This window comes from Neofelis nebulosa, chromosome 10 (assembly GCF_028018385.1).
Source record: "Neofelis nebulosa isolate mNeoNeb1 chromosome 10, mNeoNeb1.pri, whole genome shotgun sequence".
Lineage (NCBI taxonomy): Eukaryota > Metazoa > Chordata > Mammalia > Carnivora > Felidae > Neofelis > Neofelis nebulosa.
In genome coordinates, this window is record NC_080791.1 from 107,790,755 (window position 1) to 108,063,268 (window position 272,514).

Here is a 272,514-nt window from a genome sequence, read left to right on the forward strand (position 1 = left end):
TGGTGGCAGGGAGGGCTGGGTTTGGATGGAGCCCCTTGGATTTGCTGAAAGGTCGGGATGGAACTTGAAAGACGGGAGGAGCCGAGGAAGACCGAGGTTTTCTGCTCGCCCACCTGGTGAGGATTTACCCGCATGGGTGACACCTTTTCCCCCAGGGCAGAGTCATCTGGGGAGACCAGGCGGTGGAGGGGAGAGTCCGGTGGGCAGGCGCAGGATAGGGCTCAGTCCCGGGGGGCAGGGGGGGGGCGACAAGGCCACTAGGGGCCCAGAGAGTGTCGCCCGGAAACTTTGAGCCCAGGATTGCCAAACTTCCCAAGTGTTCTTAAGTCACAATTTTTATGTGACATCTCCAAAACACTCAACGTTGGCTCTCTTGTCTAGAACACAGCATCTGGGCCACACCAGGTTGTCCAGAGGAGCCAAGCCACTCTCCCCTCCCAGCTGCGTCAGGAGCCACATGAGGACACCGTGGCCAGAGTGGTCACCCGGACCTTCCCAGGCCCCCCCGGCCAGCCTTCTAGGACTGGGGTCATCTGTGTGGTGAGCGGGACCGTTCCCCCAGCTGCCTGGGCCGCCTCCCTGGTGTCGGGACCTCAACACGGCCCACAGTGACGTTGTGACCTTCCCCCAGACCCTAGATGGCCCGATATCCAGTCGGTGGTGAAGCCAGAAAGCTAGGAGCTGTGCTTAAAGCCTCCCTCTGTCACCAACTGGTCGCCAAGTCCCACTGCCTCCCTCTCCAAAATGTACCTCCCATCGGTCCGTGTCTGTCCTCACCTTCGCCCCCACCCAAGCCATTGTCACCTCTCCCGTGGGGACCCCAGGAGCTCCTCACTGGCCCCTGCTGCCACTCGTGGCCCCGCCCCTCCGCACACACCATCCGCCGTGTGCTCCCCAGGGCTCATGCCAGTGCCTTATGGGAAACCCTCCAGGGGATCCCCACCCTCTGTGGGTTCTCACGAGACCCCTAGGACCCTCCTCACCCCCCGCCAGCTTCCCTCTCGCTCACTTGGCTCACGGCACCATGAACTTGGCAGGTCCTTGCCCACCACGGGGACCTCACGCACGTTGTTCCCCTCCTGCTCTGCTCTGCCTTTAACCCCTGGCCCCTTCGCAGCTGAGGTGTGAGTACTCATCCCTCCTCAGGGAGGCTGTCCCCCCTGCTAGCTGAGTGGCCCTTCCCACCCCTCCCTGTTACTCCCGTGCCTTCCCGATTTCTTTCATTATCCTCGTAGAATCTGTCCTCACAGGGTTAGCGGTTGGTGGGCGTGCTGACATTGGGCCTCCGCCTCCCCCCTCCCTATACCTCACAGGTGGAACGCTTTTGATCTATTCTCAGAAGTCCCCAGAAGTTTGCTCCAGCGCCTGACTCAAGGTATTTTTGTAAATTACTGTTTGTTGGATGAATGAATGAGTGAATGAATGAATGGGAGCAGAGAGAGCACGAAGAGGCCAAAGAGAACATTCCAATGTTCCCTTTGCCTCCACCTGCTGAAAGTCTAGAGCCCTGCCCCCCCCAAGGTTAGCGGGTGACCCCCCACCCACCCACAAATACCCTCTTCCACTCCCCCTCCGGGCACAGACATGAGATCGGGTTCCCTGCCCGTGTCCCTCGTGCCCCCCATGGCATCACTGGGAGGCACTGTGTTCTTTGGGTCCAGGAGGTGGCACGTGCCCTCCCTGGGCCCCCCAGAACCCCCTCCCAGGGTGTCTCTAGCCAAAATGAAGAAAGAAAATCAATCAATCGGCCCTTCTCTGGGAGTGAAGCAGCAAAGATTGGCATTTGGGGGCATTGGCCGCCGTGCCCTCCACTGTGTGTGGAGGAAAGAGATGTTCAGCGAGACCAGAGCCACGAGAGGAGCAGAAGCAGGGGACAGAGGAAGTATTGCAGCTCCAAGGCGCCACACCGCCAGGGCGCCCCCTCCTCCCGTTACCAAAACCCAAGTTTGGCTGCCGTTGCTCGTGGCTCGAAAGGCCAATGCTCCAGAGAAGGGCTGCGACTGGAAAGGAGGACAAGCTTTATTCCGGAGGCCGGCCACCTGCTTCTCGTCCAAAGGCCAGCTCCCAGGTTTCTGCCTGGCCCAGAGAATTCTCAAGGGCGTATGGTGATCAGTGGCATTTCTTGATTACGCGCAGACTCAGACAATACCAGCTGGGGAGTCGTCTCCGAGCTCGGAGGTTGAGCAAGAGGTTTGGTTGCTTGGTACCTGGGGGTCGTTGTGCAAGAGTATTTTGTTCTTTTTTTTTTTTTTTTTTGATATTTATTTCAGAGGGAGAAAGAGAGAGAGACAGAGCACTTGAGCGGGTAGGAAGGGGCAGAGAGAGAGGGGGACAGAGGATCCGAAGCGGGCTCTGTGCTGACCGTAGAGAGCCTGACCCAGGGCTTGAATCCACGAATCCACAAACCGTGGGATCACGACCTGAGCCGAAGTCGGACGCTCAACCGACTGAGCCACCCAGGCGCCCCAAGAGGGCTCTCTGTTTTTTTCCTGCAAAGGGGGACAAGGTTTACAGATGTGCAAAGGGAGGTCAGTACAGTCCCTTGTGTGACCTCAAAAAAATTTTTTTTTTTTGTTAAAAGCTAGGCTAATCAGAAAGCTAAAGCCGCTTCAAGCAGACTTGGTGGCCTCTGTGGCCTGGGAAGGTCCTGGTTCCTTGTTCCCCAGGGCCAGTGGTCTGCGAGTCTCCAAGAAAGACGATTTGTTCCGTTGCAGGTCAAGGACCTAAGTCAGCAGGCAAGGAGTGTGTGAACCGGCTTCAAGTTAACCCTTAGGACCGGGGGCTGTAAGGTTACACCGCCCAGCTCATGTGAGTTGGGTCCCTGTCAGTCTCACCCCAACGTGCCTGACGATGCTGTGCTGGGACCTGGGGCCTGGCACCAAATGGAGGCGGGGCACCCACAGGAGCTGAGAACAGACTCCCCCCGCCAGGGATGTGACTGTCTCCATGAGGAACACACACACACACACACACACACACACACACACGGCCACGTGGGACAATGGGCCTGTAACGGAAGGAGCAGACCCTCTGGGGCAGGAAGAAGCAGAGGAGACGGGACAGAAGAGGCCAGACTGTCCAGTCCCACCCAGGCCAGGGTGTCCTCATCGCTGTGGGCCAAACACGGCCTCCGCCTCCTCAACCCTCACCAGCTGAGGCAAACGGTGCACGCACACGTGTGTGCGAGCGTGTGCAGATAAAGGCTGGAGACTGGCCTGAGGTTTCCAGGCTACAGAGCCCTCGAGTATAGCCACAGAGGAAGAGTCGCAAGCCCCGTGGCAGACAGAGACGCCGACCGGGGACGCGAAGTAACCAGGAGCCCGCGGGCCCGACCTTCCCTCCCCCGCCCCCTCCTGCCTTTTGTTCAAACAGCACGGACGGACGCGGAGTGAGCCCGAAGGTCCGGCCGCCCTCACATCCACACGGGCGTTCCTTCTCGAAAAGTAAGAGCTCCTCGTTAAAGCGGCCAAGCAGATATCAGCCGTATGTGAAAAGACGAATCACATTTTGACCCAGATTTACAGCAGCGTCACTCCACGGTGTGTCGGGGCCCATCCTTCAACCAGCATCTATCCCTGCTTGATCTGACTCGGGGCCAACCCCGGCTGCCCATGAACCCTTCTCAGGTCGGCTTCCAGGGGAGCCCAGGTGTCTCCCCAAATCCTCACTGCCAGGAAAAAAAAAAAAAAAAAGGATATTAATAACGCCTGCTGGGGACTGTTACAGGTGATCCGCGCCAACTCGCTTTGTCCTGAGCTTTGTGAGGTCAGAACCACGCTCACCCCCATTTTGCAGAGGAGGAGACTGAGGCACACAGAGAGAGGTTCAACTCCTTTCCCAAGGCCACACAGCCCGGGCAGAACAGGAATCGAAATCCAGGCGGCCTGTTCCAGAGGCTGTGTGCCTAACTGCCTCTCGTTTGGGGAGGGTTCATGGGTTTGTTGAAAGCACGGCTGGCACTGGCTGTTCTGATGGCAGGCTGTGCGCTTCCCGTCCCCAGAGGCAGAAAAGAAAACTCCCGATCGCCCAGTGTGCTTGCACGCTGCCGGCCAAATCCCGCCGCTGTGCTTTCCGGCCAAACGAGAGGGATTTTGCCAAAATCCGCGGGACACCTTCCCGCGCCCTCCCCCCAGCTGGTCCTGGCATCCGCCTAAAATGATTCCTCCTAACATTAGGCTGCCACTTGCAAAACCAAACAGGGTCAGGGCCCTGCTAGAGGATTCGGTGTTCCTAAAATGCAGCTAAGGCGGCTTCTGACTTCTTCAGGAAAGATGCTGGAATCCTGAGCTCTGGGGGCCCCCCGAGGCAGGGCTCCGGGCACTGGTGGGGGCAGGAGGGGGGGGCGGTGTTTGCACCCGGCCTTGTTAAAATGTGCCAGCCGGTGGCTGCCAGCGGCGGGTGAGACCCTCCACAGAGCGAGGCAAAGTTCAGCCCGTCCGAGCAGCCCGCGCTCTGACGAGCCTTATTCCGACGGCTGGTTAACATCTCTCTGTTGAATTTTAACACGAAATATCTTTTTGACGCAGCAAGGAGAGCGAAGTCCCTTTGGCGAAGGAAGGCCAGACTTGCCCGCTCCGCCAGGCACATGAAAGGAAGGCTGCCCGGCGCTCTCCTTGACCTATTTAGAGCGCATTTGTTCAATGGGCCAGGGGGTTCCTGCGCCAGGGGGGCTCCTGGGCCTCCGAGGCAAGGGACGGGAAGCAGGGCTTCTGTGGACGAGGGCCAGCTGGGTACGAGGCAGGTCCCTCGTGGTGCGGCAAGCCGTGGGCGGGGTGGGGAACGCGGGCTGTTCTGGGGGTGGCTCTGGAAGTCGGCTTGGGGAAGGCCCCGTTTCTGTCCGAGGAAACCGCTTACTGAGCTTTTTGGCAAGATTAAAGTAGAGCTAAAATCTGGTCCAGTGGGACGGGAGGCTGAGCTGGCAGCACAGAGAAGAAAAGGGATCTTTTCCCTGGTCCCCAGTGGGGGGGGGGAGTGGAGGGGGAGGGTGGTTGACAGGGACTGGGGAGGGGTTCCCCTAGGGAGGTGCTGAGCTGGGAGACGGGGGCCCTGGCGCTCAAGGAAAAGAGGACAGGAGGGAAGGGCCGCTCATCGGAACGGAGCGGGGCCCCAGTGAGAGGGACAGGGGCGCCGAGGCTGGGACGCTTGCCATGAAGTTTTCCGTGGCTTCCCAGCATCCTCCTTTGCTACCCTCCAGCCTTCGGCCAACCTCAGGAGTTGGAAACATAGCGGGGAAGCCTGGGTGGCTCAGCCACTTGAGCCACTGGCTCTTGGTTTCAGCGAGTTCGAGCCCCGAGTCGGGCTTTTGGCTGATAGCGTGGAGCCTGCTTGGGATGCCCTCTGCCCCCGCTCTCTCTCTTCCCCTCCCTCGCGCCTCAAAATAAATAAATAAATAAAGTCAAAAGCATAGCTGCTGGGCCTGGACGGACCTGGGTTGGAGTCCCGATTCTGCCACAGAGTACCTGGGTGGCCTAGACTCACCTCTCTGAGCCTCAGTTTCCACATCTGTAAAAATGGATGTAAGACTGGAATACCTAATTGGAAGGGTTGTGCGAAGGATTAAACGGGTTAACACAGGGAGAGAACGTAGGATCGTGTGCGACACATAGTGAAGACTCAGCGACCATCGGGTGTCATCCCCACAAGCGACATCGTCATGGAACACTGAGGCGTCTCTCAGCTGTGCTGGGGGGAGTTCTGAGTTGAGCCCGTGGCCACATTTGAGGCACATCTTGCTGGCGACGAGGAAGAGAGGGGCCACTGTGTTTGTCCAGCAAGGAAAGCTCCAACCTTTCAGAACTGCCCAGGATAGCATTTTGGAACAAGTTAACACAAGCCGGAGACCAGATCCTCAGACGTTCTGGAGAAGCTGGAACTCTAGGCACCGCCGCGTGCACTGGGGGGTCTCTGGAGAAGGTGAGGACCCTCTGAGAACCACGACTTCTTGTCCTGGAAACGACCCTGTGAGGTTGGGGGCGGGGGAGGGGGGGGTCCATGATGCTCTTTCCCCAGGTGGCGAACTAGAAGCTCATCAAGCCAAGTCCATGGAGACCGCGTGGCCCCCGCCCTGCCCTGCCCGGGGCTCTGATCTGCGCGCCCGTTCCCGTTCTAGGCACTTTCCTGGACACGATGACTCAGACCCGGCCCTTAGGAGGCATGTAACCCGTTATCTGACAGACAGAAAAGCTCGAGACCACGGCAGGGGCAGGGCTACCACGGAGCTGTGCAGGGGCAGGAGGGGAGAAGCTTGGAGGGAGGGGTGGGCTCGGGCTGGTGGGGTTGGTGGCAGTGGCTCTTGGACAGAAGAAACAGCAAACAAGGGAAGAGAGGGTGAGGGGCATTTCTGGAACGAGGCGTGTTCAGTGGGGACCGGGCCCAGGCCACGTGAAAGAGGCAGCCAAACGAGGGCTCTGATGATGGGCCTGGGGGGGGGGGGGGGGGAGATGGGGGGAGGAGGGCTCCAGGTGGCTTGGCCTTGGCTCTGAAGCACCAGGGTATCAGCGAAGGCTTTGGGCAAAGGGGACAAGCTGGAGGCTAGCAGACATCCTCAAAGGGACCGACCCAGAGTGTTGTCCCGGGATAGCCATCCTGTCTTAAAGAATCCAGCCCGTGGAGGCGAGGGAAGGGAAGAAGCTTGAGAGTGGAGGCTCAGAGTCCACATGAAAACGAAACTCTGGGGACCCCGGAGGCATGAGCAAACCCAGTGGGTTCTGGCTGCCGCCTCCTCCTCCAGCCGCCCACCTGGATTCGGCCGAGCCCTGTTAGCCGCCTGGGGAATTTGCTGAGTCACTGACGGTTAGCAGTCCTGCCTGCCCTTTCTCCTGCCTGGCCTGGGACCAGAGGCAGCTGCTGTCACCACAGGACATCGGGGGTTGGGAGGAATCGCAAAAAAAAAAAAAAAAACCTGCCGAACGATCCGGCCAGAAAGATGTCCACGGCGCATCCCCAGGTCCAAGAAAAAAACCCACTTTGGCGAATAGCTTTGGCCTGTGCCCGTTTGCGGACCGTCCACAGGCTCCTAACGCCTGAAACTCACCAAGGCTGGCTCGGGACACGACAAGCCTTCCCGCGACACCACCTCCCCTCTGTCTTCTGCCCAGTCGCCTCGCCCTCCGCTCTGTGACCCTCTCTTCGCCCACCGCCGTGATCTAAACCACCCATTTTTCTCTTGGGCCCCCAAAAATGGGAGACCGAGGGCTCCATTTGAAACCTCATCTTTTTGCTGTGAAAGGTCGCTCCCCAGGTGAGCTCCCCGGTCCTGGACTCAAAGTGCCTCTCAGCCCTAATGACATCAAGGGGCCTACCCACCCACCCAGCGACATTATCTTCAGTCTGCTTCCCTTTTTTATCGGGCAGAAGATGTTGGGCTGAGATGGAAATCAAAAGATTCCCATGCTCTAAATTTAGCGCTGTTTGTCTTTGGAAACGCTTTTCTTTCTCTTTGGGTACGTAGTTCCATTTAAGCTGTGGGGAGAAGGCCTTGTCAAAAGTTCCTCCCAGGCTCTGAACACCAGCCTCCAATCTGACCAATCTCTGGCCACAGAGCTCCTTTTTAGTCCTTTCAAATACCTTGTTAAGTTGCAGTGGCGACAAACGGTACGTATTCCCGGCGCCATCGACCTGCTCCAGGGATGTGAGAGGTCCTCCACAGACAGTGTGCAAAGGGTACCACCCTCCCAAGATCCAGAGCCACTCCCAAAGATGGCCAAAAGAAAGAGGTCTTAGACACATGCCCCGAGAGCTGGCACCAGACGCGGGGGACCCTAGCTGCCAAGGGGGTGCAACCCACACTTCTGTCCCACCATGTTTTGGGGCTCCCGACCCGATGGTTGAGCTGTCTGCCTGTGCAGGAACCGATAACCCGCATGCCCCTCCCTTGTAGACGGGAAGTCAGGCCAAGTTCTCAGGACAGGACACTGGACAAGTCTCTTGTCCAACAAGAAGGCCATAGCTGTCCCTGGGAGGGGAAGGCTCCACAACCGACGGGAACCTGAATTCACGAGAGTCTGGATTTAGAAAGGAAGGGACAGTGTGAAATTTTACGTTCCTTTTCAACAGGGCTCTGCAGAGATCCGGGAGAGCTGACTCTGGTAAGAATTCTTACCCTATGGAGGCTTCTGGCAGTTTTCCCAGGGCCCCCTGCAGTCTGTAGCCATGGTGCCCGGGCAGGAAGTGGCACCACCTGGGGCCTAGAAAGGTGTTCCAACGGGCCCCCAAGCTTGGGTGATGGGATTAAAGAAGCCCTTGAAGGGGCCCCTGCGTGGCTCAGTCGGTTAAGCGTCCGGCTTCGGCTCAGGTCATGATCTGGCGGTTTGTGAGTTCGAGCCCCGCGTCGGGCTCTGTGGTGACACCTCGGAGCCTGGAGCCTGCTTCGGATTCTGCATCTCCCTCTCTCTCTGCCCCTCCCCCGCTCGCGCTCTGTCTCTGTCTCTCAAAAATAAATGTTAAAAAAATTTTTAGGAAGAGGAACAAGGACACAGAGTGTGGGGAGAAGAGAAGGGGCCAGCAAAGGAGACAGAAGCGTGTGTGGAGAGTGGTGGCCCAGAGGGAGAAGGGCCAGCGGCTGAGATGGCTCAAGTAAGAGGAGCCCTGAAAATGTCACCGAATGCAGCCGCAGCAAGGTCACTGGGGACCAGGGCGTGACAGGGACAAAAAGTTGATGGGAATCAATCCAAAAAAGAAGGAGGAATTGGAGGCGAATGGCAATAATGCTTTTGGGGTCTTGTACCTAAAGAGTAGCAGGAAAAGAGGTGGGGGCCAAAGACAGGCATTAAAAGGGAGGGGGCTTTTCTGAGGATGGGAGGGAGAGTGGCAGATTGGGGGTGGTGGTGGTTAACTTTTAATTTCTTTTCTTAAGTAACCTCTACCCCCAACATGGGGCTCAGACTCACGAGCCCGAGATCAAGAGTCACATACTCCTCCGACTGAGCCAGGCAGGCGTCCCGGAAAATGGCGTATTTGTACATTGGTGGGAACTATCCGGTCGGGAGGGGAAGGCAGTTGCCAAAGAGGCTTTGGGCAGGTGGAGAGGTGGGCCGCAGGGCGCACGGCGAGGGGGGCAGGATGAGTGCGAGCGGGTGGGCCATCGGGCTGGCGGGAGGAAAGGCAGGATGCGGGGGCACCGAGGCAAGTGGGAGAATGAGACCGCTGGCTTCTCCTGACTTCTGTTTCTTTAGTGAAATAAGGAGAAAGGGCATCCTTTGCGAGAGGGTGGAGGAGGAAGGAGATATCTGAACAGAGGAGGCGGCACAAAATACAAGACTCTAGAAGGATTTGCACCAAGTATCAACAGTGGTGATCACCAGTTGGTGAGTTTAGGAGGGATCTTTGCTTTCTTCGCACCTGTCAATACGTTCTGAAACTTTTGAAAGGCATGTACATTAATTTTATAATCAAAAGAAACAGAAGCTGCCTTTTTTTTAATGTTTATGTATTTTTGAGAGAGAGAGAGAGAGAGAGAGACAGAGTATGAGCAGGAGAGGGGCAGAGAGAGAAGGAGACACGGAATCCGAGGCAGGCTCCAGGCTCCGAGCTGTCAGCACAGAGCCCGACGCGGGGCTCGAACTCACCAACTGTGAGATCATGACCTGAGCCGAAGTCGGGACGCTTCACAGGCTGAGCCACCCGGGCGCCCCTGAGAAGCTGCCTTTAAAATCAGCGGGAGCAAGTCTTTACGGAGGCTGCATTAGCTGTCCAAACCCGTGCTGGTCCCAAAGATGCTCCAAAGAAGGGTTCCTGCCCTCTGGCAACTGGCTGAAAATGAGACCAGTTGGACAATAATGAAAGGGTGCAGGCCAGAGCGAAGATGGGGCTCCACGACTAACTCCCAGGAGGGAGGCAAGAATAAGCAAGCAGAGCTCCCTGGAGGAGAAGGCCCTTGTGGTACGTTCAGGATGTGGCATTCCAGGGTGGGAGCACCAGCCAGGACGGGAGCAAGGCTAGGAGCCCGCGGAGCTGGCACAGGGCATGCTCGGGGTGGGGGGCACAGAGGTCAGTGATTGGGCAGGGGGAGAGTGGGCAAGACAAAAGGCAATGGGGAGGGAGTTACCCCTAAAATGGGTGGCCTCGTGCCCCAAAGCACAGAAGAAACGGTTAGGTCACTGTCATTGTTCCCACACATCATGCACACGTGTCTGGTGACACTGGGGAGACCTTGCAAGGGCTCGGAGAGGGTGACAGCAGAAGAAGCTTGGGGGCATCAATGGCAGCAGATGACGGGGGGTGCTGGGCCACACAGGATGGGAGGTGTGGGTTCAGATGGCTGCCCATAACTTGGGACACACACACACACACACACACACACGTCCCAGCAGCCCACAGGATGTCCCTCCAGCTCCTGCCTGTCCCAGGCAGGGGTGTGGAGGGCAGGTAGCAGCCTACATCACAGTTGGGTTAATCTTCGACCAAGCCTTAACGCCTATTCCGTAAGGGTCACCTGGTCAGTGTTTTATTCTAGTCTGGGTGACTTCGGTCTCCACTTTCCCCACTTCCTTTATTCAGTTCCTCCTGGAGGTCCAGGGCCAGCTACGTCTCTGGAAGGATGCTGGTGGCTCAGGGGTCACACCTAGCAACCCCTGGTCCGAGTCGGAGGCACCCTGAGTGACATTTGCTGGGCAGGCGCCCGGAGAGTCCTGGCCCAGGGGCAGCGAAGCCAGAGGCCACTGCCATGCTCCAGGCTTCTCAGCTGACGAAGCAGGTGCTGCTGTGGGGGAAGCAGGTCGCCGGCCTTGGCCCCTTTGCCCTGGGCCAGCTTCTGTGAAGTGGGCACCTCCCCTGGGCCCCCTCGGCGGGCTCCATGGCGTTTTCTGAGCTCCTGGACCAAGTGGGTGGCCTGGGCAGGTTCCAGGTTCTCCAGATGGTGGCTCTGGTGGTCCCTATCATGTGGCTCACCACTCAGAGCATGATGGAGAACTTCTCGGCCGCCGTGCCCAGCCACCGCTGCTGGGTGCCCCTCCTGGACAACAGCACCGCCCAGGCCGGTGTCCCCGGGGCCCTGGGCCCCAAGGACCTCCTGACCGTCTCCATCCCCCCGGGCCCCAACCACGAGCCCCACCGGTGTCGCCGCTTCCGCCAACCCCAGTGGCAGCTCCTGGACCCCAACGGCACGGCCACCAACTGGAGCGAGGCCGCCACGGAGCCGTGCGTGGACGGCTGGGTCTACGACCGCAGCACCTTCACGTCCACCATCGTGGCCAAGGTAAGGGCCTCCCCTGACACCCTCCCCAAGTCCTGGCACTTTAGAGGCCAAGGGCAGAGCTCACACTTGACTGGGCTCAGCACGGCCCAGTCCTGGGAGGGACCTGCCCTCTGCAAGCCTCCTCACTCGCCACCGGTGCCCTCCTCCAGCACCTGCCCTACATGGGAGTGGGCGGCAGGACTCAGCCTACAGACAGACACTGGCCCCTGGCTCGTGGAACAGTGGGTGCTGCCCGTGACCGCCAGGCCAGCCCCACTGCCGCTGATTAGCTGTGACACAGGCAGCTCCCTCCACCGTGACCCCAGTTCTCAGACCCCGGGGGGGCAGGCATCAGGCAAACGCGGGCAAGTGGGAGGAGCCCCCCACCCCGGCCAGGGGAAGGGGCCTCTCTCTGCAGAAGGGAGCGGCCCCGGGGGAATCGGGAGGTGACCCCAACTCCGGCTGGCGTTGCAAACCGGGTGAGGCAGGGGAGAGATGAGGCCAGAGAGAACTTGACCCTGGACCAGAGGGTGATGTGGGGAGGCTTAGCCCTGCCCCACCACCCTAGAGGTCACCGGGCCATCCACCCACGCCTGGTTCCCTCAGGCCTTCCCATCCTACGCCTCCACCCCTGCTTGTCTGGGCTCAGCTCCCCACTCCTCTCCCGCCAGTGGGACCTTGTGTGCGACTCCCACGCCCTGAAGCCCATGGCCCAGTCCATCTACCTGTCGGGGATCCTGGTGGGAGCGGCGGTGTTTGGCCAAGTCTCCGACAGGTGAGTACCCCCCCCCCCCCCCCGGTTCTAGAAGCCCCCTTTTCCCTCACGCCTCTGTGCTCCCATCTCCGTGTGTCTCTCCCCTGACGCCTTCTGGCTCTGCCACTGAGGAAGCCCTGTACCTGCTCTAGGCCTTTGTTTCTGGGGTTGTAGAGGATCGTCACTCCTACCAAACACTTACTGCTAAAATCTGCCTAAAACCGCTAAAAGCTGTTGTTGAGCGCTCCTGCTGACGGGGAGCTCATTCTCTGCCCGGGGCCGCCACCTGGGCCTACAAGCCTTTCGTGAGGGGGGGATAACTCGGGTCTGGACCCAAGAGTCACCGTGACCTCTGCTCAGACCCCCGTGGCCGGTGCCGTGGCGCCCCGTGGACCCGGCCACCGCCTGCCCGTTTGTGTGCCCGCAGGTTTGGGCGCAGGCTGGTGCTGACCTGGAACTACCTTCAGATGGCCGTGTCGGGCACGGCGGCCGCCTTCGCCCCCACCTTCCCGGTGTACTGTCTGTTTCGCTTCCTGGTGGCCTTGGCCGTGGCGGGCGTCATGATGAACACTTGCACTCTCCGTAGGTCACCTGACCCGGGCCAGGCGAGGGAGGCTCGTGTGGGCTCCCAGGCTGACCCTTGAGGTCTCCTTGCAGTGATGGAGTGGACGTCCACGCGTGCCCGAGCCTTGGTGATGACTTTGAACTCCCTGGGCTTCAGCTTCGGCCAGGTCCTGATGGCCACAGTGGCCTACGGTGTGCGTGACTGGGCCCTGCTGCAGCTGGTGGTCTCCGCCCCCTTCTTCCTCTGCTTTGTGTATTCCTGGTGGGTGCCGTCCCCTGTCCTCAGAGAAGTCCCTGCCTACCCTCCACCCTGGGGGCAGGGACCAGGGGCACAGGAGGCCAAGGGAGCCCAGCCAGAGGGGAGCCACGGGTCTGGCACAACTGGCGGCCACAGGTCCACGGTGCTCACCCACCCCGGACTGGGGCTCCAGGGCCGGAGACGCTTCTCCCCTCCTTGTTCCTCCCGGTGCCTCCTCCCCCTGCACTCATCCTCCCCCCTCCCCTCTTCCTTCCCATCATCTCTAGGCCTTTTCCCTCTTGACTCCTTGCTTGCCTTGGCATGTGTGCCTCTGGGCACATTTTCTGAGCCGAGGCACTAGGCCAGGCTGAGGGGTGAGACACAAATACAACACACACACACACACACACACACACACACACACACCGCTCCTAGGACACGGCCCCAGTCAGCCTTATGTACTGACATTTTACTAAAGAGCAGGGACCAAGACCCAGTGGTCAGAGGGGACCCCCAGCCCCCCACACAGGGCTGACATATTAGAGAAGTTAGGAAGTGTCTGTGCTGCCCTGAAATAAATCAGGCATGGCTCTTGCCAAACTCCCGGGACATAGTAGGTGTATGGGAAATATCTGTTGGATGGATATCTGGATAGATGGATGGATGGATGGATGGATAGATAGATAGATAGATAGATGATAGATATGATAGATATAATGGATGGATGGATGGATGGATGGATGGATCGATGGATGGATGGGTGGATGGATGGATGGATGGATGGATAGATGATATAGATAGATGATAAATAGATAGATAGATATGATAGATATAATGGATGGATGGATGGATAGATGATATAGATAGATAGATAGATGATAGATATGATAGATATAATGGATGGATGGATGGATGGATAGATGATATAGATAGATGATAGATAGATAGATAGATATGATAAATATAATGGATGGATGGATGGATGGATGAATGGATGGATGGATAGATAGATCGATGGATGGATGGATGGATGGATGGATGGATGATATAGATAGATGATTGATAGATAGATAGATAGATAGATAGATGATAGATATGATAGATATAATGGATGAATGGATGGATGGATGGATCGATGGATCGATGGATGGATCGATGGATGGATGGATGGATGGATAGATGATATAGATAGATGATAAATAGATAGATAGATATGATAGATATAATGGATGGATGGATGGATCGATCAATGGATGAATGGATGGATGGATGGATGGATGGATGGATGATATAGATAGATGATAGGTAGATAGATAGATAGATAGATAGATGATAGATATGATAGATATAATGGATGGATGGATGGATCGATGGATGGATGGATGGATGATATAGATAGATGATACATAAATACATAGATGATAGATACGATACATATAATGGATGGATACATGGATGGATGGATGGATAATCTAGGTAGATAGATAATAGATAACAGGTAATAATAGGCAATAGATAATAGGTGGTGGGCAAGAAATGAGCTGAGCTGAGCTGAACAGGTGGCTGGAGGGGTAAGTGGATGAACGGATGTCCTTTGGGACAGGGCTGAGCCCGGCTCATTCACACACAGACCCAGCAACTCTGGGTTTTTGGTTGGCCATCGTGGCCCCTGCAGAAAGAAGTCCAGCAGAAGCCCAGGGGAGGATGGGGCACTGGCACCGGGAGGAGGGCTGACTTCACAGATCTCTCCAAGCCCCACTGATTGGAGCAGAAACGCTCTTAGAATGGAGCCCTGAGCAGCTAATTTGCAGTCACTCTGCAGAGCAGGAGACAGTCACGCTTCCTGCACTGGCTCTGAGAGGAAGCCATTCCAGCTGACGGGTGGCTTTCCGGGATGGCCGTTTGACCCCCGGGACCAACGGAGCGGAGGCTGGAGGGTAGAGGGCAAGGGTCAACGATGCAGATTCCGGGGCCCCCTTCCTGGCTCTCTGAGGCTGACGCTGGCTCACGGGGTAGAGCCTCACTTTTCCTGACAGACGTGCCCACCCAGGTGCCGTGCACGTGCCCACAATCGTGCGTCACCCACCACGTCATGACTTCAGCAAACAGCTACCGGGTGCCCACCAGGGGCAGGGCACTGGCTGATGCGGGGCTGACGACAGCGAAACAGGAGCACTGCCCCACGGGGAGCTGGCAAGACACCCCACACGTGATGGCTTGACGAATAAGAGGGGGACCATCTGAGGGCGGGAGCCCATGGCCCGCGAACTCCCACCAGCTTCTCTGCTTCTCTTCAAAACCCATTTCTATCCATGACAGGTTGTCTGCCTGTGCCGGCCCCACCCCCCTCCCCGTCTCCTCGAACCCACCAGACCACCAGGCTTCACCCACGACGGCCCTGGTGCCCCGGCCCTGCTCCCACTGTTCTTGGCCCCTGAATCGGAGGAGGGGTGCCCTCTCTCGGGTGACCTAACCTGTGTCCCCTGTGCCACATGCTGCAAACCCTGAATCCTCTCTCCAGACCTGCCCTTCCCCAGACTCCAGCCTCCCGTTTCCAACCCTCCGTGTGACATCGCCATGACTGATGTCTCGGATTCACAAACGTGAACATCTTCTCACACCTGCTCTTTCCCAAGGCTTCCCCAGCAAGGGTGGGGGGGATAGCAGCCCCCATCCGCTGGGTCCCAGAGTTAGAGACACCACGTCACCTCCCTGTCCCTCACTGACCTCTCCGCCCCACCCTAAGTCCAGCAGGTCACTGGATCTTGTCAACTCTACCTCAAAAGTATGCCTCGAGCCCCCCTTCTCTCCCCTGTTCTAACCCGGGAGGACCTTCGGGCCCCGTGCACGTGGAGCAGGTGACCCCACGCCTGGCTGCTGCTCCCAGGGGAAAGCATGCCTGGCTGGGGGGCCTGCCTGAGCAGAGGCCTGGAGACAGGAGCCAGGGTGGAATGGTGGGCGTGACAGGGGCCTCGGTGGGCTGGGCCAGCGCAAAGGATCTGGGCTGACGTCGAGGGGTGTGGGGGCAAGGTTAGGGTTAGGAGCTGGGCCCTGGCATCGGGGTGTGGAGCCGGGATGCGTGGGGCCAGCTGGCATCCAGGAGACAGCAAGTGTTGTCCTGACGTGGGCGACCGGGCCACAGGCGAGACAAGGGCAGGGGGCGGGTCAGGTGCAAGCGGCTGGTGGTGACAGGAATTGGTGGCTGCCTGGGTGCAGGTGGAGGGGGCTGGCGATGCCAGGACCAAAGACCCTGCCCCAGGCCTGAGCCCCCGGTTGGGTGGGAAGCTGGGGAGGAGCCAGCTCAGGCAGGAAGGCGCAGCCTCGGGGGTGAACAGGAAGGCCACGGATGTGACATCGGGCAGGTGCCTGGCCTCCCTGGGGAGAGGTGGGGGACCCCAGTGGGCTTGCGGCTTGTGGCGGGCTTGCAAGACTACGGTCCTCACTGCACACAGGCTCACCCAGGCCTGCTTCCCGGGGGGGCCAGGGAAGGGCCACAGGGTCGGGAGGGAGGCCGGAAGGGGAGGATATGGACTCCCAACCCCAGTCTGAGGAAGAGAAGGAAAAAGGCAGAAAAGGTGGCCTGCGGGGGAAGGAGGGCATCAGGCGGTGTGGCGTCCCTCAGCCTGGGGCCTATGGGCACCAGTGAGGCCACCCCCCTGGGCAGAGGGAGACAGAAGGGCAGTAAGGCTCACGCAGCCTGGGGCCACAGGCCGCACCCACCCATCCTCCGCCCTTGACCCCCTGCAGGTGGCTGGCGGAGTCTGCCCGATGGCTCCTCATCAAGGGCAAGCTGGAGCAGGGCCTGCGGGAGCTACAGAAGGTGGCTGCCATCAACGGGAAGAGGGCAGTGGAGGACACACTGACTGCAGAGGTGAGGCGGGGCGGGGCGGGGCGGGGCGCTCCCCCAGGGCTCAGCCCTCAGACCCTCTCCCTGCCCCTGCACAGGCCCCTGGGAGGGTGAGGGTCTCAAGGAGGAGGACCTGCCCGGTGCTCCCAATGCTGACAGTGACTCCCCTCCCGCCCCGCCCCACCCCATCCCTGCAGGCCTTGCTGTCAGCCATGCGGGAGGAGCTGAGTGCGAGCCAGGCTCCTGCCAGCCCGGCTGCCCTGCTTTGCACACCCGGACTGGGCCTCCGGACCTGTGTCTCCACTCTGTGCTGGTAGAGGCCCCTTCACCCCCCCGGGGCCCCAGCCTCTGCCTCGGGCCTGCCTTGGGCAGCCGGGAACCTGGGGTCAGGCCCTGACTGGCATCCAGGCAGGGGACCTCTACGGACTCTCCTCTTGCTCCCGCCTCCAGGACCAGGCCTGAAGCATTCCATTCCCCACCGCCCCCCCCCCCCACTCCTCTGCTAGCAGTCAGGCTCCCAAAGGAAGCAGCCAAGGCCAGGTGGGATCAGGCTGGGGAGAGAGGATGGCAGAGACCCCCTAAGGAGGAAGATTCACAGCAAAGGCGCTGGGAGAGCTGAGCTGCCCAGCAGGCCGAGGAGGCCGTTCGAGAATAAGCGAGGCGAGAAGGCACACCCACCCCAGTATTATCAGAGCCGGGGGAGCCAGTCTCACCCAGCAAGGACACAGGGGACACAGGACAGGACACAGGACACCCAGAGGGAGGGAGGAAGGCAAACCCTGGCCTCTCCCCCACTCCACCCCCTGCACCTCCAGCCCCTCACCAGCGGCTCCCATTGGCCAAACCTAGCGAGGGGTGGCCCCGGGGGAGGGGGGAGGCCTGGGGCCAGGTGACACACGGAGACCAGCCCTCCACTACGCAGAGCCTGCGGGGGGAGGCTGGAGGCGGGTCTGAGGACCCAGCAAAGGAGCAGCCCCCACCCCAGCCTGACCCCACCCGCCCCGCCCCGCCTGCAGGTTCGCCTTCGGCTTCACCTTCTACGGCCTGGCCCTAGACCTGCAGGCCCTCGGCAGCGACATCTTCCTGCTCCAGGTCCTCATTGGGGTCGTGGACATCCCGGCCAAGATCGGCACCCTGGTGCTGCTGAACCGCCTGGGCCGCAGGTCCACTCAGGTGGCGTCCCTGGTGCTGGCGGGGCTCTGCGTCTTGGCCAACATGCTGGTGCCCCACGGTGAGCGGCCAGAGGCTTCCCTACCTCGGGGTGCTGAGCCAGGGACAGGGGCCCCTGCCCCCTCCTCAGAGGGTGCTGGTCTAGAGCAGGGCCCCAGTGGGGAAGGAGGTTGCTGGGGCATCTGGGACAGATGGTGACGGCCCGCCCCAGGCAGCAGGAACAGGGATGGAGTGGAGGGGGTGGCATCATGCAGGGGGAGGGGAGGGAGCAGGGGGCCAAGGAGGACTCCCAGGGTCTGGCTCAGGGTTATCGGGTTGGGCAGCAGTTTGGGGGGCAGCGAACGGAACCACGGTGTCACCTAGGATGTGGTGCGTGTGTGCGTTGTGGGGACACCCAGATGGAGGGGAGTCATAGACATTTGGGAGGTCAGGGAGAAGTCTGGCCCCCATCTGACCTCGGAGCCCCGCCACCAAGCTCGCCACCCCCTTCCCTGTCCACAGAGTTGGGGGCCCTGCGTTCATCCCTGGCCGTGCTGGGGCTCGGGGGCCTGGGGGCCGCCTTCACCTGCGTCAGCATCTACACTGGTGAGCTCTTCCCCACCGTGCTCAGGTGAGGCTGTGCCCGGGCCCAAAGAAGGGGTCACCCTGGGCTGCGAGGGCAGGGTGGGGGTGGCCTTCCCCAGCCCCGGATGTTCCCGCCGCCATCCCCCTCCCATGTGGTCTCAGGGCTGAGCAGGTGCATTCTGCCCCCCGCCCCAACCACTGTGCCTCCCTGGACAGAGTGGGGCCGGGCCGGGCTGGGAGGCCCTCACGGGTGTTTCCGGGGCTGCAGGATGACAGCGGTGGGCCTGGGCCAGATGGCAGCCCGCGCGGGAGCTATCCTGGGGCCTCTGGTGCGGCTGCTGGGTGCACACGGCCGCTCACTGCCGCTGCTGGTCTACGGGGCGGTGCCGGTGCTGAGCGGCTTGGCTGCATTGTTGCTGCCGGAGACACAGAGCCTGCCGCTGCCCGACACGGTTCAAGATGTGCAGAACCAGTGAGTGAGCTCGGCCCGGGGCCCGCCCTCTCCGCTTCCCCCCTGCCCCCCGCCCCCACCCTGTCACTGGGCAGAGAGAGAAGCAGAGGCACAGAAAGGGACGGGATTGGCCCAGAGTCAAACAGCACATCTTTGGGAGGGCGGAGACCAAGGGCCGGGGCTCCTGGCTGACAGTGTGGACTTTGTCTCCTGCTCTGGGCCAGAGGCTGGGCCACCCTCGGGGCCACCTTCAGAGGCGTCGAGGGGAAGGGAGAGTGTAGTCGTTTGTTAAGAAGGACGGGCCGAGGGTGTGATGGGCGTTGCTGGGGGAGGAGGGGTGCTCACAGGCCCCAAATTCTACCACGAAAGCCCCTAGATGGCTGGCAGGCTGTCACTGCCCCCCCCCCCCTGCTTCCCAGCACGTGCCCATTCCTGGGCCCCCAAGAGCAGGGCAGTGGTACCTCCTGAGACCTCAGGAGGGACCCAGTTCAGGGGTCAGAGGTCACTCTGCACGCACGAGCCACACCCCTCTTGTCTTTCACGTCTGAACAGGGCAGTGATGAAAGCGACACACGGCCCCCCAGGGCGCACTGTCCTGAAATCCACACACTTTTAAGTTCCCGGGCATTCTGCGATGGGACATTGGGAGAAGCACCCTCTCTCCTTCGGAGAAGGCAGGACGACAAAGGCCACCATCTCCAGAGGGTCCAGGGGCGGCCCCGGGCACCCCACCGGACCCTCCCTTGTGACTTCGAAAACGATCAAGGACCGGCAGGACCCTGTCTACCCCGTGCTGCCCTCCTCGCTGCTCACGGCCCCCAGCTGTCCACTGTTCCCCCCTCCCCCCGCAGCCCTCCCCCCCACCGAGCTTGGAGGCCACCATCATCCAAGGTCAAAACGTCCCAAACTCATCGCACTACCCCGAGATCTCCGCACAAGTCTCAGCTCCTCAGTTGTACCCAAAGGGCAGCTCTGGCCCCCGGTCACCCCTCTGCACACTCCAGCCACGGGACCAATCCTGCCTCGCCCCTTCTCTACCTACCAAACTCCTCTTCAGCCTCCCAGACTCAGGGCAACCGCCTCCTTCCAGGGGTGCAGCCCGAGGCCATAGCGAAACCCTTACCCACAGCCACGCACCTGTCTCCCACCCTGCCAGCTATGAGTTCCCAGAGGGTTGGAGTGGCCCCCTTGCCCCCTGATCTGACCCGGCCCCCACACAAAGCCTGGCAGGAGGGGCGTTGGGGGGGAGGCGACAGAAGAGTGAATAAAGGATCAAATGACTGTCCCTCCCTGACTCCAGTGAAGAGCCACAGGTGGAGGTGGGGCAGAGGAGAGTTCTGGGGAGCTCCTCTGGGGGCTGGCCCTTTCCCAGGCCAGCCTATCTGCCCTTTCCTGCCTGTGTTGTGGGCTAGGCACCGTCCTGGGCATCTCATGGCATCATCTCATCTCTTCCCGAGCCCTTCGAGGAAGATGCCCCATTTTACAGATGGGAAAGTAAGGCTTGGAGAAACCGGTTGCCCATGACGGGCAGCTAGGAGGGACGGAATCAAGAGTCAGGCCCCGGTCTCCAGAGCCCAACCCTGGCTAAGACACCCCCAGCCTGCCCTCAGGCCTTGAGACCGCTGGGAGACAGGAGCACTCCCTGGCCTGGTCTTGTCAGCATAGCCTCGGGCCTCTTTAGGGGGGGATCGTGTCTTTTAGCCTTCTGCCTGTGGCCACCCCTCAGTGAAGAACCCTCCCCCCCACACACACACAAGGACAAAGGGGACAGGGGTGGGGATCATGTTTGTTAAGATGCCCAAAGGCAAGGTTGTCCCAGCTTGCCCTGAACTTTCCGTCCTGTCTGCCTGCTGCCCAGCTGAGCTCCAGCTACTTCCTTACCATTGCTCAGCATTCTTGGGACCCACTGGTGTTCAGAAGCTTCCAGAAGAGAGAACCCAGGACTGGTGAGAGATGGCTCCTCCTCCCCGCTAGGGTGTCCTCCAGTTCACCAAGTGGTCAGAGCTGTCCCTCTGCCCACGTTCAGAGCAGCCTTGCTCCTGGCCCTTCCAGGCGGTCACGGTCTTCTAGGACCCGGGGCCGACCTGCTTCCAACATGTCTCCCCTCACTCAACAGGATCTGGAAGCTGGGAGGGTCCAGGACCCGGCCCCTCTGGGGCAGCAGGGGGTGAGCGTCATCCCCGTGGCAGAGTGGGTGCCCTGCAAAGGGAGAGGGGTCTCCCTTCACAGCAGTCCCAGGCCTGCCTTCTAGATGGGTGCTCCACTCAAGCGGTCTTCACTTGGGAGCCCCCAATTTACTGCTCACCACAGGGAGCACCTGCCCCCCGAGGCTGCAGGGACACCTGCAAGGGAAGAGCCCAGGAAACCGGGCGTGGGAAGGAAGTGGTCAACAGTCTCACAGTCTCATTCGCCCCATGGAAGTAGAGGCCTCAAGCGTGGGGACAGGAAAGTGGCTTCAGACCCACTTTGGCCATCCTCCTGTCTCCAGCCAGGACTGCAGCTCTCCCAGAAGGGTGTGTGGGGAGGGCAACGCAGGCTCCTTCGGCTCCACATCCGCCTCCAGGAAAGGGATGTCCTTCCAGAAGAGTGCCAGGACTGGCTGACCCTGTGTTCCCTCCACCGGGGGTTTGGGTGGTAGGGCAGGTCTTCAAGGTCAAAGGGATCAGCTAGACTCCACCTTGAGCTTCTTCCCCAGCTCGGTCCTTGCTCCTCCCCAGGTGGAATCTCCTGGCACATCCCTGATAGAACCAACTGTCAATGAGCGAGGTTCCTGGAATTTCAGTCACCCCCAGATGCTGTTTGGACACTCCTGAGGGTCAATGCCAGGCCAGCCAGACTCCAAAGGACCTTAGCTCAGGCCCAGGTGATAGGTTCAACATCAGATGCCCAGACGAAGGAGCTGAGACTGAAGTGACCATATCTTATAGACAGGTAAACTGAGTCAATGGTAGATTGACTCACAACCAACCCCTTGAGTGACAAGGAGCTCTTAGTCTCCTTACAAAGAGAAGAAAACACCCAGTCCTACACCTCCATGGCAATGAGCAGGACTGGGACCCATCCTTCCAACTCCTCCACTGTCCCTCTTTCTGGCCCCCTACTCTGACAGGCTGTTCAGGGCCATTCTAGAAATTTCTAGAATAAGAATGAATTTCTAGAAATTCTGGAATAGGAATTTAGAATTTCTGGAATAGACAAATAGAATTTCTAGAAACTTCTGGAAGAAGAACGTTCCCTTCTTGACACCAAGGAACTCCTGCCTGCCTCTATTGGTTTTCTTTGGCCAGTGACGATGGGGCGGGGGAACCTGAGATAAATTTCCATCCCTCGGGCAAACAGAACAGTAGCGGAAGACGTGAGCACAAGGCCACGGCCAGCACAGGGACAGGATGTCCTGGCCAGACCACCCCAATTCAGGGCCTCCCCCCCAGGCTTCCACAGGGGGTTACAGCTGACCTCAGGCTCCTAGGCTGTGAGCAGCTGGGCAGAAAGAAGCAGGACCCATGCCTCCCCCCAGGTGGCTGGTTCAGGAGGGCAAGGAGAGGCCTGGTCTATGGAAATCCACAGCAGCTCCTGGAGAACCCGCTCTCCCACCAGTGACAGGACTCTGGGGCAGGGCTCTCAAAGGCCCCTGGGGGCACACCCCAGGGTAAGGAGGATCCTGAAACAAAAAAGCTTCATCCCAGGATGGAAGGAAGGACGAGGAGGTGAGGTTCCTGTGGACATCAAGCCCAAAGACCTGGCAGATGCCCAGGCCTAAACATGGACCAGACTTGCGAACTGGAAAATGCCACAAGAATGGGCTGGCCAGCAACAGAGCCACCTGTGGATGGGAGCAGCTTCAAGTGGCCCAGGGCGATGGCGAGCCAAGGGCACCAAGAGAGCAGAACCAAGAGAGGGGAGCAAGATCCACCAAGCAGAAAGTGGAGGAGACCTGCGTGACAGAAGCACGGCTGAGTCAGGGCTCACGTGCCCAGCGGCATGGCGATCCCAAACTGCCACCTGGGAGAGGAAGACCATCCACCCTCCTCTCTCCCGAGGACGCTGGCACCTAACCCTCACCTAAGAGTTTCAAATCCAGACCCATCTCTCCGCGTGTTTGGGACCGTGGGCTTGTTCAGGGTCTCCATGAAGGAGCAAACGCCCTAGGATGAAGCTTCACTTCTATCTACAGCTGCAAGAGCTGCCCACAGTCAGCCCGCGAGCAGCGTAGACTGGGGCAGTGTAGACCGGGGCCCGGGAGGGGGTGGGTAGGCGGGGCGGCAGAGATTAGGTTCCAAATCCCTAGAGATGCAGAAAAAGCAGAGACCCTGGAGTTGGGCGGAACTGGGGGCAAATGTGCACTCAGCCACTGGAGCCCTGGCCACCCAGGAACACCACCACCTTCCCCAAGGGCTGTAGCAAGACCCCAGCAGCCCCCAGAGGCGTGGGCCCGTTGTGGCCACTAGGGGGCAACACGATGCTCTCGCCTCTGGTGATTTGATCACCTCCAGAGCTCAGGTGGGTGGGCTCAGCCAAGACCACAGACCAGCTGCTTACCTGGCCCGATCCTGGGGCCAGGAGGGACATGGGGGTGAGACAAAGACAAGCCGCCCCCCAGGAGCCCAAAGCCATGCTCGGCCCAAATCTTTGGAGGCTACTTACCAGCTCTCATGGGCCGCAATTCGGGCCCAGACCCCAGGCCAGAGCCAGGACCAATGTCCCAACGGTACCCACCCGGAAAAAACTGCACAGGACCGTTGGATTTGGAAAGTTTTTGTTTTCTTTTCCCACACATTTCCGGGGTTGGGGTGTTTTCCAAGACTCAGACACATTTGTTAACAAAGAGAGAAAAAAAACTGGGGGAGCAGGGAGCCCGTGGGCAGAGAAGTGACCCCAGCAGTCAGCGGGCGATGCCTCGCTCTCTCTCTTCCCTGGTGCCCGCGCCCCACGGGTGCCACAGGCTGCTGCTCGCGGTATCTAGATTATTTGTCTTTAATATATATCTGCATTTGCCTTTCCCCTCCCACCCGCCCCCCACCCCTGCTCCTCCAGCAGCTTCCCCATCAATGCACGTCGCCCGGCGGCACACAACAGAACAGGCCTTCGTCGGCCCGAGCCCCTTCCCTGGGCGGCACCAGGCAAGCGCCTCCTCCTGGTGGGCGGAGTCGGGGCGCTCGGGGCAACTCCCACTGCCCCGCCCGGCCCCGCCCCCCCACGCTGGGCCGCTCGGCCCACCCGCCCGCCCTTCTCCCACCGACTCTGGAAACCCAAGGGTAGGAAAGGAAGGGAGAAACCAGACACGCGAGAAAAGAAGTGGAGAGAGGGAGGGTGGGGACAGAGAGACACAGCAAGCCTGGGATGGGGGCCGGAGGGCTTGGGAGGAGAAGGAAGGCAGGAGGGACAGAGGGCAGAAGAAAAATTGCGGGAAATTAAACAGGACGAGGAGTGGACACTTTACAAAACCCCCAGCCTTCCTTCCCGCCCAACCCCACCAAAATAAAACTACCCCCCCTTAAAAAAATAAATCAACCCAGGGCTGTGAGCACGTGCCCTGCCCGGCAGGCGCAGGGCTGAGAGGGACAGACAGCCCCCGGGACTGACGGTGCCGCCGCACCCGACGGCAGGAGGAAGGGGACGAGCACGGGGTTTCCTTTTCTGTTTTTCTTTTTTCCTTCTTTCTTTTTTTCTTTCTTTCTTCCCTCTTTTTCTTTTCTTTCTTTTTTTTTTTTTTCCTTTTTTTTTTTTTTTTTTTTTTTGCGTTTCCTCTTCGTGAGAGAAGTCTGAGGCAGCCAGGGAGCGGGTCCCCAGAGCCCCCGGCGGGGAGAGGGCCGCACCCGCCTCCCGGGGCCGTCCCGGGAGGGGCAGCTGGCAGTGGGGCGCGGTGCCGGGGCTCACACGTAGTACTCCTTGTCTTTGTTCTTCTTGGCCTTGCTGGGCGTCTTGGGAGCGGCCGGGGCCTTCTCTTTGACCACTGCCCCATTGCTCTGGGCCGAGTTACTGATGTAGTTCCGGCTCTGGTCCACCTGGTAGGAGCCCTCGTCGCGGTTGCGGTACTTGTACATGGCATAGAGGAGGATGAGGATACAGAGCGCCGCGGCCGCCACGATGCCCACCACCATGCCTGTGGTGCTGCTGGACTCCCGGATCACCTCCACCGCGCCGGGCGGGCCCCGCTCCCCGGGCCCCGTGGGGTTGGCTGTGGGCAGATGGGGGAAGCCGGGGGCGGAGGTCACGCCCGGGCGCAGGGGCGGGGGCCTCCGCGGCTCGAAGGACGTGGGGGCCCCAGGCCCCAGGGGCGGGTTCTCCAGCAGGGGCTGCAGCGGGTCTCGGTGGTTCATTTTGCCCGCGGGCAGGTTGGGGGCCGGGGCGGAGGGGGCCAGCAGCACCCCGGGGGCGCCCGTGGCCCCATCTGTCCTGAGGTGGGGCCGGGGAGCGGGTTTGCGGGGTGAGAGGAGGGTGGTGCGGTCCGTGACCAGGGGAAAGGTGGTGTAAAAGTCCTCGTCGTCCGTGGGGGGGAGGCTGGAGTCAAAGACCTCCCCGGACGCAAAGCCCGAGGCCTCGATGGGCTCTTCGCAGTCGCTGTCGTCCTGCTCGGCCTGGCACGGGCCCCCGGCGGGCGGGCGGCGGGCCGCGGGTGGGGGCAAGGTGTCTTGGGTGGCGCCCACGCCCGTGAGGAAGGGATAGAAGGTGGGGGGTGGGGGCACGAAGGGGGATCGGGTGGCCACGGGAGGGGGGTCTAAGGAGTCCTCCGTGATAATGGGCAATATTAACTCTCCTCCTAGAACAAGAGAGAGAAGAGAGAAGAGAGGGTGTCAGCGAGGGCCCAGGGCGCAGGCGGCTGGCACAGAGAGAGAAACAACAGCCTCACACACCCAAATCGGTTCCAATTGGCTTTGGCGGAGACTAGAGCGGGCTGGGCCCGCCCGCCAGCCTGCCGGCGCGCTGCGCTTTAAGCGGGCAGCGGCTCGGATGCCCTGGGCACCCCACGCACGGGCTCTGCGGCTCACTGGGTTTTGGTCTTTTGTTTGTCTTAAGAAACCAAAAGGAACAGAAAGGAAAGGAAATCGAAAAGAAACGGAAAAAAAAAAAACTCTACTGGTTTAAGGCTTAAAAACAGATAACAAGAGCAGCATTTAAACAAACCTAACAACAATATCTTTTAGGGTTTTTTTTTTTCTAGATTTTTCTCTTTTTTTGCTTTTGTTTTTTTTTTTTTTCTTTTGTTTTTTAAAAAAGAAGATAGCATACCACGGAATTCAGGCAACTTACATCAACAAATAGGCCGTGTGATTTTAGCATGAAGAAAAAAATTACAAACAGAGCTGTGTAAGCGGGTTCTCCCGGAAAAAATAAGAAAAAACAACTTTTCCGTACAACGTTTTCTGTCTATCTGTTTGGTATCTCCCTCCCTCGCTCTTCTCTCCCTCTGGACATCTTGCTTCCTCCTGTACGCTCTCTCGCCTCCCTCACTTGTGCCCTCTCCCCCTCGTTAAACACAAACCTAAGATCTGCACAGTGCAGGCTCACTTGGGGAAACTGTTACCACCACTTGGTGACAGCATGGGAGGAAGGAGGGAGCAGTGGGAAGGAGGGCTTGGGGGAAAGGGAGGTACTGGCAGCTATGGAGGAATCGATACATGGGTGAGAGGACTTGAGGGGGGGGGGGGATGGTCATGGGAAGCAGCTTTGAAGGTTAATTGCAGGCTGGCCATGGGAAGAAGAGAAAACTGAGGTGGGAGGTGACAAAGTCCACGAGAAAGAGTGGGCAAGGAGGGGACAGGCTGGAGGAGGGTCTTGTAGCATAGGACTCTGGGAGAGGGTGTGAGAAGCCCTGTGGAGGCAGGGAGGTGGGAAGGCGGTGGGGGGGGGGGAGGGAAGGAGGGACGGAGGGAGGGAGGGAGGTGGACAGGAACACACGACTCCTGCGCTAACCCTAATTCCCCAACTTCCTCTTTCTTTACCCTCCACCTCTGACCCCCACTGGCTTCCCCCCTCCCCCTCCCCAGAACCCCCATGGGCCGCCAGGACCTGACCAGGGCTTGACTGCCTCTGGCCCTCTTATTATTCTTAAAACAATAATAAAACAACGGAAAGAAGAAGAAAGCAAAAAAAGAAAAGAAAATACATACACAGCCATCTGGGAAGGAAGCACTTGCTAATATAGGGCCCGGGGTGGGGGTGGGGGGGGACTAGTCGGGAAGGTTGGGGGGCGGTGATTAGGTCTCCTCCCTTTCTCCCTTAGGTCTATTAACTGGTACCCTGGGCATAAACTGCAATTCCCATCAGCCCCAAAGGGTGAGAACTACAACTCCCATTAGCCCTTGGAGCCGGGGGAGGGGTGGGGCACAGACTGCAATTCCCATCAGACCCGGGGTCAACAACTTGACAACCCTCATCAGCCCACTGCCCCTCTGGCAAATACTGCATCCCACTGGTGTGGGGTAGATCCAGCTGGAGTCTAGGTCTAGGAGGCTCTAGGTCTAGGTCTAGGTCTGGGAGGGCTCTCTCCTCTTAGAGGGACACCTCTGGGCCTGGTTGGGGCTGGAGATTTCCTCTCTAGCTCGTCCTACACCCAAGCCCTGCCCCCATCTGAGTGCTTCTCCCTGGTCTCTGCAGGGCATGGTTTTCACAGATCGGGCCCTAAGCCCCCTATCCCCTCCAGAGGAAGCACCCCGGGGGCTCCACTCCCAGGCCCTGCCTGCCCCACTGCAGCCACGGCCGGCCATGTGTCACTGCCACATCTTGGCGTCTCTTTTCCTGCTCCCTGCCCCTAAGCCTGCTCTCCTGCTCCTGCTCCCTAAGCCTCTGTGTCTGTTGATCCTTCCGATCCCAAGCTCCGACAAAATCTGGCAGAGCTGTCCTTGGCCACCCTAGCCTGCCACAGCCAAGATCTTGCCATTGAACTCGTAGCCTTGCCTAGCTCCCCAGGCTGCTCCTCCCACCAGGCTCCCATCTCCCCCGGGGCCAGGGCTCACCTGCACCCCACATTGTGAAGCCCCAGGGCACCTGGCCCTCCAGGGGCTCAGCCACACTGAAAAACTGAGCCCAAAGCAGACAAGCATGTTCTGTGGAGCTGGGACCGTCCAAAGTTAGCTTTTTATGGAAGAGGATGCTGAGGCCCGGGGTGGGGAGGACTTCCCAAGGTCACTCGGTGTCTGCATCAGGCAAGGTGAACAAATGGACTCTCCAGTCCTTTCTGTGGCTCTCAGAGACCAGGGAAGGGTCAAGTTCTCACAAGGAGCCTGGCAAGGCCTGATTCATCCTCCCCATGCCTGCAGTAATCTGTTTGACTCTTGGCTTGTTAACCTGGGAGGCCACAGACCTGTTCTGTCATTAATTACTGTGTGACCACGGACAAGATTCTGTCACGCTCTGGGCCTCAGCTTCCTCATCTATAAAATTAGGGCATTGGGCTCCAGGCCCAGGGTGAGGCCAAGGTCTGGCTCTTGTGGACCTCCTGCCTGTGGATGAATAATTGATCTCCCCATCCCCTCCTGAGCCCTGGACCCACCATGGATGGCCCAGCACCCTGGTCCCTGGGTAAAGGGCACATTCAGCTCCCAGCTCTTAGGGGGAGGCTGGCAGCCTGTGTCCTGTCACGGCACAGTTCCTCTCCCTGCTGGGCCACACCACCGGCCCTCTTCCTGACCTTTGCCTTCCGTTCAGAACACCTCGCCCCTGCTAATATTTCACTCGTGCTTCGAGTCCGGCCAAATACCTCCTCTCCCAAGAAAGGCCTCTGGTTTGGGCTCACTGCTAGGGAAGGTTCAAGGCCTAGCACCCAGGACTGGGCCTGGTGCGGGGGATCATCGTGTTTTGACCAAGGGAAGGGGAGGAATACTCACCAGGCATTTCCTCTGGGCCCGGCCAGGCTAGGTATCTGGGGATGGGGTGGGAGCCCCTCACGGGCCAGAACAACTGGGTTTTGAACACCCTTCCTCCCCTGACCCACACAGAGCAGCACTGCTGAGTTCGGCCTGTGCAGTTCCCCCTGTGCAGCGTCTCCCAGGCTCCAGAGCCCTCCCAGGCCTGGTCACCTTGACTCTCGCCCCTGCCCTTCAACCCCAGCTGTGTCCTGGCCTCCATATCTGGGTCTCAGCCCCATCCCTGTGTCCCCAGCTTCTCTGGGAGCTTTCCTTGGGCCCTTCTCTGTCCAAGGCTTTGACAGCGTCTCCTGAGGGTGTCCCACCCTCACCCACATCCTCCACACCACCACAACTGCCCCTCGGTGCCCCCTTCTCATGGCCCTGCACCCCAGCCTCCGTCTCCTCACCCCACAGCTCCTGCTGTCCCCACAAGATAACACGCTGTCAAGACCCCGCGCTGTCTTCCTTCCCCCACATTCGATCAAAGCCGAACTGGCTCTGTGGCAGGCAAGCCGCATGTAACATAGGGCACTGGGTTTCCCTGGGGTCGTTCACTGGTCCAGGGTCCAGCGAGCTTGTCCTGGCGAGGAGTTAGCAGGCTCTGGAGGAAGGGAGGACCCCTCAGAGACTCCTCACTGTGAAAGTCCAACCAGGGGCTCCCCTTCCCACTGGGCGTTTGAGGAAGACTTGGGGTGCCTGGGACCCCGGGTCCAGCTCTACAAGGCTGTACATTGGGATGGGGTGCTCCCGGGAGTCTGAGAAGGACCCTAGGCAGCTTCCCGCCCCTCCCCCACCTCAGGCTGCTACAGCACTTGGGAAAAATACTCACAGGAGCACGGATCACAGAAGCCCCCCCACCCCCCACCCAACTCCTAAGTTGAATGCCAGGACTTGTCAGTCCCACTTACTAAAGAGAATTCCATTCTGGCCAAGGAGACCAGCAAGCTGAGCCCTTTCTGCCTTCAGGGCACAGCGACTCCTGACCGGAAATGTACCCAAGAACCCCATTCCCACCCAAGCAGGACGTGCCTACTCCCAAAAGAGCACCTAGCACTGAGGTTGGGTGTCACAGACTGAGCAATCGGCTGGCTGAGGCCCCGTCCGCCAGCGCGGGGTGCCTGCCCAGGCTGTGACGGCAAGAAAGCCACTAGCCCACAGGGCGTTTCGTGTGGGTTCGCAAAAAGGCAGCCCCTCAGTGTGGCCACAGACCTGCACGCACACTTGGCGAATAGCTTCTCTTTACACAATTAGAAAAAGGTACTCTGGCTTCCTGGAGGCCACGGCCCTGCTCCAGGGACCAGGACACGCAGCTTCGTGAGCAGAGAGCACTGGCTAGATTTCAGCCCTTACTCACCTGTTCCAGTAGACAACAACCTGTGCCCAGCTGCGTGCAGTGACCTGGAAGATGGCGCCCCGCCCCACCCGGAAACACCAGCGCAGCCAATGGCAAGCGTCAAGGCGGATTCAAGGTCAGAGCGGATGCGTATCGGGTGTGTGTGTGTGTGTGTGTGTGTGTGTGCAGGAACGCACCCCTCAGAGTCTGTTCCTGTGCACCTGGGCATCGTGTGCACACGAACCTCAACGGATCTGAGCACATGAGCGTCAGGGAATGTGCACAGACGTGTGCGTGTAAGCGAGCCCCTGGCTGTGCCTGGGTCCACCCGCTTCTGAGCCTGGGTCTGAACTCCTGTGCGCATGCGTGAATGCCCCACCGCGAGCCCGTGAGCCTGCCCCCGTGGGTCCCAGCGTGGGAGGCAGGCCTCTGTGAATGCCTCTTTCCCCAAACTCATGGTCTCCTTCTCCTGGGCTGCAAGACTACATTTCCCAGCACCCCTTACAAGTAGGTGTGGCCGTATGACTGAGCAGGGGCCGCTGCCAGTAGCCGCCCATGAGTCTCCCGGGTGCGGGTGGGTGCGGGTGCGTGCCCTTTCCCCTCCTTCCAGGGACCTCGCAAACTGCCTGCTGAGTACGGAGGAGCTACAGGGATGGAAGGAGGCTGGATTCCCAAAGCGCCCCTTGGGGTGGAGCCACCTGCTGATGGGGAAGCCCCCTGGTGGGCTTTCACTTGAGTGAGATGCTTCCCTGGAAGAAACCACTGAGATCTGGGGGTTATCTGTTACAGAAACACATGTTGCCTTCACAAGTACGGATGCCGAACCAGACCTGTGTGCCCCCAAAACCCGTGGGCTTCAGGTAACAAGCCAGGGAAAGGGCTGGAAAGATGAAGCAGCGTACGATGCGGGACATTGGGTTCCAGCCTCTGCTTGTGATGCCCTACGGGGCAGAGCGTGCGCCGGCGGAGGCTGAGGCCCCAAGGGAACGTGCCAGGAAAGTTGGGGTGACGATGCCGCCTTTTCCTTTCGGCTTTCGGTAATGCATCATAAGAAGACTGAGTTAGGCAAGAGTGAGTGGGGGCTTTGCAAGCAGAGACGAAGGCAACAGAGACAGCCCGGAAACACGGGGCTTGCCAAGCGTCCAGAGAGCCGATGCTTCCAAACTACAAATCGCGAGAGAGACCAAAGATGGCTGTGAGGGACAATGACCCCGTGAGACGTCTACCTGCACAAGGAGGCCTCGGCCTCGCCTCACAGATCAGATGGAGGGTGTGGCCTCCCCACCTGCTGTTTCGAAGGCCTTCAGAAGCGTCATCGCTAAATGAAGAGACAGGCTCTGAACCCATGATCAGAGCAACACGGAAATAGACGGGCTTCGCAAGTGTGTCTGGGAAAGAACTCTGAGGGCAGCCGCTTTGACTGCTGGAGCCTGAGAAACCACCTCTGGGCCCCCAAATATGCAGGGGCAGGAAGTGGGCCGAGTCCCCAAGGAGGACGTTTTCCCAACACCCACTTCCGAGGAGGCCACGGAGGATAAGAACCGGGAGGCCCTTCACAGAGGCAGCACCAGGGCCACAAACCAAGGAGAGGGAGTTTCTCGAAGACAGTAGAGGACGGGGGTTAAGGAAGAAAGTTCCCCACCGCAGGGGTGGAGTCTCACCCACTGCAGGGGGGGCTGGATTTCCTCAAGGCTTAGAACTAGGGGTCTTGGGGGGTTTTCCATTCTTCTCTTTTTTTGCATGACAGGTTTTACTGTGATAGCTGACTCTGGCCCACTGGGTTCGGGGCGGGGCTGAGCTTGTGGTCCGTGAGATCGATTACCCTTTTAGTTCACGGGGATCCAGACCACATGTGGACACCCAGGAGCAAGTCTGGACCCAACCAAGTGGGCCGCCATCTCCCAGACACCCTCCCCTTTGCGGTGACAGCCCTGAGGGGGTGAGGCTTCAGGGTGTCTCCCTTGGGGGGGGGGGGAGGCGTGCTCTGCGGGTGTGAGAAAGAGTGAAATGGACTGTTGGTGACCCAGAGGCCACACTGGACACAGAAATCGCTAGCTGGTCTGCTCACCGCATCTGTTTCTGCTTCCTCCCCGGGGGCACGGCAAGGCCATACCTCCCAGCCTTCCTGGAAGCTGAGCCGGGGCCAGGAGACTGAGCTCCGGATGGCCGCGGGCAGAATCGGCGCAAGCAACGAGCGCCCCTCTCCACCCTGGCCAGTAGAACCCACCCGCGCGTGACCCCACCGTGGGTCACCTTCCGCAACTCGGGACCTCACCTGGTGGGGACCGTGTGGCTTCCAGACGGAAGGCCAGGCCCTGGGCGAGGGCTTGTGGAGGAGAAATAAATTTCTACGTATTAAACCACAGGTGCTGTGGAGGTGATCTATCATGGCAAGTGGTGTTATCTTAAGAAACTCTGGAATGTGAGCTCATTTGTGCTTCTGTGAATTCTGAGCTAGATGTGTGGGTCTGAGCGCGTGCGCCCGCGTCTGTGGGATCCGGCCTCTGAGGGTCTCCCGTACGTATGCATGGGCGCAAAGCCTCCGAAGGGTCGTGCCCACACGGGGTAAGCGCAAGAGCTGGGTCTGTGGGTCTGAGTCACGTGGGGGGCTTACATGAATCTGAGTGCTCGCGCATGTGTGTGCCCTCGGGGGTCTGAACAGCGGCATGTGCTCACCTGCGTGTGAACACAGAGGCATGTGTTTTATTGGGTCTGAACACGTATGTGCGGCCCGAGGATACGAGCCCATCTGTGAGCAGCTCATGTGGACATCTGAGCATACGAGTAAGGGCATCGGTATCCGTGGGTGCCCGTGCGGGCCAGTGTAGACGTGTGTGTGTGTGTGTGTGTGTGTGTGTGTGTGTGCGCGTGCGCGTGTAAACACCACTGCAGGACTCCGTACGAGTGTGTATGCCTTGAAGGGTCCGACCATGTGTATGTCTCCAAGCATGGGTGAATCTGAATGTACGTGTCTCTGAGTGTGTGCGCGTGTGTGCGCGTGCCTCTGAACACGTGGGTATGAATGTAAGCATGAGCCTCTGTCTGAGCTAAGGCGGAGCTCTGAGGGTCCCCTCTCACAGGGCAATAGGAGGGCTGCAGGTGCGGGCGTAAACAACCGTGTGAACGTGTGTGGACCCCTGGGTCTGGGTGCACACAGCCTACCTCTGAGAACGTGCCCACGTGCGGGTCTCAGCACACAGGTGCCTTCTGCGTGCACACGGGCGTGGCTCTGTGGCGTGGCACCTGGGAGCCCAAGCCTATGTGGGTGTTTTGGGAGCCCCAAGCGCACGGATGGGAAAGCGAACTTGCTGAACACGCTCTGAATATGCATGCGTCTCTGTTAAGACCTGGCACCTGTATGGGTTTGTGCGAACTTACTGGCAGGACACGGGAGGCCCGAACATGAGTGTGGACTTGGGTGGAGCCATGACACGCGGCTGTATGGGTTTGTGCTTCTGTGGGTCTCGGTAGCCGTGTGTCTGTGTGTTACGGACGACACGTGTCTCTTTAGATCTAAGCGTGTGTGCGCCTCCTTTGGTCTGAGGCGCGAACGGCCTGTGACCGTCCAGGTTTGGACGTATTCACACCTGTGCAAGTGGGTGTGCGTGAGCTTGCCGGTAGATCCCTAAGTGTATGTGCACGGATGTACGTGCGTGCGCCCCTGCTCAGACACGTGTGCACGCATGTAAACGTGTGCCGCTGTGGATCTGAGTCCGTGTGCGCCCTTCCTCGGTGCCTCAAGGGGTGCAAACTCAGATCCCCACAGGGCACCATACCCTAATGTGCGGGTCAGGCTGGCGAAGACAGCGAGGGGTGGTGGGCCACATTCCCCACGATGCAGAGCACGCCCCCGCTGAAGGCACTCCCTCTCAAAAGAATGAAAACATGGTGCCCATCAATCCATACCCTTCTTTGACTGGCTTGCCAACCTCACGTGAAATAACCGTGTTGGACGATGATCTCACCGAGCTACGGGAAGGAGGAGTGGGGCCTGGGGTCTGGGAAGGGGCCCAAGTGGAGAGGAAGGGTGGAAAGCGAGTGGGGATGATCCCAGGCTTGACATCTGGACCCAGGGAGGGGGATCTGGCAGGTGGGAGGGATGCCAACGGCCTGGGGTCCCTGGGGTCGGTCCCTGGGTAGCCACTGTCTCTAGCCAGGCTGCCTCCTCCTCTAACACTGACCTCGGAGCCCAAGGAGGCCCGGCCCTGTGCTAGAGAACAGCCTCCCTGCACCCGGGGCACAAGAGGGCCTCTGGCTGGAGTCCCCTTTCTCGGTAGATGGGGCGGGTGGCATGGTCTAGATCAGCCTGAGGGGCTCTGGAGTCATCTTGGTCTTTGCCTGGCCTCCCATCAGGATAAAACTCCAACCTGAAGCATATGGGACGGGTGTGCGTATGGAAATACACACACGTGCCACGCACACCTGGGGGAGAACCTCTGGCTTCTGTCGGTCTCCTCTGGAGGCTTATGCGTACACTCTGCCCTTATTTTCAAAGCCCGGTGCCAGGCTGTCCACCAGCCTCTCCCTAACCTCCCCCCCACCAACTGGCTTCTAGTCCTCCTCTACCCTCCACCCTCCCCTCAGGGGCTTGGCCCTCTGATCCAGGGAGGGCGGCCAACCTGCCTACCTCAGCTCCCCTTTACTCCCTCGTCCCAACACAGCCTAAGGGAGCTCGGCCAACCGGTGCACGCACTCAGCGACTTAGCCTCCGTCACATCCAGGCCCCTGACAAGACTCCAGGTGGCGGCTGGCAAGTTCGAACCTCGGGGAGTGTGTGGCCCCGGTGTGGCCCAGTATGCACTGCCTGTCCCTGCGGGTGGCCGTGTGGCCCCACACTCCCCTCCACGGGGTCCAGGGAGAGCAGACCCCTCCTCTCATCCCACAGTCCCTCCCCCCCACCCCCCGGAGTGAGCACATGCGTGCAAACACATGTGATGGGGCCAAGTGCTCTTTTCTCAAGACCCACACAGCCCTGTGTCCCCGGAGTCCTATCCCAGGGCTCTCTCATGGAGCTGATCATCACGGCCCCTTTCGGCAGGTCCGGGCTAGGGGAGCTGCTTCCGTATACGGGAAACCCCAGTAACTGACTGGGTAGAGGAGGTAAAGCAGGGTTGAGGGGGAGAGTGCTGCGTGGAAGCTGCCAGATGCCCAGAACCTCCCAAAGCAACGGCAGAGCATGAAGGTGTGTCCCTGAGCTGAGATCGCCTAGTGGGATGCAGCCAGATGGCCCCCCCCCCCCCACCAGCAGAGGGGCCTCCCCGCAGTGGACAGCGTCTGTTCCAGAAAGCACCAGCTCTCGGCTGTGGATGGGGAGGCCTTTGCAGCCCAACAGCCTGCAGCTCCCCCACGCGCCTCAGGGCCCTGGACCACCAAACAACGCTCTTCAGCTCTGGCCTGTGGGGCCTGGGGGCCTGTGCCCCGGCTCTCCCCCTACCATTGGTCTCTGGAACCTGAGCCTCTGCCCCAAGGCTCCGTGGTGTCTCTTGCTCTCCCCACACTCCTTCCATGGTTGCAGCCTACCCTCAGCTTGAGCGTCTCCTCTGGGACTGGCAGACCGCCCCCCCGCCAGGCTGGATTCACAAGCTATGCCCCCAGTGAGACTGCCCCCCCCCCGACCCCATCACGGTCGCCAACCCCGCAGGCATCTGCCCCAACCTCCAGAGCCCAGGTGCTACCCACTGCAAGGTAACCAGAAGTTTCTGGAAACCCAAGCAAGGGATGAGGTTCCCACAAGCTCATCCAGGCCACCACCGGATCCCACGATCCCTTCCTGGGAAATCTGGCCACATTCAGTCCTTCCTCCGTTCCCGCTGCCAGGCGTAAGCACCAGGACCTCAGCTCCTCAGGACCCCAGCTCCTCCCCCTGGCTCCTCTCAGCCACCCCCAATCTGCTCAGCTGAGCAGCCCTCGCACCCACTATGCCACTCCATACCCCGCACTTCTCAGTTGGCACTCAAGGCCCACCCTTGCTTTGCCAACCTGGTCTCTCGCTGGGGCCGAGCCCAGCTCTCCAGCTGGAAGGATCCAGCAGAGGCCTGGAATGCCACCCCCGGGAAGCCTTTCCTCCCAGCACCTGCTCTCCTGTTAGAGCAACTGCCCCTCTAGAAATCTAGACCAGACCTCAGGTCCCAAGCTCCTCAGGGGTCACATGTCTGGCTAGGGGCACATCTCCTACCCTGCCCTGCCCCAGCCCACTCACTGCCTGGCACAGAGCTGCCGTGTGGTATGACTGCCCCAACTTGGCCTGGCAGAGTGTCTGGCCACCTCCCTGAGACTGGGAATGAGGAGGGTTCTGGATCCAGCGGAGGTCTCCTCTACTACTGACCCAGGGAAAATCAGGCCTCAGGGACTGATGGGAGTTGCAGTTCTGGACCCAAGAGCTGATGGGAGTTGTAGTTCTGGACTCAAGAGCTGATGGGAGTTGTAGTTCCTAGGCCTGCGCTCCCGCTCCTACCCCACCCCCAGCTCGCACCCCATAAAGACTCATGGGAGCTGTAGTTATTCATCTTTCTCGGGGAAAAGTCCCCCTCTTTCCCTCCCAGCATTCCTTGGCCCTCAACCCCAGGATCCCAAGCTAAGGACCTCACTAACTCGGAGGGCTGGGGTACCAAAAGGCCAGAAACGGCCTTGCCAGAGGGACAATTGGAGGGACCTGGAGGGGAATGGCAGGAAGGCAGAGGAAGCTATCAGGGCAAGTGAAGGCCTGGCAGCAGGCCCTGTGGGCTTGGGCCAGGTGGCAGGGACAGTCGCCCCCCTCCCATCAGCGTCACCCGGGCCCGGGGCAGGGGAGGGGGGAAAGGCACTCACCAGTACTGGGCTCACACTCCTCCAGGTCCTCGTCGTCACTCGGACACTCAGCAGAGGCCACCAAGAGGTCATCTGTGTTCTGGGGGCGAGAGGAAGGGTGGGGCGGGGGGGAGAAGAAGGTTCGCGGGTGGGTCAACAGGTCCCAAAGCCACCTCTTGAGTGGGACCACACAGGAGACGGCTCCTGGGCTAAGACACACACCCTGGCCCGTGGTTGGATGGCCGCCGAGGGCCTCCCCCCGGATGTGCAGAGCGAGGCTGGACACCACCCGCCCTGCAGCAGCTGCCCAGCTCCTGGGGGTCGGTGAGCCAGCACATGTGTCTTTTATTTCTAGGAAGCCAGGGAGGCTGGACGTTGGACCTGGGGGTGCAGGGCTGGAGCAAGGGGGCCCCGGGGCAGGGGGGAGATAAGGCGTGGGGGCCACCGGAGGCCAGCACAGGCAGAGACGGGGAGCAGGGCCTAGGGTGGGGGGTTGGGAGGGGTGGTTCTTGGCTCCACCCTCACTACCCCCCCCCCACCCCCATCTCTCTCCCAGTCCCCTTCCCAGAGCCCGGAACCAGGCTGCACACAGTAATTAGGGCTGTGGTTGCCATGACAACTGGAGACGACTTTGTCAGCATTTTCTCTCCTCCTGATTGCAGAGAAAGAGAATCCCCAAGATGAGCGAAATGTAAGGGGCGGGGAGGGGAGTGCGCTCAGGGTGCGCTGGGGAGGAGACCCAAGCGGGGAAACCCAGAGTCCAGGCGGGAAGGGAGCCCAGGAGACTGCGGGATGTGGGGAGAAGGCTGCTGAAGGCCAAGGGTGGGAGGAGTCTGGGGTGGGGAGGGGTGCCTCTTCTCCACCCTGCCCCTCCCCCCACCCCCTCATCTTCAGATCGCTGATTTTCCTTCTGCACCCTGGCCCCTCAGCACGAGTCCGTCCTGCGGGGGCTTCTCCAGCATAGCTGTGGCCCCTAGGGCCCCCCCACCTCCCTTCCACCTGGATGGCCTGCCCATCCCCTTCCCACTGAGACTGGTGGGCCTCTCTTGCCCATGGGCGCCGGGCACTGTCACTGTCCAATCTTGGGTAGGGCCAGGCCTTTCTCCCGGGGCTCCCCGCTCCCTGGGGCGAGGTCTGGCATTCGGGTCCCCCAACTTCTCTTGGCAGCAAAGGCAGAGGGGAAGGGGGTGCAGACTTCTCGCTCGTGCCCGGATGAGGCCGTCAGCCAGTGCCAGGCCCCCCTACACACGGACTGGGAGGGAGGAGGGGATTTAGTGCTCATCGAGTCCGGCCCTCATTTACAGATGCTGAAGGCAGGCTGGCGGGGGACTCGGGGCGCGGCCCCCTGGCCGCCCCCCCCCCCTCGACCTCTCCCTCGCCCCGGGGAGGACAGCGCTCTCTCCAGGCACAGAGGCCCGACAGCCACGGGCAATGGGGGACAGAGGTGGCTCGGGCCGCGGGGCCAGGGTGATTAAATACGGTCTACCATGCCAGGTGTGATCCCTCCCTGGGCCGACAGTCATTGATGGCAAGAGCTAGAAAACTCAGCCAGGCCCCCAAGTTGCCTCTGTGAGTCACACGTGCTCCGTTGGCTTTTGGCACCAGCAAAGCCGGGCCTGTCCTGCCCCAGCACAGCCTCACCCCCAGGTACCACCCCCTCCAGGTATAAGAGAAGATAGACTCAAGTCACTTGGGCTTGACCTGATCTAGAGAGAGCACCTGAGCAGGCGAGGCAGGCAGTGTGGGGGGCGAAGCACCAGGCAACCGTCTGTACCCACACCCCCTCACACCCACAGCCATAGAGGGCACCGAGGCCTGCTACGTGGTGGCACCTGCTCAAGGTCGCAGGCGGAGGACGGGCTTGCGGTCCCCCTGCAAGGGCACCAGCAATCAGGGAGACGCCGCTCCGGGCCTCCACCAGCCTCCAGGGGCGGGGCCGCCACCAGCTGGGCTTCTAGCCCCTCCAGGGCCGTCACCTACGTGCCCTGCCCAGAGCCGTCCTGGCTCCATCCATCTCTCTCTCGCTGCCCACACAGCACTGGGCATGGCCTTTGTTATGGGGCAGGCAGATGGGCTCATTCCACCCTCACCCCAGTCCACACTTCCTCCGTCTTGGGTAGGGCGGTCTTGCCTGGTCTAGCTGGAGTACCAAACTCCCCCTTGGCCCTGGGAGTGGTCCCTAGAAACAGTGCCCACCCTCCCATATACAGCATCCCTGGTCACCAGGGCAAAGGCCGCTTCACGGAAGGAGACCTTTCCCACCTCACCTGAACCATCACTGTGACAAGGATGAGGTGGCAGGCCTCCGGGATCCCGCCAGACCCCCCAGGCCCTCTCCGGGGCGCCCCGGTGGCTACGTGGGCATCGGCCCTCTCCCCCAGCCAAAGTCTCACTCCTTGTCTGTCAGCCCAAAGGCCCTCACCTGGGTGGTGCTGTCCCTCAGTGTGGGGGAGCGGCCCCGGCGCGTGGTAGTGGTGGCCATGGTGGTGGTGGTCTCCATGATGGTGGTGGCCATGTCGGCCAGCAGGGTGGTGGCCGTGGTCTCCGCGCTGAGCAGCACGGACGGCCCCTCCCCCACCAGGCGCAGGTGGCCCTCGGTCCGCACATTGGGGTCGCTCTCGGCGGCCAGCGCCAGCACCTTAAGCCCATTGTAGTAGAGGCCGGACACCTGGCCCTGGAAGGGACGGCCCTGGTCCCGGCCCCCGATCTTGATGGCAGCCTGGCTGTTGAAGATGGTCAGCTGGCGGCCTGGCGGGCGGGGGGATTGGTAGGGGTGGCAGAGGAGGGACAGGCAGTGGGGAGAGATCAGAACAGGATGGGAGAACAGAGGGAAGCCAAGGGAAGGAAAGAGGAGTGGAGAGGGAAATCAGCAAGGGGGGGGGGGGGGGTAGGAGAAACGAGGAAGGGGCAGACACCAAAGGGAAAGTCCTTGTCAGCCACAGCCCCTAGCCCAGCCAGGTGGGGACCCCAGAGGGGGAGGGTCCCCAAGGCACGCATGGGCTGGGAAAGGGAGCCCAGCTCTCCCCTGTCCCCACCATGCTTATGCCTCTGGTATTCCCATCCCCCTCCCTCTCCTGCTCCAGGGGCATCGCCCCCCCCCTTCTTTCCCTTCCCTCAATTTGATCCCCATCTTCTCCCTCTGCTCCCCCAAACGTCCCACACCCAGTGTCCAGCCCCGAGCCATGGAGCCCTCGGAAGCAGCAGACAGAGCAGACAAAGAGGCAGAGACAGAGAAGGAGACTGCCAGGCTGAGTGGTCAGCGCGTGTCAAAGCAGAGTGGGAGGCGACACCGAGGTGCCAGAGGTCAGGACGGTGCGTGGGAGGAGGGCCGGCGTGCGTGAGGGCGACCTCGCTCTGCCCTGCCAGCCACCACCAAGCCCTCTGACCTCTGGCCAGGCTCCCCTCTCTCCTCCCCCCTCCAAGGCCCAGCCACTGCCCGGGGACCAGGCCCTGGAGAGCAGAGGCCTTCCTCCCCGCCAGGATGTGCAGGCACAGAGGTGGAAAACGTTAAAGGGACCTTGCTTCGCTCGCTGACAGCCCAAAAAACCGCTCCAGCTCCAATCTCGCTCCTCGCTCAGCAGTTACACCTCAGAATTCCCACCTGGGTGGGGTTTGGCGGTTCTTTTTGGTTTTAGTGGATCTGGGGGTCGGTTTAACCCTCTGAGTTTGTTGCTTTGGTTTGGTTTTTAGAAAAGACATTTATTATGTTTAAGTTTAGATTTAACTTTGGTTTTGGTGTTGCTTATTTGGGGGAAGCGGGGGGCAGAGGAACCACTACATTGCCCCCTGCCCCCGGGACCTTCAGCTGCTGACGCCGGGGGGGTGGGGGTGGTTTAAGACCTGGCTTAGCCCTTGTTAGCCTCTGGTTAGTGCCTCGTTAAAGATCTGGTTTAGAGTTAGGTGCCTGAAAGCCCTGCCCCCGAAACCTGGGCTGAGGACAGTCCGACTTGTGAAACACCCCTCTTTGGAAACACGGGTTCCCCGGGCCGCGCGGCCATCTGTCTGGCCTCTAGCCAGTGACTGGGCGCGGGGTGCGTCTGCCTGGCCCTCTGCTCAGCCTCTCCTCCTCCTCCGGTGCCCTCTGGCCGCCTGGCACCTTACTCAGCCCTGGACAGAGTCACCATCTTACAAAGGGGGCGGGGTGGGGGGGGGGGAGCCAGAGGCAACCAAAGCTGAGAACTAGTCAGTAGCAGCTGGAATACCAGACCCGGGGAAGCCCTTTAAGGACTATCTCCTCCCAAGATTATTCCCCGCCATAAGAATTAGGAGGAAAACGGAGAGGAAATGTGTATAGTGGTCAAACCAGTTTGGGAAGTGACCACTTCACCATGAAACAGCAGGTTTCTTTCTCTCTCACACGACTTCCCAGAACCTTTGTGAGACCAATGTCCATCTGCAGCTCCAAGAGGTGGACACGGGAGCCAGCACTTCCCAGGCTCATTTTGCCACAAATCTCTTTCTTGGGAAGCATCTCACGGGACTTAGGCTTCACCGGACATGGTTTGGAACTGGAAATTGATTCATTCGAGAAATATCTATCGCACACCCACCACATGCCAGATGCTGACAGTAAAAGCATCCCTCCAACAATGCCCAGATCTTGTTCTCAAATACCTTCCGCTTCCTTACTTCATCTCATTCTCCCCAGCACCCCTCGGGAGGTAGGCTGAGCGGGCTCGCTCTCCCTGTCCTTCTGGAAGTCTTGAGGCAACAGGTGCGCTCCCCCTTCCACACTCTGGGAAATACCAGAGCGTTTTGCCCCATCTTTCACTTTCCAGGAGAGGAAACTGAGGTCTCCAGAGAAGGGGTGACCACGCAGCTAGGAAAGGACGGCTGGGGTTCACCCTCACCTGATCTGCAAGCCCTGCTCCCTACCCACCCCCCGACCCACCAGGGCCCATCCAGCTCTGCCTCCTGGGGGGGTCACAAGTTGTCCCAGCCTCAGCCCAGGCTGCTCCCCTGGCCTCTCTGATTCTGGGAGAGGGAAGTGGGTGATTGAGAGGAAGCTACATAGGTTAGCGAACTTGGCCCCTGTGGCCCCGCCCGCCGTGAACTCCTCAAAGGGTTAAAGTTCGCCCCGCTGGAGACAGCAACCCAGTGCGGCTGGGGGCTGTAGGTTTTAGCGATGTCTGTTACAGTCCCTTTAACTTTTTGTCCTGTTACGGATTTATCACATCTGGTTATCAGCATGTTTAGTCCCCACTGGCTGTGTGGGGGGCTGGAGGTGACATCTGGGGGTTTTAGCTGGGGCAGGCCCCAGTGGACATTTAAAAGCACAGTTATCAGCTGGTTAGGTGGGGGTTTAACACTTCTACTGCCCCCCTAGAGTTTAGCCTTAGAGGTACAGAGCTCGCCCCCTCTCCGAAGGGAATGGGATGGCTTTGCCCTTGGCCCCAACTTCCCTTGGCGACAAGTGGCCTTCTCCCTCACACCCAGCAGTGCCTCGCTACATGTGGCCTCTCAGCTAGCCTGTTCTGTCTTCCTCATCAGCTCGGCACACACAGAAACCCTTGTGGGACACCTGCCCCTGCCCCTACCTCCTAGTAGGCCCCCTGCCCTCGCCTCTGCTCCTTCTAAGAGGCCTTCTGGACCAACGTGGGCCCATTCCAGAGACAGTGCCCCGGAGCCATTCTCTTGGGTGGGTCTTTCCAGTAGGATGGCAGGCCTTCACTCTTTCTTTTCCATCCTTCGAGGACCCTGGTGAAGCCTTCCTACCCTCCCTTTGGATCCTAGGATCAGCACTTCCTGCTTCCCAGAGCCTTCCTGCTCCTAAGTGCAGTGCAGGCTGCCCTGGCTGCTGGCCCTTTGGGAAACCTCCCTCCCCATCTGATCTGTGTTCCAGCCTGCTCTACCGGGATGGTCCAGGAATCCCATGGATTATCCCAGCCCATGCCAGGTTTGGAAGAAGCCCTCTTCTGAGAAAAACCCCACCCTTGTCCAAAACCACCCCTCTAAAGACACAGACTACTGACTCCAGAGGGGAAGGGGGCATCCCGGTGGGCAAATCAGTCCCTCGCTAAGGGGCGGGCGATGGGGAAGGCACGGTGGGGAAAGAGAGAGCTCTGCACCTTTAAGATAGTGTTTTTAAAGTTAATTAATTAATTAATTAATTAATTCTGGTTAATTACCTTTGTCGAGCAGCCACTCATCTACTACTCGACCAAGCCGGTAGGGGATTCTCTGTCTAGCAATCGCCAGGCGCTCGTTATCAAAGTTTCCTTGGAAAAGTTTAGAAAGACAGTAGGTTTCTCAGGCGGCGAAGTCCAAAGGAGTTAGAAAAGTAATTACGCGTTTCTCAGGAGACTCAGAGTAAGCAGCGACATCCAACGGAAAGGGGGGGAAGGTCCACCCAAGGCGGGAGAAGAAACGCTGGGTCCCCCGTCCTCCCGTGTCCCCTCCCTAGGCTCCCATCCGGAGCCGGCCCCACCCTGGGGGCAACGAGTGACCCAAAGAAAAAGACAGGGACATGGAAGAAAAGGAAAGGGGACCGAAAGAAAGAAAAGGCAGCTGGAAGATCAAAGGTCAGAGGTTAAACAGGTTTATTCTGTGCTCGGGCTGTGGTACCCACCTTCCTTCCCCATCCCGAAGTGGGGTGGGGGGGCAGGGAGGGGCATTTAGCGGGTTTAAGTTAGGGGGTGGGGGGGGCCTCGGTGGCCCAGCTGGTTACTGAGTTTAGAGGGTGGTTTAGAAGGGGGAGGGATGGGTTAAGTGGGGTTTATGCGGCATTTAGGGGGCGGCCCGGCACTCGCACTTAACAGTGAGGTTTAAACCGCTCCTCCAGGTATCCCGGCTCCCTGTACCTTCGGTGCTCAGCTCCTCGCTGCACCTTCTCTTGCCAGCCCCACCCCACCCCCCTACCCCACCAGCTTCCGCCTTAATCTCCGCCTCCTACGGGCTCTGCAGCCTTGTCAGCCTGCCCACCCTCCTGTCTGCCTGCCACCACCCACCCCAGGTGACACGCCACCCAGCAGCCCCACCCGCCCCCCCTGCCCTTCTCCACAGCCATCTCGCAGCCCCTGGCAGCCCTCTCCGCCTGCCCTGGGCCCCTCCCTACAGGTGCACCCAGCCCTGCCATCTCGGGCTCTCTTTCCCCATCTCAGTCGCATTCCAAGACCCTCAGACTCGTCTCTGCTCAGGTCCCTTTTCATTTCTGCCCTGGGGGCCCAGCTCAGCTCCTGACCCCTCTCACTCACTAGCCTTTCTCCTTCTAGCTCCTTTCCCCAATTCCCAACCCCGCCCCTCCTCAACCCTGCTGTGCCCACCTGTCCCTCTTTCCACTCACCATTGTCTAGTTCTTGGAGATGGGGAGGGAAGGGGTGTATATGTGTGTGTGGGGGGGGGGGGAGGAGAGGGAGAGGGAGAGGGAGAGGGAGGGAGAGTGAGCCTGTGGAAAGGGGTCTGTCAGTGTGCCTAGGAGTTGTGTGTTCCTCCCTGCATCCACAGGCTGTGGATTATTCCGGTCTGTAGCAGTGGAAGTAGAAATGATTTCCTTTGGGAATCTGGCCACTCTTCCCACTGAAACCACACACAGGGTTCAATAACGTGTTATGGGGGTGCTTTCCTGATCATCTCACACTGCACAGCTACACTCGCTGCCCGGTGAGACCGGGGCCGGGCCTGCGGTGGACCTCTCTCGTGAACAAGCACACCACGTGTTCATGCGTGCATGGCAGGTGCCTCCCTGGGTGCTTCTGGGGCAAATGAGACCTTGCCTTCCCTACAGATTTAGGTCGCTGGTGTTTTAAGTAAACAATAGACTGTTCACTCGTTTAGTCACTCAACAAACACATCTTGAGCATCTGCTCTGTTCCTGGGGCTGGGTATCAGAGATGCAAAGATGAGGGCCTGGCCTTTGCCCACAGGGGACCCCAGCCAAGCACGGGAGACTGGCAAGTGACCGGCGGTGTTCTTTGCTCCGTTAGAAGTGGCACAGGGCATCCCACCCTGAAGACAGGAGTGAGAGGGACTGAAGAAGACGCTGGAGGAGAGGTGAAGCGGCCAGAAGGGAGTCGGGCAGGGAAAGAAGGGAGTCGGGCAGGGAAAGCAGGGGCGGGCCATGCATGCAGGGGCAGGGAGGCAGGAGGGCAGGAAGCATTTAGGGACGTACCTACACTGGGATACTTGTGCGTGTGTCTGTGTGTGTGTGTGTCCGTGTATTTGTCCCTGTGTGTGTCCTGAGAGGAAGGGAAGAATGTACATCCTTCTCACTGAAGCACGTAACAATTCTAACCAAAGTTCTGTTTGTTGAGCGCCTCCTCTATACCATGCCATTCTGGCGCCTTCCTTGGGTCATCGGACAGAATTCTCTCAGTATTGCTATGAAGCGTGTATGATCCCTACCTCTCAGAGGTGGAAACAGATTCAGAGAGGCTGGACGACCCACCCAAGGCCACACAGCTTGTCATCAGGAGATCCAGGATTAAAAGTCTGGCCCTGCTGACTCAGAGTCCAAGAGCTGAGTCTCTGGGCTTCCGGAAAGTCTGGAAGGCCCAGGCTCTGGGCCCATGCACTCCACTAACCCAGCCTGCTTCGCATCGCTGGGGATGACACCTTCGGCTTTTGCAGACCATCCGCCCTCACGCTGCAGTCAGGGGACGGGCTGTCTTCCCCACCCCCAGCCAGGGTTCCCTGAGCAGAGGAAGGGCAGACACGAGTCCTCCAACCTGGCCTCTGGCCTGCTAGGCTCCGAGGGAAGAGTTCTGGACCCAAGTCATGGCTCAATGTGGTGAAACCTTCATGTTCTCCCAGCCCGGCTCTGTTCAGCCGAGGCCGATGTCCTCACTGCTACAAAGGTTGCCCTCGTGTGTGTGTGTGTGTATGTGTGTGTGTGTGTGTGTGTGAGAGAGAGACAGAGACAGAGACAGAGACAGAGACAGAGAGAGGAGACTGATGATCACAGGGCAGTCATACCTACACGGCCTGGCCTGTGCACGTGCCAGCCGTCACATGGGAGTGTCTGTGCACCTGCATGGCCCCATAGGCGCCCAGAAGAACCTTGGGGTAGGCTGGCACCCCTCTGCAGGACTCTCGTTTCCCTTACGTCTGTCTGACCATCCGAGTATTTGCAGTCAGCCGTGTGTCCGTGGTTGGCCTGTGTGTCCATCACCCTCTGTATTTCTGGGGTCACGTGGTTCTCTTTTTTTTCCAGAATGTTGGGGACAAGCCTGCGTGACTGGGAGCTGGGAATCTCCACCGGCGTCTTTACGACGGCGTAAGTGGGCCCGTGAGGGTGTGCACACCTGCACTTTTCCCTGTCCTTCTGCCCACGCCCTCCTCAGTCGGGGTGGGGCAGCCCCCGCCTCGGCTGTCACTTCTGCCTCGGAGAGGGACCGAGGCTGCACGTGCTCTCGCTTCTCCTCGGTCGCCCCCGTGCGTGTGACTATGCAGGGTCACTCAGCCATATTATACCTCCGCACGTCTACGTTTCTGCAGTGTTCCCCTGCAGTGGTTCTGTTTCCCCCACCCTCTCAATCTCCCGCACTGGGCTCTCTTCCTCTCCCTCCTGAGGCTCTGTCCACCTCTTCTCCCACTGGTTGGGTCTGTGCCACCACGTCTCCATATATCTCTCTGCCTCACTTGGGGAGCTGCCTCCGTCTTTGCTCTTGTCTCGGTGACTATTTCCATATCTCTCCATCACCCCTCCCCTGGCTGCCCCCTCACTCTGAGGCTCTTTCTCTGCCTCCTCATTCCTCCCATGTCCTCATCCCCTTCTCTCCCCGTGCTCCTCAGACCTTGGTTTGTCCTGGGCCACCACAGCTGTCACACTGTTGAAACTGGGTCTGGTTGCTGGGCTCACCCCTCCTAGACTGCAAGCTCCCTGCAAGCAGAGGCCGTGTCCTGCTCCCCGGTGTCTCTGGCACAGGACCTGATCCTAGTAGGTTGCCAGTGAAGGTTCGTGGAATGTGCTGGCACTCTTGTCATTTGGCCTTCTCTCCCTTTCACCATGTCCCCTATTCCCTGAGACACGAGTTCCTTTTCTCTGCATCTCTGTGGTCACTTCTCTTCCTTTATCTAGGTCTCCTGATATGGATCTGTGATCTGCTGTCTGTAGAGACCCGGGTTCGTTCCTTGGCTCTGTCCTTGGGAACAAGCCTGCCTCCTCGCCAAGATATATTCTGGGTTACTTATGGATCTTCTCTTTTTGGTTTCTGCATCTGCCTCCCCATTTCTGCCTGTCCCTCAATTCTAAACCTATTCTTTCCTCCATCGAGTCAGACTCTCCCTACTTCTCCCCTTCTTCCTCTTCTTTTCTCCCCCAGCTCCACCTGGGCCCTGGCCTCGCAGCCTTCCCAGCTCAGCTCTGCCCTTGCCCTCCTAGCCCACAAACTCCCACCACCGAGGACTAGCTCGCCCTTGCAAATCCCAACCTTTCTCTTTAGCCACGCCCCCGCCCGCGACCCAACTAGCCACGCGGTTCCCTCGGCCCCGCCCCCAGCCGGAAACATCTCCGCTTAGCCCCGCCCCGGTGCAGGCAGCGATCCTATCAGAGGCCGCCCTGCCCGCCCCGCCCCGCCCCGCCCCACCCACAGCGCCTCCTCCGCCCGCCGGCGCCGCCTACCTGCCGGGTACCGCTCATTGACCGGCCAGCTGTCCACCTGCAGGGTGGCGTTGCCGCCACTTCGAGTGAAGCGCACCACGTGGTATTTGCCGTCGCTCACGATGGCGTTGGGCTCGTCGATGGTAATGTCGTCCGTGCCCACGTTAAAGATCACCCCCACGGTGCCCTGGTCCTGGGGACAAGGAGGTAGAGGTGAGGAACCGGGAAGGAGTAACGGTTCACTCTTTCTAGAACACCTGTGACCACCACCGGCCCAGCTCCGTGGCACTTCACAGCTTTACAATGCACATCTCTCAGTCATGCCTTTGCTGGACAGTGTCACCTGCCCGAGGAGGCCGGTGAGCTTGCCTGCCCCCCACATGCAGCCAAGGGAGTGGGCCTGAGATCCAGAGAGGTGGGGGCCGCCATGGGGTACAGAGCCTGGACCGAGAGCACTTCCCCAAACCATACCGGCTTCTTGCCTTTTGGTTCATACAGAATATTCACAAATGTTTACAGGGCACCCATTCTGTGTGAGGGCCACTGAGCCCAGGCCCCAGGCAAGGTGACCGGGACTAAGTTGGGGACCAGTGGGAGCTCAGAGGGTGGAAACCTCTGTAGGGGACGACCAACAGAGAAGTCCACGGAAGCCAGCCCCGTGCCTGAGGAAAGTCTGGCCTCCCCACTCCCCGCCACCCCCAGCCTCAAGCCTCCCCTCCCCTGCATGCTCAGCACTGAGCGGGGCCCCTGGGACCCCTGCACTGGGGTATCAACATGCCTCTCCTGGTAGCTCATCGTCCCCCATGGTTGTCAGGCCTGAGTGTGAAGTCACAGGAGCGGAGGTGGGGGTCTGGACTGTGTGTATTGGGGGGTGATGGGTATGGGAAAAGATCAGGGAGACAAGCCACAGCAGACTCACTAAGGAAAGGTGAGCAGGTAGGGGTAGAGGATGGGGCTGGTGGCTGAGGAAGGACAGGTGAGGAAAGACAGGGACTGCAGCCTGGAGAAGGGGAGGAAAGGGTCTCAGCAACCCCCAGGACCTAGGACCCAAGCCCTGAGCAGGGCAGTGCCTGGGGAACCCTGCAGAGGCCACCCAGGATCCAGCCCCAGAAGAGTTCCGTTGATGGCTCCAGAGTGGGAGGGAGCACTTCACTGAATCCTTAAAATGTGCCAGGCCCTCTGTGGGTACTGTGCACGTGTGTCCTCTCCATCCCCACAGTGACCCTCTCAGGAAGCTTATGGTACCCCCAATTCACTGAGGAGGAGACTGAGCTCAGGGAGGTGAAGTAACGTCCCCAAATCCACATCACAAGAAAGGAACCCCGGGTTTGAACCCCAGTTGGCCTGACTCCAAAGCCAGTGCTCTCTCTTCCTTGCCCACTAGTCTAAGGACACACGGACTCAAACTGCGGGGGGGGGGGGGGGTGGTGAGGAATGATCTGAGAGGCTACTAAGGCCAACCTACCTGAGAGACAAAGACATCTAAAGGAGCCAGGGGGAGGCCCAGGAGGCCCTAAACCTGAGCCTCTATTCCATTCCCCTGAACTTCCCAGCAGCACTCCTGAGCTCAGCCTCCTGAGTCCCCCACACCCTCCTGCATAGGACAGACACCCACACAGGCTCACTTAGGCCCCCTGGATCACACACGGTCATGGGACCCATGACCCATCATCAGAGAGGACACACACTCCTGGGGTCTTCCTGAAAGACTAGCCCAGTCCAGCCTGGGCATTAGGACCCATTCAGCTGTCAACTCCTGCAGCCAACAGAGCCAAGCAGCTTGGTGGCCCTGGGGATGGGGAGGGGATTGGGGTTTTGCAGAGACCTGTGCAGGGCACAGGGGGTGCAGCCGTGGCTCACTTGGAGATCCACGCCCAATCCCTTCCCCACTTGTGGGTCCAGTTCTCCCCATCCTAGAACTTGGGAAAGCCACCTGTGCATACACACACACACACACACACGCAGCATCTCTCCTCAGATGCAGTAAAGCAGGGAAACCGAGGCTGGGCTTGCCTAACAAAGAGTACTCGCAAGCCCCCCCGCCCCCACTACCCACAGGCTGACAACATCGCGGGGAGACGGGACGGTCACGGGCGCCCCACGCACGTGGGGGAAACAACCGGTGCCCCTCAGTACTATTGTTAGTAATGCTGCTGAGAGTTTCTCCCCGTGAGGCTCAGCCAGGCAGTGATGGTGGTCAAGGACCCCAGGCAGAGGGCCGGCCAGGGCGACTGGAAGGCAGGACACCTGGGTTCCCTAGGAGGCAGCCGACCTCAGAGCCACGCGCTCCGGGGGAGAGGCAGCTCCCAGAGCTGCTCCCGACGTGAAGTCAGTTGTCACTTCTGTTAAAGTCATTAATTCCTAATTCCCCAATTACCTCATTAGGCGGCGGTGGGGAGAACGCGGCCGCTCCTACAGCAAATAATTATGGGAGTCAAAATTAATTTGGCAAAGTGGAGCGACGCTTTATTAGAAACGTCAAATTGCTTTTCTCTTATTTTGCTGCCGCCTCCCCACTCTCTGAGAGCTGCTAATGACGCGGTGGCGGGAGCTGGTGTGTCACCAGGGGAGGAGGGGCTGGGAGGCTGCCCCCGAGGGGCTCCGGCCCCGCTCCTCCCCCAGAGCCGGCCTCTCCCGTGGCTCCCACACTTCCTCCAGGGCCCCCACCCTCGCCAGGCTCCCCGTCACGGCCTGGCGCCCCCCTCCGGCCCTCTGCAGCACCAGGCGCCGGGCCTCATTCCTCCATGATCCCGCCACAGGCCTCGCCTGCTGGGAGAGAAGAGGAGACCCCTTCTCCCTGCACCCCGACCCCCTACCCTGTGTCTTCAGCACCGGGGAGCCCCGTCCCCTTGCCGCACAGGCACAAAGACACACAGACGTGGTCAAAGAGGCAGACACGCAATGCACACAGATTGACTCGCCCCGTGGAATCGCAGATGGTCGGGGTGTGGACTGACACTGTGCGCTTCCTACGGGCCAGGCCGTGTCCCGAGGGCTTGACACGCGCCATCTCATTTAAACCTCACGGCCTCCCTTTGTCCTCTCAGCACCCAGCTACTACACGGATGGGGAAACTGAGGCTGAGAGCCATGGGGTGACCGCACAAGGACAGAGCAAGGAAGTGGCACAGCTGAGACTCCAATCCGGGCCCTCGGCTCCGAAGCCACGCATGGCCTCTCGTGAGTGTGTGGAGAGAGAACAGGAGCCCTATTCACAGAGAGAAGGACACGGAGACACGGCCACACCTGCCACAGGGTCAGGAGACTGAAGCAACAGCAAATACCAGTCCTCTGGGAAAGGCAAAGTGATCAGAGGCCACCAGCCTGTGCCCCACCCCAGTCCCCCAAGGTCCCGCTGTCACTGCTGACGCCATCGATACGCAGCCAGCCCCACATGTCACACACAGTCAACGTGCTGTCCGCACCCAGCCCCACATGTCACACACAGTCAACGTGCTGTCCGCAGTCACAATCTCCAGAGACACTGTCACACGAGCACGAACCTTCCAGGCCTTCTTCCCAGGCTACTCGCCACTCCACACCCCTCTCCTACACACTTCCCTGCCTGGCCTCCTCCGTCCAGCACCCAGCGGCTGCCGCTTCCACCCCAGCCCATGGGACATCTCACACCTCCTTCCTTGGCTCCCTGGTGGTGGGGGAGGGCTCTGCAACCATGGCACCCGGGAAGAGCTGTTGCGCAAGGAGGGGCCGGTAGCCATGGTCCCATCAGGGGGAGAGGCCAAGAGCCCAGACATGCTACCTTGGTCCCCTTAAAGCCCAGATCCCCACCCCCCACACCCAGACCTTTCCAGCACACAGGGCCTGGCCACCCTACTCAACCCCCCCAGCTCGGGAGTCCTGGCCAGGGTCAGCATGTGGGAGGCGGGCGGCGAAAGGACGCAGCTGTAAGGGGACTTGGAGGTGGAAATGGAGACTGAGGTCAGAGGCCCAGGGGTTAAGTCCGTGGGGAGGGGACAGGGAAGAGGCTAAGGGCAGAAATGAAATAGGGCAAGGCCAGAGGCCATAGGGAAGGGTGTGGGGCTGGACCAGAAGGGGAAAGGGTCACAGAAGAAAAGGGGGTACCCGAAGACTAGAGTTAGGATGGAAACTGAGAGAGGAGCCGTGGGTGCGGCAGGTAGGACGGGGCAGGGGGGTGGTGTGGCAGGTGGACGGAGGAGGGAGTATGGCAGATGGGGCAGATAGGGAGGTAGGGCGGGTGGAGGGTATAATGGGTATGGCAGGTGGAGCGGGTAGGGTATGATGTTGGGGGGGGAGGGTGGGCAGATGGGGGGCGGGTTTGGTGGGAGGCCCAGAGGGAGGCACTGGGAAGAAGCAGATGTGGAGGAGGGGAGCCCGGCGAAACAGCCAGAGCCACGTGGGACAGGAGGCCAGGATAAGGATGTGGGGTGCGGCCAAGAGGCCAGAGGCTGTAGGGGAGGCAGGGTCAAGAGACTGCCGGGAGGGCAAAGGTCACGGGAACAGAGGTTACAGGGGAGCACAGACAGCAGCAGGATCTCAGGCAACGTGCGTTGCGGCTGCTCTGGGGGCGGGGCGGCCTGAAGAAGCGTGGCAAGAACAGGCCAGGACACAGTGGGCTGCCCCGGGTGGCCCAGCGGGGAGCAGGCAGCGGCCCGGAGGGAGTCACAATGTGGGCTGCAGGAGAATGGCCCGGAAGGCTCAAGGAGGCCCCTCTGCTCAGGAAGGTCAGAGGACCCAGAGCCAGGGAGTGGGGAGCCGGAGAGCGTCAGACCCACCAGGGCGGCTCCGGGAGTGCAGAGCAGGAAGGGGATAGGTCTCAGGGGCAGAACCTTGCAGAGGAACCTCCAGGAATCGGGGGTGGGAGGGGGGGATTTGAGGTGCTGATCCCATGGCGGTGAGGGGACTGAGCGGATTGGGGGGGGGCGGGGTCAGGGGCCAGGATCCTTACGATGTGCAGCTGCAGATAGTCTCCGAGGCCGGAGGCACTGTCCACCCGCACCAGCACAGCACTCCGCTGGTGCGTGCTGAAGCCCACGGCCAGGCGGTCCATCCTCGTGCTGGGCCGGTCATTGGGGGGCCACGTGTAGGTGATGAGCGCTCCCCCCTTCCCAAAGATGTATGTGGTCCCGGCTGCAGAGAGAAGGGAGAAGGAGAGATGACTTCAGGAGAGCGAAGCGAGCAGGTCCTCGGGGCTGCAACCAGAGCACGGGGACACCAGGCCCTGCCATCCCAGGGAACAGTTGGCGGGCGGGTGCCCGGCGGAGGGCCTGTGTGCGCGCACAGACAGACGTAGCTGCCTCATCAAGGATTCTAGCTGTAATTACAGCAAAACAGAGAGGCGACAGAGAGAGTGGCACAGAGAGGGAGCCCAGAGGGAGGCTGCAAGGGGACTGAGAAGCGCACCGAGGGCAGGCAGGACCGACCTGGGGGGGGAGGGGGGGGGGCCTGGGCCCGACCGGCTCAGCTTCTCCCAGGGCTGGCAGAGGTGACAGGTCGGAGGTGTGTGCTTCTGTGGGGCCAAGCTGAGCACGCACTGAGGCAGAAGGAGCCCCAGGCGATGGCGAGTGGAGCAGGGGCTGTGTTCAGCTCTGACTCATCGCCTACAGGCTGGCACCCTTCCACTGCCTGCCCCCACCTCCTCCCAAGCCCCTGGAAATCCTGGTCCCAGTTTGTCCAGGACTCCTTGCTTTCACTCCCAATTAGGAGGGGGGCTGCCTGGGGCCCAAAGAGGGGGTGCCTGGAGCCTTACCCATCAAAGAAGAGACAGACCTTGGGGGATGGGGAGACGGGTACAGCGGACTAGAGACTGACAGCCAGAGGAGGAAGGAGGCAGAGAGACAGATGGACAGAGAGGGACAGAGAGGGGTGTAGGTGAGAGAAAGTGGGAGAACAGGAGCCAGAGATGAAGGCTCCCTCTCCCTGCCCTCCCCCACCCCACCCTCTCTCCCCTCTCAGTCTCCTCCATCCGGCTGCCGGGGGCGGGTGTGAGGTCCCTAACGATCTCAGCCCCAAAATAAACCCCATTAGTTGCCATGTTCCCTCCTGCGGCTGACTGGGCTCCCTGGGGGGTGGAAGGGGTAGGTAGGGGCAGACGGTTGGCTGGGATGGGGGTGGGGGGCTGGACGCCCAGGTTCCTGGAAGGGAGCCTTGTCTGGGAAGCCTAGAGGTCTCCTACTCCGGGGGCCTTCAGAGAAGGAAGGGAACTATCTTGCATTCTTTAGAACCTAAATAGAGCAGATGAGATTCATAAAATGCTTAATTAAATAATTAGCCACTAACGACTCCTCTCAAAGCACTTCTGGGGGGGGGGGGGAGGGGAGAGGGGTTTAGGGGAAGACTTATCCAGAGAGAAAGGTGGTGGGGCCTGAGGGCACGTGCCTGAAGTAGGCTGGGAGGAAAGTGGGGCCTTGTGGGTAGAAGTTGGGGCGTGGGGTCAGGGAGCTAGGAGCCAGGGAGGGCAGGCCTGAGGGAGACTTGAGGAGGGCCTGGGGCCTAGACACTTCCGAGGAACAAACTCGGTCAAGACTGCAGCCCAGCTGGTCACCCCCCTCAAGGCCAGGCCCCTCAAGCACCTTGGGGTCTCTCACCTTAGGGTCTAGGCGCCCCACTGCAGTTTGGGCAATCACGGATGAGGGGGATCTACCCCAGGAAGCCCCTAGGCCCCTGAAGGAGAGGGACCCTGAGTGCCTTGGACGGAGGCACCGTCTACACCATCTGCAGGCCCAGGGAAGAGCTGAGGGGAGAAGGGGAGACTCCTGCCTGGGTCCCAGAGAGGCAGCAGGGGTTGGGGGAGAAGGAACTGTTCTCCAGAGCGCTGGTCATCAGCGCCTTCCCTCTCCCCAGATCTGGCCTGAGAGGAGAGATGACCCCGGCCCCCAGGGCAGGGCAGGCAGGAAAGAACCACTCGACGTCTAAAAACTGACATCTGGCCACAGCGAGTGACTGGGAGAGCACCCTCAGCAGACAGAGGTGGCTTGGCTCTGGCCCCTCCAGACCCACGTATCCTTTATACTTGGGGGGGGGGGAGGGGGGCGGTACGGGGTGGGGGCTGGAGGCCCCGGTGTCAGGAGGGAGCCCCAGGATCAGGGTGGAGGGCTGGCTGGGGGCAGGGTACACAGTGAGCCGCACCCCCACCCCAGGCGGGTCACCTGCCCGGAAGGGGCCAGGCCTGAAGGCCGGGTGCAGGGCAGGCCTCTCAGCCGGCAACAGTCTCTCCATTCCCAACACTGCAGCACTCTGGAAAACTGGCTGTTTCCATGGCAACCACCATACCCAGGGTCCTCCCTTCCCCCTCCACTCACAAGCTGCTAGTCCAAATTTGGGGGGTGGGGAGGGCCAGGGGAACAGAGATTGCTGACCTTCTTCCACACGGCCCCTTGACCTGGCCTCCCGGACCAGAGGCCGCTGCCTCTCCACCCTATGGGCTCCGGGGGGCGCCCAGGTAGATGTGGGGAGTGGGGCTCATTGGCTTTCTTGGTCCCTCACACCTGCCAAACCCCATTTCTGTGGAGCCTGTTCCCAAACCTCCCAGGTCTAAGGGAAGGGAGGCCTTCTCTCCTCACTTCCCCACCCCAGGACCCCAGACAGTACATCACCTTGGACAGAACCCGGCCTGAACCCAGACAGGGCCTGAGGAGCGGGCAGGCCCCGTGCCCCACGGGGCAGTGAGGCCTCCGGGATCGGGGGCCCGGCCGGCAACCCCAGCCCCGGGCCCCACGGCAGACACGTCCCCAGTGACGCACCCGCAGACCCCACACCCACACCCACACCCAGGCGACGACACACCCAGCCGCACACAAAGACCCAGCGTGGAGAGGCAGACTCCGATAGGAGACACGAGGCGGCCAGCAAACATTGTGGTAAAAGTGCACAAAGGCAGGCCTGGGCGGGCAGCGAGGGCAGGACTGGACGGCCAGCGTCCCCGCGCCCAAGGCCAAAGGGCACCTGCCCACAGCCCTCCAGTCCCCAGTCCAGGCCACGCTCAGCCCGGCTTCCCCGGGGGCTTTATTACCCAGCTGTTCTGACGCTGCAGCTGGTTATTACGCGGGGTGGGCCTGTTAAAGCCTAAGGGCGTTTATTACACTGTGGGGGAATCGGGTGGAGGGACACCGTCTTAGACCGATGAGGTTGAATGGCTTATTGGACTGGGGCAGCAGTAATTACCCTGGGGAGACATTTCTCCCCCCAGCAGGGCGCCTCCTTCCATCCCGGTAGGGGAGGAAGGCAGGCAGGGGGATGGGGCTCTGCCAGGTCCCTTCTGGTTGTTCCCCAGCTGGACCCCGAGCCCTGGAGATAACTCTCACCTCCCCCCCGCCCCCGCCCCTCTGCAAGCTGTCCTGTATGCCCCCGGCCACCAGACTCCCCTGGAGGGGAAGGCATGGAGACAAGGAGCCCAGGACACCACACCACATCTAGAACCTCTGAAAGGTTCCAGAAAGGGCTCCGGAGAAGAGAGGGGCCTAAGCCAAGGCCCAGAATATTAACTCTAGGAGGCCCAGACCCACTGTCTTTGACCTCCCCATGTAGCTAGTGAGCGCCATAGTGCACAACAGGGCGGGGGGGTTGGGGCACACAACCCCAAAGCCCAAGACAAGAGAGCCTCTGGCCAGAAGCAAGATGCCACAGGCCCAGGTGCCCACCGCCAACAGCCCAGGGCTGGCACCTTCTGTCCACACCCCGCATAGTCTGGGCCTCCTGGACGCAGAAATTCACTGACCCCAGGAAGACACTAAACGATCAAGAACCTTCCATATAGTTCCCACACACCTGCATTCTAGAAAGACACACACACACACAACCATTAATAATGGTTAGCTAACCCAGACCCAAACAATAAACTCATTCCATGTGAATAACCACCCATGCAGTGATGCCCCTGTGGTTCAAACTACATGTGCAGCCCCTCCGTCTGCCAGTCTCCCAGCTGCATCAGAAGCCATGACAGAAACCTTCTGGTAGATCTCGAAATCATGAGAGGATAAAACGTCCTGCACAATCCAGAAAAGCCACGGTCCTAGGTGCCCATAGCCCATCCTGGCTCTTTGTAAATGGACCTTCACTACCCTGGCGGTGGCGGGGGGCGGGGGGGTCTCCACAGTCCCTGGGCTCAGCGCTCTGGCCCACTTCTGGGCCACATACCATCCAGTCACAGACCCCAAGTTCACCCACCCATGTGCAGAATCAAAATAAATGCCAGCCCCCTTTATAAGCTGGAGTGATGAATCCAGAGCTCTCCATCCCTGGCTTCAGGGAGTAGTAGAAACAAAGGTCAGGGGCTGAAAGGCTCTGAAACCAGAATCAGGGTCAAGGACCAGGAGAGTGTCACCCCCTCGGGGCATTTTTCGGATCCAGGTGTACTGGCCCCCCCCACACACACACACCCACCCACCCAAGCCCAGATGACATCAGGTGCAGGGGTGTCAATGGGTATCTGGCAGGTGGATATGGATATTATGCAACAGGAGGGGTTGAGGGGTGGAGGTAAGTGGAGGGAAAGGAGGAAAGGAGGAAAGGAGGAGGGAAGGGGGGAGAGGGGGGAAGGAAGGCAAGGAGAAATACGGGGAGAAGCCCAGAGAAAGGACACAGAGAAGCAAGTGCAGAAGGAGAGGCTCCCTCACACCGGGGGATGTGGGGGAGATGTTGGGGCAGAGAGGGAGGATGCCCCTTGGTCTAGAAAGCTCTCCCAAGTTGGCCTCTTCCTCTAGCCAAGCAGGGGGTCCCAAGAGAAACCTGTCTCTTCCCCTCCTCTCTTGACTAAGGTAAACAGAGGTGGGGCCAGCCAGAGGGCCTCCTCCCAACTCTTCTATCTGTCCTCTGACCCTCTTCCTTCCTCTCACCTGCCTAACCCTCCATGGGTCCCTCCCTTCCGGTTCCCACCACCTTCCAGTTGTGTCCTGCGGCTGCTCCTCGGTTGCCCTGTGGCACTGGGCAGCCATTAGCCCTCTTGGGGCTATTTTTCTCCTCCACACAGCAAGGGAGTGGACATCTCTGAGGCAACCCCAAAACCAACATTCCCTAGCAGCGCCACCCCCCCCCCCACCTCCATGCTCTCTCCTCCATTTTCTCTCCCGGTCTCCCAGCTCCTTGCATCCTGACCCCAGCTCCTTTACTGAGCCCTCCTCTGCCATTCAGCTCCTAGGAAGGTCCCTCCTTCCAATCTGCTGGACTCTCCTGGGCCTACTCCTCTCTCACCTCTGGCCCTCTGCTCCTCACTGCACGCACGCTGCCCACTTTGCACATCGCCTCAGTGCCCAGAAGGATCACGTCCTATCCGGGCCCCTTTGGGAGGAATCACTGGGCCTCTGGGGAGCCAGAGGGGACAATGAAGAGGAGGGACGAGGGCACAGAGGGCCCAAGAGCTTGTGGGGAGAAAAAAGGGGGTTAAGAGCCAGAGAAGGTGTGGGCTGGGGAAGTGGAGGAAGAGAGAGACCTGGGAGCAGAGCGCTGGATGGAGAGGACCCCAGTCTTATGAAGACATGAGAGGAGGTACACTGGGGGAGAGAGAGGGAGGCAGTAGAGAGGAGGGTGGGAAGGGGCCACTCTTGGGAAGTGGACAAAGACGGAATAGAGCACGGAAAAAGAGGAAAAGATAGAGTAGAAAAGGGGGTGAGAAGATTGGGAGGGACACAGGGGCAAAGGTTGGGAAGCAAAGATGGACGGAGGAGGAGTAGCACGAGGGAGGCAGAGAAGAGCGCAGAAATGGTGGACCGGGAGGGGCGCGGAGGAGAAGCGAGGAAGACACAGGCATGGCAGATGAGGGAGGAACAAGAGTGGAGTGAAAAAGAAAGAGAGGTGATGGATGGGCAGAGATGGAAAGTGATGGACGCACAGAAATGGGAGGTGACAAGGGTACAGAGTGAGAGCTGGTGACAGCACAGTGATGAGAGACGATAGGAGTCCAGATAAAAGGTGATGGGAACTTGGAGATGTCAGAACACCATGGGAGTCAAGGTGGGAGGTGATGGGGGGACAGGAACAGGAGGCGAAGGAGGCGCAGTGATGGGAGGGGGGAGGTGCAGAAGTGGGAGGGAGAGAGGTACACAGATGGAGGGGATACGGGTCCCCTATGGAAAGGGATGCCAGTATGCAGGGAAGGGACATGATGTGTGGACTAAAATGGGAAGTGATAGGGTCTCCGGGATGGGAGGTGACAGGTCTGATCTGGACTGGGAAGGAGGGACCTGAGATGGGAAGCGATGGGGTCCGGCACGGGAAAGAGGGGTGAAGTGTCAGGACGTGTCAGTGATGGAGAGAGTGCAGAGGCTGGAAGTTGTGGGGTGTGGGGACGAGAAGCGAGGGGTCACGGGGACCAGGGAGGGCAGAGGTGGAAGGCGGCAGGTACGGAGTTAGGAAGGAATGGCACACAGAGAACCTGAGGGTTGAAGCTATGAAGTGATGGGGGGGCCGAGGCGGGAGGTCATACAGGGCCGAAACAAGAAGTGATGGAGGTTGGAAATGGAAGTTGATGAGGTCTGAGAGGGAAGATGAAGCCGGTTTTGAGATGGAAGGGTTACGAGGGGCCGAGATAAGAGGTGACAGGAAGTGGAAGGTGACGGAGGACTGGCCCAGGTTGATGGGGTGACTGGGATGAGGGGAGGTGGGGAGATTGGGCTGGGAGATCATAGGGAGCCTGGGGCGGGGAGGGGGGGGGGAGTGTGAGTTCCAAGCAGTAAGGTTGCAGAGGTGAGAGACGCTGGGGGTCAGAGGTGCAGGTAGGGCAGAGGTGCAGAGGGGTTGCAAAGGAGAGATGAGGCCCGGAGAGGGCTGGGGCAGGGGAGGGAGCTGACTGTTTGGGGGGTGATGGAAGGCCAGTCAGAGGGGAAACGGGGTGGGTGCGGGGGGGGGGGACAGAGGTGAAATAGAGGCGGACATGGGAGAGGTGGGAGAGGAAGAGACGGGACACGTCAGAGGCAGAGATGACAGATGGGGCGGAGGGGAGCATAGCTGGGGGGACAAAGATGAGAAACTAGGCCCAGAGATGCCGGACGAGCAGTGGGAAGGTAGGGAGGGGCAGAGGTGGAGGTGAGCCGGCTGGAGAAACGGGGAGGGGCAGAGGTGGAGGAGAGGGCAGGGTAGGGGGAGAGCTGGACCGAGGATGAAGGCACAGAGATGGGGAGGTGATGGGAGCGGAAACAGGAAGGGGTTGACAGACCGAGATGGGGAGAAGGAGGTGAAGGTGAGGCAAGAAAGGAGCGATGACGGCCAAGCTGAGGCCGACGCAGGGGGTGATGGAGAGGCCAGGGTGGGGCCGAGGAGCTGGGAGCCCGAGATGGTAGGTGAGGGAACGCGGGCCCGCAAAGCGGAGGGGCCGGGCCTCGGCGCGCACCAGCTGGGGTGCGGCCCGCGGGGCCGGGGCCGCGCGCACGGGAGGCCCGGGGTGGGGGGACGGGGGTGGGGGGGGGGCCGGCCCCGGCAGAGCGCCACTTACCGTGCCCGCCGCGGGTGAGGAAGGGCATGCGGTTGATGGCGATGGGCACGGTGCCGTGCTTGCTGTGGAAGTGGTGGACGTGGTGGGTGGTGCTGAGGCTGGAGGAGACCCGGGCCCCCTCGGCCGCCCCCAGCAGGAGCGGCAGCAGCAGGAGCGGCAGCAGAGGTGGCGGCGGCGGCGTCGGGGGCCCGGCCAGGGCGGGGGGGCGGCGCGGGCACCCCCCCGGCCCGCTCCCCCCGGGGGGCATTTCGGCCCGGGGGCGGCCGCCTCACAGCCCCATGGCCGGGGGCGGGGACGCGGGGCTGCGCAGCCCCGCGAAGCCCCCCTCCGGCTCCGAGCCCCGGGAGGGGGGGTAGGGGTGAAGAGAAGGAAAACCAGAGCCCAAGCCTCGGTCCGGAGCCAACGAAATCAACTGGATCCCGCCGGGGAATCCGAGGTCCGCGGAGCGGCAACGCCAAGGTCCAGGACGCCTGGGTCCATCTCGAGGAGCTAAGGGTCTGCCCGCATCCCGGCGGGGTCGGAGCGGCGCAGAGGGCCGTCAGAAACCCGGGGGAGCGCCCGGGGGAGGGGGCATGGTGCCGGGTGGAGAGGTAGGGGAGGCGCGGGGGCCAAGCAGGGATGGGAGAGCGGGGGAAATCCTGCGGAAAAACCGAGCCGGGGGAGGGGGGAGGCTGGAGGGGAGAAGCGGGAGAACGACGGAGACTAGGGCCAGCCGCGCCGCTGCTGCCGCTGCCGCCCGACGGAGGCCGGGGGGGAAAGGAGGGAGCGGCCGGGGGGGGGGCGGGAAAAGGGAGGAGGGAAGCAAATCCGGGTGAGGGGGGGAATGAAGGGAGAGGAGGGGAGAGGAGAGGAGGGGAGCGGGACTGAGCAGAGGAAAGGCGCGAGCCTGCGAGATTCCGGTGGAGAGATGGAGGCAGCGGAGTGTTGCTGCAGAGGCTGAGGGCTGGAAGGGAGAGGGAGGGAGGAGAGGAGAGGAGCGGAGAGGGAGGGGCGAGGGAGCGCGGGAGGAGGAGGGGGCAGGGCAGAGGGACCCGAGCGGCTCCCGATCTGCGGGCGGCGCTGGGCAGCTCCGCCGCACGGCACCTGGCTAGCCCGCCTGGCGCTCGCCTCTCCTCTGCGCGCGCCCCGCCCCGCCCCTCCCCCGCGCCCGGGCGCGCGCGCGCTCCCCTCCCGCCCGCTCCAGAGAAGGGGCCCTGCTGAATAATTGAACAGGACTGAGGCTAGCAAGAGAGGCAGCTCTCTTCCTCCGCCTTCCCTTCCCCCGCACCTGGACGAACCCCAGTGGTGCCCTCTCTGGTCCAGCGCGCAGAGATGTGGCCATGGCCACCTCTGCACGCACCCCTCGGAACACACGTGCACGCTGGGATGTGGACGGGTATGGAGACACCCACGTGCCCATACAGGCACCAGTGAGCGCGCAGGCACACACACAGGCTCAGACACATACATGCATACATGTGCTCATAGACACTGGCGCACGGACTCACACTCGGCGCGGGGGAGGGGCAGGAGGTGTGCACATGCACAGAGGCACACATGCGCGCACACATACGTGTTCGGCCGCAAGCGATGAACAGCCAACATACACACAGACACCTCCTCCCAGCTCACCCTCCAAAAACAATGACCCAGAGCCTCACAGGTACTCAAGGGGAAGACACGTCACACACGTACAGTCTTCTCACTACCTTCCCAAAAGGGTGCTCCCCTCCCCAGCACACCCTCGCTGGACGCCTCCGATCTTCCCCTCCCCCGGCCTCAACCTCTCCCTCCACGGAGTTTTCAGGACACCTGTCCACTGAGTGTCCCATTTAGGACAAAAACCCTTCCTGGGTCACTTAGGTTCGGCCGAGGAAGCCACTTCTTCTAGGTGCCCCTCCACTGGGGTCTGCCTCCCCCCACTCCCCACCGCAGAGTTTTGGGGACCTCTGGGAAGCACTTGTCATAGCCCAAGAGGTAAGTGCAGAGAGACTCCCGTCCCTTCATCTGGATGTGACCTCTGCACCCACATCAATCTGGGTTCAGTGAGACGATGGTCTCCTCGAACCAGGGAAGGGGTGGGGGTGGGGGGCAGAGGGTCAAGAAAGAGGAAGAGGGAGGGAGGTGGAGATGGACCTGGAAGGAGCCAAAGAAACAGGGTAGTAGAGTGAGGAGGGGTGGCGAAGAAAGGGCAAAAGGAAAGGGGAGGTGATGTGAGAAAGGGGACAGGGAATGGGGGCGCACAGGCAGGAGAGGGCTGGCTCCTGCTAATTGATTCTGAATTTCATCTTCCAGCACCGTGAGCCGGACGGGAACGCCTGAATGCAGTCAGCACCCAGGACAGCTCCCCTGTTGCCCAGGTCACCTCCCCAACCTTGTGGGAGGACGTGGCCCCATTTGGCCCCTGGCCCTTCAGAAGTGAAGAAAGGGGTCCCCAGAAGAGAAGGAAGGCTTCGAGGTGGAACATGGCTCCGTGAGGAAAGAGACACTGCAGCCTGCAAAGCGGGGCTGGGGCCCCCTGAAGCCTTGTCCGCCTGCCCTCTCCATCCCATCCTTGTGCCCCAGGCTCTGGAATAGAGACTGACACAGCTCTGAGCAGGCAGAAAATTTATGGTCCCAGAGGGAAGGAGGGAGGAGCCGGTGGCGGTGAGAGGAGAGGAAGGGAAACCGCCTAGAGGCCAATCAATATCAGTGAGTGGGAAGTGGAGAGAGTTGGAGGGGGTGACGTTGGGGAGCCAGGGGGGGGAGACGGAGGGTAAAAGAGGAGAGGGAGAGGTGTGCAAGACATCAATAGAGCCCGCGGAGATGAACAGAGCAAGTGGAGAGATGAGAAGAGGAGGGCAGGCATGGGGAAGAGCTGATATCCTGGGAGAGGGGGGTTCTGGAAGACAGAACCCTGAGCAGGCCTGATGGGAGCGCCTGGGTCCCAAACCCCAGCCCTGGAGTCTCAGCCCCATGTCAAGCCGTGTCCCTCCTTCTAGCTTCCCTTCCTCCCTCATTTCGTATTCTGTTCTCCATTCTCTCCCCCACTTTTCTCTCTCTCATGGCAGAGATGGGTTCTCTCCTCTGATCTCTCCTGCCTTCCCAGAGCAGACTACTGAACTTTAAAGGGACACAGAGGTCCTGCACACCCCATGTTACAGACGGAGAAACTGAGGCCACAAGCTGGGAAAGGTTGTCCTGAATGAAGGTCAGACGTCTCCCCACCCCAGTCTCTCCCCCACCAGACAACACCAACGCTCTGAGGACACCCTGGCCATTCCCACCCTCCTCCCTCTCTTCCGGCTCTGGGCCCCTTCATGCCCGTGCTGTTCCCAGGTCCTTCACACTCAGGCAGGGTGAACTGAACAGGCCTCTCGGCCAGGTTCCTGCTTGACCTTGTGCAGCGGCTGGGCCCCAAGAAGACCAGCCATAGAGGGACAGCACGAACAAGACACAGAGCCGAACGTGGAGAATTAGGAGGCATGATCCCAAGAGAAGAGGGAATTATGGTTTGGGAAGTAATGGCACAGCCCCCAGCCCCAGGTTCCTGCCCTGCCCTTCCGGGGCAGAGATCTCAGAAGGTCCCCCAGGGCCGGTATCGGGGGAAGCAGCAGGCAGAATCCCAGCAGCTGCCAGGTTGCACCCACCTTGTCTTGACCTCCACGCCTCTGCTCAGGCCTGCCACCAGACACAGACCAGTGCTTGGGGATGGTGATTCTTCCCAAGATATGCCCTGCTCCCCAGCCCCGAGTCTCCCTGCCTCCCGCCTTCCTGGAACCTGAAGAAGCGGTTCCAGCCTCTCTTCCCACCCTCGCTAAAAGATGACATAACTCCCTAAATTCCCAACAATCTCTATGCCCGCTTCCAGAAGGCTCCGGTATGTGCCAGTGTAGTAGTGACAGTGGGCAGCAGTATTTCTTGACCTTGATCCTTTGCATCCCAGGCAAGAAATGCCCACTATTAGGGGCGCCTGGGGGGCTCAGTCGGTTGAGCATCCGACTCCGGCTCAGGTCATGATCTCGCGGTTCGTGAGTTCGAGCCCCGCGTCGGGCATTGTGCTGACGGCTCGGAGCCTGGAGCCTGCTTCCGGTTCTGTGTCTCCCTCTCTCTCTGCCTTCCCCCACCCCCCATTCACACTCTGTCTTTGTCTCTGTCTGTCTGTCTCTCTCTCTCTCAAAAATAAATAAACACTAAAAAAATTAAAAAAAAAGAAAAAAAGAAATGCCCACTTTCAGCACCACCACCCGGGACTAAATGAACAGCAGGAGGTCATGGAGTCAGGAGCTCCCAGGTTCCAGCCGCACTCTATCCCCCCAGCACCCGAGAATTTAGGGCATGCAAGTGGCCTCGGTTTCCCCATCAGTTAAACAGGACGGTCGGTCTCCAGCCCACTGCCTTCACTGAGGAATAAATTAAAAGAGCTTTGTGAACTGCCAAACGCTAAACAACCAGTGGGGATTATTACTGTTAAGCATCGAAGTTACCACCGTCTCCAGATCTGTGCACAGTGAGTGAGCTGGATAGAAAGAGGCCCCGCCCTGTCTTTCTTCCCCGGGGAGCCAGGGCTCCAGTGTCCCTGAGCCCTGGGGGACATCGTCTGGGGGCTTTGGGAGGAACAGAGAGGAGCAGGTCAGACGAGGAAAACCCTGAAGACAGGATGGGAACAGGAAGCGGAGATCCTCAAGCCTGGGCCAGGCCTCAGAGCCCCCCAACAGTGCTGAGGAAGAGGGCAGGACATGCTTCCCACGGAGAAGGAAGAACCAAGATCTGCCCAAGAGCCCAGTCCCTGGAACTTGTAGGTGGATCCCGTAAGAAACTCAGGACTCGTGCCCGGATGACTACGGCTCCAAGACGTGGCAGGGAAGCAAAGGCACCGACCCCAGTTCTTAGCCCACATCTACTATTAACTACCCCCAGAAATCCACTGACCCCTCCAGGCCTCGGTCCCCATGTTTGTAAAATGAAAAAGCCCAGTCCTGAGTGGTGTGTGTGTGTGTGTGTGTGTGTGTGTGTGTGTGTGTCTTTTCCCAGGCAGCTGACTGGCCACACCCCTGGTCTCTCCACAGGGCTACCCTGAAGGAAGACCATTCAGGTGATGCCTGAGAAGGCTGCCCTCTTCCTTGCTGCTGCGCGCAGGCCAGTCGTCCGAGAGAAACTCTGTAGCCCCCCTCAGATAGGAGTCTCCCTCTCTCCACTTCCTGCCCCAGCTGCCCTCCCTCTGCCAAGCCCTAACCCGCTGCTGGCCACCAAGCCCCGGTACCAGAAACTGCCGCTGACAGTGCCCTCTCTAGGGAGGGGCCTCAGACAATATGCAAGTTGGCAGACAGATGCCCAGACAGGGAGAAGAACGAGGCAAGGATGCTAAGGAGTGTCCTTGTGGCTCCAAGGGGACCACCTACAGCTGAGATTCTTGGCGGGGGGCGGGGGGAGTCGGGAACAGCATGACTGCTGTCTAGGGAAGCCAGCTGTCCAGCGGCCTGGCCTCCTGGGAATCTCCTGAGTCTGCCCCCTTGGGAGCGGGCCGACTCTGGGCAGGAAATTCGAGACTTCCGCTGCACTCTCCCGAGGGCACCGGAGGAAAGGGGGTGCAGGTCAACGCCTGCCCCCTGTCCTGAGCTATAGCAGGTACATCAAACCTGTTAAGACCGTCACCAAAATCTCACAGGGAGAGCAACAGAGGCTGACATCTTTGGGTACAGGTGAAGGGGGCAGCGTCCAGCCAGCTCCGAGCAAAGGGAGGAGGCCGTCTTATCAGCAGATTGCCCCAGGGGCTTGGGCAGCAGCAATCCCGCCCAGGCCCCAAAGGAAAGACTCCAAGGGGTCGCGGGTCGAGGGTCGACAGCAGCCAGCAGCTCCCCTCCCCCCACTCCCCCCCCCCCCACCCCGTGCTCTAGGGACAAGAGGGGATAAGAAGGAAGCAAGCAGCATGGCTCTCAGAGACCCTCTCTCCTCCCCGGCAGTCCCTATGGCTGGGAAGGGGCCAGATCCCCCCGGGAACTCACGGTCATTGCAGACAGGGCCTCCGTAGGAAGTCATGGTGCAGTCACAGGTGAAGCCATCCCACTGCTGCAAGCAGACACCCTGGTTGGCACAGGACTCTTCGGTGCAGGTGGTGCTGGGGCCTGGAAGAGGCGGGAGGAAGCAACACCCCCCACTCAGCCAAGCCCCCTCCCTCCCCAGGAGGCGCGGAAGCTTCAGAGTCCGGTGAGAGGCCCCACTCTCAGTCCTGCCAGGACCAAAGGGCCAAAAACCGACAAGGGCGCAGGGGGTGGCCACGGGTGGGGAGGGGTGCTCAGGGTCGGCTGGGCTTGGCTTTGAACTGCGATAAGGGGCCAGGGTGAGAGGCAACGGGAAAAGTGAGTGACCCTTCACCCCCGGCACCCCTGCCCCAGGGCTGTGGGGACAGGCTCCCGCGAGGCCCGAGAAGCAAGGCCACTGTGCTGCCCCAGCGAAGCCCTGCGGCCGGCCCTCCTGCGGCCCGCAGAGTCACCCCCAACTCCTGCACCCGCCACTCACCGTCACAGCCCCTCTCCACCTGCCCGATGCGGTGCAGGGCGTCGGCGATGAGGTCTGGGAGGCGTCCGTTGAGGTCCACCGAGGCCAGGCAGCCCTGAAAGCCATCCCGGGAGGCTACCAGCTTGGGCAGGTTGCTGAACATGTTCTTGCTCAGACCGCCAATGTACAACTCCCCTGTAAAGGGAGAGGGGTCAAAGCCTGAATCCCGGTCCCCATCCCCCTCCCAGGATACCAGCATCTGCTTGTCAGGTCGTCCCAGACTCGGGCTTCCGTATAGAGATCCCACGACCCCCCCCCCTTCCTTCTTCCTTCTCCACTCTGCCATCTGTCTGCTCCCCTCCCCGAGAAGCCCAGATGCCCAGGGTGGGGTGCTTGGGGGATGGGGAGCAGCTGGGAGACCGGGCTCCATGCTCTCTCCCACACAGCTGATTTCCAGTTCCGGCCTGTAATCAGGGCCTTTCAGAGACGTGAGGGCCTGTCTGCGCCGCCCCCACCCTCTCCCCTCCCCCTATTCCCTGAGCTCCCTCAGGCCTCTCTCTCCTGAGTGCTCTAACCCAGCTCCCTTTCCCCAACAGTTAGGGCTGGGCCGGGGACTCTGGGTGACTCCAGGAAGTTCTCCTCGGGGACATCCGATCCCATGCATCACTGCCCTGGCCGTATCGCGCCCAACTCCCCGGAAGACTTGGCCGGCCCAGGGCGCAAGCTTTTCAGCGAGACGGGGTCTTGGCCACTGGCTCCAACACAAGACTAACCCAGACCACCCTCGGGTCTGCCAGCGCTTCGGATAATCTGTGACATGCTGCCCCCTTCTGGACGCCGGGAGAATTGGCAGCACTAAGCCGAAAGATCTGGCCGGCACCTGAAAGGGCTTCTAGATCCCACTCTGCCTCCAGCTCACTTGGGGGCCTCAGGCAAGCCTCCTAGCCTCCCGTTTTCTCCCATTTCCTCCTTCTCAAGGCGGGGGTGACTTCACTGGTCTCTGAGGACCCTCCCAGACCCCAGACGATGTGAGTCACACGGACCACGCAGGGGTCTCCATGGGGCTGAGGGCTGCTTGGGGCAGATGAAGAAGGTCGCTCGTGTCGCCCCAGAGGGTTCTGGAGAAGCTGCAGGCCTCATCTTTGCTCTTGTCCCAACGCCTTGACTCTAGGTTCCTCCTTCTTCCCTGTTCTCTCCAGCACCCCTTCCGGGGGCAGCCAATGACCACTTCAATAGCTACCTAAGGGCCCCTGGGGAATGTGTGACCCTGATGTGACACCGAGCCTCCCAGGGAAGCCTGGGTCCAGAAGAGTGCCCAGACAGAGCCTAATAGATGCCCAGTGTATAGGACAGGCCACATGCAGGGACCCCGCAGCGGCTAACCCCCCCTCCCCTTATCAACCGTCCCCTCCCACCCACTCGGGGGGAGCTATCTGCCAGGACACTATGCTCCCCATTCTCTTTCCAGCCCTCAACCAAGGCAGGCCTCTCAATCTTGGGCAACCAAGAGGTCTTCAGAAGCCCTGGACTGCCCACCCCTAGCTCTAGAGTGAGGCCACCAAGCTCCCCGTGAGGCACATCCCATGGCCGGGCTTTCAGTGTTGAGGGCAGCCTCACGGGAGAGCTGAACAGAACTTTGACAGGAAAATGTCAGGCTGGACACAGAAAAGAAGAGGAAGGAGTTGGAAACCGTGGCCAGGAGGGGAGAGGGAGAATCACGTGAGTGACAGAGCACGCCAGCCGGTGTGGGGGAGGGAGGGTCTTGCTGGGGCCAAGGGGGCATCTGGGTCAGGGCCAGGCCTTCTCCACAGGCCCCAGGCCCCACCTTTGAGATCGAGGTTTCGGGCGCCATTGGAGTGCTGCGTGACCGTGCGGGAGTCGATCTTGAGCGTGTGCACGTTGCCTGGGTCCCTGGACACCACCACGTTGTGCCACTGGTTGTCATTGACTGGCTTGTCTGAGTTCCCCTTCATCAAGGACGGGCCATTCCCCAGGTCAAACACATAGTGGATGTACCTGCCCCGCGGTAGGGAGGAGACACTGGGTCAAGGCGGAGGCAATACTGGGAGGGCAGGGTAAGGAGGAGCTACGGCTTGCAGGGGTCCTGCGTGCTGCAGGAGGAGGGAATAGAGGGGGAGAGCCCACGGTGGAGGGACCCAGCCCAGAACAAGAGGACTCTGGTGTGAAGTCCCATCATGGGGACAACGTGGGGACAGAGGGCCACAGAGGAGCCGGCTCCCATGACAGGCTCAGACGAGGAGCTGGTTGGGGGAGAGGTTTGTGGGGACAGCAGGGGTTCCTGGGGGCAGGGCACAGCTGCTCTAGGGTGGGGTCCCCTCAGGCAAGAGAGGCCATAGGGACAGGGCCCTGCCTCCCGCCTGAGCCAGGACAGTGAACGGCAAGGACACTGGCAAGGAAGGAACCGGGGAGTCACCGGGTTGGAAAAGGGGGTGCCACTCTTCCATCTTCGCGGGGGGCTGGGGACCTGAACCTCGAGCTGTGGTCTGAGGGGACTGGATATCTCAGCCAGTGGCGGGGGCCGTATCTCGGTCAGCAGGGGAAGGGGACCCCTTCCTTGCCGGCGGCGCAGGGCGCGGCAGCTCACCCCTTGACCAGCTCGATGACAATGAAGTCATTGCCGTTGCCCGAGTTGAACAGGAGGAGCCCGTCGGGGGCCGTGGTCTTGAACTGGAAGAAGAGGTGCATGGAAGCGTAGGCTTGGAGCGTGGCGAGCGCCAGGTAGCTGCTGCGACTCTTGAAGGTGACAGGATCGGCCACGATGGCCCGCAGGCCGAAGCGGGCGTTGAGCTCGCAGTAGGTGATGTCGCCGTCCTTGCACTGGTCCATGTAGGGCTGGCCGTTGAACACCAGCCCGCTCAGGTGCCCGATGAAGTTGGAGGGCACCACGGAGATGAAACGCCGCTCCGTCATGATGCCCGTCTCAATGTTGTGGAACTCTAGCCGCGTGTGGGCTCCCGCCATCTGTCCTGCTCGGGACCGGAGACAGAGATGAGGGGGGCAGGCTGGGGGGGGGCGGGTTCTGGGGTTGGGCCCCGGGGTGCCAGGAGCCTCCCCTCCACATGAGGGCCACACCGGAGAGACATCGGCAGACACCCTCGGTGGGGGTGCCGGCGGCCGCACGCCTCGCCGGCCCAGGGCTGACGGGCACCGGGGACAACGGCGTCCGGGCCCCCCCCCCCATGACATGCCACCCCTCAGGGAGAAACAGCAGCGGGGGCTTTGGCAGAATGCTGCCCGAGGAAGGGAAGCCAGGCGGTTGTCACCGAGAAGAACAGGGCCGTCCACAGGTCCCCGGAGGCGTATCCACCCCGCTGGGCTCAGCGCGCTCACCCTCCACGGTGACGTTGTCCACAGACAGCTGCAGGCTCTTGCCACGCCGCACCACCCTCACCGTGTGCCACTCGTTGTCATTGAGCTTGTGTCCCGCAAAGAGCGTCTCGGGGCCTTTACCTGCGGCACCAAGGGGGGAGTGAGCACGGCGTTCCGGCTCGCTCGCCTGTGGCTCCCAGTCCCAGCCCAGGCGCACAGTCTCCCCCCCCCCCCCCCCCACACGCACAGCTGCACACCTACGGCCTAAGGCACGCGGCCAGCTGTGCCACACGCACCCCCGCCCCCTGCACGCGGGGACACACGCTCACCCAGTCTTTCCACACCCAGTCAGAAATCCAGACAACACCCACTGCCTCTTTGCGCAACTCCCAAGGCCGTCCCTGGAACAGAACTGGATGTGAACGGTGCCTCTGGAGTCGTGCCCTGAGGCCCTGCACACAGCCGCCCGTACCTACAACCAGCGTTTTCTTCCCGAGTCTTCTCAGGAGCGTCAGCGCCAGTGTGTGTAGCCAGCAGTGAAATTCTCAGCATCGAGGCAGAGGCCTGTCCTTTTCAAACTCCCAGACCACCCCCGTGCCGCACGTGTGAGCGCGCGCCCGTGGCTTCGCTGCTGGCAGTGAAACCCTCACGCAGACACACAGCTCTCCACCCCCCCGCCGCCTACAGAGGGACCCGGTGTGACCTTTCTGTACGCCTCTGGTTACCTCCACGCACCCGGACATGCGACCACACACACAGCACAACCGACCTGGCCAGAGAGGGGAACGCGTCTTAGGAATTATGACCCTTTATGCGAGGCCGGGATTCTCTGATTCCAGGTCTAAACCAAAACCTCTTCTTCTTTAGAAGGATGCTCGACTTTGCGGTACTCCCAGGGCTCCCGCCAGCGGGGCCGGGGCTCAACACGCACGCGCCCACAGGTACCGAACACACAGAGGGACACGCTGGGCGCACACGGCCCCCTCTGCCGGTGTCTGCCGGGTTCCTGTGCTCTCTCGCACGACACCAGGGCACGCCATGCAGAAACACTCTCTCGGAGACCGCACTGAGCCCAGCACCCTGGGATGCTCGGAGATGCCCACACCTGCTCTCCTCCTCACCCCCAGCTGAGAGACTCACTGTGCCTTCTGAATGCGCCCCGGCGTGACGGGAACTCAGCGCCCCCCCCCAACACAGGAGCTGTGGAGGGCTGAACGTTGAACCTCGAACCCCTGACCCTGCTCCCCACCCTCCTCTTCTTTCCTGCGTGCCTCGCCCGCCCCCTTGTGGCCGCCTCTGGAGATGCAGTGGAATATCCCGGCTCTTCTCCGGCTTCTTCCGGCCACGGGGAGGGGGGGGTCCTCCTGCCATAGGTGCACCCAAGTCTTTGCCCCACCCTCCCAGGGACTTGAGATGACAAGGCTCCCTGGCCTTCCTTTTCTCAGTGAGCATGCTGACCCAGGGCCCTCCACCAACGCCTCTTGGTTCACCTTGGCTTGGCCCGTTCTGCCCTCCACAGCCACACCACCCCCACCCGCCCTCATGCCTGCTCCCCTCCCACCACCCCCACTGCCCAACCCCCACACAAGCCAGTGAGGAAGGCTCTCCTCCCCCCCACTCTCCCTCCCCAGATCCCAGTGTCCAGCATCCCAGGCCCCTGGGGGCTCGGCAGAAGAAGAGGGAAGCCACTTACTGGGTGCGCAGCCGACGCGCAGGCAGTCTGGGGGGGCCGTGGGGCGGGCAGAGGGGGAGGGGAGACAAAAAGGCAGAACAAGTTTTTTGTTTTCTTTTTTTTTACATCCTTCACAGGGAGGGGTGTCTGCGGGCGGGGGTTCCCCCCCAGGACCACTTTCCGGGGACCACGCGTGCCCAGGTGCCCTCTCCCCTTCCTCGGTTGGACCCCTGTCCCTCCTGCCCCCAAGAGGGCTCCAACCCTCCCCAGAACTGGGAGGCAGGGCAATCAGGTGATGGGAAGAGGGCTTGCCGCCTCCCGTCTTAGAGGGGCCCGGGGCCTCTCACGTCTGAGGGAGATGGCACCTTGGGAATCCCAGTCGTACAGGGGATCTTTGTGGGGCTGAGGGCTTGACCAACCCCACATCTCCACATCTCTCGGAGGGAGATGGGTGGGGAGGGCCAGATTCCCCGCATCCCCTGCTCTGGGACGACTCCCTGCTCAGAGCCCAAGTTGTGACACATCACTCCCCATGCCCCCCTGGGCTCTGAGCCAAATGGAGGGGTCTGCCCCAGGGCTCCCTACCCGTGGCCACACATCTCCCAAAGTCCCAGGGGGCCAGCACCACCCCCTACAGGAACCTTCCTTCTACCCTTCCTGATGGAGGATGCCAGGCTGCCACTGGGGAACAGGGCGATCTTTCACCCTGAAGAGGAACCAGAATCCATCTGTTTTCTCAGGGAGGGGCCAAGGCCTCACAGGTGGGGCTCGTGAGGCCCCCAAAGTATGATTTCAGAGGACACCCAGCAAGTCAGAGGCGAGCAGGCACCACAGGCAAAGTCTGCCCCAGCCTCCGCATGGCTGTCCTATGACCCCAGGGTCAGGCGGCCCCACATGGTCAGAAAGCACACTGTCTACACAGAACTGTAGCCCAGGGCCCCGGAGCCTTGGGCCATCCCTCTGATGGGACACACGACCCACAACATGTCAGTTGGCCAGCCTCGCAAGGGGAACGGAGCACTAGGGTCCTGTGAAATTGGGGCCTAGGGCCCTTGGGACACCTGCACCGTGCCACCAGACCCAGATGAGCTGGGGTTGCAGAACGTCCTGCACCTGGAGGCAGAGGAGCTGGGTCCCAATTTCATTGTGCGGCTGTGGACAAATCTCTTTTCTCTGAGTTTCATCTTTTTGCCTTGTGAGCCCAGAGCAAGAAAGAGGTGTTCAGTGGGCCGGCCCCTTGTCTTTCTGGGAATATGCTGGCATCCTATGGCTCCTCCCAGAACAGGCTCTGCCTGCACCCCTAGGCCCAGGGACACAAAGGCGGCTGGGGGCATCTGGCATCCCTTGGGCCCCTGAAGGTTCCTGCAGTGGAGGTAAACAGGCTCCCCTGTGGCTCTGGGGGCCTGGGCCCCTCGGGCAGTACGGCTGAGCTCCACACGCGTCGTCAACCGCAGCAGAAGAGTGGGGGGAGCAGCCGGGACCCTGAGCCACAGCCTGGCACCAAAGGAGGGAAGCAGCAGCAGGGGAAGGCAACGGAGCAGGTTCAAGGGGGAAGTCAGAAGGGACAGCGAGAGGAAGGAGGTCAAGAGGGTGCAGAGAGAAAAGAGGAAGGAAGGGGTAGCAGAGGGAAGCAGAAGCTAGGTGGGGGATGGGGAGGGGAATGTCAGGGGGGAGGGGGGGAGGGTGCCAGGCCTGGAGTCAGGTCACGGGGGCTCTCTTTGGGCCAGCAGAGTCTTCACCAATGAAGGGTCCAAAAAAGAAAAAAAGGGGCTGGAAGGACAGGCCGATCCCCTATTGGGAAAAGCTCAGTTCTTCCCTTCCCTAGCAGGGGTGGGCGCCAGGAATGGGGGGTCCATCTGTCCAGAGAAGAGGTGTCAGCTCCAAGTCCCCACCCCCTGCAGTGACTCCACCCTCAGAAGCCCCACTGCAGTGGGGTTGGAGGAGAGCCGACACCCCGTGAGGATGGGCACCCCAGGAGGGGGCCGGCACCACCCCGGAGGCAAGCAGAAAGTGGGAGCGATGAGAAGCACCCACCTTCGTGCACACACCCGCCCAGAGCCCAGCTCAGGCGGCATTAGCTAGTGACTTGTGCAGGAAATGAACAGATGTGACAGGTCTGCGCAGACTCACCAAAGTCCTGGCTGAACATAGAGACCAGGATGGGGGTGTGAGTGTGTAGGGAAACAAACAGGTGGGAAGAGGTCACCTGCATGTGAAGGAACCCAGGGTGAAGAAGCCAGGCTTCCCATCCCATACCCCCACCTGATCCCCTGCCCCACCCAGGCTCCACAGTTTGGAGACGGTGGGTCCAAGTCTCCCATGCAAGGAGCCTCAGGAGCCCATGGGCCAGAGGCTCATCTCAGAAGCAACATCACAGAGTGACAGTATGCAGTTCTTGTTCAGAGCAATCTCCCCGGCTGCCCAGCCTATGGAAGGTGCCTGTGAACTACTGAGAGCCCCAGGTGGGAACAAAACACCCTTCCGTGGCCTCAGGGATTGACGGACCTTGAAACATAATGTGTATTCAGCCCGGCTTACACGAACAAGAGTTAGGCTTACTCTGTATGGCCTTGAGAGGGCAGAACTAGGTCCACAAGAGGGAATTTCAGAAGTTGACGCTAAGGAAGAATGACCCAGTGATTAGAATGGCCATAAGAGGTGGGGAGCTCCTGACATGAATGGCATCTGAGCAGCGATGGAGGAACTAACAGGTAATTCACATATGGGGCGGGGGTGGAGCTGGCTGGAGGAGATAACTTTTAAGGGTTCCTCCAGCTTGGAGATTCTTCAGTTACAATACAGCCTTCACGTTAGCCTCACTGACAGCTGGGGCTGCAGGAGCACAGCTGGTGGAGGGCAACTCCAGGGAGGGGAGGGCGACAAGGGACAGGCTAGGTGGGGCAATGGCCCAAGAGGCCATACCAAGGGCAAAAGGACAGGGAACACAGGTCACACTGGAACAGGGTGAAGAATCCCGGGGACTCTAACATTCCCTGGGAACAGAAATCAAACCACCCTGCTCAGGGCCAGCAGACCTTAGGGTACTTGCTTGGGGTCTGCAGGCGTGGTAGAGGCCTAGGGCCAGGACAGGAGACACAATCCAGTTTCTCTAGCATCCTCGGTCTGGAAGGAGGCAGCAGCTCCTTGTCAGCCTTTTCTGGCCCGACAAACACCCTGCCTCCCGAAGCTGGCACTGAGTGCCTCCCCCCAGCTGTCCCACCAAGTGGTCACCGGCAGCCTTGGTTTCCTCTTTAGGACCCAGCCCCACGTCCAAGGCATTTCGCTGAGCCTCTGACAGGTTGCACAGATGCCTACGTATGTCTGCCTTCCCTCCCTCCCTACAGGATGAGACTTTGACGCGACGCGAGAGACCAAGCTTTGTGAGGCTTCTCTCTGCTCCCCGGGAGCGAGTCCAACCCCGGGATCAGAGCCTTGGTGTGGTTCCCTGCCTGCGAGGCCCCACAGGCCCTGGTAGCCAGCAGGATGGGGAAGCAGGGGCCAGACCGGGTCATGCAGTGTGGAAGCAAGCCCCCAGGCCTGGTTCTAAGCTTAGGTCTCTACTCCCATTAGATTTTCTTTCGAGAAGGGCTGGGTGAGTCTCTACACGTGTGGCTCGCATCTTTACGATGTCTTCACTCCCATTGTTCCATGGGAGCCTGAAAACCGCCACAGAAGGTAAGCAGAGCGAGGATCCTTAGCCTCATTCTACAGAAAGAAACGGACTCAGAAGAGAGAAATGACTTACCCAGCGGTCAAAGAGACCGGGCCCGAAACCCAGATCTCCTGGCCCCAGACCCAGTGCTCTTCCCATCAGAGCCTGAGGCTGAATGGCTGGGTGCAGATCACGCAGCGGCCACACTCCTCCCTGTACACGCATCGCTGAGCATTGCGGACAGAGGCACCTGCACCAAGCACTTGATCACGGCTTGTCACGGGGCATAGTAGAGATAGCATCTCTGCGCGTGGGACCCAGCACGGCCAGGGATGAGAGGCAGTGAAAGGTGAGAGCCAGTGGCATCCTGAGGGCCACCTGATTCTCTGATTTCTAAGTACTTATGAGGCACAGACAGAAAAGTACGCCAGTGGGAAGGAGAGGGTAGATCCTAAGGGCGAAGGTCCCGAGGATCCGCCAGAGAACATGTTCCTGGCCAAGAACACCGCCTCCTGTCTAATATCAAGGAACCCAAGCTTCTTCCCCATGCACCTGAGACAGTTCAAGTAAGAAAGAGGCATCGGCCTTCCCCGCAGATAGAGGGCCAGAGACTTTCCCTGCGGGGTCACTTCCGAGCACACAGAGCCATGAGCTTACTGCACAGAGGACACACCTCCTAGCCGAAGGAGTGGCCCGTGCTGGGTCTGGGTACACAGACCAGACCAGTCTGAGAACCTCAGGGCCACTCATGGGGTCCTGGACTGGCACCTTCCTCCTGTGACCTTTTCAGAGGTGCTAGGGGACATGGTACGGACCATGAAATGTTGGCCAAAGCGTGTTTCCCTTCCCACGTCCCCCCTGCAGCACTGACACCCACCACCCGCTCTGGGGGCTGTGACGGTGGTCAGAAGCTGAGCTTCTTAAGTTCCCCAAGTCTGAGGCCCTTACTGCCTGCACACCTCCCTACCTCCTGCCCCCAACTTGCTCGGCAAATCCTTGTCCTATGGGTACCAAGGCCAAGTGGTCCAAAGGGGAAGAGGAAAGATGTGGTAAAAATTAACAAGGCAATGGGTCCCCAAAAGGCCACCATCTGTCCCACAGATGGCCTAGAGATGAAAGTTAGGGTGAAATCCAGATATTTCAAAGCTCAAATCCTCTGTGTTCTCTCCAGTTGAGGACATAAAAAGGAACCTTCATGGCCCGCATCTGCCTACATGGCAGGCCCTTGGGTGCTATACACCTTTGCGTTTAGAGAGGCTAGGGTGAAATGGACAGTTGTGAGTCCAGCCTGGATGGCTGAGGACCTCCAGCTTCCAGTGTTCCCCTGACCGAAGCCCCGCGACGGCGGGGTCCTGGTCTTCGTTGCTATTGTAACCCAGGTTCAGAATACAGTGGCACTTACTACCCGTAAATAGGAGCTGAGTGAGTGCACCTGCTGTGTTTTTGTTTTTGTTTTTTTGCCCCAACCGGCCTGCTGGTGCCCCCCGCCCCCGCGCGGACACCCTGGGGATGCCTGCAAAGCGGAGCTGATCTGGGCTCATCTGGGCAGGGGCAGAGACGGCGAGGGCCCCTGACGCCCTCCGCCCACCCCAGCTCTGTGAGAGGCAGTGGGGAGACGCTGTACTTTAGGGCAAGTGACCTGGCGTTGAGTCTGGGCTCCGACCCCAGCCACTGCTGGCTTTATGACATCGGAGGAGTCAGTATATGAATTCTACAGTCTATAAAACAGGCCTGGCACAGCCCATCAGGTGACCCTGTGGCTTCAAAGGGCAGCCCCGGGACGCAAACGTGAAAGCAGACAAGGGAAGATCTGTCCCCAGGCGTCCAGTGTCACCTGCGCACACCTATGCACACAGACAGACACGGCTCTTCAAACGCAGAGCCCGTGAGAGAAGCTGTGTCCTCCTCAGCTCCAGATCTGCCGCTGCCCTAGGCTCAGCCTCGGCACCGCTAGGCACCTGCAAGTCCTTCCCAAATGAATGAACCAGCAAATGAGTAAGTGGATGAGCCGACAGCCCAGAATGAGCGACGCTGTGACGCGTGTGTGCAGGACAGACGCCACCAAACCCAAATGAGCGCCCCCGGGAGGGCAGCGGTCGAGCCCAGACACACTTGGGCAGAGGGCACGGCCAGACTCGGGGTGCCCCCCATACACAGTGTTGCCAAGCATGGAGCATCCCCTACGCTGTGCACCCTTGCTGGGGATGAAGCTTTCAGGGGCTGAGGCCGGCCCCTCCCCACTTCCCACTCTTGGAGGTGCCACCACCAGCTTCTCCAGACAGAGGGGGTGTGCTCAGAGGCAGGGACAGGGAAGGGGCTAGAACACAGGGCGGGGTGGTTACCGAGGTTGACAGTGAGCTTCATCTGGCCCCCGTCCAGCTCGAGGCGCAGGGTGTCGGCTGACTCCCTGGAGGTGGTGGCCATCATTAGCCCGTAGGCCCGCTGGGACATGAAGCGCAGGGACACATCCTCTGCCTCCGTGTGCATGGCGTTCGGCAGCATGATCTTCATGTACATGGAGCCATCGTAGCTCAGGACCGTGGCCTCTGCCCCAGAGGTAACGGAAGAGGGAAATCAGGGTACGGCCGAAGGCCAGTGGAGGGAGAGGGAAAACCAAGAGGATCGTTACAAGGACAGACCCAGGGCTGGCCTATGAGGGGCACCCCGAGGAGGAAGGGGCACAAGGAGGGGCAGTGGGGACCCCTAGAAGGAAAGCAACCTCACCTCTCTCACAGACCCGCCCCAGAAAGCCGGTCCCAATGCAGTCACAGACGAAGCGGTTCCAGCCCTCTCGACAGATGCCCCCGTTGCGGCAGGGGGCAGACGCACACTGCTTCAGTGTCTCCCGGGAGCAGAAGGGGGCGATGCCCACCGCCCCCTGAGCTTCGGCCAGGCCCCGAAGATCTCGGCTGCGCCCGTCTATGAAGAGGTCCCGCACACAGCCCACGTAGCCAGCCCGGAGCGCCGCCGTCCACACCTCCGGGGGCAGGGGCAGGTCCACCCGCCCCCCCTCAGGGAGACCGCCCAGGTACAGCTCGCTCTCCAGGTCCAGAATCTCACTCTCCCCAGTGGCCAAGAAGGGCGTGCTGCGGCTGTTCACCGAGATGGAGCCTAGGGATCGAGGGAGAGCGGGCCTCAGTGAGGAAAGCAGGATCGAGAGTCGCCGCGGGCCAGCAAGGGATCCCGACCCCCCACCCCGCACCCTGCAGCAGCCCTGGTCCAGAAGCTCAGCCTTCCTTGCTGCTGTGGATGCTACTCAACGAAGATTCTGAGTTCAGGAACTCAGGTGAGCCAGCCCCAGCCCAGCTGCAGGGTGCAGTGGGCCTCTGTCCAGACTCCTCCTTCTGTACCTGAGTGAGTCCTCAGAGGATATACAGGAGGTGGACATGCCCAAAGGGGCTAGATCATTCGAGGGTCATTACCCCAGCCCATCCCTTAGACCGGAAACCAGAGGCAGCGAACACTAAGGAGGCTGAGAGGTTTGAATCCAAAGCGTTTTCCCCCTACTTTAGTGACTGTATGTCAGGCACTTAGCACTTCATTTATGTCACCGAGTCGCAAGGTAACCCTATGAAATTGGCCCTTTATGACCCCGACTTGAAATGGCAGGTGAGGCTTAGGGAGATTGGGAGGCCTGCCCAAAGCACCACAGAGGGTGAGGAACGGAGCCAAAGTGCCAGCCAGGCAGTGGGACCACAGAGCCTGCACTGTCCAACCCTCTGCCTGGTGGGCAAGATGGGTAAGCAGATCCGTCCTGGAGCCGGACACAGGACGACACCCAGGAGAGGGGATGCCAGGCACAGAGCTCCTACATACTAAGACTTCCTTGGAAGGAAAGGCTGGCTATCTTAGGAAAAAGATTTGGGATCAAGTAGGAGCTTCAAAACCTCTACTGAGATCTTAAGAAGCAGAAGCCTATACATTAGAAAGTATTCTGTTTATAATTTTTTTCTGATGCTTTTTCCTTCCTCTCTCTTTTCTCAAGAAGAACTCTTCAAGAAATAAGTAGAGAAGAAAAGAAAAGAAAAGAAAAGAAAAGAAAAGAAAAGAAAAGAAAAGAAAAGAAAAGGTCTAGCTATCTCCATGAGGTTAAAGAGAGGTAAGGAGGATTTGGTCTACATTAGGCACAGGGGTGTCACTAAGGAAACAGAATTAGTACCTCCTCTACAGACAGGACTCTATCTAAAGCATGGTCTCTTCTGCTCAAAACCTTTCCTGAACCAGAGAAGCCACTCCCCTGGGCCCCATTTAACATGGCCCTGGCTTGTTCTTCCCCGACAAGGTGTCAGATGCTCCAGGGTCTGGCTGCTACAACCCACCCTTCCACCAGCACCCCCCCACCCAATATGGCCCTCCAATCACCCGCATCTCTATTCATAGCAGATTCCCCAGATGCCTGCTCTACCCACCAGCTCCGGGGTCTCCTGGACATGGACGTTGCCCAGCGAGACTCTCAGTAAATGAACCAAATGTGGGAGAAGGAAGAGACAGGGAAAGGAAGAGGTGGGAAAAGAGTGTACAATGGAGAGTCAGCAAGAGGAAATTAAAGTGAGGACAAGCCTTGCTCCGAGATCCTTGCTCCAAAACATGGAAATGGGACAACCCAAGTGTCCATCGGCAGATAAACGGACAAACAAAATGTGGTAGATACATACGATGGAATAGTGTTCGGCCACAAAAAGGAAGGAAATAGTGACACAATGCTACAACATGGATGAACCTGAAACCATGCTAAGTGGAATGAGCCAGACACAAAAAGACAATTATTGTGTGATTCCGCTTACAGGAGGTCCCTCCATTTAGGAGGCCCCTAAAGCAGTCAATTCATAGAAACAGAAAGTGGGATGGTGGCTGCCAGGGACTAGGGGCAGGGGGACTAGGGAGTTAGTGTTTCATGGGGATAGCGTTTCAGTTTGGGAAGATGAAAATATTCTGGAGGTGGACGGTGGTGATGATTGTACAGCAGTGTGGATGTCCTTAATGCCACTGAACTGTGCACTTTAAAAATGGTTAAAATGGTAAATGTCATGTGTAATTTAACACAATTAAAAAACAAACAGGGAAAAGGTCAAGGAGAGCTTTGTTGCGATGACTGCCCCAAGTCTGGGCTTAGGTGCATAAATGAATGTGGGACATCAGAGATGGCCAGAGCTGGTCAAACAGCGACCCAGGGACCAGCCAGACCTGGTATGTGGGCTCTGGAGATCTGTGGGAAGCTAAGGAGAAGAGAGAGAGAGGGGTTCTCTGCAAGGCCTGGACAGACTTCTGATCTAGAGAGTTACTAATCACCTGTGTGGAGACCCTGGGAGGCAGCAAGTGCCCTGTGAAGACCCCCGGGTACCATCATGAGACAAAACCGGGGGATGAACTCATGTACTGTAAAGCCCAGGAAAGGCGACATTTCTCTGGAGAAGAGAAAGGAAGAAACAGCCAGCTACAAAAGGCTGATGCTTCCAGGGGCCACAGTGCTCCTGGGGGTGGGGTGGGGAGACCATCCTTCCACCCAGTCTCAAAGGTCTGGTGCAGTGACAACTGGGGAGCACAACGATTTAGCCGACACTGATAAGTGCTTACGCTGGATAATGAGTCAGCTCCCCTTTACATCAATTCGTTCTCTCATGGTCAACAAGATGGAAAAGAGGAAAAGAGAGCACTGGGCAGGAAACAAGAGAACGGGAAAAGAAGACCGAAAAGGAAGAGTCAAGGGGTGGCTGGAAGCAACACAAGGTTTGAGAAACAGCACCTGCCTGGCCCGAGCACTCTCTGCCCTGCCGCTTTACTGTGCTAGAAGCCTCACCAGGTGGGAGTGTGAGGTTGTTTAGCGTCTGTGTCGCCCCCAACCAGAGCCTGAGCTCCATGACAGCAAAGACCGTTGAGTCACCGCCATCCCCGTCCCAGCACCTTGGACAGCGCCTGGCGCTCCGTAGGTGCTCGGTAAGAATTTGTTGAGTAGTTAATCAAAGAGAGTTGCGTGGACCTAGCTAGAAAGAAGGGAGGCGTGGTTGGGAAGTTTTGGTTTTTTGTGGGGGGGGAGGAGAATGGGATGTCTACTCTGTGTCAGGCACGGTGCTAATGCTTTTACACGTATTTTCTTATTTTCTTCTCTTAAGGACCTCCAGTGTAATGGATGTAGATAATGAAACTAGGGTTTTATAAATAATGAAACTAGGGCTTCAAGGGGTTGAATAAAGGACCTAAGGCCACACACACAGTAAGCGGGAGAGCAGAGGTGCGACTCCAGGTCTGCTGACTCCAAACACTATGCTCCTGCTGTCAGTGCGCCATGACAAGGAGGGACAGCGAAGGGGCTGACAGGGCCAGAGGAAGGGGTAGGACAGCAGTGGAAGGGACCTGGAAAGAATGTCAGGGCGGGGGATGGGGGGGGTAGGAGGAGTGGCTGGGAGGAGAGCGGAAGGGACCAGAGGCCTCCTGACCTTTGCGCCCGTCCCTTTGGAAGTCCACGTGGCACCACTCGCCATCGTTGACCTTGCGGCTAGATGCCCGCAGCTTGATGCCCCCAGAGCCCATGTCCAGCAGCAGGTAGAGGTAGCCATCCAACAGCTCCATGGCAAAGTAGTCGGCCCGCTGGGCAGAGCTGTGGCTGCCGGCCCCGGCCCCAGCCCGCCGGCCCTGGCTGAAGAGCAGCAGCCCGTTGGGCTCAGTGGTACGGAAGTCCAGGGAGATGGAACTGGTGCGTCTGGCACTCCAGCGGGGCAGCGCCACAAAAGCCTCAGGACTCTCAAAGGTCACGGGGTCCAGGGCAGCCACATCCTCGCAGCGGAATGACAGGTCCCCCTGCAGCTTCATCTTGGGGTCCCCTTCCTTTGCCAGGCGAGACAGTTCCAGCTTGAAGTCATTATTCTTATAGACCACCTGCAGGGAGGGGTGGGGTCAGGGGTGAAGAAGCAAAAGCGGCGCAGGGCCTGGCCACTCCTGCCCAGCTTGGACCTCTGTTCTAGAACTTCGCGCACAGAGGCTGTGAACCAGCACCTCCCTCGCCCCACTTATTTTCCGGGTTCCGTCTTCCAGCCCGGCACTCGCGGGACAGCCCTCGCTGTCCGCGGGACTGCAGTTCACAATAATGGCAGGACAATCTCTGTTACCATCTAGTCGACATTTTCCGATTGCCAAGGTATTTTTATTCACACTCTCATCTGCTCCTCACACCCACCTTAAGAAGTAGGCACTGACTACTCATGTTATAGATGAGGAAACTAAGAATTAGACTGGCCAACGGACTTGGCCAAGGTCACAGAGCTAGTGAGGGGAAGACCCAGGACCAAACACAGGGCTTTAGTGGTCACGCCCAACAGTCTTTCCTCTGTACCGCAGCTGCCCTCCAGGGTCCTCTGAGAGGCTGGGGGACTTCAGAGGCTCAAGGAAATGAGAGAGAAGCTTCTTTTTTTTTTTTTTTTTTAATTTTTTTTTTATTTTTGGGACAGAGAGAGACAGAGCATGAACGGGGGAGGGGCAGAGAGAGAGGGAGACACAGAATCGGAAACAGGCTCCAGGCCCTGAGCCATCAGCCCAGAGCCTGACGCGGGGCTCGAACTCACGGACCGCGAGATCGTGACCTGGCTGAAGTCGGACACTTAACCGACTGCGCCACCCAGGCGCCCCGAGAGAAGCTTCTTGATGGAGTCAGTGGGGCTTAGGTTTTGAATAGGAGAGGTCTCCCACCACCTTGGAAGGAACAGGGGAACCAGGCGGTTGGCCAGGTCAGACTAAATCATGCTGAAGACAGGGACCAAAGGGTTTCCTGGCTGACCCCAGACCCTTCCTAGACCTACTCACGTCCTTCAGGCAGCCCATAAAGTTGTTGCTGACGGGTGAGCCCGGTAGGTCAGCCGTGTTGGGACTGCCCCCAATGTAGAAGAAGTCATCAGAGCCCAGCATGGTGTAATCCTCCTGCGTGTAGCCTGTGGTGGTCAGGATCCCGTCCACTGAGATGGTCACCTGCCCAGCCCAGGGAGGGAGGGGGAGAGACAAGGAGACAACCGGCATCAACCCCCTGGGAAAAGCCACGGGCTGGGCAAGGGAGGGGCCAGGGGGCTGCGGGGGAGGGGGACCCCCATTTTTATGTCTGCTTGTCTTGGAGGAGGAACAGTGGGGGGAAAAGAGGGAAGGCGGGAAAGGAGGCAGCACAAGATTTGATGGTTTCAGGGTGGGCTAAGGCCTGCCCCACGGCCCCCAGCTCAGCAGGCAGACGCCTGGAGGGTACTCAGAGGGCTCACCATGAAGTACACCAAGAAGCAGTTCCTGGAAATGGCTCCAGAAAGGAGCAGGGACCTCAGGACAAGACCCCATTCTGGGGGGATGCAATGCACCCTCCCTTCCCTCCTCTTGAGGTGCTCTCTGGATCCTCATGTGATTTCAGAGCGTCTTTCATAAAGGAGGTCGAAACACCAATTCACCTTGGATCTTGGTGGCTTTGCCTCGCCTGCAGCCCTTCAGAGCACTGAAGAGTCTTTTCAGTCTTAGCCCAGCAGGGAAATGGGAGACAGCAAGGGCATGGGAAGGGGGGCTCAGATACTACTGGGGACGGTGGGAACTTCCTGAGGGATGCATAATGCCCTTCGCCCCTCGGGGCTGATTCCCACCACCACGACATCAAGGGCTCCCACTGGTCCATGCCCTCCTTCTGAGTCTGTCTCTTTACTTCCCAGGTCCCTCTGTGGCTCTCTCATCTCCCAGGGAGAGGGTAACCCTTCGCCAAGTCACCGGCCTGAACTTTTTCTTCATTGTCTTCCCTACGAACATCACCACTGTTACTCAGAGCCAAGTTAGGGAACAGAGGGTAACGGGGCTAACCTCATGACACCTTAACCCTGGGCTGAAGTCAGGTAAGAAAGCAACATGGGTAAGGACGGGGGAGTAATTCAGCATTCCAAAGAGGTGAAAGGGGCTCAGCAGGGGCCTGATGAAGGCAGAAGTGACCTTGGGGAGCAGGGACAAATGCAGGAAACTCTCTGTCTACCCACTCCCCAAATGCCCACTTGGTCCCCAAAAAGTTTAGCCATAGGAGCAGCCCACAGGGGCTCTAGAGACCCAACAAGGTTGTAGGGGAAGAGCCAAGGGCTTCGGGACCACGAGCGCTCGCTCTAGGAAGGCTGTGGCTTAGGGCAGTCGCCTGGGAAAAGCAGACAGGCTCCTGCAGGAGCCATCAGGAAGCTGGCTCACGGTGAACCCCGACACTGTGCTTCCAACAGACCACAGCTCACCCCCACTTCCCAGGCCCCAAACATGCTTTAGCACCCCCTTGTCAGGCAAAATCTGGAGGTTTGGGCCTTCCAGTCACATCCTGGGATGTCCCCACCCACACCAGTCTATACGCACATGCCACCAGCCATCTTCCCGAGACTGGTCTCCGGGGTTCCATTGTCACGTGGGGTTGAAGGAGGGTGTTAGGAATTCCTAAAGAACCTGGGCAGAATGAGGCAAGGGGAGCTTCCCCCACAGGGCCCCCGAGTCCCCCTCGTGCTGGGCTGGGGCCTCACAATGAGTGGGGGTACAGCTGAGCAAAGCGAGGGCTGAAGGGGCCCCCTCCTGGGAACCATCAAACCTTGTGCTGGGGGGGAGGGCGGGTACCAGGTTCAAGGACAGAAGGCAAGGGGGTGTCTTTGTGGAAGGGGGCAGTTTGAAAGATTTTGAGTCTTGTCTTGAGGGGAGGGCTGGTCATAATGGTTTATTTCTTCTTCTTCCCTCCACCCGCCCGAGGCTGGGAAGCAGGAATCTGGGTGGGAAAGGGAAGGGTCAAAGTATTAGTCACAAAAACATGCAGACAAGATTAGAATGGGCAGAAGGGAGCTGGGGAAAGGGCAGAAGGGGGCTGGGATGAAGGGACAGGATAAGACAGGGAGGGGTGGGAGGTGAAGGGTCTCCTTGGGGCAAATTCAGTTCTATTCTGCCCTGCACCTCCACTCCACTCGTGATGCTACACTGAGACCAGGAAATGGGCCACTAATGAGGTCCTGAGCCTGTGTCTGGTCACCCCAGTTGGAAGGTCAGCGCCTGAAGGGCAGGCCCCCGGCGTGACATGTCCCTGTAACCACACTAGTCCCAGCACAATCCAGGGGCACATCATGGCCATTAAAGGTGAACATCAAGTCACCTTGTGACCCAGGGAAACACTGGGCTCTCACTGCCTGTGTCCATCTATAAGCCCAAAGCCTCAGGAGCCTCGAGTGAACAGGCCTCCATCCTCCAAGACTGCTCTGGTCACGTGCCCCTGCTTCTGTGCAGGGGGAGAGCCCTTCCAGCCCCCTCAGCCACTAAGCTGTGTCCTCCCTCTCCAGGCCCAGCAGCCAGGGCACCAGCTGCCATCTCCCCCACCCTATGGGCTCTCTTTGGCCCAATCCATGCAGTGAGCTCATCTGCCTTTGCCATTCTAGAGTCAGAAGGACTCGACCTTTGGGGGGCGCTCTCCTCAACTCCCCTTCAGACTAGGCATGAATCTGACCTTGCCCACTACAGCTTTATGCAAATCACTGCCATGGGGCGCCTCTTTTGGGGAAAAAACCACCCTCTTGTCTGTCCCCCAGATTTACAACTATTTTTTTAGAGCAGCCCCGGCCCAGGGGCTGGGGGAGAGGGTAGCAGGAGACAGGGTAACGTACAGAGGTGCACGGAGGAAGGGCGGTCAGCCTGGGGGTGGAGGAAGTTGAGGGAGAAAGGGGGAGACGGGCACTGGGTGGAAAGGAAGCCAAGAGTAGGGGGGGTGGAGTACAGTCTCTGGGGAAGGCAAGGAGGGAGATGACGGAGATTAGTAAAACCCGACTGTTCCCTCAGACAAATCAAAGTCCAGACACAAAAATGGCAGGTTCGTTAGTAAAAGCAGGAAACAGGGGAGTAATTCCCCCGTCCCCCTCCACCCCAGGGGTTCGTGTTGCCCCTGCCCCCCAAGCCCCCCCTCCCCGCGCAGCTTCTGGAAGGGGTGGGGCCGGCGGGGGAGGAGGGCAGGGGGGCCGTGCGACAGAACAGCCTCTGCAGCTAGGGCACATGCAGGTTAGAGGGCCACGGGTGGGGGGCCAGGCCCAGCAAGAGAGGTGAGAGAAAGGCAGCCGCAGGTGAGAAGGCATGCGGGGCCAGGGGAGATGGGGAAGAGCGGAGATAGAGGTGAAAGAGCTGTGGGCGCAGGAAGGAGAAGCTTCCTTCCAATGGAGGAGGGGAGAGGAGTCGCCGTGAGGACAAAGACATCTATGGGTGGAGGCAAAAAGGGAAGAGACATGAGGCTCAGATCTTCCTCACCAGAGAGTGACTCAGACGCTCATTCCCACCACCCATTCACTACTGGTCACTGACCCAGACACACCTGCTCGCACGCCACATCCTGCTGGAGGCAGTGGGAGGACGTCCCGACCGGCTCATTTCCAAGCAGCCATCTTTCCGTCATCAGGACCACGGCTAGCACCCGAGACACTGCAGACACTCGGCACTCAACCCACACCAACCCATCAACGCAGACAGGCAGGGCCCTGACTGGGGACTGAGTAGGCCAACGGGAATGAGCCACAGCTCTGCCCTGGAAGAACCAGGCCCAGCTAGGGAAGAAGGGGTGGAGCACCGAAGACGTGGAAGCCCAGCCTCCCTCCACACCCCAGGAGCACGGAGGGTGGCTGAAGAACCAGGCCCGGCTAGGGAAGAAGGGGTGGAGCACCGAAGACGTGGAAGCCCAGCCTCCCTCCACACCCCAGGAGCACGGAGGGTGGCTGGAGGTGGCTTCCAGGGGCAGCCTACGACCTGGGCGGGGTCTCAACCCTCCCTGCTGGGCCCACCTCGCTTCTGCTCTGCTCGGCTGGGCTCCTCTTAGGGAGGCTGGTAGGATGTGAAACCAGGCTCTATAGCCCCACACGTATGCTCCGTGCCTATCATGACCCAGGAAGAAAGGCTGAGGAAGAGGGAAAGATCCTCTGGCATCATCCGGATCCCTTCCCAGCTGCCTGCTAGGATCTCAGGGTCACTGACCTCCCCTTCAAGGGAGAATAATATTGTGAGCATGGGTGTTTCTGACTTGCGGATGGGCTAGATGGGTTTCTGGGATTTTGAAAGCCATTGACAATGTACGCAAAATTGCCTTCTTAGTCCATTGCCATCATCAAATTCTCAAAAGGATCTATGAGCCAAAGATGGTTAAGAACAACTAGTTTAGGAAGAAGGCCTGGGCTTCCCTTAGGATTGGGTGGGGCGGGAGTAGGGCAGGAAGACAGGGGAAGGACAGCTGAGGGAGGTCATGCATCCCTGCTATGTGTTTAAGTTCAGCCATCTGTTTGTGGTAGGGAGAAGCTAAAGAGAGAATCGGGTTGGAAATAGGAAAACGACTTAGCCAGCAGTCATGGCCTGACAGCGAACCCTGACGTTTGGATTTGATGAAGCCTGGGACTAGAGGAGAAAGACTCCAGGCCAGAAACCTTGAGTTCCTGTGCAACCTTTACCATTTTCCAGAACAATCTCTGCCTCTCATCTGTAAAAGGGGCTCAGTGACCTCCATCGCCCACACTTCTTCCAGGCTGACCATGCAGATTAAATGAGGTAACCGAAGGGAAGGCACCGGACCCTTCTATAACTGTCATGTAGTCCTGGGTTTTCTCTAGGCCTCAGTTTCCCCCTCTGTTAACTGAGAACAATCTCTGATGTCTCAATCTGGGCATTTGTCAAGTTTAAATTATATTCAGACGGTGAGAGCTGTTTAGAAGAATCACAGACCCCAGTGTATGCACAAAGAGCTATTTTTATTTTTACAAGAAAACTTCAGGGGCAACTGGGTAGCTCAGTATGTTGAGCGTCCAACTCTTGGTTTCAGCTCAGGTCATGATCCCAGAGTGGTGAGATCAAGCCCCGTGTCAGGCTCCACACTGAGCGTAGAGCCTGCTTAAAATTCTCTCTCTCTTCTGTCTGTCTGCCTCTCTCCCTCTCTCTCTCCAAAATTAAAAAAAAAAAACAAAAAAAAAAAAACAAGAAACAAGAAAACTTCCATCATCCTGACCACATCTAACCCAAACCTCTCAACTGATTGGCCTTTTTGGTCTGTATTCACCCTCTACCCAAGGAGAAATGCTCAAATAACAAGAAAAGAGACCATATACAAATGCATTAGTAAGATAAACGCAAAACCAACAGGAACCTGGTTGAGGAATACCCGGGAATAATAAGAAAAGGGTGAACCCCGTCTTTTTGGTGCCCCAGGCTCTAACTCCGGTCTTGGCCTGAAAATGCTGATCCCTGGGACAGGTGTTTGAGGGCTTATGAGGCTACTCAGGGCGCCGAGAGGCAACCTGCTCTGATCGTCAAGCAGTGATGCTCACCCCGTGGACTTTAAAAACTTCGAATTTAGCGGGAACCTCCCTTGCCAAGGCTGAAATCAGACAAGGCTGATTCACCGTGTTACTCCGTCTTTCCTCCTCCTCCCCAGGCCAACTCCTGAGGCATTCTGGGGTTTCTTGCAATTATCTTGGGGACTGATTCCTAAGAAGGGACGATAATAGCGTCTCCAGCGGGGCCAGAGATGCTGTATTCTCCAGGGTTCGCTATAGGAAGGGGATCACTTCTTTACAAAACATCCTCACCCTGGAAACACTGAGATAATCAGTTAACATGTTATGAAGATTAATAAAATTATGGTTCCCTGTATAGAGCACAGATGCTTTCACTCCCATTACCCTACTTGATCTCCACACTGACCCCATGAAATGGACAATGCGGGTGTACCATCACCCGTTCGGTAGCTGAGGAAACTGACCTTTGGCTCAGGTCCATGTGGTCAATCTGTAACTGAATTGAGACCAGAAGGAAGGTCTACGGCACCCTAACCCCTAGACGGTATTCCCCGGGTGTTTGGGAGTGTGCCACGTGGGTTTATCTTGCCTCCTTTCTGTCCCCACGGTCACAGGTTGGCTGTCCAGGGAAGCTCTGTAAAGAAAGGGTTCCAAATGCCCGGCTCCTGACAGGCACTCAGTGGCCTGGCCTGAGGGGTGGCCAGCACCTAACTTCTAGAAGCAGCAGCTGGAGAGCAGAGCCTGGGATATGGAGTGGTGCTGGGACCACCACGTGGTTCCATGGGAACGTCAGGGTGGCTGGGAGTGGCCAGATGAGGTCTTGGAGCGGGGAAGGGCAGGGCTGGCTGTGGTGGTGGGCACTACCTCGGGGACAGGGCAGAGGACAGGGCTACCGTGGGTCTGTGGGTGCAGGGAAACACGGGTGCGTGGAAGCATCAGGACGGGCCAGACGTAGCCTCACGGGTGGAGCCTCCTGGGGAGGTGGGGGGAGCCACTCAGGCCCGGAGCCCCAGCTATCAAGCTTCCCTCATCGCCAGCCAGCCACACGGATCTGGGAGGCTCGGAAGGCCAGGCAGCTGCCCCAAGCAGCGCAGGCCCCGCGGGAGCAGACACATCCATCTGCAAGGTCCCCAGCCTGGCGCTCAATCACTCTGCATTATTAATAGGCGATGAGTAACCGCCGGCTGCTGCAAAGCCAGGACGGGCAGGCACGAGGGAATCCCTGGGGATGGCACACGGCACAGCCTGCAGGCGCACGCTCCGAAGCCAGGCAAGGAGCAAAGAGCCAGCCCCAGCTCCTTCCCTGCTCCTGCCATCACGGCCCCCAGACTTCAGGGCTGGCCCCCGCGGCCCGCCTCCACGCGGAGCCCTTCCCCGACTCAAACGTACACACGGTCCCGCGGGCCCCCTGCTCACTCCCGCGCTTACACGTGTGGAATCACCCGCAGAAGCCCCCACACACACACACAGCACGGTCTCCCACTAACACCCCCTAAATGTCACACCAACATTTACACACAGCCGCACCCACACACCAACACACACCAGCTGCGTTTACACAGACACCCACATCAACACTCACCGGGACTGAGCCCAACCCAAACAGCGGAGCTTGGCAACAAGTAGCCTGATTCACCCTTGCTGCACCTCCTCCTCTCATCCCCTCAACAGGGAAGGTAACCACCCTGTCAGAGGCCATGCAGGACAGGCACGGGGCACAGATCAGGGGAGATGGAGGGGAAGGAAGACAGTGTGAAACACAGTGTTAGTCAGAGCGGCAGAGTGGTGGGGGAGACTGGACGCTATCCCTCATGGGGGGAAAGACCATTCATGCCATGCAGATGTTGGGGGGGGCAGACGGAACCACGAACCCTCAAGGCTGAGGAGTGAGGGAGGGGATGTCACCTCTTCCCTGGCAGCCAGCATGGGACAGCCCCCAATCTGGTACAAGCTGCCGATCTGAAGGAGCTCTGGACTGGTCCCAGGCCGCTCTGCATCTCACAAGGCCATCCCCCCTCTGGGGGACTTGCCCAGCTGGCTGCCCCCGGAGGTCTCACTCCCAGCCCCCTCTCCCAACTCGAGGGGCCTGTCCGGGAGCCGACAGTGAGCAGAGAGCGTAGCATGTCATGGGATGGTGTTTTCCATGGATTTTCAGGAGACCAAGAAAGAAATTAAATCAAAGAGAAAAAAACGAGGGAGCGGGGTTGGGGGGGATGGGGAAAGGAACAAAAGAAAGCAATAGAAATAAGCAGCCTGGCATCGGGGCTGGTCTAACCAGAGCCGATGAACATGGGGCCTGCCCCCAGGTCTCTCTGGCCAGGAATCTGAATTCAGGAGTCGGGGTTATAGGGCTGAGACAGGCCAAATTCCTCGATTTCCATTTGCCTTTTGGATTTGAGTTGGGACCAAAAAAGAAAGAAAAGGGGAAAAAGGAAAACTAAAAGAGAGAGAAGCAAAATCTGAAGACTGTCCAGGACGCCAAAAACAATCAGAAGAGCAAAATAACCAAAACCAAACGGGGAAAGGAAACAAAAGAGGGAGAATCGAACAGCTAAAAAAACCCACGGCAAACCAAACGGTAAGACAATTAGAGTGATATCTACCAGATAATGCAGTTTGTTTACCATAGCGTGTCCAATTCCTGCGTGCTTCACCGGAGATATGGGGGAGGGGGTGGGAGGGGCCAAAAAAAAAAAAAAAACAACAACAACAACAAAGACAACAACGAAAGAACAGAACGGAAAGAAAAGAAAAATAAAATGACCAACTGTGAAACTCAAGGAAGGAGGAAAAATATATAGCCATATATATTTGGTTGGTTGTTCAGACCCTCCCACCTTAGGCTGAGCGGAAGTATTTTTGCTTAAAGAAAATTAAATTTTAATGGGAGGGAGAAATAAAACATACAAAAAAATCAAAGACCTTCTTCTCCCAATCGCCCCCCCTCCAGCCCCTCCTCTGGATTCCTCTGCCCCCCAACCCCTCCCGGAAGAGCCGGCTGCAGAGAAGGGGAACAGTTCAAGACCTTGGTTAGTAGAGAAGAAAACAACAAAAGAACTAGACCAGGAAAGCAAAGACTTAAAGATGGCCGACATTCCGCAATGAGACAGAAAGGTTAGTTTGGTTTTTCACTCATACCTCACCCCACCTGTCCCTGCCCATCCCTTGGTCCCCTGGGTTATAAGCGTGTTAGTAACACACACAGAGTCGGCAACGGGGTTTTCCAACAGAGGGTGAGAGAGGGAAGGCAGGGGGTTAAGAAGCAGACCCAATTATGCAGTATTAGTAAGTCCTTTCAGCTGAAATGTTAGAGAATTGAAGGGAAGGTTGGGGGCGGGGGGGGGGACAAGGGGTGTGAGAAAGGGATGGGCTATTGACTCGGGTAATGGACAATGGGTTGTTGGCTAACTGGTCAACCAGATGGCTTTCCAGAGAACTGGTCAACTGGCTGACCAGTGAGCGTGTTGAGTTAATGGGTTAACTGGTTGGTGATGGGCCAGCTGTCAGGCTGGGAGAAGAGTGGCCAATGCCCTAGAGAATCATCACAGGACTGGCTAGAATGAGAGGTCATTTCATTTGGAGGCAAAGGGAAGAGGTTCCCAAGGAGCAAGGGAAGGGATACAGGTGTGTGCTTTCTGTGGGAATGTAGGACAGGCAAACTGATTCAGGGAGTCATGGAGGGGAGGGGGCAGCTCCTCTTTTATTGGTTCTCTTCCGTGAGAAAAGAAGAGAGATAAGGGTCACCACCAGAAGAGGGAAAAGAAACCTTGCCCTCCATGGGCTGGCACTGGGCTCACTTTCACGGCATACCTAATCCCAAACCCGCCTCCCTCTCCTCCCGCTCTCCCACTCATAGCTGACCCGTCCTTCCTGCCTAATTTGATTTTTCAGAGCCCATACTTCCCCCAAAGTTCCCCAGGTTCTTCAAACACCCCACCCCCATTCTCTGATGCTCCTCTGGGCAATCATCTCTCCTAGAATCAAGTACCCCCCACCACCACGCCTGTAAGTCTCTGGAATTGGTTAACGTTTTCCCAGCAGCCCAGCCTCCTCCCATGCACACCCCATAGACCCCTGAGCCTCTCCTCCCCACAGCCAGCACTGAAAATCCATAACCCCCACACACCACACCAGAAAAAGGGACACAGAGGCCCACTTACCTCTAAAACCCCTTACTCCTCCCTAAGCTATAAGCTGGCCTCTTCTATCCCAGCCTCTAGAGTCCCCACCCCCATGTGGCTCTTCTCAAGGCCAAAGGCAAGGGCAACAGTCACCTTCAAAATCAACCCTGGTCTTTGTGGAGGCAATGTCCGTGGGACTTGAGGCAGCTGCACCGAGAGTATTGGAGATGATGGGACACCATTGTGTGATGTCCATTAAATACTAAACTGCACCCCTGAGGGTATGATTTCGAGAAATCTTCTATGGACAGATCCGTTAGTTACAGCATTATTATAACCAGTGGGCACAGGACTAACTCAGAAAGACAAGTAATAAGGGCCTCGTATCATGAAAAAAAAAAACAGAATTCAGTATTTAGCAGCCAGAAGAAGGGCTAAATGACCAGTACCAATTACTAGCAATGCAGAAGCAGTTTCCCTAAGCGTCTCAGGTCAGGTGCAGTGACGGGTGCAAGAGGCTAACCCATAATACGAGAGTTAGCACAGCCGGGTAGTAGGACTGTCGTGAAGTGAAGAAGCCAACTAGTCAGGACAAGGACCGATTGGTTCCAGGGCAGCTAAACCAATCACATCCAAAAAGACAAGAGTTTTCTGGTGTCACTGACTAGTCCAACCACGCAGGGGGAAAAGGTAGGGGTGTGGGGGGAGGGGTTGGGGGTACAATTCTAACTACTACTACTCGTTTTGAATGAAGACTGGTTGTGGAGACTCAAATAAGGGGGAAAAAAAGAACAGTTTTCAACTTTCTGGGACAACTTTAATATTTAACGAGCAGAACAGCAAATTAAGAAACGGGACTGAGAGGGAAGAGACGTGCGTTCAAAGCCCGGGACTTCCACTATGTCAAGACCATCCTGGCTTCCTCTGAAAAGCAGCAAGGTTGGAGTTGGCTGAGACGGGGCCGGGTGCAGAGCCCAGACCAAGGCGATCGTGGCCAAATTAACTAGAGTGGAGTTTGCGCTGGAAACCATTCCTGGTGGCCTGTGACATAGCACAAGCCGGTGCCTTCCCAAATGCCAGGACCTGGAATACGGAGGCTTCAGACTAGCAAATGAACGATAAAGGCTTTTCCCCACTCACAGAATCAGAGGGCTCCTGGAGTCCAGGAGCGTAAGAACGACAGTGCGTGAGGAAGGAAGGAAGCATCAAGTCATTAAGTCACAGAGGGGAGAGGTCAGTCATAATATCCAGTGGTAATCTACCCCCCTTCTCCACTCTCATCTCTGCCCGTCGCTCCAGCCCCTCAAGAAAGCCAAGACCAGGATTATACACTCAAATCGCAAAAATCCGGATGAAGGCCATCTTCGTGGAGCTTGGGCAGGAGAAGCTCGGGACAGAGAAGAGGCGCTCGCTCTGCTCAGGGCTCGAGGGGGCCCATTTTTCAGAGAGACGAGCAGAACACTCAGACGGTCTCAAGAGTTGGGAACATCCAAGAAGGGCAGATCCACAAGACAAATCACATAGTAGAGCCGCCTTTGTATTTCACACCAATTACAGCGGCCGGGCTCTCCTTGGGAGGCAGAGAGATGGGCGCGGCTGCAAAGTCAGACAGACTTTCCAATTCTACCGCTTCCTAACTGGATAACGTTGGGCAAGTTCTGTAACCTGCTGAGTCTCGACTTGCTCACTGATAAGAATGGGAATATGGGGGGGGGGGGGCGCCTGGGTGGCTCAGGTCATGATCTGGCAGTCTGCGAGTTCGAGCCCCGCGTCGGGCTCTGTGCTGACGGCTCAGAGCCTGGAGCCGGCTTCATATTCTGTATTTCCTTCTCTCTCTGCCCCTCCCCCGCTCATGCTCTGTCTCAAAAATAAATAAACATGGGGGCGCCTGCGTGGCTCAGTCGGTTAAGCGACTGACTTCAGCTCAGGTCATGATCTCTCAGTTTGTGAGTTCCAGCCCCACGTCAGGCTCTGTGCTGACAGCTTGGAGCCTGGAGCCTGTTTCACATTCTGTGTCTCCCTCTCTCTCTGCCCCTCCCCCCTCATGCTCTGTCTCTCAAAAATGAATAAACATTAAAAAAAAATTTTTTTTTGAAAAGAGAGAGAGAAGAAATGAATGCAATATGGAGCACACGGAAGGAATACGATCCTTCTAAACCTATCAAGGGCTAGAACGCAGGGTCTCCTAAAGGGGCCCGAGGGGGCACGCCATTCTTGGTTAGGAACCACTGCTCTAGAGAAAACAGGACCCAGTAAATTATTCGTAGAAGCCCTGAAAAACGGGCAGGGGCTCCAAGGGCCTGGTGAGGAAGTACTCAGCCGCAGGCTAGACCTTGAGTGAGGATGATGAATCCAGACCACAGCCCCGAGGCTGACCTTCCCGGTGATGGTCACAAGGGCCGAAACAGAATGGCACCTCGCGTTTATGGGTGTGGACTAGAGTCCAACAAATCCCTCCAGAAACCCTTCCTCAAGAGTGTTCTCAATCAAAGCCTTTAAGCGGACACCCTCTTTGGCCCTGAAGGCCTGTGTTCAGGTCACCATGACCGGGCTCTGCTCTGACTCATCGTACAAGAGGCCAGAAGGAAGTGGTTCCCAGCAGTTCCCAGCTTGAGCCCTCAACTCTGGGAGCCCCACAAGGAGGACACCACGGGTCGCTGTCCACGCTCGGTGCTGCCGAGGCCAGGCTTCATCCCCTCTGGGTGGCTTTCCTGCCGCCCGGAGCCGGAGCCGCAGACCTTCCCCTCCTCTTGGTCTTCCGCAAGGTCCTAGAATTTTTCAGGACCCTGCTGCTCAGCGGGCGCGCGCACGAGCTTTGCTCTGCTAACCTTTAACAGACTCATCCTGACTCCTCGAGAGCAGAGCTGGGAGAGAAGAGACTGTCTTTTCTCCCCCTCTTTTCCCCGCTGGTTTGTCAGTAGTGACAGCACCCATCCAGCGGAGGGAAAACCAGCAAGGGGCACAGAAGCAAACCCCCCCCCCCCGCCCTCTCCCGCAAGTATGACAGGTGGGCATGACGCACTCGGGTTTGCTCAGATAACAGTGACAACACAGGACAGCCCTCTGACGGGATCGGAGAACAATGTGACAAGAAGAGAGAGAGACTGCACCGAGGAGGGTCCCCCCCGCCCCCAGGCAGGGGAGGCACGGAGAATAGGCACGTGGAGAGGAGCCCACGACAGGTGGCAGCAGGCAGGGTTAGTCCCAGAGTCCTCTCGGCAGGGGGGAAGGCACTAAATGAGGAGGATTCCCCATTAGATCATCACCCACTGGGGGTGGAGAACAGGTAGGAAGTGTGACAGCAGCCAGAATCCCGACTCCCATCAAGGAGCCTTTCGATGGGGGGAAGGGGAAGGGGAGGAGGAGGACGACGACGACGACGACGACAGCGAGGACCAAGACAAGGAGAGAGAGTGGAGAGCCAGAACGAGGCAGTAGAGGGAAGGAGAAGGCCTAACCCGGCAGCAGCCGTGCCTCCGGGGACAGAGACGTTCCACGTTGCTGGTGGCACTCAGCTTGCTGGCAATGCAGCTGGAAGACGCTTCCCTGCCACAGGCTGTGAGACAAAGTGGTGAACCCGAGAGAAACGGACCGGCGGGAGGCTGGCCCCCTGGGCCCTGCCTGAGCGAACAGAGAAAGGAGCCAGGAGGTAGAGACAGGTACCACCTGGATACACAGGGACCCCTCAACAAGGGTCTGGCTTGGACTCTGCTCGAGGCAGGAGCTTGTCAGGGCTGGAAACAAGCTGGGCCGGGGCGGGGGGGGGGGGGGGGTCACTGCCAAGGCCAGAGACATGGCCTCACCTGCTCTAGCCTCCCTGGGCCTTAGAAATGGTGGAGAGGCCGCTACTCAGAGGACAGAACTGAGGCCCTCGCCAAGCGGCCAGTCTAGGAGCGGGGGCTGAGGAGACACCGCGGAGAAGAGTCTCGTCCCTCCTGCAAGAGGCTGACCCGAGAGTCCCGTCCGGGCTCCTGCAAGGGGCCTGGGAGCCACAGCAAGATAGCCACGGATTGCTGGGGCAGCCAGGGAGGGAGAGGAGAAAGGGGCGTGCTGCCCAGAGTGAGGTGGGGCTGAGCGTGTGCTCCCTCACGCCTGCTGCCCCTCTGCCTTGCCACCACACCCCTGCCTCTGCCCTGGAAAGGTCCCGCCTGAGGGCAAGCCACACCCTGTCCCTACACTACCCCAGGCTTTCATCTGAGCCTTGCTGCCCTAGAGTCAGGATACCCACAGCTACTTGGCCAATCCGAAAGGCCCTCTTGCCAGGTCACCTGACTTCTCAGCCCCCAGCCCTTGAAACCCTAGTCACCACACCGGTGTCACGCCAGACCCTTCCTCTTCCCTCAGGCTCCTGCCCCACGGCAGCTCTGCGGCGTCCCCTGAACTTGGCTTCCTGGTGCCTGCATCCTGCCCGCTGCCCCCGCACTTCCAGGCCCTCACAGCCCGAGCCTTGAACTTCTCCAGAACCACACCTGGCTACCAGGCCCCCGACGACCCCGTGCCAGGCTGCCCTCTGTCCCCACCCCCGTTGGGCCCCAGACACAGCCGGCCCCCGGCCTTCTTCTTGCTCCCCCTACCTGGCGCAGGTTTCGGGTGACCCGGACGTCGTGCCAGGCGTTGTCGTTGAACTTGCCGTTGACAGGTTCCACAAGGGCCTCGAAGGCTCCTGAGCCCAGGTTGATGACCAGCCAGACGGCCCCGGACTTGAGGGACAGGTTGACATAGTCGGCCGACTTGCCCGTGTGCAACATCAGCCCGTTGCGCTGCAGGGTGCGGAAGGCCAGCGTGATCTCGTCCGTGCTGCTCTGGATGGGGTTGTGGGACAGGTCGTAGCAGAAGAACTCGTTTCCTTTGAAGGTCGCCACAAACTCCTCCTTGCCTGGACGCCGTGGCGTGGGGAAACGGGAGAGGCTGAGTGGGGTGGGGCGCGCCAGACCGCCCCCTGCCCCTCCGGCAGCCCTGGCGCGGGCGTCAGGCCCTCTTCCCCCCACCCCTTCGCAGCCTGCCCACCCTCCTCTCTGCACCCGGCCGTCTTTCCTGTCAGAAAGCAACTTCCCTGTGTCCATTTCCAAAGCGGGAGGCTGCTAAATGGCTCTCACGCTGACAGCTGACAATTCAGCTGCCACGGGGCAGGCAAAGCAGACGTTCTCGCTGTCTCCTCCCTGGCCCACTCTCCGTCCCCTCCGTGGTTTTAACAAAGGGACGTGGAAGAGAAAAGAGGGGCGCCTCCCGACTTCCCCCTGGAGCGCCTCCCCTGTTGGGGGGGGCACCGAGGGTCTCCTGAGCGCAGCCCACCTCCCACTCCTGCCTCCTGTCTGGTGAAGGTCATTCTCAGTGCCCCCGGGACAGTTGCAGGCCTCACGTGGGGGATGGGACCGGCAGGCCAGTTGGGCAACAGGGAGCAGAAAAGGAGGAGAGGGAAGCGGTGGGGTGGGGTAAGGCGTTGGGAAGACACACGGGAAGGGGATGCACGTGACAGCGATGTGCACCGGGCAGCAGTGGGCCACCGGGTGTGGCTGGTTCCGACGGCCATCGTGCCGGTTCTCTTCCAGCCCCGTGTTCTAGTCCAGCCTGAGAGGGCGGTGCAGACAGGCCCGAGGCGGGAGCCTCTGAGGTCCCAGAGGGCAGGGGTGGGAGCCCTGAGCGCCAGCAGGTGGCTAGGGTTTGTGCACGCGTGCGTGCATGTGTGTGTACGCGTGTGCCCATCAGCACCCCGCACGGGGCTCCCTCCGCGGGCACTTGCCAAGCAGAAGCAACGTGACCGAAAGGGCCTTAGGGATTTGTCGCGCTCGGTAAGTGGGTGACGAGTGACAGGACAGCAACAGCCTGTGGAGGAAAGCTGGGGTCGTAGCCCGACACCTTCACCAGCTAGAGCACACAAAGCGGGACGAGAAGGGGACACGGGCCGAGGGCAGAGCAGAGGACCTGGACCACAACAGCGACTCACTTGTCCCCAACAGACAGCGGCACGGTGATGGCTCGTCCCGCTCACCGCACAGCGTGGGTGCGCGTGAGGACTGCCCGCACAAAGTCTCTATGGAGCGCGGGGGCTCTCAGTACAGGCCCCCAGGCCCAGGAAGGAGCAGGGTGCAAGGCCGGGGCGCACGCACAGCCCTCAGAAGACACCTGCCCTCCCGTGAGCCAGGCCACGGTGGCAAGCGCCACGTGTGGAAGCCGCGGCTCCCCGGGTGCACTCTCTGCGGATGCCCTTCCCCAGCACACAACAGCCCCGCTTCTCTCCCTCCGGGCAGCCTGCCCGGAGGCTGTCCTCACTGCCTCCGGATGCCAAGGCACCAGCTGCTGCCCCAGAGCCTGGCACCGCGCTCGCTGCAGCTGGCAAGGCCCGGTTTCCTGAGGCCACGGGGCAGCGAGGCTGGTGGGAGCACGGGCAGAACCCCGCTCTGCCTACCTTCGGGCTCCAGCAAGAAGGGCCAGGAAGCAAAAGGGAATCAAGCAGAGACAGCAAGGGCCAGTGAGGAAGAAGGGCGATGCAGAGGGAGGCCATGGAGAGGGGGAAGGATGGCCGTTGGGGACAGAAGGGAAATGGGAGCCGGCTCGGAGCACCGAGGGACCAAGAGGTGGTGGAGAGGAGAAGTCTGGTTAAAGACAAGGAGCAAGCCTGGAGGGGACAGGAAGGAAGAGGGCCAGCAAGGAAAGGGGGACAGGGACCTCTAGGGAATGGAAGCCAAGGCTTTCTCAAGGCCTGGCCGTTTCCATAGCAACCAGGCCTGCTGCCCAGGCACCGGCAGAGCCAGGGGGCCGGAGGACCAGAGAAAGGAACATGTTTGACCTTGGCTTTGCCACACGTCCTAGTCCCTCCCAGAAGCCAGGCCTCCTCTCCCATTCCCTCACCTTTGCGGCAAAGGAACAAACGATCATTCGAAGGAGAGTCAAACGGAAAGAAAGAATAGAACAATCACGTGAAGAAGTGATTGGGACAGAACAAAAGAGACCAGAGAGGAGGGCCAGGGGCTGGACCACAGCTGCCAAGGCGAAATGAAGAAACGAGGCCATCCCTTGATTCCTCTGGGCTCTGCCTCGGATCTCCTAGGAGAGGAGGCGAAGCCAGTCGCGGAGCCGCAGTCTACGCGTTCTCCCATTCCCGTTGCCGTCAGAGACCCGGACGGGCCAGGAGACAGAAAGAGGCTTGGAGCAGCCAGAGACAGAGGGAAAGAATTTGAGGAGAGGGATAGACAAGAGCGAAGGTGAACAGGACAGCCCAAAGATGGCGGGAAGGACAGAGACAGACCCCGAAGGGGGAGGAGGGCAGCAGGACTTCAAGGGATCGCTGGAGGGGGGGTGCGGGACACTCGCGGTAAGGATTGGGGGACTGCCCTGCCCCAGGGCGCTCAGAGGAGCCAGACCCAAAGCACCAGGGGGCGCTCTCCCCCACCATCCCACGCACACCACCCAGGGAACTACAACTCCCGGCAGCACTAGAGAAACAATCGCAGCGCCCCCTACCCTCCACCGCCCCCTCTTGCACAGGAAGGGGGGGGATCAGGGCGTGACACTTGTTCACCTCCCATGGTCAGGGACTACGGAGCCCAAGTGCCCCCAGCCAAGCTGAATGTGGCCAGAAACCAGTTGTTGTGGTCCTGGACTTCTAAGAGCCATGAGGACCAGAGCAGCTGCCTCATTTCCAGGCCCAGCTCGGAGCCCTCCTCTGGGAAGGTCTCCAGCCCCCTTCCGCCCCTCCCTACTCTCCAGCACTACAGCTGTCTGTTCTGCTCATTTGGCACTTACTGCCTAGTAACATCTTGTACTGCTCCCTTGAGAGGAAGTGTGATGTGAGAAAAAAGGCCTGGGCACTAATGCTGCCTCTTCCACCAGCTTGGTGACCTTGACCAAAAGGCGGATCTCTAAGCCGCAGCTCTCTCCTCTGGACAAAGGAGCTAACCACCGACCTACCTCGCGGGCTGCTGTGGCATCTAGAAAGAGAACAGATGGAATGAAGCTTCATAAACTATAAACTATTCGACTAACAAATGACTCCTGCACTGGTAACTTTCTCTGTGTGTGTGTGTGTGTGTGTGTGTGTGTGTGTGTGTGTGTGTGTGTGTTTGTGTGCACGCGCTGCCTCTTACTCTCGAGACCAATGAATAAATTAACTCCCCTGGACAAAGTCTGCACTTTTCCTACACCTTGCATGTACCACACTTTCTTGTAGCCATTCGTTGGAATGTCAGTGAGCCCCTTGAGAACAGAGACCATTCACCCATCGAAAATAAATTTGCCAAGCACATGCCTACACATGTGCCGGGAGCTGTGTGGAAGCACCGGGGAGGGTGTCCACATGAAAACACCCAATCGCTCTCCCCAGGGAGCTCAGTCGGCTGGGAGAGGCAAACAGGTGAAGTGACAGTTAGGAGGCAGGGTGGCGAGCGATAAAACGGACGTGTGGACCAAGGGGACACCGAGCGGTGTCTGGGTTTGCTTGGGGAGTTCAGGGGAGACTTCCAGTGTGGATGGCCTGGCTGCTTTGTCAAGAGTCGGCTGAAAGAGATACCAGATAGTTGGGGAAGAAAGCAGGGATGGCAGACATCCAGGCCGACAGAATGGCATGTACCACAGAACGCGGGCGGGATTCGATAGCCCCAGGGCTTGGCACCCGCGGGAGCCCCTTGACGGTGGCTAACTGCCCATAAACTACCTAGGAAAGAGACTCCAAGAGAGGCAGGCTCGGGGAGAAAAAGGAGCTTAAAACCCATAGCCCTGACACAGGCTAAAAGGCCCCGTGCTGGTCTCAGGGGGTTGGCGAGCGTCCGTTTCTGCATCTGGAAACCAAGGGCAATGAGCCCTTCCGCAGAAGGTTGTGAAGGCTCACTTAGGTGACCGTGCATAAGACGAATGCCACATCTCCTAACCAGAATCCCCCTGGGCGGGCCCCTAGCAGGCTTCCAGAACTTGAGGGTTCAACGGAGGGTGTACCCTGCCTCCCCGTCGTTCTACCAGACAAACAGGTACCTTCTAGGGACGGGCCTGAACAACTGCCACAAAAAGACATCTCTTTGTCCTCGAAAAAGGTCATTAGGACGGCCGGGATTTGGGGAAAAAGTGAAGGTTTGTGGTCCTTTACACCAGAGAGGCAGGCCCAGCAGTCTTCGTGGACCTCAGACGCGGTACAAAGGGACACGCTGGTGTTGACTCAGCTGCCCCACCCCCCACCCCAACGCCAGGAAGTGCAGTTCTGCAAGGGGCGAGGCTCTCTGGGGACCGGAGGGTCACTGACCTTTCGTTGGCTGGTGCACATCGCCGGCTCCTCCTCTCCCGGCCCCCCCCTCGGAGAACAGTAAGGACCCTACTGGAGAAGCAGAATTGGGGAGTCAGGCATGGGGGGGGCTACCCAGCCAGTCCCACCCCAGCCTCGAGGTGACGGAGGGCCCTCTCCGGGGCTGAGGTCCTGCTTGGAGGTACCGGTGGGGCAGGGGTGCTGCTCTGGGGACTCACTTGCTTCGGGGCCTCTAGGGAAGGAGCCAGATGACAAACCGAATCAGCCCCACAGACCCCTGAGACCCACAGCCACCAAGGTCTGCCCTTTGCCCAGGGGTAGAAAGACCACGGGGAGGGAAGAGTGTCCATTGTCGGTTCCGGTTCAGGAGCTCCTTCGTCCCAAGAACATGCAAACAGGCCAGCCCTCAGGACTGTGCAGGCCCCGGCCTCCACCTCCAGCCTCTCCCTGCCTCTCCCTGCCTCTCCCCCCCACTCCACATCTTTGCTCATCGCACTTCCTCTGCAGAGACTGAGCTGCGGCTCTTCAACTCCTGCAAAAGCCTGACACAGGCTCCCCTCCACCAGAACCTTCTGGATTCACACGCCAAAGACCTCTTGTGTCCTCTGCCCATCCTCAAGGCTAACCTGGCTTTTGGTCTACACCTGGCTCTCTTACTCGTGAGTGCTCTTAATGTCACCTCTGTCCCCTTCTTTGCCGACCAGGTCATGGGGCTTCCCAGGGGCAGGGCCACCATTTGTTTGCTCTTTGTCCCTTGAAATCGTGTCTACAGCAGGGCTATGCACACCGAAAGGGGTTCTGCCTGGCTGGACCCATCACATGCATGGGGAAGGCCTTTCTCAGGGATGGCTTCCCACTTCCCCCCATGGGCTCGTCAACCCCTGGGCCTCCTCTCCAAAGGCCCCTGCGGGCACGTCACCGCATCTGGGTTCCAGGCTGGCTCGCGCTCTCCACCCACCCCTGCCAGTGACTAGTGCACTCAGCGTCTGGCTCCCAGGTGTCCACGCCTATTGCCAGACCCCACAGAATGCCTTCTGGAGGGGCACTCAAGAATGGAGTTGAAAAGTCCGTGTCTGAGCCCCCATTCCACCTCAATCCCAAATCCCCAGAACTAAAAGCTAGAATAACACCTGAGCCGTGGGCCCTTCAGGGGCGGGGGCGGGGTTCTGGATCCTCCAGGTCTTTCTCTATGACAAAGGTGAGCCACAGCCAGCACCCCCAGAGCCAGGCCTTGAGAGGCAAGAAGGATGCGAGCGAACCGACCAGGTCCTGACCACCCCCTTGGGATGTCTCCGTTCTCCACAGTTGTTGCCATAACTTCACATCCCTGTAAGAATCTCAGGCTCCTACCTTCCCAGACTTAAATCCAACCCCAATTCCAGATCTGAGTCTCTCCCTATGGCCCAGTCTTCATCCTGCAGGCCTCTCCCACCTGCAGGCTACAGACCCCATATGGAAGATGAGGCCTCACAGAGCTCTGCCCTCGGCATGGGGAGCGGTGCAAAAGGGTCTAGAATCCCTGAGCTCAAGAATCAATGACGAGGACACCCGGGAGGGGTCAGCACTGGGAGGACGGCAGTCAGGACCCCTGGGCTGTCAGGTTTGCTTAACAAAGCTTGTTGCTTTTTAAAGATGCTTTTTAAAGATGGGAGGGACTTGGTTGAAGGGAGGCTAAAAATAAAGAAGCAGCCCCAGTGGCACCACCACCTAAAGGCCACATAATCACTAATAAGTCACCTCATCTCCCTGGGCCTGAATGTCCTCATCTGTCAAACAGAGTCAAGAGATGTGGGTGAGGGTGGACGGTGGGACAGCTGTGGGAGAGGGGACACCCTGCCCCTCCATTTCCCCTGCCTCTTCCCTCCTCACTGCCACCGTGGAGAGAGGGGCCATCCCCGCAGCAGCAGGGCGAGGCCAGGGAGGCTGCCTACGATTGGCTTTCTCCGGTCCATGCTTTTTCTCTTTTATTTGGGTCCGCAGAAAAGAAAGAATGACCAGAATGAGTGGAAGGAAATAAAACACCACCATGAGAAGGAAAAAAGAAGATACGCCACCAGGAAAACGCAAAAAGGTGAGGCGACTTGAGACAACGGCAGGAGTTGAAACATCTCTTGATGTCAGAAACCAAGGCGCGATGAGGGTGGATGGAGCGCATCAGGGAAGGTGGGGGGGAGGGGAGAGCACAGACGGGGGGTGGGGCCGGCCCCCCCCCCGCCCCCACCCCAGCACCCGGGGGAACATAACATAAAGACGTGACAGAGGAAGCAGGTAGGAAAGGCAGGAAGGAGGCAGGACAGGTGGAGGCCGGGGAAGGAGAACAGGGGGAGGAACAGAAAATCCAGGCGCAGGTTGGGGGCAATCCAATCCAATCCAATCCAAACCAGAACTTCAAACCATACCTTCGCTGTTTAACGTCAGGTGAGCCGGACCTTGGAAAGGGGAAGGAGAGAAAGAAAGAAAGGAAAAAAAAAAAAAAAAAGAAGAAGAAGAAAAAAGAAAGAAGAGGGGAAAGAAACAAAGAAAACACAAGTCATCAAAATCAGCCAGAGAGAGGGGAGAAAAAAGCTTTTGCTGCCACAATTTAAAAACCCTTTTTAACTTGTGACAGACATCGGGGGAAAGCCCTCAGCCCAGAAGCTGAGGAGAGGGGCCCGATGCCGGAAACAGAGGGTGGAGGGCACGAGGGGCGGGGAGAGAGAGACAGAGAGATAGAGAGAGAGAAGGGGGCACCAGAGAGGGTGATGGGGTACAGGCAGAACCGGAGGGGGTGGGGAGGGTCCAGGCAGGGAGTCACTGCAAGGGGCGGGGAGAGGAGATTTGGTTTCTTTTTTTTCTTCTTGCCGGAAAAAAAAAAGGAAAAGGAGGAGAAGCATGAGGCTGGGAGGGTTGCTTTTTCCTTTTTCTTTTTTTCTTTTTTTTTTTTCTTCCGGGAGGCGGAGAGAAAAAAAAACAGTCAACGAGAAAAAACGATTCGGATGGAGGAGAAAAGAAAACACGACACAAAAATCAAAGCCACCTGGAGAGAGAGAGAGTGTCCTGTTAGCGTGGGATTAAGTGGGCAGGGAGGACCTCCAACCCCACCCCCACCCCATGCCCTTACCCCTGTGAGCCTGGCAGAGAAGGTGGGCTGGGGTGTGTGGAGCCTGGGCCTAGGAGGAATCTCCCCCCACAGGGGCTTTGGAAAGGCATCTGTCCAGGTCCAGAACTCCCAGCTGCCCCCCCCCCAAAATCTCCATATGGATTGCTGTGTTCCTGGATTCTACGAGGAAAGCGGGGCTCGGCTAGGGAGGACAGAGTTGGAGCAGAAGCAGATAGGAGAAAGGGAGACGATGAAGTAAAGATGGGGAGCTCAGATCCTTCCATAAGGAGGACCAGGAGACTAGGGCCAGCGCTCTGGGACAGCAAGAACCAAAGAGGCCAGCCGAGGCCCACGGGCAGGAGGGCCAGCTCTCTGAGAGGTCAAGTTGACTCTACGGACCCCCTTTCTCCGGCCCGGCCCCCTCTGAGATGAGCCAAAAGCTGAATTTTGAAAATGGAAAACAGAAGCCCTATATTCAAGACCGAGGGCAAGACGGGCTGGGGTTTTTTTCCAGGGTTACCTCGGCCCTTTGAAAAAGCCTGGTCTAGCCCTGATCCGGGCCTTCCTAAACCTTAGGGGGAAAGACTCTGGCCCATTGGACCAGCACCCTAGGCCCCAGAGAACACCGACCACGGAAAGCCCTATGCCAGCGAGGCTGGAAGCACCAGGTCCCACAGCAAAGCTGAGGACCTCCCCTCCCCCCCACCCTGCATCCCAGGTATCTAGCCAGAAGGGTGGGGGAGGAACAGCCCTTGAAAACCATCCCAGTGCTGTGCAATGGTGGCCCTAGGGACAAAAGGCCAGGCCAGGGTGGTATGATCGAGGTAGAGAACTCCAGGTTCCTCTGAGATGAAGCTGAGCCCAGGATGTCTCTGCTCCAAGAGGAAAGGCAGCCAGGAGGTTGGGAAGAGGGTGGCCAGTGGTCAAAGGCCTGGCCCCTTGCAGAAGACGTGGGCAGAGGCTCACAGTGCCCCCTTCTCCTCTCTTGGGGGAAAGGCCGGGGTCCCTCCCCACCTCTGCGACTAGGCCAGTTGGGGGAGGGGTCGCAGCTGCGGAAGGGAAGGACCAAGCATTTGGACTCAGTCGCATTCCTTGCTCTGAATGCCCCCCTCCCCCGCCACAAACTTTCCCCAAGATCTACCCGCATCTACCCATAAATCCAGGAGCGACACCCAGAGCCTTAAACCTTCAGCCAGCTCTTCCTGGCAGAAATAACCTTGCCTGCAGGCTCCCATCCTTGGAAATCGAGGTGCGGGAGCTGGGTGCCCTATGACTGGCCCTCTGTCCCCCGCGGGCTTGTGCTACTGCTCATAGGGGGCAGGGAGGGGGTGGGGAGGGAGCCACATCTCTCCCCTGGCAGACCCTTCCACTGCCCAGCTCCTAGGCAGCCTCATTAGCATGCAGCACTCTCCCTCTGTCACCACGGCAACCAGCTGCTCAGCTCCCTCAGGCGTGACAGCACCAGCCATGTTGGTGAAGGGGAGGCCGGTTCCCTGCCCGGGCTCCCCACGGCTCAGCCCAGCCCGGCCTGAGGGTGCTCTCCCTGACGCCTACTGCCACTCCCTTGGACCCCACCTCGGTCCCCAAGGCCTGAAATCCCTGCTCCTTCCTCCTGCCCAGCCCGCCTGGGTAAGCCCCTCCCCACATCCACCTGTGGCGTCAGCCCCTCCTCCCACCCCTGGAGAAGAGGCTGGCAGTGACGGATGGCATTACCAAGGGTCCTTTCCTAGGGCACTTTATCTGGCTGCTTCTGCGTCCTCTCTCCCCGCTACAGGAGGCTGGGGAGAAAGGAGGAGGGGCAGCCAGGCTCCCCAAAAGGAGCTGCTATCAGGGGCTGGGGAGCAGCCCCAGCCCTGTGACTGGGTTCCTAGGAGAAAGCTAGGCCTGAGGCACAGCGCTGGGGGTCGGGAAAAGAGGGTGAAGCCACGGGGGACCCCAAGATCTGAACTGCAGCATCCAGAGCACTGTGCCACAGAGGAGGTCCCAGCCCCGCCCCCCGAAACCACACCTCCCCACTCAGTCTCCTCCTTACTCTCCTACCAGAAGCCCAAGAGGACCAGCAGGAAGAGGGTTACAGGGGACAAGATCGAGAGACACACAAGCAGACACGTCACAGAGAGACACACAGATGCACCACACCTCCAGGTGTACACACACGCGTGCACGCGCGCGTGTGGGCACGTGCTGCGCACCTCCAAACCAGCAGGCCACCATGCTGCCCCCAAGATACGGCTCAGCGGTGTCCAAAGGGTGTCTCATTCCCCACCCGTCCCCAAAACCCAGCTTCCCTTCTTGTCCCTGTTGGTCCTGCGTGCTTGGAAGAGACCCATTCCCTTTTCTGTCCCCTCCTGGCTCCGTCACCTCTCCCCAGCAGCCCTCCTGCTTTCTTCCATGGCCTGGTTGTTTTCCCCTCCCCAGTTCTCTCCCTTCTGCCCCTCCTTCCGCTTCCGCTTCCTCTTCCTGCCTCTACTTACCTCCTCCTTCCTCCCATCTCTCGGCCCCCTTCTTCCTCCCCACAAGCCTCTCCCTTCAGGCTCGCCCCCCGCCTCCCCTTCCTCCCTCCGTCTCTCCCTTTGTTCCAGAGGAGACATGACATCAAGAGCAAGTAAAAGTCACATCAGCACTAAATCTTATCTCCAGCCCTCAGAAGGCTGCGTCCACCCAGACACACAGACTCTCTCTCACGCACAGAGGTAAACACTGACACAGAGATGCGGACGCAGATGCAGACTCTCCTACAGAGGCACACAGAGACGTGGGCCACGATGACACAGGCGCGCACACCTCCACACACACTCGGGCACATGTGCCCAAGCACGTATGCACAGACGTGCACAGGGGCATGCGGGCACAACAGAGCAGGAGAGTCCTATGAACACGTGCGCGCACACACACTCTCTCTCACACGCATGTGCACACACACTCGCACACGCACACACATGCACTCTCTCATACATGCACCTGCACACATACACACTCCCTCCCACAATGCACACCTGTACACACATTCTCGCCCATGCACCTGCACACACACTCACACATGCACGTGCACAGATACACTCTCACACATGCACCTGTACACACACACACACGTGGCACACTTACACACTCTCACACATACGCACCTGCACACACATGCACATGCACACACTCTCACACACGCACGTGCACACATACACTCTCACACATGCGCACACATACACACTCTCATACATGCACCTGCACACATATACACTCCCTCACAGATATGCACACATGTACATACATTCTCACACATGCACCTGCACATACTCATACAAGCACATACAGATACACTCTCACACGCATCTGCACACACACACACGTGACGCACACTCTCGCACACGCACCTGCACACACATATACTACACTCTCACACACATGACACACACACACACACACGCACCTGCACACATACACACTCACCCATGTGACACACTTTCACACGTGCACACACATACACTCACATGTGCACACATGTACACACATTCTCACACGCACCTGCACACACATGTGCACAGATACACTCACACCACCCGCACACACATACACATGCAACACACACGTGCACACATGCATGCATACACTCTCACACATGGCACATACACACACACATACACACACTCACACATGACACATGCACACATACACACTCTCACACATGTGACACGCTCTCACACGTGCACACATACACTCACACGTGCACACATGTACACACATGTGCACAGATACACTCTCTCACACACACCTGCACACATGTACACATGCGACACACATGTGCACACACGCATGCATGCACTCACACATGGCACACGCATGCACACACACATGACACATGCACACACGCACCTGCACACACTCTCACACGTGCACATGCACACACACGTGCATACATGTACACATTCTCTCACACACATGTGCACAGATACACTCTCACATGCACCTGCACACACACACGTAACACACACATGCACGCACGCACGCATACACTCACACATGGCACATACACACTCACACACAAACCTACACACACTCACACGTGACACACACATGCACCTGCACACACATACACACATGTGACATATACACACACTCTCACACACGCGTGCACACATTCTCATACATGCACCTGTACACATACACTCCCTCACACACGTGCACACATGTACATTCTCACACGCACCTGCACACATACACTCACACGCACCTACACACATACACACGTGACACACACGTGCACACATATGCATACACTTTCACACATGTGGCACACATACACGCGCACCTGCACACAAATACACTCTCACACATGTGACACATATACACACATTCTCACACACCTGCACACACATACTCACACATGTGACACATATACACATTCACACATGCACCCGCACACATACACACACTCTCACACACATGTGCACACACACACACTCTCATACATGCACCTGTATACATACACACTCTCACGCACCTGAACACACATACACTCTCACACACGTGACACACATACACACTCTCACACACACACCTGCACACACACATACACATACATTCTCTCATACATATGACTCGCATACACTCTCACACATGTATACACACATGTTCACACACATCCACACTCACACACAATGCACACAGATACACTCTCACTCACATGTGCATGCAGATACACACACACTGTCTCTCACACATGCACTCTCTCTCGTTCTTTCTCTCTCTCTCTCTCTCTCTCTCTCTCTCTCTCTCACACACACACACACACACACACACACACACACACACACAGATGGGTGCCTGCCCACCGGGACCAGAGAAACTGAAGACTTCCAAGGAGAAGAGGCATCTATCAGTAAGAGACAAGCCGAACCGCGGACCCCACAAGGAAAAATGGGTTCCAGCCCACACTCAAGCCCAAAGCACTTCCCTTCTTTCTTGCCCAGGACTCCTGCATCCTGGGTGCTCCCCCTGCTCCTCCCACACCAGAGCCCAGGCCCAGGGAGCTCTCAGCCTAGAGCTGCTGCATCCCTCCCACCTGCCACTTGCTTCTTGCTTCTCCAGGAAACGCGCATGGGACACCTTGCCACCTGCCCTCTCGACGGTGGCCATGTGGGCGCCCCCGCGCCCCTGCCCCCCATCCCACGTGATCTTCCCCTCTCGCTGATCTAGTCCACCCCCGAGGCGGGGAAAGGGCCAGGGAAAACCACAGCAAGAGGGGAAGGTTCAGAGAATGACAGGAGCCCAGAGAGAGCCTGGGGACCGGCAGAGCCAAAGAAAGAGGTCCAGGGACAGAGCCCTAGTGAAAAAGAAAAGTAAATATAGAAACCAGAGAGAGAGAGAGAGAGAGAGAGAGAGAGAGAGAGAGAGAGAAGGCAAAACAAAAGACAGGGAAAGAATGGACAGAGGGACTCCAAAGAGAGGCACACTCCGGCCCTTGCCCTTGCCCTTGCCCTCGGCCTGGGCTGAAGGAAGAAGCAGACCACCCCTACCTACTGGCCCCGTGGGGCAGGGGCCAGGGGCCTGCCCCAGTGTCAATCAGGGCAGAGAAGCTGCCACCCACCTACACCTGCTGCCCCAGGGACCCAGGCCCCCGCCCCTGCCTGCATTCTTCAGAGCCCAGAGCAGACTGTACGTGAGCACTGCCCCCCCCCCCCCCGCCCCGGCCCCCGGCTGCGTGGCCCTCTTAAGCCTCCTCAGCGGGGCTGGGCAAAAGGGTGCCCCCTCACTCACTTCTCACTCCTCCAGTCCCCTCCCCTCACCCTCACTCCAGTCTCCTCCCTAAGAAGAATCGCCAGTCGCAGCCTGGCCCCGAAGACTGGGAGTGGAAGGGCCTGCCCTCTGCCCGGCAGTTCTCCCCAGCAAACCAATAAAGAGGGAACAGGCAAGGGGCGGGGGCTGAGGGAGCCGAGAGGACACCCAGACATCCTTCCCCAAGGGGCCCCAACCATGGGCAGGAGAGGGAGCCCGCAGGTGGCCGACACACCCTGGCACAAGCCCGCACAGGGATCGATCCGCCACCCCAGTGACCAGAAAGCATCACTCACCTTCCATGGGGTGCTCCTCTGTAAGCCAGCGAGGGTCAGGAAAGGGTGAGGCAGAGAGAGAGAAAAAGGGAAGGCTAGTTAGTGAGGGTGCCGAGGACGGGGTCTCAAGGAGAGGGATGAGTTCAAGGTCCCGGTGCCCCGCCGTCCCTCCCCGAGGCCCTGACACAAGTCACCCACACCGGAAGGCTCTGCTAGGGACAACATAGAGACAGCTGTTCCCTGAGTCAGTGCCTCACACACAGGGTCACACGGTCCAGGAGGACCCACGTCTCATGGTGCATTTCAGGAAACTGAGGCCCGGGGCAGGGAAATGAGCGCTCAAGGTCACATGGAGAATCAGAGGCAGAACCAGGCGCAGCAGTCAGGCAGTCTTGACTCTCCCAGGCACAGCTCCTCCCCTGCCTTCCACTGTGGCTCAGAGACAGATGGGGACACGCTCACACTCAGTGACACACTGACACACATAGGTACTCAGCGATCCAGAGACGCATATAATCTCTCACGCAACTCACCCTCGAGGCCTTTGCACACCCAGATCCAACCACCACCCCGCCACCCACCCGGGGGAGAACAGTCATCCACACACAGTCACAAAACACAGTTCGGCCGCCAAGGGCTGTGTGACTCCAGTCACTTAACCTCCCTGAGCTACTACCGGTCCCTCTTCCACAAACATGACAGACACGGACCACATCGTTTCTGCGGCCCCTGTGGCTTGGGTTCTGTGATTCTAGGAAAAACAGCTGGGTGAAGTGAAGTGCCCCCCGGGGCTGGATGGGCCACTTCAGGGGTGGGACGGGGTCCCATTGCAGCGGGCCCATCCCTAAGTTACGTCACAGCCTTTGGGTAGCCAGCCCTCGCCCTATTAGGGGTCTGCCTGGGCCTGGCCCTGAAGTGCACCAGATGGGTCAAGAGAGGGTAGAAGGGGGAGAGGGGAGAGGCAGTTCCTTCAATTAGGCTGCAACTCCTCGAGTAGGCGGGGCTCTGGCCTGCTCTGTAGGGGGCTGTGCCCCGCCCCCCAGCCCCAGACATTTCTCAGGGCCCACCTACTGAAGCCGCAGGCGGGAAGAGAATCTGCACAACCTACGAACATACAGACCCAGGGGCGCCTGGGGGGCTCAGTCGGTTGAGCCTCCGACTTCGGCTCAGGTCACGATCTCGCGGTTCGTGAGTTCGAGCCCCGCGTCGGCCTCTGTGCTGACAGCTCGGAGCCTGGAGCCTGCTTGGGATTCTGTGTCTCCCTCTCTCTCTGCCCCTCCCCCGCTCACAGTCTGTCTCTCTCTTTTAAAAATAAACATTTTTGCAGGGCGGGGGGCGCCTGGGTGGCTCAGTCGGTTAAGCGTCCGACTTCGGCTCCAGTCATGATCTCGCGGTTCCTGAGTTCGAGCCCCGCATCGGGCTCTGTGCTGACAGCTCGGAGCCTGGAGGCTGCTTCGGATTCTGCATCTCCCCCTCTCTCTGACCCTCCCCTGCTCATGCTCTGTCTCTCAATAATAAATAAACACTAAATAATAATAATAATAAAATAAACATTTTTTAATGGAAAAAATACAGACCCAGCGGGGAAACACACACACATGCACACATGCATGTAGGCCCCAAGGTACGCACGCAAACACACCAACAGCTGTTCGGTGCACACCCACGCCCGCATGCGCACACGGTCTCCTCCCTCCGACATCATTTTGTGTTATTTGCTCATTCGTTCTTAGGGGGTTCGCCATACTCCAGAAACACACACACACTGTCGATTGTCAGACCTTCTACCCCCTCCATAATATACACACACAGGCTGAACGCAGAATCAATACCCACACGGTGATCTAATACCTAATATTAGATGCATGAACCACCACTGCACCCCACACTCCTCCGCTGGCTAAAGACTCATGCCCGGTGATGAGCACAGCTCTCTCTTTTTCTGTCTGTCGACCCACCTCTTTCCATTTGCTAAACCCACACACACACATACGCCTTTACGTATCTACGTGGGTCACGGACACAGACCTTCTTTTTTACCTGCCAGCGGCATCCCCCAATGGCTGTGTATACCACGATTTTCTTAAATAAACTGCAACACATCGCATTTATGGCAGGGGGTGATGCTGGGCCAGAGAGGGGCCGCCGGGAGAACCCCTGGATCCCCTTGGAACAAGTGGGTTAAGGCCCTGGTCAGTCAGTGCCGGCGTCTCCCCAGCACCCGTACACACAAGGCCCGGTGATTTCGAGATACTCCAACATGGCTAGTATTTCAAAAAGTATTCCCACCTGCCGCAAACGTGGGTCGTCATGCCAGGCTCCAGAAGGTGCGGCGACCAAGCTTGGCCTGCTGGCTGCCCACGTCTTCCCTCTCCTGGCTGCCGAGAGACCCACTGACCTCTCCTGCTCTGCTGCTCTTTGCTATCTGCTGATTCACCTGTGTCCCTTGCCTGCCATCACGGACCCCTCCAGGCTCAGTCCTGCGCCCTCCATGCTCCTCCCTGCCCCCTGCCCTCCTTGGCCAGAGCTCGCTTCCGTGGCTTAAGGACTCCCAAACCTGTGTTTGCAGATTGGGCCTCTTCCCTGGATGCCAGATCGGCGTCCCCATCTGTCTGCTCAGAGGTTACTCAGCTCCCCGACCTCCAAGTGCCAAAGCCATGCCTGTCTCCACCCCCGCCACAAAGTGCCCATTCCCCTGCATCTGGCAAAGGCACTGCCTTCAGCCAACACTCCTTGAGCACCCAGCATGTGCCCCCCCACTCTGCCAGGCTCAAGACGCTGTTAGTTAGCTAAGTGCCCAAGTGCCCATGACCCTCAACATGCATCTCACACATTAGCCCCATAGCGATCTCAGGAGCTTGGTGTAGTACCTACTCCTGTGGGCAGAAAGGGAAGCACGCCCCGCAGCACAAAATCACCTTTGACTTTGGTCACTGCGCTCCTAGGTCATCATAGCCCACGCCCTCACCCTTCACCCCTGGTTTCCTGCAAAGGAGCCTCCCCCTGGTTGGTCTCCCTGGTCAAGGTAGGCACCCAGAAATCAGCCTTGCCCTTTTGTCATAACAATCGCCCGGTCCTGTCACTTCCACCTTCTAAAACCTTGGAAGTGTTTTTCATCCCTCCATTCCCCCTACACCCCCAAGTCCAGACCCCCCCCCAAAGCCTCCCCTCGGAACATTAACAAGCCTCTTAAATGATCTCCCCCTACAGCCAGTCTTTTCCCCTACAATTCATAGTCCGCAAACCATGGTGGTCCAACCAAGTCACAACCCTGCTTAAAACCCTCCAAGGCTTGGGGCGCCTGGGTGGCGCAGTCGGTTAAGCGTCCGACTTCAGCCAGGTCACGATCTCGCGGTCCGTGAGTTCGAGCCCCGCATCGGGCTCTGGGCTGATGGCTCGGAGCCTGGAGCCTGTTTCCGATTCTGTGTCTCCCTCTCTCTCTGCCCCTCCCCCGTTCATGCTCTGTCTCTCTCTGTCCCAAAAATAAATAAAAAAACGTTGAAAAAAAAAATTAAAAAAAAAAAAAAAACCCTCCAAGGCTGGGGCTCCTGGGTGACTCAGTCGGTGAAGCGTCTGACTTCGGCTCAGGTCATGATCTCACCGCTTGTGAGTGCGAGCCCCGCATCGGGCTGTGTTGTCAGCTCAGAGCCTGGAGCCTGCTTCCAATTCTGTGTCTCCCCCTCTCTCTGCCCCTCTCCCGTTAGTGTTCTCTCTCTCTCTCTCTCTCTCTCTCTCTCTCTCTCCACCCCCTCTCAAAAATAAATAAACATTAAAAAACATAAAAAATAAAAAAACCTCCAAGGCTTCCTAATGCCTCCAGGAAACAGTCCAGTCTTCTCAGGAAAGTACATGCAAAGTTGGGCCATGCCTCCCTCCCACCTCCTTTCCTGCAGCAATCCGGGCTCCAGCCCCACCCACGGCTGTCCATTTCCCTAATGTGCCACATTTCTGCACATACCGTTCCCTCGGCTTGAAACGCCGTTCTCTATCCCCACTCCTGTCACCCTCAGCTGCTTGAGAAAGCCAACTCTTGTTCTAAGACCAGGTCAGTTACACCTCTGTTCGTGGTCCCAACTGACCTCCCAGTCAAGGCTAGCCACGCCTCTTCTTCTTTTTTTTTTTTTTTTTGCCACCCTCTTCTTAATTTTTTTAAATGTTTATTTTTGAGACAGAGAGAGAGGAAGAGCATGTGAGCGGAGGAGGGGCAGAGAGAGGGGCAGAGAATCTAAAGCCAGCTCCATGCTGACAGCAGAGAGCCCGAGGTGGGGCTTGAACCCACAAACCGCAAGATCATGACCTGAGCTGAAGTTGGATGCTTAACCGACTGAGCCACCCAGGCGCCCCTTTTAAAAAATTTTTTAAGTTGATTTACGTTGCGAGAGAGAGAGAGAGAGAGAGAGAGAGAGAGCGCACACACAGAGGAGGAGTGGGAGGTGGGGGGAGGGGCAGAGAGGAGAAAGAGAATTCCAAGCAGGCTCTGCTCTGGGAGGGGGGGGGGGGCGGGGAGCGGGATGCGGGGCTCCAACACACAAACTGTGAGATCACGACCTGAGCCGAAACCGAGAGTCAGACGCTTAACCGACTGAGCCCCCCAGGCGCCCCTGGCCACCCCGCCTTTGTGCCAGCTTTCAATATGCACATTGTGTTATCGTTTCACTTATTGTATATCCATTGCGATCGCGTTTCCATGTCTGCTTCCTGACTGGACTGTGTAACGTCCAAGAGCAAGGACAACGTCTCATTCATCTCTACCTCCAGCTGTGTGCACAGTTCCTGGCTCAGAAAAAGGCATGCCTATGTTTGTTGAATGAATAATCAAAAACGCTTCTCACATACCGAGTACTTCAAGTGTTCCTGGCTCTTTCCATGCATTGTTTCACTTCCTCGCCGTCGCCACCTCAGCAGGGCACACTGTTACTACTCTTGTAGAGATTGGGGAAACTGAGGCTTAGAAGGTGGAAGAAACTTGCCCAGTAGGCACACTGCTGGTGAGGAACAGACCCAAAATCTGAACGCACATCTGTCTGGCTTTCATACGGCCAATGGGGGGCAGGGGGCGCCTGGGTGGCTCAGCTGGTTGAGCGTCCGACTCCAGCTCAGGTCATGATCTTACAGTTCGTGGGTTCGAGCCCTGCGTCGGGCTCTGTGCGGACAGCTCGGAGCCTGGAGCCTGCTTCGGATTCTGTGTTTCCCTCTATCTCTGTTCCTCCCCCACTCATGCTCTGTCTCTCTTTCAAAAATAAATAAAGGTTAAAGAAAATTAAAAAACAAATACTTCCAATGGGCCACATCCTTGGCTGGAAGTCAAGACTTTTTAGATGCCGACTTTAATCTACAGTTTCTGATCTTATCTCCCTCCAAGCACAGCAATCCTGGTCTCCTCATCCGCCCCGACCCACCCTGCCCCACGACTCACATCCCCTAGACTCCTCATTCAGGCTGTTTACCTGGAGAGAAAGCCCTTGCCCTATCCTTTCCACTTCCACGAATCTCACTCAGTCTGCCTTCAAGATCTCGCCAAGTCCCTCCTCCTCCTTGCAGCCGTCTCTGACCACCGGGGTTAATGATCACGGTAACACTTATCGATCATTTAGAATAGTGCCTGGCGCGTTGTAAAGGATTTCCGTATAACTCATTTAGTCCTTACAGCAACGTTACAGCCTCCATTTTACAGAGTAGGACATTGAAGAACAATGTGATTAAGTAAATGGTCCAAGCTGACACACACAGCAAGCAGCAAAGCCAGACTCAACCCCCGGGGCAGCCCTCGCTCTTAGCCACTCTGCCATCGGAGGCTTTCCTTGTATGTGTCTTCTCTCTGGGCTCTTACGCCAGTCACTCCCTGCACTACTCTCTCGAGCCTGGAGCCGTCTCTACAGCAGAAACTGTCAGGACCCTGGGTATCAGAGGTGATCCCACATCACGTGACCTCAAGTAGCCACCTTTCACACACAGGGGGCTTACCCGCCCCACCAGAGGGCATGCGTGGTATTGCCTAACACGAACTCGAGATCCCAGCAGGTTCATAATCAAGGACAGTGATGAAGGGGCGCCTGGGTGGCGCAGTCGGTTAAGCGTCCGACTTCAGCCAGGTCACGATCTCGCGGTCCGTGAGTTCGAGCCCCGCGTCGGGCTCTGGGCTGATGGCTCGGAGCCTGGAGCCTGTTTCCGATTCTGTGTCTCCCTCTCTCTCTGCCCCTCCCCCGTTCATGCTCTGTCTCTCTCTGTCCCAAAAATAAAATAAAAAATGTTGAAAAAAAAAATTTAAAAAAAAAAAAAAAAAAAAAAAGGACAGTGATGAAGACTGGAACAAACGAAAAGAAAAAGTTCTGAGCGGCCGAAACGAACGTCCTTAACAGTGATGCCTGAAAGACTGTTATTTTCGCATAGGGGAGCCTCTCGGACCTTACCCAGAATCCACTTACTGGTGGTGACACACGAGCCTAACACGCTTGGGAATGCTGATTTTTCCAAGTTCGCAAACGGAGAGACAGAGAGGAGAGAGAGAGAAAGAGACAGAGAGAGAGGGGGAAAGAGAGACGGTTGTGGGCTGCTCCTTGACAACTCCTCACAAGGGCGGAGGTGGAAAAATCAGCAAGAGCTAATATAAGAAATCCAAAGTACAGCAGCCAGGCATCATTTCAGGCAGGGACAAACCTCAACGAAGGAACGAACCACTGTGTGACAGTGCGATCCAACACCTGAGGGGAATCACGACACCCTGAGTCATCCGGAAAAGGTGAAATCACTCTCCAAATATTATGCTTAGTGAGGCAGAGGGGCGTGCAACATATATCTCCGAAAGATCTCCATCCAGGATGCTCTTTCATTGTTGGTGAGTTGTGTATTTTAAGTGGGATAACGCTCCACTTCCCAGGGTGAGTTCCTCCCCCAGGGCTCCGGGAGACTGACATGCTACCGATCGATTTCTCAGTGCGGGGACAGCTGGCTGACAAATACAGTAATGCCCTCATCACATCCTGGCTTACGGGAGGAGCTGTGACCTGAAGAATTTGGGGGGGGGGGTGCTGGTTTCTGATGAAACACGGTCGCTAAATACCTCAATAAACCAAAGGCAAGCAATTCACGGACACAGCTCACCCGCTGCCTGAGCCTTTGGAGGCAGAATGGACAAAGGTGGGGGGCAGCAGGATTCAGATTCCCTTATATCGCAGGCGGCGGCCACGAGGAGTGAAAATGACCTAAGGCATTCCAGACACCTAGGAAACGCTCACCAGCTGTGAGGCCCCGGGCTCTGCCCCCTAGACTGTGTGATTCCGTCTCTTTTTGTTCCAACTGCTCCTTGGCGGTGTCCGCGGCCACTCCTCTCCCTCCGCCTCCCAACTGTGGGCTCCTCTGAAGTCTCGTCACCTTCTCCTTGGCCACCTCCTCTGATTCCAGAGCTTCAAATACTCTCTCTCTCCACACAGGCCCGTGGTGCCAGGGTCTCCCTCCGCAGCCCTGCCTCCGGCTCAAAGCTCTGGTCTCCACATTTCCAGCAGCCTGGACGCCTCCGTCTAAGAACACTGAGGGGCAATGCAGCTCAACACGTGCGTGATCTGTGGCCCAACGCTGCTCCCCGCCCGCCCGGCTTCCCCTTTCCTCTCACCCCTCTACCTCCTTCCACCGCAGCAAACCTGAAACCTCATCACCTCTGACTCCTCCCTGCCCCGCAAGAGGCAGAGTCCTAAAGATTCCAGCGACAGCTCCCAAGTACCGCCACCCTCCCTCGCCACTCCCCAAGACAAGCTGGGTCCAGGGCCTCAAGATCTCTTTCGACCACCCAAGTCTCTCCCAACTATCTTTTTCTATCTCCCGACCGATTTCTCCACTGCCTAACTCTGCCCCCCAAAATCCTTCTACACCCCACTCCCAGCTTCTGATATAGAGCTCTGCTGATTCCTACATCTGCTCAAAATTCTTTTGTGGCTTCATTTGCCGATACCCCGTACACAGCCTCCAGTAAATGTTGGTTGAATGATTTAAGTCAGAACTCCGAGACCTGGCTTCAACCTGCTTCTCCCACTTTATTTTATGTTATTTTATGTTATGTTATGTTATGTTATGTTATGTTATGTTATGTTATGTCATGTTATGTTATTTTATTTTATTTAAAGCTTACTTATGTATTTTGAGAGAGAGGGCAATGGGGTAGGGGCAGAGAGGGGAGAGAGAGAATCCCAAGAAGGCTCTGCACTGACAGTCAGATGCAGGCTCGAACTCACGAACCGTGAGATCATGAGCTCAGCTGAAATCAAGAGTCGGACGCTTAACCACCTGAGCCACCCAGGTGCCCCTGATTCCCCTGCTTTCGACTCCACTATTTGCCTTATACTCTTGGCGCCCCTCAATGGCCATGACATACACATCCCTCCCTTCCACGCCTTAGCTCTTGCCAGGGCCTGCACATGGGGGCCTCCTCAACCCAACCTCCTTCATCCGTGTTCAAGGTCAGTCTTCAATAGCACGCGTCTTATTACTGATCACCGCCCTCCAACTTGTAAACTATCCCCTTCCTAAAAACCCCAAGGGCACTCTGCTTGTGAGAGTAGTACATTCTAGTCGTGTACCAGGTATTCCTTTAACTTCTACAACAGACCTGTGAGACAAGCCCGCTTAGCCCCACTTACACACAAGGACAAATTAGTCCGCACGTGAGGCACCCACCTGCTGTCACGGGCCCAGTGAGGGCAGAGGTCAGATTTAAATCCCCTTCTGAGCCTCAGGAGTCTGGGGTTTAATCACTAAGCTGCACTGCCTAGCTGCATCTCTTTGGGCACGTACCACACAATTTTGTGTTGTTCTTTTGCCGTTGTTTATTGAGCATCTTCTATGAGCCAGACGCTATTCTAAGCATTTTACGTGAATTAGCTGACTTAGTTCCCATAACAAGTCTGTAAGGTAGGTACTGTTATTACCCCCATTTTCCAGAAAAGGAAACCAGGGTGGAGAGAGCTGAAGTCCAAGGTCACTGCCCAGGCAGTCTGGCTGCAGAATCTGTGCTCTTAACCACAGACTGGACTGCTTTTTTTTTTTTTTTTTTTTTAATCTGTTTCCCCAGTTAAACAGTCAACTCCCAGAGCAGTGTCTTATTCATTTCTGGCTCTCCTTCAGCCCTCAATACATGGCCCGTCACGAAGGAGGCCTCAATAACTACTTGTTGAATTGAATCACCAACAAACTTAGGAAACACGCACATGAGGGGCCCCTGGGTGGCTCAGTCGGTGAAGCGTCTGACTCTTGGTTTCGGCTCAGGTCAAGATCTCGCTTTTGTGAGCTCGAGCCCCGCCGAGGGCTCTATGCTGACAGTGCGAGCCTGCTGGGGATTCTCTCTCTCTCTCTCTCTCTCTCTCTGCCCCTCCTCTGCTCTGCTCACGCTGTCTCTGTCTCTCTCAAAAAGAAATAAATAAACTATAAAAAAAAAAAAAAACAGATATCCTAACAGGGAAGTTCTCAATGGGTAAGCCCAGACCCAGGAAGGCAGCGGGGGATTCCAAAGGATCCACAGATCCATATGTACACCAAGTACTGAAGGCAGGTTGATATGTCTTGCATATAAAGCTACAAAAAATTTTCTAAGGTATATTTGATTAACCACAATGGCAAACATAACATCAAAGTCATCTAAAAGCTTTCCTGAATTCATAGTAGCTTTGAGCCATCCATCCTCACAGCAAACGGATACAAAAATAACTACTATTTGGAAAGGGTACTGCGAATGACTGACCTTTAAAAATGCCCACAATCTTGGGGCGCCTGGGTGGCTCAGTCAGTTAAGCATCAGACTCTTGGTTTTGGCCCAGGTTATGATCTCACGGTTCGTGGGTTTGAGCCCCACATCAGGCTCTGCACTGACAGCACAGACCCTACTTGGGATTCTGTTTCTCCTCTCTCTTTGCCCCACCCCCTGCATGCACGCATATGTTCTCTCTCTCTCTCTCTCTCTCTCTCTCTCTCTCTCAAAATAAATAAACTTTTTTTAAAAACGCCTACAATCTCAAAAAAGTTGAGAATCACTCAAACCAGGTAATGATGAAATGACTGGAGGTCACCTGGGTGGCTCAGTCGATTAAGCGTCCAACTTCAATTCAGGTCATGATCTCGCAGGTCATGGGTTCGAGCCCTGCATCAGGCTCTGTGCTGACAGCTCAGAGCCTGGAGCCTGCTTCGGATTCTGTGTCTCCCTCTTTCTCTGCCCCTGTCCTGCTCGTGCTCCGTCTCCGTCTCTCTCATAAATAAATAAACATTTTTTAAAAATTTAATAATGAAATAACCGGAACTTCTGGGGAAACGTGGGGACCCTGGCCCTGAGATCTATCTCAGAGATGAGGAGATATTCCCCTCAAAGTCTTCATCCTCAACCCCAAAACCCAGGGGTGGGAGTGCATTCCTTTCCTGGAATGGGAAATGAGATGGAATTCTCATCCCGGCTGGATGAGAATGTTCTAGAAGAAGTCTAATGAGCACAGGGTATCGCAAAAGCTGCCCAGGAAATAGGAACAAATGTAAGGAGAGGGAATGAGGTCACAGGGTGGGGAGAGGAAGGCCAATCAGTAGGGCTGTCACTGGACCTGTCATCTCCAGACACAATCAGTGCTTACAACCCCATGCCAACCCCCAACATATATCTGAAAATATCGGCGGACAGATTTTCATGTACACATACAGCCTCGCCCAAGACTTGATTCTCTCAAATGCTTATTAATGTCTCTTAATTCATTCCACAAATTTTTATCAAACACCCACTAAGTGCCTGGTACTGTATTAGGTGCAAGGGATACAGAGAGGAATATCCCTGCCCTTTTATCACAGACAAAGCACCACCACTATCACAAACCACAACAGCTACCCCATGCGTGCGCACACACGCACACACGCGCACACACACACAATGGGTCAGATACACAGCCATCTCCCAGCTCCAACACAGCTAACGCGAACATTCGCCCCAAACACATCCAACACGCCCCCGTGATACACACACCTGTCCCTCCCACACACACGGACGCCAACACATCTCTGCCACACACCCGCACGGCCCATATTCAGAAGCACACACTTCGTGTGACTCACTAGGAGCCTCTGGCCAATAAATCCCTTCAGGGAATGGATACAAGGGCTCTGACTGACCAGTGTGCCTCTGGCTGCATTTTTCATACGCTCGGGCCCAGTTCTGCCTGTGAGACGGGCTACTGTAACCTCTCTCTAACTCAAATTCCCCTTCCATCAAGTTGGAGGGGTGGTTCATCCCATTTTCTTTTTATTTATGTATTTATTTATTTGGGAGAGAGAGGGAGGGCAGAGAGGGGCGGGGAGAGAGAATCTTCAGGAGGCTCCATGCTCAGCACGGAGCCCGATGCTGGGCTCGATCCCAAAACTCTGGGATCATGACCTGAGCCGAGATGAAGACTCAGACACTCAACCGACGGAGCCACCCAGATGCCACCGTCCTGTTTTTCTTAGAAAGGCTTGGAGGGGAAAGGTCATAGAGACCAGAGAATCAAATTCAAAGTCATGGAAAGAAAGATTCCTTACGGAGTTCCAGTGTCTCTGAGGTCTTGCATTAAAACACACGCACACGGGTATCTACGCCTGAGCACACGCCTTACGCGTGTGTACTATTCACTCTCCTAGGCACTGGACTCCTATCTGTAAACACTACTAGTCAAGCAGACCATCTGCATGGAATATACACACTGCCAGACTCGCAGCCTCTGCGTGCTGGCAAACACACACAGACACACACGATCACAGTTTAGGGAGCACCGGAACTCCTGGGAGAAAAGGTGAGAAGGTGTCGGGTGACTTCATACACACAGTTCCTGAAGATACATCCCGCCGCTTGGTACAAATAACCCCACAAAAGCAATCCAAACGCTTTCCTCATGGATCCCTCTCCCACAGCGACAGATACACAGTCAAAATACTGTGCATCCCAAACCCAGGGCCACACCTGCAGACTCAGCTCCTGGGGTGGCCGTCCACACGCCGGCAGCCAGGAGCACACCCACCCCCAGAGCAGTCCCAGAGCCGCACCAGTTTGTGGGCACACACATGCACCCGCACACGCTCCCCAAAAGACTCTACGGCTGGGCAGGGGTGGAGGGACGGGGAGGGGATCAGACACACACAGCTGCTAGGTGGCCCGCAGCTTCTAGGGGTCTGCGGCAGGGGAAAGCATGCCTGCGGCCACCGACCAGGGCCGAAACACACGGCCACCCCCGCCCCCAAACTGATGGGGACCGTCTCCCCCACGCCCTCGCCAGCCAAGGTACCACAGATGCCTTCCAGTCCCCCTTTCCCCATCCTCCTGAACCACAGCCCGCAGAGTCCCTGGCCCCTCACATCACTCGGCTCCGCCTCTCGCAGCTGGGGCGCTGGTGAAAGCTCTCCCTCCCCAAAGCTCCCTTTCCAGTCACAACCTCGCCATCCCCACTCTCCCCCACCTGCCGTCGCAGCGCCGGCGTTCCCTTCTCCCCACTCCCAGGCCCTCATCCTCCGGTCCCGCCCCGGCCTCACCCGCCGCGCTCCCAGATCTTCACTCGCAAACACTCACAGGCTTCTGCTGGCAGCACCTGCCGAGAGCGCCAGGGCCCGCCGCGCCCCCGCCTCGCAGGCCCCGCCCACACAGGCCCCACCCACCGCCCTTCACGCCCCGCCCCGCCCCGCCCCGCCTCGGGCCGGCCTCTCACCCTCCAGGTCCCGCACCCCGTCTAGCCTCGCGGTCCACACGGGCCTAGTTACGGACTCCGCCCCAGGCCCCAGACCTTAAGCCCCCCGCAGTCCCCGCGCACAAGACCCCGCCCACACAGATCAAGAGCACACACTCCCTCCCCCACCCGCCCCACAGGCCCCCCAAGGGCCGGACCCTCATCCCCTCGCCAGCCCCTTACAGGACCAGACCACACAGCCCTACCCCGCACTGGCCACGCCCACACGGGACACTGGCTAGCCACACGCTCCCTCTCCTTGGGACAGGTGTCCTCACCGCCTCACGACCCTCGCGTGCAGGTTACACACTCTCCCACGCCCTCGCGCCCGCCGGCCGCAGCCGCCCCCCCAGGCCGCGCGACCCCAGGACACGCGCGCAGGCGGCCGCTCGCTCCCGAGCACCCCCCCACACACACACACAACCCCCTCCCCCCGGCGCCCAGCAGCAGCCACCCCCCTGCTCACCTTCGCTGCAGAACTTGCCGCCGAAGCCCGTGTGGCTGCAGTCGCAGCCCACCTCGCCGGGGGCCAGCACCGTGCAGAGACCGCCATTGGCACAGGGGTTGCGCGCAGGCGCGCACAGTGGGTCCGCGGCGGCGCCGCGCAGGCCCTGGCTGCCCAGGAGCGCGGGAGGCCGCTCGCCCAGCTTCAGGTTGGCCAGGAGGCCGCGGAAGGGCGGCTCGTACTTGACGGTGCTGAGGGTGAGCGCCGAGAGGCGCACGTCGGGCGGGATGCCGCCCACGAACAGGTCGCTGGCCACCTGCATCTCGCGCCGCTTGGAGCGCACCTCCGCGGCGCGGGCCTCGCCGTCCACCGCCAGCGCCGTGCGGCGCGCGTCGCGGGTCAGCAGCACCATGTGCCAGCGGTCGTCGGCCACCGGCGTGTCCAGCTGCAGCGTGGCCGGCTCGGCGCACGAGAGCGTGAAGCGCAGCCGCAGGCGCCCGTCCACCAGCAGCAGCTCCAGGAAGTCGCAGTCGCCACCGTCGTCCAGGTAGAGCAGCAGCGCGCGCGTGGCGTTGGTGCGCAGGCTGAAGCTGAGCTCGCCGCTGCTCGCCGCGCCGGCCCAGCGCGCGTAGCGAGCCCACTGCCCGGGGCCGCCGCCGAACTCCAGGCCGCCCGCGCCCGCCGCCAGCGTCAGCAGCAACAACAGCAGCAGCAGCGGCGGCGGCGACGGCGGCCGCCACGGGCTCCCGGCCGCCATGCCTCCGGCGGCCCCGGCCCCGCCCGGCCCCCGGCCCCGCTCAGGCTTCAGAGCCGCGGGCGCATGGGGCGGGGAGGGGGCCGGGCGCCCCCCGCGCCGAGCGGGGCTCCCTCGCCGGCTCACAGTGCCATGGGCCCGGCCGCGGGGCGAGGCGCAGAGGCCCAGGTACCGGCTTCCCTGGGCGGCGGTGGAGGCGCCCCTCCCCCGCTGCGGGCTCCGACGAAAGACGGGGGAGGGATGCCTGCGGGGAAACAGAGAGAAAAGGGTTAAGGAGGGGTTCGGAGGAGGGCAAAGGGTTAAGGGATCAAGGGTCGTGACCCCCCCCCCCCCATCACACCGGCAGGCACCCGATGGTTTCCCTTTGGGACTTGAGGGGTCGGCCCTGACCTGGAGAGGGTCCCAGAACAAGAGATACCACCATAGATAGAACTGGGGGCCCAACACTTGCACTCATTAGGGTAATTATTAATTTGAGATGTGGGCGGGTGGGTAGTAGCATCTTAAAGTTCATAGGAGCCCAGTGCAGCCGCCCTTACACCCGTCTCCCGTCACGACCAGGGCCAGTTCCTGTGGGTGAGGCCTGGAGACCCTCCGCCAGCTGGTGACCCCAGGCCCTTCCTCTCTGAGTCACCCAACCTCTGTGTGGTGTTCCCACCGCCAGCCAGTCGCGGCTCTGTCTCATCAGCTCCTGATGCTGGATGAAGTTGCTAAATAATTCATTGGGATTAATTAAATGCCAATTCGTCAATGGGATCATTGGGTAACCTGGCTGAGAAGGGGGCAAGGGAGAGAAGCCAGCTGTGACCCGGACATCCAGGCCCCAAGCCCTCTCCATCCACACAAGGGTACAAGCATCTGATTCCAGGTCCCCGATTCCCCCCAGACAACACTCCGCCCCTTCCTGGGCCCCAACCCCACTGCTCACCAGCCCACAAACCTAAATGTCTGTCTGTCCCCTCAAGCTCCAGTTCCCAGTCCTCAGCCTCGGGCCTGGCCCAATACCTGGGTTCCCGTCACCCCTGGGTTCCACCCCCTCCCCATCCACGGCTGGGGGAGCCACCAGGAGGCAGGCAGGCTCATTTACATAAAATTGCCTTTCTGAAATGATTACCCTTGTAACGGGCTGTCAGAGAGCAATTTATACCCCACACCGGGGAGGGGAATTTGCATCTCGTTAAACTCCGAGTCGTAATTATTTATATCCAACAACCCTCCTGAATATTGCATTGATTTTATTTTGGGGAGGGAGGAAGGGAAGGAGGTGGGGTGAAGCCTGGGAGAGAAGCAGGGAGGGCCCAAAGTTTCGGAAGGGACAGGGAAAGATTGAAGGCTGAGGAGAGGAATGGCACGAAAAGTGACAGAGACAGAAGAGTAATGGAGGAGAAAGGTGGCCTGATGGGGAGAAAAGGAGAGAGAAGCTAGAGAAAATTAAATTCTAAATCCAAACAGCATTTGTCAAGGCCCTGGAGGCTGGGCATTTTTACCAATGGCATTTTACTTAATCGCTCTGAGAAGTCCCACTATTCCCATTGACCACTGGGGAAGCGTACATAGGGAAGTCTAGGGACTTGCCCAAGGTCACACAGCCTGTCAGCAGGAATTGGGACTTAGATCCACATGTGTCAGACTGCAGCCTTCCACAAAGGAGACAAGGGGTGGGGTAGCCACAGGTCTCACTCAGAGCAGTGGGAGCCAAAAGGAGAGGAGAGTGGGGCAGGAGAAGGTTGGGTGGGTGTGGTTCCTTTCTACATGGGAGCAAGGGTACGAAGGGAGAGAGAGAAAGCTAGGGGCCCCCTAAAAATCCACAGCAGGGGAGTGAGCAGAGGGTCATCGGAAGGCAGGGATGGTCAGAGTGACATGTGTGCCAAAGGAAGAGGGGGCAGAGAAGGTCCCAGGAGACCAGGGGTAGGGTTTGGGGAGCTATCTCCAAGAGACCCTCAAAGCCCAGTTCTCAGATCCTTCTATCTGGCTTCTTCTGACTGTTGCCCTACCCACCCACCCCCACCACCCCCCAGTCCTACGGGCTTCAGTGGGGACTCAAGTTTCCCACCTCACTGCCCCTTCCCAGGCAGGGGACAGAAGACGATTCAGGCAGACAGCCCCCTCTCCCTCCAAACACTGTCCCGGTTATATATAGCTTTGCCACTGCCTCTCCTCATTGGGTAATGGAGATAATTAACATGCGCGGGCTAATTAGCCAATCAAATTAAATGCAGCACCTGCTCCCAGCCTGATTGACGCCCTTACCCCCACACACATGCGCCCCCAGCCCAGGGCAGAGGAGGGGGACCCTCAGGCTTGGGGGAGGGAAAGGCCAAACTCCCCCTTTTCTCCAGAAGGGGCAGGGAGGCCCCCAGCGGAGGCACAGGCCTGAAGGGCAGAAAAGTGACGTCCTTCCTCCCTCCCCTGCTGGGGTCTCAGTCTCTCTCCGCCTCCCCCCAACCCCCACCCCCACCTCCGGACACATTTTGGGGAGGAAATTAATTAGCTATCGATTTCCACTAGCAGAGGGAATAGGATTTCATGCAGGCTGTCCACTCTCACCCCTCAGCTCGGGAGAGGGAGGGGATTAGTTCCCCTGCCCCACCCCCAACCCAATCCCCCTGCCATACTCACAATCCCCCAACCCTCTAGGGAGCTGGCAGGGGGCTTCTTGCTGAGAAAGCCTAGGGGCAAGGTCCCCCTTGTTCCGGAAGTTGGCAGAGGACAGAGAGAGTGAAGGTTGGTGAGGAGGCCTCCAGAGGGCCGGGAGGCAGACGCCTGGGTCCCGGAGGCCAGTTGGGGGGTGGGGGGGTGGGGGGGGTGGGCAAAGCGTGTGACAGAGAGTGGCTGTGTGTGCCAAGATGTGCAAGGAGAGTGTGGGAAGGGAGCAGATACACACAGCTCACAGCGCCTGTGAGCCCGCAGTGGGGGCAGAGGCTGGGTTTGTGCGGTGTCTCCAGGGAGGGGCGAGGGCAGGGTCTGGGAACCAGGGCCCCTCAAGACTCATTACTCATTCTCCCCACAGCCCACAGCTCTGCAGCACAGGCCAGGCTGGCTCAGCGCCGGGGCACAGGGGCTGCAGGGCTGGCCAGGAGGAAGCCCCAGCCCTCCCTGGGTCCTCTCTCCAGGGACCCAGAGACCCTGGGAGCAGCTTCAGGCTTGTGAGACAGAGATGGCCCCAAGAGGAGTGCGTGCTAAGTGGACACCTGGGTCCCTTCCACCCCACCCTGCAGTTCCAGCTTCTGCTGACCCAGCCTCCAACCCACCCTTCCTCCCGCGATGCAGGGGGAATCCCGCAAACCTTCCTCCACTCCTGGTACACGGCTCTCCGGACTCAGATCTCCTAGCCATGGGCCAGGGCTGGCCTTGCACAGCTACATCAAGTAAATGGTGGCCCCTGGAGTTGTGCAAGGCAATGGCCCCTCCCCTAGGCCCATGCAGTGCACTGGAAGCCCCCTGCACCCACAGACCAGGCACTGGCTCCCCAAGACCCACTCTTCTTCTCCAGCACCCACTGCCGGTGCAGGGACACGGGCCAGGGAGGCCTCGGGATATCCCGTCCTTGACTGACGTCAGCTCAGCGCACACTGCCAGCCACTGCTGGGCCCGGGGCCACTGTTCCTCTGGGGACCTGACCTCTCCCACGTCATGTGGGACTCTGCCTCCAGTCAGCTCCCTAGCGCCCCCAACCCACAGAAGGACTCTGCAGCCTTGAGCCAGCGGGGATGGGAGCCGGAGGGGGAGGGGATCAGGCCCCTGGCCTACTCTCTCGCCCACTGAACGCTCTCCCACGGGCTTTTCCTAGGTCATTCTAGGCTGACAGCCTCCTTCTCACCTTCCGCGGCCAGGCCAGGCCAGTGCCACCGTGGCACGTGGGCTACAACTTCTGGGCTCCGCGCCGTGCACCAGGCACCTGGCCGGACCACCACACACGCGCACTGTCTCATTTCACCCACAGTTTGGGGACTTGCTCTCATCGCCCCAGACTAAGCTTAGACTGATTAATGCATTGGCCCAAGTGAGCGTAGGTAAGACGTTGCTGGCTCCAGCGTCCACTGACTCCCTCCCCCCTTGCACTGTGCACAGGCCACAGGGACGCGGTGAGCTTGGAGCCCACCTTTCTCTGATCTGGCCTCCACAGGGGCCGCTGCCCTTCGCGGACACCCCAGACTCCGTCTGCCCCCGGGGCTGAAAAACCCAGGCCTCAGAGCTCTTGGAGGGTCATCCTTCTCACCTTTTCCGAGGTGGAAACCGAGTCCCAGAGAGGGGCAGTGACTGACCCAGGGCCACACAGCAGAGCAAGACTAAAACGAAGGTCGCTGGCCTTCCATTCTAGATGCTTCCCACTGTACCCACTGTTCAGGGCCTGGGCCTTCCACCCGACCCAAAGCCTCAGCCCTCCCCACACCGCCAGTGCCAACTAAGCAAATGGACGCAAACTTCAGGGGAAGAGATGGTCCATGCCCCCACGCCAGCAGAGCCCCTGGCCAGGGGCCCTCTCCCAGCATCCACCCACCCCATCTCCAGCCCCATCTATACCATACACGCGCACACGCACACGCACACCTCCAGCCTCGGGAATGCCAGCCTCCCTCTGGCTCTCTTCCCCTCACGCCAGCTCCCTCTCATGCCAGCTGGGAGTGTGACAGCAGGGGCCTCCCCCAGGCGCCAGGGAGGAAGAGCTGGGTTTACACACATTCTGGTGGCCCCAGAAGGCAGCCCGTGGACAGGTGGGAGAAGTGCGTGTTGCGGGGAGGGAGATTTTGGCTCGAGCTAAAGAGAAACTTGCTGGCAATTTAAAGCATCCAACAGCAGAGTAGGCTGCCCCCGGGGGGTGGGGGGGTGAGTCCCCCTTCTGTGGAGGTGTGTGAGCTGAGGCGGGTGACTGCTGCTCAGTGGAGCTCAGGAGGGGGCTCTTGAATCACATGGGAGGGGACATCAAAGTACTTGAGCCGTAAGGTCCCTTTCAATCAGTGGGGCTTTGGGAGGGCCTCCCTAAAACCTCGGGCAGGATTGGTGGGTTGACCTCCCTTCTCTGCTCCCTCCTGCCAGCCCTGATGACTTTTTTGGAAAGACTCAGAGCGTGCCCGCATCCGGCCACACCTTAGCAGTGGGCAAACACAAGACAGTGACCGGAGGGACTAACTCTGGAGCCTGGGTTCAAGTGCCACCTCTCCCCCTTCCTAGCAGTGTGTTTTTGGGCAGATTATTTAGCCTCTCTGGGCCTCAGTTTCCTTAGGTAGAAAACGGAGGCAATACTAGCATCGTTAATATCCGTAAAGCACTTTAGGACAGCGCCTAGCAGAGACGAAAGTACGTTGCATTAATGCTCACATTTCAAACTCCTCATCTTGGCACCTTGCAATTTACAAAGCTCCGCGTGTCCCACGTTTCCCTGGATTCCACCAGGGCCGGGCGAGGGAAATGGTCAGGGCAGGTCTGATCACTGCCCCCTTTTGCAGATGAGCCAACACACTCAGAGGGGAAAAGGGCCCTCCCCCAAGGTCACAGAGCTTGGAAGTGACAGGGCTGGGACTCAAATTTCGCCCCCTGGACCCTCCCCGGTGCTGCTGCAAACCTCCTCCTGCCGAGGAAGATGGGAGAAAGTCTGAAGACCAGAGGAGTCCCACAGCAGCACAGGCTGGAAGCGAGGGGTGTGTGCACGGGGACCCCCCCCCCGAGCAGGTCTCTGTGCGTGGAGAGAAGGACTGGGCAGCTGGAGGTGTGCATGACGAGGCTGTTGCCTGGTGTGTGGGGCTGAGGCGTTGGGTGGGCTGGGGACTGAGGTACAATTGAATGACTCGGCAAAGTGGGGGCTGGTGCACAGGTGCCAGGAGCTTGGGGGCAGGCAGTGGGAGCAGGGAGCTCACCCCTCTGTCCATCCCCGTGCTGTGCACACCTGGGGGACACCGGCCGGGGTGGGTGAGGCTTGTGAGTAAGCACGAGGTCCCTGGGGGTGTTGCTAAAGGTATCCGTGACAGGTGTGTGCACATGCGTGTGGAAGGTTATACACTCGTGATGCAAACAGCTGCCGTTTGCCGGAGAACTGCTATGCTCCTGACAACTCCACGAAGTCCAGAGCGCTTAGCCCAGAGCCAGGCTCACAGTAGGAGCACAACACCCCTACTGACCAGTTGCTACTCTTCCGGTCATCTGGTCCTCGCGAGAACCCCATGAGATAGGCATGAGGACCCCCATCTTACAGATGAGGAGACCGACGCTCACCGAGGGACAGAGCTGAGCCCCTGTGGTGCCCCCACGGTGGCTGCAAGAAGGCTTTGTAAATGCTAAGGTGCCATGCATATGCTGGCTTATCTGTCGAGTGAATCTCCGAGCCGGTGTGGATGGGACCGGGTGGGGAGCCGCCCCGACAGATGGAACAGCAGGGTAGGTGGCGTGTGAGACACATGGTCGGGCGTCCCCCTGGGGGCTGGGCTCGGAGCTGGGAATGAATGGACAGCGTGGTTCCAGCATCAGGCAGGGGTAGGGCCCTGAGTGTGAGGATTAGTGCTGGGGAGTGGGGGCACCTAGAAATGGGAGTTTCTGGGCAAGGCCAGGTGTAGCTGAGCGACCAGGAAGGATGGTGGTCGTGGCCAGGAGAGCTGGGAGGCCCTGGGGTGTGTGTATGGGGGGGGGGGCTTTCTCAGGGTACAAAGATATGGGAGTGAGCAGGGGCAAGTGAAAGGTGGGGAGAAGCTTCGGGGGGGGGGAGCCAGGGCATAAACGGGTATTAGCAAGCATGTGTGTGTGTGTGTGTTGGTGCACGCACACACACAAAGACCCGAGGCAACTAACACGGCACTTAACGACGCATACTCGGGCAGGGGGTGTCCAGGAAGGGGTGTCCCAGGGCTGCGTGCACGGAGGAGCGCAGGTGTGCCGACGTGACCGTGGAAACCTGGGGAGGCGAACGAGTGGATGGGGGATGCGTGTGTGCGTGTGTGTGCGTTTGAGGGTGAGGGCTGACAGTGCAGTGCCGGGGCTCTGAGGGCACGGAGGGGCCATGCGTGTGTCATGTTCACGAGAGCAGGGCACCCGGGGGAGGTCTCTGAGGCAGGCAGCGAGGTGGCAGCCTCTCTGGGCGGGGGAATGTAGGCGGCGTGCCGCCAGGAGGTGTATTGTGTACGCAGGTGTGTGCCTGTGTAGGTGTGTGTCTGGGTGGGTGCCGCCGAGTGTATGCATCGGTGTCAAGGTGTCTGTGTCACTGGCAAGGGCGGGCAGGGGGGAGCAACTGGACCTGGGCAGAGACTGAGGGCTGGAGGGAAGAGAGGCCCTTAACAGCCCCTGCAGAACCCAGCCCCCTCCTCCCAGGCACCCATAGTGTGGATTCAGCCCAAGCCAAGAAGCCGGAACTGGACCCTGGCTCCTGGAGAGAACTCCTCAGCCACCTGGTGGCCACTGGCCTCTGCCTGTGGGTCAGTCCCGCCCACCCCCGTGGATCTGAGGACAGGGTGGGCCTGAGCACACTTCCTCCAGCAGGAATGAAGGAACCCCCAGCTAGACCCTTCGCCCCCACCCTCAGATGCCAGCATCCCTGGAGGCGTACCCGGAGGCACGAGGAGTTAGGGACAGTAGTGGCCAAAGCACCCACAGGACAGGAGGCCTCGCGCTTAACAGACCAACCGACCTCCCTCCACTCTTTCTTCCTTCTGTCTCCTTTCTCTCTTGCTACTTCTCTGGCAGAAGATAGAGAACGCAGAGCCCTAAGGTCCCCCAAAAGGAATACCCAGGCACGAGGCAGGTGGACAGAGGGAGGGGCAGGAGCTCACCCACCCCACCCCACCCCCAGCACATACAAAACCAGGGGTGTGAGGAAACCCCCAAGGCAGTCGAGAGGACTGGACAGCCAAGACCTACCCCCCTAAGATTCATCCCTCCGGGTCTGGACAACCACCCCCTTCACCTCCAGGCACCACGAAACAAGCCCCTCCCAGCCCCAGCCCTCACTTGTTCAGTGAGGCACCGAATGCCTTCGCCCAGGACGCAGGTGGGGGTTGAGAGTAAAGAAGACAAGAGCCCCCGAAAAGCCAATTTTGCCTCCAAGGGCCCATCAAGGGTTCAAGGGCTCATACCCAGCCCAAAGAACCCAGGGCAGATGGCTCCTTCAGCTAGGGGAGAGGCTGGGACATGAGAAATGGTCCCCTCCTCTTTGGGGGTGGGGGAGCCGGCCCAGGGCCCTGCAGCTGCCTCTCCCTGCAGCACTCTCTGACCATAACCCTGTCGCCGCCCCCAGCGCATTCCCCCCCCAGCACAGCCCCCTCCTACTGATTTCCCAGTCTCCCTCTCCATCGCCCCCAACCTTCCCCCGCAAGCTTCCGCTCCTCTCCCTCAGGCCCCCCATCTTTCCCGGCTCTCCCCCCGGCACGGACCCATCTCTGCCTCAAGCACCTTGGCACCTTCCCCTCTGCTCCCTCCCAATAACCTCCTCTCCCCTTGGCTCCCATCCCCCAGGAAAGCCTGGTCCTCAGTGGTGCCCCCCAGTATGAAGCCCTTGGCCTGGCCCCTGCTCCTTGCCTCTCCACTTCTCTCTTTCCCCTCTCCAGCGCCCTCTCCTTCTCCCACCAAGCCCAGTTCCTCGCTGGTTTCGCCCCTGCGGACCCTTCAGAGCACAACAGCTCCCCAGCCCCTCTGGAGGAACACTGCTACCAGCCCTTGGGGCTAGCACAGACTGGGGACCCCCCTTTTAGAGCCTCCCTCTCAGCCCTCCAGATGCCCCTCCTTCTCGCCCCATCCCTTCCCCCAACGACCCTCCCTCTCACCCCTCTCCATTCACCCCAGCTCAGGGCCAGTGCCCCTTCCACAGGGAGCCTCCGACCCCCAACCCACCCCCCCCCCAAGCCACTTAGCCTCCTCGCTGTCACCCAGCCAGCCCTCTCAGCACGGCAGCGCCCCCGCCCCCCAATCCATCCTTCCTGCCTCCCCCGCCCCTCCGGTCGCTCCCCTCCCCCGATCGGCTCCCGCCCCCCGCCCGTCTCCGCCGCAGCCCCCCCCTACCTGGTTCTGGGGGCGCCAAGAGCTGGAGGGTGGGGATCAGAGCCCCAGGGCCGCCCCGTCTCCAGCGGGTGGCAGAGCCGGGGCCGGCGGTGTCGGCCGCCTCGCGCCTCTCTCGCTCCCCGCCGCGTCCCCGCCCGCCGGCTCGTCCGCCCGCCCGCCTCGCCGCGGTGCCGCTCTGTGGAGGATGCTCTGCGAGTCAGGGCGGCTGCTCCCGCCGCCGCATCCCTGCAACACCGACTGACGGCAGCATCAGCACCAGGGCCCGCCCCCCAGACACGCGCATTGGACCACGCTGCGCTAACGGACGAGCGGCGCAGCCAATGCGAAGGCGCGGAGGCCGCCAGTCCCCCCCCCCCCCCCCCCCGCTCCACAGGCCCACCTCCCTTCCCTGCCAGGGACCCAGGCGTCCCGGCCCCAGGGCGTCCGAGCTCTTCCCCGCCTCTCCCGGTGCTTAGCCTTGGCGCCCAGGCTCCCAACCAGGCAGACCCCCAACCCAACCCCAGTGTCTTTTCCTGGAATCCAGGCGCCCTAGCCTCTGTCCTATTGGGTCGGGCCCTCGGGTCCCGCACCCCTCGGCCGGCTGGTCGATGTAGCAGCGCCCAGGACTGGGACGTGCCCAAGAGAGACTTGCGGGCCCCGACTGGGGGGCCCCGAGAAAGCAGGACCAGTGAGGGGCCCGGGCCGCAACGCCCTCTACTGGCTACGCCCAGGGGCGGGCCCCGGCTGCCGGGAGCCTAGGGAAGGGGGCCTGCCCGAAGCCGCTAGGGGCTTTTTCCGGCCCTTAGTATGGCCTCCGCTTCCCACCGCCCGAGGGCGCCCTGGCTTCCCCTAGAGCTGAGGCGTGAGGGTCTTTGCGGGGAGGAGGAAGCAGGCAGTGGGGGAGGGAAGGGCAGAGATGGAGGCGGGGTAGACCTAAGGGCTTGGGGTTTCCCAGCCCTGCCTGATGGGAATCCGAGTTTGCAGCCTGGCCCCCAGTCCCGCCAGGAACTCTGCACTGGGGAAGGAGCAGGTTCGGGGGCAGGGGTGAGGCCGCACTTTGCCTGGATCACCGAAGGAAGGCTGGCAGCAGCCCAGTTCTCTGTTCTTACCCCCCCTCCTCCCCCCAACCAGGAGCTTCAGAGCGAGCGAGGGCGCTGGGTCGAGGCCTTCCCTGTGAGGGTGTCCGCATCACTGTGCGCGTGTACGAGTGTCGGAGGAAGGGGACACCCCTTCATTCACTCAGCCAATCAAAGGTGGACCCGGCACCTGGTGCGTGTACCACAAAGTTGGGCACTGGGCTTCGGAATGAGGCTGTGTGTGTGTGTGTGTGTGTGTGTGTACCAGACCATTCTGCCACCTCACCCCCAAACCCTGATCTCTGTGGCAGGGTCTGTGATTTGCACAGCCAGTGGTAGGTGGGTGCTTCTTTCGCCAGAGACAACATACAAGAACACACATTCAACCACCAGTGCGTGCATGGGCACCCAGAGGCACACTCACAGCCACGCACACCTAACCACGTGCACACAGGCATTCCCAAAGAGACACACGGGGGCAGCTGCAGAAATGCCCCACCCAGGTAAGCTACCCTCAGGAAGCACATGTTTGCCCAAGAACATACACATACACATACAAACTTGTGCACACAGGTACCTCCACACGGGAGGCAAGTGCACGCCCAGGGGAACAGGTGCACACAGAGGACTTGCTTCCAGGCTCATTCTCCCCCCGGGAAGCACTTTGCACAGAGTGGCCATTTACTGAGTAGATGAGTGAGGACACCCACCCACCAGTGGTCTTCCTCTCCAGACTGTGTGGAGGACGAGGAGACCCGGACTGCAGGGGGTGTTTCCTAGGGATCGGGGAAGAGATGCCTGAGCCACGTCCCAGACTGGAGGACCAGTCTGACCTTGGAAAGACCCTCAGGCTGGCCCCACCAAGGCCACTAGAGGAGCCAGAGAATGGGAACTGCTGAGTCAGGGCCTGTAGATGTGAATTCGCCTTTCTGACCCCACAGCCCACTGCCCCACCCATCCCCCACTGCTTCTCTCCCTGCAGCCCCCCCCCCCACGCCCACACCCACATACACACACAGACTTGTCCAGTCAGGCACCAGGGCATGGATGGGCAGACAGATGGACAGGTGCAGTGACTCAGAGAGACTCTCTCAGACCCTTATAGATGGGTGTAAGAAAGGATAGGAGGAGGGCAGGGGCAGGGAGGGATGTAAGAGTGAGCATTTGTCTCCTGTCCCTACCCCCAGCTCTCTGGGCCACCTTTGCCCATCAAGGGCAGGAAAGGTCACCTGGCAGCCGCTGCACCTCCCTGCCCCTCCCCCCAGCTACAGGGAGGTCTCCCCGCCAAGGTCCAAGGTTCAGGCTACCCAACATAGTTGGGACGCACCACCTCAAGACAGCCCCCCAAAAGGCACCCGACCCAATGTGGCCCTTCTCCCAGACACAGTCCCGTGGGGACACACGGCGGAGGGGAAACGCAGCAAATACGGCGTGTGTGTCTGCACACACACACATGCACACGCACGCACAACGTGAGGCTCGTACACCAAATTCACACGCGCAACCATGAAAAGACAGTCCCACATCACACTCCCGGGCAGGGCAGACCTGGGCGCACATATGCACACACACACACGCACACACCACACGGGGAAGAGGCCGGGCTGGGGCAGAGGGCTGCGGGGAGGGGAGCCGACCAGGCTGCAGGGACGGAGGCAGCGCGGGAGGCGTGCGGCACCGGGAGCGAGCTGCTCTTCACAACACAATCGCTGTCTGTTGTTATAGCAACTCAGCCCCCAAATCGTGAAACGGATATTACAGCCTTCAGAGGGGGCAGGGCAGGAGGGGGCTGAGGACGAAAGGAGGGGTAGCGCGAGGGACCCGATGGGGAACAGGGCTGGGGTCTCAACAGAGGGTAGAGCTGCAGGTGACCTCAGTGAGGAGTGGCCCGGCAGGAGTGGGGTCTCAAGGGGAGAGGGGAGCATGGGGTCAGGGACCCCCGAGGGAGGGGCTGAGGCCATTGCTTTGCAGGTAGGAATGGGGGGCGGTGCTCAAGGCGCCACCCCCAGGACAACCCACAGCTGCTGTTCGACACACCCCAGGTTGGGGGGCAGCTCCCCATTGGAGCTCCAATGTTGGAGGAGACAGCTCCCACTCTCAGGGCTGCTGGAGCCTGGCCCAGCTTCAGAAGCCCCCCTACCGCACCCTCTGTACCCAGACCAGCCTTAGAAGTAGCCTCAGGTAGCGGTGACCCCCAAAACCTCAGTGCTGCAGACTCAGGAGGGAAGAGCTGGGTTGGGAGAGGCCACAGGAGGCTGAGAGAGGGATCGATATGCATTTCCTCTGGAAGTCACCGTCCTTCCGGCTGGCAGCAGCAGCACCGGGTCAAGAGGCTGCCAGCCCGGCAGGGGCTACTGGGGCCAAGGCTGCCCAGGTCCCCACCTCCCTCCCTGCCCCACAGCCAGCACTCAGGGCTGCCCTCTCTCCCCCACTGCAGTGAGATTCCCACCGCCGGAAGTATTCAAGCAGGGGCTGAGAGGCCACCTGTCAAGCAAGGGAATTTCGGCTACAGGCTGAAGGCTACGGTTACCCAGGCCACCGGGCCCAGCAATTCGGGGTGCAAAGAAGCCGTAGCATCAAGTCCGAGACACGCCCCCCCCTGCCCGCCCCTGCCAAGATTCTGGATTCCTGGAGATTCTAGGCCCTCTCCAAGATTATTATGTCTCAAGGTTTCTGGGTTCTAAAGTTCTACCCCCCAATTCTACTCCCCCCGAAGATTCCCAACACTTGAGATTCCAGATCTCCCAAGATTCTCTGACTACAAAGTTCTGGATGCTAAGATTCTAGCCCCTGTCCTTACGGTACCCACCTCCCCCCCCCCTCCCCCGCCCCGTGAAGATTCTAGGCTCTGATGGGCTGGGTTAATTACATGGGCCTTTTTATTCCATCTGGAAAATACAAATATTCACAAGAGTCTGTACAACCTTAGGGACGCCAGCCCCGGCCCAACCCTCAGCTGCATGCCACCCTCACCCCCCCACCCCACCCCCGAGCCCCAGCCTGCTGCCCCAGCACCCCAGGCTTCCTGCTGTGGTCCAAGTCTTTTCTCCAAGGCAGGCCTGAGTGTTTGATCCAGTCACAGCTGGGAAGGAAAACAACAACACAGGTTGTCAGGGAAAAAGTAAGAGTCCACCCGGCCTGGGCCATGCAGACAGAGGGCCTGTTTCCTTGATCCTCCCCTCCCCCCATGTCCCCAGCCCTCAGCCACGCAGGCTGCCCAAGACTCACCATCAATTACAAGTGGATGTCAAATACGCCATCCTCCACGGCCTGCACCTCCTCCTCTCTGATCTCTGCAGGGAAGTGGGCGGGGGTCGTGGGAACAGCTCCTGGGTCCCTGTGCCTTCAGCAGCCCTTCCCCCACTCACAGCAGGCACCTTACCCCATCCCGGAAGCAGACCCATCCACCAAAAATCAATTCACTGAGTGACCAGTCGGCCCTCCCGTTTTTGAGCCTCTTCGAAGTTTTCATTCCACCGCGGCTTTTTCACAGCCACGTACGTGTCAGTGCAGTTTGCTTCAAATGTCAATTTTGTGTGTGTTTCACATTTTAGACCCCAGCACTTCGGAAGGCTCCATGCAAATGGCTTCACTTTTTCTATTTTTGAGGACTGATGCCTGGTGCCTGCCTCTATTTCTGAGGACGCAGGCCAATTCAAATGGCTGTGGTCAACTGCCTCCGACCCCAGTTTAACATGGTGGTTCAGAGTGTTCTCAGCAAAATAAATCATTTGGGGAACTGTCATTCAGCAGACTGCGCCAGAACCACAGGAGACCCCCAAGACAGCCGCCAAAGATTTCCAGGGCAAGGGACATTTCTCAGAATGGCCTCCAGAGCAGACAAAAAGGGATACTCTGCTGCCTGAGCCAGCCAGGCACCTCTGTGACTGGAATCTTGAAGCCCCTTTCACTTTTACTCTTTTTTTTTCTTTTTTTAATGTTTATTTATTTTTGAGGGAGACCCAGAGCGTGAGCAGGGGAAGGGGCAGAAAAAGAGGGAGACACAGAATCCGAAGCAGGCTCCAGGCTCCGAGCTGTCAGCCCAGAGCCCGACACGGGGCTCGAACTCACAGACCGCGAGATCATGCCCCGAATGGAAGTCAGACGCTTAACTGCGTAACCGATTGAGCCGCCCAGGCGCCCTCACTCTAACTCTTTATGTATTATTCGTTTCTCTCAGCTTCAGAAGGTCAAGGTTTCCTGAGCCACCTTCTGGCCCCCTTACCTTTTCAATCCTTCAGTATCACCCCACCAACATCACAGAATTACAAACTCCAAGAAGCTTTCCCTCCTGGATAGGTTAATACTTTGCCACAATGGCCCTGCCTCCCTCCCCTCACAGGACAGCACAGGAGGAGACCCCCTCTTACCTGGAGGCCGGGAGCCTCGCCTACCTGGGCGGGGCAGGGAGAAGCTGAAGGCTCGGTGATGGGTGTGGGTGGGCGAGGGCGAGGGCGCAGGCCCCTCCAGACTCACACTCTGGGCCCGGCGCCGGCACTCAACGGACAGACGGTCTCTACATTGCTTGTGGCAGTTCACACCGCAGGCTGGGAGAGGCAGATGGGGAGCCCAGCCAGGGCCCTGGGTCAGAACGCTCTCCGGCCCCTTCCCCAGGCCTGCACCTCTCCCCAGTTTCCTGTGCTCCTGAGCAGCTGCCCCACCAAAATAAGACTCTCCTTCCAAAGTGCTTCACCCTGCTCGCCAATCCACACCCTCCGCCAAGTCCTCGGTGCCCGGGCAGCTGTCTCACCACAATAAAAGCCCCCTTAAAGGCTACCCCCTTCGATATAATCAGCACGCCCCTCTGGCCCCAGGGTACCTCACTCCTCCTCGGTTGCCCCGCCAAAATTAGAATCCCCACCCAGAGAGTAGCTCTTCCCCCAAAATTCGGCCCTCCGGCCCTGCTCACCTCTGCATTTGAGGCCCTGCTTGTAGATGCCCAGGATCTGAAATAGAGGAGGGGGCTGTGCTGGGGGAGAGGGCTTGAGAGGTAATGATTCCACCTCTTCTTTCTCAAGGGCAGGGACTGGGACTGACCCACTCTGGGGCTTTAGAGCCCCTCGGGCCAACGCAGGCGCAGAACGGCCAGAGGAGAGGCAGGCGGAATTAACAAGGTTCGTCTCTGCTGCGAGGCCTCCAGCAGGGGCGGGGCCGGAGGGGGGGCGGGGCGAGCGGAGGGGCCAGGGCTGGAGGGGTGTGGCTTGGTGGGGGGTCTCACCAGGGCCTTGCAGTGGCGGCAGGCAACCGGGCGCAAGGAGTTGCTCTCGTGGAAGTTGTGCACGAAGCCCATGCGGCCGCCCAGCACCGAGCTGGAGCGCAGGAAGTAGGACACCATTTCCTCCCTGCTGATGCAGCCATCCCTGCGGGGGGGCGGGGTGGGAGAGGGAGCGCCTCAGGTCGGGGCCCTCCCCCCCGGGACCAGCCACCCACCAGCCTAACCCATCCCACTGGGAACTTGCCTACCAAGGAAAAGATCCTCACCCAACTCCTGGTTTTAGATTTCCTGGTGCCGCAAAGAGAGGCCTAGACTTAGGAGCCAGGCAGAAGCACCGGCCGCTACCACTTGTGTGGTCTTGGGCAAGTCACTTCCCCTGGGTTTCCTTCCCAGAGAAATGAGGATCATAACTCCTGCCGGGGTCACTTCACAGCGTTGGCATGTAAACTAACTAGAAGGGCTGTGCGCTTTCCCACGAGATTATCAGCCTTTGTTTCCCAAAGTGAGCTCTTTGGACCACCCATTGGGAGCCCTGAGATTCAAGAGACTTCTGCTGAGCTCTGGGACCAGGCAAGATTGGGAAAAGCCGCCTGCCTCTGACTCTCATGCGGGTGAGTGCTGGAAAGACACCTGCAATCAGGATTCCCCACATAACCCAGGGGTTCCCACAGAACCCTTTTCTCACCTATTAACATATTTTACGAAAGGAGCATGTGCTCTGGAGACAGACCTCCGTTCAAATTCTGGCTTGGTTACTTCCTGGCTGTGTGACCTTTGGGCTCATTAATCTCCCTGTGCCTCAGTTTCTTCTTCTATAAACGGGGACAGTGATAATTCCTGCCCCTCATGGGTTTGTGTGAGGACTGAATGAGGGCACATGAAGCATTTATAACAGTGTCTGTGTAGTTGGTAGGTCCTGGGCCACGCGGAGCTATTTCTGTCAGTGTTCATCCTTGTTGGAAACTCCTGACTATTATTATATCTGGGGCTCCATGATGTGGTCCAGGTGATCCTTCAATTCAGTGGGGCATTGGGACAGCTGGCCATTTAGAAAAAATATATATATCACCCTAGATTCTTACCGCACGCTGTGCCTGGACACTACATTCTCACTGAACTGAGACCACTGATGTAAAAACAAAAACCATCGAAGTATCTGGAAAGGTGTAAGAGGATACCTTTGGAATTTCAAGGAGATGAGGGCCTTTCTAGACATAACACAAGTCCAAGAAGTCATAAAGGAAAAGACGGACATATTGAACACGCGACGCTTTTTAAAAATTTTATATGGAAACGGACAACATAAACGACAGACTGGAAGAAGATATTTGCAAACACATTCGACAGCAAAGAGTTAACATCCATTAACAGAGATTCTGAAAATCAATGAGAAAAAAAGACCCACAAACCCAGTGGAATAATGGACAAAGAATATGAACAAGCAATTAACAAAAGAAATATAAGGGACCGATAAACATATGAAAAGAGATCCTACCCCCGCTAGTATTAAAGAGATTCAAATTTAACCAAGACACCATTTGCCAATTAGACTGACAAAATTGTAAAGCTTATTATAGCGTCCAGTGTTGGCAAGGAAGTTGGGAGATGGGCACTCACTCACTGCTGATGGGGGTGCAGGCTGGCACAACCTTGCCTGAGGTCACTTTGGCAGGCTCTCTCCTAATTTAGAATGTGCATATCTTTTGATCCAATTATCCCACTTCCAGGAATTTCACCTACAGAAATAGTGGCCTGGGTGCATTGGTACAAAGATGTTCACAGCAGCATGGTGTATATTAACAGCGGAAAACTGGGGACAGTCTACATGTCCATCAGCAGGATAATGACAGCGGGACACTCTGCAGCTATTCTAAAGAATGAGGTCGTTCTGCACGAAGCTGGCGTGGAAAGATGTCCGTGATAGAGGGTTACGTGGAAAACAAAAACAAAAGCAAAAAAGCGAGATGTGCAGTTCCATCAAGAAAGTGATAATAAATAAATAAATAAACAAACAAACAAACCCACCACCACCACCACCAACAACAACAAAAAACCCTGCAAACCCTGCTGCTACAAATAAAATACTAGATCCTGGTTAAAATATACCAAAATTTGCTTTAAATGCATAGGTGAGTTTGTGGGAAAGAAATGGGCATCCTCACATTCCAGAAACAGAGAGCGAGCATCAAGCTGAGGCAGGGAGTTGGGACCAAGGCTGAGGCTGCCCTAGGAGGGGGTTGCTGGTCTCCCTAGAGAGCCAGGTGCTGGATTTTGGTGCCCAGATGGGCTGGGCACAAGGCTTGGGGTGCGCAGGAGGTGGGAAGTCAAGGCTGAGACCCCCCGCGCGAAGCTGTATCTAAGGTCTCCAACAGCGAGCGGCACCCTCACTAAAAGTGTGACCTGGAAAAAATCCACCCACCAACCCAGGGACATAACCTAGAATTCTGTCTCAGTTCTGGGAGCAGAAACAAAGCAACTGTAACCAGCCCCGTGGGCAGAGCTAGATTTATACCACAATCCTATTTGTCCATGGAACAGGCACAAACAAAATCTGTAGCAATTTGCACATGCAGGGAGGGGGGAAAAAAAAAAAAAAAAAAAAGACTGGAAGGACACACTGTTGCCGAGCCAGTGGCATTGCAAACATGTTACTAATAATATAGCCTCTTCTGATGGGAAAAGATGGGAGGAGGAACGTAACTTTGGCGTCTCACTTCATACGCTTTGTTCACTGTAAATCGGTTTTACTACCTGGATTTCTTTTTTACCGTGGGGCTCCGCAATATGGGAAAAAAAAAAAAAGCCCAGATTTTTGAAATATGAATAGCATTAAAAATATATTGGGGCGCCTGGGTGGCGCAGTCGGTTAAGCGTCCGACTTCAGCCAGGTCACGATCTCGCGGTCCGTGAGTTCGAGCCCCGCGTCAGGCTCTGGGCTGATGGCTCGGAGCCTGGAGCCTGTTTCCGATTCTGTGTCTCCCTCTCTCTCTGCCCCTCCCCCGTTCATGCTCTGTCTCTCTCTGTCCCAAAAATAAAAATAAAAAACGTTGAAAAAAAAAAATTTAAAAAAAAAAAAAAATATATAAGTCGACCTGAGATGGGGCTGTAAATTGCGACTGGAGTTTTTTGTCTGCTCAGCAAAACAGGGATACGAACATGGTTGCAGGGGGCATGTTTAACCTACTTCAGAGAATCAGCTGTTTGTCCAAATTGTCAGTATGTGAATTGTTGATAAGCAAGTGGGTGCTGCTAATTACAGGCCTTCCTTTTCTATTCATTGAAACAGGCTACCCAGGAGTTGAACTTGCCCACACTTTTTGCCGGCTGCGAGCTCCACAAATAAAGCGGCATTTATGTAGCAACGGTCCCCAGGCCACAGTCTTTGCAAGATTCAGGTGGGGCCCCCCCATCTGTCTGAATGAGTGGGGTAACCCTGTGCTGCCACAGCTGGAGGCCTCCCCCTCCAATACGAGCCCCTCGCCACATTGGTGGCTTCCTCGGCCGCGATCATCTGGTTCAGTGGCCTCCTCTTGCACAGGAGGAAGCTGAAACCCCGGGGGCGGGGGGGGGGGGGGGGGGGGGGGGGGGGGGAAGTGAGCCTGCCTTCCCTCTCCCCCAGCCCCCAGCCCTCCTCACTGGTTCTGGTCGAGGTCCCCAAAGGCGCTGAGGTAAGGGAAGTTCCCACGGATGATCTGGAACTCTTCCTGTGAGATGTGGCCGTCCCCATCGACGTCAAAGTTCCGGAACACAGACTGAAGTGCACAGAGGGGCACGCGGGGGACAGGAGGACGGGAGAACGAAACAGGCGTCAGTCCCGTCCTGTCCACAGGCCCAGTCCATGTTACGAAGGGTGCTCAGGCGTGGGCGCCTCTGCAGCTCCCCTTTTTCTCTCCCTTTACCGTACCCCCCCCAACCCCGCCCACTGGCTCCGCCCCTTGCCTGCTGGAGCCTGAGCCCTGGCCCTGGAACGAGGCGCCAGTGTGGCTCCGAGGGTGGTGGCCAGGCAAAATCGTTCTCGACGCACCGCTGCGGACCTGTCCCCCGACCCCTCGGGTTGCAGGGCTGGCTGCCACAGAGCCTCACCTCCACCATCTTCTCGATGTGTTCCACCAGGAGTGCTTGATCCAGCCTGGGTTTGGCAGCTGAGGTCCACTCATCCAGCACCGGGGGCCGGGGAGGCGGGGTGCAGCTTGTGGGGCTGGTTGGCTGTGGGGATGGTCGGGCCTGAGTGAAGGCCGCAGGTGAGGGAGTCCAGGGCCCGGGCTGGGGGGCGGGGGCAGGCAGGAAAGCCCTGGGGAGAAGGGAGCCCGCCCAGCAGGCTGGACAGGTGAGGTAGCCTCTGTCCTGGGATTTTCAGGAAGGGCAGAGGCGGGGGAGAAAGAGGTGGGGGAGAGTGGGGAGGCGGGGATTCCCTGTCTCACCGAGGACTTCGAGCGCGGCTCCCGCTGCAAGGACAGCTGGTAGAGTTCATCCTCCGTCTGATACTGATCCAGAGACACCTAAGACACACAGGCCTGATCACACCCCGTGCCCCTGCTGCCCTCAGGAGCCCGCTGTCCAGAGCCCAGGGTCATAGGTCCACTTAGAGGCCACGGCTCAGCCTGGAACCCAGCCCAGAAGCTAGACTCGGGACAAAGGCCACCTTAGAACACACCCCAGTGACCACACACCAGCCTAGCACACAGAGCAGACCCCGCCGCTTGGCCCCAAGTCTTGGGCACAACGCGCCCCCAAGAATCCAGCCAAGAATCCAGGTCAGAACACAACCAAGAGCTCTGAAATTAAGCCCCAACCTAGAACCCAACCCCACATCAAGAATCCAGCTCAGATTTCAATCCTGATCCCAGCCCAGAGGCTAGAAACCGTTAAGAATTCACTCTAAACTCAAAACCCCAGCCTCGGCTCAGTGTCTCGAACCTAGTCTAGATCTTGACTAGAACCTAACTCCCATCCTCGACCCCCACACCGAGTGCAAGACCAAGCCCAGACCTTTCCTGAGAGCTCAAGGCCGTGTTTAGAAACCACCCCTGGGGCGCCTGGGTGGCTCAGTCGGTTAAGCGTCTGACTTTGGCTCAGGTCATGCTCTCACAGTCCGTGAGTTCGAGCCCCAAGCCGGGCTCTGTGCTGACAGCTCAGAGCCTGGAGCCTGCTTCGGATTCTGTGTGTCCCTCTCTCTCTGCCCCTTCCCTGCTCATGCTCTGTCTCTCTCGGTCTCAAAAATAAATAAACATTAAAAAAAAATTAAAAAAGAAAAAAAAAAAAAAGAAACCACCCCTGACCCCAGAAGCCAGAGCTGAGCCCCAAGCCTTGAACACAACCCACTGCCGGGAACTCAACCCAGGACCCAGGCCTAGCTTCAAGCCCGGCACAGAAAGTCCACATGCCAGCCTCGAAATCAGACCTGAGTCCACAGCCCCTTTCAGAGGCTGCAGCTCATCTCGGTGTCCACTCCAGACCCTGGAGCCCAGGCTGGATCTCAGTTCCTTGATCAGAACCTAGAACACAAGGCCAAGCCTGCAGCCTTGCGTGAACCCAAGACCAGAGGTGGTTGTCCACGCTGGTGCCCAGCCCCCGCCCCCCCCCCCCCCCCCCCCCCAGCGTCCCTGTTCCCAAGCCCCCTCACCGTGAGTAGGCTCAGCAGATCTGGGTTGGCCTGCACTGGTGGCCGAAGGCTGGTCACCATGGCCAGCTCCTCCAGGATGCTGAAGAGCTGTTTCATCTTGGCCCCATTAAGTCGGGTCCGGGCGGGGTCCAGCCAGTCAGGCAATGCCAGCTGCAGGGCCACCAGGTCCTTGAGGTGCACGCCCAGGATGGGAAAGCGGAAGCCCACGCAGGCTGCCAGCCGGCGTCGGTAATTGCTATAGTTCCCTGTGGCTGTCACCAGTTCCGTGAGACCTTCCCAGAGCTGGGGTGGGGTGGGGCGTGGTGGGTGGGGGCAAAAAGCAAAGAATCACACACACGTTAGGCACATCACTGGCTCAACTACACCTCCCCCCATCCCCCCCCCCGCCCCGAGCCCTGGAAACGTGGGAGAGGATGAGGAGCCAGAGATGGGTGAAAGGTTAAAAAATCCTCCCTCGCTGTCCCCCAGCACTGTCTCCCTTAGCCCCTGGGGGTCAGAGTTTATAGGTCATGAGTCCAAGGGAACGCCCACTGCCCAAGACCCCACCTCCACACCAGCCCTGGGCACAGACTATCCCTAACATTTAACAGAAGAAACTGAGGCTCGGGGCGGCGAACAGAACAGGACAAAGATCCAGAAGAAACGTCTTCCGCTGTGTCCTTTGTAACCGCCCACACTGGGAAGACCCCCAAATGTTCAACAGGAGATACATAACTTGCAGTAGACTTACAATAAAATATCATAAGGCAGTGGAAACGAATGAGTAACAGAACATTAGAAGGAAAGAAGCAAGACATAAAGTAACACACAACATGATCCCATTCATAGAAAATTCAGAAACAGGCAACAAAACTCCCACGTTATTTTGAGATTCATACAACGTGGTATGGTAAAGCTGTAAAGAAAAGCAGGGCCGTCATTACAAAAGTCATGACGTTGGTCACCTCTGATTGGGCGGGGGGCGGGGGGGGGGGGAGTTACGGTCTCAGGTGCTGGAAGCTTCTGTTTCTTGACCTGGGTGCTAAGTTACACAGTCATTTTCTTTCTAATTTTTCTTTAACCTTTACATACATACGCTTTATATATTTTGCTCTATGTACGTCACCCAATATGTTAAAATAAATAAACAAATAAAAGGGGGCACCTGGGGGGCTCAGGTGCTTAGCGTCCGACTCTCGGGTTTCAGCTCAGGTCATGATCTCACGGTTCAGGGGATCGAGCCCCACATCGGGCACCACAGTCACAGCGCGGAGCCTGCTTGGGATTCTCTCCCAATCCCTCTGCCCCTCCCCCGCTCACACTTTCTCTCTCAAAATAAATAAATAAATAACTTCAAAAAGAAAGAAAGAAAGGGAGAGAGAGAGAGAGAGAGAGAGAGAGAGAGAGAGAGAGAGGGAAAGAAAAGGAGAGGAAAAAAACACAAGCTTTGGGGTCAGGCCGACCGGTAAGCCCCCACTCTGCCACTTGGGTCGTGTAACCTGTGAAAAGCATGGAACCCCTCCAAGCCTCAGTTTCTGCATCTGTCAAATGGGGACAGGAGCGCACAGCCCGCGACGCTACTAGGAGTTGTCAGTGAGGCCAGACCTGGGAAAGGGCTAGCCCAGGGCTTGACCAGGCTGTTCCCCTGACCCACCCACCCCAGTCCCAGGCACCTTGACCGTCTCAGGGCTAACATGACTGTGGGTCTCCTTGAGGCGCGAGATGGAACTGTGGCTCAGGCCTCCGACCACTGCCATCAGTGTGTTGAAGTTCTGGAGCTGCAGGAGTTTCTGGGGGGCAAAGGAGGAGGGGCGTAGGCAGTCAGTCACTGAAGAGGCCCAGAACTTGGCCCAGCTTTTCTGGCGAGGAGGCAGTGGGTTGGTGGAAAGGAAGGACTCCGCCGATGGGCACCTGGGAGGCCGGTGGGGGGCAGGTGGGGGGGTGGGGGGGGTGGAGCGACGGGCACCTCTGCCACGTGGACGAAGTGTGTGATGACCAGGGCCCGCTGAGGGGCTGTGGGCTTGCTGAGGATCATGAGCTGCACCCACTGCGACACACTGTTGAAGAGGGAGATGAATCGCTCCAGGACGGGGTTGTCCACGGTGCAGCCGTGAGTCACAAAACTGTGATAGTCCTGGAACTGGGGGATGGGAGTGGCCTCAGCCCCTTCGGGCCCCTCCCCTCACAGATGACCACGCCTCACCCTCCAGCTACTGAAACCCCCAACCCACCCTGTGACCCTGCCGACACCAGGGACCTCCCCCGTTCCTCCTGGGACTCCTCCCCAACCCAAACTCTACCCCTGACCGCATGCCCTCCGGGGACGCACCAGGATCTTGCAGAAGGAGCGATACTCCAAGTAGGTGAGATGCTCCGCCAGCTCCATGGGCTCCAGGTGGTCGAACAACAGGGACATCTTTCGCTTTTTCTGTCCTACGGGGTTCCGCTGGGTCACCTGCCGCTTCCACTTGTAGGTGGGGCTGGGGGGGGGAGGGGGGCGGGGGCAGTGAGCCCTTTTGCTGGAGATGCCCCATCCCTTGTGGCCCCACACTCGTGCGCAAGCGCCACTCAGGCTGACTGAGGACCGACACAGTCCGTGGCACCGTGCTGGACACTGATGTCCCCAGTCCCAGCAACTCCTGCAAACTCCCCCCTCGTCATGCACTCAGGCACTGTGCTGGGCACTGGGGGTACAGAGAGGAGCAAGACACAGTTCCTTCCCTTGGAGAGCTCACAGTCTACTGAGGGAGACAGACACAGAAACAGACAATCACCAAACTGCGCGGCGCGTCTACAGGTCTTTGCACAGAGGGGTCTGCACAAAGTGCAGGCCACGGGAGGGAATGGCAAATTCTGCCCCGGAAGGCCTCCGAGCCCTCAGCGCCCGGACACAGTCCACACCTGAGCTGAGTCTTGACAACACAGAGAGGCAGGCAAGGGGGGGCCCGTATGAGCAGAACGTCATGGCGCAAAGGATGCAGGGCAGGGAATGACGAGCGGACCCGTACAGCTGTCGCATGGCGTGCACTGAATGGGAGTGGGCTGTGGAAGATGATGCAGGAATGCCAAGCCGCCTGGACACCACCAAAGGCTTTGATCCCCAGCCGAGACATTGTGAAGGCGACAGGGGGCCATAGGTTTTCCAGCAAGAGAGTAACATGACCCTCACTCATTCAATTCAACAAACATTTGTTAAGTACAGATGGTGTAGGACGCTGAGCGCCCTCCCCAGCCCTCAAGCTCGCCCCACGCACACACTCTCGATGTCAATGAGGCTGCTGTGCCGCCGGTTCCCTTCTTGGTCTAACAGAGCCTTCAGCTCCTTGATCTGCTCAGCGAGCTCAGGGTTCAAGTCAAACTCTGCTGGGAATGCCGAGATCCAGTACCTGGCGGAAGTTCTGAGTCACCCAAGGCAGCCCTCCCCCCACCACCCCCTGGGATTGTAGTTCCCCAAAGAGGGGGAAAGAGCCCTACACTGCGGCTCCCTCCCCCAACCAACCCCCCCCCCCCCCGCCCCGTTCATTCCTTCCCCACCCCCACGGGGCAGATCAGAAAACCCAGGCCCAGACCAGGAAAGAGGCAAGCCTGTGACAGCCGGCCCACCATGGACAGAGCCCGGGTTCAAACCCACATGACCAACTCCCAGAACGTGTTCTTTCCACTCCTTCAGGCCAGTCTGAAGCCTGAGAGAAGGGAGCGAGAAGAGGGGACAGCATCGCAAAAGGAAGGCTCACCTGACCAGGTGGCATGTTTTCACCTGCAGCGAATTGGAGTTGTCCTTCCGGGATTGTTGGTAGGTGAAGGAGAGTTAAGGAAAACGAGGATGGAGACTAATTCTAGAAAGGGAGGCAGGAGATGGGTCCCGGCTTCTGGAGGGAGACTGTGGGAGGGGCCTGGTCCTAGGAGAGATGCTGGGGGCGGGACCTGGGGTGGGGCCTGTAGGAAAGGGGCTGAAGAGGGGGCGAGGGGCGAGTTTGGGGAGGGTGCACAGCTAGGAACGGGGGCTAGGTTCTAAGGGGTGGCTGAACGCATGACCTGGGTTCCGGGAAGGAGGCCGGAGGAGGGACTTGGGCTGGGAGTAGGGACAGATCCTAGGCTGTAGAGAGCCCAGGTTGAGGAGGGGCAGGGGTGGGGGCGGGGCCTGACTCGAGAGGCGGGAAGGGGCGGAGCCTCGGCCCTGGAGCAAGGTTGCGCCAAGCCTGGATTCTAGGGCTTATAAGGGGCCCATGCTCTAGGAGCGGAGCCCGTTCTTGGCCTGGGCTGGGCGGCCTGGCTCCCCCAAGCGGGACTGCAGGGCCCACGGCGAGGCCCGCGAAGGATATATGTGGAGCAGTTTTGCCGCCAGCTGCGAAGAAGGGATGTACCAAGGGTGCATCATGAGGAACATGCGCACCAGCTGCGGGTCTCGCACCTTCCCGGAGTCATCTAACTCCGAGGGGTCAGAGAGAAGCGGGGTGACCCTGCGTCCCGTAGCTGTGGTCCCTAAAGCCTACCCCACAGCCCGCCGGATATGTGGCCCCCCGCCCATCACCTGCTTTGCCAGGACTGTGAATCCTGTAGGCAGATTAGAAAGAACAGGTAGGGTGGGCGAGGGATAAGGCAGGATCTGAGGAACCGGAGGAGGGAAGCGTCTGATCCGGGCCCATCGTCCCGAGGGGAACCAGCTGGGGCGGAAGAAGCCTGGGTTCCCCGGGGTCAAGAATCCAGAGGCCACTTCCTGAGTGCTTGGGGGAAAGGGCACCCCCTCACCAGATAAGCCGCCCCCCACCAGCCGGAAACAGCTCCCAGGCCAGAGATAGACAGTTCCTCCGGATCCTCCGGGGAGACAGATAACGCTCCGCATGTTCCAGAGTCTGGGGACCCCGTCCCTCCCTTCAATGCCGGCATACCAGGGAAGGGACACATTTTATCTTTCCGAAGCGTGTGGATCTCTCTACCGAGCAATGAAGAGAAGGCTTTCGTTAAAAAGGTGGCAGGATGCGGAACTGGGTGGGTCCAGGCCAGGGGTCTGCCCGGGGAGGCAGGGACCCCGTTTCAGGCTCGGAGCTGGGCTCAGGCTGGGCGTGCCCTCCCGTGCCACTCACCGAAGGCTTCGATGCAGCCGCGGAGCAGCTCCTCCACCGTGCAGCCCTTGTCCAGGTCTAGGGTGCCCGCCATGGCCGCCGGCGCGGGGAGGCTGGGCCAAGCTGCGCTCCGAAGCCTCCCAAGGGGCTCCGACCGGACCCCTGTCCCGGGAGAGGCAGAGAGGGAGTCTGCGGAGGCGCCGGCGGGGGGGGGGGGGGGGGGGTTGCGAGTCGCGGGGCGGGCAGGAACGGGGCGGGGCGGGCACGCCCCCTGCTGGGCAGGGGCGGAGTCGTGCGCCGCGGCCACTCCCGGGGTTAAACGGTCTGGCCCGGGATGGTGCAACCCACCAGTTGGGAAACCGACCGGCCGCGAGGCTTCCGGCTCACCCTTGGAGTCGCGGGAAGGCCGAGGGGCTCCCCGGGGATGGGGACGAGCCAGGACACTCCGGGAACTGGTTTGTGCCCCAACCCCTCGTAGGCCCTCTTCTCGCGTCCTCTCCCCGGAGGCACCTGCAGCACCCCGCAGCTCGGCTCTACGCCCCTCCCGCTTCCCTCCCTCCACAGCCTCCCTTCCCCCGCAGGGTTATTTTGGGAACCCAGAGCCTGAGGGGACCTCGGAGGAATTTCTCCCTGGGATGGGAGGGAGGGAGGAACCCAGGCGTCCTGCCCGCATCGCCCCCTCCCGGGCTCCCGGGAGGGGAGGCGGGGCTGTGGCAACCCCCAGGGGCCTGCCCTTGGGGAGGCGAGCTAGAGTGCAGAACATTCCTGGGGCGGGGTGGGGGTGGGGGGAGCCCGCTGCCGCCCCGGAGGCGTCAGCGGGAAGCCTGAGCCTGGGAACCACGCGCTCCCAAGCCACCTCCTCCGTGAAGGCCCCAGGGGTCCGGGTGCAGCCCTTCCGCAGACCATCTTCCTCCCCAGCCGGAGCTCCGGACCCAGGCCCCATACTACACAGTCGAACTGTGAGCTCACTCACAGGCAGGCCACATTCGAACACACAGAGCAGGGCGCCCAGAAGGGGGCGCCAGCGTCCTGAGGGGTGGAGAATGCCGGCACGTCTCCACCAGCAACCCCAGTCACACGCGGGGTGATACACACCCATGCAGGGACACACTCTCATTCTATACCTGAGGCCACAGGCCCACATTGGGGTGAAAGACCCCTCCACCCCATACACACACACTTGGGCCTCAGGCACTTGCCTCCCAGCCTCTGTCTCATACACACAATGGCACTCACACCCCGTGCACACCTGCAGGAAGGATCCCTCGGGCACACATACCCAGCTTTCTAGCCCAGAATGCAAACCCGTTGATGGGGCCAGTTCTGGACTTGCAGCTCGCTCGAGCCAGGCCAGCCTGGAGTCCCGCGGCCACGGAGGCTCTGAAATCGCACACGTGCGCGCACACACACACACACACACACACACAAGACAGTGCACCTACACGCATGTACAATCCCACACATGCACACACCCCCATGGGTGTGCACACACGCCCATTCCGCCGCCCCCATTTCCTCCGCAGTCCAGAAACCAGCTCTGCGGCCGCAGCTCCCTGACACCCCTCATCCCCGGACGCTGGCAGAGCCTGGCCCCCCCCCAAAGGTACCCCGTCCCCCTCCCCTGCACAAACTCGCTGGGGCTGGAGGGGGCTCCTCTACTGAGTTCTCTGGCTGACTTTTCCTAGGAGCCACCCAGAGCCAGCCCCGTCTAGCTCTGTCGCCTCCTCGCTGTGTGACCTTGAGAGTCACTTGGCCTCTCGGAGCCTCAATTTTCTCATCTGTCAAATGGGGGGTCCGCGAGAGAAGGTCCCGCTGAGACGTGGCTGGGAAGGGCCGGAGGCGCCGCGGATGCCGCCCCCTCCCGCGGGTCGTCCAGGGCGCTTCAGCTCTCTCCCACCTACCCCGGACCCGGGCCGCAGACTCCGCTCCCACCAATCCACCCGCTGCCCCCGGCCCGCCTGCGCCGCCGCCCTGGGGGGGGGGGGGGGGGGGCTGGGGGCCAGGCCCTCCTCTGCCTGGCGCCTCGCCCGCTCTCGCTCACTCACTCTTGGGACCCGCGCGCCACGGAGCCCGCACCCGGCCGGGCCGGCGCCACCTCCGTGCGCTCCCGCCCGCCGGCCTCGCTGCGGCTGCAGCTCCCGCCCGCTCTCGGCGCCGCGGCCCCGCTTCCCGCCGCCCCGCCCCCGCGCCGCGGCCGCCCCCTCCCCTCCCCACCCCTCCCGCCCCTGCGCGGGGCTCCGCACCGCCGGCTGCGCCTCCCCCACCGGGGGCTCCCTCTCGCCCCGCACGCGGCCGTCCCTGCGGCAGCTTAACCCCTCCCCTGCCGCGCCGCCCGGGAAGCCAGGGCCGCGGGGCTGGGGCTGCGCCACCGGCCGCGCGGAGGGTGGGCGAGCGGAGGTCAGGCCTCGCGGGACGTGGAGGGGGGATCTAAACCGAGAGCCCTCTCCCCCCACCCAGACGCCCCTACGCCCCCCGCCCTGCCGGCTGTTGGGCAGAGGAAGCCGGGAGGGGCAGGAAGCGGACTGCGGTGGGGAAGGGGCGCCCCGCCCAGCCCCCGGCCCGGGTTCCTGTTTTCGAGACAAACCGTTCCCACGGGGCTAACCCGACCCGGGGCCGGGCGTCTTCCTGCGGGCAGCGGGGGGCACAGACCTGGTAGAGATCGGGGGCGTGGGGAGAGCGGGTTCTGTGATAGCCTGGAGGAGGGGCTAGGACAAGATGGGAACATTTTGGGGACAGGGGCCTTGTGGGAGAGGGAGGCATGAAAACGCGGCTACCTGAAAACGGGGCCTCGATGTCTGTGGAGGGGGGTGGGGGCGCCCCGAGTTCACACAGGAGGGACTGGGGCCCCGGAAGCCTGGCTCCTCGCGGGGCCAGATGGGAAGGGGCTGCTGCAAGCGGCGGGTGGGTTCTGCGCAACTTGGGGGACTGGAGGTCTGCGTGCTTCTCCCCCACCACCCCCCGGGGCAGGGAGGAACTTGGGAGGGGCAGCCACAAGCAGTTGGGGTCCCACAAGCCAGGCCTAGGAGAGCCGGTAACCATTTCCGGCTGTTTGGATTCAAATACACTCACTGTGAAACCACCGGCCCCAAACCTGCCTTTCGAGGCTTGCCCCTTCCTGCCTCAGGGCTGGGGAGGCAGGACCTCCCCCACACCTCAGTTTTGGTAATATGAGACCGAGAAACAGCCTCTTTCTGGTCCTCAATTTCCCCAAAGTGAGGGGAGGGGGCAACACTGGCCTAGCCCAGACCGTCTGTGAGTGTCCCCCACCCTAACTCCCCAGACTTTAGACCAAGCGTAGCCACCTGCTCAGAGACCCTTAAACGCCGCAGTGGGGCGGGGCTACGGGCGGAGTCAAGAAGGCGCCAACCACCCACAGGCTCCTCCCCCTCCCAAGTCCTGCCCCGGACAGTGTGGACCCTCGGTAGTCCTAGAGGCCTCGGCCCAAGTCCCGACTCCCAGCCCCTGTGGGCCCCACCCAAGAGGACGCCCCGCCCCCGGCCAGCTTGGCAGGCCGCTGACCTAGTATGGACACAGCACTGGGAAGAGAGGCGTGGAGGGTGACGCCTGAAAGGAGGCTGGAGAGTCTCGGGTCCCGCCCCCATGGGCTGCCCCCTCCTTCGGAGGGGACGCACCTGCCGGTTGTGGGGGCAAAGCGCGGTGACTGCGCAGCTGCCGCGGTGCCTGCCCAGAGCTAAAAATATTTCCCAACAGACAGAGGAGTAAGGAGGTTCCCAAGGAGAATCAATTTATTGAAGAGTGGGTGCAGTTGGTCAGACCCTTAAATAGGAGGGGGCAGGGAGCCCGAGGACAGGATGGGAGCAGTGTCCTTAGTCACACTGGACACTGGGACCTTGAGACTGGGGGAAAATGGGAGGTTCCAGGAAAAGGCTGAGAGGACGAACTCCAGTATCCCCCCTCTGGGTGGGGACCTGGGGCTGGCCCAAGGGAGTGCAAACAAACTCAGGGGCCAGTTTGGGGTCTGGTCTGGAGGCTCAGATGGTCTCATCAGGGGCCGGCAGGCGCTTGCGTGAAGGATCTACGCCCCAGATCTCCCGGGCATACTGGGCAATAGTTCGGTCACTGGAGAACTTGCCTGATGTGGCTATGTTCCGGATCACCATTCGTGTCCACTCTCTTGGATTCTACAAGCCAAAAGAGAGCTCTGGGTTCATTCTGCCGGTGGGGTCCCCAGCTTCCACCCCATCCCATCCAGGGCCACCAAAGCCTTGCCAACCCCTGGCCCAGGGCCCCTCACCTTGTACAAAGCACTGACTTTCTCCTGGCACTTAATGTAATCTTCATAATCTGCAAAGACTTTAAACCTGGAAGGGAACAGAGAAGCAGGAAGCTCCATGAGATCAAGGGCCAAGCCGGTCCTGTCCTGATGGTGTGCGAGGGCCAGGAGAGGGAAACTGCTTCCAGAAGAGCCTGGCCCCAGTTGCCCAGGACCCCTACCCAGCCTCCCCACACACGGCACCTGAGCCCAGTTCAGCCCAGCAGCCCCACCTGCACGGTTCCCTGGCCAACCAGCTCACCGGTCATGGTGCATAAGCATGTTGACAATGTCCTTGAACAGGTCTGGCTGTTTGGGGGAGAAGAAACCACTGCTCAGCTGCTCAATGATATGCCGAAGCTCCGGAATTCGGTCATAGTACTCCTGGGCGTTGTACCTGTGGGGGAAGTACAGTCAGCGCTGTGGCCAGGAGTTCCTGGCTCCTCCTCCAGAGAAAATCCGAAAAGTCCTAAGCCTCAGGGCCAAAACCCAGGCCCCAGCCTGCGGCTGCCCTCCCTGGAGCTGCTACACCCCTCTGGAGGACCCTCTCCCTTCTCTGCTCAGCTTTTCATCCCCCTTGTGTAGTTGAGGCCTGGAGACGGCAAAAAGGTAAATGTCTGAGCCAAAGGCCCCAAACCAAGTGTTCTTTTTTCCCTCCCATACACCACCACCTCTCCTAACCAGTGCGTTTCCTTCCTAAATGCTTTTCTCACTCCCTCTCCCAAGTCCGTCCGCCTTCGGGCCCCAGGAGGAAGCACCAGGCATGTCCTCGGACCGTCCTTAAACTCGGACCGTCCAACCGAGCCCATCGCTGGCCTGGTGCCAGCTTTCTTCCCGTGCGCCGCTTTCTGAAGCAGTCCAACCACCCCTCAGCCACCTGGGTTCAAAACCCTCCCCGAGGCCAGTCTCCTCTCTTTCCTGGCCTCCCCACTTCCAACCGGCAACCAAGGGCGACTCCTCAACAATGTCCCTCACCCCCATCCCCAGCATTGGCAGTGCGGGTCATTCTCCTCGCATTATGGTGCGGCGGCCTCCACGCTGGGCCCCCACCTGCAGTCCGGCCTCCACCTGACACCCAAAATTGTCCTCCTGGAGCCTGCTTCTGAACGTGTTGGAATCTGGCTCAAAACATGTCCTGTCTCCCTCCTATCCGAAGGATAAAGTCTGAACTTCCTAGTCAAGCCCCACAGGAGAAATTTCCTTTCAATATTTAATGCCAGCTCTCAGAAGCAGGTGGTGGGAGTGTGAGCCGCTACCAACTTTCTGGAAAGCAATTTGGCAATAGGCATCAAAAGCCTTAAGAACTCATACTTGAAGAAGAAAGGAGGAGGAGAAGAAGGTCTCATACTTTTTTTTTTTAATTAAAAAAAATTTTTTAATGTGTATTTATTTTTGAGAGAGACAGACAGACAGAGTGCAAGGGGGGAGAAGCAGAGAGAGAGGGAGACGCAGAATCTGAAGCAGGCTCCAGGCGCTGAGTTGTCAGCACAGAGCCCAACGCGGGGCTCGAACCCACGAACCCTGAGATCTTGACCTGAGCTGAAGTTGGACGTTCAACCGACTGAGCCACCCAGGCGCCCGGGTCTCATACTTTTTTGACTCAGAAATATATCTCCTTCTAATAATTATCTTCAGGAAATAAAGATGTGGGCCTAGATAATAAAAGGATGGGATCTCAGTGATATTTACACTAAGAAACAGCAGAAATCAACCTTAATGTCCAACAGTATGGAACTGGATAAATTACAGCATGTCCATACGATGGAACCCGATACAAACATTTTTAAATAGTTTAAAGACTATTTAGTAACATGGAAAATGCCTCACCAGTGCTGACATCAGCCTTCAAAATTGTACACGTGTTAGTCCCAACTTTCAAAACCCTACATATATACACACGCATAGTGATACACGTAGAGATAGGACTACAGTGGGGCACCCGGGTGGCTCAGTCGGTTGAACGTCCAGCTTCGGCTCAGGTCATGATCTCCCGGTTTGTGGGCTCGAGCCCCATGTCGGGCTCTGCGCTGACAGCTCAGAGCCTGGAGCCTGCTTCGGATTCTGTGTTTCCCTCTCTCTCTGCTCAACCCCCACTCGTACCTGTCTCTCTCTGTCTCAAAAATAAATAAACATTAAAAAATTTAAAAAAAAGAAAAGAAAAGAAGAAGGACTATGGCTTTAAGAATGGGTGATGAGGGGCACCTGAATGGCTCAGTCAATGAAGCATCTGCCTCTTGATTTGGGCTCAGGTCATGATCTCACAGTCCGTGAGTTCGAGCCCCACGTTGAGCTCTGCACTGTCAGCACCGAGCTTGCTTGGGATTCTCTCTCCCTCTCTCTGCCCCTTCCTTGCTCTCTCTCTCTCTCTCTCTCTCTCTCTCAAAATAAATAAAATAAACATTAAAAAAGTAAAAACAGGTGATTAAATTATGAATGACTGTTATTTTATTCTTTGTGGTTTCATATTTTTCCAATTAAGGAGCACATATTGCTTGTATGATAAGAAAAAAAATTGTAATAAATTTTAAGAAATCTAATATCTACTTTGAAGAACTGCATTTCTGGCCACAAGCACAGCTGTAATTACTGTCCTCATCTTTCCCCTTTTGCCATGCCTGCCAGGGAGCTAAGAATTCAATTTTACTTCCAGAAATTCCAGCAATAAATAATATCATAGCCTACGATTGATATCATTTTCTGCTCCTTTTCCTTCAGTGTTTTGTTCCTTCTTTCTTTTCCCATGCCGTTAACCTCATTTGTTGTAAGTCATCTCAAAAGTTCCCCGGAACCCTAACGGCCATAACTGAGACCTTGTGCAGTCTGGGCCGGCCTTTCCAGGTATGCCCCTTGCTCCCAAGCCCTACCCTCCAGTAGCCACACCTCCTCGGTGCCTCCTGCCCATGGACTGTGAACTTTGGAGCCCCTGACCCCCATACCCTCTCTGGTCAAGCTTTTCCACGTCCTCCACCCGCATGCCAAAGATGAAGAAGTTCTCTTCTCCCGCCTCTTCCGCCATTTCCACGTTGGCTCCGTCCATGGTGCCAATGGTCAGAGCCCCATTGAGCATGAACTTCATGTTGCCGGTGCCTGAGGCCTCAGTGCCTGCAGTGGAGATCTGCTCGGAGAGGTCAGCAGCTGGGATCACTGTGGGGCGGCAGCAGGGGACAAACTCAGCTCCAGGGAAGGTCCCACCCCAGCTGGGGACTGTGGAGTTAGGCTGGCCCGAGGTATAGCCAGAGTCAGAGCCCCCCTCCACCCCAACCCTCCCACAGTCACCAGCTGAATCTCCCTCCCACCGCCAGCCCCTCCATCCCACTCCACCCCACTGCTTGGTGATCGTTGACCATCTGAGGTCTAAACCTGGACTGCACTCTCTCCCCACCCCTGCCCCACTGTGTGCACGATTTGAAGGGCAAATCTTCCCTATAATTTCACCCTGTACTGCCCGAAGCCCCCACCGCCATCGGGGTGGGGGTGGGGGGACATCCTCATGATTTGAGCATTGTCCTGTCCAGATTCTTCTTCCAAGTGCAAGTACCCCAGGAACAGGTGACCAACACCCCTTCCTGGGACTGAACTAATCAAAGCGTCCCTCTGGCGGCACCCCACCTTTCTCGGCCAGCGAGACTCGGTAGTTCTCCAGGAAGATCACACGGAGGCGGTCTCCTACCACTGGGTCGTGGTTAACCACATCCCCAATGGCTGTGATGAGTTTGATGATCATCTTAGCCATGTGGTATCCAGGGGCAGCCTGTGGGAGCACAGTCTGGGGTCAGCTCCACAGCCTGGCCCCCTACCCTTATCCTGCAACCCAGCCAGCCTGACCTCAACCCGGCTGTCAAAGGATCAGAGCCGCGGTCTGCGGCCTGGCTCCTCACCTTCCCTCCAATCATCACAGTTCGGGGCACAACAAACCTATTGGGTTCCTGCTTGATGCCTGTGGAGAAACAGAGATCAGCGGGCCAGGTTTGGCCTCCTGACGACACCTATCCACCAGGGCCCTAGATAGTAGGCCTGATTTGGGCAACCACTTGCTATGTGACTTCCGATCTGTCACTTTCCCCTCTCCGAGCCTCAGTTTGCCTGTCTATGAAATGGGGGTAAGTCCATGCCCCAAGAGCTGTCCCGAGGCCAAAGGAGACGTTGACTAGGAGATACGTGGTGCACGGCTGGGGGGGGGGGGGGTAAGCAGAGGAGAGCGCCAAGAGACAGAGGGCACCCCTGCCACTCACGGTTGTACAGGGTGATGATGTGGAGGCAGTTGAGGAGCTGGCGTTTATATTCATGAATTCGCTTCACCTGGACGTCGAAGAGCGAGTTGGGGTTGATATGGACTTTGTACTCCCTCTCCAGGTAAGCGGCGAACTTTAACTTGTTTTCCTGAAGGCAGGGAGGACGGGGGGAGAGCTTCACCAACGGGCCTCAGCCTCACGAGATCCCACAGTGTCATTTCTTTCCCAGAAAGGGAGCGGACAGAAGGCTCGCTCGCCACCTTTATCCCCGCGTGGGCCAGGGCAGACATCGCTAATCAATGCCAGCACTCTTCCAGTGCGGTCAGCTGATGCCCTGTCACCTTGGACTCCAGGCAACGTCTACCAGGCCCGAGGCTGCGGGGGAGACAGGCCCCGCAGGCCATCCCCGAGCCGGGCCCCGGGGGGCTGGCGCCTCCAGCGTGCTCCCTCCCGCCCTGGCACCAGTGCTCCAGGTCGCCACACTCCGTACTTGCTTCACTTTGGCCACATCCCGGATAAAGGCTTCATCGTCCACGTACGAGAGCAGCTTGCGCAGCTGGTCCAGGTCGGAGATGTAGTCCTCCCCGATGCGCTGTGGGGCGGTGGCTGTCGGTCAGGCCTACACCCCTCCTCCAGCCTCCCGCACAGAAAGGTCCCTTTCTGGCGTCAGCCAGGCCTCGCCCCCTGCAGACAACCCCTCCTTCGCCAGCCTCCCCGCTGGGGCGTGGTGTGGGCACCGCCATTTTCCCGCTGGACCTCGGGCTCTGATGGCTGACCCCACGGGACCCCAGCAGGCCTTTCTCCTGGCCTTTTCCTCTGACAGTGACCTTGACGCCCTGCTCACAATCTCTGCTCCTGTCAGTCTCACTTCAGATGTGACCTGTCCTGACCCTCTCCGAGGCTGACCTCCATAGCCAGGCCTCCATTAGCCCACAGAGCATCCTCATGCAAACAAGAAAACGGTCCCCCTCCTCCAGGCACATGCAAAGCTAGGGGAACGCAGCGCAGGCTGGATTTCGGCCCTCCACCGGGCCCCCTGCAGTGGCCCACCTACGTGTCCATGCACAGCTGGTCCCTGTAGCGACCCGTGTTCACCCCTACTGGCCACACAGTGACCTCTCACCTCAGCAATGACCTCTGCCAGCCCAGGGTTACACAGGACTAGCCAGCGACGAGGGGTGATGCCATTGGTCTTATTCTGGAATTTATGTGGCTCCAGCTCGTAGAAGTCCTTGAAGCTGCAGGATGGGGTTGGAGGGTCACTACCCACCCCTGCGGGACGAAGGTCTCCTCCTGGAGGCCCTACCCTGGTTTCTTGCTGAGAGGGGCCTGGGGATGAGGGGGTGGCTGTACGTGAGAGGAGATCATTTGGGGACGGGACTGTACTGGACATCAGGGCCATAATGCTCATAAGGGGCGCCTGGGTGGCTCAGACGGTTGAGCGCCGACTTCGGCTCAGGTCACGATCTCGCGGTCCGTGAGTTCGAGCCCCGCTTCGGGCCCCTGTGCTGACAGCTCAGAGCCCGGAGCCTGTTTCAGATTCTGTGTCTCCCTCTCTCTGACCCTCCCCCATTCATGCTCTGTCTCTCTCTGTCTCAAAAATAAATAAAACGTTAAAAGAAAAAATTTAAAAAAGCTGTGCTACCTGTGGAAAGGGCCAGCTGGGGTCAGGTGGTGAGGGGGGTGGGATGGGCGGGGCCAGAGGGGGGCGGGGCCTGGGGAGCGGGTCTCACATGGTCTTCTTGAGGATCTCCGAGTGGATGCGGGCCACGCCGTTGACGGCATGCGACCCGGCGATGCAGAGATGGGCCATGTTGATGCGTTTCACTGCGCCCTCCTCCACAAGCGACATGCGCCGCAGCCGGTCCACGTCCCCGGGGAAGACGGCTGCCACCCGCTGAGCAGGGAGAGCCCAGAGCTCAGACGCCGGGGCCCCCAGAGCCGAGGTCCCCAGCCCCGTACCCCCAGCACTCTACCCACAGCCCTGCACCCTCCAGCCCAGGCCTCCTCCACTCACATTAAGGAAGCGCTGATTGATCTCGTAGATGATCTGGAGATGTCGAGGCAGCAGCGTCTCAATCAGATGCACGGGCCAGCGTTCCAGGGCCTCGGGCAGTACCGTGTGGTTGGTGTAGGCACAGGTCCTGACCGTCACGTCCCAGGCCTGATGAAGAGGAGGGGGGCGGTCGGGGACCCCGGGGCCTGAGCCCTAGGGCTCCCCACACACAGAGTGCGGCCAGGAGCCTGGGCCCTGTCACTGGGGGACAGGTTCTAGGACACTCGTCCTCGGGCCCTTACGCTGCTGTCTGCTTTGTGCGGGCTGCCCTCACGGATTTCTACTTCCCAGACCCCGCGGGAGAGGCAACCCTGAGACAGAGAGGCTCAGGCAGGGGTGGAGGGTCCCGGAGCCCACCTTGTCCCAGTCCAGCCTCTCCAGATCCACCAGTATCCTCATGAGCTCGGGGATGGCCAAGGAAGGATGCGTATCATTCAGCTGGATGGCCACCTGTGGGGAGGGGGTTGGGAGTCGGGCTGGGATCCAAACCAAGGCTATGGTCGCTGTCCTTTGCCCCTTCAGAGCTCCCTCTACGTGGTTCCAGGCTGGAGCTGGGTGTGGTGGCCCTCGTGGGGGCAGCGGCGGGCAAGAGCGGGAGGGAAGTTCCCAGGTTAGGTGCCCGTCGATTGAGGATCCCGAACAGGCCACCCTCACACACACCCCCAGCCCCCACTTCCTCATCTACAACGTGAGGGGGCAGGCTGAGGCTGGAGGGGAGAGGCGATGGCATGCATCACGGGAGGTGTAGAGGGGGGCCCTCCCTGGGGCCTGGCACCTTATCCGGAAAGGCGTCGAAGCTCGTGCGCACGGGGTCACGGCAGCCGAACTTGGAGGACTTGAAGCGGCGGATGATGTCCTGGAGGGTGGCGGCCACCACAAAGTACTCCTGCTTCAACCGCAGCTCCTTCCCCTCAAAGAACTGGGGACAGTTCAAGGCAGGGCTGAGTCAAGGGCGTGGGGGGTGGGGAGTTCTGACGGTGCTGCAGCGTGGCCGGGAGACTCCTGCCCACACCAAGCCCCTTGCGCCCTGAACAGCCCCCGCCTCCACGACTCAGGGGATTTTCACCCACCAGGTAGTGGAGGGGATGGTGTGAGGACGGGGGCATTCGGGGACCCGGAGTATTGTCGGCATCGCCAGGGAACAGGTCCCCCAAAGTGCCCTGCCCCAACTCGCTGCCCCCAGGACTTAGGTGTCCTCTTAAAGAACCAAAAGCACTTGGGGGGCGGGGGTGGGGAACAGGACACGACAGGAGCCAACAATACGTCCTGGGTGCTGCGGAGCGCCCGGCTGACTCAGTTAGAAGAGATGTGACCCTTGATCTCAGGGTTGTGAGTCCGAGCCCCACGTTGGGGGTGTAGAGATTACTAAAAAATAAATAAATAAACTTTAAAAAAACAAAGGATATGTCCTGGGTGTCACTAGGGCGCCAGAGGCTGTCCCTCCCCGTTTTCTGCCCTCTCCTAGGCTTTCAGGTTTCCCGCCCCCAGCCCAGGAGGTGACATACGTTGTCGTTGGGGTACAGGACGCGAGAGATGTTCTCCGCCAGGTTTCGGTCCAGCACAGCCTGGATGTAGCCACCGACGTTGACTGAGGGGTGAAAGTGGGGACAGTGTCGGGCCCAGGCTGAGCACAGGCCGGGGCAGGCAGGGGTGCGGGCAGGCGGCTGAACTCACAGTCCTTGAGGTTGAAGTCATTGGGGGCCTTGGCCGACCACAGGCGCATGGTGTTGACAATGTTGTTACGGTAGCCAGGCACAGGAGTGTCGTAAGGCATGGCCAATACCACCTGCAGGCGTGTCGGACGTGGTGGCAGGAGCTGGGTATCTGCCACGTGACTTGGGGGGCCCCCGAGAGCCACAACTCCTGCCTTTGTCTCTACCCTGCACCAACCCCCCAGCTCCAGGTTCTACTGCCCACTCCGGGTAACCGTGAGCGAACCTCTCAACCTCTCTGGGCCTCATCCATAGAGAGAGGGCCCCCCAGGGTCTCCCCACCCACCCCCCACCCCACCTTGCCCGGCTGCCTGCGAGGATTACAGGGGGCAGTGATGAGTCTGGAGCCCAAGGCGGGGCTCCGTTGGGGGCCACTCTACAGTGATGGGGATGAGCGGGCCCGTCTGGCCCGAGCACAATCTAGAAGATACTCTGGACTCATCAGAGGGCTGGGGGGCCCCGGGGCCTGGCTGAAGGGGACACAGATGTCAAGTCCATCCGAAGGGCATATGCCTGGTTGACCACCGGGCTAATTAGCAGTGACTAATGCTGGTCCCACCTCCCACAATTAGCAAATGGCGATCATTGCTGCCAACAGCTGCCCGCTACCACGGGGCTGGGGGCATAAGCACTTCTCCAAGGCCCGGCGCCCTTTCTCCCCAACACCGAAGCAGCTTAGCCCCTGACTGGAAAAGAGTGGAAGGTGCAGCTCCGAGAGGGAAGGGACTGGCCCGAGAGCACAGAGCTAGGGGGCAGCCAGAGCCCCTACTGAATCTTATCATAAATGACAGCCCGACAAATGGCCCATTCTGAAAGCCTAGAGGTTTCTGTGCAGCCGTCTGGAGGCCTATGACCTACAGCCACGGCAAGAGAGCTGACTGAGCTGAGGTTCAGACACCTGGTTTGGCTTCAGGCTCCCTCTCACTTGTTGTGTGACCTTGGACAAGTCAGTTCCTCTCTCAAGGTTTTAATTGTCTCCCTTTCTGGGGGGAGTCAAGTCACCGTGATTATTCTGGGATGAGTCTTGTGGAGTGGAAAGGAGCCAGGTCGGGGGAAGGGCACTGGTGGAGCACGGCAGGCTCTCTCCTCCCCCTGGGCCCTGTGCTTGGCTTGGCTCCTCTGTGACCCTGTCTCCAGCCTCTCCTGACCCAAGCTGTGTGACCTCGAGTAAATCACTTAACCTCTCTGAGCCTCAGTGCCCTTCATTGTAAATAGCACTGGGTCCGGGAGTCTCCAGGCTCTCTCCCCGTATCTCCCTGTTTTCTTCCAGAGCCTCTTCCTCCCTGCTTCCCCCTCACTGGGGGCTCCCCCCACTCCCTGGCTTCACCCTTACCTGTGTGTCCACCCACTTGGCCCCCTGGCTGGTGTGCTCCACTCGGCCATAGAAGTGCACAGGCAGCGTGAACTCGGGTCGGGCCTTCTCCCAGGGGTTTCCGTAGCGAAGCCAGTCATCGGCCTCCTCCATCTGAGTCCAAGGCAGGTCAGGGGAGAAAGGAAGGCAGCGTCAGACCCAGGCTCACACCACGGGAGGCAGTGGGTAGGGCAGGAGCAGTGGCCCTGCTGGGCCCTCTACGGAGTGTAAATTAAGAGCCCTGGGGTGGCGCCCACCCCCGGTCTGGTGGCATATCCCACGGGACATGGTATGTGCATGGGAGTCTGAGAGGCGGCACAGGTGTGGGCCACCTGTTCCAGCAGTGACCAGCAGGCTTTGGGGCCAGGGGGAAGGGACAAGGATGCCTTCTCTCAAGGCTGAGGCTGGTTCTGGGTCTATCCGGAGGTGGATGACCCAAGGGGGGGGTCCGCTCCATCGTGCCTGGGGCCCCACAAGGCCAGGGCCTGAGGCTGCTCACCTGCCAGCCCCCACAGATCTTCTGGTTAAAAATCCCAAACTCATAGCGGATCCCGTAGCCGTAGGCAGCCAGGCCCAGTGTTGCCATGGAGTCCAGAAAGCATGCTAGGGGGTTCCGGGGAGGTGGGTGTCAGGGACCCGGCACACAGGAACCCTTCTGCCCGCCCCACCCCTGCCACCCTATCCACTCACCGGCCAGCCGACCCAGGCCCCCGTTGCCCAGCCCCGCGTCCTCCTCGATCTCCTCCAGCTCCTCCATGTCCAGACCCAGCTGGAGGGGTGGGGGGAGGGGTGGCAGTGGTCAAGGCCAAGGGCCAGCAGGCGAGTCCCCCAGTATCTCAGGCTCACCCCGCTCCCGTCCCCCTGCACACCTGGTAGGTGGCTTCGTCACAGGCATTCTCCAAGGCCAGGTTCACCATGGTGTTCTGTAGCGTCCGTCCCATGTAGAACTCCAGAGACAGGTAGTAGATCCTCTGCCCGGAGAGACAGATGGGTCGGCGAGGGGTCGGCCCTCCGGCGTCTAGCCAGCGCCTCTCACACTTCCTGTCCCACTCCGGGGGCCTGGCACGTGCCAGCCCTGTCCCTGTTTATTCTTCGCCCCACCACAGGCTTCAGGACCCATCAGGAGGGTTCCGGTCCAGCCTTTCCTCTGACTTTGGACACATCACTTTTGTTCTCTTAGCTTCCGTTTCCTCATCTGGAAAAGGGGGCTGCCACATCTACCTCAGGGACTGAGGTCCCGAGGGCAGGCGAGACCCTCTTCCAGCGCACACAAGCCTCCCAACAGCCCAGCGGGGAACCGGGGAGCAGAGAAACCCCCCCCCCCAAGTGCTCCCCAAGAGGGGGGAAGGCTAAGGTGCCTTAGAGAAACCAGTCATTTACTCAAGGTCACACACACAGACTCACGGCTAGAGTCGGCCCCCTTCTGTCCTTGCAGGGCCCAGGTCCCCTTGATCCTCAAGCCTCAGCCCCAGGAAGGGGGACAGAGAGGCACTAGAATCCAGGATGCTGGGTCTCCTGGTTTCCTGGGCCCCCTCCCTGCCCCACTCGCCTGCCCCTCCCCCTCCCCTGCCCAGGAGTATCAGGTTGCTGACATTTACCGTGACCCCAAAGACACTTGATCCCGCTACCACCACCCCAGCTGCCCCAGCCTCGCACCAGCACCGCCACCGCCACACTCACATGTAATGACCCACCCTTCCATTTCAGGTCCGCCCTGACCACCCGCAGGGGTCTCCCTGACCACCGGAAGCCCCTCCCCTCTCTGAGTGAGCGCTAGGCCTTTGCCCCCAGCCCGCCTGACCCGCGCCACCCGGCCTTGCCCCTGCCCCGGGTCTCACCGCCTGGATCGCCCCAGCACCCCATCGCACTTGGCAATGGCGCCCGCCGTTCCCGACCCTCCAACGTCAGGAACCCGCTGCTGCAGAAAAGCCAGACCCCTGGAAGGGCTGCCGCTTGGTGGAGCTCTCCCGGTCCCCTGCTGGGGCCCCCAGCCCACTGCCCACCCAGGATGCCCCAAGCGGCACCTTGGGGTCCTTCTCGTAGTAGTGCTGCTGCGTGCGGATCCAGCGGCCCACGAGGTGGTCGCGGACGGTGTGGGCCAGCGCAAAGTAGTAGTCTCTCGGGGTGGCCACATTGCGGTCTTTCACAAGTGTGAAATGCAGGTGCCGGTTGAAGTTCTTCTTCAGCTCGGTCACATTCTCCACGCCGGCCAGGCCACGCACGCTGATTTGCTTCCTTTTCTCCTGGTCTGACAATGGCCGGGACATGGCTGCAGGAGGGCGGGCCGGACTGATGGGTGACCTCAGCAGTGCCTCCAGCCAGGGAGTGGAGATCCCCAGCTGCCTGGGGTTTTAAAGCCTGGCTCTGGGGAGCTTGCCCCGCCTCCCCCTGCGATGGGAGGGTCTTGGCCGCGCGGCTCAGGGAGCTATTTTGGGGGCAAGGGGAGGAGAAGGGAGACGGGCAGGGAGAGCAGAGCGGAGCTCCGCAAGGGCCAGGCCAGGCCCAGCCTGGCTCCTTCGCAGCCCTGCGCTGACCCACTTGTTCCAGGCCTCGCCCACTGGGGTCTTCGGTGCCTGTCTCTGCCTTTCACAGGGTCAGAGGCAAGATGCAGCAGGCAATGTGGCCTTGAGAGGCCTGCGGTTTGACTGGAGCCATTGGGCTGTGACTTTGGCTAAGAGGTTGCCCTGATCTGGGTCCTTTTCCTGGGTTATGGATTGGGGGCGGGGGGGGGGGGGGGCAGATTTCAGCCTCAGTCAGGGCTCCTTGAAGAAGCCAAGGAAGGCTGTCGGGGGGGGGGGGCGGGGGGAACAGGTGCCAGGAGACCCCGCCTTCGTCCAAGCAGCTTGGTTTCTCTTTCAGACATTTGCCCAAAGACTGCAAACCACCGGCTGGATGACCTCTGGTCGAGTTTCCACGGTGGCCTTACGTGGGGGGTGCAGGGGTCTGCACTCGGGTAGCGAGGTCATATATCGGGGCAACAGGGGCAAGGGGCCAAGGGTCAGGGTGCCCTGAACAGGAGACATGTAGCTAGCAGAGGACGCTGGGTGTCTGGGAGAAGGGGGACCGGGGGACTCCGGGTTCCAGGGGGTTGTGTGAAGGTCGCCTGAGGCAGGGCCACTGCCCCCACGCCACCCCCACCCAAGCCGAGCCACTCTGAGATCCCCCCTGTTGCTGTCCTTCAAGGAGCTCTGAAGTGACCTTTCGAGAGTGGTGGTAATCAGATTACAGGCTGGCTCTGGCTAGGGGCTGCCAGCCCAGAGCAGGGGCCTCTGGGAACTGTAGTCCTGTGCCCACAGGGGCAGGAGAAGCCAGCATCCCCCATCCACTCGTAACATTGGCCAGTGGTATTGGGTCTCTCTGTGATGCAGCTGCCAGGTGATTGGAGACCTTCTCCCACTCATTCCTCCCACCTGGGGCCACAGTACTGGACAGGGACTCAGTGGGCCAAGGTTCACGGCCGTGACCCCACCTGTAAAGTGGGAGCCTCGGCACCGGGAACCTTATACCACTTCCTCGTCTTCATGGCCTGGCAGCTCCAGGACCTTCCCTTGGAGGCTCTGGCTGTCCCCGATCCACCGCTCACGCCCTGGCCCCGGCACTGATTTGCTGTGTGACCTGAGGCTGGACGCTTTACTATTCTGAGCCTTGAATTCCTTCATCCAATTTATACCCTCAAATAAGAATATAAATTCCTGCCTCCACCTGCTGCTGCCTCCTACTCTTATGGAGGCCGCCTTTTGGATCCTGCTTTGTTCTTTGAGCAAAAGGAGCCCAAGGCTTTGTGCAATTTCAAAGGATGCCTGGGCCTCCCGGGCAGCGGGCTGGTGGAGAGCAAGAACTGGGTGTTCTGGTCTGAGGGCCAGGGAAGCAGGTCAGAGGCCCGGACGGCCGCAGGACGTTACTGAGAGCCTGGCTTGGGGGAAGGCCGAGTTGTTTCCGAGGACATCCTGAGCCACAGCAGGCCCAGCCCTGGAATCACGAGTGTGGTGTGGGGTCTACACTCCAAGTCTTCCAACTCCCAAGCGCTGCTCTCGTCTGCCCCCAAACAGCATTACTGGGTTGATCTCCCCAGGCCGCCATGCTTCATAGTGAGAAAAAAGATCAGGAAAACACCAAAATGTGCCTACAAGGGCATGGTGGGAATACAGAAAACTTCCTTAAATGCTCCCATCTGCAGCCCCACCCACGGGGCTGTGCCTCTGCGGGGGTCACCCACCCTCCAAACCCTTGTCTCCAGTTGGGTGGGTCGGGCGTCCGGGCTCGGCTAGCATCTTGGGCCGCGGGGGCTGGACTCACTCGCCAAAGGCTGGCTGCTCTGAGTAGAGCTCAGGAAGCTCCTTGGTGCACAATAGTCCTGGAGAAAGCCCCACGTTCCCTGTGCAGTCACCTCGCACCCAAGTTGTGACGGGACCCTGCCCACACAAACCTCTGCCCTGACCTCTAATGGCCTGCAAGTTCATTTTCCTGCCGCTGGGGACCTGCTCCCAACCATTCCCAAATTCTCATCCGCTCCCCAGATGAATCCAAACCTCTTCTGGCTGGCTGGCTCTGACGCCCCTCCTGGTGTACCAGCGCCTTGCTGGCCCTTCTGTGCTCAAGGCACTGGCTCAACAGGGATTTGTCCCATTTCTACTAGGAAACAGAAATTACTTTTTAAAAGTAGGCTCCGTGCCCAATGTGGGGCTTGAACTCACGACCCTGAGACTAAGGGTCACATACTCTACCGAGTCAGGATGGCGCCCCAGGAGAAATCGCTTTTTTTTTTTTTTTTTTTAAACCTGTTTTATTCTAAAGTAGGCTCCGCACCCACAATGGGCTTGAACTCACGACCTTGAGATCAAGAGTCTCACACTCTACGGAATAAACCAGCCAGGCGCCCAGAATTACTTTTGACTTCTCTGACTACCCCCTTGTGGGTCTCCAGTGGCCCCCACTGGAGTGACGCCACCCCAGGGAACCCCCCTTTTATTTTGCAAGCCCCAGCCCAGCATGATGAAACCTTGAAGGCTCAGGCTGACCTACTTGCCTCCCCATGTCCTCTCCAATCCCTCATTCCCCATCCAGTGCTGCGTGTGCAGATCAATCTTGAACCCTGGAAGCACTTGACCAACCCGAGTAACTCAAGGTTGTTTATGTCTGACTAGGTTTCTAACCAGAAATCCTGCCTCCTTCTCCGGACCAATCTTGGGTTTCTCCAGAGCCCGAACACTGACCTTTCCCAGCCGGTGTTCCTTTCACCAACCAGGCTGAGGGGGCAGGAAGCCAGCGCCGAAGTGACAGGACAGACGGGCTTGAGCAAAGGGCTTTTCCTGCACTCTTTCAGGTCCTAAGGCGGGTGGGAAAGCATTTCTCCTCTCTCCCCACTCTTGCCTCAGAGGCAGGTAGCTCCCTACACTTCTGAAGGCCAAGCCTCTCTTCCATTTCGGGGCCTGGAGCTCCTTGGAGAAAGGCCCAGAGACGTGCCTTAGCTAGCCACTTCGTTACTCTCCAAAACCTTAACAAAAGCTGACGGCGGGGGAGCAGGGAGGGAGCTAGCACAGGAATGGAGCTGGCCCCAGGGGAGAGAGACGGAGGAGATGGCGGGGCTGTGGTTAAGTCATTTATTGATTTTATTTCTAAAACCCACATAGCGCCACTTTGCCTCTTCCAGAGCTTCAAAGAGCTAATTAACCGCCCAATGGGCCCACCAGGGAAACCGAGCTTGTGGGGGAAGCAATGAGGTGAAGCCAAGGTCAGAGAGGGTTGCTAGGCCCCAGGCCCTGCCCCCATTCCGCCAGTTAAGGACAAAGAAAAAAGAGCTTGTTCTCTTCCTTCAGTCACCTGTAGTCTTAGAGCCTGGTTAGGGAAACCCACTGAACTTGCCTCCCTCCTGAGGGTTTCCTGAACCCCGCAGGCCTACGGCAGAGATACAGACGCCCCAGATGGGGCCCACAAAACCGGGCCGTGCTCCACACAGAAGGCACTGGGCGGGCCCAACCTGAAGGTGGAAAGCAGCCCAGGCCGGAGCTGCCCCCACCGGCCAGGTGCCGGGGCGGCAGGGGCGTGCTGTCCCTCAACCTCCTCCAAAGGAAGGAGAGGCTGCCAGGAAAGGCAGGGTCCACGCAGGCTCCCCAGGGGCGGTGCGGCACAGCGGCGGCAACAGTCGGGCAAGGACCTCGCTGCCTCGTGCAGCCCTGACGTGGGTTTTTTTCCTGCTGCCACAACAGGCACTGTCCACTGCCCCACCCGTAAAAGAACAAAACGGCCCGAGACCCCTGCGAAGAAGTGCTTACGAAAAGTGCAGACGGGGCACTTTTTCTCGCCCCCACCAACCCCCAAAGCCTGCAGCGGCAGCAGGCTGCAAGCAAGTCACGGGCAGAGAAAGAAAAAGCCACTTGGCGGTTTTAATTTTAGCTGCTCTGTGCCTCACAGGCAGGATTAGTTGGCTTGACCTTTAGTGCTGATGCCTCCCTAGGCCCAGGGCCTTGGTCAGGTGGCGGCTTCCAGGCAGAAGTCGCAACCAGAGCTCATCAGGGGTGGGTGAGTGTGTGCGCGTGTGCGTGTTGGGGGGGGGGGGGGGTGTCCAAGCCCCAGGGAAAGGCTTTCAAAAGAGCAGGGACCAGGGGAATGAGGGGTGATGGAGGCGAGGAGGGGGGTGCGAAGAACCCGGGTCTCAGCTAGTAAACCAGGGAGAGATGGCGGGACCACCCACACACTCAAGCTCCCACCGGCAAAGCCACACACGGGGACACAGGTGGGAGGCTCCTTAATTAGTGTCGCAGCAGTCCCCCAGAAGAGACCGGGGCGGCTGGGGCCAGGTGCTGAATGGAGGTAAAAAAAGTAACTCTGGTGCTGGTGGAGGGGATCTAAGAAGAGAAAATGAAGAAACAGACCCAGAAAACCACACTGCTCTTTTATTCAATGAACACCCCCCTTTAACGCAGTGTTGAATCATACACCGAAAAAAAAGCCCAGAGAAATTTCTGCAGATAAACCAGTGAAGAGAACGCGCGTTATACATTATTGTCAACATAATCACTCCATGAAGAGGGAAGGGGAGGAAAAAGGAAGTAGAACGAAAAACGAGGGGCTCAAACCCTTAGACACTGCAAAACATTCAGACGTTCGGGATTAAAATAAAATTTAAAAGGAAACCTTCCAGGAAGGAGAGGAACAAATGGAATCTGAGGCAGCTTAGATGCTCAGGGAGCATGGAAAGGACTCTCCAGGGTGGCAGACGAGCCCAAGGTGGCTTGAGTGGCCCCACCTAACGCAGGCAGGGGTGCCGGGATAGGTGTCGACCCAGAACCTGGAAATGAACCCACTTCTCTACAAAGGTGGCAAAGACAAAAATCTCACACTACAGAAAGAACAAAAAAAAAAAAAGTCTCTGGGGTGGTCATGGCAACCTTGAAAATTTTAGAACCAAAGAACCCCCCCCCTCCCGCCCCACCCCCGCAACTAGCCTGACATCAATGGCTAAAGCTTGCGCCTAAAACCATTTGCTCCCTCCTCTCCTTAGGAAGAGAAGAACAAGGAACGGAGAAAAAGGAAAGGAATCTAATTGCAGCAGAAGATCGGGGAAGAGCATCTCCTTGGACGGAGTCTGAAGAAAGGAAGAGATCAGGAAATAACAAAGGAAAAAGAAAAAAATTAATAAAAATTTCACGATATGGAGCCAGCGTGTTCCGATTCCGTCCACAAAAATAACTCAGGCTGCTTTGCCGAACCATCCCGTCCACCAGGGGCGCTGCTGAGGCTGTCTGCCTGGAAGGGTCACCAATGGGCGCGGAAAGTCCTCACTCTCATGGCTCGGGCCATCGCCGCCGCGGGGAGGGATCCTGGCGGCCCGGTTTGGGGAGAGGCAAAGGGAGTTGGGTGAGGAGAGAAAGAAGACAAAGAAGACACTCGATGCTACGGGGCGCCAGGAGAGCCCAAGCTGGCGCCCCTACTACCACCTGCCCGTTCCCAAGCGAGTCCTCGGTCGCTTGGCCCAGCCCGGTGCGTGCACACACACACATGCGTGCACACCAATCACATGCGTGCATCCCAATGTCTGGCTCCATATGGTGAGGTTCGGCGTGTGTTTAAACGAGACCAATTCTCTCTCTATATAATATATATTTTCTTAAAAAAACCGAGTCTAGTTCTGTGGTGGAGGCGGTGGGGGAGCTGGAGGCATCCCGAAGGGCGGCATGCCCGCCACCCCCATGCCCATCATGGTGACAAAGTTAGAAGGGTCCATGGGAGGCGGAGGAGGAGGGGGCGGGGCATACATCATGCCGGCGGAACCAGGCGGCGGAGGCGGCGGAGGGGGAGGGGCCCCGGGCGGCAGAGGCGGCTGGACCCCGGGGGGCAGGGGCACCATAGTGGGGTTGCCTTGCATCTGAGGGGCTCCTGGAGAAGCTGCGGCAGCCGCCTGCTGCTGTTGCCATGGCGGGATGGACCCTGTGCCAGCGCTCGTGGTGGTAGTCGTCGTATCTGGGGTGGTAAAGAAGCCCAAGGTCACACGCGCGGGGGCACACCGCGGCTCTCTGCGGCTGCTGCCTTGGGATGGGGGGGCGAGGGGCGCCTGCTCCTTGCTTGGCATGCGGTACGGTGGTGGGGGGCGGGCGGGCGGGGCTGTCCTGGTGATGGGGAGTGGAGGGGTGGGCAGGACTACCCTGGGGTCAGCCTCGAGGTCTCTGGGCTTCACAGAGTAAGCCCTTTGTCACCAATGCCCGTGGAAGGGCTGAGGGAAAGGTACCAGACACAAGAACCGGCTCTGACATCCCTCCGCCCATCCGCCGCCACCACCGAACGGCACATTCAACCTCAAGGCCACAGCTACTCTCCCCACAGCCCGGTCCCATCCCTGCAGTCTCTCAGGCCCCAATCACATCCCTCTCCACAGCATGCAAGCACCCTCCCCACCCTGGCCCTCCGCACAGGCTCGGGCCAGCCAACGGCTGGCAGCTCACGCAGCCCACCGAGAGCCTGGATTTCCGGCACCCTACCTACGACGGCAGGTTCCCTCCAGGTCCCCCAAAACCTCTCCCCAGACACAACCACGCCAAACATCAGCTCTCTTCCCCAAGATCCCCAGGAGGGCCAGGAGGCCCTTTCTGTTTACACCCCCAGCAGAGACCAGAGTCTCCTCCCAGGGTGTCCGCCTGCCCGCGTGAGCTGCGAGGTTCTCTTGTCCCTCTCAGCCCCACCTCCCCATCCCACCCACCCCCACAAGCCCAAAATATCCCACTCACTTTGCTGCCATGGCAAGGGGGTACTGGAAGCCATACTGCTGCTGGGCGGAGGGGGTGGCGGAGGCTGCTGCTGCTGCTGCTGCCATGGGGGAAGAGGGCCAGAGGGAGGGGGCGGGGGCTGCCCACTGGGAGGCGGCGGCGGCGGCGGCATCATGCCCATAGGCGGCGGTGGCATCATACCTGCAGGCAGGCGGAGGCAGGGGTGAGGCCTCAGGGGAGGAGAGACCGGAGACCCCACTCGCGCCCAGGGCACACCCCAAAGGGAGCAGGGGACAGGCTGTGTTACCTTTTCCTTGATGCAGGCGATAGACCCCAGAGCCCACAGGCGTACTTCCCAGGTACTGATCTTGATGGAAGGAAAGAGCAGGGACTTAGCAGGACATTGGAACCAGCCAGAGAAGATGCCCCCACCGACAGCTCGTTCGGTCACACAGCCTGCGATCGCTACCGTTCTAAGAACAGTTCTAGAACTGTTGCCTTGAAGAGGGAGGCCTCTGTCTACCCCACACAGAAAACACTTCCTGAACCAGAACAAAGTCCTGCTCCTTCTGGAGCCCGAGCCTTGGCAGGAGACCTGGTGCGACACGCAGCCACTCTGAGGGCTGCTTCCGGTTCGCAGCAACCTGATGTAACCCTTGCTTATCCCAAAGCCCCAAGGTTTCTGGTCTGACACTTACTTACCCATTGGAGGAGGGCCATGATGCCCAGGTGGGTGGGGGCCCTGGTTCATCGGTGGTGGTGGCGGCTGCATCCAAGGGGGTGGGGGTCCGTTAGGGTTGTGCTGCATGGGATGTCCACCGTGCCCACCTGTCAGGCTGGGTAACGGGTGTGGGAAGCTGTGGGGGCCACCTCCGGGCCCACCAGGACCACCTCCGTGCATGCCGTGGTAGGGCCGACTCTCTGAAGGGCCCGAATTCATCCAGGGTGGGCGGCTCTGGGTGGTGGACATGAGAGACTATGTGAGAGCATTTCCCGCCAACGTCCCTGCCTGCTCCCCCTGGTGGCAACACTGTTCTTTCGGCTCCGTCAAGAGGTCCAGAACCGGAGGACGGGATCTTCCCAAAGCGAGAGATCCCCAAACATCCTGACATCCGGAAGAACAATGTTGCCAGCCATGTCCGCCAACCTGCTCTACCCAGAGCACCTGGCCACAGCGCCCCCGTCTCTGAGGAAGAGAACGGGGGACCGGGCCACAAAAACCAGCCCCTGAAACTCACCGGGGGAGGTGGGTTGTTGGCGGGAGCAGCAGGCCGAGGCGCACTGGCCAGGGGCGTGGTGGCAGGCCCAGAGGTGGAGCCCACGGACGCTGGCACAGGGGCTTCGCCCAGCTCAGCCATGAGGGACAAATACTCTTTATCCATCCGTGCTTTATCCTGAGCTGACTGGGGGTCACCAGGCCTGAAGGTGGGATAGGGAACGGAGAGAGAGAAGAGAAAAAAAAAAAAAAAACCCCTTCGTTATTAAAAAAAAGTTTTACGTTCTGGGAAATTGACAGAGTTTTGAGGAATCCAACGATCCTTCCTCAAAATAGTCTCATCCAATTTTCAGTTCTGTGCCCAGCTCTGCATCTGAGATTACCACGCGGATCTCTGCCACAACAGAGAAGACTGAGATCATACGACCACGCCAGCCACGGGAGCCAGGAAAGCATAGGCTCTTCCAAAAAACAAACTTGCATCAGATCCTACATTCCCAGTTTGAGGAAAGGAAAATATATGCAAGACGAGAGCACCTGCCAGGTTTTCCAAAGTAAAAAAAGGAGAAAACTGTTGCCATCAAGGGCTGGTTCAAAACCGGTCAAGAATCCAGACTGCTTAGCAGCAAAAGGTAGTTAACACCGAGGCACAGTATATCCAAAATGGAAATTTCCAGTGTTCCTGAACTCAAGACGAGCCACAAAATACAGGTGTTCTGCACAAGCTGCTCCTCATCATCCTGGGCTTTAACGTCACACCGTCACAGACCACATTCACAGAAAGGGAGCATCTCTCTGGTCCAAAGGTTAATAGGAACCAACCAACAACGTGCTAAAAAATAAAAAAGTTTCGTACACCGCAGGCTACAAGAAGCTCCAACTCCAGCCGCTCACCTTTGGAATTTACAATCGGAAGCAATATGGCCAGCCCCTCCACACTTGGTACACACTGTGGTATTGGTAATGCTGCGGGTCTCTGAGCTCTGCCAAGGTCTTAAGATCCTGTCAAGGAAGAAAAAACAAACACACAAAAAAAGACAAAGTCATCTCAAGAGCCACGGTCACGCTCCCTACTCCCACAGGTTCTTTAGGTCCGAGTGGAGTCTCCCTCCTTTCAAAACTGATGCCACACCTGTTATCATCTTCTCGAAGGGTCCCGTTCAAACGGGCCAACTCCCGAAGCTGCATCTTCCGTAGATCATTCTGGTCCTCAGGGGTCTCAATACCCTGCTTCAGGATGTTTCTTATCTAGCGGAGATGGAACAGTCAGTCACGTAAGCACCGGGCCCACTGCATGACTTCTAGCAATAGGCTTCCTTTCTGGCTGCCTCACCTGTTCCACAGCTTTCTTCACATTCTCCATGGTGTTGGCGGTAACCAGGGCATGAAGTGGTTCATCTTCTCCAGGCAACATCTGGCCATCTTTGCGCCCGACCTTCCCTTCTTTGACAGACCCTTTTCCCCGAATCATAATTTTGGCGTTACATTCCTTCTCTATGTTCTTCAAGGTGTTCCCTCTATCAGAGGCAGAAAGAACGGAGTTTTTGTATTCGCCAGGCAAGTTCATATGCCAGAAGAGACAGAGCGGGCTGATCACACTGGCAGAAAGTGTGACAGCATGGAGTTGGATTTTCCCACCAAAAGCTCCAGGACCCCCAAGTGAAGGCCAGCCATAGCAAACGATCCCCAAGATCGGACTTCTCTGCAGTAAGAGGCCGAAGTTAAAGAGATTTTCTCACAGAAAGGCGTGACCTCCCACCCAAAACAGGAAGGCAAGCTATCAATTGTACCCAATGGGGCCTAAGATCGATCCATCTCACGGGGTCTCAGGAATGACGCACCGTCCCATAGGACAGCACTTACTCACCTGGGCCCAATCAGCAGCCCCACGAAGTTGATTTCTGGGTACTCATCTTGTGGAATCATTACTTTATCGCTCACCCGTGTTGCTGGAGGCCTAAGAAAGAAAAGACTCATGGACTCTGCGTGTTTCGGAGACAGGACACCGACATGCCACAGCTCTTCTAAACCTGAGCTTGGTACCATGTGTTAATCACACGTGACTTGGGGCGAGAGAGGAGACATGGGTACCAAAACGGTTCTACCACCAGCTCACACGTGGCCCACACGCGTCCTTGTCCCGGACCGGCCAGCCCCTCTGCTTACTTGTAATCTGCAGGCGGCTTGAAATCAGGGTTGAGGGCAACCATCTCCGTGATGAGGTTGTGCCGCTCCTCTTCAAGCTTTTTGCGGGTGCGGAACTCGCGCGTGTTAAGCCGCTTCCCCTCGCTATTGTAGATGGGCTCAGGGGAAGGGGACCTGTGGGAAACAGAGCCCCGTTACTGCTCTGCCTTCACTTTTCTCATCCCACACGGGCTAAAATTAGTCTTCCCCAGCCCCTCTGCCTCTCAGACCCTAACACAACACTCTTCGGAGGAACCGACCATAACGTGTGCTATTCAAGATCGTGTGGAGTGGGGAGATGAAAGCTGGCTTAGCATAGGGGGACTGGGGTGTGTGTGAGAGAGGAAAAAAAAAACAGTCTGGCTTCTAATTGTTGAGAAGAAAAAAGTCTGTCCTTCTGGGGGGAAATCTTTGGACTGTAAATGGCAAGGACAGTATCATCTTCTGGAGTCTTCTTGCCAAGTATGGATTTTTCTTTCGTTTTTAAAAAAGCTGTACGATATCACAACTCTACGAACCACGGAAACCCCAAGTTTAGGTAAAATGTGGACTGTTGCAGAGCTCACGCCCTAGCAGGAAGAGTGTCTGCACCCCTACCGCAGAGTAAGTACGAGCTCTTTAACCCAATGCGACTGGGACTCAAGGCTGCTGCAGCTACTTGGCCCCACAATGGAGAGAGATGGTTCAAGGCTTCGTCTCTGCTTTTCCTTCACTGGCCTGGCTGGCTGTGTCCAAGGCCCAGGAGCCAACCTGTTTTCTGGCTGTTCGAGGTTGGGGAGTCTGGGTAGAGAAAAACGTTAAAGTGCTAACGCAGCTTCTGCTAGAGGCTGCAAGTGCAGATTTGGTCAAGTACTTGTCTAGGGTCTGGACCTGCAAACGGCAAGGGGAAAACCTAGGATTCTCCACCAGAGTTTACAAGTCCAGAAAGCAGATTTTCTCTCTCTCATTTTTTTAAGGAGTAAAATGCTGTTGCTACAAGTAAAAAAATAGTAACGATAAAATGGTCAGTTTACCACAGCCGGATTTTGCGGTAATAAAAAAAGAGAAGTTACGCTCCTAGAATTCTGAGTTGAGATTACAAAAAGGACCATAGCTTGATATTCTGAATGAAAATTTAGTAGCAGCTGCAAGAAGGGAAGAGATCATGTGGATCAGGTTATTAAAAAAACATCCTGAAAGTAGTCAAGACTCCTATACCCTTGGTTTAGTTGAGACAACCTTGCCTAGTTGGAGAGCAAGGACTGAACTCGGCTGCTCCCACTGTCTTCAGCCTAAAGGGAACCATGTCATACCACATTACACACACGATGGAATAAAAGGTCAGGTTTGTTCATGGCTAATGACGACTAAATGACACCTCCGTTTCTAGCATTTATATAAACTGTTGACACAATCCAATGATAGTGAACAAAAGCAAACATACCCCAGCTCATTAGACTATCAGCTTACACATTTATGTCTATAAGAGATCTTAAAAACATTTTTAACTGTGCAACTTAAGCAACATCAAGATAGCATAAAGTGGCTTAATATTGAGAATACACCTTCTTAAGAAATAACCTTATTAAGGTAAGAAACTCATGCAATTCCCTCCAACCTGGGCTCAAAAGCAAAACCAGTCAGGCATTAGGCCCTCTTTCAAACTGAATACAAGGGAGAAGAAAACTCTGCTCTGGTTTTATTTCTAACATGCTTGACATTTCTAATTCTCACCCCACAGCTGTCTAGAATGTAAGCATTTCTAGCTAATCAACAAAACAAGTTTTACCAGTACCAAATCGGTCATTTAAAAGCCTCCCCACAGTTTAACCTCTTCCCAAATTGTGGATGTGAAAGGCAATAGCTAATATTCTAGAGGTTAGATTGGCCCAACTTCTTCACTTCGAATAGGCATCACATAGATGAACTAAACTCTAATCCCAGTTCTCCAGGAAGCAAAGGTTTGTTAAAAATTCAACCTTTTGAGGAATTGCCTGGTAACCTGTTAGACATATTACTAAAGGGAAAAAGGCCAAAAAAAAAAAAAAAAAAAAAAAAAGGCACTCAACAGTTGTGGTCTACAACCTACAATGCAAATCTTGGGGGGGGGGGGGGGGGAGGGGACAACACCAAAAAATATAAAACACAACCTTCCAACCAAAACCTACAGGTAAAAAATAACAAATTCAATATCACGTAAAATGAGAGAACACATGGAGAAATTAATTTGTTCCCTGGCAAATGGCAGCAGAAAGATGCATTGAGTGAGTGGCTTCTAAAACCATTACATCATCTTCCTGATTTAACAAGCCATTAATTGGGTAATAAAAGCCAAAAACACTAACTTTTAAAGGCAAGTGCTTTCAACTATGCTGCCTGCACTAAGAGAAACTTCACGGAGAGGGAGGCATACTGCCCTTCGATTAGACTTTAGCGGTTTGAAGTTCAACCAGTCAGTAAAATTCCTGGTTAAAAAGTTCATTTCCCTCAGACTTTTGACTTTTCAAAGGTGAGAGAAATGATAAACAGAGATGACATGACCACAGCTGTTTGCAAACCACACTCTTATAAAAAATCAAGGTGATTTAGGGTTGGTTGCTAGCCTTCCCCAAATAGCTGAGAAATGTTCTGGCCCCTCCCAATACCCCCAGGCAATGGCCAAGGCTGAAAATTCACTGGCAGTGAAGGAAGCTGGTTAGAAATCTCATCTATTTGAAAACCATCTCAAAACCATGAGGAGGACTGCAGCAATGAGCTAACCAGGTAAGAGTTTCTGGTCTGCTCAAACTCAGTGATGCTCAAAAATATTCTTAATCCCTGCATCGTGTACCTGTGAGAAAAACTCTATACCCTCGGCTTTCCACCACAGCGGTTACTGTAAAGGCTGGTGAACGGGCCACCTCACTGTCCCTACTACGGGTGGGTAAATCAGGTGAAAATCTACATGCTTACCAATTGGAAACCAGTTGTCCATTTGCCCGTTAACTTTTTATTCTGCTAGTAATTAAGTTTCATTCCAATTTTCTAACTGATGACTAACCATACGGATTGCTAATTAAACCCTAGGCCCAAGAGTCAGAGTATTAGCAGTCGTCTTACTATGATTTCTTTGAACTGACACAATATGTTGCCACCAGTAAAACGTATTGAGAAAAAGGTAAAAGCGTTACTGTCAGCTGGTTAAAACTGTTTCCCAACCTGTCCTCAGGGTTAGGGGGGATGCCCAGGTCTCCTGTGCGCAGTTTACGAGTCAGGTCTTCTATCTGCAGTTGCACTGGAAGAAACCAGGTTAGGAAAGAAAAAAAAAGGATGGAAAAAAGACAATGTTACCAAAAAACATCTCAAATCTCAACAACAAGCATGAAGAACTCGGAGACTTTGAAAGGGACGACTGATCAGTGAACACTCTGAGGCAAAAACCCCCAACCGCCTATCGGCAGGAGTCCATTTACATCTATAGGTATTTTTCACTTCAAAATGGTTATCACTTAAGGAAGCAAACAGTTTGTTGGAAGAGGGGTTAGCGGTATAGACTGTTCACTAAGGCTAACGTCAAAGCAATTACTCGGTGTTTCACTTCTCCCTCCCCCCTCAAGGCTTGCTATACGAATGGCACCCAAAACAAAGCATGTACGTTATCACCAATACCCTGTTCCCAACCAAATTACTTTGAGGGCAAGACTCTTGAGAGTTTACTTTTCGTCATTAAGTATTAAGCATAGCCCAAAATGAAATCCAATTAACATGGGACAAGGAAAAATACCAGTTGAGCAAAGATCATTTTCATTGATACCAGATTCAAAATTCCTTAAACAAGTAAGACATTTAATAACCAATCCAATACCTCATAAACAGTTTGTTATACATACTCTTTCCGTACAACCCGATCCGTACTAATAAGGATCTCCCAATACCTGTTGCTTTTGTTCAAATCTTCATATACCTTAATAAACCAGTAACCGTGAGAGGTTAACAAGTCTGTCTTCAGACTCGCTCCTCATGAGGAGTGTAAAAGGAAGGGGGGAGAAAATAGAAGTGTGGGTCAAGGAGAATGTGTGTGGCCCTCAGACCTTGACAAATAAGGCTGTACGTGAAAAAGAGAGGAGGGTTTCACAAAAGTTCAATGACTCCAGGGAAATGTTACCCGGCTGATTTCTCAAGATAATGGAACTGCAGAGCAAGATCACTTTCTTCAGTGTGCTGAAGAGTCACCTGTGTCTTACCTTTGTAGCATCTGAGAGTTGTGAGCAGGCATCTCTAGTAAGGGCAAGTCTTAACTGGGTTGGGTTAAAGTTGAGTTGGCTCCAAAAACAGGATTAATACAGGTCTAACCCAAGACATCCTTCTAATTTTAAATACATCCCACAAGGCTATACCGTATATCCACTCCAACTCCAGAGAAGTGAAAATCCACACTCATATCAAGAGATGATACTTGGGGGCATCGTACAAGGCAGCGTGTACTATGAGAGACAGAAGATGAACGAGATCTGTGGATCCCTAAAGCTCTTCTATGCCAGCAAAGTGCTGACTTGACGGTCAAGTATTAAGTTCAAGAACTCAAGTGAAAGTCCCCTTCATGGGAGCAGGCAGTCCTCCTAACTACGGTAGGGATGTGGGGTCTGACCTGAGGAAATAACTGGAAATTAAACCCAAAGTTTGGGATCTTCCTTGGAGCTGAGATCTATACTGGCCTCGGCTTTTACTCTATCCACTTGGACTATAGCTGTAAACAGCCCTTCGGGCTCAGTGCATTAACTCCCTACACAGGAAGAGAACTGGAGAACTGCAGAGAAGTTTGCTTTTCCCCATTTTCTAAGACTGCTTGTGTTTTGGGAACATTATCCCACTAGGAACATTTCGCAAGGTTGTAAAGACCCAGAACGATCCAGTGTGAGATGAAGGGGTGGGTGGCAGCAGATTGGAACAGTGGGGAAAGAAGAAATATTAGTACGTGAAAACAAGATAAACAATTCCAACACCTCAAAACTCTCGGCAGTTAAAAAAACGAGATTCAGATCCTCAAGAATAACACATGCCAGCCTTGAAGCTTTTACTTATGAAGGCTCCAGACTCATAGGCCTAGGCAGCCTTTGCCCTAATTTACTCCAAAGGGGATGTTTATCTGGTTAGTAAGAAATATTTCCAAGTGAACTTTTCAGAGACAGCTGCAGATACATGAATAAAAGTGAAACTTGCATTAAAAACCTTGTATTTGAAAAAAGGTAATTTTAAGATTAACTTCATTTACATTGTGGACAGTCATTGTTAATTCTTGAAATTTCCCATCGGTTAAGATCTTTTATCCTATCACCTCATTCCATATCCAAGTAGTATCCCTTTCCCAGCAGAGTTCTTTGATAGTAAATAGTAAAAGAGCCCTCGTTTTAAGACAGCTCTCCAAAGACCAAACCAGAAAAGATGCTGAAGGAAAGGTTAGATTCAACAAAATGGTAAAAAGGGGTGCACTGTGAACACTTTCAGAGCCAGTCTTTGATTAAATTAAGTTTTTTTCTTTTCAGAAAGTACCTATAAAAAAGTAAAAGACCACATTTGAAGGGGAAAAGGAATATGAAATTATGGTGAAAAACCATGCTGTGAAAAAGGTACTTAGTTTATAATACCTGCAGTGTTCTCCACTGGGGCCGTGTCCAGAGAGGCAGAAGACACTCACCTCACAACTGGCAACGAGCAGCAGCTGAAAAGGGCAGGTGGGGTGCTGGACTGGGGGCTACCCTCACTCCTAAAGTGGGTCCCTCTACCTTCCTGGCACTCATGGAGAACACTGCTGTTACAGACAGACCAAAACAAGGAGCTGCAAACCCAGGACTTAACACAGCAAAAACTGATGAATTATGTCAAAGTCGAAAATGAACACCTGATACCTCATCTTAAAAAAACAAGACTTTAAGGTCTCAAACTTACAACACACAAAATGTCGCTCAGAATAAACTGTAACAATCTGAAAACGCATTTGGGTGCAGAACGTGTATTTACCTATATAAGCTCTTTCTTGTTCCCGAGTAAGTCCAGGGGGGATAACCGTAGGCATTCCTGGAATCACCGTCTTCTGTTCCATCGTATCTTGGTTCCATCGGCTCCTCTTCCGCTTCTTACTTGGGAAGTCTACAGGCAGACAAGGTCCATCAAATGCAAATATAAACCAGCTAACTATAAACAAGCAGATCAGGACACTGCACACAACCTCCACAGACCGGGAGCCTGAGAACTTGACCTAAGACATTTTATAAATGGCAAAAAATAGAAACAAACCCGGGAAATCAGAGACACATAGCCACTACAAGGGTATCTGGACCTGGGTCCGAAAAAGTAACATTTCACATTTATAGTATATCCAGGGCAACTGTGAGGTACGTAAACAATCTAATAAATCTCTACGTCTAAAGTTTCAGACCTACGTCAACCGTGGATGTTGCAGAAGCCAAAGTATACTGAATAATCAGGCTCGTACAATAATATTGAAGAAACCGCTGTTTCTTCCCACGTCCCCCTCCCCACCAGTCACCTTTCCAAATTGGCCAGAACTCAGCGAAACCAATGATTTACTAAGTGAAAAAGCCCAACTTTTCAACAAGATTAGTTTTTTCTTCATCAGTTTAGCCAAGATAAGCAACCTTCCTGGCCAATTAGACACTCAGTATCTGACGTATCAAAAATTCAACAAAGAGCAAGCTATACGACAGCCACCAAGTCCTCCTCCTCCGATACAACTGCGGGAACTCCCTACACTTCTAATACACACAGATCAGTGCTACTTCCCGGGGGGGGGGGGCAGGCCCAGGGGCAAAGCCCCAACACTAAGGGGAAGCATTATCAGACTTCTCTACAGTAAATGAAGCGAGACTAGGGAAAAACTTCTCTCCCTCCAAAAGGAGCATAGGCCTCAACCGCACCCTGAGGACTTCCAAACTTTCTATCACTGTAATTGAAAACCTTGCCTCGCTGTAGAAAAAGCCGCTCTCCTTGCTACTTTTCTGCTTTTTGGGGGACCGGTCTACAACCAGGAAGGAGGCGCTCCACGTCATCAGTTGACCCTCTCACGCTTTCCTGACATGCACACCCACCACCCCGTCCACCACATCAACTCACTCCACGCCCTTCTCCTACACCAGGGGCTAGAATACAGCACAGACCACCCCCCGCGCCCCGCCCCGCCAGATTTTAGTCGGGCCGCGGAGCCCGGCCACCACACTGCGCCTGCGCACAGCAGCCCTTCGCCCTCCCCGCTCCCTCCAGCGCGCGTGCGCACTCGGGGCCCAAGAACCGGGCCGCGCGCCCCGTGGCGCCTCCGCCCGGGGCCTCCCCGTGCGCGCGCGCGCCCCTGCCGCGTGCAGCCGCCGTCGCCGCCGCCGCGCGCCCCTCAGGCGGCCGGGCCCGTCCGCGCGACGCCTCTCGCGCTCTCTCGGCCCGACTCACCTCCTCCGCCGCCGGCCGGGCCCGGCTGCTGGTCCTGACGCGGCGGCTGGGGTGGCGGCAGCTGCGGCGGCGACACGCGCTGGTAGAGCGGCGGCGGAGGGGGAGGCTGCGGCGGCGGGTACGAGGAGCCTGGGGAGGGCGGCGGCGGCGGCGGCTGCTGGGGAGGCGGGGGCGGCGGCGGTGGCGGCGGCGGCAGCGCCGCGAAGGGGAAGGCCGCGGTCAGGGCCCCCACCGAGCCCACGGGCGGGGGCGGCGGCGCCCCGGGCACCAGCAGCCCCGCCCCAGGCCCGGGAGCAGGCGGTGGCCCCGGCTCGAAGCCCCCTTTGGGCCCGGAAAGGGGGGGGAGGCCGGGGGGGCCCAGCTTACCCAGCGGCGTGGCGTTCGCTCCGGTCGCCATGGTGGCCCCGGGGACCGGCACCGGTGGCTCCTTTTAGGTGGCGGCGGCGGCGGCGGCTTCTTCGCGAACCTTCCGGGGGGAGGGGACCCGACTGCGCTGCCGCGGAGCGCGCGGAACCCGTCCTCTCACGCGGCGGGCGGCGGCGGCGCGAGACGCACAAAGAGGGAGGAGAGAGGGCGCCGCGGGGGCGGGCCGGGGGCGACGGGTCCGAGGACTGGATTGGGCCGAGCCGAGGCAAGGGGGTCGGAATCGGCGGCCTCCGATTGGCGGAGCCTTAGCCCTTCTCGATGCGCGCTGGGATTGGCCGGACCGTTAGGCCCGGCGAAGAAATGGCGGACGAGCCTGGCGAGCTAGGAGGTGTCGCAGCGCGCACTTCATTTGTTACTGCGCGAACTGAGCTCAGCGTCCAGAAAGGAGGGGATAGGGTGGGGCAAGCTCTGTGACGTAAGGGCCAAGGGCTTTCTCATTGGTTGAAACTGATTGAGTCGATCAACCTTGGTTGCGTCGTAGTCTCATGGGATTGGCTGTCGCTTGTTCGATTCTTTTTCTACTCCCCTCCCCCGGGGAGCAGTTTCGCTGGGATTAAGCGAGAGGTCGCGGCGGTAAAGCCGCGGCTGAACGAGATTTACGGTGGGGGAGGAGTGGAGAAGGAGCGCGCATGCGCAGGTGGGACAAAGCTTCCTCTCCGCCCTTCGCTTCATAGTCGACCCTGGGGTCCGGCGCGGAAGCCCTAAGTGACGTCAATTCTCGATTCCCATGGTAACCCGGAACTGGGGGACGGGGGGAGGGGCCGGCGCGCGCCCGTAAACAGGATCCGTTGACTAGCCGCAGGTAAAAAAGGACTTCCTGTTTTCTTAAAAGAAGAAAGAAAATAAGCTATAAAATAGCTTTTTTGAAAGGTTAAAAGCAGTATCTGAGGCGACAGAAGAACACATAATCTGAGGCGACAACAATATAAAGTCAATTCCGAAATTAATTTACATACACATTGCGTTTCCATGCGAATCTCAATTGGGTTGGGGTGATTACATCATCTTATAATCATAGAATTATGAAAATAGTGGGGAAACTTGTCAACGAGGTCGAGAAGGAACTTGCATTTCAGACGGTACAAACAGTATAAAAGACACCATCATGAAACGATGTAATAGTGTAGGAAAGACCGATGAGGGCAACAGGAAGAGACTGGGAATAGATTCCCCCATATGTAGGTAGATTCCGTAAAGAAAAATTGAGCTAATAAATGGTATAGAGTGCTAAATTAGACAATAAAACAGGCACGGAACACGATGTAGGACACTATCAGAGTCATGTAGAGATAGAGACTTTTAGGAAGACAAGAAACTCAGACTAATAAAAGATGACCACCAAAGAAATGAAAACTGTATGATAAAAGCAGACAGAAATACATCAGGAAAATATGTTTGCCACACATGATAAAGAGCTTATATGGAAAGAAGTCTTCAAAGTTAATGGGGGGGGGGGGCACCTGGGTGGCTCAATTGGTTAAGCTTCTGACTTCAGCTCAGGTCATGATCTGGTTGGTGAGTTTGAGTCCCCCGTTGGGCTCTGTGCTGACAGCTGAGCCTGGAGCCTGCTTCTGATTCTGCGCCTTCCTCTTTCTCTGTCCCCCTCCTGCTTGCTCTCTGTCTCTGCCTCTCCCTCAAAAATAATAAATATTAAAAAAATTTTAATGAGTAAATGTTAATTTTTTTTTTTTAATTAATTAGAGGGGCGCTTGGGTGACTCAGTAGGTTAAGTGTGGGATTCTTGCTTGCAGCTCAGGCCATGATCTCACCATTCGTCAGATCTAGCCCCATGTTGGGTCTTTTCAACGTATCAGTCCCACTCCTGGGAATCTGCCCCAAAGCAAAGTGTGTGATGATATAATGTAATGTGTTCATGGTCTTACACTGCATTTACTGCAGCACTGTAAGGGTGAAAATCTGGAAACAAAGTGTGTTTCTATTAATAAGTGAATTCGACAAACTGAATGTCCGTAACATAGATTACTAGGCAGATTTGAAAATCAGTTAATCGATACCAACTGATGTAGAGGGACTTCTGTGCTGTTATTAAACGAGAAAAGCAGACAAATACATATTTCGCAATCTCGTTTTTGTAAAGCCCCATATATGTGTGTGCTCGTGCATGTTTTTATTTGGTTAGCTGAGCATAGCTATGGAAGAATACACGTCATGTTATTAGTGAAGCACTGGAGAGGGAAACAATTACTTGGACGTTATTCCATACATTTTGAGCACTCAAAACATTTTTTATTTTTTTTTTTTTTAATTTTTTTTTAAATGTTTTATTTATTTTTGAGACAGGGAGAGACAGAGCATGAACGGGGGAGGGGCAGAGAGGGAGGGAGACACAGAATCGGAAACAGGCTCCAGGCTCTGAGCCGTCAGCACAGAGCCTGACGCGGGGCTCGAACTCACGGACCGCGAGATCGTGACCTGGCTGAAGTCGGAGGCTTAACCGACTGCGCCACCCAGGCGCCCCTCAAAACATTTTTTAAATGTGCTTCATACTTTTTAAAAATTTCTGATGATCCCGTGACATAACATTATATAACTGAACATAACGAAGTCCACTGACAGGAAAATCAGCAAATTTTTAATGGTGGTGGGATCTCAGGTAATTTTTAATTTTTTCCTCCTATTTCTCTATGTTCTATATTCTACTTTAGTTTTTTATACTGAGCAAGTACTATTTGTATAATAAAAGCGAAGCTAATATTACGGACAAGAAAGGAAAAAATATAAAATATTTAAGTCATCGGGCACCTGGGTGGCCCAGTCGGTTAAGCGTCTGACTTTGGCTCAGAGGTCATGATCTTTCAGTTCACAAGTTCAAGCCCCGTGTCGGGCTCAGTGCCGACCGCTTGAAGTCTGGAGCCTGCTTCGGATTCTATGTCTCCCTGTCTCTCTCTATGACCCTACCTACTCACACTCTGTCTGTCTGTCTCTCTCTCTCTCTCAAGTATAAACATTCAAAAAACTTTTATGTGTTTAAGTCATCTGTTTGAAAATGAAGGGAAAGTTAATTTATCCAGTTAATACAATAAGGCTCTCTGGAGGAGAAAAGAGTCCCTCAGCGTGTGAGCAGTTACTGAGTGCAAAACAGCTTGGTGGATTGCAGAAGTAAACGAAACTCAGTCCCTGCCTTCCAGAAAATCATAGTCTGGTAAAGGAAGAGACAAATGCACACCTGAAAATGGACTGTTAATACTAATTGCGACGTTGCCATGCTGATGACAGCAAAGGCTACAGCTTTGTGTGATGGGCCCGTCACCCGCACTGCTCTGCAGCTGTTCCGGTTGAATTTCTTCTTTTATCCAGGACTTTCATGAGAGTATCTTTCCTTAATTCCAAGTTGCAATGTTATTAATTTATTAATAATGTTAATTTATTACTTTTTATTTTTGCAGAGCGTGACCTTTAAAATCCCTACTCTTGGGGCGCCTGGGTGGCTCAGTTGGTTAAGCATCCTAATTCGGCTCGGGTCATGGTCTCACGGTTTGTGAGTTCGAGCCCCATGTCGGGCTCTGTGCTGACAGCTCAGAGCCTGGAGCCTGCTACAGATTCCGTGTCTCTCTCTCTCTCTCTCTCTCTCTCTGCCTCTCCCCCACTCACCCTCTGTCTCTCTCCCTCTCAAAAAATAAATAAATGTGAAAAAAAATTTTTTTTAATAAAAAATAAATAAATTGGCACTTTCTGGCTGAGGACCCACAGGCTGATTCTTCCCAGTTTGGAGGCAGGTTGGAGTCTTAACCGACTCAGGCCAGCCATCCACCGGCGGACAACTAGGGAAGTAATTTAATCTCTCCACGCCTCAGTTTCTCCATCCGCACGAGGCAGACATTGACGCTACCCCTACAGGATGCTGTGCCGATCCAGTAAGATCAGAGAGCACTGTTGGTTTGAATAGGAACCTCCAAGAACTCTACACGGACTCCAGACACAGATGTCTCCTGATTTTATACAAGGGTGCAGTACCACCAAAAATATATTATCTTGCCTTTGTCCCAAGATCCTGGCACAGAGCTCCAAAAACCTTTGGGATTTCTTGAGTGATACGAGTGTCTTTGCTTGTTCATGACAAGCCCCTTTGGACCATACCCGAGTTTAAGCTCACAGGGGACTCATTGCCAGCTCTGAGAGCCCTGAGCTAGCTTCAGGATGCTGGCTGGTCAGGAAAACCACTCCGCTTTCAGCCCCACCTCTGGCGGAGAGAGAGGGACTGGAGACTGCATTCAGTCACATGGCCGATGATTTCATCAATCGTGCCTGTGTAACGAAACCTCAGTTGAAAACCCTGAACAATGAGGTTTGGAGAGCTTCTGAGTCAGTGAGCCTACTGATGTGACAGAAGGGTGGTGTATACCCTGACTCCACAGGGACGGAAGCTCCTGGGCTCAGGACCATTCTAGACCTTGCCACGTTTCTTCATGTAGCTGTTCACTTGTATCCTCTATAATAAAACAGTAATCATAAATGTAGTGCTTGCCTGAGTTCTGTGAGTCACTGTGGCAAATTGTTGAACCTGAAAGGGGTCTGTGGGAACCCTGAACTTGCAGCCAGGTTGGACAGAGGTGTGGATAGCCCGGAGAACCAGGACTTGTGGCTGAATTCCTCACCTGTGGGGTCTTCACCAACTCGGAGTTGTTCATGTCAGAATCGGATGGACTTGCAAGACATTGGTGGGAGGCAGAGAACTGGTGTTGGAGTGTACAACATAAGAAGTTTCAGGGACGCCTGGGTGGCTCACTCGGTAAAGCGGCTCAGGTCACGATCTCACAATTTGTGAGTTCGAGCCCCACGTCAGGCTCTGTGCTGACAGCACGGAGCCTGGAGCCAGCTTTGGATTTGTGTCTCCTTCTCTCTGCCCCTCCCCACCTTGTGGGCTCTCTCTCTCTCTCTCTGTCTCCCTCCCTCCCTCTTTCTCTCTTTTTCAAACATAAAAAAAAAAAGCTTCAGTCCTTCCCACTCATCTCTGGCATTTTCGGTCTTTTGAATCTACATCTGATAGTTCAGAAACCCCAACCCCTGGCAAGATTGATTGGTAGTACCATGTAGGTAGCTGACATTTAGGAGGAGCAAGTCCATGGTTGTTTGCCTCTGTGTCCACAGTTTGGAGAGCCCACCTGTGATTCCATTACCTGCATTAGGAACAACACTATCTACCATGGAGTGAGTACCCGTTGTGCACCAAGAACTTTTCATGTTTTGTTTTCCCTGCAAAATCATGTTTATTTACCACTTCCTATTTTTTGTGGTTTTTTTTTTTTTAACGTTTATTTATTTTTGAGACAGAGAGAGACAGAGCATGAACGGGGGAGGGGCAGAGAGAGAGAGGGAGACACAGAATCGGAAGCAGGCTCCAGGCTCTGAGCTGTCAGCCCAGAGCCCGACATGGGGCTCGAACTCCCGGACCACGAGATCGTGACCTGAGCCGAAGTCAGACGCTTAACCGACTGAGCCACCCAGGCGCCCCCTATTTTTTGTGTTTTTATTTAAAACAATTTTATGGGGCACCTGGGTGGCGCAGTCGGTTAAGCCTCCGACTTCAGCCAGGTCACGATCTCACGGTCCGTGAGTTCGAGCCCCGCGTCAGGCTCTGGGCTGATGGCTCGGAGCCTGGAGCCTGTTTCCGATTCTGTGTCTCCCTCTCTCTCTGCCCCTCCCCCGTTCATGCTTTGTCTCTCTCTGTCCCAAAAATAAATAAAAAACGTTGAAAAAAAAATTTAAAAAAAAAAAATAAATAAAACAATTTTTTAGGGGCGCCTGCCTAAAAATTATTTAAATTATTATTTAAAACAATTTTTAATGTTTATTTTTGAAAGAGAGTATGAACGGGAAGGGGCAGAAAGAGAGGGAGACACGGAATCTGAAGCAGGCTCCAGGCTTTGAGCTGTCAGCAGAGAGCCCGATGCAGGGCTCGAACCCACAAACCATGAGAGCATGCCCTGAGCCCAAGTCGGACACTTAGCCAACTGAGCCACCCAGAAGCCCCTGCTTACTACTTCCTGTTAAAGCTAATTTGAACCAGTGGGAGACAGGTAGTGGAATTTGTGACTTTAGGTACAGCTTAGAAATAACTGGGCGCCTGCCTGAGTGGCTCAGTCGGTTAAGCGGTCGACTTCGGCTCAGGTCGTGATCTCGCAGTTTGTCAGTTCAAGTCCCGCATCGGGCTCTGTGCTGACGGCTCAGAGCCCGGAGCCTGCTTTGGATTCTGTGTCTCCTTCTCTCTCTGCCCCTCCCCTGCTCATGCTCTGTCTCTCTCAAAACTAAATAAAACGTTAAATAGCATAACAGGTACGTGCAAATCATGTATCCAATAAAGGACTTGTACCCAGACTCTAAAACTCAACAAGAGGACAACCCTACTTTTTAAAAGCCAAAGATTTGAACAGACTCTTTTCTTTCTTTCTTTCTTAAAAAATTTAAAGTAATCTCTGCACCCAGCGTGGGGCGCACACTGACAACGCCGAGATCGGGAGCCGTGTGCTCTACCGACCGAGCCAGCCAGGCACCAGAAAACAGACTCTTTTCCCAAGAAGTCGTACAGTCGTGAAAAAAAAAGTAAATTAAAACCACCGTGAGATTCCACGACACGTCTGTTTGGTGAAAATTAAACAAGGCCGACCATACCAAGGGCCGTCACGGAAGCGAAGGGGTTAGAATTCCCCTACCTGGCTGGCCGGAATGTAAAATGGTAATAACCACTTTGGAAAACGCTTGGGCAGTTCCTTACAAAGTACAACAACACTTCCCACGCCGAAGTATTTACCCAAGAGAAATGAAAGTAGATGCCCACACGCAGACACATACGTGAATGTTCATAGCAGTTTTATTTGTAACAGTCCAGAGCCGGAAAGAGCCCACATGTCCAACAGGTGACGAGCCAAGCACACTGTGGTACGCCCATCAAACGGAATATTACTCGGCAATAAAAAAGAACGACTATCAGTACATGCAACAACATGGGTGAATCACAGAACCATTTGCTCAGTGGAAGGTAAAGAGGCGTGCACACTGTACGATTCTATTTATATCAATTCTGAAAAGTGCGCATTCATCTATAGTGAGGGAGAGCGGCTGCGTGGGTATTATGAGCAGGACGGCACGATCGCAAAGGGGTACAGGGAACTTGGCGAGATGATGGACGTTATCTTGATTGTGGTGACGGTTTCCCACGTCATCATCAAATAGGACATTTTCAATATATGCAGTGTATCGGATACCAGTTTATCCCTCAATAAAGCTGTTTGTGTGTTGTTTTTTTTTAAGTTTATTTAAGTAATCCCTATACCCAACATGGAGCTCGAACTCATGACCCTGAGATCAAGAGTTGCGTGCTCTTTTGACTGAGCCAGCCAGGCGCCTCTCAATAAAGATGTGTTAACAAACAATAGAGAAAACTAGAGAGAGGGGGAGGATCTGCCCACAATTCTCCTCCCAACACTGATACCGTCCTGTAGGGAAGGATTATCTAGGCTTTTTGTTTTTCTTTCTGAAGTCGTTACCGGGCTTTATTTTTTTGAGTGGTTATTTTTATGCTTACACTCAACCCGTTACTACGCAGCGTTTGAAACGTACAAAAAGAACCGACAAACACTGAATGCCCTGGGAGCCCATCGCCCAACCTGAGGACCAAGATTTTACCAAAACCCTTGCAAATTCCTGGGGTCCTTCCTCGTCCCACTGCCACTCTCCTCTCGGAGACCATCATCTTGAATTTGGTACTTTTTCCTCCCCGGACCTGACAGTTTTATCACCTGTGCGTGTGTCAGCGGACCATAAGTGGTTTCGTTTTGCTGGGTCTTGAGCTTTGGAAAATGCTATCGTGCTATGTGTCATTTCGTGGGATTCGTGGTTTTAATTCGGCATTCTATCTCTGAGATGCATCTGTGTGGTGTTGTTATTACGGTATTTTCAATCCCCCCACCCTCCCCCCAGCAGCCCTGCAGGCAGACTTGGGATCTGCTGTATCTGCGGAAGACCCAGCTCCGCGAGCTGGTCCGGTCAAGAGGGCTGACGGCAGCACCTCCCTCTTCACCCCCGTCACACCCATCCCTTCACTCAGAAAGCGTGTCTGAGGGCCGCCTCTGCACCAGGCAGTGACCAGGCGCTGGACGCGCCACACAAAGGTGGCCCGTCCCTCGCCATTCCGGAGCGCAACGTTGCGGTTGTCGCCTTGACCTCTGACCCTCGCTCGGCTACCAGCCAGTTACCTGAACGTCCTGGGGCTCCCCGTGCCTCCTCCACTTACCCACAGAATGGCTTCAAGAGGCCGAGCTGACCTATCTCAGAGACTTCCGCCCGGAAGGGCAAGCAATTTTGACAGTCGCTGTGGCAAGAACAAACACGGCCACTCTGAGCCAGCAATGCCGCTTCCAGGAATTTATGCTATAGGACACCTGAATGTGTACAGTGGCACTGGCCTAATACTTATTGCACAAGAATATTTATTGCAGTGTCGTCTGTAATATCAAAGTAGTAGGAACAAACTTACATCCAAAGGGATCTAACCAACTTTAAGGAACAGGAATTGTGGGAAGCCCCTACAATGGAACACCACTAGCTATAAAACAAACAAACAAACAAACAAAGAGGGAGTCAGTGATAATGGAAAACCCTCCAGGTCGGATTTTAAAAGGGTAAGAGCTGGGGTGCCTGGGTGGCGCAGTCGGTTAAGCGTCCGACTTCAGCCAGGTCACGATCTCGCGGTCCGTGAGTTCGAGCCCCGCGTCAGGCTCTGGGCTGATGGCTCGGAGCCTGGAGCCTGTTTCCGATTCTGTGTCTCCCTCTCTCTCTGCCCCTCCCCCGTTCATGCTCTGTCTCTCTCTGTCCCAAAAATAAAATAAAAAAACGTTGAAAAAAAAAAATCTTAAAAGGGTAAGAGCAGAAAGGTATGTGGAATATATTAGCACACGTATAAAAAAAGGGAGGATAAGATACCATACTGAACTGCATAAATCCTCCCCGAAGGGTTCATAAGTAACGGAGACCTTCGTAGGTGACTTTTCAACGTATCTATTTTGCATTTTTAAAAAACAGTGTGCCACGGACAAGGCCTACCTATTTAAAAATACATAAATAATATAACACTCTTAGGCTTTCAGCGCAAACTCCCAGCTTCCTGGGCTTTCTTTGGCTTGTGGCCAGCCTGTGCTGCCAGTGAATACTTTATCAGAAGCCCTTGCTTTTCCCTGATCTCCCACTTTGGCACATTAACACTCTTGACTCCTCCCACCAAAACCCCCTTTTCAGGCGTGGGTGGCAGCGGAGGGCCGGGGCGGCCCGCCACAAGGTGGCGCTCTCTGCCGACCGCGGCTCGGTGGGTAGAAGGTCTGTCCTCCCCAGGCACCTGGGGTCAGGGTCAGGGGCCTCCGCCGAGGGGGAGCTCGCCTCCCCACCCCCGGCACTCCTCAGCTTAATCCTACACCTAAACCAAGAAATCGAGAGATTGGGAAGTTAGGAATTCTATCCCTGTCACTCCACCATTTGGCCCATCACATGTCAGCCAGGCAGGTGTAGACTTTCAGAACTCAGGAGGTGCCTGCCCCCCTCCTTTGGGTCTCAGGGAGAGCACAGGTGTGAGTGCCAATGCACAGAAGCCTCGTGTCCTTCTGTGTCTGACAAATCCATTTCAGCCAAGAAACCCCAGGAGTCGGAGCAGTCTGGGCTCTGTGGGTGAGTGGACAAGGGGACACTCTGACGACCTGGGATCACCCTGGGCTCCTGGCAGGGGCACTAGGGACTGGGCTGCTGCGAGCTCTTCACATAAGGTGCCATCTACCCCCGCCCCCGCCGCCCATTTGCATCCGTTTATCAAATACCAGCAACCCAACCTGGTAGAGAAATTCTTAATTCAAACAGCTGCCTTGTCTACCAGAAGAAAAATAATTGGGCCTTTGCTCAAGCTCTGGCCCCAGACCCAAGGCCTCCTCGCCCTATGCACCCATGGTCTTGTGTGTGCACCTGTCCTCTCCTTCCAGGCCAGCTGCCGTCCTACCGCTTTGACCTCACCTGGCCAGAGGCTCTGGTCAAAAGCAGCCTGGTCAGTGCCTGAGACAAAGGGAGGGCTCCCTGGCCTGAGGGTACGGAGCCCTCCAAGAGGGAAAAGTGGGAGAGTGACACGGCAAAGCACAAGGTCAGCCACGGGCAGACAGACATACCCTCGAGATACCCTCCCTTCCCTGGGGGCTGGTCCACATCTTGGGAGTGACCCCTCTGTGAGCCCGGGGTCTAGCACTGGGAAGGCTGACTGGGAATACTTGTTAAATGGACACAGGCTGATCTTCCCGGAGACTAGTCTGACGCTGGAGTCCATATTTAGCGGTCCTGATCTGATGAAACACACCTAAGCAGCAGGTGGGAGGCAGGGACGCAGCCCCGGGCCTGGGCAGGGGATCCAGATCAGGACAGGCTGTGTCCAGAAACCAAAGCCTCGCTGGCACAGGGTGGAGCTGCCAGTGGCTGGCCCTCCCTGGGTGCTGGCTGCCTGGTGAGATCCCATAGGGGGCAGGAGTGCCCGGGATGAGAGTCCCTTTGTTCAGCCTGCCTCCCCCAACTGCATCATTCCTCGGCCATAAAAGAGGCCTCATATTACAAAGCTGAGGGCTCATCCTGAGCAGGGAGCCCTGGAAGACAGTGCCCCTAAGAGGCCTTTCGGGGCCACTGGCCTCTCCACCACCTCTGCCTGGCTGTACCCTAAGGGAACCACCAGAGAGCACTGGTGGCCCACCCTTCCATGGGGCACCCATAGCACCTGCTGCCACAGAAAGATGTGCTGGAGGGAAGGAGGGAGGGAGGGCGGGAGGAGGGAGAGGAAGCCTCCCCAGTCCTCCTCCTCAGCTCTCCCCCCCAACCCCCGACAAAGAGGGATCAGTGGAGTAAAATCAAACGAGCTTTAATACCAATATAGTCTTTCTTTTAAATACCATGTTCCCCAGGACAGGGGGCAGGGCAGGCTCTTGGCAAGAAGAATGGAAAAGAAACGTGGAACAAAATGGAATGGATCGCCCGGGCCTGCTCCCACCCTGCCCGGGGCCCTTGTCACAGGGCCCGGGTTGCCCACGGGGGTAGGGGAGGGGACAGCAGCTTCCTCTGGTCCAGTTATCGCAGGGGCCCGGGGTGGGCTCCCCTCCCCTCCACAGCCCCGAAACTCTTCTCAGAATTATTTCTGCCCTTCAGACCAGCAGAGCCTGGGCCTCTCAGATCCGGGAGGCACCACTGCCTAAAGGGGAATGCCGCTAAGGCCTGGGGGCGGGACGGCGGAATGCCACCGGCCAGACCTGACCCTCTCAGTAACTGCTCTGATGGCCCGTGAGGATGTAGAGGTTGCTGTGAGCCCCTGGGTTGTCGGTGGGAATGCTCTCAAGGATGATATCTCTGGAGGGGAGACAGAACCGGAGGTGAGCAAGGCAGGGGCCTGAGGCCTGTGCGCATGTCCATACGGCCTCAGGGGCCTCTAAAGGGGAGGCGCCCCGTCTTACCTGTGGGCCCCGAGCACTCGAAAGATCCTTGTCTCATCTGTGATCTCCTGAGTCACCTGGAAAGGAAAGGGACTCTGAGGCCACCCCAGCAGGTCTTCTCCTAAGAGGTGGGGACAGATAGGTCAGGGGAGGCCAGGTTCCCGGGTTCCGCTCACCTCGTTGGTGTCCAGGCTTCGGCCTTGCATACCGTGGCTCCAGAAGGCCAGCACGCTGTCCTGCAGGCACACTAGGGGGAATCCAGCTGCCATGAGCCCTGCACCTGCCCTGAGGACACTGGGGCTCCCCCAGCCACGCCCTGGGCCCACACTTGGGCCACAGAGGTCCTCACAGACCGCGGTGGCCCTTGAGAGGGGCTGTGGCACCTGCCTCCTCGTCCCACCCCCAGCCCCAGGCCCCTGGGCCACACCACCTGCTCCAGGCTGGGGATATCCGCCCCCCCACCCTGTCGTCATCTGTCACTCACCCACAGTCTCAATGGGGAAGTCAAAGGTCAGCACAGGCGCCAGTGTGGCCGTGGGCTCACCCAGAAGGTTCACAATCCTCACGCAGCCTGCACAGGGAGAGGGCTGGTGGTGGGTGGGGACCAGGTGGTTCCCTTCTGGGGGGGCAGACCCCCACTCACAAGGCTTCCCTCGCCTCCCCTAACCCCCTCCACTGCCCCCAACCCTGACCTCAGGGGCACTCACGGTCAAAACAGACTAGGACTGTGTCCCTGTCCACCTGGATCACCTGCTGGGCTGTGCCCGGGAGCCCCTCTGCAGGCAGACAAGGGAGACACGGCCTGGCTGAGCCACCAGCCCCGCTCTGGCCCCAAGAGGAAGACGTGGCGGACAGCTAGAGCCAGCTGTCCCCACAACCACATTTCAACCCCCCAGCAGCCCCACTGGGTTCCCGCACAGCACGGCTGGGGAACTGAGGCTCAGAGTAGCAAAGTGGCCTGCCTGCAGGCGCACAGAGGCAGGGGTGAGTCCCAGGGAGCCCGGGGGGGGGGGGGAACGGGGGCGGGGAGGAGGGCAGGGTGTCCGGAGTCAGGAGAAGCACGCCGTGTGACTCCATCACTGTGGGACCACAAATCTCTGAGCCTCAGTTCCCTCATTTGTAACACAGGCATGACGATGCCTACCTCGCGGGCCGTCGTGAGGCCTAAGAATGACACAGCTCGTGTCTGAGGCCCCTGCAGCGGTGGGTTTTCTTAGCTGCTGAGCCCTTTGGTCTAATGAAATCTTTTACGAAGCCCAGCTGAAGGGAGGCTGGTCTCCGTGGAGCCATACGCTGCAGGGGACACGCAATCTCTCTCTCTCGCCAACTGTCTAGCTCTCTGTCCCACACACACACACACACACACACACACACACACACACACACACACAGAGGGCCCTCCCGCTCACCAGGTGGTACGAGGACGTCAGGCGTCAGACCGGCCTCCAGGGGCAGGACATGGAACAGAACTCGGCAGCCGGGCCCCTCGGGGCCCTCAGCCCCCACACACACCTGCGGCAGCTCCTTCCCGTCCAGTACCAGTGGCTCCAGCATCCCCGCCGGGCTGGGCAAGGGGCTGGAGAAGTTCTGGGGGCGGCAGGGGTGCTCAGGTCTCGCCCCAGGCCCACCACCCCCACCCCGGGGGGGGGGGGCCCGCGGCCTCACCCGCCCGCCCCACACCTTCAGCAGCAGGAACTTCTGCAGCGGCTCGTACCACTGCAGCAGGAGCAGGCTGGCGGGCAGGGCAGCCAGCAGGAAGGTGCTGCCCGTGTAGGGGTTCCGCACTGTGAGAGAGGCGGGCAGTGGGTCCCGGGCTGTGCCCGTGACGCCAGCCCTCCCCGGCCCCACCCGGCCCAGCTCTTACCCACACGACACTGCAGGCAGCCTTTGGTGTCTGGGATCTTGGTGGACAGGGCAAAGCGCCTGCAGGGGCGACAACCAGGACACGTGTCATGGGTGCCATCCATGGCCGAGGCCCCACGGAGCCCTAAGAAATGGGGACTATCGCTTTCCTGCCCCTGGAGGTGAGAAACCGAAGCTCAGAGAGGCAGAACAATGTGCCTGGGTAACGCAGCTGTGGAGGGCACAGGAGCAGAAGCCGGTCCCGTGGCTCTAGCACCCACCTCCACAGCCTGCAGTGTCTCTGTTCAGTCCACGGGTTTGGATCACAGAAGTACCTTTCACTGTGCAACTTTGGGCAAGTCACGTAACCTCCCCCCTGCCTCAACTTCCACATCCGTAGAATGGTGGGGGGGGGGGCAGGTAACAGTGGCACCGACCTCAGGGGGTCACAGTAAGGATTAAATGAGTTAATACAGGGGCACCTGGATGGCTCAGTCGGTTGAGCGTCCGACTCTTGATTTTGGCTCCTAGGGTTGTGGGATCGAGCCCCGCATCAGGCTCCACGCTGAGCATAGAGCCTCCCTCCCTCCCTCTCTCTCTCTCTCTCTCTCTCTCTCCCCCCCCCCTCTGCTCCTCTCCCTCCATCATACTCTCTCTCTAATTTAAAAAACAAAAACAAAAAACAAGTGAATACAGGAGAAGGGTTTACCGCAGAGCCTGGCACTCAGAATACTCTCACAAAGGGCTTTCATTCTGAATTCTTACTTTCCCTCCTATTTCCAGTCATCGAAAATCCTTTTCAGGTGAAAGCAAGGTATACATGAAGAAATGAATGGAGAAATGAGAGCGTGGAGGGGTGGGGAGCTGCTGGAGACTCCAGCCCTGCTAGGCTGCCAGAGCACTCACGGCGGTCCCGCTAGACATGTCGTGTGTCACAGAAAGGCAGGGAGGCCCGGAGAGATTAAGACTTGCAAGAAAACCGCAAACAAACGGCTGGGCCTGCCCTCTCTCTGCCCTGCCCTGCCCTCCACCCCCCCCCCCCCCCCACTGCCTCAGCTGAAGCTACACCAACAGGGACCAGCAGGGGGGGGCCTGCCTTGGAGGCAGGGGAGAGGTGGAGTCTTTGCTCTGCTTACCGGCTGTCCCCCAAGCCCTCAGGGGACCTTCTGAGCCTGTTTCTTCCTCTGGGGGACAGGGCTACATGTCCGCAGCCCTGCCACCTTCTCCCAGCGGCCCGTCTGGGCCCTCTGCCAGCAGGGGGACCCCGCCGAGGCGGCCCGTGCCCGTCTCTCCCCGTCCCTCTGTCCTCACTCTACTCTCTTCCCCAACCGGCCTTTGGATGGGACAGAAGCGCATATTTTTGTATTTGTTTTTTTCTGCAGACAACTCTGGCTCTCTGCTCTTTATGTTCGAAGTGGACACTGCGATTCTGTAGTTTCCCAGACACACACCCAAAGCTGCCAGGGACTCGCTGGTGTGCTGACAGGCCTGTTTCCTGCAGGTCCTGGGACAAAGCAGAGGTTTGCTGGGGGACTGAGCTCAGGAAGCCCTAGGGCCACAGGGCTCCAGATGCCGTATGAGTGAGCTTGCTCCAGGAAGGGCCGGCGCCCCAGGCTTCCCAGCTGGGGGTAGCCACTGGCCTGTCCCTACCGGCTCCCGCCACCCACCTGGGCAGGGGGACGTCTAAGCCCACAGCCCAGACCCCTCCTCGAATTCAGTCTCACCTAGCCCACGGCCAACGAAGGCCCCGCTTACGCACCTTAAACGCCACGTGACAACACTGAGTCCTGCTCCAGCCACGCCTGATGACAGCTCTATTCACCCAGGCCAACAACCCTGGACTCCTCCCTAACTCCTCTTTCTCTCCCATCCACCAACTGTGGGGAAATCCTGCTGATTCAACTTCCAAAATGAAATCCGAACCTAGCCGCTTTTCAGCTCCTTCCCTTCTACCCGGGCCCACGCCGCCACCGTCACCTCTCACCTGATGATCACAATAACCTCCGGGCAGGCTTCCCTGCTTTCCCCTCACCCCTTCAATCTTTCCTCAACACAGCGGCTAGAGGGATCGCCTGAAAACCTCAGTCCGTGTGACTCTTCTGCAGTGGCGCTCAGGCTGCTCTGAGTCAAAACCAAAAGCCTCACTGTGGCTACCGGGCCCTCCCAGATCATCTTCCCCACGCTCCATCCATCTGGCTACACCAGTCTCCTTGCCTTCCTCAAACAGGCCAGGCCTGTTCCTGCCCCAGGGCCTTTGCACTGCCCCCACCCCCACCCTGAGATGCTTTCCCCAGAGGTAACAACAAGGCTTGCTCTGAGCCTCTACTCACATGGCCTTCCTGACCACCCTGTTTAAAACCCCAATCCAGGCCCCACCCCTCCTGGCCCTCCTTATCCCTGCTCTTCTGCATGTACTACCTTCCCCTCTGTGCACCCCAGAGCACCTTTCTTACGTCAGTCGTTTGCTGTCGGTCTCCCGTGACGAGAAAGTCTGGGGAAGAGGAGAGAACCCTAGTTCACAGAGTCCCCCAGGCACATACTAGGTACTCAGTGGATACTCGCTGAATGACTAAAAAGGGACTCTGTCTCAGACGTCCCCCTGGACACCTCATAAAACACACGACATCATCCGCTCCCCTGAGGTCTCCCGGTCCCTCCTTCTCCCTCCTGCTCACTCCAGTCAGGCCCCAGATCCCGTCAGCCCCACTTTCTGAAGAGGGTTCAAGTCTGTCCGCCCTGCAGCCTAAGCCCCACTGCCTCAGGCCACTGCGCAGCCCTCCTCTCCAAGTGCCCTCTCGCCGGCCGCCCCCTCCGATCCATTGTTGCTGCCGTCGGCACAGCCGGCAGATGGCTCTAGCCTTCATCAGTCTGACGGGCCCCTCTCTCTTGACCCCTAGGACTAGGAGACAGCACGTGACCCCGGCCTGGCCCCCCCCCACCCCCACCCTGAGCTCCTCATCTCATGGCCACAGCCACAGGCTCATAAGTGGGCATGAACCTAAGCTAGACCAAAGAGAACTGGTCCCCGGACTTTGTGGGAATTTCGTGGAAGCAGGGATTCTAGCACCGTAGGGCTGTTAGCTAATGCAACGCTGGCCTGGAACCGTGGGCATCCATCAGAGGAGAGGAAAGCCTACCTGAGAACGAAGGGGACAGAGGACAGCAGAGCCAAGAGACGCGGGCAGATTTCTGGCGAGGCCATGGAAGCCTGGATCCAGCTGGACCTGAAGCTAACCCTTCTCCTGAACTTTCAGTCACATGAACCACTAACCGCCCTTCCGTGCTTAAGTCAGTGAGTTGCCTTGCCCGCTACGGAAAGAGTCCTGATCGACATACAGAGGGATCCTTCTAAAATGCTCGCGGTGCCGCGGCCAGTTGAACCAAACCCAGATCCTGGGCCTGGCCTCGAAGGCAGGGCTCTGCCAGCCATGCAGCTTCCTCTCGGACTGCTCCCCCAGGTCACCCACGTGCATTGGCATGTTCTCTCCCCCCCCACCCCCCACCCCGAAGGCGGTTCTCTAATTCATCTGCCTGGAAACCCACTGGGCACTTTCCGACTGCAGGCCCTCGTGTGGCTGGCCCCTCAGAGGCCCCTGCGCCCCTCCTGGCTCTCCCTCTGGGTCACTGAGGGGGGCCAGGGGCTGACTGTCAAAGATGCATTTGGTTTGTTGTCTCCAAGCCCTGCCTACGACCAGGCACACAGCAAGTGCGCCCCACCCTAACAACCACAGCTGCCACACTGTGGTCCCCTTGCTTTCCAACAGGCCTGAGGGCAAGGGGAGGGGGCACCGACGCTGATGGACTAGGAAACTGGGCTCAGAGAGGCAAAGTGACACACCTGAGGTCACCAGTCCCGTGCAGGGCCCTATTCGACCCTGGCTCTGCCCCTCTGCCTCCCCCCGCTGCCCACCCCGCTGCACCCCCCGGGTCCCCGACCTGGGGATGATGCGCTGCGTGAGGCGGTTGGTGGGGATGGAGAGGGGAACCTGTTGCTGTAGTCGTCGCTGCTCAAACAGGCCCGGGAGGTCATGTGCCCAGATGTGCGTGGATTTCCCTGCCGGGGAGGGACAGAGGGGCTCAGAGAGTGTTGGCGGGCAGGGTGCAGGCCCCGGGCCCTGCCCGCCCCGCCCCACCCCACCCCACCCCGTACCTGAGAGTGACAGCAGCACATTGTTCACGCAGTAGAGCCAGGTGCAGCGGTGTGAGATCAGCTAGGGGCCGCAGAGCAGACAGACGGACAGACAGACGGGGAGTCAGCCCCCCAAGCCCCCCAAGGCCCTCTCCCCTCCAAAGCCAGCCGGGCCTCACCTTCTCCAGTGTATCCTCGTGCAGTTCATGCAGGTTGAGGGTGTAGATGCCTTCCTCAGCCCCCACCACCAGAAACTGGTCTGCGGGTTTGGGTACAGGGTCAGAGGTCAGTCACGCCCCCTGGCCCAAGCTGCGGGGTCCCAGGCTCCTGCTTCCTCCCTGCCCCAGCCTACCGCGGGTGACAGGGTGAATCCAGGTGACAGCAGCGTGGATCCGCAGGGGGCAGCCATTGAAGACCTTGGAGAAGCAGGCGCCCATCTGGGGAGAAGGCAGGAGGCTGGTGAAGAAGATGGGGGGAGAGGGGGCAGCAGGCAGGGGGGCTTCAGGGTGGCAGGGCCGCGGGACCGACACTTACATGCACCTTGGGGGTGGGGGGGAGCCCGTGGCAGGATGATCTCTGGAAGGGAGGGAAGAAGTCAGGGCCGAGGCGACAGTCCCAGCCTCCCAGCCTCCCAGCCCGTCTGGAGCACCCCCTCACCTCAGGATCGTCCCTGTGCTTCATGGTGGCCCAGGCAGTGGGGAGCAGTGGGGGGCTGTTAGGGCCTGGGAGAGGTGGGGGTGGGGTTCCTGCAGGCACAGAAGGGCTGTGAATTCCAGCTCTAGCCCCGCCCTGAGCCTATCTCCTGGTCCCCCAGGCTCGGACTCACCCAGGGGGCTGGACAGAGGGTCTTCAGCTGGAGGCTCAGCAGGGGGTGGCCCCAAGAAGGGGGCCCGCTTGATGGTTCCCATGGCATCGTCTGGGGAGTCCAGCTCCTGGCAGGAGAGTCAGGGGACCGAGCCTGGCTGCTAGGGGGTCACCGGTAACCCACCCCCACTGCACCCTCTCCGGCCCTCCCCCACTCCATACCTGGAGCTCTGAGGCTGGTCGGATGGTCAGGCTCCTGTCGGGGACGAACCAGAGGGACATAAGGTGTGAGATGTGACCAGGCCCCGGGTCCAGCTGCCCCCCACCCTTTCGAGCCCAGCCCCTCACCTTTCCTCCAGGGCCTCCTCGACTGACTGTAGCAGGCTCCTGGGCAGGAGGGGATGAGGTCAGAGGCCAGCCTTTTCTGCTGCCCCTCCCCCTTCCCTGTAGCCTCCCTCTCCCTCACTCACCCACTCAGCTCCTCCTTTCCCAGCAGTGTCCACTCCTCCTCCCACTGCGGGGAAACCGAGTCAGAAAGACCAAAAGAGAGTCAGAGACAAGAGAGGCAATGTGGGCGGGTGATGGAGAGACTGTGGGAAGGACAGGACGCACAGACAGAAAATGACACGGAAACAGGCAAGAGAATTTTGAGCGAGGGGGACAGCGAGAGGCAGAGAAACTACGCAAGAGGAGGACTGACAGCCAGAGAAGGGGACGGAGAGGCGCAAGGGCAAGAGGTATAGTCGGATGACCAGGCTCGGATGCAGACGCGGCAGAGAGCTGGAGGAGAGGCTCGGGGTCTGTGACAGGCCCGCGTGTTAGAAAGGCATGGTCCCTGTGCCCGGGAAGCAGTCCCCCTCCCCCTGCACCGCCTTCGCTGTCCTGGGTGGGACAAGCCTGCTTGCACAGGGCTTTCCACGGCCAGAGGACCAGGCTGCTGCTGCTTCAGGAATCTGAGACGCCCCCCCCTGCACCCCTGCCATGCCCCGCCCCCACCCCCCCCCCACCCCGCAACAGACCCTCACCGGCTCATTCAGTGGGTCCGTTTCCTTCCTGCGCGGGGCACCAAATTTCACCTGGTGAACTGGGGGGCCCAGGGTACCCGAGTTAGGAAGGTGGGCTCCCGACCGACCCCGACACTCACACCAAATGCCCACACCCAGCCCCCCACCCCACCAAATCCACAGACACAGTCCTCCCAGCAGACTCACACTGGATCTCTGAGGGGGTCCTCTCGGCCGGGCCGTGCTGACCCCGGGAGTGAATGGTGTCTGGGAACACGTCATAAGCCTAAGAGAGAACGCAAACAGCCGACACACACACCCAGCACTCGCCTGGAAGCGCTCTCTGCACACAGATGGGTTTTGTTTTCACAACCCTCTGAGACGATCCCAAGATTAAATGGCACCCTCGTTTTCAAAGATGAGAAAACCGACCCAGACAGGCAAGTGGCTGGCCAAAGATCACACAGGTCAGGTCAGCCTGAACCAAGGGTGGGGAATTTATCAGGTGGGAGGTATGGGGGGGGGGTGGGGGCAAGATGGGCCCAGGGAAGACTTCGAATGGGCGGGCTTGCCTGGAGGAAAGTTCTCGGTGCTGGCAACATTTAAGTTAAAGGGCCCTGACTCATACCGCCTCCACACTTCTTACCACCCGGCCAGGCCAGGCCAGGACCCATTCCCCAGCTCTGCTCACTCACCTCGAGATCACAGTCCTCAGGGGAAGGGGTTCCGAGGTGGGGGTCATTGGCTTTGTCCAGCAGCTGTGTGAGGAGAGCCCGAGGGAGCTGCTGGGTTGTGAACGGGTGCTGCAAGATTGAGGGGGGCACAGGTTGGTTCCTGACCTCCAGGGCCCTGCTTTCAAGCATCCAGGCTCCTGCCCTGCCCCTGCCTCCCACCTGCAGAAGCTTCTCTGCCGTTGGCCTCTTCTTGGGGTTCTTGGTCAAGGCTAGCTTGAGGAAGTGGTGGAAATTCTGGGTCCTAGTGGGCACAAGAGCCCCCCCGCCCCCAGACCCAGGTTAGCCCTCACGTGCAGCATCCTGCCAGCTGCCCCCTGCCACCGCTCCAGAGGAGGAAGTCTGCTCTAGGAAGGAGCCGGCCCGAGGCCAAGGGCGGCTGGCCTAAGCAATGCTGCGTCGTGACACGGCAGCGCCCCCCATCATTAACCGTCTGCCCTTCCTCCCGACCCAGGCTGGGTCGCCCGACCCAGAGGCAGGGCTCAAGCCCCTCCGGCAGATAGTCCACAAAGGCTGAGAGGGCAGGGCTCCGCAGGCTGTGCCCTGGGAGTTGGCAGAAGGCTCTCCGCCCCCATGGAGACTGCTGGAAAGGAGGCCCCAGCAGGCGGTGTGGGCCCTCACCAGCGAGTCTTGTCTCGCAGCCTGGGCGGCTGGAAGCTACTCTTCGACATGAGCATCAGGGCCCTGTGGAGAGCACGAGGTCAGGGGACGAGGTCAGCAGGGCCCTCGAGGTCAGGCGAGGGGCAAGTAAGTGTTCAGCGGACCTCATGGGATGCAGATGGAAAAGAGGGGGCTGCAGCTCGCCCAGCTCGATGGCGGTGATGCCCAGGGCCCAGACGTCACATAGCTCATTGTAGCCTCCTTTGCGTTCCACGGCGGCCACCTCCGGGGCCATCCTAGAGGCAGGGTCACAGATGGGATGGCCAGGTGCCCCACCTGTGGCGCCCGCCCCCCTCCCCACCGCCAGCCCAAGGTACAGCCTCACCAGTAAGGAGTCCCGATGAAAGATCTCCTCTTAGCCACAGATGCCGTCAGCTCGCCTGCCACCCCAAAGTCGGCTGCGGGGAGAGAGAGCTACTCCCATCCGCCCACTGGCTACCACTCCCCACCCACCTCCAGGGCTCAGGCTCGGAATGCACCTGAAGGGTTCAGAGAGCAGGTGGCCCAGGTTCAGCCACAACTGCCACAGGTCCGAGGCAAGGCCAGGTCCCCCTCCGGGAGGGGTCAACCACCTTCTATCCCTGACCGAGTGCGCGGTCCCAGGTTAGAATCCATAAAGACCCAACCACATCCAACTTCTGGCAGGGAAGGAGGGCTCGTCTATTGTCTCAACGGGGAAACCGAGGGTTAAGTGGTAAAGTGACTTGCTCAAGGACACCCAGCACCTGAACGCAGACTCTAAGCCTCCACGAGCTCCCACAGAACCCTCACCCTGATTGTTTCCCCGGGGTACTGACCCAGCTTGACATCTCCCTGGAGGGTGAGGAGAAGATTGGCTCCCTGTGGGAATGGAGGAGAGAGAATCCCGTCTGGTGCCCCCAAGAGCCTCCTCCTGCCTCCCACGATGCCCTGGGCCAGACCCCTACCTTGATGTCTCTGTGGATCTTCCCCTGAGAATGCAAGTGGTGTAGACCCTGGGGACAAAAAGGAGCTCCTGAGAGCAGCCACCCAGCACTATCCCACCTCTCCTGAACCCCCTCTCAGGACTGGGGCCCCCCACCCAAGCAGCTTCCTCCTCCCCTCTCCCCAAACAGGAAGTGGCTGAGCCAAGAGGGAAATGTGCTGCTTCCGGCAACAGGGCTGGGGCCCCTTTCCCCCCAGGACCCACAGCCCCTCGGGCCAGCCCTGCCTGAAGTACTCCCCCCCCCCCCGCACTCCCCCCCCCCCCCCCCCCACACACACAGGGCAGCCAGTCTCCCGGCCCGTAACTCCTGGGGACTAGGAACATGAACAGCCTTATGGGCCCAGCTACCTTCAGTGCCTCCCGGCAGACATAGGCAATCTGTCGTTCCTCCAGGGGCCCGGTGGCTGAAATGGAAGGGGTGAAGGCTGGCATGGAGGTCTGGAGGAGATGCTGACCTTGCCAGGCCACCCTGTGTAGGGGAAGCAGTAGGCACTGCTGGGTGAAAGAGGTGTTGTCCTTATGTCCTTATCCCCTCCCTGTACAGTCTGGGATTCAGAGCCCAGAAAAGGACACCATTTCTGTCAAGGTCACACAGCCAGTTAGGAGTGGAGAAGGGCCTAGCTCCAGGACCCCAGCTCTCCTCTCCTGCCCCATGTTGGGGAAGAGGGAGTTGGGGAAAGGCTTGTGGCCCTCTGGGGCCTGGAGTCCTGGCCCTCACCGTGGTATATCTCCTGCAGGGACCCCCCTCCGCAGAACTCCATGCAGATCCACAAGCGGTCATTCCTGTGAGGGCACAGAACCTGGGTGAGCACGTGGCAGGGCCACATGGGGGCTGCCTGAGGGTAGGCAAGGGGATAAAACAGCCTCACCTGAGGTAGCTGCCAATGTAGGCCACCACATTGGGGTGACGGCACTCACGCAGGATGGTGATTTCCTGCTGGAGGGAGCTGGTGTCGTCCCCTGGGGAGCACAGGGCATCATGGGGGGAGGGCGCATGGGGGTTGCTCTAACTCAGTGCCCTCATCTGCAAAATGGGCATATCCGGGCCAGACAGATCCCAAGTGACAGCACCTCCTGGGGCCTGTCTCTCAGGGGGTCAACTCTCAGCGCCACCAGGCGCTATGCCCTCCCACCAGCGCAGAGGCCCTGCCTCCAGGCCCTCACCTGGGTCTACCTTGACTATCTTGACCGCGGCCAGTTCGGACGTGACCGTGTCTCGGGCCTGCAGGGGCGGAGGAGGTGAAGCGGGATGAGGAGGGGGCGGGGCTGGGGGCTGGATCCCGCGGTAGTGCGCAGAGCCTGCACCCTCCTCGCCGCTCTCCCGCCCGTCCGGTTGCCCGGCGCACCTTGTAGACGTCGCCATAGGTCCCGGCCCCCACGCGCTGCAGCAGCTCGAAGCGGTCCCGCGGATCCTGCAGCGACACGTCCCGCAGCAGCGCCATTGCCCGGCGCCGGGCGGGCCGGCGGGCGGGCGGTCGTGAGCTGCGGAGCCGCGGAGCCGGCGCGGGGCGGCGCGGGGCGGGGTGGGGCGGGGCAGCACCGCCGGGGCGGGCGCGGGTGGCTCCGAGGCCGAGGAGGCGGGGCCGGGGCCCGGGGCGGTGCCAGAGGGGGATGCCCCGCCGCCCCACCGGGAGGCGGCGCCCGCGGGACAGGCGCTCCGAGGCGAGGGGAAGCCCCGAGGCCGGGCGGAGCCGACCGGGGCCGAGGGATCAGGCCAGCGGCATCTCCTCCCTTCCCCCCTTCCGCCCCCCCCCGCGCCCGGTTCCCCTGCTCCCTACAGGTGGGGAGCCCGAAGGCCAGAAGGCAGTGGGGAGAGGGGGCACTCCTCATCCCACCCGCGCCGCCCGCAATTCCCCAGATGAAACACGGACGTGTACTTTTTCTTTTTTTTTTTTTACAAAATGTATTCATCTTCCTTGAAACTGAAAAATAAATCTATGTACAAAACAGGAAGAGATCAGGCTCCCCTCACCCACTCGCAAACCCCTGCAGATTTCCTCCAGAGTCCCTTGAGGCGGGCTGGACCTCGGGGAGGTTCCCAGAGGGTCGGAAAGAGGTCTGCTCTGATCTGCGGCCAGTTTGGTCAGGAAGGGGGCGGGGCTCAGGATTCACAGGCCGGAGACTGCGTTTCGTGTCCCAGACTCGCAGGATAGAGGGGAAGAAGCTAGAATTTCCAAACTCTGAAAGTTGAAGTTCTTTTGGGTGTGTGTGTGGGGGGGGGGGGGGGGGGGGTTGGGTTCCCAAGGGATGGAATCCTGAAGCTCGGAAATGTACTACTAGAGGCTGAGCCGAGTCCCAGGTTCCCGGGTTGGAGGCGGGTCCTGTGCTTCTTGGGTGTAGGGCTGGGAGCAACCGGGAGCAACCCTGGTCTGGCCTAAGGTTAGAGCCTCGGTTCTGAGGTGGGGCCTGTTTCCAGTGCTTGGACCTTTAAGGATTAATGATGGAGCTCAAAGTGAGGTTCCCATTGGCCGTCTGGGATTCTGGGGGATGGGATCTATATTCCAATGGCGGGCAGAGCCCTGGAGTAGTCTGTACTCCGAGAACCTGCAGCCTGGGTTCCGGGTGGGGGTGGGGCTCGGAGGACCGGCTTAGGCCACCTCGCCCCCCCCCCACCCGCCCCCACCCCCGCGGAGGCAGGGCTCAGGGGGCGGGGAGGGGGGGTGTCTGGTGTGGGGCCTCCCTCCGGGACTGAGCGCCCCCTTCCCCCCACCACAAGGGTCGACAGGGAGTCTGGGGTGGCTCAGAGGCCTTTGCGCTGGCGCTTGAGGAAGGAAAGAGTGTAGTCGCTAGGTGTAGACACCTTCTGCTTCTTCATCTGCACTTGCGACTGCGCCGTGAGCTGCAGCTTGATGGCGCTCGAGTTGATCTTGGTGGCCACCAGCAGCTCCTTCATGCCCTTCATCTTCTCGCTCTGGAAAGTGAGCACTGGCCCCTCGGGGGGTGGCGACGCTGCGGGCGCAGGGGCTGGAGCCACGCTGCCTCCTTCTGGGCCGCGGGCAGTGCCCGGGACTGTCCCCGGGGGTTTCCGCGGGGGTCCCGACGTCGCACCCTGGCCGGAGCCCGGGCCCTTGTCCAGCGCCGGTTTCTTAGGCGGCGGCGGCTCCTCTGGCTTGGACTCACGCCGCGGGCCTCGCCGCCGTCCTTCCCGGGCTTCCTCGCCCCACAGCTCTTCCGCCTCGGCCGCCTCGGCCTCGCGGCTCACTATGCGCACCTTCTGCCGCACCTGGGCAGGGAGGAAACGCGGAGGGGAGGTTGCAGGCCGGTGGCCGGAGCCCCAGGCCCAGCCTCGGCCATCGCATCACCGGGCCTCAGTCTCATCTGCACCCAAAGGGGACAAGCAAACCCTCTTCAGGACCTCAAAGGTTCTGACTCGGTGGCTGCCGTCCCCCCCCCCCCGACCTCTCCCAGCATCCCTGTGCAGCTCCCCCTCACCTGCCCCTCAAATCGGCCTAGGGACTGCACGAGGAAGGTGGCCCAGCCCACGTGCAGCACGGGCGTGGGGCTGCCCTCTTCCCATTTGCAGATGCCATCATAGAATCGCAGCAGGTGGGCGAAGCACTCTGGATCCTGGAGGGCGGAACTCTGGCTCTGGGCACCCTGGGCACGGGGAAAGGAGGGCACAGGTCAGACCCACTTCATCACCCCTTATCACAGGGCATGGTCAGGGTCCCCTGCTTGGCAAAGAGCCCTGGCTTCAAACGAGGAGAGCATAGGGGAAAAGAACTCTTAGAATCTCTTTCCTTTTATAAAACTAGTCCTTAGCCAGGGTGTGGGGGGAGAAACATCCCTTCCCTATATCCCACCCCTCAATTGAATGAGGGGCACTGGCCATGAAAGAGATGGGCTTCCACTCCATTTACCTGAAGCCACAGGGGTAGAAACCCCTAAAATACTCCCAGTTCCCTCACACCCAGGCCTAGGACCTCAGCTACTGCAGAAGAGAATGTAGCTCCCCGTGCTGGGCCACCTCCCCCTCGCGGGCCCGTCCCATGCAGCAGTCCCCGGGTCCTGTGACGGGCAGCCCTGCTCAGGTGGCCAAGGGAACACAGGCCAGAGCTCTTAGCTCTTCACCTGGGTCTGCTCCCCTGGCCGCTCCTCGCCGGCCTCCAGCAGGCTAGCTGCCTCCTTCAGCAGGTTGGGGATGACATCATTAGCTACTTCGAAGAACTCCTTGTAGATCTCCTCGTCCTCGCGGCAGTAGTTGTAGCTGTAGAGCAGGAGGGCACGGTGGGGTCTTGGTCATGGCAGGGACCCCCGGGGACCTGGTGAGCGGTTGGGGTCTTTACTCGGAAATGGTGGTATCTGTGTCAGCCCAGAGCAAGAGGAAGAGGAAGGAGGGGGGTCACGGGCTGGGGGGGGGGGGGTGTGTGCAGATTCTATTGCTGGATGTCAGCGGTTGGAAATCGGGAGGACAGGGGAGGCAGGGAAAGGTGTGAGGTGCTCATCAGAGGTCCCAGCCTCCTGGGTGATGGTGGCCTTGGCTGCCTGGGGACCGGATGGAAAGCGGATAGGGCTTGGGACCCAGGCCTCACTCCTGAATGAGGCGGGTTGGAAATGAGGTAGAAGGGGACGAAAGGCCGGGCTGAGGCCCTGTCGGGGGATCCTCACTCCTGGATGACAGTGGCCGTGTCAGCCCAGGCCTGCAGGGCTTCGCGCACGTTGCGGTTGCGACAGTGGTAGCCAGCCAGGTACATGTAGGGGTAGATGTGCTCATCCCGGTAGTAGGTCTTGGCCGAGGCAATGCCCTGGGGACAGAGCAGAAGGATCTCAGAGAGGCAGCCCCAGTTGCCCTGGATGGCACAGATCCTTTTGGGTCACACCCGGAAGGAACAATAGGAAGATCCCAGAGAGTTCCACCTCCGATCTCCCTTCCACCACCTTCTATCCTCTCTACCAGACGCTCCTCCCTAGAGTCTGCAGGACTGACTGCTGAGGCCTGGGTCACACTGTGGTGGGCAGGGACGCTCACAGAACTGGGCCTAGGAAAAGGGAGGGGCCCGCCCTCCAAGCTCCCGGCACATCCATTTTCCCAGGCTTCCCACACACTCCTACACAAACACCAAAGCTTTCTAAGCCCGGCCCAACGTCCGTCCTGTGCCCCGCCCCCACAGAATTAACACCCCCTCCTCAGTGCTCCCACCACATTTGACCTCTGTTACGCTCTAGGACAACGAGAGGCAGCAGAAAAAGCAGGGCTTAAGGAAGAAACTCGGGCCCTATCACCCCCAGGCCGGGAACCCAGAACACCCCTCAGAGAGCCCTGACTGCACCGAATATGCACATAATAAACACAAAACAGGGAACGGATGGGTGACAGCCCCCAGTACACACAAAGTTCCTCTCTCCTCACCCACCACCTCCCAGGCCCCAGGGAGAAGGGGACCCCAGCCACTGCTGGGCTTCCCTTCTGTACCCGCCTGAGACGTCCCCACCTTGTGGTAGAGGGTGAGTGGGTCTGGTCGGCCAGGGGTGGGTTCCAGTTCCTCCAGATCTGCCAGGTTCCCCAGTGCCATGGGGTACCTGGGAAAGGGTCATGAGTCCAGGCTGCCTCCCAGCCCCCTGAGGCCCAGCCTGGCCACTTTCCCCTACTGACCTTTCCAGATGTCCCAGGTCATAGAGCAGCCAGAGCAGCTTCTAAGGGCCGAAGAGGAGAGGTGTGAGCTTGGGGGGCGGGGTGAGGAGGGCCTCAGTCTACCAGGCAGATGTGACTTCCAGCAGGGACCTCCCACCAGGTGGGAGCCAGCCCCTTCTTGGGGTCGAAGCCCTCTCGTGTCTCCGTTCTGCTCTCCCAAGAGCCCCGGGGAAGGCCAGGCCCGGAGTGATTAACCCGTGTCACCAAAGGGGAAGCTGGAGCTGAGGAAGGGGAGGGAAGGTGCCCCTGCCCGAGGCCCCACGGGCCGCCCTCACCTGCTGCAACTGCAGCAGTTCCAGGGAGTCGGTGTGCAGGTCAATGGAAGGGTTGATGGCACACACCATAAACGCCACCTCCATCTTGCGGTCACAGCGCATGTACGATCCTTTCAGGTACAGCCAGCTCTTGGGAGAGGACAAGACCAGATGTCTCGTGATGGCTCACCGGTGCCCACTCCCGGGACCGACAGCCAGAAACGGGGCGCTCCCCTTCGTGGCATACGCAGGTGGTGGCAGGGAGAGGGGAGCACGGCCCGAGAAAGCGGAGCCTCTTGGGGGGCTTGGGCGAGGAGAGCGTGAAGGGGAGGGGGTGGGGACAGTACCCGCTCGGCCACACCCGCGTTGACCGTCTGGCCCCTGCGATCCTCGTTGCCCTTGCCGTGCCAAGTGACCTCAGCTGTCTGTTCTCCGTTGGGCCCAAACACTACCCAGGCGTGGTCCTCAGACAGGGCGAGGTGGACATCCCGGAGACCCAGAGCCTGGCAGGCCCCCACCACGGCAAAGGCCACACCAGAACTGTCCAGTTTAGTGCCTGTGGAAGGGGAAGCAATGAAAGAGGGTCCTCTGAGCTCTGCCCCGGTGGGGGGGGTGGGGGGGGTGGGGGGGGGAAGGGGAGGCAGGGGGAAGGGGCCACGCAGTGATGCACGCCCCCCCACTCCCCCACCTCCAAGCCTGTGCACAAATCTTAGATGCTTCTGTCCATCAATTCTCAATCCCTTTCCTCCTATGTGTTCGAAGCCTTCCCCTCGCCCCCCCTTACATCCCCCAGTAAGAGAGCTTCTTGGCTTTCACATAGCTCCACCCAGCCTTTGAGCTGGTTCCTTCTCCTTCTCTGCACCCATTATGATAATTCAGGGATTTCCTTGTTTTATTGTGCCTATTGGGTTAAAACAGGGACAGCAAAAACAAGACCCTCTGGCCAATGTTCTTTCTTCACACACCCACTGGTAGATATTCCTAATCTCTCTCTGTATTCTTCCTGCTTGGCTCAAAAGCAGCCACCGGTCCCTTCTCAACATGGCACTCCAGGACCCGACCGCCAGTCAACTGGGCCTGGAGCAAAGACGAGAGTTCTTTGCGAGCCCTGAGGGTTAAGCTTCTTGAGGTGAAGGCCCTCCCTCATCTGTTCGCTTTCACTTAAGCGTCTCAGATGGAACAAGATGTAGGCTCCTCACTCTCCAAATCCGCTGCTGCCCTTTGCGCCTCACACTGAGCTGAGGGACTCCTGCAGCTGCTCAATGGCAGGGGTGGGGATGCTGAGGAGGCCGAGGGTGGATTCATGCCTTGAGAGCAAGCGACTGGGGTCCAGTCCCAGCCCTGCCGTTCTGTGGCACACCATTTCCCTTGTCTGGGCTTTAGTTTCCCTAGCTGCACACAGGGTAGTAATAACACCTGCCCCACCTCCCAAGGCTTACAGGTCTTAAAGGGCTCTGCAAACCATACAGGGCCGTGAAGAGGTGGGCTAAGGTTCCCAGGTGAGACAGGATTCTGGCCCTTTGCCACCTGTCGGGCTCCAACCTGTGATGAAGCTGAAGAGGGACTGGATGTGGGCCCGATCCTTGAAGTAGGAGCGGCTGAGGCTGTTCCAGATGACATCGGAGACCTTCTTCACCAGTTCTCGGCTGGAGACACCCCCCTCTCGCGGGTAGAGAGACAGGTCGACGGCGCCACGGATCTGGGCGGTGAAGCGGGCATACAGCGCGGCGATGATGGACAGGTCGGCCACGGGGAAGTAGGTAAGGCCGCCAGGAGGGTCGGGCGCGGGGCTGGGCTGGAAGGTGAGCTCGGGCACATTGGTGGGGATGACGCGGTTGACAGCTAGGAAATGCTCCACGAAGCCCAGTACCAAGGACAGGAGCACCAGGTCCGGTTCCTCTCGGCCCAGCTCGGCAGCGAACAGGCGCACCACGTCGTCGATGGAGCGCAGCGGGAACAGCGTCTTCTGGGCGGCCTTCAGCCCCATGGCGGCGGGCCTCGGCCTGCGGGAGAGAAGAAGGAGGGAGGGTCGGGCGGGCACGACCGGGGAGCCCCCTCCCAGGCTCGGCTAAGGTTCCACACCCCCATCTCCTACACTCTCTTACTTCCCCGCCCCCCTGACCCTCCGCTCATTTGTTTCCCCTCTTCCGTCGGAGACCCCCTCAGCTGAGGCTGGAAGGGCCTCCTCGTCCCCCACAACCCCAGGAGCCGCGGCCCCGATGGGTGTGCGCCCCTAAAACCCCGCTGAGCACCCTCCACGGCCGCCCCGCCCCCTCCCTACGACCGTACCCCCGGGCACCCGAAGTCCGTCCGGAAGGCGCCCCTAGCCCAAGCCCCCCAAATGCCAAGAAGAGTCCTGGCCTGGGTCCCCCGCGCCCACCTCCGCGCTTACATCCCACACAAGGCACCACGGCGCCCGCCGCCTGGAGCCTGCTGGGAAATGGAGTTCCGCCCCTTGGGCCGCACGGCCTGCCGGGAAGTGGAGTCCCGGGCCCTCTCCCGGCCCCGCCGCGTCTTGAAATGGTGGCCGGGCCGGGCAGTCCGCAGTGGTTTATGGGAGTGGTAGTCCCGCCGCTCCGGGCTCCCCGGAGGTAGGTGAAGAGTGGAGCCTGCACCACCCCCCTGAGATCCTCAGGGATTGGTCACTCCATTTCACGCCCTCCAGGTAGGCCGTGGAACCGCGGTGCATTCTGGGAGATGTAGTCCGGGGCGTGACCAGGCGTTCCGCAGGCGGTCGCTGCGCTGAGGTTGTCACGTGTCGTCAAGATGCGAGGAAAACCGGTACTTTGAAATACTGACACGGAGTCCTGTGTGTCGAGCCACTTTAGTTGAATTTTTATCAGTATCCATCAACACGAAAATGTGTGTCCTCGATGTCTAGCAATTCTTCCCTAGCTCTGCTCTTTACTTTTTATTTTTAAATGTTTATCTATCTTTGAGAGGGAGAGACGGACAGAGCACGAGTGGGGGGGAGAAGCAGAGACAGAGGGAGACACACAACATGAAGCAGGCTCCAGGCCCCTAACTGTCAGCACAGAGCCCGATGCGGGGCTCGAACCCACGAACTGTGAGATCATGACCTGAGCTGAAGTCGGATACTTAGCCGACTGAGCCACCCAGTTCTGCTCTTGAGAAACTGTAACACATCTGCCAAGAGGAACATCTAAAGCACCATTATCGTTATTTGTCATAGGGCAAAAGAAGAGTGAGGTTGCTGGATGCATCCCAAAATAGTTCTTCAGAGCAGATTGTTGAGGGAAAATACTACAGAACAATAGGGATGATAAGATAATATTTGTATTAAGAACATTTTAAAACTTCAAAACAATACTAAATAATTCTTCCAGAGTCATCCGTGAATCTTTCTTATTCATTCAGCAAACAGATTTTTGGTGCCTGTGGGCCAGGCACTCAGTCCTAGGCACCGGCTATGTAGCAGTGAGTAAAACAGATCAAATTCCTGCCCGACTTCACCTCTGTGGGTATTTCCCCCCCCGAATCCATAAGCTTAGCCTAATCGTGAGAAAACATCTGGCAAACCCAGACTGAGGGACATTCTACAAAATACCTGACCAGTACTCTTCAAAAGTGTCAAAGTCATCGGGACACCTGGGTGGCTCAGTCGGTTGAGCTTCCCACTTTGGCTCGGGTCATGATCTCACGGTCTGTGAGTTCGAGCCCCGCGTCGGGCTCTGTGCTGACAGCTTGGAGCCTGCTTGGGAGTCTCTCTTCCCTCCCTTGTTCTCTGCCCCTCCCCTACTCTCTCTCTCTCAAAATAAACACTTAAAAAAAAAAACAAAAAACGGGGCACCCGGGAACCCTACTGGTGAAATTTTAAATAAAGTCTATAGCTTGCTTCATGGTTTTCATCAGTTAGGTTTGATCGATGTGTCTCGATTGTGGCAGATGTTAACATTAGGCGGAGCTGGGCCAAGAGTGGCTGGGGATGACGTCACCACTGACTGAGTTCTGGGATACTTCGTCATACGGAGATTAGGAGACCAGGAGGAACCAGCAGAGGAGATTGGCCAGACAGGTAGGAAGCGAACCAGACCAGCAGCTGTGCAGAAGACCGTGCACCGAGGCAGAGGTAGGGACTGACAGTGTTAGACACCGTTCATAGGTCAGCAAGCTGAGCCCGCCAAGACTGACTGGATTTGGCTCAGGGCAAACTCCTGAAGGCCACACGAAGAGCAGTTTGGGGAGCAAAAGCCTGAAGTTACTGGGCTTAAGAAAAACGAGAGGAAAGAAATTGGAGACGGTGCCAATCCTCAACTCTTTCAGGGAGCTTTGTGGCACAGACAGGAGAAAAACAAGATGGCGGGGGGGGAGGGAAGGGGGTCAAAGGAGGGTGTTGTGTCGTCATTGTCGTTGTTATACGTAACCAGTATTTTTTTTTTTTTTTAAATAACTTATTGTCAAGTTAGCTAACATCCAGGGTGGGCAGTGTAGTCTTGGCTTCGGGAGTGGATTCCCATGATTCATCACTTACGTACAACACCCAGCGCTCATCCCCACAAGTGCCCTCCTCAGTGCCCATCACCATTTTCCCTACCCTCCCACCCCCATCAACCCTCAGTGTGTTCTCTCTTTCTGTTAAAATATTTTTTTAAAGTTTGTTTTGAGAGAGACAGAGACAGCGTGAGGGGGGGAGGGGCAGAGAGAGAGGGAGAGAGAGAGAATCCTAAGCAGGCCCCGTGCTGTCAGCACAGAGCCTGACGCAGGGCTCAAACCCACAAGACCGTGAGATCATGACCTGAGCCGAAACCAAGAGTATAGCGCTGCTATAAACATTGGGGTACGTGTGCCCCTACAAATCAGCACTCCTGTATCCTCTGGATAAATTCCTAGGAGTGCAATTGCCGAGTCATAGGGTAGTTCTATTTTTAATTTTTTGAGGGACCTCCACACTGTTTTCCAGAGCGGCCGCACCAGTTTGCATTCCCACCAACAGGGCAAGAGGGTTCCCGTTTCTCCGCATCCTCGCCAGCGTCTGTTGTTTCCTAAGTGGTTCATTTTAGCCACTCTGACCCGTGTGAGGTGGTATCTCAATGTGGTTTTGATTTGTCTTTCCCTGATGATGAGTGACGTTGAGCATCTTTTCATGTGTCAGTTGGCCATCCGGATGTCTTCTTTGGAAAAGTGTCCATTCATGTCTTCTGCCCCTTTCTTCACTGGATTATTTGGTTTTCGGGGGTGGAGTTTGGTAAGTTCTTTACAGATTTTTTGCAACGAACGCTTTATCCCATATGTCGTTTGCAAACATCCTCTCCCATTCGTCGGTTGCCTTTCAGTTTTGTCGATTGTTTCCCTTGATGTGCAGAAGCTTTTTATCTTGGCGAGGTCCCAATAGGTCCTTTTGTGGTGTTGTTCTTTAAGAGGAGGGAATTGCAGGACGTGTTCTGATGGTCCTGAGGCAGGAGTGAGACAGGGAGCCAGGTGTGAGCGTGAGGACACAGAGGGCAAGAGCTTCCTGCCAAGGGCATGAAGGGTCCCGAGGCGCTCACTTGATTTCCACCGATGGAAGCAAGGAGGCTGGCAGAGGGTGGTCCCTCTTGATGTCTGCCAGTACATATGTACAGATCTATATGGCACCCATCGCCATAACCTAACCTTATGGGGAGAAGGGAGAGAGTCAAAAGGGAACTCACCTCTAATTTACAAAAAAAAAAAAAAAAAAAAAGTATTGTAATTAAAATTGATTTAAAATAGCATCAGCTATGTAATATTCTTTTTTAAAATATTCTTTATTTTTGAGAGAGAGAGAGAGAGCGTGAATTGGTGGGGGAGGGCAGAGACCGAGGGGGACAGAGGCTCCAAAGCGGGCTCTGCACTGACAGCAGTGAGCCCGACGTGGGGCTCGAACTCACGAACCATAGTCGGACACTCAACTGACCGAGCCTCCCAGGTGCCCCATCTAGGTAATATTTTTGACAAAAAAGTTAAATATGAATTTCAGGGGGAACCATCAGACAGATGGAAATCACAGGCCGTTGTACAAAATAACTGGCCTGGACCCTTAAGAGAATGTTAATATCAGGGAGGCAACAAAAACAAGGCGGCCAGTTGCTCCTCCTTAAAGGAAATTGAGCCTGGACGACCAAATGCAACATGTGATCCAGAATTAAATCCTCGATTTTTTGAAAAGTCCAAAAAGAACATTTATGCCACGGTTGTACCATGAACCAAGCAGCTTAAACAACAGAAATGTCTTGTCTGTCCATCTGGAGTTTGCACGGCTGAGGTCAAGGTATGGGCAGGGCTGGTTCCCTCTGAGGCTGTGAGGGGAATCCAGTCCAGACCTCTCCCCGGCTGCTGGGGGTTTGCTGGCAACCTTTGGGGGTCCTCAGCTTGTGGAAACATCACCCTGATCTCTGTCTGCATCATCACGTGGTCCTCTCCCTGTGTGTGTGTGTCTGTGCCCAAGTTTCCCCTTTTTTAATTAGAAAAGTTTGTATTTTATTTATTTTTTTAATTTATTTTTGGGACAGAGAGAGACAGAGCATGAACGGGGGAGGGGCAGAGAGAGAGGGAGACACAGAATCGGAAACAGGCTCCAGGCTCCGAGCCATCAGCCCAGAGCCTGACGCGGGGCTCGAACTCACGGACCGCGAGATCGTGACCTGGCTGAAGTCGGACGCTTAACCGACTGCGCCACCCAGGCGCTCCAGAAAAGTTTGTATTTTAAATAAACTCTGTGTTCAACGTTGGGCTCAAATTCACGACCCCAAGATCAAGAGTTGTATACTCTAAGGGCACCTGGGTGGCTTAGTTAAGCGTCCGACTTTGGCTCAGGTCATGATCTCACGGTCCGTGAGTTCAAGCCCCACGTCAGGCTCTGTGCTGACAGCTCGGAGCCTGGAGCCTGCTTCGGATTCTGTCTCCCTCTCTCTCTCTGTTCCTCCCCTCTCTCACACTGTCATTCTCTCTCTGTCTCTCTCTCTCAAAAGTAAAGATTAAAAAAAAAAAAAAAAGAATTGCATACTTTACTGCCTGAGCCAGCTAGGCAGCCCCAGCTTCCCCCCTTTTATTATTCAAAAAATATGTTTTTTTAACGTTTTTTCATTTTTTGAGAGAAAGAGAGAGAGTGTGAGTGGGGGAGGAGCAGAGAGAGAGAGGGAGACACAGAATCCAAAGCAGACTCTAGGCTCTGAGCTGTCAGCACAGAGCCTGATGCAGGGCTCGAACTCACGAGCTGCAAGATCATGACTTGGGCCGAAGTCAGACGCCCAACCAACCGAGCCACCCAGGCGCCCCTAAGCTCCCCTCTTTTTAAAGGATACCAGTCATGTCGGATCAGTGCCCACCTTGATGAACTATTTTAACTCATTACATCTTCAATGACTGTATTTCATAGGAAGCTCATGTATGGAGGTATTTGGGGTTAGGACTTCAACATATGAATCTGGGGGGATCACAGTATATCCCATAACAGATTGTCATTAGATGGTATTGTTGTATCAATATGAAAACTCTCGAGACGGTAACAGTGGCTTCTGGTGGTTCCTTATTTTTAAGAGATGTCCCTGAAGTATTTAGGTTCAAGACGTCTGTAACTCACTTTCAAATGGTAGCAGAATACATTATGTACGTGTATATATGTAGATATTGATAGATATGGAGGTAAAGCAGAGGCAGCAAAATGCTAACAATTGGTGAGTATAGGCGAAGAGTACAAGGGGCTCATATTCTTTTTGTTTTTTAATGTTTTTATTTATTTTTGAGACAGAGAGAGACAGAGCACAAGCAGGGGAGGGGCAGAGAAAGGGGGAGACACAGAATCCAAAGCAGGCTCCAGGCTCCGAGCTGTCAGCACAGAGCCCGACGTGGGGCTTGAACTCACAGACTGTGAGATCATGGCCTGAGCCGAAGTCGGACACTCAACTGCCTGAGCCACCCAGGTGCCCCAAGGGGCTCATATTCTTTTGATCTTCTCGTAGGTTTGAAATTTGTCAACATAAAACATTGGGAGAAAATTAATTTTTATTATTTATTTTTTGTTTATGATTATTTTAATTTTATTTTAGAGAGAGGGAGAGGGAGAGAGAGCGTGAGCAGGGGAAAGGGACAGAGGGAGAGATATAGAGAATCTCAAGCAGGCTCCAATGCTCGGTGCAGAGCCCGACGCGGGGCTCCATCCCACGACCCTGGGATCATGACCTGAGCCAAAATTGAGACGCTCAACTGACTGAGCCCATTTTTTTTTTTTTTAAGATTTTCTTTTTAAGTAACCTCTATGCCCACGTGGGTCTCAAACTCCCAACCCTGAGATCAAGAGTCACATGCTCTACCTCCTGAGCCAGTCAGGCACGCTGGGAGAAAGTTAATTTTTCAAAAATGTGACAATCTTTTGGCGAAATCATTGCTGAGTGTCTGGGAGGCCGTCATTTCCCCAATTTGGAGAAGATGGCTGGGAGCCTTAGTTTGCAAGGGCCCTCAGCGTCCCTGCCCTGGGCCCTCTCTTGGGGGTTCTGCATCGCAACAGGCGGAAGCAAACATTTCCTGAGGGGGCTGAAGGCATTTTACACTCATTGCGCCAGAATCTTGCCAGGACCTCCCATGAAGTGGGCTTTATGAGCCCCATTTACAGATGGGAATATTGAAGCTGAGGGAGGTCAGGTAACTTGTCCATGAATGCACAGCTAGACTAGAACTCGGGCTGTCTGACTCTCAAGGTTGGAATTCCCTCCAACCCCTGTCTCCAACTAGATGTGAGGCTGGGTCCCCTTCTTGGGCCTTTCCCCAGTTTAGGGTTGGCCATGAGTCTCAGGGCATAGCCAACAGTTGCCCAGGCCTGCCCTGATCCCAGGGCCCAGGCCATACCTTCCTTCCTCATCCGGCTCAGCCTCAAGGCCTGGCTCCTGCTCAGCGGGGGACACTTGAGCTTAAGACCAAATGAGGCACCTCCCAGGCCCCCTCTTGCCTCCCAAGCCTCCCAGCCTGGGTGGGGCAACAGGGTGCTGGGGACCCTTAGTGTGCCCTCCAGATCTCCTTCCACCCAGCTCTGTGCCCCCAAGGTTGCCCTCCACTGGCTGTAGTGACTGAGCTCTAGGGTCCTCTGGTTGCTGCTGGTGTTTGGATGAAGGGAAGCAGGAGACTGAGGGAGGGAGCAGAGCGAGGTCCGAGGAGTTTATTCCCTGGGCTTGCTGCCTTTCTGCTCAACCATAGCCGAGTTCTACTGAGGGCAACAGCTCTTGTCAGGGGACACCACTGCCCCTTCCTGCCAGGTGGCCCGCTGGTGGTAACAGCTTCCCACCGCTGCTAGGGCTCGGGGGCCCTCCACTCCTCTGTGGTTTCCATTATCATGGCCACACTTTTGTAAGCTGCCCCTTTGCTACTAAACTCTGTTTGCATGTGTCATAGGATTCCTGAATATCTGGGGAAGACAACTCAGTCTTTGACTGCCCCCGACATCCCCACGGCTCCCTCCGTCTCTGATTCCCCCCCATTTTCTGCACCCCAGCAGAACAGATCCAGGCATGGGGGCCAGCAGCTTTAAAAGTTGTCTTTATTGGTTTCGTACTGACTCACAGAGCATTAGGGTCAATCCCTCCCGGGAATATGGCGTTTGAGGAGATAAATACTTATTTTGCCCCCCACTTGTCAGCAGAGGGACGTTTAATAAAAATAGTAATATAATAACAATAATAGTGACTGTGATCGATAATAAAATGCCCCCTATGATCCCCTAATACACAGGTGGTGGAGGCTTTGGGGAAAAGGACCACCCCCCTTTCCGGGAAGGGCCAGAGTGTGCCTGGAGACCCTCCAGTGGCCCCCATCAGGTGCCATCGCCCACCAAGTAGCCTTTATAAATACCCTCCCTGTCCTGTCCCTGTCTAGGAATGATCTCCCCGCCCACCCCCACCCCCCCAACCCCAGGCGGATTAGATGCAACGTCATTTGGCTCACAGGGCCCCTCTCTGTTCCCAACCCCACCGAGCTCCTCCCCAGAGAGAAAAGCCCCTCAGTCTATCAGCAGTGTTCTTCTCCCAGCTCCCATACGCTCTCTGCTCCTCTTCACTGCTCCTCCCCTGCCCGCTCCTCCCCCTCCTCCTCCTCCTCCTGCCAGCCACTAGCACTGTCTTTTCTACTTCCTTCTCTCACTTTCTTCACCTACAGCCTCCTTCACCTACATCTTCCCTGCTCCTTGTCTATCCTTCTTTCCTTTGAAAAAAAAAGTTGTTTTTTTTTAAATTTTTAAGTAATCTCTACACCCAACATGGGGTTCGAACTCACACCCCCTAGATCAGATGTCACAGGCTCTACTGACTGAGCCGGCCAGGCACCGACCCTCCTTTCCTTTGGATCAGAGTCCGTCTTTCCTACCGCAACCTTGAGCAGAGGCCGTGATATGCCCCACCTCAGCCTCACCTGGGGGCTGGACAGTGCCTTGCCAAGACCCCAGATTGCCTCCAGAGACCCACCCCCACCCCGACTCTTGCTTAAGGCTTCCTGAGGCTTGACACTGGGAAGGAGAACTTTGGCACAGTTACCCCTGGACTCCAGGGGCAGAGGGGCCCCCAGGGCAGAAAAGGGGCCCATTCTATTCCCAGTGGCTAGCAAAGGTAGGGGCCGGGAGCAGAGGGGAAAGGCAGGATGATGGCTCAGAGTCAGGTCTCCTGGGTCGTGGGAACCCAGGCCAGCCTCTGAGTCGCTGTCCAGCCCAGGCCCTTCCTGAGTCCGAATTTCCACACATCCCGGGCCAGCCGGAGCATGGCGTTCCTCAAGCTCTTTGCTCACTCATGTGTCTCAGTCCTGGGATTGGGGTGGGCCCTGCCAGAGGGTGTCAGGGGGAACCCTCTGATTCAGGGGCTGGGGGCAGGCTCCGGGGCCGTTCTGAGACCTGGAGGGGAAACAGAAGGAAGGACCCTTTCCTCACCAGACCAGTGCTTCCCAGAGGTCTTCCCCCGACCCATCACCTGCTGCAGGGAGGCCCTTGGAGGAGGTATGAGATAGGGGTAGGGCTACATGAGAAGAACTTGGGGAGCTCCAACTTAATATCCCTTAAGCCCAAATCGAAGTCCCTTTGCTCATTTACTTTACTCCATTCTTCATCAACCAACAAACATGCTTTATGTTAGGCAAAGACAAACTTGACCTCAGTCTCAAGGAGCCCGTGGTTGGGGGAGGAGGGCTAGTATGCAGAAGAAAGTCACAGCACAGAAGGACTGACACGGAGAGGTGGAGGGAGCAGGGCACAGGCCCTAGGGAGGCCCTAGGACAGTATTAGCACAGAGCGTTGAGGGTGGCCTGAATGTTAATAGAAGGACATTCAAAGCAGGGGGGACGGCAGGGGCAAGAGCCTGAGGGTGTGGAAGAATATGGCAAGTCCCTGGGGATCGGAGTGGTTTGGTGTGGCTAAAGCCAGGGTGACGGTGGAGAAGTGGCTGGAGGGTGCATGGGAGCCTTCCCAGCTCCTCTTACGTCTTCCTTCCCCTGTCCCCTGTTCCCCTTCCCCCCTCCTCTGATCCCTCCACCTCAGGCTGGGCCTCTAAAGAGCTCCCCTTCGGTGGCACTCCCCCCATGTGCCAGGCACCCCGCTGAAGTAATCATCACCGCAAACAGCCATCACTTACGTAATAATCTGAAATAATAACCTCATTTTATAGGTGAAATAAGCTCAGGGAGGCTGGACAGCTCGCCCAGGGCCACACGTGTGGCTGGGACATCAGAGCCAAAATTTCCACCTAGGCCAACCTGCCTCTAGGCCTCTGTTGGGGCCCCACTGTGGGGCGAGTCTGCTTCCCTTAGGATCCAGGGCGAGGATGGGCTCAGCCTGTTCTCTGGCTTCAGCTCCCAGAGGTGGGCCTAGCACAGAACAGGACTACCTGTCCTTTAACAGAGGAGGGAAAAGCCCCCACCGGCTCACCTGAATCAGGGAGTCTGCGGGGCTCAGAGATCCCTGGGAGCAGGACACGGACTCACTGGACAGAGAGGTCCAAGGCTTCCTCTTCACTGCTCCAGGAGCAGGATGAGGAAGGGGACAAAAATCCAAGGTCAGATTTGAGGAGTCCAAAGGGGGTGTAAACTTTGGGGAGGGAAATCGAGGCAATGGAAGCAGCGGGGCTGTCCTTACCGGCGTCCGCGTCTCCAGGGAGCCCGTCGCTGCCCACGGAGGCTGGCCGCCTCGAGGCCTCCGAGAAGCTGTGGGGACGCTGCGGGCCGGAGCCGCGGGTACCTCGGCCCTTCCCTCCTGGAGCCTGCTGGGGGACAGTACCGAAGGGCTGCGACCGCAGGGGACCCCCAGCCTAGACGCGCGGAGGTCCCGGGTCCCAGGGAAGCAGGGGGCTGCGACTGGGGCAGGCGTGTCGGAAAGGTCGGTGATTGGCTGAGCCTCACCAGGGACGCTTGTGATTGGTCCCGGAGAACTCACCGGGGGCAGATCCCTGGCGCCGGGCTTCCCGTCCGTGGGGCCCACGTGCACCAGGTGGTTGAAGTTGGAGGGCGGCGAGATGAGCTTGGAGCGCACAAAGGGGTCCTTCAGCAACTCCCTGCGGGCGGAGGGAGAGTAGGGGCGGCGGCGAAGGGGACGCCTCCCCCGCCCTCTCCCGACACGGACACGCCCCCGTGCTTCGCCCCGTCCCCAGCTCGCGAGCCCCCGCCCCGCTGGCGCACCGCGCACGCGCACCTGCGCCGCTGCTGCCGCTGCTCCTCCGACACGCGGAAGAAGAAGTGGCGCTTGCTCTTGGTGCGGAACAGCTGGCGCCGGCTGTTGTCAGTGAGGTCGGGGATGTCGAACTCGTCCTTCTCTGTGGGAGCAGCCGAGAGCCGGACGGTGCTCACAAGGCCCCAGGGTCCCCGTCAGCTGGAGCTCAGGGTCACACATGCACCCGCGAACGCGCGCACACTCCGTACTCTCGTGCCCACGCACTTCCTACCTGCCAGCCGGTTCCTGAGGTAGGTCAGGCGGACCTTCTCCGTGCCAAAGAGGAATAGGGAGCCCTCTGGGTTTAGGGGTCGCACCTGAGGCGGCAGGCACGGAGGTCAGCCGCGCTGCTCGACTGCACCCCCAGTCCAGGGCCGGGGGATCTGGGCAGGCCCTCACCTTCTTGAGTGGCACCGTCTGGACCCATTCTGCTTTCCTTACGTCAAACACGTCGATGGAATTCTCGCTGAACACTGTCAGGTAGGGGGCTGCATAACCTGCAGGGCAGGACACTGTGCTGTGCAGCCCCTGGCAAGTCAGGCACCTCCTCGGGCTTGTTTCCTCCTCCGTGTCACGGAAACACCCTGTGCCCGGCCACAGCACAGTAACTTCCACGCCCAACCAGAGGACCTTCTTCTGAAGACTCCAGGTTGCCCCACCCAACCTCCGCAACAAATCAGAGATCACAGTCCCGGAGCACTCGCATGCCGGGCATAGTTCTAGCCACTTGGTGTATTTTTTCCCCTTTATTTCTCAAACAACTCCGGGCGGGTAGGACCATCATCCCTAACTTACAGATGATGGAATGTAACCCCAGAGCTAAGTAATGGGCAAGGTCACCCAGTGATGAGCGAGAGCTGGGAACTGGCCCCGGGCAGTCTGATTCCCACTCCCACAGACTGCGTCTGCGCTACGCCCAATCCACAGGCCCAACGCCAGAAGAGCCGCCGTTCACGAAGGGAGCCCGGTCCCTGTCTGCCAGCACGCCACCACACCAGTTACCTGTGAATGTGTTGGTTTCCCTCACTGCCCTGTTCGTTCGTTCGTTCTTTCGTTCTTTCATTTACTCATTCATTCCCCCAAACATTCGTAGTCCCTAGGGTGTGCTTCCCCGGGCTGGGTGCAGGATGTGATGAAGAAACCAGGCCCAGCCCATTCTGCAGTCTCCCCCCCCACCCCCAGGTACCAAGCCAGTCATTATAGGAAGGTGCTAAGAGCAGCAGGGCAGAGGTCTGAACACAGAGGTGGGGGAGCAAAGAGGAACAAAGGGCCAGGGATGGGGGGGAAGGCGGGGTAAGGAGCATGAAAGCAGTAATGACGATGACAGAAATCATGGTGGTCATTTATGGAGAGCCTTCCAACTCCAGGCCTTGAGGCGGCATTGGGGCTGGACGTGGTTAAGAGTTTGCCAGGTATAAAAAGGACAGTTTAGGCTGGGGGAGGAGCATGAGCAGGGACAGGGGAGAGGAAGATCCGGCTCAATCCACTGAGGGCAGAGCAGGGTGTGGTCAGGCGGGAGGACCCTGTCTTCCTCTGACACGTGTGACACACCGTAGGTGCCAGGCCCCGCCCAAGCTGGCCCCCCACGGGCCTTACCCCAGCCCGTGGGCACCGCCGGCCACAGCAACTCAGGGACGCGGGACTTGCGGCCGGCGCTGTCCACGTAGACCCCGGCCGTGGCGAACAGCAGCAGGAACTCACTAAGGCTGAGCTCCACGGCGCCCAGCGCCTCGCCCAGGCCCCCGCGGGATGGTGGCAGCTCCTCGGGCACCAGACTGGCCCCTAGGGCCAAGGGAGCGGCCTCGTTGAGCAGCGGGTAGAGTGCGAAGGTCCCGGCTGCTCCCACGCACAGCCGGTCGCCCAGCAGCCCCAGGCTCTGCACGGGTGCCTGTGCCTGAAGCTCACGGATGCGGCGCTGCCAGGGTCCCGGGCCCGGGCCCAGCTGGTAGCAGAGCACCTGGCGCTTGACGGCTACGCAGAGCACGGGCGTGCGGGCCTGCAGGATGCACCCGGCTGCCAGCACCTGGCAGCCTCGAGACTCGGGGATCTTGGCACCCGCCACCTCCGCGCTCTCCAGCTTGGCCAGGGCGAAGAGCCGCACGCTGGGGCCACGGCCGCACAGCACAACCAGAAGGCCCGCGGTGGGGCTCACGGCCAGCCGCTGCACCCGCCGGCACTCGCCCACCTGGAAGATGTCTTCGGGGTCGGCGAGGGAGGGCGTCACCAGCAGGGCGAACAACAGCCCCGTGCCCATCCTCCTCTCTCCCCCCCCGGGGCTGACCCCCACCCGGGTCCACCCTGGCCCTTACCGTTGCTGTGCAGGTGGATCACAAACAGCCCCTCCTCGGTGCCCAGTGCAAGCCGTTCCTGGTCTAGTAGAGGGAGGGAGAGAATCAGGGGTCGGGGAGGTCATCTGGCAGCCGGAGACCAGGGAGTCCGCCTGTCCTTGCCGAGCCTCAGTTTCTCCTGAGGACACAGGGATGGCCATCCCGCTGTCCCTGCATCCCTGGCCGCTTCTCTCTCAAAGTCTGGGCTGGCTCTAATGGGGAAGGCCCACAGGTGAGAGGCCCCCACCCTGAATTGTGGGCTTCGGGGTAAGTCGTGTCACCGCTCAGAGCCTTGGCTTCTCCTCGCATAACGTGGGGACAGTAATGGTTCCTTTCTCCCAGAGCTGCTCTGAGGCTGAAGCAACGCAGGGTGAGTGTTCGGCTCACGGCGGTCCCTGCTCAATAAATGCCCTCGTCCCCCCCAGCTCCCGACTGACACAGAGGACCTGAGGAGCCACACAGTCTCTCCTGGGGCTCCCACTCTGAGTGCAGGGGGAGGCCCCAGCTCTCCAGGGCAGGCGCTGGCTCGGGGCTCCGGCCACTGCCAGGGGAAGCCAGGAGGCACTGCTCCCTCACTTCTCCGGCTGTCACCACGGAGGTCTCCCCAGAGGAGACAGCGTGAGGCTCGGCTGCTTCCAGTCTCCCTGTGGCCACCCCGCTGCCGGTAAGAGCACCAGGACTGGAACCCTCATCTGTCTCTTGCTAGAGCCTTTGCTCTTTTCAACTCACTCAAGACTTATTTAGAAAAAGCAGAATCTGAGGCACAGAGAAATGGAGTGGCAGAAGCCAAGCCCCCCGCCCCCTAGCTAAGGCTGCCCACAGAACCACGCCCGGGGCGATGCCCCCCTCGGCATGTGGCTCACCGATGATGGCGGCGCAGAGCGTGTGGGGCAGCAGGGGCAGCCCGTTGTCATAGGCTTCCTTGAGCGTGTACACAGGCCGAGGCCTTGGCCGCGTGTCCAGAAGCAGCCGCTGCAGCTCGCCCAGCACCCGCAGCCAGCGCTCCCGCTCAGCCTCACTCTCTGCCAGCAGCAACACGGTGCACATGGCAGGGGGCACCGTCAGCTGGGAGGCTGTCACCTGTGGGCAGGGACTCAGGCTGGAGGGCTGTGGGCCGAGAGCCAGACATCCCCCTCCCGCTCTCCACTGGATGATGCTTGTTCGCACCAACGTGAGCTGCTGGGCACAGCGCTAGGAGCCATCTTACAGCGGGTGATAAGCCAGACGGAGCAGGGTGGTCAGACAGGCCCCGAACCAGTGCCGTGGCGGGAGAAGGACGGGGCATCCCCAACCCGGGCCAAGAGTAAAAGATGGCCCCCCCCAGGGGAAGAGACGTTTCTGCCAGTGCCCAAGGGATGAGGGGAGTCACCAGGAATGATCCAGGTCGGGGAGAAGCTTGGGGGCTGGCCTGGGCTGCACAGCAGAAACAGGATGTGAGGGGCCCGTGGTTACAGGGCACTTTGGGAACTGGAGAAAGCAAGGTGTGTCCAGAGCAGAAAGAGGCTCAGGGTCAGAAATGTGAGGCCTCAAGGCCACAGTCAGGAGCACCCTGAGGGTGATGGGAAGCCACGGAAGGGACCTAGGCCAGCGGGATCGGGCAGCTTCGCGTGCAGAAAGTGCACCGCGCTGTGGGATGGAGGCAACCATGGCCGTCCCTGCGGAGGTGACGGAGGTGGCATATGTGTGTGTGTGAAGAGGGCAGCCACGGAGAAGGAGACAGAAAGAAGGGGCTGCAGTAGGGCCACACAGAGGCGGACTCACCCTAAAGATGCGTGGCAGGTCCCGGGACTGGGCATGAATAACATCAGAGGCCAGGACGGGGGTGGCTGAGAACTGAGGGTCCCTGGGAGGTCCATGGAGCTGGTCAGAGGTCACATTTCCCCTGGCTGCCTCCCTCCCCCAGACCCGCATCCCTCGTCCCCGGCCACTGCCTGGCACCCACCTCAGATCCAGCGCCTGTAGGAGGGCCCCGCTGGCCGGGCTGAGCCGTGGATCAGGGGCGTCAAACAGCAGCAGGCGGGAGTCACTGAGGGCGGCGAACACCCGCTGCCAGCCCCGCCGGACCCCCGAGGGCCGTGGCACCTGTGGGAAAGGCAGGCATGGGGGGGGCCTGCCGGGCTCTCGGCCCGCCCACGCCAGCCTCCCCCTCCCCAGCCCCAGCTCACCGACAGGAAGCCCTCGTAGGCCGTGCCTGTGCCCGTTTCGGGGTGCACTCCCAGGGCCGTGCGGAGGAGGTCAGGGGGCACGGGGCAGGGCGGGGCCTGGGGGGCACAGGCTGAGTGACAGAAGTAACCACAGGCTGTGGAGAAAGCAGGAAAGGCAGATGGTGTGAGGCTGCGTGGGGACAGCCTGGAACCAGGACTCGGGTTCCCGCCTCCCTGAGGCTGTGGTGGCTCCTGGACTGTCACCAGTTCCCCGTCAAGTGAGAAAAAAACCACAAAAATTGAGCAACGGGAGATGAGGCCCAGACCAAGAGGAAGGCTTGCATGTGCCAGGATCCGGGCCATTGATTCCGTCCTCCAGGGGACTGGGCGCTGGCACATGGGAGGCAGGCGTGCGGGTGGGGTGTGGGTGGGGGGTCTCACCGTCACAGCCCAGGCCCTGGCGGCCCAGGCCCAGCATCAGGGAGGTGCAGCGGAGACACTTGGTGGGGGATGGGAAGCTCCGGGGCCGCAGTGAGTGTGAGCCGGGCTGGGGACAGGGGGACACGCTCGTTACCCACGCCTGACCACGGCCTCCCAGGGCCCTGCGTCCCACCCCCGAAGCCACCCTGAAGTGTCAGGTGGGACCAGAGAATGAGCCAGTAGCAGTGTGAACCCAGCCCCAGTGAGTCTGTCACAGCACTCAGACTCATTGCCACTGCCGCTGTCCCCAGGGTGGTCTGCCAGCCATGACTAATGCACGTAGAGGGACTCAAGCAGGTCCTTGGAGACCCGGCAGAATGGCTGGGTACCCCCACCCCGCCCCGCCCCTCTAGGTGCGGACCTTTGCGGGAGGAACTTCTGTAGGGGTGGTGACAGCAGCGGGCGCTCTGGGGAACACAGCCTGTGGGGGGGGGGGGGGGAGGGGCAAGCAAACGGGTGAGGGGGGCACAGGCAGAAGGCGGGGCCCGGCCCCCCAAATGCGGGACTCCCGCCCATCCTCACCCCCAGACGCAGGCTGCGGCGGCCCTCTGGCTTCAGCTCGGGCTCCATACCGGGCCTCAGGGCCTCTCCTGAGATGCCAGGATCCTTGGTGGAATCCTTCTGGGGATTGAGGATAAGGGTGGAAATCAAGGCCCCTGGCTTCTGCCCGGGACTCCTCCCAACCAGCCCCTGCAGGCCCTCTTACCTCTGAGCTCCGGAGGGACAGGAAGGGAATCAGGGAATTTGAGGACTTAGTGTCTGCAAACAGAGAGCACGGGTCACCGGGGTTGGGGGGCCCTGGCCCAGCCCTAACGCTTGTTCCTGGGCAACTGGGGGCCGGCAGGAGCCTCCGTTTCCACCTCAGTAAAATGGAGAAATGACAGCAGGCCCCGGTGGGGTACGCATACAGCGGGTGCTCAGTAAGCGCTGGGCGACAGAGAGCCAGGTGAGCGGCAGAGTCAAGAACTCTCATCTCCGCGGTCCCGTGAGGCTGTCGGGGGACCCCCTGGGGAACCCCGAGGCTCGAGTGGGGGACTTGCGCCAGGACGGGCATGCAGATGGCCACTTACCCGCCGGCCCACGGGCCTGCAGCTCCTCCCGCAGCGCGGCCAGCTCCTGCCGCAGGCCCCGGCTCTGCTGCTCGGCCTCCTGCAGACGGCTGCGGGGCGGGGACGGGACCGGTTGAGGGCTTGGCACGGGCCTCCTCGCGGGCCCCACGCCCCTTCGTGCAGCGCCTGGCCCGGCCTCACCTGTCGGCCTGCCGCTGGGCCTCCTGCACCTGCGTCAGCTGCTCCTGCAGGCTCTGCTTGGCCCGGATCTCGGCCTCCAGCGCCGACTGCAGCTCCAGCCTGGCCGAGGCCTCCATCTTCTGTAGCCGCCGTGCCTTCCACTGGTGGTCCTGGCGGCCAGGGGGCGCCCGCGTGAGATGCCCCCGGGTCGGCGGGGGGGGGGGGGGGGGGGACGCCCGGCAGCCTCAGAGGCCTCTCCCGCCAGACTGTCCATACCACCCGGCCAGACTCAAGATCCTAGACTGGCCCCTGACCCCGCCGTGAGCTCAGGCGAGTCACTGATCTTCCGTGGACTCAGCGTCCCCACCTGCCACGTGAGGCTGCTGCCAGCCCCTCCCCCGGGGCTCTCCCGGGGCTCACCAGCGGCCGGCTGGGGGGCGTCTGGGTGCCCACGTTCCGCAGGGACTCCAGCTCCTCGGCCATCTTGGTGGCCAGGGCCTGCAGGTAGCCTCTTGAGACCTTCTCATCGTTCACCCTGGTTGGGAAGGGGGCTCCGGGTCACGGCCTGAGCGCTCAGCCCCGCCTGGGCCCAGCCCCTCCCCGCCAGCCCCCGGGCACCCACCAGCTGAGGATGTCGGCAATCTGGGCCTCCCAGTTGCTCTCCGTCTGCCTCCGTTCACCCTCCAGCTGCTGCTTGCTCTGCTGCTCCCTCTCCAGCTCTTCTACCAGCTGGGGCCCGGGAGCAAGATGGGTCAGCCCCCGGGGGCCCGGCACCCCCGAGCCCCGCCCGCGTCCACCCCCGTTCACCCACCGTGGCTTGCCGGCCACCTGTGGGTGCTGCGGGGCTGGGGACACAGCCTGCTCTGAGACCCTGGAGGCCCGCACCATCCACCCTGCCGGCTCCCCACATCCGTCCCACTGCCCGTCGGTCCGTCTGCCCTCCGTCTGCCATGCTCACCCGCTCCTGCTCCAGGCTCAGCCTCTGGTTCTCTTCTTGGAGCCGGCACAGAGCCTCCTCCTTCCCACTCGGCCTGGGGAAGAGCGAGTGACGGGACGGCCCCCAGCTCAGGCCCCCGTCCCGCGCCCCGCCCGGGCTGCCCGGCTCACCCGCGGCCACGGGCCTGCTCCAGCTGCACACGCAGGGCGGCCACCTCCTTCCTCAGCTGCGCTTCCTGAGGCCCGCCCTCGGGCGGCCCCGTGCCGTTGGTCTCAGAGGCGGCGTGGATGGTCTTGAGGGACACGGAGAGGGGTCAGGGCAGGGGCCTGAGAAGCTATGGCCCACTCTACCCCTGGGACAAAGGCCTGGCCCTGAGAGCCCGGAGGAGGTCAGGCCAAGGGAAGTGCCACTCGGAAGGGGGTGAGACCTCACTACCTTGACCCGCAAAGATTCCTTCTCAACGCTTCGCTCCCGCTGTCTCTGGAGCTGTGTCACCTCCCGGCACAGGGTGGCCACCTGGGCCTGCAGCTGTGACGAGGTGCAGAGGTGGCCACTGCTGACTTTGTCCATCCCACCCCTCTGCCCGCCTCGCTACAGACTCTCGGGCCCCACCAGGCACAGCGGGAATGAAGGCAGGGGAGCTCCGGCCCGGCCCACCCTACCGTCATCCGCTTGCTCAGGCCTCAGCCAGCCCCAGTGGGGGCGCAGAGGCACGTGGTGTGGCCAGCATTGAGCACTGAGCTCCCTGGGCCCCCAACGGCCACACTGGAGTTCACAGGGGCAGTGCTCTCCTGCTGTCCCCGCCCATCCCCATCACTCACCCTCCTGCTGGTATCCTGGGCTTCCTCCAGCCGGGAGCTCAGAGCCTGGGTCTGGCTGGCCGTGGCTGCCTCTCTCTCCTGGGCCTCCCGCAGCCTCTGGAGCAGCTCCTCCTGCCGCTCCTGGGCTCTGCATAGTTCCCCTGCCTGGGCCTGCAGCCCTGCCTGAGCCTCGGCCAGCTCCTGGGGGGGTCGGAGGGCAAGGCCTGACGTCAGGGCACGGACCTCCTCACCGTGGAGCCCTGGGCCGCTCAGCCACCCCACCAGGCCCTCACCCGGAGGAGCCGGTCTCTCTCCTGCCGTAGGTCTGAGTCCCGGCCTGGGCTACCACCATCCGTCTGGGATAAGGAGGCCTTGCTGCCCCTCGGCGTCTCTGCCAGGAATTGTCACTGAGGCCCACGTGCACTGACGGCCTCAGCCAGGCACCCCGCGTGCGGTATCTCCCAGAGCCCTCACCACAGCCCGGGGAGCGGGTCTCCTTGGCTCACTTTCTACGTGCAAGCTCGGAGAGTTTAAGGTACTTCCCTAAGATCACACCTCATCCACGGAGTAGGGCCAGGACTGGAACCCGGGTTGGATACAGGTGTGCTGGGAAAGCAGCTCAGCCTCTGGGGGGAGGGGCCGGGGGGAGGGGGGGGGAGAGACGGGGTGGCGTGGGGGGCCGGGTACCTGACAGCCTGTGCCGTAGAGTCTGCACTTCCTTCTGTAGCCGCTCCAGCTCCCGATGGTCTGAGGACACCTGCAGGGCCTCTGCGGGCGGGGTGGGGGGGCACCCATAGGTGAGTAGCTAGTCCTGGGTCAGACCCACCCCACCCTGCTCCAGCTGGTTCCCCGGTACCTTGGAGCTTCCGGCTCAGCTCCGTCTTCTCCTGCTCCAGACAACGGAGCTTCCGCTCTAGGGCAGGCAGCTGCTCAGAGCTGCTCTCAGGGCCCGGACTGGGGAGAGCAGGGCCACACATGTTGGCGGAAACCCCACCCCCCACCCCCCAAAGGCTCCTCCGTCCTCCTGCATCAGTCATTCATTCATCCAAGAAACACCCACCGTGCCCCAGCTCTATACCCAGCCCTGGGCTCTGTGGTGGAAGAAACGAACCGGACCAGACCCTGCCCCCGGAATACCTGTGGGCAGCACCCCAAGGCCCCCCAGACCTAGGTTCAAGCCCTGGCCCTTCTAAGCTGCGTGAACCTAACATATCTGAGCCTCAGTTTCCTCACAGGAAATTGGAGGTGATAACAGGCCCTCTTCCAAGGACAGTGAAGAGAACTTAGCGATTTGGGCCAGCTGCCCCCGTGCCTGGCACACGGTGGGTGCTCAGAGTGCAGGTCAAGACACATTTGCTTCCACCTCAGAACACCTCCTCACCTAAGACCTCGCTGCGGTCTCAGGCCAGCCCCTCAAATGGAACTAGATCATCCCACCCATTTTACAGAGGCATAGAGTGTGGCTGGGGGGCTGGGAGGGGCCCTTTCAACTCCAGGCCTCTGGTTCCCAGTTCATGACGCTCTCAGCCTGCTGTAGAGGGTACTCTAAGGGCCAAATGCAGGACAGGTCCCACAGGGGGCATAGGCATGGCTTCGCCACAATTTCAGGACACAGGGGCTGTCTTCCTGAGGACTCAGAGCACATTTCCTGAGCACCTGTCACATCCAGGCAACAGGCAGGCCATTCAGCCCCTTTCCCAGGGTCCCAGTGGGCTACCTGCCCAAGGTTCCAGGCCAGGCAGCCCCCAGCCTCCTACTAGGTATGCGAGGACTAGACTCACCTGCCCGAAGTGTAGGTGAAACCCACAAATGGCAGGTGGTGGCCCGAGAAGGCCCCGTGGGAGGGTGGGGGCAGGGTCCCCTGCAGAAGGAGGGGAAGGAGCGTCAGACTCAACAGGCATAGCTCCTGGCTGAGGCTCAAGACCCAGGAGACTCCCCGGGACTGGGGGTGCCAACCTCTTCCTGCTAAGAATGGAACCAAGGTGGGTGACGCGGCCCCCACCTAAACAGACTACAACTCCCATGAGCCCTTGCAGCCATGGCCTCCCAGGTGCTTCCAGGAGTCTCCTTGGAAGACTTCTGGCTCACAGAATGACACTCGAGGTCAAACGACCTTCACCTGTCACAACCCACCTCCGAAGAGGTGAACTGGCCCAGGTGAACCACAATTCCCATGAGCCTCTGGGGTGTGAAGGCGTCATCCTAGGCCCAGCAACCGCTCTGGAGAACCTCTGGGGGTTTCCCACAGCCAGCAAGGGGCAGGCAGTTTTCCTCCTCCAGCGGGGCCCAAACTCACTGGATGGTTGAGAGTGTCATCGTCCACATCGAAGTTGGAGGTGTCCACAGGCCCGCGAAGCTCAGGGATGTAGGGGGCAGTGCTGGTTGCCAGCCGCTCCCAGTCCACGCCTTCAAAGAAGGGGTGGTTCCGGAAGTCATCCAGCCCCCCGCGGCCCAGGCGCTCCTCCTGGCGGCACAGCAATTGGCGGATCAGGTCTTGGGCGCTGGCCGGCACGTCAGGTGCCTCCGCGGGAAACTGCAGGTGGTCCTGTAGGTGGGGGGTGGGGGTGGGGTGGAGGGGTGCAGGTGGGTGTACAGGATCCCACCCCCACCTGCGGGCATACCAACTGCGCGGACTCAGGACTCTGCTGCCCTCCCAGAACCCCAGAGCCTGGCGGCCAGACCTCATGGTTCATGATCTTGCCGTAGGTTTCCACCAGGGATTCAGCATAGAAGGGCGTCTCCCCGAAGAGCAGCTCATAGGCACAGACTCCCAGTGACCACCAGTCGCACTGTGGGCCATAGTGGCCCTTGCCCTCCTCCATGGCTTGCAGGATCTCGGGGGAGATGTAGTCTGGTGTCCCTACTGCCACTGACGAATCCACCTAGGAGTGGGGGGGGCCACGAGAACAACCTTGGGCTTGGCTAGAGCTGACGGCCCCTCACCACAGGCCCAAGCCTGGGCCTGACACCCCAACTCTCTAAGGCTTAGCTGGCCCGGTGACCCCACTTGGGGCCTAGACCCAGGCCTTCTTCCTTCCAGCCCTGGGAACTCTCCAGGCCGGGTGTCCCCAGCCCTTGCTCTGGGGTCTTACCATACCATTGTTGTTGAGACGTAGACAGGAGCCGAAGTCAGCCAAGCGGATGTGCCCGTTCATGTCCAGCAGGACATTGTCCGGCTTGACATCCCTGAGGGAGCACAGGGAGAGAGCGGGGCTTGACCTGTGTGTGTAGATGTGTGTTCTGGCACATTCCGGGGTATAAGTGCATGGGCGCATGCACACACCAGCGTGTATATTGTCACACGTGTTCCTGCGAGTCCACAAGACCAGTGTGTGTGCATGTACATGGGAGGGGGAAGGCTGGTGGCCAGGCCTCCTGGGTGCCAAGAGGGAAAAAGGTGGTTAGTGGAGAAAAGGGACCCATAAGGATGAGCCACGGAGGCAGCAGCGTATGTCGTGGGGGACACAGGAGTCAGACTTGCCTGGTGCAAACCACGACCCGGGCGCCCACCGGCTGGGTCACCTCAAGCCAGGTGCTTACCTGTGCTAACCCTGACTTTCTCATCTGTAAAGTGGGGACAAGAGCAGTGCCCATCACATGAGGTTTTTGGCCTGAGGATTCAAAGGCATCATGCACATGAAGCACCCAGCATAGGGCTTGGTGAGTGTGCTCAACAACTCTCAGCTGTCTCTAGAGCTTTCCCCAGGGGCTGGTCAGGGCAGGAGGGGCTTCGGGGGCCCCACCTGTGCACATAGCCCAGCTGGTGCAGAGAGTGGATGGCCAGCACCATCTCAGCCAGGTAGAACTGGGCCAGCTCGGGCGGAAGGCGGTCCTCAAAGCGGCTCAAAAGAGTGAGGAGGTCCCCACCGGCATAGTAGTCCATCACCAGGTACTGGATGGGATTGGGGGGGGGAGTGGGGGGGCAAGAATCAGACAGGGAGGAGGGTGGGGGGCATCTGCCCCAGGGCCCTGCCTCCCACCCACCTCCTCGTGGTCCCGAGGGGTTCTGGAAAGACAAGACCATCTCCCAGCAAGCAGCTCTAGGGCAGCTGGCTCCCAGCAGAGCTCAGGCAGGGGCTCCGGGCCCAGCAAGGGGTGGCCAGTGGAAGCCTCTTGGTCCCTGTAGGAAGGGTCTCTCTCTCCTTGGACCCAGCTCCCCTGGCACCCAAGGCCCTCCTCCTTTGCTCCTGGGCAACAGCCCCCACCATCGCTGAGTATCCTCACCAGGTATTCCTCGTCTTGGAAGGCGTAATGCAAAGTGGTCACCCAGCGGCTGTCCCCCTTCACCAGAACGTCCCGCTCTTCCCGGAAACAGGCAGTCTGCAGCAGGTTTGGGGAGCGGGGGTGGGATCAGAGCCCAGGAAGCCCTCCTCACCAGCTCAGGGGGTGGAGGAAGACTAGGTAAGTCTAGGAGCTTGGATAGAAGTTGCCTGGGTGAGCCACGGCCTGTGCTTTATGGCTCCGGGCCTCAGTGTTACGGTAAGGGAAATGGGAACTACAGTAGCTTCTAAGAAAGCCTTGTTGTGGGGAAGCAACAGGGGAGGCTGGTGGTTGGATCCTCTCCCGTCCCGGGGGCCAGGCCGGCCCCTTCCCCAGCATGCCCTGCACGCCCACTGGCAGCACCCCCCCCCCACTTGTAGGGTGCACAAGTCCCATCGGACCCCACACTGACCTCGGCCCTCTTCAGCATCTCCCACTTGTGCAGCATCTTCATGGCAAAAATCTGCCCACTGTCCCTCTGCCTCACCACGGCGACCTGAGGCCACAGGGGGCACCGGGGTCAGCTCTGCCTGGGTGCAAACCCCCTCCTCCCACCTACCCCGTGCCTTTTGCTCACCTCCCCGAAGGCCCCTCGGCCGATCACCTTCAAGATCTCAAAGTCATCTCTCTGTAGCCTCAGCTCTTTCACCTTCGTTACAAAGGGGCCGGCTGAGGGGACACAGAGTGGGGCTCAGGGGACCTACAGGGAGGCCCCAGTTCCCTCTCTTACCTGGGGAAAAGCGGGAGCCGCAACCCCCACCGGGGCAGGGGCGGCCTCTGGCCAAGGGGCTGAGAGGGGCTGCGGCCCACTCGGTCATGAGTAGGAAGTGTGGAAGGTGGGGGTCCGGGCTTTGCTGACCACCTGGCCCCCAGGCCTCCCCAAATCAACGGTTCCCTGAACCCCTGTCCCCAGACTCTAGGCGACCTCATCCCAGGGGCCCATGGAACTGGTAATCCCTCCCTGCCTGCAGGTGGATACTGGCTGACCAGGTCACCCTGGGGAGGAAGGGGATACCATTCCCTCCCTCGGCTCCCAGTTCCTGGCGCCTATCAGGACCAGGCCTGGGCCTGTCTTGGGAAACTGGACGGGCGACATTCCTTGTCCCCAGAGAGGCTTCTCTGCCACTGGGGAGCTGTGAGCCCTGGTCTTGGGACCCTGTAGGCACAGAGGTACCTGGCTGGGAGTGAGGCCTGGGGCAGCCCCAGAGGACAGGTCAGATATGGTGCTGCAGGGCCCTGGGAGGACACACTTTGGGGTCCCTGTGTGGGGCTTTCTCAGTCTGGAGGCATAAACAGGTCTGCCCAGCTTCTCGCAAGACTCAAGAACAGAGCCAAAAAAACCTTTCCCTGGCGCCTGACGCTGGCACCTGAAGGGGTAAACACTCGAGATCTCCTCCAGGCCTGACCAGCCCAACAACTCTAGGCCCTGCCTCCCTCTCTGGACTTGGCCTTCACCTGGCCAAGAAGCTCTTCCTCTCACAGTCCCTGATACTCCCTTTAGAGGCATCTCCAGCCAGTCCCAGGCCTTTTCCAGGCCTGGAGAAGCCACAGGCCTGGGGGAGGGAACTGGAGTCTGGAAACTTAGGGAGGCAAGAGTGACCGGTAGGGGGGGCGGGGGTAGCTGCAGACTGGCTCTCCGCCTCAGTTTCCCCCTGCCAGCAGGTAAACTCCCTGCCAGCTGGGCGGGTCTGTGGGTGGGACAGAGAGCTGCTCCACAGGTTTATCAGGCAGAACCCCCGCAGCAGGGGTGGTGTGGAAACCTCGTGACAAATTAATTGTCTCTTTCCCAGGTCTGTGTGTGCAGCTGGGGAGCAGCAACCGCGGGCTCCAGTGGGGAACTGAGGCCAGGGTGGCTCCCAATCCGCCAGACGGGAACCAAAACCTGGGGCCTAGAGTCAGGAGGACCCAGGCTCCCGGGACAGGCTGCCCAGTCCCCTCGCCTTGCCGCAGGGAATGGGGGCTCTGGGCAGGAGCAGGGACAAGTTGGAGCAGGGGCAGAGTGAGTCACCGCCCTGCCAGTTACCTCGGGAGATGTCAACAGACAGGCCCCCATGCTGGGGTCCCAGGCAGGGATGCCAGAGGCAGGCAGTGAGGAGCACATGTGTGTGCAAACACACACACACACACACACACACACACGCGCGCGCGCGCGCATAGGCGTCACAGCAGGTGATGACAACACTGTCAGATACACATGAATAAGATAAGGTGAAGTCCCCGGGGACAGTGGCAGGCACCAGAGGCAGGGGCTTCCTGGCTGCCCTCACCCTGGAGGAGAGGGCTGGGCTGGGGGCCAGCTCACCGGCATGTCTCACGGGCCCCCGACCATGCCGAGGCCAGGCCTTGCACCTGCCCAGAGCTAAGGAGTTCTGGGGATGCTCGTCACCCACTGGGCAAACACCTGCCTCACCCCGCTCTCCAGGCCAGGCCCGTCAGCCCTCCTCCACAGGCTTGGCCAGGCATAACCAGGGAGGCCTGGGGCTGGTGAGGGTGCCCACATTGGGTTGAGGTTTACTCCAGGTCACCCACTTCCGGCGACTCGGATGAGTCAACCCGGAAGGGGTGCAGACCCACCCCCAGCCGGCCCTCCCCCCCCCCCCCCCCCCCCCCCCCCCGGCTTTGGGAAATAGACCTCAGGAAGCCTGGCCAGCGACTCGCACCGACAAAGGGGCTGAGGTTGGTGCCGGTGCCCAGTTTGGGGTGGTCTTGCATGCGGAGACATAGAAGTGTGTGTTTGTGGGAACGTCTGCCACGCGGGCAGTGCGTACGGATCTGTGAGTGGAGGCAGGCAAGTGTATAATGCAATGGCCAGTGTGGCTCCGGTGGTCTTCCGGGTGAAGTGGGGGCTCCCTGGATCTCTCCTTGAGCTGTATGTATCTGCGTGTGTCTGTGTGGTATGTGGGAGACTGAGGAAGCATGCGTGTCAGTGGGTGACACACACAAGGCTCTGCGTGTGTGACTGTTTGTTCTCAAGGGTCATGATGTATATGACATGTGAGCCAGGAGTCCCTGACGCGACTCTGCAGCACATGTCTGGGGTCTATACTTGGGACCAAGTTTGTGTGTGTCCGTGTAAGTTGTGTGTTGTGCACACACGCCAGGCTCTGTCAGTGGGAAGGAGTGTGCGTGAATCTGAGCGAGGGGAAGGTGTGCAGCTAGCTGGGAGGGCCCAAAGGGGCCGGTGGCACGTGTCAGGGCCGGTGCGGGCTCTGCGCGGGGAACCCGTGGGGGTGCCGCTCCCTGCGGGAGGGTCTGGGGGGCGAAGGGCGCGGGGGGCGGGGGTGGGAGAGGGTCCCGGCGCGGTGTCCCCCGGACCACCCCACCTCGGTCCAGCCCGGGCCACTCACCCCAGCTCAGGAACTGCGCCACGTTGCGCTCCCGCCGGAGGGGGGCGCTGCTGAGCTCGTGGTGCAGCCCCAGCAGCAGATCCAGGAGGCCGTCGAGCCCGGGGCCACCGCCGGCCTCACCCCGCGCCAGCTGCTCCAGCGCGCGCAGCCGCCGCTCCATAGCTGCAGCCGGAGCCCCGCACCCGGGCTAGAGCCGGGCCGCCCGCATGCCGGCCCGTCGGTCCGTCCGTCCGTCCGTCCGCGGGTCGTTAGCGCGGCCTCCCCCCACCCCTCCCGCCCTCCCCGCTGTCACCTTCCTTCGCGGCCTCCTGCGCGCCCACACCTGGGCGTCGCGCCCCGCCCTCTGCCCCGCCCCCCGACGGACGGGCAGGTGAGCGCCGGCCAATGGGAGACGCGGCTGGAAGTGAAGGTGGGAGGGCGGAGGTGCGCGGGGGCGGGCCAAACCCTCGCCCAGGAAGTGGGGGGGCGGGTCCCGAAGAGTAAACTCCTGACTGGGCCGGGCCAAGGGGGTGGTCTCCCCCCGGGGCCGGGAAGGCTACCTAGGTCTCCGCGTGGCCCCAGAGCCAGCCCTACCGGGCTTTCGCCGGCCCCTAACCTAGGTGGGGGATGCCCGGGGCAGTGCAACTTCCCTCAACCCCCTGGGAAAGGGGGCTGGAGACCACCGCGACCCCGGAGCCGGATGGGAGTTGTAGTCCCCTCTCTCCCTGGGATGCCGGCCGCGCTTGGCACACACCCTCCCCCAATCCCCTCCGCAAGAGGTAGGGGGGGAACGTCGCTAGTTTCTGATTTCATTTTATTTGTGTCGTTACAGCGGACTAGGGAGGCAAGTAGGCGAGGCAGGGATGGTTACACCCATTTGGCAGATGGACATACTGAGGCTTGGGAAGGACGAAGGTGAATGGAGAAGCCCTGGAGTGGGGCTGGGCTGGCAACTCCACCACAGGCTTTTTAAGCATAGGGGAGAGCGAGGCCTGCGGCCGGCCTGGAACACGGAGGCCAAGGAGAGGTGGAAGCTGGGCTGGAGGAGGTGGTTGAGGGGAGGGCCTGATTCTATCCAGTGGCATTTCTGATTTCTGCCCAGCTGTCTCCAGCTGGGCTGGACCAGACGCCATGGGACTGTGGGCCCGTCCAAGAGGAGGGATCAAAGGGTGGGGCATTTTAGTGGCTTTAGACAACAAGTTCTTCCGTTAAAAGAGCTCTTTGGGGATTTGCCTCCCCCCTCAGACTGAGACCTCCTGGAGTCCAGACGGTCAGGTTGAGGGAGGAGGCGCCCCGTGAATGTCTCTGGAGCTGAAATGAGCCTCCCTGGCGGTACACAGGGGACTTTCTGACTCGTCTCCCCTTTGGTCTCCTGGGAGACCTGCCCTGTGGCTTCCCTGTGCCCTGCGTCTGTGAAATGGAGTAGGCTGTCTCACCCAAGTCAGTCAGGTGACAGAAGGGAGGCAGGATTCAAACCCAGATCTGGGGATCTCTTCACTGCCTCTGTCCCCTGGGAGGGAGCAGGGGCTGGTGGTGTTCTGTCACCTGAAGCATTCTGGGCCCTCCTCAGGGGGCAGGGCAGGGCAGGGCAGGGCAGGGCAGGGGTGGGGCCTGCCCCGCTACAGGCCACAGGGGGGCGCCAGAGACCAGAGGAGGGCCAGCTGCCCCGGACAGGACCGAGTGCCCATCTCCTAGAAGAGTAGGGGGGAGGGAAAGTGTCCTGGGTGGGAAGATGGGCTACTTCCCGCGGCTGCCCTTGGACACCCTGACTCCCTGCCCCCAGGCCGCCACAGCCCCCAGGGGCCAGCAGTCACGGGCCCACTGGGTGAGGCCTCTAGGTCCTGGATCACTCCGCTGCGTGTGACCTCTGGCCAAGTCCCTAAGCCTCTGGGAATGCTGAATTCTCAGGCTATCGTCACGCCCTTAAGATTCCATCCTCACAGGGGGGCCTGGCTGGCTCAGCCCACCTTATGGTGACCCGAATGCCTGGAACTCCTACCATTAACTGGGGGTCCCTGTAAAAACCATCACCATAGGGGCACCCGGCTGTGATGAGCATGCGACTGTTGATCTTGGGGTTGTAAGTTCAAGCCCCACATTGGGTGTAGGGATTGCTTTAAAAAAAATAAAAATCTTGGGGCGCCTGGGTGGCGCAGTCGGTTAAGCGTCCGACTTCAGCCAGGTCACGATCTCGCGGTCCGTGAGTTCGAGCCCCGCGTCGGGCTCTGGGCTGATGGCTCGGAGCCTGGAGCCTGTTTCCGATTCTGTGTCTCCCTCTCTCTCTGCCCCTCCCCCGTTCATGCTCCGTCTCTCTCTGTCCCAAAAATAAAAAAAAAATAAATAAAAATCTTAGGGTGCCTGGGGGGTCTCAGTTAAGTGAACTCTTGACTCTTGACTCAGGTCACAATCTCACAGTTTGTGAGTTAGAGCCCCGCATCCAGCTCTGTGCTGACAGCATGCAGCCTGCTTGGGATTCTCCCTGTTCCTTTCTCCCCGCCCCTCCCCTGCTCGCGTTCTCTTTCTAAAAAATAAATAAACTTAAAAAAAAAAAAAAAAGAAAAGAAAGAAGAATGCTTTAAAAAAATAAAAATCTTTAAAAAAAAAAAAAAGACTCCGTCCCCACATAGCACAGGCAGAGGGGAAACTGAGTCCCACGCAGCAAAAACTGAGTCCTGCCGAGGCCTGCATGGGGCAGAGCTGGGACTGGCACTCGGTACTCCCAGCCCATCTGGTACCTGATTCTATTTGGTCCTGTATTTGCTTTTGTCACATCCTTGTTCTCAGCCTCAGTTTCCTTGTCTGTAAAAGGGGGTGGGTTGCCCTGCCCACTCCCCTGCAGCTCCAAGGTCAGAAAGCCCCTCAAGGCTCCGTCTGTGCCCCGAGCTCCCGCTCCAGCCTCCACAAGCATCCTGTCCTCCAGCCCTGACAGTCGCAAGTTCTTGCACGAGGCGCTGCTTTGCCCCAGTAGATCCGGGTCTGTGAGCTTGTGTGAGCCGGACCACCAGGGCCACGGAGACCTTGTCCCAGGGAGCCCTGTGTGGGGGCCAGGATCCTGACCCAGCTCAGCGGATGAGTCTGAAGAGGAGACCCCCCCCCCACTACCCCTCTTCCCACTGCCTTCTAGGTCACTGCTTGCGGGAGGCCTGCCCCGGGGCAGGGGCACCTGTTCCCCTCATAACCTCTTCCCCCTGTGAGTCCCTTTGATACTGAAGTGCGGGCACTATCTCTCACCCAGCCTTGTGGGGCACAGGGCACTATCTCTCACCCAGCCTTGTGGGGCACAGATCACCTCGATAACACCTTACACTCCTATGGTGCTCCTTAGCATTTCAAAGTGACTGTGGATCTGTTATCTTCACAAGGAGGGGTTATTATTACCCTCCCTTAATCGAGTAATACCTGAGGCTGGGGAGGGGGCAGGGGGGTGGTGCCAGATTTCCCTCCTTATCCAGGTTCCAGGCCAGTGCCCGGCTGGGGAAGGGCAGGGCGAAGCACCCAGATCCCGGGGACAGGGGCGAGGAAAACCGAACTGCAGTGAACTTGACATAGTCTTCTGTGAAGGGCCTTGGATGGTGAGACCCAGGCCTAGCAGGGAAAAGAGGCCGCCCGGGGAAGGAGGCCCCAGGTGAGTGGGAGGGAACCCAGCTTCTTCCACCCCCAGAGCACAGCCCTCTGGGTCTGGGAGGGGACCGGAAGCGAGAGACAGGCTCCAGGGTCTCTGGCATTCACAGCCACATCATGGGCGTCCCAAGCCTGGTCCGTGGCTCCCCTTTCCCCAAGGTCGAGTGAGATTCAGAGGACGACCCGCTCAGGAGGCCGCTCTCGGCAGATGGTCCTGAAGGGCTCGCTAGAGTGGCAGACTGCCCTTGCCCTTGGCCCCGGCAGAAGCAGCGACCCACTCCTTCCCCAGATGAGAGGCTGGCTGCGGGGTCACACAGCCATGCCTACTGTTGACTGACATGTGGCCTTGGGCAAGTCCCTCTCCGGGCCACCGTCTGTGCCCAAGGGAGAACCGCCCAGCTCGGGTGTGAGGGGCAAATGGTACACAGAATGGCCACCGATGTCGCTGGAGCGCGTCTGATGGGAAGAGAGTGTGGTTGGGGTTGGCGGGGTGGGGGGGTGGGGGGCAGAGCTCACAGAAAGCCGTGCCGCGCGGCTCGGGCACTCGGGTTCCATTTCACCGTGTGTCTATTGGGGTGGCTTTGGGGGAAGGCCTGATAGAGATGGTCGGGTCGAGGGTCCCCACTCCCCGAGCTAGTCTTGGCAGCCCCACATGCCCGCTCCCCCGCCCTCCCCAGCACACCAGGGGTGTGTCCTTTGAAAAGTCCAAAGCTCCAAATGGGTGGACATATGGTGATTTCATCATCCTGGTTTTTCCTTCCAAAAACCTCGTCGGTGCTGCTCCAACACGCTATAGGGGCTCCCGCGCTCCACGGCGGCTGCAGCCCCACGTGGTTTTATAATTATCAATCCCTCTGGGCGCACAGGAAGCCAGGCCCCGAGCCCCCTTGGCCACCGTCCCTCTGGCCCCTGGGCGCCACCCCGTCTGCGAGCTGCTTCAGGGAAGGGTGGGTCCTGCCTGCTTTGTTCTGGGAGTTGGGTGGGGTGCTAGGCTCCCTGCACCCACTCTTACCACACCCCCCCACCCCGATCAACCACGGTGGGTCAATGGAGCTGGTACCCCAGGGGCCCCCACCTCTGTGAAGCTGGGGTCATCGCATCTGGCGCAGGAAGAAATAGTCTCAAGAGAGGAGAGGCAGAGTTCCAGAAAGTGGCAGAGTGGATTCTAACTGGGACTGTCTGACCCGAGGCCTGACTTCTGTGTGCTTTCTCAGCTGGTGTGTGTTTGTGTCTTATTTATTTATAATTTTTAATGTTTATTTTTTGAGAGAGAGCACGCGGTGTGTGAGCGAGCAGGGAAGAGGCAGAGAGAGAGAGAGAGAGGGAGACACAGAATCGGAAGCAGGCTCCAGGCTCGGAGCTGCCAGCACAGAGCCCGACGCGGGGCTCAAACTCACGAGCCGTGAGATCCTGATCTGAGCCGAAGTCGGACGCTTAACCGACTGAGCCACCCAGGCGCCCTTTATGTTTTATTTTTGAGAGAGAGAGAGGGAGGGAGGGGCAGAGAGAGGGAGAAAGAATCCCAGGCAGGTTCCGCACTGTCAGCACAGAGCCTGACCCGGGGCTGGAACCCACGAAGTGTGAGATCATGACCTGAGCAGAGATCAAGAGTCGGACGCTTAACTGAGCCTTCAAGGCCCTGGGCTGGAGTGACAGCATTTAACCTCCAGTGTGGGTTTCTCAGACGCGAGTCTATAGCTCGTATTTGGGGGCACAGCGAGCTGTGAGCTTTTCCTTTTTTTTTTTTCCAACGTTTTTTTTTTTTTATTTATTTTTGGGACAGAGAGAGACAGAGCATGAACGGGGGAGGGGCAGAGAGAGAGGGAGACACAGAAGCGGAAACAGGCTCCAGGCTCCGAGCCATCAGCCCAGAGCCTGACGCGGGGCTCGAACTCACGGACCGCGAGATCGTGACCTGGCTGAAGTCGGGCGCTTAACCGACTGCGCCACCCAGGCGCCCCTAGCTTTTCCTTTTTCAAGGCTACTTTCGGGGGTACCTGGGTGGCTCAGTCGGTTAAGCGTCCGATTCTTGGTTTCAGCTCAGGTCATGATCTGAGATCGTGAGGTTCGTGAGATCGAGCCCCGAGTCGGGCTCTGCGCTGACAGTGCGGAGCCTGCTTGGGATTCTCGCTCACCTCTCTGCCTCTCCCCTGGGCTCTGTCTCAAAATAAATATTTTTATTTTTTTATTAATTTTTTAATGTGTATTTATGAGACAGACAGACATAACACGTGGGGGAGGGGCAGAGAGAGAGAGAGAGAGAGAGAGAGAGAGACACACAGAATCCGAAGCAGGCTCCAGGCTTTGAGCTGTCAGCACAGAGCCCGATGCGGGGCTCGAACTCACGAATTGCCAAGATCAAGACCTGAGTCGAAGTCGGATACTTAACCAACTGAGCCCCCCAGGCACCCCAAAATAAACATTTAAAGGCTACTTTCGAGAGCTCGTGCTCTGGAGTTGGGCAGCCTGCATTTGAGTCCCACACCTCTATGCTTGCTTTCCCAGTCCTCCTGAGTCTCAGGTTCCTGGCTGTGAAATGGGGAATAATAACCTCCTGGGTCATGAAGGTCAAGGCAAACCTAAGCGATTAACAGGGGGGCTGGCGAGCCCCTGCTCCCTCAGCTACCGGCCATCAGACAGGACGTCCGCCACATGAGCTGCAGCATACAACCTGGCCCTCAAAACCCACGGGCACCTGTTTGTGTCCTGCCTTTGTCACAGATGCGCCGGCCCAGAGCCGTCTCCACCCTGACTGCGCCTAAAACGTCCCAGCTTCCGTGGCGCATCAGCTCCCGATTTGTCGCCCTTCCCTCTGCCGGTACCATCAGTCCCCCGGTCTGACGCTGGCCGGCCCCACCCTTCATAATTGTGCTTTTGTCGCCAGTGTGTCTGCTGGGTCTGTCTTCAGAGCGCGGGCTTCACGGTCTCTGAACCACCCCGGGGGCTTAGCGTGGGGCGCAGTAAGCCCTTGTCTCCTTGACCCCTCCCAGTGCCTAGAGTCCAAGGCCAGGGAGGGGCCCCGGTTGGAGAAGCAGAGAAGGTCGTAGAAAGCAGGCACCTTCACCCCAGCCCCTTGGGGGCCGGCCTCGTCCTCAGTCACCAGAACTTTCCCTGACTTCTTCCCCCCCATCCTCCCCCCACAAATCAACTCTGCCCGCGCAGCCCCCACCTGGCACAAGGAAAGGGGGGTCGTCAGCCCCATTACAGGCCTCGCTCTATGGGGCAAGGACCACCTCTGCACCCTGTCAGGCTTGCCGATCTGTCCCCGCTGGCACCTTGGCCCTCCAGATGCCCTGCCGGTGTCCCAGCCGCCGCTGTGGGGTGCAGGCCCCTGGAAGAGACAACGAAGCACCAAAAGCCACCTTCGGCACGATTAAATGTTTTTTAATGCAAGAAAAGAAGTTACCTTCGGTTGCTTTTTCTTCCCACAAGTAAGTGTGGATGGGCCATGGCACCTTGACAGTGACTTCCCGACCGGGAGGCTGCCCCCACCCTCACTGGATACTGCATAGAACGGTCCGCCGGAGCCAGCGGCAGGTGACAAGGTCAGTGCCAGTGACTCAGACCCAGCAGAGGCCCAGAGAGAGCAGTACTGGAGGCATGGGGCGGGGGTGGGGGGTGGGGGGTGTGTTTAAGAGGTCAGATGGAGGAGTCCCTGAGACCTACCTGGGGAGTGCCTGGTGGGAAGCCTGCCCCCCCCCACCCCCCGCCAGTGACGGGGACGCCCGTGAGTGCGGCCAGGCCCCCCGAGGCTGTGCTGGCAAAGCTGATGGGGCCACCTGATCTGGTGGCTCGCTGCCTCGGGTCCCTCACTGCTCAGCCTGGAGGGAGGTTACTCCAAGGGCATCCAAGACAACACGCTGCCCTCCTCTGCTCGATGGGAGGACGATGGAAGGAGGGTAGGAGAGGGCCTCCTCGAATGGGGGTACGAGGAGGGGAGGGGCTGGGTCGTCCCTGGTCTCCGCTGTCTGGACGCAAGGCCCAGGCCAGAACGCTAAGCCATGCTGGCTTCGTCGGGGCCCCCCACCCATCCGAGGTGGGGGAGGAGGCACACCAGAATGTTCCAGGCAAGTGGAAGGGAGAAGCAAGAAATGCCGGCTCTTGGGCCCCCGACGGGGTTTACTCTGTACATCCAACGGCTCTTGGGTGGGACCGCCCCTACTTGGAGTGTGGGAAAGGGGACAAAATCACAGCTTCTGAACAAGTGGTTAGGAAGTTACTGAAAAACTCGGTCAAGTATGAGAGGCGTCACTTTACAGAACAAAGCTAGCTTCTATGTTTTTCTGGGAAACGTTCTCGCATACCTACTCATCCCCCGGACCCCACGAGAAAGGTAGTTGGGCTTATTTCTGTGCCTGGCCAAGCTGGGGGAGCGGGGTGGGACAGGAGAGCACAGAGCAGGGCCCGTGCATAGGGGGCGACCACGGAGGGCAAAGAAGAAGGCACCAGAACCAACCTAATCCAGGAGCACGGGGAAGGGGCGGAGCCGCACAGGGAAGGAAGCCACGGGCCCAGCGAAGCCGCGCTCAGTTCAGCGACAAGCTGGGATCCTGGGGCGCCTGTCTGCACACGGCCCCGGGGCCCCCCCGCAGCTGCTGGGTGGGGGGCAAGCCAGGGTGGGCACGGGCCGTACGGCGGGACAGGAGAGGACAGAGGCTTGTTGTGTGCGGGGCTGTCAGATGGAGGAGGCAAGAAAGAACGCTGCCTCTGACGTTATATATTAAAAATATCCATAGTTCTTGTGCACAAAATTCCATCATTCACATGCGAGTATCACCCGCCTCCCTGCTGGGCCCAGGAACAGCCTTAAAAGAAAGATGATGGTTTTCCTTTTCAAGAGCTGAGGAAACATCGCTCAGTCTTTATGGACCTTGAGAGCTGGTGACCCTTCCCCTCCCCCCAGTCTCTGCCTGGCCAGGCGGGCGCGGCGGTCGGTCACGGTCACTCGTGCCTCCGCTTGGAGGGCGGGATCAGGTGCGGGGGCAGGTCGGCAGGCAGCTCGTGGCCCTCCAGCTTGACTTTGATGAGGTGGTTGGCCAGGGCAAACTCCTCGTCATCCAGCAGCCCGTCCTTGTCCACATCGGCCAGCTTCCAGATCTTCCCCAGCACCGTATTGGGCAGCTTGGACTTCACCATCTCCTTCTTGGCGTTGGCGCCCGTGATCTTGCCGTTGACGGGCGACAGCGTGTAGAAGATCTCGTCGTAGGTGGGCTTGTCCTTGCCCACCACCCACTCCACGTCGTCGATGCCCTCGCCGGCCCCCTCACCGTAGCCGTGCCCAAAGGGCCCGTTCATGGTGCCTTCGAAGGCGCCGCCCTTCACGGCCTGGGAGGGCATCAGGGACTCCTCCTGGCGCACCATCACCATCAGCCGGGCGATGTCGTTGGCCAGCATGTCGTCCACCGTGTCCAGCAGCTTGGGCTTCAAGGCCTGGAACTTGCTGAAGTCCTGAGTCTGCAGGAGCTCCTGTGGTAGGCAGAGGGGGTGGGGGTGGGGGGCGCTGGCTCAGGTCCCTTGCAGACTCCAGGCGGAGTGGGGGGAGCAAGGGATCCCAAGCCAAAGAGCTGGTTCCAGGTCTCGGCCCCGACCGCTTGGCAGCCCCTCGGCCTCGGCTCCCCAGGCTGTGGGGCAGAGGTACCTTCCCTGAAGGGCCGTGGGGAGGACGGTGCTGGAGTGCCTGGCCCGCCGCCCTCCCCCCGCCGTGCAGGGTGAGTCACCGCATTCCCCTTCGTGGTGTCACGGCCGGGTCGACTTCTGATTCGGGTGGGGTGCTGCTGACTGACTCAGCTGCTTCCATTTGGGGAGGCCCCACCCCAAGAAGCTGCATTCCCTCCAGAACCACTGCCCCGGCGCCCCCCCCCCCCGCCTCCCCCCGCCACCGTCTCACTCCCTGACACCCCCGCGCCCACAGAGGGTACATGCGGGGTGGCCACACCTGCATCTTGCGGAGGCTTGGGAAGTCGCCGGGGGAGATCTGGTGCTCCCGCTCGATCTTTTGGTAGATTTCTCCCAGGTTGTTCACCAGCTCTTTCTTCTTGCTCTCTTTACCGAACACATTGGGCATCTCCTTCTTGAGGGAGCTGATGATGTAAGCGTGGACCTGGAAAGACAGGAAGGGGCGGACGTCAGGCGCGTCCCGGACACCCTGTCAGGGGGGGACCTGCGCGGGGGCCGCCCCAGAAGGCTGGGACTGTAACTGGGGACGCTGCCCAAAGCAGACCAGAGCCCGTGTTCTCTGTGGCACCGGGCACCCCCCCAGCCACCCCTCCACGCAGCAGAGATGAGGGGCACGTCGTACAAGCCGAGCAGAGCCCTGCCATCCCGCATGTGCAAACGTGTGGCTGATGATGTCAAGTTCACAAAACTTCAACATGGCTGGAGTTATGCTCAGTTGACCACCCTGAAGGCTCAGAATGACTAAGGATTAGGAAAATCACCTAAGGCTTTTCCCAGATGTCTTGAAGTTTATCTAAGCTCAATACCTTACTTAGACCTTCGCCAGTTAGGGGCACACCCTTCATTTCCCCACGGCTGGTGACGCCCGCAACCCTCCCAGGGCCCTGGCCCTCAGATCCCTCTGCCTTGCCAGGTACTGTCCAGCCGTGAAGGGCTGTAGCCAGCCGGCCTCACCCTCCTTCTCCTGACTGCCAGCTCTACTCCATCAAAACCCCTCCAGTGGCCTGGCCCTGCCCTGCCCCAGGCTGAGAGCCTGGCTGAGAACCGCCTGAGGGCAGCAGGCCTGTCAAAGAGAGTGGCAGTCACTGCTCCGCCTATCACAGGCCTGGCGCAGAGAGCCACTCACTCCAGGAAAAGGAAACGGTCTAGAAACCACAGGTGCGGGACAAGATGGGAGGCCCCGGGGTTTTCTGGGCACGGTGACTCAATGTGCCCGTCGGCCGGGTGATTACAACACCATTTCTGTGGATGAGCAAAGAGTCTGCCCTTTGTTGTATCCTAGAAGGAGGCTGCGCGAGAACACAGGCGGCCCTGCCAACAGGAGGCCGGACGAGGAGAGACCAGAGCTGCCCTTCCCCGCAGCCTGGAAACGGGAGAGACCGGGGGCCAGTGAAGCGGGTTTTCTCATGGGTCCTTTTCTCAGAACCGACTCCACTCACTGGGAAAGGTCACGAAGTGAGAGATCTAGAAAACTGTGCAGCCTGTATCCCCCAGAGCAGGCTCCTGCACGTTACTGTGCATACGGACCACCAGGGGATGGCGTTCAAGTGCAGACGGTTCGGTCGTGCCAGGTAGGGCCTGAGGACTGCACTTCTGGCACGCTCCAGAAGGGCCCGTGAGCACTGTGGGTAACCAGGGTGGAGACAGGGACCCGTGGTAAAAGATGAAGGGTCAGTTCTTATTACTTACGACAGCGAGCACCCACATGCTACCTGACTTCGGACCTCCAGATGGGATACTGTGAGCCACCGTGTCGGGAGCCCAGGGCGACGGTTTCACAGGCCATGGGACCGCCTCCACCGAAGCCCTAACACCCACAGAACACCCTCCTATTCCTCCATGAGCCAGGGGCGGGTGTAAACCCCCCTGCCCTCCGCGGCCACTGCTCCAGGGTGATGCACAGGGTCCCTGCTCGGCAGCCATCACCGACAGGCTCGGGCCGAAGCCGAGCGCTGAGCCCCAAGGATCCGTGACCCTCACACGGGCACTGACGCGGCCTGAGGACGTATCCAGGCAGGCTCGCGACGTGCTGCTATGCCACATCAGGGGACACGCTCTGCCCCTCTGTGTCCCAAGGGTCCACTGGTGGCACTGACCTTTGCTTCCCAGCCCCACCCACGCCGGGGTCTCAGGGAGGCGCTCGGCCAGGCGCTGAGATCCCAGGCTCGTGAGCAGTTCCGACGCCGCCGGCAGGTGTCGGCAGGCCCTGCGTTTCCACAGAGCACTGGGGACGGTTCACAAGGCCTCTGGGGGCTGAGGCCACCCGGGTTCCCCCTGGGCCCGCAGGCTTGCGCCCCATCTCTCCACCAGCTCTCACCTGTCCCGGCTCATGCATCAGTCCCACCTGAGGCCTCGCGGTCGCCTGCTGCTGCAACGCCCCATGGCCACACAAATAAACTGGGCTTTATTTGTCTTTGCGTGTTCTGCTTTCGCAGTACGACTGGTGAGTGCCGGAAGGGCAGGGACCGTGCGTGGCAGTCCCCACTGTGTCCCCGGCGCCCAGCGTGTGCTAAGCGCTCCACAGGCCCGGGAGGGAAGCCGACGAGGACTGCGCCCCCACCTGCTCTCCAGTTCCCAGGCTGCCCTCTGGCACAGTGCTATCTTCCCACCTGGTGTCCACACGCATCAAGACTCCGTTGAGAACAGGTTGCACCCACGGGCGTAGAGGGGACTCGTTCAGACACGGCGCAACGTAGGCGTGTGGCTGTGGGTCTGCCCGGATGGGACTCCGGCGTCCCGAAAGCCACGGCAGCCCAATCCTGGGGCCCTGAGTGGCAGTCCCAGGCCCCCTCGGGCCCCCTCCAGCAGCGGACCACCTCCCCCCCTGCCCACGCCCCCGCCCCATTTACCTTGGCCAGCCGTGCCCGCTTGATCAGGTCATTGAGCTTCCTGAGGGCGGCGTTTCGGGGCAGAGACTGGATGTCTTTGAAGAGGTCCTGCTCCTCGGCCTCAAAGAGCTTGCGATTGTCGGGGATGAGGAGCGGGTGGGACCAGAAGGAGCCGATGTAGACCCTGACCACCTCGGGGGTGTTGATGATCTTCCCCAGGGACCACATGAGAGCCCCGTAGACCCGCATCAGCTGCTGGGTCTCGATCTGGTCGGCCTTGTTCAGCACCACGCGGATCTTGTCCTCGTGGTTCTTGAGGGCCTTGATGACCTCCGAGAACTCGTCAGAGATGTCCAGCTTGTGGGCGTCGAAGAGCAGGATGATGCGGTCCACCCGCTCGGCGAACCACTCCAGGACGGCCGCGAAGTCGTACCCTGCGGGGGGGGAGGCGGGAAGAGCAGGGTGAGGCGGGGGCACCGAGGCCCAGGCTGCTCGGATGGCTCTCCTCCCGACTCGGCCCGGGGTCAGCTACATTTCCGTGTACTCACGGGGCCAGCACGGCACCCTGAGGGCAGGGGCGTCAGGCCCCCACTGTGTGGCACCCCACCCCTGTGGCACCCTCGCCCACGCAGCACCTGGCCCGGAGCACAAATAAGTCATGCAAAAGAAGGCAGAGCCTGAGCTCTGAAGCGGCTCAGATCGGGCGAGAGTGAGGGGGAGAGCCCGACATAGCGAGAGCGGAGACTTGGGTTGGGGGGGGGGGGGGGCCTGCCACCTGCCAGCTGGATGCCCTGGGACGACACAGACAGTAACAGCCACCACACCTGCAGCCGCTACTCGTGCGGTGCTCGCTCCAGGCCCCCCATTCTGCGGGAGTCTCATTTATTCTCCGCAACAGGGGTTGGCAGACCACAGCTCGCCCATCGCCTGTTCCGCAAATACAAATTTTATGGCGGGGGGGGGGGGGCGCCTGCGTGGCTCAGTCGGTTAAGCATCTGCCTCCTGATTTGGGCTCAGGGCATGATCTCACAGTTTGTGAGATTGAGCCCTGCGTCGGACACAGTGTCGACAGTGAGGAGCCTGCTTGGGATTCTCTCTCTCTCTCTCTCTCTCTCTCTCTCTGCCCCTCCCCTGCTCTCTCTCTCTCTTTCTCAAAATAGTTTTATTGGAATGCAGCCACGCTCCTCGGTACGGTCTATGGTGGCTTTTGTCTACAATAGCAAAGTTCAGCTGTCAGGCCACAGACCACAGGCCTGCAAAGCCAAAAATACTAATTCTGACCCTTCAGAAAAACTTTGCTGGCTCCTGCTCTACGGCAGCCTATGACGTGTCACACACCGCCTCCCCTTGCTTAGGTCTTCCATGCTTCCCTAAAATGAAGTAGCTCTTCCCTCTGTTCTCTGCTGTTTTCCACCATCCACTTAAAGCCCTTTGGTGAACACGGACATCTGTAGCAAAGACTGCTAACTGGAACTCTTCCTTTAATAACAGAACTGTTTGGCTTTAGCTGATTTCAGGGCCCCACAGCTTGAGAGTGCACCCCCCCCGCCCCCAGCCTCTCTTGAGGCAGAAATGACCATGAAGAGGTGTATGAGCCCTCTGTCCTTTTCTCCCTTCCTGAAGAATGGAATGCAGATGTGATGGAAGGAGCTGGAGCAACCACCTTGAGTTCAGAGGTGCAAACTGAACATTCAGGACGGCTTTGGACTACTGTTTTCCACGGAAACCGTCTGACAACTGGCTGAAGCCAACGGATTTTTGCGCCTCTGTAACCGCAGTTTAATTTGCATCCTGTTTTACAATTCCCCCTCTTCAAAATCTTTCCGCCTCTTCCACTGCCCCCAGAAGGTGTGAAAGTTCTCGTTCTCATGTTTTAGGAATCAAGAGGAGAGGAGAGGTAGGAAGACGACCACGTGAAAACAATCGCCTAAGAATCTTTAGGAAGCTTCGGTCCAAGCCCCGGAACTATCACTTCCTCTCTGGGGGATTCTGGGCAGGCCTCCTTGTCCCCGGGCTCCTTCTCCTCGTTCTTCAGCCAGCTGCTACCCACAGGCCACCTCCCACCTGAAATGTGGGCCGGTCCTCCTAAGAAGCACCAAATACATCCCAGAGTATAGTCAGGCTCCTGAGGGTACACGGCTCCTACAGGGAAGAGCCAGCAGGGACACTGCTCTCAGAAACTGGCCCAAACCAACCTCCTTGTCCTCACAGCCTGACTCTAGCGTCCCCTGCACAACACACTCACTACCCTCCGACCAAACTGGGATTTAGACACACATTCTCTAGGGTGGGGAGAAGGAAAGGACAGAGTGTCAAGAAAAGGCCCAGAGTGACCACCAGTGCCATGAGGTGGGAGGCCAGCCCTCCCCAGCCTTATGGTTAAGGAACCTTCAGGGCGGTTCATCAGAGGGGTATCCGGCCATTCCCATCCTACCAAGCCTCACGGACCAAATGCAAGTCTATATGGCCGAGCTCCCCAAGAGGCTCCCTCCACTCAGGCCAGAACCGGGCCCTCATCGCAAGGGCTTTAAGATAAACAGTTAACACTGTGGGCGCGCCTAGGGGTGAAGTTGCTTGGCTGGATAAACATTCTGGCCGCCAAGCATCCCCCCCTCCCAACCTCACCCTGGTTCGAGTGTACCTCGGAGTTGTCTGTGTGCCCGAAGCCACAGCGTTCCAGGCCTCTCCCCACTCCGGTGCTCAGAAAGAACACAGGCCCTTAAATAAGACAGCTCTGGGTGGCTCAGTCGGTTAAGCCTCCGACTTCGGCTCAGGTCCTGATCTCAGGATTTGTGAGTTCGAGCCCCACGTCGGGCTCTGTGCTGACAGCTCGGAGCCTGGAGCCTGCTTCGGATTCTGTGGCTCCCTCTCTCTCTACCCCTAACCCACTCATGCTCTGTCTCTCTCAATAATAAATAAACATTAAAAAAAAAAAAAAAAAAAAAGACAGCTCTGTGTTCGACTCCCCTCGCCCGCCCCCTTCTGTGACCTGAAGTTATTTTTTTTTTAATTTTTTTTAAAAAACATTTATTTATTTTTGAGACAGAGAGAAACAGAGCATGAAACGGGGGAGGGTCAGAGAGAGAGGGAGACACAGAATCCGAAACAGGCTCCAGGCTCTGAGCTGTCAGCACAGAGCCTGATGTGGGGCTCGAACCCATGGACCGTGAGATCATGACCTGAGCCGAAGTCGGATGCTCAACCGACTGAGCCACCCAGGTGCCCCATTTTTTTTTAATTTGTAAAAAATCTTTATTTTAAAAAAATTTTTTTTTTCAACGTTTTTTATTTATTTTTGGGACAGAGAGAAACAGAGCATGAACGGGGGAGGGGCAGAGAGAGAGGGAGACACAGAATCGGAAACAGGCTCCAGGCTCCGAGCCATCAGCCCAGAGCCTGACGCGGGGCTCGAACTCACAGACCGCGAGATCGTGACCTGGCTGAAGTCGGACGCTTAACCGACTGCGCCACCCAGGCGCCCCTTTATTTTTGAGAGAGAGAGAGAGAGAGAGAGCGGGAGCAGGGAAGAACAGAGAGAGAGGGAGACACAGAACCCGAAGCAGGGGTTGTCAGCGTGGAGACTGATGCGGGACTCGAACTCATGGACTGCGAGATCATGACCTGAGCTGAAATCAGACGCTTAACCCTCTGAGCCACCTAGGCGCCCCTGTGACCCGAAGCTCTTAACTTTTCTGTTACAACTGTTTCCTCTGTGAAATTCAGAAAACAATTCCTCCTCCTATGGTCATAGGGAGGACCAGAAGGGATAACACGCGGGGCTCCTGGCACAGGCCCCACTGGCAGGAGGGGCCGAGTGGCCTAGGATGGCATCATGAGTCAGGAACGGAGACGAACCTGGCTCTGAGGCCAGAAGCCAGCTTTCGCCCTTGGGGTAAGACATCGAAACTTAAGGAAAACCCCACATTCTGTCGACTCAGCATGGCAGCAACATGCATCTGTTCCTGCCCCAGCACACCAGGGAGACAGGACGCTCTGATCAGAAGCAGCCTCTGGACCGGCTGGAGTTTCTATTATCATGGGGGTAAGGAGAAGCCGGTGGGGGGAGGGGGACAGTAAAGCCCCTGGGAGTCTGAACTTGAGCCTGGGCACGGCGGTCATCAGCCCTCCCGAGGCCTCCCACCATCACCTCTCAGATGGTGGGAAAGCGCCAGACCCCCAGATTCTCTGTGCTCAGAGCAGGAGAGGCGTGGAGAGGGTGCCGGGTCACTCCCCTGCCGGCTGCCAGCCAGCATCCCAGGCTGCTGGTTCCAGAGGATGGGGGCCCCCCGCCGCCGCGCGGCTGGCTCCGGGAGCCACGGGACGGGACACCCGGAGAGAAAACTCATCAGCAGAAAACTAGAACAGGAAGGCTGAGGAGCAGGCCAGGGAAGCGGCAGGGAGGCCGCGGCGCCCGCCTGGGCCGCAAAGCCACCGCCTTTTATGGCCCACTCTGGGAACAGCAGGCCAGCGCTGGGAAAGCAATGACTCAGGACGGAATGGTGGCTCCCTCCCAGCAGAAACGAGGCCCCACTTCTCCCCTCGTCAAACCGCCCGTCCTCAGGCCATCACAGATTGGATGACTGCAGATTCACACAGCTGGGGAGGCAGCGGTGCCAGAAGCGAGGTACTGGGAACAGGGGCGCCCCGATGGGCTGGGCTCCAGCCCAAGTTAGCTTTGGCCCGGGAGTCAGGACGGCGCACAGGGAGCTGAGCTCACCCCAGACTCCACCCAATGTGGCCCCACGCGCCCCTCCCCCGATGGTGGGGGGCCCAAGACAACCAGGAAAGACGGAGAAGAGGAGCCCCTTCTGAATTGTGGCCGGAGTCACTGCCGCCGGTCCGAGAGCCCCAAGTGCCCCCCACAGCACCCCCCCCCCCAGAAACCCAGTTACTCGCCAACACCTCGAGCTGGAGCCAGCAGAGCTAAGTCCTTTTTTTCTTTTTTTTGCAGGTGAACGAAATTTCCTGTTTATTATGAAAAATGCTCACACTTTTGGTGAGGGAGACACGGTGGCTGGCCAAGTACATCCACAGGTCATGAAAAGGGTCACTCAGGCTCGTGTGAGGTCATCGCAGGTGTATGACCGTGCGCGACGACGTGGCTGCAGCCACCGCCGGGCCTGCCCGGCACCCACTTGTCCACCAAACCCTCACTCAGCCTGAGAGATGCTGTCGCAAAAGGCACCAAGGGCAACACCCACAGCAGCAGCACCAAAGCATCACTCAAGTCCATGCACCCAGCAAGGTGGCCAGGGCCACCACTTGGCCTAGAGCTAGGCCCCAGGAGACAAGCACAGGGACGAGCGTGCCCACGCCCCCACCCTCGCCCAAGGCAGTGAGCCTTGGGTTTCGGGACACATTAGAGATCAGTCTCAGTGACAGGATAAGTGACGAGATCAGTGACAAGATGGCTGTCAGCCATCAGACAGCCCAATGCACAGCACTTCCTCAAGGAAAGTGGCAGTTCAAGGCGTGCTTGGTGCCAGAGACAAGGACACCCCCACCCAAGGAGATAGGGACACTTTGTCTGCCTCAGGTGGGGCTAGGACTGAGCGTGCGGACACCAGTGTCCCTACGAAGGACAGACAACGTGGTCCAAGGTGGTGAGCTGGAAAGGAAAGGCTGACCCCACAGCGTGAGGAAAAGCCAGTGCCGTCTCTGATAGGGGACAAGCTCCAGTGCAGAAAGTTCTGGAACTCTGGAGACATTATAGAACAAGCCAGGCACAAAAGGACCAATACTGTATGTCTCTACCCTTAAGAAGTACCTGTAGTCAAATCCATAGGGACAGTAGGTAGAACAGGGGGGAGGGGCGACGGAGAATTAGTGGCTAATGGGGATACAGCTTCTGTCTGGAAGATGAAGAGGTTCTGAAAGGTGGTGAAGGTCACACAACGACACACATCTGCTTGGGGCCACTGAACTGTGCACCGAAGACGGTTAGTGTTGGTGAAGCTTAGCACACGTGTGCACACAGTCGCGGGGGTGGAGGCAGGGGGGAGGCAGAAGAGTCGTGTGTTCGCTTAGGGTGACCAGGCTGAGGGTGGGCCGGGTCTCGGGGAAGCAACGGCGCAGGCCAGTGGACAGGAGGCCCAAACGTGCCTCCCGTCCCAGCTCTGTTCCCACCAGGCCTCCTCACCAGGTCTGACCTCCCGAGGAGAGTCCCGCTCCCCGCCATGGGCACCGAGGCGGAGGAGGGAAAACCGTGACAGGTCCTCGCCCTCTCCTGGCACCCTCCAAACACAGGTAGTTCCGGCAGCTGGGGGAAAAGCTACTTCATACATTCCAAGTTTCTAGAACATCAACAATAGAGGGTTTGTCTGCAATCGGCGTCTGTTTCCTGCCATTCAAGCCGCGTGGGCCTCGGTATTTCTTGCCATAGCTCCCACCACGCACGCTTCCAGCTGGTGCTGGGCCCAGAAGAGGGGGCACAGAGGGGCAAGATGGAGGGTAAGGCGCTGAGAGAGGACTGGGTGGCGTACTTCTGCAAGCGGGCACTCTTCAGGGAAGGGCTTTCCCGGGGTTGCTCAGCGACCATTTGCTGTGTGCAAATCTCTGCAGCAACTTTGTTCAAAACTGCCCCAAACTGGAGACCTGTAGGCCCCTCAGCAGGTGAACGGGTAAGAAAGGAGGGCACACACATGCGACAGGGTAGGAACGACAACGACAAAAGGGAACAGTCGGTCGATGCTCTCAAATACGTAACGAATCCCCAAAGCACCTGCTCAGTAAAGGAAGACAGACACAGAAGACTCTTACGTGACATTCTAGAAAAGGCAAGACTTTCGGGACGAGTGTCACACCAGTGGGTTGTGAGGGCGGGGAGCGACTGCAGGGAGCTTTCCAGGTGGACGGAAAGACCAGATCTTGGTCGTGGCGGTTGCATAACAGCTTCACGCAGCTGTACGTCTAACCAGGGTGAAGAGCTCCATAAATCTGACGGGGACACAAGCAAACAAACGAGCAAAGGCTGGGGAAGGGGAAGGGGAAGGACAGATGGACTCTGGAATCGGGCCTGCGTTGGAATCCGGAGTCCTTGTGACCCCATCAGGCCACGGACCCTCTGCGAGCCTCAGTTTCTTCTTCTGTGACGTGAAGATGCTTCTAACTCACAGGGCTGCTGGGGGCAGCAGGGGAGCGCCCGGCACACCGTAAGCACTTGGTAAACATCTGCTATCATTTACTCACAGGAATCGTATTTTGGGCTCCAGAAGCTCAGGTTCCGACGGGTGGGTAGGCCACGACCACTTCTGACGCGCAAAGAATGCCTTATGCCACCAAATATAAGCGGAACATTTGCAGGCGCTCGGGCCAGCTGCTACAAAGCCGGGTGCCGGCTCGCAGCCTTGGAACGAGCAGGTGCCGGGCGCCAGCACGGGCTGGTACCGCTCCTCCGGGCACAGCGGCCCACGCCCCTCGGCGGAGCGGTGGCATTCCGGGCAAAGGCTCGGCCCAAAGCTGTCCAGGGGACCACAGGTGGGGGAACGGTGGGGGGGGACAGTGGTGAGAGGGAGGCTTGGAGGAGGCCAGGGGCCCCGAGGAGGTCCTGGAAGCCGAAGGGAAACTCCAGCTGAGTCAGTACTTCCCCGTCCTCTGGCCTCCTCGGGAGGTTATTCAGGAAAAGGTCTAAGCAAAGTCTGGGAATCCCTGGATTTTTTGGTGTCTGTTTTTAATTAGCTGACATTTGCTGAACACGTAACTGTGCACCAGGGACTAGGGCAAGAGGTTAACACGTATAGATTCCCGTATTTAGCAACAAGGAGGCTGATGTCGCTATTCCTGTTTTATTGACTTGGCTCCCAGGGGTCGCTGCAACTCCCTAGGGCCCCCAGCTCCTAGAGTACTGAGCTGGGGCCTGCACGTTCGGTCATTATCTGAACCGTGGGTGCTGGGAAGCCAGGAGGGGTGCAGCACTTGGCCTTGCTCAAGGTTTTCAGGCAACCTCACGGAGCATGCTCTGGGCTGCAGAAAACCCCGACCCGGAGGGCTTTTAGGTGGGGCACCTCAGGAGGCAGTCAGCACAAGGGTCAGGGGGAAGGGAGGGCCACAGCGCGGCCCCACCTCTGAGTCAGAGGACTCTGGGTCTGGGCCTGGGAGGCCCTACCTGCCTACTGGGATGGCCTCCAGGCTTGGATGGAGCCTGGGAACCAGGGGCAGTCAGCAGGAGGGCAAGTGAGAAGCCAGGGCACCAGCCAGCCTTGGCCAGGCGTTCTAGTCCTCACCCACAGATTCTCTGGGGGACCGTCTCTGGCTGGAGGCAGAGAACAGGGAAAAGAAGATCCCAGCATTGTCGGTCCAAGCCCTGGACCTCAGGTCCATTTCTGGACTCAGAGTCTGGTTTCAGGCCGGGAGAGAAACGAAGGTGGCCCCTGCGTGTGTCAGGAGAGCTCAGAAGCCCTTGCACGGTCACGACCCAACAGGGTCAAAGACTTGCCCGATCTGAGCTGTGGGCGTTCCTTGGCAGCAAAGCGTCTGCTCTCAGCCCCGGCTGGTGTGGCCACAGCTTCTGCGGGACCCGTGGGCACAGGCCAGCCCGTGTCGCCTTGCACCAACGACGTAACCTTCCCGAGCCTCTGTCTCCTCATCTGCAGAGCAGCAGTGTCCTCCCCAATGCAGCTGTGTGATAACTCAGGGGAGCGGGTCCGTGTGGCAACGGTCTGCAGAAAGCCAGGCACGAGGCCGGCCAGGCGGTGTTCTCCTAACCCAAGTTCAAGGAACACTTCCCTGCTGACGCGACTCACAGGCACAAAAGTTGCGGCCAGCTCTCAGCCACGTGGTGACAAGGGCAGGGGGTGCCCTGGCCGGGCCCCTGACTCCCAGGCCGGGGCCTCCACCTGAGCGTGCTCCCCACCGCTGCCCACCAGGGGCCTGCCGTGGGAAAACCCTGCTCCAGCTCGTGACAGTGCAGGCGGGCAGCAGCCTGGGAGCCAAGGGCGCCAGCCCCACCGGGCCCCGGGTGCCCTTTGGAATGCCCTTTATCAGTCACACAGCACTAAAGACCGAATGCTGTCCCCACAGGCCACTTCCCCTGCTGACACAGGAGAACGTAATCTTTAAAGGTGGTCAGATTAGCACAGCGAGGAAGCGTAGCCTGAGGCCCCCACGGGGCCCCTTCTCCTTCCTGTGGTAATTCTCAGGGGGCTCTTGCAGAGCCTGGACTGTACCCTGTTCTGGGCCTGCATGGGCCCTACGTTATCTTTCCAGGCAGTACTTCCTGCACACGTTAGGCACCACGGGGAAAGGGGGAAGACGTCCAGAGGGGCCTGGCAGATAGGGTGGGAAATGGAAGTAAACGTAAGTAGCAACTCTAATGCACGTGCAACGTCCAGAAGAACCTTCTGTTTCCAGGGAACCAGGTCGGCGGGACACAGGAACGCGTGCTGCTTGCCCAGGACCCATGTTTTCTGGTGGCCCGATCTTTCTGGGAGGGAAACACCTGCTTTCCGTGCCGTCAGCAAAGGGAACAGACAGGCCACCGGCCGGGGAACTGCACTCCCCTACTCTGACTTCCTCTGCTGGACAGGGCAACACGGGCCCTTTGCAGTGACTGATGGGTGGGGCCTCCGAGAAGAAGGCCGCTCCTTCCCCGTCTAGCGAGTGGCCACCTCCCGTGAAGACCACGGCCAGCACATCTGAGAGGTACTGCCCGCTGGTCTCTCTCCGGCTAATAAAACACTGACACCAAACATGTTGCAGAGCAAATGCCAACTTGGTAACTTTCAGTAAAACACTTTAAACCAAGATATCTGGGAGGCGCCTGGGTGGCTCAGTCGGTTAAGCGTCCGACTTCAGCTCAGGTCGTGATCTCACAGTCTGTGAGTTCGAGCCCCGCGTCGGGCTCTGGGCTGACAGCTCAGAGCCTGGAGCCTGCTTCGGATTCTGTGTCTCCCTCTCGCTCTGCCCCTCCCCTGCTCATGCTCTGTCTCTCTGTGTCTCAAAATTAAATAAAAACATTTAAAAAAAAAAACCCAAAAAACAAGATATCTAAGGGCACAGAGGGAAAGAAACTTTCACAAGAAGCCCTCCTCCAATCAGAGCACTTCTTCTTCTTTTTTTTTTTTTTTTTAAGTTTTTTGCGACTTTTATTTATCTTTGAGAGAGAGGGAGGGAAAGAGAGCGCGTGTGCACATGCACTGGCAGGGAGGGGGACAGAGAGAGGGAGACAGAGAATCTGAGGTGGGCTCCATGCTATCAGCACAAAGCCTGATGTGGGGCTTGAACTGAGGAACTGTGAGATCATGACCTGAGCCAAAGTCGGACGGTCAACCGACTAAGCCACCCAGGCGCCCCAGCAACGCGCTTCTCTTTAAGGCCCACTCCTCCTTCCTGGGCGTGGTGGGTTGGGGGGGGAGGCCCTCTGTGGCTGCCCCGGGACAGAAAGGGGCCACATCTCCCACCTGGAGGGGCAGCAGACAAGCAGGGGCGAGCCCTGGTGTCTCTTGCCGGCCTCCTCCCCCTCCAAGCACCCGCCACCTGCACGGGCAACTTGAGGGCGGGGACTGCCTCGCACCCCGCGTCCTCCCCTGGCCCCCAGAGTGTACCCTATGCCTGCCGATCCGCGAACTGGAGAGCACGCGGAGGCACAGCGGCGCCTGTTCCAGAGAGGGCACGTCTGGACACCGCTGCCCCCCCTTTTTGCTGACAGAGAAAGGAGGCAGGGGAGGGAAACATCCCAGCAGACGGGGCCAGGGCGCCCAATGCTGCAAGACATATCCTCCCAACCTGTCGCCCGCCGAGCTCTAAGGATGCAGGCTGACGTGTCAAAGACACTCTTCCCAAGCAGGGGAACCTCACGGCACTGCTGGAAAACGGTGATGTCTGTCAGGGCGCCCGGGTGGCTCAGTTAGTTAAGCGCCCGACTGGGTTTCAGCTCAGGTCATGATCTCGTGGTTCGTAGGATCAAGCCCCAAGCCGGGCTCTGCATGGACAGCGAGGAGCCTGCTTGGGGTTCTCTCTCGCCTCTCTCTGCCCCTCCCCCCACGCACTCTCACGTGCAGGTACGTTCTCTCTCTCCCTCTCAAGATAAATAAATACACATTAGGGGCGCCTGGGTGGCGCAGTCGGTTAAGCATCCGACTTCAGCCAGGTCACGATCTCGCGGTCCGGTCCGCGAGTTCGAGCCCCGCGTCAGGCTCTGGGCTGATGGCTCGGAGCCTGGAGCCTGTTTCCGATTCTGTGTCTCCCTCTCTCTCTCTGCCCCTCCCCCGTTCATGCTCTGTCTCTCTCTGTCCCAAAAATAAAAAAAAATAAAATAAAATAAAAAACGTTGATAAATAAATACACATTAAAAAAAAGAAAGCAAGCAAGCAAGCAGTGCTATCTGGGATCCCTTTTACAAGACGACGAGGGTCACGAGCCCTTTCCCTCGAATACCTTAACTCCAAGCTCTGAAGGCCGTAAGTGAGCACAGACTGCCGAGAAGGTAAGCCGGTGTTTGTCAGCTACTGTCCCCATCCGAAGATGTGTACGCATCAGCTGACCTCTGCGGCGGGGAGGTGGCCGCCCAGAGGTGCCTTAGTTCTCTATCCGATGGCCCCCAGTCTACCTACTCTTCAAGGTCATTAAAAAGGTAACACGACAGGAGCGCCTGGGTGGCTCGGTCGGTTAGGTGTCTGACTTTGGCTCAGGTCACGATCTCACGGTTTGTGAGTTCGAGCCCCACGTTGGGCTCTGTGCTGACATCCTGGAGCCTGCTTCTGATTCTGTGTCTCTCTCTCTCTCTCTGCCCCTCCCCTGCTCACACTCTCTCTCTCTCTCTCTGTCTCTCAAAAATAAATAAACATTAAAAAAATTAAAAAAAAAAAAAAAGATAACACGACAGAGCCTCAAAGAAAAGTCCCTCCAGGAGAACTCAGGCCCGGAAGTGAACAGAGAATAAATTCCCCCTTGTCCGGTCTTTCTCTCGCATGCTTAGCAGGTATTTTCTTACAACCAGGTTGAAACAGCAGCAGTAAGAGAGGGAAAACTAGCCCTCGTCTTTTTGTTTGTTTTAAATATTTATTTTGTCTCTACACCCAACGTGGGGCTCGAACTCCGAGCCCTGAGGTGAAGAGGCGCACGTTCCTCTGAGCCCGCCGGGTGCCCCTAGCCCTCTCCTTTTTGGAAGGGGTCCCAAAGCGGCCCCCTTCACCTCCTAGGAGTGTCTTTGTCACCAGGGTGCAGAACCTGAAAGCTGAAACCAGACCGAGAGATAGAATTAGGGCAGTTTCAAGATGCCCTGAAGTAAAAGCCCTTTTCGGCCGGGGCCCACAGCCTGGAAAAAAAGAGAAGCGAGGTTTCTCAGGACCAAGAACCGGGCCCCCACCTCCTCAGAGCCACGGCAGCCACAAAAATCCCCCGAATGTCAGGCTGCTGGCTTCAAAGGCAAAGCTCGCCAAGGCTGGGCCGCCCAGAGGGAAAGGGGTACAGGAAAGATTTGCAAGTTAATGGGAAACAAATCTGGTCACTTGTCTTCAACCCCTGAGTTTGATCTTACTTCATTCGCACATTTGTAGCCGTAGGCCCCACTCCTAGCCTGCCCTCACGCTCCGGGCAGACAGCAGCCCCCTTCCCATTCGAAAAAAGGAACAGCAGCAGAAACATAACGCAGTTCAGGCTCATCCTGAACCGAATCTTCAGAAGAGCCCAGCAAGATCGAGTCAGGAGTCTGCACGACTAGGGGCCCGACACGCTAACACTACCACTACCCGGCACGGAAACCGCCCGCTGCGCACGGCGCGCAGGGAGGCTGCTGATTTAACACTGAAGCAAACTTAAACACGTTGCCACTAACCCCTGAAACAAATATTTAACCAACTCCCGCAGCTTCTCCTTTGGGCTCACTTATTCATGTCAACTGTTCTCTCACAGACCTGCCGGGCTTGCCAGGAATTCCTATGGTGTTGGAAGCAAAGCTTTTAAACATAAACTAAAGTGAGTGAGCCCCAGGGGGACCAGGGGCCCGTTCCGAACGGCTGTGCTGGCCGAGGTACCTGGAGCCCGGACCCGGAGTGACTTCCTGTGACCTCGCACCCAGCCCGAGGTGCCTTCTCGTAAACCTGACCTCTTTTCCAGATGCCCCAGGGGTTGGGAAGCATGAAAGCCACGCGAGATTGGCTGTGCTCTGCCCCAGACAGCTCTTAGTGATCTGGGCAGAGGCAGCCAGGGGAGAGAGCAGCTCCTGACCACTCTGGGCTCAGCGCACTGTGAGGACACGAGGCTGGTATAGAAGGGTCCCTGCCTGGGCCGGGAGAGACCCGGAGGGCAGCATCTGGTCCACACGGCGGACATCAGACGGAAGGTGCCCCGGGCCGTGTCGGAGGCTGTTTACCTCTGCTGATGCGCTGTTTCTCTCCAGACAGGATCCCGGGAGTGTCGATGATGCTTATACTGTCCAGGACTGGGTTGGGCAGCTGCGCGCACATGAACCTGCACGAGAGCAAGAGCCCAGAAGAGAGACGTCAAGACTCGGTTATTGGTGCTCTAGATGTGACAGTGGGGCATTCCGTACCCCTTCCTCTCCACCTCTGCCCTCCTTTCCAGAAGCAAAGAATGCCAAGGTTTTCTACACTCTTGGTTTCCAGGGGTGGCCATGGAACAGCTCATTCTCTTAACTGGGAATCCAACCAGAGGCTCAGACTGGCCTACATCAGCACTTTCCCCACGTGAGCTTTGTCCCCAGGGTTTAGGAGTTCAGCTTTCAAGTTGCTGATATGGTATGAAAAGTGCACGAGGCTGGGTCACCATTCAACTCCAGAAGGGAAACAGAAGGGGACCCCGGGACCCTGAAATTCTGTATTAAAATGTTCAACCACTTGGCTGAATTTCCATATATACCGAAGGCAGCGAGAGGCTTTCTTACTGCTGCTGGGCCCAGCTGCCTGGGTGAAGGGATAGCCGCGGGAGGCGGGTAACAGCTGGGGGACACATGGGCTGGAGCCGGGGGGCCGGTGGGGGGGGGGTAGGGCAGGGAAGCACAGACACGGTTCACGGTTCTCTGGAAGCCACAGCAGGCCAAGGAAGAATGAACGAAGCCACAGACAGGATGACAGCTCATGAGCCAGGGCTTAGCTGTGTGTGTGTGCCTGAATTCCCACTGACCTTAGAACAGCCCAGAACAGCAAGGGGCTGTCCCAACTGATCACAGAGATTCTTTGCTGGACACAGCCGCTTCTCTGAAAAAGATACTGTGAGCAAAGAAAATACAGACCCTTTGTCTGTAGGACGCCCGCTTAAAAAGCTGCCTTGCCCACAGTGAGGAGGAATCTGAGCTGATAAGGTTCTCCTATCGGCCCCAACCCCCCCCCCCCACACACACAAAGTGACCAGTGGCCGGGCTAAGGGCAGCTGGCCAAGGGGAGAGGTGCCGCCTGCAAGCACAACAGAGCCACATCAGCTGACCCGCAGACCTTGGACCTCGTCCTCACCAGTGCCGGCAACGGAGCCGGGGTGCCGGAAGTAACTGCAGGCCAGACCTGGACCCTGCTAGGGAAGGGCGTCACTGAGAGGAGCCCAGATTAAAAGAATCTGAAGCAGAACCGGCTCCGAGAAGTTACAGACCTAAAAACGCCCCGTAAATGAGACTGTGGAGCAAGCTCACGTGTGAGAGACGCAGGAATAAGACGCCCTGCAGGGCCCGGGGAGCAGGCGGTGCACGGGGCACATGCAACATGCATTTTTCACCAACAAGGACGCACCGATTTCATCTCACACTCTACGTGGGTGGTACCGGTTACACAACTGAGTCCTCCCAGGATGCTCTTAGGACATCCTGACGGCACCCTGACTTGGTCGGCTCCATCGGAGTCTACTCTTGGAGCGGCCACTTACGGTAAAAGGCCAGAAAGTCAAGTTCATGACTCAACGGGGTCTCTCTCTCTCTCACTTTTAATTTAGAGAGAGAAAGAGAGCAGGGGAGAGGGGCAGAGACAGAGAGAATCTCAAGCGGTCTCCATCCACTGCCAGCACAGAGCCCAACACGGGGCTCGATCCCACGACCCCAGGATCGTGACCTGAGCCAATATCAAGAGTCGGATGCTTAACTGAGTCCCAAGAGCTCCTCAAGGCGTCTGTCGAAGTGTGCCAGGAGAGGCCGTGTCAGGCGGGCAGAGAAGAGCCCCCTTTGTGCGCTCTGGCCAGCCGGGTAGCACCTGGTGTGCTCCATGGGCTGATACAGCTTGGGGCCCCAGCTCAAGGGCAAACCCATGCCACTTGACCCTTGGCTGATAAGGTTCCTTTGGGCACTGATCGAGAACCCTCCGGAGAGTGGCAAGAAGGAACTGAGGGGTGCCTGGCTGGCTCAGTCGGCAGAGCATAGGACTCTTGATCTCAGGGTTGTGAGTTCAAGCCCCACGTTGGGCGTGGAGCCTACTTAAAAAAAATACACACACACACACACACACACACACACACACTCACACACACACACACACGGCACCAACATCATCAGAGCGCCTGCCTTGGACCCGGCACCCCTGAACTGCTCTTTTTTTTCAGGCAGAAGCAGCGGTAGGTGGTAACTGGCTGCATGAAGGCCCATCAGCGCTGCCCTGGTCAAGTCTGACAAGTCAGCAGAGCCCTCTGAGCCAGGCTTTCCTGAACCACCGAGGTGCGGGGTGCCTAGATGATGTCTACGATCCCTTCCAACTCTGAAACTTTAGGTCTCCAGATTCAGAACACAGGTCATATCCTTTCAAAAAACGGTCTGCTCTCACAGTCGGAAGTGGAGACGCAAAGACAGAAGTAGGTGTAGCTACCCTCCGTTCTAGCTTCCCAAAGTTCAGCGTGAAAGTCAAGACCTAATAATGCTCGAAATTTCCAGCACAGCAGCCAAACTTTCCACGAGACCCTATGGCACCCACCGGCTAACAGTCTGGGCTAATTGCCTATCTACAGGCACAGTAATTCCAAATCACTGGTGTAATACCGGAGGAGGGCTCACGGCTAAGAGGGCCACGCCTCTCACATGAAGGGCTTTACTTAGCCCTGGCCCTTGACACACGAACGCCATCAACCACCAAACAGGACAGGCTTAAAACGCCTGAAAGGGACAAAATAATACAACAGAAGCCTGCCTGTCTTTTCTATTAAAGGTCAGCTCTGTGCACAGAAGTAGGCTGGCCACTGGCTCGGATCAGGAGCAAGCTGGTTCACCCTGTGTGGCTGGACAGTGTCTGGAAAGGAATGTGATCATACAGGGCGGAGACCTGGAAGGCACGAGTCAAGGATTCTTTCCTAGGCTCTTCCCAGGACCCAGACTTTGAAAGGCATGTGGAGTCAACTCCTTGAATGGGGGGGGGGGGGGGGGTGGTGGCAGAAAAGGCAAATCTGTCAAGTCCTCTGGTATGTCTCTGGGGGTAGGGGTGGGGAGAGGAAATTTAGTATATGTGCTGCCGAAGCGAGCACGGGGAGAGGGACTTGAGAATCACGGACTAGCGCCTTCGAATTCCTTTACAGAAGTGTAAGCCTGGCTGCTGCACTCCTTAGAACAAGGGCCAATGGGTTTCATTCCCAGCATCGTGAGGGTTAGTCTCTTGGAGAATAACCCTGATCACGAGGAGGCAGATTTCACCCATTTAACCGGGGAAACTGAGGCTCAAGAAGGTTAAGGAACGTCCTAGGGAGGAATTCGGGGCCCTGATCTCCTTCCAGGACTTCCAGTGCCACAGCCTGAGGCTGCTTCCTGAAACTCCTAAAGCAGCACAGTTTAGAGCTGCGCCTGCCCCCGACCTGAAGAGAAGTGTTCACACCCCATCTGTCCGCTACCTCGTGGGCTGCCCCAAACTCAGCAGGCCACAGGAGATCCTCCTTGTCCCTCCCACACGAAACCATTGGTCCCAGGGGAGGCACAGCACACCAGCAAAGGGAATGACTAAAAGTTTCACATATTTTTCCAGGACACTTAAGAAACAGACATTTGGAGAAAGGGAGGGAGCAAGGGGCCGGTATGAATGAATTACACGCACCCAGTCTGGGGAAAGGACTACTTTGTGGAGAGGTGGAGACAGAATCTCTCACTTTCTCAACGCGGATCGCGGTTCTGAGGGAAGCGGATCTAGGATCGGCAGGAAGGTTTGGGGGTTAAACTGATAATCTGGAAAATTATGGGGGGGGGGTGTGACACAAGCGAGGGGGGGCGGTGGCGGCGACACCCGCTCCCAGACCTCTGGGTGAGTTTTTGGTGCGAAGAGGCAGGGGCCCTTGTCCCAGGGAGTGGTCGCCGAGGGGCTCGCTGGGGCCTCGGAGACAAAGGACAACGGGGGGTGGGGGTGGGCAGCGGCCGCGATAGGGTCAGGACCCGAGTGCGGCATCGGGGGGGTCCCCCCTACGCGCCCCGGGGGCAAGGGGCGGCTACCTGTTGAGGAAGGCGTTGCCGAAGGCGTTGAGCTTGCGGAAGGGGCGCCGCGGGTCGACGACGAGCGCGTTGCCCGGCACCACGCCCTCGGTGGGGCCGTGCATGACTGCGATGAAAGAGTCGGTGGTGGGCTCGGGCCCGATGCGCATTCCCGGAAAGTCCTGCTCGATCAGGTGCCGGATGAAGGTGGTCTTGCCCGTGCTGTACTGGCCCACAAGGAGCACCATGGGCTTGTTGTCGAAGTCAGCGTCCTCCAGCGCGGGCGAATGGAACTCGTGGAAGCGGTAGTGCTCCTCCAGGGGCAGCAGCTTCTGCGCGTACAGCTGCCGCAGCCCCTCGGACACCGTCTGGAAGAGCTCCGGCTCCTTCTTGCGGCGGGCATCCTTGCTGACCCAGCTGAACATGCTGCCGGGGACGGGGCTGGCTGCTGCGGGGCAGAGCGGCGGCTGAGAGCGGGGCGAGGGCGCAGAGCCGAGGCGGGGCCCGGCCGGCCGGCGGAGGGGCGGTGGGGCAGGGGGCGGGGAACGGCCCGTACTGCGCAGGCGCACAGCTCGGCCCGCTGAGCGCCCTCTGCGCAGTGGCGCGCGCTCCTAGCCGTGCGGCCTTTATAGGGCCGGGCCCGGCGTTCGGGCGCGCGCGCCGCCGCCGCCGCCGCCGCCGCCGCCGCCGCCGCCGCCGCCGCCGCCGCCGCCGCGACAGGCCGCGGGGGAACTGGGCGGGGGAGGAAGAAGCTCCGCCTGCGAACCCCGCGCCACGTCCTCCCCTCCCCCGGCTCCCATTGGCCGAATCCAAATATCGCGAGCGCCGCTCGCTCCGCTCCCCGCCCCTGGCCCGGGTGCCGTGGCAACCGCACCTGTTTCTCACCCACCGCCCGCCCTCCTTGGGGCCGCTCGCGGACGTGCTGCGGTTGGGAAGCCGGGGAGCCGGGGTCGCGCGCGAAGAGGTCGGGGAGTCTGCGTGCCTTCCAGCACCCACGAGACGCCCAGTTAGACACCCGGCTCCCTGGCTGCGCGCCGCACCCGCGCTTCCCCCACGAGCGGTCCTCCCGCCCCCACTGGCTCAGAGTCCCCGGAAGTACCGGCGGACCCCGGGGGCCTCGCTCCAGTCTGAACAGGCCTTCCTTGCCTCCTCCTCGCCCCTGCTTCCCTGATGCTACTTCCTACCCCTCTTCTCCGTCTGCTTTGGGGAGAGGGGGAGAGAGGAAAGAGGGAGTAGACGAGGCTGAGGGAGTAGAACGTCCAAGGCGGGTGGTGACTGGGGAAAGAAAACTGGGGAGGGAGCAAGACGCCCCTGGGGAAAAAAAGCGACCAGCAGCAGGAGGCCTGAGCTGCCCTCAGGCCAGTGGGGCGGGGAATTGTAAGATGGACACAGCAGCGGAGGACACAGGACCTACTCGGGAAGAAGAGATGGCCTCTCTGAAGGGGCTGCATCTGTGGGAGGTTGGGAAGGGGTACAAAGGAAGTTGAGGCCCTTTGGCCGCTTGAGTTTTGAGGAAGTGAAATCGGAAATTCCCTATGTGGGGTGGAGGGGAAATGTGGGGCAACAATGAAATCTTGTGGGAACCTAGGGGGAATTAAAAAACCCAAATACTTCTGCTTTCCCCTTAGGGTCACCACCAGTTAACCGGCTTTTACTCTGATCTGTGCCCCATCCCCTTACCAGTTCCTGGCTGTTCCATTAGGCTCATCCCCCCGCCATCATTCCCTGCCACGTATAGGCCCTGGCTGTCCAGGCCGGTGAGAATGTTCAGTGGGTGATGTCAGAACTTGGGGGGCTGATTGTTACATAACCAGAATGAGGCTACCAAGGTGTAGGAGGGGGTCGGGGGTGAGGTGGTGGTGAGAAGTTCCTAGATGGATCTGAAATGCACCTAAGAACTCCAAAGCCTCATGTCCAACTTTCCAGCTTCTGGGAGATGTGGGAGCCTGGAGGGCCAGGTGCCTGTATCCGGGAAGAAAGCAGGCTGGCAGTGTAAAAGGATGGAGGCAGGAACTCAGATCTGAGAAGAAGCAGAATATTAGGGAATCTGGGTCAAGTGGGAGCCAGAGAGGGCAAAATGGAAGGTTTGGTTGCCCACCCCTTGTAGGATAGGGCCTCAGTGCCTTCTGAAGAAGTAAAATGTTAAATCCATTGCCTCCCACCCCGCCCCTTTCCCTCCCTAATCATTGGAAAGTCCTGCCTGTAATCTTAGGTCTCTGACTTACTGCTTTTAGTTGAGATTTCATTAGTGTTCTTTCATCAATCACAGTAAAACAGAAGCTCCAAGGGTTGTTTTGTTTTGTTTTGTTTTGTTTTGTTTTGTTTTGTTTTTTGGTGTCAAAAAAAAGACATTGAGCCTCTTAGGGCTGTCACCAGAGGCTGAGTGCCAGCTGGTGATCAGGAGCCTTGGGTGGGTCCAGTCCAGACTTCCTGGGCCAGCCTTAGAAGCCAAAGGACTTGCCTCCTCCATGGTGCTTTGAGGGGTCCACCCCGGAGATGCAACTTCTGGGCTGTTCCAGGGCAGAGCTCGGGGCTGAGGATCCTGAAAGAGATGGTTGTTCAATGGCCTGAATGGGGCTACAATGAGCTCCCCCTCGGCGGCATTCACATTGACCGGCCGTGGTGTATCACATCTCCCCAGAGCCCTCTGTGCTGGGAATAGCCCTCCCAATAAAACTGAAAAACAAAATGTTCCTGGGTTATTTATACATGAGACTCAGCCCGTGTTTGTTACATATGGCCGCTTGGCTTTCTCCAAGGAGCACAAAGGACTGGAAGAAGGCATCTCTCTCCCTCATGAGGCCCAAGTGGGCAGAGATCAGTTTTCCCAGTTTCACAGAGTTGGCGCTCAGGTCCTGGCCAGCTTCCTCATCTGGTAGTTCCCAGATTGTGAAAATGGCCTAATTTTCTCTGTGTGTGTGTGTGTGTGTGTGTGTGTGTGTGTGTGTGTGTTTTGAGTAGGGTAGATTCTATTTGGTGGGAGTTTTGTAAAACACGAATGAAGCATTTCACTTTGGGTGTCTCGGTTTCACTT

At 58.5% G+C, this 272,514-nt stretch overlaps 11 protein-coding genes and 2 long non-coding RNA genes across 77 annotated transcripts; 4 read left to right on the forward strand and 9 right to left on the reverse strand.

Annotated features, from left to right (window-relative positions):
- The first annotated feature begins 9,201 nt into the window (after positions 1-9,201).
- Positions 9,202-20,042, forward strand: SLC22A12 (solute carrier family 22 member 12). 2 transcript variants are annotated; one of them, XM_058689482.1, is made up of 11 exons: positions 9,202-9,305; positions 10,498-11,194; positions 11,845-11,948; positions 12,355-12,509; positions 12,585-12,753; positions 16,477-16,600; positions 16,774-16,889; positions 17,593-17,807; positions 18,248-18,356; positions 18,579-18,782; positions 19,314-20,042. In XM_058689482.1, exons 2-11 carry the CDS (start codon positions 10,793-10,795, stop codon positions 19,375-19,377), a joined length of 1,662 nt encoding a protein of 553 aa, XP_058545465.1. In that variant the 5' UTR covers positions 9,202-9,305; positions 10,498-10,792; the 3' UTR covers positions 19,378-20,042. The 2 variants fall into 2 exon arrangements, with proteins under 2 accessions (XP_058545465.1, XP_058545466.1); XM_058689483.1 differs by lacking the exon at positions 9,202-9,305 and having other exon boundaries at positions 11,090-11,194; positions 11,780-11,948.
- A 4,095-nt stretch (positions 20,043-24,137) lies between these two features.
- NRXN2 (neurexin 2) lies at positions 24,138-133,652 on the reverse strand. 34 transcript variants are annotated; one of them, XM_058689507.1, is made up of 23 exons: positions 133,413-133,652; positions 123,701-124,677; positions 110,546-110,563; positions 103,801-103,830; positions 101,402-101,470; positions 96,747-97,048; positions 90,676-90,699; positions 82,575-82,736; positions 81,215-81,653; positions 77,505-77,891; positions 77,123-77,326; positions 71,150-71,176; positions 69,478-69,597; positions 68,732-69,113; positions 67,952-68,142; positions 66,148-66,321; positions 65,634-65,753; positions 52,192-52,373; positions 47,287-47,458; positions 42,857-42,946; positions 39,151-39,476; positions 36,750-36,828; positions 24,138-24,939 (listed from the first exon to the last, which is right to left on the reverse strand). In XM_058689507.1, exons 2-23 carry the CDS (start codon positions 124,434-124,436, stop codon positions 24,635-24,637), a joined length of 4,539 nt encoding a protein of 1,512 aa, XP_058545490.1. In that variant the 5' UTR covers positions 124,437-124,677; positions 133,413-133,652; the 3' UTR covers positions 24,138-24,634. The 34 variants fall into 34 exon arrangements, with proteins under 34 accessions (XP_058545490.1, XP_058545488.1, XP_058545487.1 ...); XM_058689505.1 differs by having other exon boundaries at positions 90,655-90,699; positions 101,402-101,473; XM_058689504.1 differs by having other exon boundaries at positions 69,478-69,604; positions 71,148-71,176; positions 90,655-90,699; positions 101,402-101,473.
- Positions 59,403-62,244, forward strand: LOC131488098 (uncharacterized). 2 transcript variants are annotated; one of them, XR_009250077.1, is made up of 3 exons: positions 59,403-59,514; positions 61,513-61,626; positions 61,945-62,244. It is a non-coding gene; the product is annotated as an uncharacterized LOC131488098 (long non-coding RNA). The 2 variants fall into 2 exon arrangements; XR_009250076.1 differs by lacking the exon at positions 59,403-59,514 and having other exon boundaries at positions 60,803-61,626.
- LOC131488097 (disintegrin and metalloproteinase domain-containing protein 19-like) lies at positions 95,521-96,845 on the forward strand. The gene is made up of 2 exons (XM_058689520.1): positions 95,521-95,831; positions 96,517-96,845. Exons 1-2 carry the CDS (start codon positions 95,698-95,700, stop codon positions 96,764-96,766), a joined length of 384 nt encoding a protein of 127 aa, XP_058545503.1. The 5' UTR covers positions 95,521-95,697; the 3' UTR covers positions 96,767-96,845.
- Positions 133,653-137,324: 3,672 nt separating the features above from the next.
- On the reverse strand, positions 137,325-152,542 carry RASGRP2 (RAS guanyl releasing protein 2). Of its 9 annotated transcripts, none has more exons than XM_058689540.1 (18): positions 152,393-152,542; positions 150,369-150,509; positions 150,174-150,217; positions 149,607-149,713; positions 149,019-149,081; positions 148,539-148,670; positions 147,614-147,764; positions 147,251-147,424; positions 146,958-147,074; positions 145,306-145,587; positions 144,104-144,181; positions 143,766-143,888; positions 143,319-143,434; positions 139,686-139,827; positions 139,377-139,413; positions 138,838-139,014; positions 137,696-137,760; positions 137,325-137,549 (listed from the first exon to the last, which is right to left on the reverse strand). In XM_058689540.1, the coding sequence occupies exons 2-17, from the start codon at positions 150,439-150,441 to the stop codon at positions 137,702-137,704; spliced, it is 1,875 nt and encodes a 624-aa protein (XP_058545523.1). In that variant the 5' UTR covers positions 150,442-150,509; positions 152,393-152,542; the 3' UTR covers positions 137,325-137,549; positions 137,696-137,701. The 9 variants fall into 9 exon arrangements, with proteins under 9 accessions (XP_058545523.1, XP_058545517.1, XP_058545524.1 ...); XM_058689534.1 differs by lacking the exon at positions 152,393-152,542 and adding an exon at positions 150,735-150,868; XM_058689541.1 differs by lacking the exon at positions 150,174-150,217 and having other exon boundaries at positions 149,607-149,709.
- LOC131488105 (uncharacterized) lies at positions 150,931-151,937 on the reverse strand. Its single transcript, XM_058689560.1, is given in 2 exon segments — positions 150,931-151,667; positions 151,670-151,937. Coding segments are annotated over 2 exon segments (927 nt in total). The 5' UTR covers positions 151,860-151,937.
- A 1,525-nt stretch (positions 152,543-154,067) lies between the features above and the next one.
- PYGM (glycogen phosphorylase, muscle associated) lies at positions 154,068-166,313 on the reverse strand. The gene is made up of 20 exons (XM_058689531.1): positions 165,996-166,313; positions 164,841-164,942; positions 164,662-164,740; positions 164,471-164,574; positions 163,954-164,085; positions 162,583-162,694; positions 162,414-162,496; positions 161,684-161,827; positions 161,266-161,358; positions 160,870-161,016; positions 160,586-160,749; positions 159,976-160,090; positions 159,343-159,444; positions 158,853-159,000; positions 158,499-158,557; positions 158,230-158,371; positions 157,557-157,764; positions 154,883-155,017; positions 154,603-154,669; positions 154,068-154,489 (listed from the first exon to the last, which is right to left on the reverse strand). Exons 1-20 carry the CDS (start codon positions 166,236-166,238, stop codon positions 154,340-154,342), a joined length of 2,529 nt encoding a protein of 842 aa, XP_058545514.1. The 5' UTR covers positions 166,239-166,313; the 3' UTR covers positions 154,068-154,339.
- LOC131488106 (uncharacterized) lies at positions 155,016-156,780 on the forward strand. The gene is made up of 2 exons (XR_009250078.1): positions 155,016-155,229; positions 155,347-156,780. It is a non-coding gene; the product is annotated as an uncharacterized LOC131488106 (long non-coding RNA).
- A 4,533-nt stretch (positions 166,314-170,846) lies between the features above and the next one.
- On the reverse strand, positions 170,847-184,784 carry SF1 (splicing factor 1). Of its 11 annotated transcripts, none has more exons than XM_058689544.1 (14): positions 183,988-184,784; positions 182,548-182,676; positions 179,749-179,824; positions 176,554-176,706; positions 176,255-176,344; positions 175,721-175,904; positions 175,520-175,635; positions 175,282-175,389; positions 174,410-174,590; positions 173,874-174,147; positions 173,479-173,538; positions 173,193-173,372; positions 172,227-172,431; positions 170,847-171,791 (listed from the first exon to the last, which is right to left on the reverse strand). In XM_058689544.1, exons 1-14 carry the CDS (start codon positions 184,382-184,384, stop codon positions 171,662-171,664), a joined length of 2,283 nt encoding a protein of 760 aa, XP_058545527.1. In that variant the 5' UTR covers positions 184,385-184,784; the 3' UTR covers positions 170,847-171,661. The 11 variants fall into 11 exon arrangements, with proteins under 11 accessions (XP_058545527.1, XP_058545531.1, XP_058545529.1 ...); XM_058689548.1 differs by having other exon boundaries at positions 184,354-184,781; XM_058689546.1 differs by lacking the exon at positions 172,227-172,431 and having other exon boundaries at positions 183,988-184,783.
- A 10,507-nt stretch (positions 184,785-195,291) lies between these two features.
- MAP4K2 (mitogen-activated protein kinase kinase kinase kinase 2) lies at positions 195,292-207,525 on the reverse strand. The gene is made up of 32 exons (XM_058689542.1): positions 207,353-207,525; positions 207,171-207,228; positions 206,876-206,966; positions 206,725-206,789; positions 206,355-206,410; positions 205,969-206,016; positions 205,840-205,882; positions 205,368-205,440; positions 205,147-205,278; positions 205,004-205,066; positions 204,545-204,626; positions 204,347-204,454; positions 203,859-203,937; positions 203,673-203,731; positions 203,118-203,161; positions 202,996-203,034; positions 202,870-202,903; positions 202,670-202,775; positions 202,501-202,589; positions 202,378-202,419; positions 202,196-202,280; positions 202,023-202,102; positions 201,865-201,925; positions 201,651-201,768; positions 197,737-197,795; positions 197,553-197,656; positions 197,282-197,459; positions 196,580-196,648; positions 196,357-196,443; positions 196,049-196,119; positions 195,894-195,949; positions 195,292-195,789 (listed from the first exon to the last, which is right to left on the reverse strand). The coding sequence occupies exons 1-32, from the start codon at positions 207,446-207,448 to the stop codon at positions 195,702-195,704; spliced, it is 2,463 nt and encodes an 820-aa protein (XP_058545525.1). The 5' UTR covers positions 207,449-207,525; the 3' UTR covers positions 195,292-195,701.
- Positions 207,526-208,207: 682 nt separating this feature from the next.
- Positions 208,208-214,412, reverse strand: MEN1 (menin 1). Of its 4 annotated transcripts, none has more exons than XM_058689556.1 (10): positions 214,285-214,412; positions 213,435-213,895; positions 212,240-212,448; positions 211,914-212,042; positions 211,600-211,640; positions 211,439-211,526; positions 210,615-210,751; positions 210,078-210,213; positions 209,439-209,603; positions 208,208-209,229 (listed from the first exon to the last, which is right to left on the reverse strand). In XM_058689556.1, coding segments are annotated over exons 1-10 (1,851 nt in total). In that variant the 5' UTR covers positions 214,287-214,412; the 3' UTR covers positions 208,208-208,746. The 4 variants fall into 4 exon arrangements, with proteins under 4 accessions (XP_058545539.1, XP_058545541.1, XP_058545542.1 ...); XM_058689558.1 differs by having other exon boundaries at positions 214,273-214,405; XM_058689559.1 differs by lacking the exon at positions 214,285-214,412 and adding an exon at positions 214,182-214,280.
- A 6,971-nt stretch (positions 214,413-221,383) lies between these two features.
- On the reverse strand, positions 221,384-240,300 carry CDC42BPG (CDC42 binding protein kinase gamma). 9 transcript variants are annotated; one of them, XM_058689524.1, is made up of 37 exons: positions 240,066-240,300; positions 237,296-237,387; positions 237,131-237,214; positions 236,683-236,778; positions 236,202-236,350; positions 235,551-235,644; positions 235,140-235,340; positions 234,755-235,003; positions 234,240-234,319; positions 233,315-233,412; positions 233,146-233,226; positions 232,752-232,849; positions 232,480-232,659; positions 232,094-232,180; positions 231,829-231,950; positions 231,680-231,752; positions 231,344-231,450; positions 231,142-231,256; positions 230,743-230,891; positions 230,563-230,651; positions 230,199-230,251; positions 230,015-230,113; positions 229,854-229,913; positions 229,454-229,559; positions 229,034-229,167; positions 228,811-228,950; positions 228,630-228,711; positions 227,732-227,948; positions 226,851-226,913; positions 226,138-226,737; positions 224,941-225,125; positions 224,774-224,858; positions 224,524-224,644; positions 224,269-224,386; positions 223,972-224,098; positions 223,765-223,850; positions 221,384-222,738 (listed from the first exon to the last, which is right to left on the reverse strand). In XM_058689524.1, exons 1-37 carry the CDS (start codon positions 240,223-240,225, stop codon positions 222,682-222,684), a joined length of 4,737 nt encoding a protein of 1,578 aa, XP_058545507.1. In that variant the 5' UTR covers positions 240,226-240,300; the 3' UTR covers positions 221,384-222,681. The 9 variants fall into 9 exon arrangements, with proteins under 9 accessions (XP_058545507.1, XP_058545506.1, XP_058545512.1 ...); XM_058689523.1 differs by having other exon boundaries at positions 230,015-230,110; positions 232,094-232,186; XM_058689529.1 differs by having other exon boundaries at positions 223,972-224,095; positions 224,941-225,038; positions 232,094-232,186.
- A 6,733-nt stretch (positions 240,301-247,033) lies between these two features.
- EHD1 (EH domain containing 1) lies at positions 247,034-271,246 on the reverse strand. Its single transcript, XM_058689561.1, has 6 exons — positions 271,161-271,246; positions 269,502-269,928; positions 265,479-265,576; positions 252,191-252,603; positions 249,601-249,765; positions 247,034-249,131 (listed from the first exon to the last, which is right to left on the reverse strand). Exons 1-6 carry the CDS (start codon positions 271,186-271,188, stop codon positions 248,607-248,609), a joined length of 1,656 nt encoding a protein of 551 aa, XP_058545544.1. The 5' UTR covers positions 271,189-271,246; the 3' UTR covers positions 247,034-248,606.
- Between the last annotated feature and the right edge of the window lie 1,268 nt (positions 271,247-272,514).

What these genes read in the sequence shown, in the direction of transcription:
- SLC22A12 (XM_058689482.1), top strand. Translation starts at nt 10,793, where the DNA reads ATGGCGTTTTCTGAGCTCCTGGACCAAGTGGGTGGCCTGGGCAGGTTC. An exon ending in TTTGGCCAAGTCTCCGACAG is followed by an intron (nt 11,949 to 12,354) that starts GTGAGTACCCCC and finishes GTGTGCCCGCAG; the next exon opens with GTTTGGGCGCAGGCTGGTGC. An exon ending in GATGAACACTTGCACTCTCC is followed by an intron (nt 12,510 to 12,584) that starts GTAGGTCACCTG and finishes GTCTCCTTGCAG; the next exon opens with TGATGGAGTGGACGTCCACG.
- LOC131488097 (XM_058689520.1), top strand. Translation starts at nt 95,698, where the DNA reads ATGCAGCTGGAAGACGCTTCCCTGCCACAGGCTGTGAGACAAAGTGGT. An exon ending in GAGCCAGGAGGTAGAGACAG is followed by an intron (nt 95,832 to 96,516) that starts GTACCACCTGGA and finishes CTCTTCCCTCAG; the next exon opens with GCTCCTGCCCCACGGCAGCT.
- NRXN2 (XM_058689484.1), bottom strand. Translation starts at nt 124,436, where the DNA reads ATGGCGGCCGGGAGCCCGTGGCGGCCGCCGTCGCCGCCGCCGCTGCTG. An exon ending in GAAGCTCACTGTCAACCTCG is followed by an intron (nt 71,177 to 77,122) that starts GTAACCACCCCG and finishes CGGCCCCCCCAG; the next exon opens with ACTGCCTGCGCGTCGGCTGC. An exon ending in TGAGGGACAGCACCACCCAG is followed by an intron (nt 36,829 to 39,150) that starts GTGAGGGCCTTT and finishes TCTCGCCCCCAG; the next exon opens with AACACAGATGACCTCTTGGT.
- RASGRP2 (XM_058689540.1), bottom strand. Translation starts at nt 150,441, where the DNA reads ATGGCGGGCACCCTAGACCTGGACAAGGGCTGCACGGTGGAGGAGCTG. An exon ending in CTCATTGACATCGAGAGTGT is followed by an intron (nt 147,765 to 148,538) that starts GTGCGTGGGGCG and finishes TCCCCCCCCCAG; the next exon opens with CCCCACCTACAAGTGGAAGC. An exon ending in GGGGACCTCGACCAGAACCA is followed by an intron (nt 139,828 to 143,318) that starts GTGAGGAGGGCT and finishes GCCCCCCCGCAG; the next exon opens with GGATGGCTGCATCAGCAGGG.
- PYGM (XM_058689531.1), bottom strand. Translation starts at nt 166,238, where the DNA reads ATGTCCCGGCCATTGTCAGACCAGGAGAAAAGGAAGCAAATCAGCGTG. An exon ending in AGAGGCTGGACTGGGACAAG is followed by an intron (nt 161,017 to 161,265) that starts GTGGGCTCCGGG and finishes CCTCTTCATCAG; the next exon opens with GCCTGGGACGTGACGGTCAG. An exon ending in GAGATCCTCAAGAAGACCAT is followed by an intron (nt 160,091 to 160,585) that starts GTGAGACCCGCT and finishes CCCATCCTGCAG; the next exon opens with CTTCAAGGACTTCTACGAGC.
- SF1 (XM_058689543.1), bottom strand. Translation starts at nt 184,384, where the DNA reads ATGGCGACCGGAGCGAACGCCACGCCGCTGGGTAAGCTGGGCCCCCCC. An exon ending in CTTCGAGAAGATGATAACAG is followed by an intron (nt 175,390 to 175,519) that starts GTGTGGCATCAG and finishes CTTCCTTGACAG; the next exon opens with GATCTTAAGACCTTGGCAGA. An exon ending in CCCCTTGCCATGGCAGCAAA is followed by an intron (nt 172,432 to 173,192) that starts GTGAGTGGGATA and finishes TTACCACCCCAG; the next exon opens with ATACGACGACTACCACCACG.
- MAP4K2 (XM_058689542.1), bottom strand. Translation starts at nt 207,448, where the DNA reads ATGGCGCTGCTGCGGGACGTGTCGCTGCAGGATCCGCGGGACCGCTTC. An exon ending in CCCCCACCCCCAAGGTGCAT is followed by an intron (nt 202,281 to 202,377) that starts GTAAGTGTCGGT and finishes CCTTCTCCCCAG; the next exon opens with ATGGGCGCCTGCTTCTCCAA. An exon ending in AGAAGTTCCTGCTGCTGAAG is followed by an intron (nt 197,460 to 197,552) that starts GTGTGGGGCGGG and finishes TGCCGCCCCCAG; the next exon opens with AACTTCTCCAGCCCCTTGCC.
- MEN1 (XM_058689556.1), bottom strand. An exon ending in GGCCAGGGGAGCAGACCCAG is followed by an intron (nt 209,604 to 210,077) that starts GTGAAGAGCTAA and finishes CCCCGTGCCCAG; the next exon opens with GGTGCCCAGAGCCAGAGTTC. An exon ending in TAGGCCGATTTGAGGGGCAG is followed by an intron (nt 209,230 to 209,438) that starts GTGAGGGGGAGC and finishes CTCCCTGCCCAG; the next exon opens with GTGCGGCAGAAGGTGCGCAT.
- CDC42BPG (XM_058689521.1), bottom strand. Translation starts at nt 240,225, where the DNA reads ATGGAGCGGCGGCTGCGCGCGCTGGAGCAGCTGGCGCGGGGTGAGGCC. An exon ending in AGAGAGACCGGCTCCTCCGG is followed by an intron (nt 232,660 to 232,751) that starts GTGAGGGCCTGG and finishes CGACCCCCCCAG; the next exon opens with GAGCTGGCCGAGGCTCAGGC. An exon ending in GCGCCAGGGATCTGCCCCCG is followed by an intron (nt 224,099 to 224,268) that starts GTGAGTTCTCCG and finishes ACTGTCCCCCAG; the next exon opens with CAGGCTCCAGGAGGGAAGGG.
- EHD1 (XM_058689561.1), bottom strand. Translation starts at nt 271,188, where the DNA reads ATGAGCCTAATGGAACAGCCAGGAACTG. An exon ending in AGCGGGCACGGCTGGCCAAG is followed by an intron (nt 249,766 to 252,190) that starts GTAAATGGGGCG and finishes CTGTCTTTCCAG; the next exon opens with GTCCACGCTTACATCATCAG. An exon ending in CAAGCCTCCGCAAGATGCAG is followed by an intron (nt 249,132 to 249,600) that starts GTGTGGCCACCC and finishes TGCCTACCACAG; the next exon opens with GAGCTCCTGCAGACTCAGGA.